The sequence below is a fragment of the Felis catus genome, chromosome D2 (genome assembly GCF_018350175.1).
Source record: "Felis catus isolate Fca126 chromosome D2, F.catus_Fca126_mat1.0, whole genome shotgun sequence".
In the NCBI taxonomy this organism is placed as follows: domain Eukaryota; kingdom Metazoa; phylum Chordata; class Mammalia; order Carnivora; family Felidae; genus Felis; species Felis catus.
The window spans coordinates 49,914,639-50,159,837 of record NC_058378.1 but is presented as its reverse complement, the minus strand read 5'-3'; the positions used below and the strand labels follow the sequence as shown (position 1 = coordinate 50,159,837).

The 245,199-nt window shown below is 41.9% G+C and overlaps 3 protein-coding genes, 1 long non-coding RNA gene and 2 pseudogenes across 20 annotated transcripts; 4 read left to right on the top strand and 2 right to left on the bottom strand.

The window, feature by feature from the left end:
• Positions 1-1,976: 1,976 nt before the first annotated feature.
• Positions 1,977-15,431, bottom strand: IFIT5 (interferon induced protein with tetratricopeptide repeats 5). Its single transcript, XM_006937998.5, has 2 exons — positions 15,199-15,431; positions 1,977-4,976 (listed from the first exon to the last, which is right to left on the bottom strand). Exons 1-2 carry the CDS (start codon positions 15,201-15,203, stop codon positions 3,533-3,535), a joined length of 1,449 nt encoding a protein of 482 aa, XP_006938060.1. The 5' UTR covers positions 15,204-15,431; the 3' UTR covers positions 1,977-3,532.
• A 26,118-nt stretch (positions 15,432-41,549) lies between these two features.
• Positions 41,550-43,988, top strand: LOC109492904 (annotated as a pseudogene).
• Positions 43,989-52,300: 8,312 nt separating this feature from the next.
• BMS1 (BMS1 ribosome biogenesis factor) lies at positions 52,301-146,971 on the top strand. Of its 16 annotated transcripts, none has more exons than XM_045040346.1 (30): positions 52,301-52,427; positions 53,029-53,124; positions 66,598-67,217; positions 68,097-68,154; positions 72,930-73,056; positions 79,713-79,813; positions 80,575-80,668; positions 87,769-87,890; positions 100,262-100,471; positions 101,389-101,579; positions 103,229-103,308; positions 107,157-107,345; positions 107,982-108,124; positions 108,863-108,984; positions 109,302-109,495; positions 111,290-111,429; positions 112,970-113,736; positions 114,160-114,261; positions 114,967-115,124; positions 120,856-120,937; positions 136,096-136,169; positions 137,275-137,448; positions 139,979-140,167; positions 140,262-140,442; positions 140,635-140,693; positions 141,469-141,591; positions 142,521-142,668; positions 143,011-143,186; positions 145,467-145,628; positions 146,150-146,971. In XM_045040346.1, the coding sequence occupies exons 9-30, from the start codon at positions 100,296-100,298 to the stop codon at positions 146,378-146,380; spliced, it is 3,861 nt and encodes a 1,286-aa protein (XP_044896281.1). In that variant the 5' UTR covers positions 52,301-52,427; positions 53,029-53,124; positions 66,598-67,217; positions 68,097-68,154; positions 72,930-73,056; positions 79,713-79,813; positions 80,575-80,668; positions 87,769-87,890; positions 100,262-100,295; the 3' UTR covers positions 146,381-146,971. The 16 variants fall into 16 exon arrangements, with proteins under 16 accessions (XP_044896281.1, XP_044896288.1, XP_044896284.1 ...); XM_045040349.1 differs by lacking the exons at positions 52,301-52,427; positions 53,029-53,124 and adding an exon at positions 66,250-66,444 and having other exon boundaries at positions 66,598-66,726; positions 66,932-67,217; XM_045040352.1 differs by lacking the exons at positions 52,301-52,427; positions 53,029-53,124 and adding an exon at positions 66,250-66,444 and having other exon boundaries at positions 66,932-67,217.
• On the top strand, positions 67,178-76,199 carry LOC101082439 (zinc finger protein 157). Its single transcript, XM_045039978.1, has 6 exons — positions 67,178-67,217; positions 67,476-67,537; positions 72,930-73,056; positions 73,308-73,442; positions 75,192-75,517; positions 75,672-76,199. The coding sequence occupies exons 1-6, from the start codon at positions 67,178-67,180 to the stop codon at positions 76,197-76,199; spliced, it is 1,218 nt and encodes a 405-aa protein (XP_044895913.1).
• On the bottom strand, positions 86,406-88,590 carry LOC123380838 (annotated as a pseudogene).
• Positions 146,972-164,946: 17,975 nt separating the features above from the next.
• On the top strand, positions 164,947-229,900 carry LOC109492915. 2 transcript variants are annotated; one of them, XR_006587136.1, is made up of 4 exons: positions 164,947-165,859; positions 218,825-219,021; positions 227,313-227,353; positions 229,661-229,900. It is a non-coding gene; the product is annotated as an uncharacterized LOC109492915 (long non-coding RNA). The 2 variants fall into 2 exon arrangements; XR_002736647.2 differs by lacking the exon at positions 218,825-219,021.
• The last annotated feature ends 15,299 nt before the right edge of the window (positions 229,901-245,199 follow it).

Sequence of the window (245,199 nt, the reverse complement as noted above, 5' to 3'; positions counted from 1 at the left end):
TGTGTCTCAGGCCTAACTAATGAGCATAACTTCCTCCCTGGCCATGATGACTGATTTGAGAATGGCACATCACTTAAGGCAGTCCTATCAGAGACCAAAGCTAGACTTCTTAAGCGGCTGGGAGAACAAATACACTCTTTTCCACTGCATTGGGATAAGAGTACATGCGGCAGCCATCTTAGTATCACAAAGATGGAGCTTTCTCAGAATGGAGCCAAATCTGATCAGAGCTGAGTAGAGTGATTATGTCTTGGTCACACCTCTTAAGATTAGGTCTTGCTTGGAAACAAGATTTATTTCTGCTACTATTTTAAAGACAACTTAAGTTAGGATTCCATTATCTGTTCTTATTTGCAATGAGTAGCATTTTATATATAAACTTTTCCTCAACTTTTTAAAGAGGTATGGGTTATCTGAATTGAAGTGCTGAATGCTACCAAGTGACATAAAGCACTTTTAAAAGCCAAATGCTCAGGTATAGGATATGAAAAACATACCTTTAAATGGCATGGGTTGAAAAACCTACACATGGGTAGATACCAAGGAGATATTTTGGTTGGGGCCACATTAATAGGAGTATAGTTCATAGAAAAAAGAAAGGATCATTCTACTATAGTCCTAAAACCTCAGTTTGGGTATTAAGCTAAACTTTGAGCACAAACCATTAGCAAAGGATAGAGACAATTTGGAGAGAACTAAAACTGACCATGATAGAGATGGGGGTGGGCTGAAAAAAAATAGCATGCTTAACTTAAAGAATTCTTAGGGGACAGAGAGCAATTGTCTTCAAATACTTTTAGGCATATATAGTAGACACTTGGTTTTTGGCTACTCAGCATCACTTGACTTACAATAATAGCCACTGATATGTATTTGGTGACTCGTCCCCTCAAATTTATCTGAACCTAGTACTGCCCCTAGACTATTAAATTACAATAGCCATTACATTCCCATTTTTGCTTAGGTCAGTTTGAGCTAGGTTTTATGCCACCTGCAATCAAGAGTTTTGATACAAAATGTCACCTCTAAAAAGGATTAGATCTTTGAGGCCCCCTAAAGACAGACCAAAATGTATATACTTCAGGCCAAAAGTATGCAGTTAAATGGAAGGAACAAATTTCTAAGATTAGGACTATCTGAAGATGAAATTATCATTTAGGAAGATAATTCAAGCTCCAAGTTTTGATGGTTAATTGATAAAGGTGAATGAACTCTGAGGTCTTTTTAAAACCTAAGACTCTCTGAAATTATCTCTAAATAGTTTTAAATTTTAGGAAGGCAAGCCCAAAATTAGTGACAAAACTTACAGTTATTATAAGCATACTAATTTTAGTTCAGTGTTTTATAGAGTTGTATTTTTCATATACCAATTTTATACTTTCTTGGTGTTTATGACTTCTTATATGTTGGTATGTTATAATATCTAGTGAATTTTATTTATTTTTTTAAGAGAGTGAGCATGAGAGAGAGGGGCAGGGGGAGAGACAGAGAGACAGAGAGAGAGAGAGAGAGAGAGAGAGAGAGGGAAAGAATCTTAAGCAGGCTCCACACTCAGTGTGGAGTCCCACGTGGGACTCTATCTCATGACCCTGGGATCCTGACCTGAGGCAAAATCAAGAGTCAGATGCTCAGCTGACTGAGCCACCCAAGCGCCCCTCTAGTGAATTTTAAAGTCACTTAATAGACTCTATTTAATATTTAAATAGAGGCTTATAGATGTGTCATTGTTTTGATATCATAACTGTATTACATTGTGTGCAAATTCCTTACTTAGGAATATAACCTTAATTACATTATTCCCAGTGGGGGAAAATGACTTGCTGCAAAATAAAATATTTGCTGCAGAGTGTAACACAAGCTTCTACTGATCAGGACTTCAGTCCCAAATTTCTGAAATACTTAAGTAAAGATCATTCCTTTCCCATTCTTCTTTCTTGAATAAGCAAATGAGCAAAATAAACAAAAACAGCAGGGGCTTAAGTAAAACAAACATTTTTAAAAATTTAATTTATGAAATACATTGTAGTATGGATGTATGTTTGAATATGCATTGAAAAAATATCTGGAAGGATACATATTAAATTGTTAACAGATTACCATGGGGGCATAGAATTAGGGAAGGGTGAGGGGAGTGCTCTTATTTTAAATCCATACGCTTCTGTTAAGTTTGAAATTTTACAATGAGAATTCATTACTTTTATAATAATCAAAACCATAACAGGAAAACAAATTTAAAAAGTAACAAAAAGTAAAAAACACACAAACATATATACAGTAGTTTTAAGAGCTACAGTAGAGGTATGGAGAATTAAATCACATGGCACACTTTCCCACTAATACTATGGTGGTAAATATAATTGTGTAGTCCATAATCAAAGAAGCAACATTAGAGATGCTACTTTTAGCAATATCCCAATTAACAATGTCCCCTGGGGTAAGCGCCCTTAAGCAGTGACCCTTCAAGATGGATATTAAAACTGAAAGGATCTATAGGAAAACATGTCAGTCTGAAAACTTTAGACAAAAGAAAAAGATTCACAGAAGTAACTTCAGAATACTAAAATAGTGAACCAAAGACCAGAAATTGGGGGTATGAGAATGATCTAGTCCAGACCGAAACCCAAATCACTGAAATCTTGTTAATCTAGGGATGTATGTTAGGGACATCTATTTTACCCATTTGTCTATCATTTCTCCCAATTTCCCAATTAGTCTGCTTTCAAGCTTAACGATTTTAGCCTAAAAATACTGCAATTTTAATGTGAAAGAATAAAATTAATTTCATCTAGATTAGTTTAAGTTCATTCTTCTAGTTAAAAGAACCAGAGAAACTTGAGATATGATTTTCCATTCATTTTTTTTTCTCACAACTATTTCTAGCTACTTAATGAACATTTTGGGAGATAATGCTTGTGATTTCTCATGGGTCCCTTAGTTCTGTATTTAAAGAAATTTTTTTTCCTGTTCTAGATTTTTCTCCTTTTATTAAAGTCACCATAGATAACAAGTTTTTTATTATTATGAACATTTTTCTTTCACCAAAGAGGATTCTTTAGGTGACTATCAGGTTCTCAAAGTGAGAACATCTATAACTGAAGGGTTCATCTTCTGCAAGCTACACAGTTAATTTTAACTAATATAATTCTGCTGAAAGAATATTCCTGACCTAGGTGTCAAGCGTTTATGCAGAATTATACTCACTGTGTGAATAATATGGGAAATTTGATAAAATTTAATAAAAACTTATTATAAATAACAAAGATAAAGTGTATAAAGTCATAATGACCAAACCATTTTTAAGAGTTATAAGAGCTGAAATGTTTCTGTTTCTCAAAGGATTATATGAATTTAAAAGAGAAGAAAACAGCAAAAAGATTCATCATTACGTATATAAAATAGTATTTAGCATAATGCTTAGTACATAATAATCATTCAAAAGAATTGGCTCTATAATGAACAATGGATTAAAATAATAAAAAATACAACCCAAAATGGAGACAAAAGCTTATAACTAATCTCCTAGAGTATGTGTTTAAATAGAAAGTCGAAGTTCACAGAGAGCGGTAATGAATTCTGCATTTTCTGGATCTACCTTTTGGGCCCTCTCATAGTACTCAGCAGCTTGCCTCTTTTCTCCTTCCAGCTTGTAAACAAACCCTAGGGCACTTAAACTCTGCACATCTGAAGCATTGTGACCAAGTCTCTTGATAGCTAATTTCTTCAGAGCACTTGTCAATTTGGTGCGTAAGGACGACCGGTCTTTGACCTTTAAGGCTTCTAAATAATGGTGGATAGCAGTACTTTCCGATTTGCGGTGAAATTCCTGAAAGCGGCCATAGTGATAGTGGATCTGATGTTTGTGATCATCAGTTATGTTCTCCAGACGAAGGGCTTTCTGGAAAATGTCTTCAGCATTGCTATACTGGCCTCCCTCAGCATACATATTGGCCAGATCCGTGTAGGCAAATGCAAACATAGAGTCTCTTTCCACAGCTGCTTTGAAATGAGATATAGCAGATGTAATTAGCTCATCAACTTTTAGTTTATCCTTTCCTTTAGGTCTGTTGCGCGTGGCCTTCTTGATTTGGATCATTTGTGCCCTATAGCAAAGTCCCATCTGGTGATGCAGGAAAGAAGAGGTTGGTGTCACCTCCAAGGCCTTTTTCAAAAGTTCAAGAGCTTTGTCCCAGGAATTTTTTCTCCTGTAGAATTTGGCTGCATAACGAAGGACATAAGGTTGGGATGATATTTGGTCCAGGATTTCTTCAATATACCTTTCCCCTTCAGCTTCTGCATGTACATCTTGAAGCTTTAGTGCCAGAAAAACTTTAATGTAGGAGTTATCTGGGTTCAGGGTAACAGCTTTCCTCAGAGGACCCAGAGAAAAGCTCTTTATAGACCCCTCTCTGTCAGAATCATCCAGCCGATACACCGTGATGGCATAGCCAATGTTAAATTCTGGATTGTCAGGTTCCACTTCCAAAGCCTTCTCAAAAGCTGCTTTAGCCTTTTGGTAATACTTTCCTCCAAATTTCAAGAGTGCCCACCCTTTTTCACAGTCAATCTCAGGACGCTCCAACTTGTAGTTAGAAGGACTAGACAATTTCTTACAAACGTTTGCTATCTTGTCTATATACTTCTGAGCTTCTTTGAGCTGGTCCATGTGATAATATACCCAGGCATAGTTTCCCCAAGTGACCAGACTTCGTATTTCCTCTTTGTCTGAATGTTCTCGCCGGATTATTTCTTCTGCTTGTTCCAAGCATTCTAGGGCATCTTGATTTTGGCCTTTTAGGTGTTTCACATATGCCAATAGGTTATAAAGAGTGAGTCTGGATTTTGTGGTAAGAAATTCAAGCTGTTGCCCAATTGTATCTTCCACATCAAACAGGTCAATGTCTTCCTTAAGTAAATTCCATGTAAAGTGACATTCTAACTCCAACAGAAGGGCCTTCAAGGAGTCCTTAGGAATTTCACTGCAAAGATAAAATCCTTTTTAACTTTGAAGAAATAAAGGAAATAATCAATCTTTAAACCTTAAATACTGTTTTTTGCTTAACAACACTTCTTTCTTTTATTTGATCTTACAGTTCAAGCACTACTCCCCTACAACTTTATACTAATTTCCTTGGTGTAGAGTTAAAGTCTAGAAATACTCTCATTATTTATTGCAAAAGCAGCTCTGGAGAGATGTCAGGGTTTTCTATGTCACAGAATATATATTTCCTTTGGCAGTCACTAACCCACCAGTACCTCCATTTTTACAAAAGGGAATTTAAAATGTTTTTATTTACTTGCCTTAAAAATTAAGAATAATAATTATATACACAGTCAATAATTAATATAAAAATTACACTTCTGTATTATGAGTAGGAAGGGGGAGAAGAGGAGGTGAGAAATAAGAAAAAGAAGCACGCTGGAGGAGACACAGAAGCCATACCAATGCATCATTTTTGTGAAAGAAGGAAGGACGAGGAGAGAGACGAAGGAAAGGAAGGAAACCCCACAGAGAGAAAAGTCACAGAAACACACAGTAACTGGTATACCACAAGATGAGGAGAAACATAAGTTTGAGACAGATAAAAGGAGAGTAACAGATATTTCCAAATAGATGGGGAAAAGGCAAAAGGAAATTTAGTAAGCTTAGTAAATTTGATATTAAGTGCTACATCCTTCTGAACTCTGGGGTTGTGGGCAACAATAGCTAATACTTATTATTACCCTATCATTGCCCCTAAAATTCACTTTACAATATTTGTTGAGCTCCCTTTGTGCAAGGCACAGTGGAATATCTGCAGGGCACACTGGAAACACTATCTCTGAAACTAGGAAGATGAAGGGGAAAGGAAGGACAAGGAAATATTTATTCATTACTGAGAACCTTTTATGTGTAAGATTTTCTAGATAACCCTTGGTATGTAACTGCGAACAAGACACAGCCCTGCTTATACAGACCTTATAAGTAGTCAATTACAACTCAGCATGAAGTTTCTTGCAAGTGACCCAGGAAACATACGTAATCCGATGCTGTGGACATCTGTGGTTTTTACTTGGTAAGGATGCCTCTTTTGGTTTCCATTTCTGGAACATCTCCCTCTACTCTCAGTCTATGTGATTTGAAATGGGCTGTCTACTGCTTAGTCTGGGAAGACACATGATATTCCGGCCATCACCTGGTCCCAGGGATTTATTCAGAGATAGTCCAATTAAAATACAATTGTGCTGAAATGAGACTTTGATAGAACTATCCACCTTCCTTCTAAAAATTTTAAGTTGGTAGGATATAAGCTTAGATTTGCCAGTGGACATCTTTCCAAACTCGGGGAGAGTCAGCCTGCTTGAGAAAGAATCTAACAGAGAGGAAAGCACAGCTTAGATGGGAAGAAAGAGAAATTGTTCATGACAGTAACTAGTTTTGCCTGGATCACCTTGTCTACTCTGGACTTCTATTTACTTAAGGAAATAACCTCTCTCTGTCTGCTTAAGCCACTCTGAATTAGGTTTCTACTGTCTGCAACTAATTAACATTTCTGGCTTTATTCATTTGTTTTGCTGATAGTGGTGGTGTGGCAGTCAGGAAAGACTTTCTAAATCTACTATTAACTATAATTAAGAAATGTACAGAAAATAAATTCCTTAAGTCTTCTCTCAAAGACGAAAATGCCCTAATTATGGGATGAACAGTATACAGGGCATGTGTGTGTGAATGTATGTTTATTTCCCTTTCTGATGCACACAGAATCCTCCACCCACTTGTATGTGAAATATATAGTTATATAAATGTCTTTGGGAATTATAGTAATAGTGCCCTCAAAACATTTATTGACCACCTCATGTCATATATGCCAGGCAATATTCTAGTTGTATGGATGTAGCAGTGAACAAGTTAGAAAACGGCCCTTTCTTCATGGCAATTCCATTCTGGGAGAGGAAGGAACAAAAGGAGTTGATGGAAAACAAATATGTAAACAAATCAATATGAAAACAAATGGACACTATAATTCCAGATAGTAGTAAGTGCTAATTAAGCTAAGAAAAAAAAAATCAGAGTAATGGGATTAAGGGTGATGGTGGTTGGGGGAGTACTTCCGTTATAATTGTGAATGAATAGCCTTTTTGAAAGGGGCAATTTGAAGTAAGAGTTTTTTAAAAAAAAAATCCCTCTGGCTGCTCTGAGGAGAATGGACAATCAAGCATCAAGAGAGGAAGTTGGGAAACTGATAGGGAAATTATTTATTCAACCAAGATGTACTAAGAGCCTACAATGTAGAGGGCACTGTTCTAAGTGTTGGGATACACCCGTTAACAAAAGAGAAAAAACAACCTGACTTCATGTAGCTTATAATAGATAGGGCAGTGGTGTGTACCAAGAAAAGACAAAAAAATAAATGGAAAAAAAAATGAAAGTATAGAGTATGTGAGATGGTAATAAAAAGAAAAATAAAGCAGAAAGGGTGGTGGTGGGGGAATGGAAAGTTGGCAGGGGTTCTGAGAAGTGGTTAAAATTTAAAGAACATGGCCAGAGCAAATCTCCCTGAAGGAGACATGAAAGAAGCTGTAGAGGAAATCCAAGGAGAGATGATGCAAGCTTACACTGGGGTTGCAGTATGGGGTTAGTGAGGACTGGACTCGTTATATTTGAGGCAGAGTTGACAGGTCTTTCTGATGGACTGGGTGTAGGGAGGGCCATAAGGAAAAGAGGAAATGCAGGATGATGCCTATGCTTTTGAATTCAGGAAGTAAGTTGATAAATCAAGAGGACTATTTGGAAATATTAATTTTGAGATGTCTATTACACACTCAAGTGAAGATACCAAGTATGAAGTTGGATATTAATGAAGAAAATACCAGGAACAAGGAGTGAAGTTAGAACTACAGATATAAAATTGGGAGTCATCAACATGCAGATGAACTTTAAAACCACAATATCTAGAATGAAATTACCTAAGGAGTGAGCATAGACAGAGAAGGTCAAAAACTAAGCCGCAGGACACTCTAAATGAAGCAGAGTAGAATGACCAGGAAAGGAGGCCAAGAAAGAATAATCAGTGAGGGAGGTGGAAAACTAAGAAACCTAGTATCAATGAAAGCCTAAGGAAGAAAATGTTTATTTTGAGAAAGAGAGATCAATATGCAAGTGTACAATGATTCTAAGAGATTGAGTAATCGAGGACAGACAGGAGACCACAGTTTTAGCAGGAGTAAAGCTGTGGAGGACCATGTTAAGTGTTTCACTAGAATGGTAGGGATGAAAATATTACTGGAGTGGGTTGAGGGGATAATGCAAGGTAAAGAAGTGGATATGGGGAATACAGGCCACTCTTATCAAGGAATTTTGCTATGAAGGAAGTAGAGAAATAGAGCTATATCTGGAAGGAAGGTAGGAGGCTGAGGGAATCGTCAAAATAATTTTTACTCACAATATTTTTTTTTTAATTTTATTTCAACGTTTTTATTTATTTTTGGGACAGAGAGAGACAGAGCATGAACGGGGGAGGGGCAGAGAGAGAGGGAGACGCAGAATTGGAAACAGGCTCCAGGCTCCGAGCCATCAACCCAGAGCCTGACGCGGGGCTCGAACTCACGGACCGTGAGATCGTGACCTGGCTGAAGTCGGAGGCTTAACCGACTGCGCCACCCAGGCGCCCCAACTCACAATATTTTTAATAACTTAATGATATGCCAATAGGAATGATCCAGTAGTAAGGGAAAAAATGATGCTTGGGAGAGAGAGGTGAAGATAACTGCAAGAAAGATAGAACATGACGCAGAAGCGAAGCTATACATCGTTAATATTCAAATCTTTATCTCCAGTCTCAAACTCCTAACCATGTCATCCAGCCCTTGACTACTTCTCTGGCCTCATTTTGTACAACTTTCCTCTCACTTACTGCACTCCAGTCATACAGTCCTTTAAAAAATTTTCTTTGTTATTTCTTCTGCGAAGTACGTATCTACCTAAGGGCATCTGCATGTACTTTTTATTCCCACATTCTGTGAACTTTTCCTAAGAGAGTTCTAGGGCTTACTTATTCTCACAATTCTTGTCTTGGCTCAAATGTCAGCGCTTTAAAGAGTGGTACCCCTAATCACCTTAGCTAAAGCTGCACCCCCAACCTTGCCAGTCATCCTAAAGTCTAGTCTATCATATTTCCCTTTCTGTAGAGCACTTACATCAATATTTGGTGGGGGGTGAGAAGGAGGAGAAGAATGCTTTAAATCACATATGGTGGGGCGCCTGGGTGGCTCAGTTGGTTAAGTGTATGACTCTTGATTTTGGCTCAGGTCATAATCTCATATGCCAGGCTAGTGCTGGGTGTAGAGTCTGCTTAAGATTCTCTCTCTTCCTCTGCCCCTCCTCTGCCTGTGGATGCATGTTCTCTCTCTCAAAAAAACCCAAAAAATATGAGATTGAGGTTTTAAATGGAATCAGACAGAGTCTTTAGGAACTTGAAAGGAGCTGTCCTAATAGCAAAAAGTAACAGAAGAGTTAGAGAACTGAATTAATTGCACATTAGTAGTGATTGGAAAAATAAAACCATTTCATATTTATAACTCAAATACTACTCCATGAATTGTTTTCCAATTTTTATAAATACTAAATGTAAACATAAATAATTGACTTAATATTATATTTAGGGGGCATTTAAGTTTATAATTAATTAATAAAATTAAATATACAGGTCTCACATTTTAGCATACGTAGTAGGTTCTACACCAGAGCTTTCCAAAAGAACTTCCTGCAATGATGGAAATGTTCTTATGTGTGCTGTATAATATGACACACTGGCCACATGTGGCCACTGATTACTTGAAATGTGACTAGTACAGGTAAGGAATCTAATTTTTTATTTACTTTTAATTAATTACAATAACCACATATATGACTAATGGCTACTATATGGGATGGGAGAGTTAGAGACACTGGGCCTATAGGGCTTAACAGATAAAAAGATTTCAAGCCCAACAGGTTAGAGCTTTCCTTTAACTTGAAATTTCTGCTATTTATTCAAGGTGAAGAGCTAAATTAAATGACAGACAAGGACATATTTTAAAAAAACAACTTAAAGGACCTGGGCTCACTGCAGATTCAGTTTGTTAGTATGAATGTTATATTATTTATAATACTATCTAGAATCAGATGAGTACTCAAAACAAAACAAAACAAAAAAACCCTGAAGCTGGGGCTCCTGGGTGGCTCAGTCAGTTGAGCATCCGACTCTTGATTTCGGTTCAGGTCATGGTCTCACAGTTCGTGAGTTTGAGCCCTGAATCTGGCTCTGCAATGACAGTGCAGAGATGCTTGAGATTCTCTCTCTCACTCTCTCTTCCCCTCTCCCTATGATCTCTTTCTTCCTCAAGGTGAATGGATAAACTTAAAAAAAAAAAAAAAAAAAAGCAAATACAGAAACATTAAAAAAAAAAAAAAAAAAGAAAATAACAACCCTGAAGCTACCATTCATTGATAGTTTACTATATTCCAGGCAGTGTGCCAAGCACTTTATACAAATTATATGTAATTTTTCTAAGAATCTTTTATTATTTTCCCAATTTTATGGATGAAGACAGGGAGATAAGAGTTTAAAATACGTTTCCAAGGTTACACAGCTATAAACTGGCTGAGCCCAGATTCAAACCTAGTTCTGCCTGACTGAAAAGCTAATGCCTTTCGACCATAATGGTATACTACTTCTTTAATATAAAAATTAGAGGTTGTTTACAGAAGAGCTTGCTTTAAAATATGTGATATATATAATGTATTTAAAATTCACTTTGCCTCAGGAGGACCTAAAAAAATAAAAATAAAAATAAAAATAAAAATAAAAATAAAAATAAAAATAAAAATAAAGGGATTTTAGAGAGCAGCTTAAAGAGCAGGTAAGAGGTCTGTGTGGCTGCCCATTAGAAAGGATATGCCAGATATTTACTTAAAGGTCTCAGGCTAAGAAAACAGTGGTTTCAAATATGAACCCTCATTCTTTTTTTTTTTTTTCAACATTTATTTATTTATTTTTGGGGAGAGAGAGAGACAGAGCATGAACGGGGGAGGGGCAGAGAGAGAGGGAGACAAAGAATCAGAAACAGGCTCCAGGCCCTGAGCCATCAGCCCAGAGCCTGACGCGGGGCTCGAACTCACGGACCGCGAGATCGTGACCTGGCTGAAGTCGGACGCTTAACCGACTGCGCCACCCAGGCGCCCCTGAACCCTCATTCTAAAGTCACAACATTGTACATTGCTGCAGTTGTTTTAGATGAACTACTTCTCGCCAGGACTTGCTGTGCACAGTGCTTTAGATAAGGAGTGGCAGAGAGATTTACTTAAGGATGATTAGTGATTCTCTCAAACAACAAAAAAGCTGGGTAAAAATATTTTAAAAATGAACCAGGGGTGCCTGGGTGGCTCAGTCAGTTGAGCGTTCTACTTTGGCTCAGGAGTTGGGCTCTGTGCTGACAGCTCAGAGCCTGGAGCCTGCTTTGGATTCTGTGTCTCCCTCTTGCTCTGTCTCTCTCTCTCAAAAATAAAGATTAAAACATTTTTTTGAAATGGTGCAAAGGAAGGGCAAAACTCTTAGTTATCAAGATCCAATTATCATTATTATTAAGAGAAGTGAATTAAAATATTTTTTCCCCACAATTCAAGACTTTCTAACGTAGACCTGATGATCTTCCAATATATTTCTTTGATCTCTGATCTTTGCCCTAAATTCCAAACTTAATGACTTTTTATTCACATCTTCAGTTAGAAGTTCAACTGGCATCTCAGGAGCACCTGGATGGCTCAGTCAAGCATCCAACTTTGGCTCAGGTCACGATCTCACAGATGTGAGTTCAAGCCCCGGGTTGGGGTCTGTGCTGACAGCTCAGAGCCTGTATCCTGCTTCTGATTCTGTGTCTCCCTCTCTCACTGCCCCTACCCCGCTCACACTGTCTTTCTCTCTCTCTCAAAAATAAACATTAAAAAAATAAATAAACATTAAAAATAAACATCAACTGGCATCTCAAACAAACATAGCCAATCCAGAAATCTGGATTCCTTGAGCCTGCTCCTTAGGACCTCATCTTTTTTGGCACCTCTTAGTTCCACAGGCCAAATAATCTAGGAGAAATCTGATTTCTCTTCTTCCCTCAACCTCTCATCCAATACAACAGGAAGTCCTGTTAATTCTATCACCCAGATACATCTCAAATCCATCCACTTTTCTCCATTTCTACTCCATTTCTTCCTAGTCTAAACCACAATCACCTTTCCTTTGAGGTGGAGCAAATATCTGGTCTCCCAGCATTGGCTCTTGATCCGCTCAGAGTACTAGTAAACTTTTGAAAATGTGAACCAGATAGGTCAGTCTCATGCTTAAAATCTCCCAATGGCTTCCCAACACCCTTAAATATTAATCCAGCCCTTGTCATGTCCTAGAAGTCCCTAAAGGACTTGGTATTATCTATCTGTCCAACCTTTTCTCCTCCTACTTTCCTCCTCATTCACTGTTTTAGACATATTGACCTTCTTCCTCTCTCAAGCATATCAAATTCAAGGACTTTTATCCCTGTTGTGTTTATTCTTGCAATGTTCTGCTCCTAAGTCTTTACATGACTAGTTCTTTCCTGTAACTCAGTTCCAACATTCCCTACCCAGGAGGCCACCTGTGGCAGAACTATCTAAAATAGCCCCCTCCATTCTAGATCACTTTCTTAGCCCATTACACTATTTTATTTTCCTTGTAGCTCTTAACACTTTCTGTATTGATCTATTGTTTATCTATTTCCCCCATTAAAGGCAATTTTTTTTAATGTTTATTTTTGAGAGACAGAGACATGGCACGAGTTGGGGAGGGGCAGAGAGAGGAAGACACAGAATCTGAAGCAGGCTCTAAGTTCTCAGCTGTCAGCACAGAGCCCGATGTGGGGCTCGAACCCACCGGCCTGTGAGATCATGACCTGAGCCGAAGCCAGATGCTCAGCTGATTGAGCCACCCAGGCGCCCCTATTTCCCCCATTTTAAATTAAGCCCCATAAGAATAGGGACCTTGTTCTGATTTTTGTATTTCACTACTGTGTCCCTGGAATCTATTATTCCAGGCAATTAACAGAAGCTCAATAAATATTTGTTGAATGAATGTAGTTACATGCTGGCAACTTCTGGCACGTCCAGCCCAGAGGAACAGGCGATCAGCATAACAAGTACCTGGATTCCAGAGGAGGGAATTCTTACTAGTTCTTCGCTTCCTGCTAATGGCTCCAAACTTTCCTCCCACTGCAGTTCTCCCTATCCCACTTGTCTTTATATCTTGGCATACTCTCTGTCTGGCTCCATGTTTTGATTCTGAAAATAAGTTTTGGACTATTTCCTATGGTCCTGACTGGGAAACCTAGTATGGCTGTCCCGTGGTAGTTTGTCCCTTACTCTGGTGTAACTGCACCAAACTCAGAGGCAAGACATCTCCTTAACAGCCTGCCCAGATGGGTGACAAATGGGCTAACCAGCCCCCTGTCCATCCACAGAGTAAAATGAACATCTGCTTTTGTCGTGAAGGTTTACACCAGCCCCGCTCAACAACGATAAGGAGGGCTGCCTCAGGTAATTCGAATGTGGTTGTGAGATCTCAATGGGCTATTCAGTCCCTGAAGTGCCTTGCCCAGGCTCTGGAATTTATGCACAACTTGATGCCTCGAGAAATGTTATTTTTTAAACTCTGCTTAATTTTTATTTTTATTTTTATTTTAAAGGGTTAAATATTTTTAATTTTTTTTTCAACGTTTTTTATTTATTTTTGGGACAGAGAGAGACAGAGCATGAACAAGGGAGGGGCAGAGAGAGAGGGAGACACAGAATCGGAAACAGGCTCCAGGCTCCAAGCCATCAGCCCAGAGCCTGACGCGGGGCTCGAACTGACGGACCGCGAGATCGTGACCTGGCTGAAGTCGGACGCTTAACCGACTGCGCCACCCAGGCGCCCCTAAACTCTGCTTAATTTTTAAATTCAGTCTCTGGGAAGCTGGCAGAGAGAGGCTATTGTGTCTGAAAAGGCAACATTTATCTTTAGGCAATTTGGGGCTTTTTCTCAGGAAGAAGCAGTCTTTCATCGTCCTGGGGAGAAAGTCCCCACTGGGGTCCACCCCTCTTCCAGCACATCCTGCATACACATACAGAGCACCCCCCTTTTCCTCCTCGTTTCTTCAGGCACCTTCCTGATACCTCCCTCCCTTGTTACAGATGTGAGAAGCGAGGCACTTATTAAATTTCTTTTTTACTTAAAATAATAGTAAACATTTGCAAATATTAGGTACTATGCCGTGCATTAAGCCCACAGGCCTAAGATTTGGATGCCAGTAATTTGCACAGATAAGGAACAGACTCAGAGCGTGGAAGCAACTTTGCTTTGGGTCACCCAACTAGTAGATGTTCAGAGTCAGGATTGAGAAGAAAGGGCTTTCAGCTTCAGGAGCCCCAAATCTCATCCGTCAACTTATTAACTGCTTCACTAATCACGCACCGGGCAGGGTGCCAGCCCCCGGGGATACGAAACGGGAGAGAAAAGGACCCCACCACCAAAAGGCAGTAAAGGAGACAGACGAAGACACCCCCGTAAAATAGCGGATTGGGGGGAACAATAAGAATCTGGACGCGGCACAAAGGCAGCTCCCAGGAAGGGAAGGACTCAGACCCAGAATCGGAAAGGCAAAATGGCAGTAGTAGACCTAGGTGACAACTGCAGGGCTGCGGCCAAACCGCGTCTGTCCACCTCGGGGGGGAATGGCAGCTGCGGTCCCGGGAAGGGGAGGAAGGCGACGGGCCTCAGGCGACGCGTGCCACGTAGAAGCCGCCCGGGAACGGCCCGGGGGCGGACGACAACCAAGCACGGCCGTCGCCGCCGCGGAGAAAAGCCGCAGGGAGGGCACAGGCTCCCGGGGCGCGTCGCCTGGCTCCCCGACCCGACAGTCCTGACCGCGGACGCCCTGGAGGGTCGGAGCTCCCGGGAAGCGCGCGCGGTCACCCTCCCCGCCAGGCCCGACTCCAGACGCCCGGGACCGGGACAGGGCTCTCGGGGAGCGCTCCGAACACGACGCCCGGCTGCAGGACGCAAGGGGCTCGGCCCCCGGCAGGGCCGTGCCGCTGCGCTGGCAACGGAATGAAAGAAAAACACCCGCTTGAAACAAAGGCCTACGCAGTCTGAGAGCAGAAGCGGGGAAAGCCCTCACCTCATGGTGGCTGGGCGCTGCGGGCCGTCCGGGAGGGGGGAGAGGGGCGGCTGTCCCCTCGGGCTTTCTCCTCAGGACTGGGATCCCCAGCTGCCGAGCGGCGGGACGCGCGCGGGCGGGCGTGTGCGCGTGCGCGGGGAGTGCGGGCGGGCGGCGCGCGCTTCCCGCGGGGCGTCGGCGGCGCGAGGTCGCTGCCCAGGCGTGGGCTTTGTTAAACGCAGGACCCGAGCGGGAAAAGGAAACTGAAAAGTGAATCTGATCCCGGACTAGGCGGAGTCCAGTTCCAGGAAACGGAAACTTATGCGAGAGCTGAGTGGGGCCCCAGCGGGGCTGAGGAACCCAGGGTGGGGGTGGGGGGTACGTTTACGGACCTCGCGGTGGTTCGGTGTGGAATTTGCAGCTGGCCCTCTGGACTTTGGGCTCTCCCCTGTCTCGCTGAGGCTGCGTGGCGCTCGAGCAACCTCATTTATTTTTAAACAAAACGCCAGGAGATCGTTCAGCATTATTTTTGTCTTAAGGGTGGCAGCGATGCTCTTTCCAGCTTCCCGCATCCTAAGCTGAAACTGAAGCCCCTGCTTCCAGTCTTGATTCAAACAAACAAACAAAACAGGTGCAGTGCTGTGCACCCGTGCCATTATTTCCGTTGGGCAAATTTAAAGAGATTTGGGGGGCAAAATGCATATACATTTAAAAAGTTGATAGGTATTGCAGAATACCTTTGCAAAGAGGTTTATACACCTCCACTCACAGTTGTGTGAGAGTGCCTGCTTTCTGTGCCTTTGCCAACCGTGCTCCGTATAATAAGATTCGTAAAGATGGGGGTGGTATTTGTAGTCTAAGCAGAAAATGCCAAATACCCATAAACCAAAATTTTTGCTCATCTTGGATTTATTCGTTCATTCATTCAACAAGTTATATTGAACAACTGCTAAGAACCATTGTTCAAGACACTGTCAATATAGCAATGATGAAGATAGAGGACCTAGCTTTATGGAAGGGAGATAGAAATAATAAAGAACAAATAAAATATTATATATCAGATGGTGCTATGGAGAAAAAGCATAGAGAGGTTTTGACTCCGGGGTGATTTTTGCTAGTATAAATATGTTCATAAGGGCCTGTTTCATTGAGAAAGTCACAATTGAGCAAAAATCTGAGGTGGGTGAAGAAGTGAACACTGTAGATATGGAGCTAGAGAAGAATATTCTAGACATGGGAAACACTAAGTGCAAATCGCTTGAGGTGGGAGCATACTTGGCATGCATGGATGGTGTGGTTGGAGTGGTGAGAACAAGGAAAAAATCATAAGAATATAGATCAGAGAGGTAATGTGGTGGGCCTGAAGGCTATTGTAATCTTTATCTTAAGTGGGAAGCCACATTTTAGAAAAAGTACTGAAAGGGTTTTTTTTTTTTCTTCCAATTTTTAATTTAAATTCTAGTTAGTTAACATGTAGTGGGATATTGGTTTCAGGAGTAGAATTCAGTGATTCATCACTTATATACAACACCCAGTGATCATTATAACAAGTGCCCTCCTTAATCCCCATCACCCATTTAGCCCTTCCCCCATCCACCTCCCTCCATCAACCCTCAGTTTGTTCTCTTATGATTTGCCTCCCTCTCTCTTTTTTCTGCTCCCATATGTTCATCTGTTGTGTTTCCTAAATTCCACATATGAGTGAAACCATATGGTATTTGTATTTCTCTGACTGACTTATTTTGCTTAGCATAGTATATACTCTAGCTCCATCCACATTGTTGCAAATGGGAAGCTTTCATCCTTTTATGATGGCTGAGTAATATTCCTCTGTGTGTGTGTGTGTGTGTGTGTGTGTGTGTGTGTGTGTGTACATACATACCACCTCTTCTCTATCCATTCATCAGTCGATGGACGTTTGGGCTCTCTCCATAGTATAGCTATTGTTGACAATGCTGCTATAAACATCGGGGTGCATGTGCCACTTCAAATCTGTATTTTTGTATCCTCTGGTAAATACTTAGTAATGCAATTCCTGGATCATAGGGTAGTTCTATTTCTAACTTTTTGAGGAATCTCCATACTGTGTTCCAGAGTTTGCATTCCCACCAATAGTGCAAGAGGGTTCCCTTTCCCTGCAACCTTGCCAACATCTGTTGTTTCTTGTGTTGTTAATTTTAGCCACTCTGGCAGGTGTAAGGTGGTATCTCATTGTGGTTTTGATCTCCTGATGAGGAGTGATGTTGAGCATCTTTTCATGTGTCTGTTAGTCACCTGGATGTCTTCTTTGTGAAAATGACTATTCATGTCTTCTGCTGCCCATTTCTTAACTGGACTGTTTGTTTTTTAGATGTTGAGTTGGATAAGTTCTTTATAGATTTTGGATACTAACCCTTTATCAGATATGTCATTTGCAAATGTCTTCTCCCATTCCCTAGGCTGTCTTTGAGTTTTGATGATTGTTTCCTTCGTGGTACAGAAGATTTTTATCTTGATGAGGTCCCAATAGTTCATTTTTGCTTTTGTTTCCCTTGCTTCTGGCAACATGTCTAGTAAGAAGTGGCTACATCCACTGGTGGATGGAAGGTAGAAGGTTGGAAGGTGGAAGAGGTTGCTGCCTGTGTTCTCTTCTAGGATTTTTGATGGTTTCCTGTCTCACATTTAGATCTTTCATCTATTTTGAATTTATGTGTATGGTGTAAGAAAGTTGCCTAGTTTCATTCTTCTGCATGTTGCTGTCCAGTTTCCCCAACATCATTTGTTGAAGAGACTGCTTTTTTCCATTGGATATTTTTTACTGTTTTGTTGAATATTAGTTGACCATATAGTTGTGGGCCCATTTCTGGGTTTTCTGTTCTGTTACATTCATCCATGTGTCTGTTTTTGTGCCAGTACCATAACTGTCTGATGATTACAGCTTTGTAATATAGCTTGAGGTTCAAAATCGTGATGCTCCAGCTTTGCTTCTCTTTTTCAGGATTGTTTTGGCTATTTGGTGTCATTTTGTGTTTCAAATAAACATTAGGACTGTTTGTTCTAGCTCTGTGAAAAATGCTGGTGGTATTTTGATAGGGATTCCATTAAATGTGTAGATTGCTTTGGATACTATAGACATTTAAAAGATGTTGGTTCTTCCAGTCCATGAGCATGGAATGCTTTTCCATTTCTTTGTGTCTTCTTCAATTTCTTTCATAAGTGTTCTGTAGTTTTCAGAGTATAGATCTTTCACCTCTTTAGTTAGGTTACTAAGCATCTTATTGTTTTAGGTGCAGTTATAAATGGGATCAATTCCTTGATTTCTTTTTCTGCTGCTTCATTATTGATGTATGGGAATATAATAGATTTCTGTACTTTGATTTTATATCCTGTGACTTTGCTGAATTCATCTGTTAGTTCTAGCAAATTTTTACTGGAGTCTTTTGGGTTTTCTACATAGAATATCGTGTCATTTGCAATTAGTGAAAGTTTGGACTATAAACATTGGGGTTCATGTGCTCCTTTGAAACAGCACACCTGTATCCCTTGGATAAATACCTAGTAGTGCAATTGCTGGGTCATAGGGTAATTCTATTTTTAATTTTTTGAGGAATCTCCATACTATTTTCCAGAGTGACTGCACCAGCTTGCATTCCCACCAGTAATGCAAAAGAGTTCCTCTTTCTTCACGTTCTCGCCAACATCTGTTGTTGCCTGCGTTGCTAATTTTAGTCATTCTGACAGGTGTGAGGTGGTATCCCATTGTGGTTTTGATCTTATTTTCCTGATGATGAATGATATTGAGCATTTTTTCATGTATCTGTTAGCCATCTGGATGTCTTCTTTGGAAAAGTGTCTATTCATGTCTTTTGCCCATTTCTTCACTGGATTATTTGTTTTTTGGGTGTTGAATTTGATAAGTTCTTTATAGATTTTGTGGATACTGACCCTTTATCTGGTATGTCATTTGCAAATATCTTCTCCCATTGCGTCGGTTGCCTTTTAGTTTTGCTGGTTGTTTCCTTCACTGTGCAGAAGCTTTTTATCTTGATGAGGTCCCAATTGTTCATTTTTGCTTTTGTTTCTCTTGCTTCTGGAGACATATCAAATAAGAAGTTGCTGCAGCCAAGGTCAAAGAGGTTGTTGCCTGTTTTCTCCTCTAGGATTTTGATGGCTTCCTGTCTTATGTTTAGGTCTTTCATCCATTTTGAGTTTATTTTTGTGTATAGTGTAAGGAAGTGGTCCAGGTTCATTCTTCTGGATGTTGCTGTCCAGTTTTCCTAACACCAGTTGCTGAAGAGATTGTCTTTTTTTCCATTGGATATTCTTTCCTGCTTTGTCAAAGATTAGTTGGCCATATATTTGTGGGTCCATTTCTGGGTTCTCTATTCTGTTCCATTGATCTATGTGTCTATTTTTGTGCCAGTACCATACTGTCTTGATGAGTACAGCTCTGTAATACAGCTTGAAGTCCAGAATTGTGATGCCTCCAGTTTTGGTTTTCTTTTTTGGGATTGCTTTGGCTATTCAGGGTCTTTTCTGGTTCCATACAAATTTTAGGATGTTTGTTCTAACTCTGTGAAGAATGCTGGTGTTATTTTGATAGCGATTGCACTGAATGTGTAGATTGCTTTGGGTAGTATTGATATTTTAACAATATTTGTTCTTACAATTCATGAGCATGGAATGTTTTTCCATTTTGTGTGTGTGTGTGTGTGTGTCTGTGTGTGTGTGTCTGTGTGTGTGTGTCTGTGTGTGTGTGTGTCTTCTTCAATTTCTTTCATACGCTTTCTATAGTTTTCAGTGTATAGATCTTCACCTCTTTGGTTAGGTTTATTTCTAGGTATTTTATGGTTTTTGGTGCTATTGTAAATAGGATAGATTCCTTGATTTCTCTTTCTGTTGCTTCATTATTGGTGTACAGAAATGCAACCAATTTGTGTACATTGATTTTATATCTTGCAACTTTGCTTAATTCATGGATCAGTTCTAGCAGTTTTTTGGGTTTTCCACATAGAGTATCATGTCATCTGAGAAGAGTGAAAGTTTGACTTCTTCCTTGCTAATTTGGATGCCTTTTATTTCTTTGTGTTGTCTGATTGCTGAGGCTAGAACTTCTAACACTATGTTGAATAACAGTGGTGAGAGTGGACATCCTTGTCATATTCCTGACCTTAGGGGGAAAGATCTCAGTTTTTCCCCATTGAGGATGATATTAGTGATAGGTCTTTCATATATAGCTTTTATGATCTTGAGTTATGATCTTTCCATCCCTACTTTCTTGAAGGTTTTTATCAAGAAAGGATGCTGTATTTTGTCAAATTCTTTTTCTGCATCTATTCAGAGGATCACTTGGTTTTTATCCTTTCTTTTATTAATGTGGTATATCACATTGATTGGTTTGCAAATACTGAATCACCCCTGAAGCTCAGGAATAAATCCCACTTGATCGTGGTGAATAATTCTTTTAATGTACTATTGGATTTGATTAGCATCTTGTTGAGAATTTTTGCATTCATGTTCATCAGGGATATTGGCCTGTAATTCTCCTTTTTAGTGGAATCTTTGTCTGGTTTTGGAAATAAGATAATGCTGGCCTTGTAGAAAGAGTTTGAAAGTTTTCCTTCCATTTCCATTTTTTGGAACAATTTGAAAAAAATAGGTATTAACTTTTCTTTAAATGTCTGGTAGGATTCTCCTGGGAAGCCATCTAGCCCTGGACTTTTGTTTTTTGGGGGAGATTTTTGATTACCGATTCAATTTCTCTGCTGATTATGGGTCTGCTCAAATATTCTATCCTTCCTGTTTCAGTTTTGGTAGTTTGTATGTTTCTAGGACTCTGTCTATTTCTTCCAGATTGCCCAATTTGTTGGCATATAATTTTTCATAATATTCTCTTATACTTTGTATTTCTATGGTGTTGGTTGTGATTTCTCTCTTTTACTCATGATTTTATTTATTCGGGTCCTTTCACTTTTTGGTAAGTTTGGCTAGGGGTGTATCAATTTTACTAATTATTTCAAAAAAGTAGCTCTTAGTTTCATTGATCTGTTCTTTTTTTGTTGTTGTTATTGTTTCTATAGTGTTTATTTCTGCGCTAATCTTTATTATTTCCTTTCTTCTGCTGGCTTTAGGCTTTATTTGCTGTTCCTTTTCTAGCTCCTTTAGGTGTAAAGTTAGGTTGTATGTTTGAGAACTTTCTTGCTTCTTGAGGTAGACCTGTACTACTTTTTTTTTAAAAAATGTTTTAATGTTTATTTTTGAGAGAAAGAGAGAGTGCAACTGGGGGAGGGGAAGAGAGAGAGGGAGCCACAGAATCTGAAGCAGGTTCCAGGCTCTGAGCTGTCAGCACAGAGCCCAACACAGGACTCAAACTCACAGACTGTGAGATCATGACCTGAGCCAAAGTCAGACGCTTAACCGACTGAGCCACCCAGGTGCCCTGCAGTATCCTTCAATCTTAGGACAGGACTGCCTTTGCTGTATCCCAAACGTTTTGTTTTCATTTTCCTTTGCTTCCATGTATTTTAAAATTTCTTATTTAATTTCCTGGTTAATCCGTTCATTCTTTAGTAAGATTTTCTTTAACCTCCATGTATTTGTGGTCTTTCCTAATTTTTTCTTGTGATTGACTTGAAGTTTCATAGTGTTGTGGTCTGAAAATATGCATGATATCAATCTTTTTTTCCTTGTTGATATGTGACCCACTATGTGATCTACTCTGAAGAATGTTCCATATGCACTTGAAAAGAATGTGTATTTTTTTGCTTTAGTATGAAATGTTCTGAATGTATCTGTTAAGTCCATTCAGTCCAGTGTGTCATTAAAAACCATTGTTTCCTTGGGGCGCCTGGGTGGCGCAGTCTGTTGAGCGTCCGACTTCAGCCAGGTCACGATCTCGCGGTCCGTGAGTTTGAGCCCCGCGTCAGGCTCTGGGCTGATGGCTTGGAGCCTGGAGCCTGTTTCCGATTCTGTGTCTCCCTCTCTCTCTGCCCCTCCCCCGTTCATGCTCTGTCTCTCTCTGTCCCAAAAATAAATAAACGTTGAAAAAAAAAAAACAAAAAAAAAACCATTGTTTCCTTGTTGATTTTCTGCTTATATGATCTGTCCATTATTGTAAATGGGGTGTTAAAGTCCCTTACTATTATTTATTATTATCAATGAGTTTGTTTATGTTTGTGATTAATTGACTTATATATTTAGATTTATTTGTAGATTTATTAATTTTTTAATAGATTTATTTATATTTAGATTTTATTTATATATTTTAGATTTATATATTTAGACATTGGGGGCATAAATATTTACAATTGTTAGATCTTCTTGATGGATAGACCCCTTAATTATAATGTAATGCCCTTCTTCATCTCTTGTTATAGTCTTTTGTTTAAAATCTAGTTTGTCTGATATACTTATGGCTACTCTGTCTTTCTTTTGACATCCATTAGCATGATAGATAGTTCTCCATTCCTTCACACTGAATCTGCAGGTGTCTTTATATCTAAAATGAGTCTCTTGTAGGCAGCACGTACATGGGTCTTATTTTTTTTTTATCCATTCTAATACCATATGTCTTTTGCTTCAAGCATGTAGCCCATTACATTCAGAGTGATTATTGAAAGATATTAGTTTAGTGCCATTATGTTACTTGTAAAGCTCGTGTTTCTGGTTATCTTCTCTGTTCTTTTCTAGTCTTTGTTGCTTTTGGTCTCCTTCACCCCCCACCCCAAGAGTCCCTTTTAATGTTTCTTGCAGGGCTGGCTTAGTGATCACAAAATCCTTTAGTTTTTGTTTGTCTGGGAAACTGTTTAATTTATCCCTCTATTCTGAATGAAAGCCATGCTGGGTAGAGTATTCTTGGCCACATATTTTTCCCATTCGGCACATTCAGTATATCCTGTCACTCCTGTCTGGCCTGCCAAGTTTCTGTGGGCAGATCTGCTGTGAACCTGATCTGTCTTTCCTTGTAGGTTAAGGACTGTTTTCCCCTTTTTGCTTTCAGGATTCTTTCCCTATCTGTGTGTTTTGTGAATTTGACTGTGATATGTCTTGGTGACTATGGTATGTCTCAGCTTTTGTTGAATTTAATGGGAGTTCTCTGTGCTTCTTAGATTTCAACATCTGTTTTCCTTCCCCAAAGTTTTCAGCTATAATTTGCTCAAATAAACCTTCTGCCTCCTTTTTTTCTCTCTTCATTTTCTGGGACTCCTATGATACAAGTGTTATTATGCTTTAAAGTCGCTGAGTTCCCTAAGTCCACATTTGTGATCCAATACTTTATTTCCCTCTTCTTTTCAGCTTCATTATTTTCCATAATTTCATCTTCTATATCACTGATTTGTTCTTCTGTTTCATCCATCCTCATTGTCATGGCATCCATTCACATTTACATCTCAGTTATAGTATTTTTTTAAATATTTATTTATTTTTGAGAGACAGACAAACAGAGTGCTAGTGGGGGAGGGGTAGAGAAAGGGAGACCCAGAATCTGAAATAGGTTCCAGGCTCTGAGTCGTCAGCACAGAGCCCAATGTGGGGCTCAAACTCATGATCTGTGAGATCATGACCTGTGCCAAAGCCAGATGCTTAACCGACTGAGCCACCCAGGTGTCCCTCGGTTATAGTATTTTTAATTTCAGCCTGATTAGATTTTAGTTCTTTTATATGTGCAGTAAGGGATTCTTTAGTGTCTGCTATGCTTTTTTCAAGCCTAGTTAATATCCTTATAATTGCTTTAAATTCTAGTTCAGACATCTTACTTATATCTGTATTGATTAAATCCCTGGCCATTACTTCTTCCTGTCCTTTCTTTTGGGGTGAATTCTTCAATCTTGTCATTTTGTCCAGAAAAAAGAAAAGAAAAAAAAAAGCTAGATCTTAGGTGTGTTTTGGTCTGCTTGTTAAAAGAAGCTAGATCCAAAAAATAAAATTTAAAAATTAAAAATTAAAAAATAAAAATCTAAAGGAAGCGAGATCCTATTTTCCCTACAGCTGGCAGCATTCTATGATCAGTAAACTTGGTGTATGTGAAGGGTTTGTGCTGGTCTTATGAGGAAGGGGCCTATTGCACTGATTCCCAGGTGGACTTGCCCTAGTGGAGATGCACCTTCAGGGTGCAGGGGGCAGGGTTTGGTGTAAGTGTCTTGGTGGTGCTGTTTTGTTCACTGAAGTTGGTCAGTTGCCTGGGTGTCTCATCCCTGGAGTGGAGAGTTCACGCCCACCCACCACTCTTCAGGAAGACTTCACAGAAAAGCAATCACCGCTCTTGTGTCCCCAGCTTCCATCAGATGCCTGCCTTCACCCTGTCTGTGAATGAGCTGTCTGCCTAGCAGGTGGCACAGTACTCCTGTGTTATATCTCAGGCGCAGGGCTGGATTTCAAAACTCCAAATTTTAGGGACTTGTGCAGCGTGACCCCTCACTGATCCGCCGGTGGAGGGTCTCACCACACTTTTGCCATTTGCCAGTTTCTCCCAGAAAAGCAGCTGCACGAGCGTGCAGCAGTTTGGAGTTTATGGTAAAGCGCAGCAGAAAGCTGGCATCAAGGCTCACTGACCTCAGCCAGTGTCCCCATTCCTATGCTGGGGAACAGTGTAGGACATTGGCACCACCAGTTCTTCTGTCCCCAGATAGGCCATGCTGCCACTCCCAAGGGCACTCCAAGCTGGGGAACTGTTTCTCCCTGTGTGACCCAGGGGATCCTCAGACCACACCACCTGCTCCTCTTGGCCCTCCTTCTCCATAGGAGCACCACTAAGCTGGCCAGACCCAACCCCAGTGATGGTGCAGACTTCTAAAACTTCAGATTTTACACTCCACTGCTTATAATAACTTGCAGTAGTCTTTTAAACAGGGCTCTCTCCCCTCCACAGGTCCCACAGTTCTTATCAACTCCCCCAAATCGACTCTGTACAGCTCCAGCTTCCATGAGGTAGTCATTTTTCTACTTGTAGATTTGCAGTTTTGTTCTCTCAGTCCTCAGATAGATTTCTTGGATGTTCAGAATGGTTTGATATTTATCTAGCTGTGTTTGAGGAATGAGGCAAACCTAGGGTCCCCCGTCTCCTCCGCCATCTTAACTCCTCTCCCCTGAATATTTTACTGTGGGCAGAAAAATAAAACCAGAATTTTCTCCTTCCCAAGGAATTAGAAAAATCTGATAGTGGTCCAGTGTTTGAAAAAATTTCCAGAGCAACTGGGTGACTCAGTTGTTTGAACATCCAACTGTCCAACTCTTGATTTCAGCATAGGTAATGACCCCAGGGTTGTGGGATCCAGCCCCGTGTTGGGCTCCACTCTGAGTGTGGAGCCTACTTAAAATTATCTGTCTCTCTCTCTGTCTCCCTCTGCCCCTCCCCCTGCTCTCTCTAAAATGAAAAAAAAATTTTTTTTTAATTTCCAGTGTGTTGATCATGTGTTTTCTTCTTTGTCCCTACTTCTTTTCCTTCCTTTCTCTCAGCTACATTTGGGCCAAGAGATGGTCTTTACTTATTAAAGTTTAAATGGATAGCAACTAAGCAATCAGAGGTAAACATCAAAGGAAAAAAATCCTGGATGTCTACTTATATTGTTGAGAATTCAAATTCAGAAAGGCAAAAACCATCTGTAAAAAATTTAAAGAATATGCATTTTCAGGTTTGAAGAGAAACAAAGACCTGACTGGCGGGTGGGTGTTGAACATATTAAAATTACTAGACGAAATTTGAATATCAATCTTTTTTTTTTCACAGAATGTTGGATTGGGTGCATTCTTGGGAAAATCAGTAATGCACTGTCTTTTGAATTTATTCTTATCAAGATGTGAAACACAGAAACTAGAGAAAAAGGGAAATAGAAAGTGAAACATGGCAACTATTCTGAAATCTGCTTGAGAAACTGAAAGTTAAGTAGCAGCTCCTCTAAGAAATAGATATAAGGCAGAGTTCTCAACCTTGGAAACTATTAATATTTGGGCTGGATAAGTCTTAGTTGTGGGAACCTATCCAGCATTGTGGGATGTTTAAGAAGCATCTTTTTTTTTTTTAAGACAGAGTTTTAACCCACTAGATGTCAGCAGCACTCTGAAGTTGTGACCAAAAAAAAAATTATCTCCATAAATTAGCAAAAGCAGCTTTTTTATTTGCTCTGAGGCACAAAATCTTCCTCTCCCCTGTTATGCCCCACTCCCATTGAGAATCACTGCTGTAAATAATACCCTCATTTATACACCTAATTTATTTGAATTGATCATCACAGCACAGTCTGAAAGGCCTAGGAAGTGGGCTTCAGGTAGGAGAGGAATGGTTGAATACAGATAAAAGCAGTTGGGGATGCTTCTGGAGGAGGCCTGGGTGAAAGGAGAGATATCAAGGGGAATGTTCCAGGAGGCCTAATCCCTTCACCATGTACTCCAGGACTGAGGTGGCTGTATCACATTTGGCATGGCTGGGGATAAGCTACAGAGCAGCGGACTCAGACTGAGGGTGGGTCATTCAAGTTGGGCAGGCTATAGGCAGGGGCCCTTAGTCCCAATGCAGTTCCAGCTCTAACAGCATCATAGAAATGAAGACACTGGTGGCTAGGGTGATCCCCAAGGAGCTAGAGCCAGTAGTAGTGTGTAGATAGCAATTAGCAAAGACCTGGGCTGGAGTACCTTAACAGTAGTGAATGGCAGGAACTGTGGTTTGGCCTCATTTAGGAGAACTTGAGAGATACTCCCTGCACACTTGGAGAAATTTTTGAGTGGGGGTAACTTTAAACAAGGACGCCAAACAAAGGAAACAATCAACAAAACTCAAAGACAGCCTAGGGAATGGGAGAAGACTTTTGCAAATTACATATCTGATAAAGGGTTAGTATCCAAAATCTATAAAGAACTTATCCAACTCAACATCCATAAATAAATAAATAAATAAATAAATAAATAAATAAATAAATAATCAAGTTAAGAAATGGGCAGCAGAAGACATGAATAGTCATTTTTCCAAAGAAGGCATCCAGATGGCTAACGGACACATGAAAAGATGCTCAACATCACTCCTCATTAGGGAAATACAGATCAAAACCACAATGAGATACCACCTCACACCATCAGAATGGCTAAAATTAACAACACAGGAAACAACAGATGTTGGCAAGGTTGCAGAGAAAGGGGAAACTTCCTGCACTGTTGGTGGGAATGCAAACTCATGTAGCCACTCTGGAACACAGTATGGAGGTTCCTCAAAAAGTTAAAAATAGAACTACCCTATGATTCAGCAATTACATCACTAAGTATTTACCAGAGGATACAAAAATATAGATTCGAAGCGGCACATGCACCCTGATGTTTATAGCAGCATTGTCAACAATAGCTAAACTATGGAGAGAGCCCAAACGTCCATCAACTGATGAATGGATAGAGAAGAGGTGGTATGTATGTACACACACACACACACACACACACACACACACACACAGGAATATTACTCAGCCATCACAAAGGATATAATCTTGCTATTTGCAACAATGTGGATGGAGTTAGAGTGTATTATGCTAAGCAAAATAAGTCAGAGAAATACAAATACCATATGGTTTCACTCGTGTGGAATTTAGGAAACAAAACAGATGAACATATGGGAGCAGAAAAAAAAGGGAGGGGGAAGCAAATCATAGAACAAACTGAGGGTTGATGGAGGGAGGTGGATGGGGGAAGGGCTAAATGGGTGATGGGGATTAAGGAGGGCACTTGTTATAATGATCACTGGGTGTTGTATATAAGTGATGAATCACTGAATTCTACTCCTGAAACCAATATCCCACTGCATGTTAACTAACTAGAATTTAAATTAAAAAATTGGAAGAAAATAAATAAATAAAAAAGGACACCAATGGGGTGCTGTCAGTCATGTGCATGGGAGTAACAAGCTCATGAACTTCAGCTGTTAATCTAAAGAGACCACTTGTTAGTTCCTGGAAATATTCATGGGTAAGCTTAGCAAAAGCATTGTCAATACCAAAGAGCATCTGTTTTCCTGGATTTGCTGCTTGTTGTCATTCTCTGCGGACATCCAGCCTGTCCCACACTTTAGAGTTATTGAGCCCTGGGAAGTGCAGAGATCTCTCCCAGAATAGGGAAGGACGGGACAGAGACATGGTATTAGGTTATAAAACACTCTAGTAGCCATGATCTGTGGAGATTGTCCAACACACCTCACATAAACACATCACATAATCCAGAGATTTATTTTACATCAATGAGCTCTGCTTTCTGGGTGCAAATGATATATAGCAATACCGGGAAGAGTTGCCTGATGAAGAATCAAGCAATCATCCAACAATTATTTACCTTTAATATTTCTCACTCTGGGAGAATTGGCAACACACAGGATTCTTCCCCAAACACAAGCACTTTAAGATATCATTCTTGTTAAAACTAACAAATCTCTTGTTTTAGTGATAAAGAAGTTGAGCAGATGGCTTCTATTTGACTCTGATGCCTACTCTCAATGATATAAAGTTTACTTCCCCTGTAATTCCTGTAGAATTTTAGTAGAAACCCAAAATCCTATCAGATATTTCTCTGAATTCCTTGGGGACTTGTAATCTTGTGGATTAGGGGTCCCCACCAAGAAATGTAAGGAGCTTCTAGAAGCTGGAAAAGGTACAAGAACAATTGTCCTCTAGAGCCTCTGGGAGCGGTGTGGCTGTGCCAACACCTTGATTTCAGTCCACTGAAACCCATTTCAGTCTTCTGACCTCAAGAACTATAAGACAATAAATTTGTATGGTTTTAAGCTACCAACTTTGTGGTAGTTAGTTACAGCCACAATGGGAAATTAATACATCCTCCCCCAAAGCAAATACAAAAATGAGAAAACAGTAACATTGTTTCTTTATTTTTTTCCTTTTAAAAATATTACTTGGTGTGCAATGCCTTTTAATAAAATGTCATAATCAAAGGTGATTGCTAGTGATGATCTCTCAAATAATGTAGCAACCTTTTCATGTTTTTTTGATGCAACTAAATCAATACCAGCAAATGACTGAATAAATAGTGCTTCAAACCAGATGGCATAAAACAAGAGAACTGCTTAGCACAGTTGAACAAATTACATTCCAAACTTCTTTATGGAGAAAGCTGACCTTTAATTGACTCTGTTCTTGTTTTGCTGTTTTTTCTCACTAGATTGTTAGCTTCATTAGGTTTGGGGAAAATGTCTGCTTTCTTCACTGAAGTTAATTAACTTCAGTTAACTTGAGGTAGACCACATCTGTCCATTCCTAGTTCCTAGAAGAATGTGCTGACCCTCCTGACATCTTATGACCACAAGATATGGTTTAGATCCATGTGTTCATTTCCAAACCCAACGAATCAAGATTACCTAAATAACAAGAATCTCAATCCCACTCCCTAAGTGTGCCTAATTATAGAAGTAGGCTGTAAAACTCTCCAAGCAAAATGAAAGCACAGAAAGGGAAAGTAGAACTACCCAACGGAACAAAAGAAGGGGGACCATGGCCAGGCTGACCCACTATGGAAGCCTAAATGCACTTAAAGGAAAGAGTGGCTATTAGACAAAACTTTTTCTTCCTGGAGGTGAGAACCTAAGGCATTAGAACCTCTTAGACCTGTCCCTTGACAGAACTACCTGATGGTTGGGGATTTCTCAGACATACGCCATCTCACTTATTTTAGGGCAATGTGCGCTGCGTACAAGAGGGTAAAGCTCCATCACAGGACAATCTTTATTGCCAGATAGAAGGCCAGTGAGACATTTTTTCCTGAGATTCCTTTAACTCCTTCCCAGCTGGGGCACAATGAGAAATATTAAGACATTTCACCTTCATTTGCTCTTGTGTTCACAAGACTCTGTGGCAAAAGCCACCTGGAATCACACTGGTTTCAATATTGAACTTTGCGGCTTGCTGTGTGATCATAAGCTGGTTGGTCCACCATTTTTTTAAGGTTGTTTGCTTGCCTGTTTGTTTATTGTAATCTCTACACCCAACATGGGGCTCAGATTCACAACCCTGATACCAAGAGTTGCATGCTCTTCTCTCTGAGCCAGCCAGGCGCCCTGGTTCACTTTTCTAAGCTACAGCTCCACGCCTATGAAATCAGGATACTAATAGATCTTTCCTCATGGGGTCGTGGTGAAGTGAAATGGAATAACACATGGAAAGCGTGTCTCGTTCTTCTCCTACTGAAGAGCATTCAGTAACTGTGGGTGCTATTTTCATGACGTATGATACGTCCCTCCATCTGTGCAGTGGGAAGTCTGCGCTAACCTCCAGCTGCAACCCTTCCCCATTATGATTTGGGGGATTATGTCATGTCTCTGACTGTGAAGACGCTAAGGCAGAGCACTCTGCTGTGATCCTCAGGCCAGGGCAGCCTAGATCTTCCCACCTTAGGGCCCAAGTCAGGAAGCCCTGGGCATGCCCATACATGGAGACTGGCAAAGCCTCTTGGATGGCAAGCATCCAGCCCCTCCCTTGGAGGGACTGACTTGTGTGGGGGAGAAGACATTTTGGAACAGGGATCACTTCTCAGCTCTCTCCTCGTTCTGTATCAGATGGGATGTTTCTAGCAGACCAATTGAAATTTCAGGTGAAAACATTTTCTGCAAGGCACCATCTCTGACCTAACTCTGAAATAAAGGCATGGAAATGTCAGCAAATACTGAAATAAAGGCTGGAAGGGCTTTTTGCACTAATAGCAGTATGGCTTTGGAATTTTTTGTGCAATAATATTGCACATAAAAATTATTTTTCAATTGAAGTAGTTGACATATTGTATTAGTTTCAGGAGTAAAACATAGTGATTCAACATTTATCTACGTTATGTAATGATCGCCACAGTCAGTCTATACCATCTGTCATCATACAAAGTTGTTACAATATTATTGATTATATTCCCTGTGCTGTACTTTATATCCGCATAATTTATTTGTTTTATAACCGAGGGATTTAACATCCTCATCCCCTTCACCTATTGGCACCTAGTGACAGTGTGCCAGAGAAACAGAGCAAGTGTTTACCTTGTGATCACTGTGAATTTGGCAGCAGTCCTGGTTCTGTGGGGCTCTGACTTAGCTGATTAGGTATGCAGAATATTACCCACTGTGTCTTTGGCATAAGCACACCCACAAACTACACAGGACAGCAGCATTAAGGAGAGAGAAAACAGCCATTATAAATGGGTCTGTGTGTATGTGTGTGTGTATTTACAAGTAGGAAAGAGCAATGAAAACTAAACAGGGAAATTGACTTTGGACGGATAGGGTTTCTACTTGAAGAAATGAAACTTACGCATAGAGCTATGAGTCCAATATCAGAATTCCAGGATCACTTCTGTGTTGGATTGACAAACTGGGTGAGTCAAACTCTAGGAGTTCCCTTATCAGTTAAATAAAGTGGTTAGCTTTGGATAGTGGTTTGCAGCCCTGACTGAAAACTAGAAAACTCCTTGAGAATCTTTAAAGAAGAGAGGAGAGGAGAGGAGAGGAGAGGAGAGGAGAGGAGAGGAGAGGAGAGGAGAGGAGAGAGAAGAGAGAAGAGAAGAAAAAGGAGAAGAAAAAACTGACATGTGAGCTAGTCTCTAGTCCAGGGAATCAGAATCGCTGGCAGTGAGGACCAGGGATCAGAATTATCAGTAATTTATTTTATTATTTTTAAAGTTTATTTATTTATTTTGAGAGAGCACGCAAGCAGGGGAGAGGCAGAGAGAGAGAGGGAGAGAGAGAGAATCTCAAGCAGGCTCCACACTGTCAGCGCGAGCCCGATGTGGGGCTCAAACTTACAAACCATGAGATAGTGACCTAAGCCAAAATCAAGAGTCAGACGCTTAACCGACTGAGCCACCCTGGCACCCCAAAGATATTTTCTAATTGCAATTGAAGTTTAGAATTCTACATTGGGCTGAAAAGCATTAGTTCCACTACTCATGTCATTGTCATAGCTCTGTGAAGCCCTCAGATGTTTAGGGAGCCTGCAGTTCAAACATGTTGCTGGCTTGTCGGAGGTAGCCTTCATTGCCATTAGCTCCTTATTTTTTAAAAAGTCAGCAAGCCACGGACGATCATTAGTTATATGCATGCTGCTCTTTTGGTACCTGTGTATGACATATTTCCTCTTCTCAAGTGACTTGCTATCTAGGCGGAGAGACAGATTCATAAGCATTTATTCAAGTACAGTATATGTTGGTTGCCCTAGGTACAGAAAAAAACCCTTCTTCAGTTAACTCTTGATCTTTTGGCTGAAGCATTTGGCAGAATCATAGTCCTGCTGGCTCTCTATTTACAGAATACTCCCAAAGGAATATTCTCTGCTAAGGGAGGTTGAAGGTTTGAAGCGACTCGTGCAATGTGCAGTGATGCTGGCAGCACATGCTAAAGCTTCCAGAAGGCCCTGGCCTGGGACCACCAAACCAGATCTGTATGTCAAGTCACAGTAATCCTGCAGAAGCAGGTAAGAGGGAATATGTGTCTGTGAAAGTGCCGGCTGACAACCAACTTGGTATTCTAGAAATAGGAATATATAATATATATAATAGGGCCTATTAGATAATAGGGCCCAGTATTTGGTATATGGAATTTATATATATATATATAATATATATTATATATATATAATATATATATATATATAATATATATATATAGGGCCTATATATATATATATAATATATAATATATAATATTATATATATATATAGGCCCTATTATATAATAGGGCCCAGTATTTGGTATATGTCCTTAGTGTCCACTCGAGCATGAGTTTGTTTCAGGTGTCTTGGTAGTCGTAGCTCCTGAAGGTCATCAACTGTTCAATGGCCTGTAGGTGAGATCTAGGTCCTTATATTTCCAGGCAAATACCATCTGGGAACAGAATAGACTCAGAGAAGCAAAGGTACAGAGCTAGATCATACCCATTCCCTCTCAGGGATCAGGTACCCTCTATGGTGCCAAAATTGGAAGAAAAATTGGATGTTTTTCAGCAGGTGAAGGGATGAATAAACTGTGGTACCTCCATACAATGGAGTATTATTCAGCAGTTAAATGGTCTATCAAGCTACAAAGACCCGAAGGAACATTAAGTGCATATTGCTACATGAAAGAAGCATCTGAAAGGGCTACACATGGTATAATTCAAACTATATGACATTCTGGAGAAGGCCAAACTATAGAAATAATTAAAAGGTCAGTCCTTGCCAGAGGTTTAGGGGGAGTGGTCGAGGTGGAGCACAGGGCATTTTTGGGCAGTGAAACTCTTATGATAGTGTAATGGTAGGTACTTGATGTTATGTACAATACAAAGGATGAACTGTACTGGAAACTATGGACTTTAGGAATAATGTATCGATATTGATTGGTTCATCAACTGGAACTAATATACCACACAAATGCAAGATGTTAGTGTAACAGCACTCCAGCCGGTCTTAAGGATTAACTTGCTTCAGGTTAACTCTCCTTACTTGCTGACCTAAATCCCTTGATCTTCAACAGAACTAATTTTCTTTGAGATTTGCAGACCACTGTCCTCGAGGAATGAAGAACCAGAACTTATCCCAGGCCCCAAAAAACCAGCAAGTCTGTCTGAGGCTGACTCAGCTTTAGGATTAGCCCGGCAATTTTTTTAGTAAAATGGTTGTCTTTTTTTGGTCACACAAATGATTTTACTGACTTCCCTTTGTGTATCCATAGACATTGCCTTCCTTTGCAGAAAGAACAGAGTACTCCTGCACATAATAAAGCAAGAACCAGACTCCCTCACACAACCCCCATGTACTAGGATAACTTTTGTAGCTGACATCATGGAATCTGCACATAATCAAGAAATGTTGCAGGCCGCTACACTCCCTTTGCTGATTAACTACCCGAAACCCCTTTAAAAACCCCTGAGCCAGGCAGAAACCTCAGAGTACCTTCTCCCTGTTATGCCCAGAATTCGTGATCCCCAAAGACCACTAGGGAGCCGAGTCTGATGCAAAAGCAAAGAGCCTTTATTCGAGCTAGCTCGAGCTCAATCCCCTACCTGCACCGACGCAGCGGTGAGATACCAGGGAAAGAGAGCGAGTTTCAAAAGGACAAAGGTTTTATTGGGGCCTGGGGGCAGTTGGTAAGGTAATGGCTATGGCCTCAGCCGATTGGCTGGGGAAGTGTCCTGGGGAAGGGTCTGAGTCCTGTTAGGCAGGTAAGGGAGGGTTTACTCAAGGGGAGGAGGTGTGGTCAAGGTGAAGGACACAGAACAAGATGGAGTCGGCTGGCGTAGGCCCGCCCTTTCACTCCCAAGGTTGCTGGCCTCCTGAATCTTTTATTCCCAAATTCCTTTCCAATCAAAAACTCATCTCTTTTTCTTTCTTTCTTTCTTTCTTTCTTTCTTTCTTTCTTTCTTTCTTTCTTTCTTTCTTTCTTTCTTTCTTTCTTTCTTTCTTTCTTTTTTTTCTTTTAGAGGGAGAGAGCACACAAGCAGGAGAGAGGGGCAGAGGGATTGAGGGAGAGAGAATCTTAAGCAGGCTCCAAGCTGGGTGTGGAGCCCAAATGTGGGGCTCGATCCCACGATCCTGGGATCATGACCTGAGCCAAAATCAAGAGTCGGGCTCAACTGACTGAGCCACCCTGGTGCCCCCAAAACTTGTCTCTTGAGTAATGGCCTTTCTAGGGACTGGCAGCCAAACTTGGGTTCCATAACATTAATAATAAGGAAACTGTAGGAGGGATGAGGGTGTGGAGGAAGCAGGTATATTAGAACTCTGTACTTTCTGTGCATTTTTTCTACAAGCCTAAAAGTGCTCTAAAAATAAAATGTATTAAGTGAAAAAGAAAAAAAAAACCTATTGCAGTAAGGGAGGGTGATTACTGCAATGGAAGAGGGTGATGATGGCAATAGGGAAACAGCTCTGAAGATCTGCAAATGTCTGAAAGAGTAGTCACAAATTTGTGTGTAAGTACACAAATCACACACACACACACATATATACGTGTGTGTGTGTGTGTGTGTGTGTGTGTGTGTATTTACAAATAGGAAAGAGTTCATAGAGTAGGCAGTTAGAGCTGGAGACAAAGGTAGGGATAAATAGATGACACATTAGAAGACTGAGGGCACAACATCCTGACTTGTGGCTTTTAACATCCTGGCTTTAGGGATTCCAACACCCCAGGACTGAAGAACCAAGAGCCACCCTCAACCTCTGCCCCAGGGTAACCTATGGTTTCATTATCATATATTTACATTGTGGTTTCAACCCCTACCCAAATGGGGGAAGATGGCCAGGATAGTTCTTGCAAGAACCTTGTAGGGCCCAAAACTCTGCCTCCCAACTGGCAGGAGTCCCTTAGACGAATAGAAACAAGTTCTGTCAGAGACTGCCCTAACTATGACCCATAACCTCTGCAAACACAAAAAGAAAAGATACCCTTAATCCCCCTGGGGTTGCCACTTCGGGGGCTGCCCAGTCTCCTCCCTTTTTGAGAGTGTACTGTCCTTAAACTGCTTTGGGTTTGCTACTTTCCTGTCTTCATTGGGGTGCTGATCCTCAGGTAAATCTTTCCTGGGTAATCCAAGAACCCACATCTCCATTCACACAATGCAGACTCCCACTGGTAGCAGAGAAATGAAAACTAAAGAGGGAAACTCATTCTTTTAATGGAGGTGTAAACAAGGCTAGAAAGAACTGGGTGTCAGGAGCAGGGAGTAGGTGGCAAGATCAGGAAACAACTTTCCTTATTGTCAGCCAAGTTTTGAGAGGGATTGTTTGGCATTCCTATACTTGTCAAACCTTAGTAGGAAGTCAAATTTCAGGATGGTGTGGGGGAGAATAGAAATTTAGTTAAGTTAAATTTACAGGTATTTTGTTCTGATTAGCCATGGAGACAAATTGTTCAGCTGATCATTTATGAGACATAGAATGGGAATTTTAGGTTGTGTGTCTGCTTTTGTAGCAGGTAAACGGGTCTATGGCGAGTTTTATTTAAGTAATATGGGAAAAGGTGGTTCTTTGCAGTTTAACAAAAGACTACAAAAGAAATTGAAATAGACACGTATGTTACTGAAGGCCCTGGACCCAAGTGGGAAGGTCAAGACAGGCTGCAGAGAGAGAGAGGGGGAGGCATCACCTGAGGCACAAGCTTTTATTGTGTTCTTTGAATAAAATGTCTTGGGACTCCCGGAGTAAAGCTGGATTCAAACCAAAAAGAGCAGGGGGCAAGGGGGGAGTTTGGTAAACACCCTCAAAAGTGCGGGAGCAAAGACTTATGGGAAATGTAGTTTTCACTCTGGTGTTGGCTTTCCGGGCTGACTCTGCGCGTGCTCACTGCCTCCGGGTCTGTAAATCTTTCCCCCATGGTACACCTTCTCCTGGGTGGCGCTTCTCGGATCACCGAGTCTTTGCGCTCCCTAGGGTCCAGTGCGACAGGACAGGGGAGTTTGGGGTTGGCCGAAGGCAGACGAGCGTCCGCAGTGCTCGGGAGCCGGCGGGTCTGGGGTTGTGTGGGGACCCCGCGGCGGGACCTCTGGCACTTGAGGCCCCCAAGGGCGGGTCGGGGCAGCCTCATCCTGGAGGAGGGACGACCGGGCCAGGGCTCCTCTCTCAGCGGAAAGGGTCGGCTTCGCGCGGGGACGCGGGGACGCGGGGACGCGGGGAGGCAGAGGCGCGGGGGCGTGCGTCCTGGGAGGTTGCGCGCGTCCGTGCGCAAAGGCGGCTGCTGCAGCAGGGGGCGCGGGCAGCCGCGGGCGGAGCTCGGTTCTAGTTACTGAGCAATCCTGGCAAAGACTTTCAGTTTTCTGCAGAATGAGAATGTTTTTATACCTGACCCATGCGATTGTTCTGCGCTGCTAATGTCTATGCTAGATATACATAGATTTTCGCCATCAAAGGCTCTCACGGCCATATTTGAGGTAAGCTTAACTGTCTCCATGTTAAGAGAATAGTAAACGAGGCTCAGAGGTGAAGTGCCAAGACCACACAGCAGTGGTGGGAATCTAGTTTTCAATCCATTTTTCTGCACGTCTCATGTTCCTTCTAATAAACTGCCTTGCCTAAAACCCAGCATTGTTATTCACAGCACTGATAATGTCTGATACTGTAGTATCAGGAAAATAATTATGAGGTATATGGGGACTGCATAATGTCTTGGCCTTGGGTTTCTGGGATATTTGATTATTCTTCTTATTCTTCTGAGCGCCTGCGTCAGGTAGCACAATTTCTGGGTCCGGTCTGCCCTGCCTAGCTTTTGTCTTTGGAGAACTTCATTTGAGTTTGTTGATGGCCAAAGCTCTTCATTCTTGGGGAAAGTATGTATTAGAGTCAGGTTGGGAGCCCTGTTTGAAAGTTCCAACTAAATTTAATTTGTCCCCACTGCCCAGGTCCCATCTCTTTTGGAGCAAAACAGCTCTTGTACTTTTTTAAATTTTTAAGAAATGTTTATTTATTTTTGAGAGAGAGAAAGCGAGCACGCCATGGGGTGGGCAGAGAGAGAGGGGGACAGAGAATCCAAAGCAGGCTCCACACTGACAACAGTGAGCCCCATGTGGGGCTCAAACCCACAAACGTGGAGGCTTAACCAACAGAGCCACCCAGGGGCTCCTGGAGCAAAACAGCTCTTGAGGTGAGATGTGGGAAACAAAGGCAGAAGGAAATGGCAGATAAAATTGAATTTCCTTATAACCTGCAGCCCACTGACAAATACTTGAGGCTGGCAGAGTAAAATGTTTCTCCAGGAACTTCCTACTGTCTTCTTTAGCATATGAAAATCTCATTGGAAACTTCCCCTTGATTTTACCTCCCCTAACTCCCAAGTATGTAACCAATGTCTCTTTATGGTCCCAGGGCAGCTCTTTCTGCCAATGGGTCCTATCTCCATGCTTTAATAAAATCACCTTTTTGCACCAAAGATGTCTTCAAGAATTCTTTCTTGGCTGTCAACTCTGGATCACCCCCAAAACCTTATCACCCAGGAACCCCACCTGGAAAATCACCCCTTGATCTGAGACCTCTCACCAGAGGCTCAAAACAGAAACAGAAGAGGCCCAGGAAAGACTATATCCTCAGACTGCCAGGACAGAAGTAATTCTTGGTCCTTCTACAGAATGAGCAATGCTTGGGTGATGTCACCATAACCAGAAATCATTGCAGGCTGTCCACTGATCAGCTTTAAGAATTGAAATAAAGCTGGCAACATGAGCAAAGGGTAGGCAGCACAGCAGAGGGTACCTCACAGGAAGTTTGTGAGGACACAGTTCAGGGAAAGGAATCACCAGCCACAGGAGAAATTGACCTTGTTCACCCTCATCAGCCATACTCCCTTCACTGCACTTGCTCTACAACCTAGAGGGTGCATCATTCTGTTCTGATAGTAAAAAATCAAATAACTAATGTATAAAGAGTTTGAAGATTTTAAAATTTTGTCTGTATTTAAGAGGTGAAAAAAAAAGGGCCTAGAAGATAAGGGAGTGACTTGTCTAGAGTAACATAATTTATTAGTGGCATGCCCAGGGAACTCCTTGCTGTCTATCCTTAACAATGATGTCACATCAATTTTTTTTTTTTAATGTTTATTTTTGAGAGAGAGAGAGAGAGACAAAGAGACAGAGCACAAGTGAGGGAAGGGCAGAGAGAGAGAGAGGGGCAGAATCCAAAGCAGGCTCCAGGCTCCGAACTTAGCACAGATCCCAACGCAGGGCTTGAACCCCCCAATGACAAAATCATGTACCTGAGCCCAAGTTGGATGCTTTACCCACTGAGCCACCCAGGCGCCCCTCAAATTTCTAATGAAAAGATCCTTTTGAGAAACCATAACCAAGTTAGAATAAACAAAGTACCCCTGCACTTTCCAGGGGGATGCTGATGAGGATTTTGTAACTCAAGGGCCAGACACTTTCCCTAGGAATGCAGAGAAATAAAGGCAATGTCTTCCTGTGTTGTTCTTTGTTTGATTAGTCCTTGGTTGTTACTATTTATTTATTTATTTTAGTCACTATAGAGGGGAAGGTAAATTCTTTTTAGCAGAAAGTTAGTAGGAAATGTTTATATTCACCTAATGAAAAATCGCATTCTGAGCTGTGACGGGTCAAAGTCTGCATAGACAATGGGTACTCCTCCATCAGCTCTGCCCTGCCCTTAGGGTTGAAAGCGCATGGCCCACGGGGACTTTGTATGTAGCTGCTGTGTGAAGCTTGCTAGGCAGATAATTCTGCTCGGCTCACCTGGTTGCATAGGACCTCATTTTCTTTCCTTCTTTCCCAGCTGTACCTTTACAGTTCTCTTCAGTTTTCCAAGAGCAGCAGGAAATGACTGAATCACAGGTAAGCTGTTTATTCCTGCTTTGTTTTACAGTGGATTTTGTGAGGTGTGTAGGGGAACAGAAATTAAAATAGAAAAACAGAAATAGATGAAAATCAACATCAGATTAACTGTAGACTATCAGGTCAAGAGTTGAGCAGTCAGCGTATAGATATATGCTGGTCCTGTAAAGTCCCAGAATTATCAAAGTTGAACAGCAAGTTTGCTGACAGCAAAGGAGAACCAGAAAAACGAGTCTCTTAGGGCACTAACGCACTGGCACTGCGGTAAGAAATTATCAGAGACTGGTGGTTCAGCAACAAGCACTTATTTCTCGTATTCTGGAGTCTGGGAAGTCCAAGATCAAGGTGCCAACACATTTGATTCTTTACTGAGGACCCTCATCCAGTTTGCCCATGGCCCTCTTCTCATTGTATCTTCACATGGTGGAGAGAGGATAGAGGGCCAGCTCTCTTGTGTAGTTTCTTCTAAGGGCACTAATGTCATCAGGGCTCCATACTAATGACCCACTTACCTCCAAAAGGTCCCATCACCAACTAAAATCACACTGGGGATTAGGGCTTCAACATGTGAAGTTTGGTGGGGGGACACAAGCGTTCAGTTCATAACAGAGTTTGAGGACACAATTTTCTTTTTTTTTTTTTAATTTAAAATTTTTTTTTAACGTTTATTTATTTTTGAGACAGAGAGAGACAGAGCATGAACGGGGGAGGGTCAGAGAGAGAGGGAGACACAGAATCCGAAACAGGCCCCAGGCTCTGAGCTGTCAGCACAGAGCCCGACGCGGGGCTCGAACTCACGGATCGTAAGATCATGACCTGAGCCGAAGTCGGACGCTTAACCGACCAAGCCACCCAGGCACCCCGAGGACACAATTTTCTAATGGTCTTGTTTGGTCCAGCGGTGTAGAATATCTGGAAGACAGCTGAATGGTTGACATGCCCTTTAAATGGCTCTGCATAAATATTTCCCCCACCTAGACTGTAGCACTGTAGTATTTGTGACTGTACTTAACCGCTACTTACTTGCCTGTTCCTGGCATTGTCAGACTTTAGATTTATTGTCAATCTAACTTCTGAGAAAAACTCACCATTTTATTTGCATTTCTGAGATTGCTGATGATCTTGTACATCATATATCTATTGGCTTTTCATTGCTTTTGTGAATGATTTCATTTTTAATAATCTCTTATGTATTAATTTTAAAGAATACTTTATGTATTTTGGACAATAATTCTTTGTCTGTTACATTTGTTGTGAATGTTTTCTCCAAGTCTGTCCCTTGACCTTTACCTCTAGAGTGCCTCTGGCCTTACTAGAGTTTTATATTTTTCCATAGGCCCGTCTTTTTAACTTTTCTGTTTTCTTTTTGAATTTTAAAATTCTTCCCTAACTTAAGATAAGGATTTTTTAAAATTTTTGCTTAATTACTATTAGTACTATTAAAAATATTTAAGCCTCGAGTCAATCTGGAAATTGTTATTGTAGATAATACGAGGAGGGAATCTAGTTTTATCTTTTAACACATAAAGCACCAATTCTTTATTAATGTTTTTCTCAATGAATTATAATGGCACATCTATCCAGTATATTACCGTGTCTGCACACATCTGTTGCTGGACATTCTAATTCATTGCATTAGTCCTTAATTCATTCTTCTTTAGGTTCATCATGTTCTTTCTTACACCTTTTTCAGTCTTGCTTCATGAAACCTGGCATCCTTACCTTGTGCCTGATTTTTCAAAGATAACTCAAGAAGTGTTAGCCAACGCTGGAATAGTCTTTGTGGGTTTTCGGTACACACCAATTATCCCATTAAAGAAGTTTCTTCCTACAGCGTAAGTTTTGAATGTCCATGATACTTAGTGGTTTTTCTATATGCCTTAAGGATAGATTTGATTACTATTTAGATTGAACTTCTTGGTTCCATTTTGGACACGTTTAAAAAATTTTTTATTTATTTTGAGAGCGAGAGAAAGCGTGAACAGGGGAGGGGCAGAAAGAGAAGGACAGAGAGAATCCTAAGCAGGCTCCACGCTGTCAGTGTGGAGTTGGGCGCGGGGCTCGATCTCACAAAGTGTGAGATCATGACCTGAGCCAAAATCAAGAGTTGGACACTTAACTGAATGAGCCACTTAGGCGCCCCTTAATTAGTTTAATTTTTATCATTCTGAGAGTTCTTTATATACTGGATATAGACTGTTGTCAGATATATAATTTACAAATATTTTCTCCCATTCTTTGGATTGTCTTTTCGCCTTCTTGGTAATGTTTTTTGAGGCATAAAATTTAATGATTTTGTTGATGTCCAATTTATCTTTTCTTTAGTTGCTCGTGCTTTGTCATATCTATGAAACCATTGCCTAATCCAAAATCTTAAAGATTTAACCATGTGTTTTCTTCAAAGTAACAATTTTTGTCTTAAACTCTTTTACCTGATATTAATATAGCCTTCCCAGCTGTCTTTTGGTGAGTGTGTTGAGCAGAATGCCTCTCGCAAGTTGCCAATGCCAACACTGACCATGATGGAGATAGCAAACATCATCATTATGCCAGTGTACAGGAATAAAAATTTAAATACTCCTGCCACTAAATCTTGGTTTCAGAGTTACCAAGGAAGATACAATGGAGTCAAGCATTGGATAGAACAGTGCTTTTATATACTTAAGAGGTAAAGCAAGATCAGTTCTGATAATATGCGATTGGACCCCCAAGGCTAGTGGGTGCCCCCAGCATCTGATGCAGGGCAGTTGGCCTATGCACACACCTCTTATGCCACAGCAGGAGTCCAACCCTACTACTGTTGAATCCAGAATACTGAAAGCTGAGGTTGTACCAGAGGGGCATTTAGTATATGCTTAATCAGAACAGAGGAGCAATTAAATAAAAGATATTCTGACAAGGTGAATGGCTTATATAGGCTGTGTGGTCTCTTTATCTCTTGGTAAGGAAGGTTCCAGACCCAAGGCTCATTCTTATGTAGCTGAGTGGGGGTTGAAAGACCGTACACGTGAGACTGTCTTTCTCATCATGGTGTATCTTTGTCCATCCTTTTTTCTATTTATGTCTTTGGATCTCAAGTGAGTCTCTTTCAGACACTATTTATTAGTGAGTCTCTTTCAGACACTATTTATCACGTTTTTGTTTGTTTTTTTATCCAGTATGATATCCACTATGCCCTTTAATTAGAGCGTTTAAGCAATTTACATTTAGTGTAATTCCTGATAGAGCAGGATTAGGTCTGTTGTTTTCTTATTTGTGGTCTACAGCTTTTTTGTTCCTCTATTCCTCCATTACTGCCTTCTTTTCTGTTCAATAGATATCTTTTAGTGTACCATTTTAATTCCCTTGTCATTTCTTTTGCTATGTTTAGTTATTTTCTTGACGGTTGCCCTGGGATTTACAATTAACATCTTAGTTTTTAACAATCAGGTTTGGATTGGCTTGCACAGAAGTGCCATGGCTGGGTGGGAGTCCCTGAATGGGTGTGTTGTGGTCAGTGTAGTCACCAGTATGCCATCGTTGCTGCTGTCTGTGGCAGTGGTGTGCTCGAGCAACCAGAACTGGAGCATGGAGGTGCACGACATTCTCAGCAAACGGAGATTCAGTTTCTGGTCCTTTGGAACAGGAACTCAAGCTCCCAGGACCGGCACTTGACAAGCCAAAAGTTTACAATTTCAAAACTACATAGGACCAGATGTACCACAATCTCCTTAGGAAAGACAAAGAACTCTATATGCAGAATGGCATTTTACATCTGTTGGATAGAAATAAGAGGATCAAGCCTTGGCCAGAAAGGTTTCAGAGCTGCAGAGACTGTTTGATCTGATTCTCACCTGTGAAGAGAGAGTGTACAATCAGGTGGTGGAAGATCTGAATTCCAAAGAGCAAGACACCTGCCAGCCAGTGCATGTAACCAATGTGGACATCCAGGACAACCATAAAGAGGCCACCCTGGACGCATTCCTTATCTGTGAGTTGTGCCATTGCATTCAGCACACGGAGGATATAGAGAATGGGACTGATGAGCTGCTGTAGGAGTTGGAGGAGAGGAGCAGCAGAGCCTTACTGCACACGGTCTGCTCCTACTGACTAGCCTGGCCACTCTCCTGAAGACATCTTTTTGAGCTTCCTTTTGTTAATACTTTTCCCTTTCTGATATTTGGTTTTACTTGTATCTATTCTGCTGGTGGTGGGTAGTAATACCCAGTTAACTGTACGTGTGAAATGAAAGGTACACATAAACGCCAGATTAAAAACAATCGAGTTTTTTTCTATTCCTCTTCTACTTGTGAGTGGAGAATTGACTATAAGGTTTTTTTTTTCTTTAACCAGGAAAGTAAACAATGATTTACAGTACATTTCACCTATTAAAAAAATCAAATTTGGATTAATATCAACTTAATTTCAATAGCATATAAACACTTAATATGCTATATAGCTCTATTCCTATATAGCTCTATTCATCCCTTTACCCCTCCTTTGTGCTTTTATTGTCCTGTAGATCTTCACGTATTGTGTGCCATCAACACAGATTTATATTTTTTTTCTTTGCAAAGTGTCTTTTAAATCAGGTAGGAGGGGCGCCTGGGCGGCGCAGTCGGTTAAGCGTCCGACTTCAGCCAGGTCACGATCTCGCGGTCCGTGAGTTCGAGCCCCGCGTCAGGCTCTGGGTTGATGGCTCAGAGCCTGGAGCCTGTTTCCGATTCTGTGTCTCCCTCTCTCTCTGCCCCTCCCCCGTTCATGCTCTGTCTCTCTCTGTCCCAAAAATAAACATTGAAAAAAAAAATTAAAAAAAAAATCAGGTAGGAGACACAAAGAATTACAGAATACATTCATTTATGCTATTTTTTACTCACATAGTATTACCTTTACCAGTGCTCTTTGTTTCTTCATGTGGATTTGTGATGCTGTCTAATGTCCTTTTATTTCAGCCGGAAGAACTCCTTTTAGTACTTTTTGTGAGGCAGAGATGGTGGCAATGAATTCTCTCAGTTTTTGTTTATCCGGGGATTTTTTAAATTTCTCCTCCATCTTTCTTTCTTTCTTTCTTTCTTTCTTTCTTTCTTTCTTTCTTTCTTTCTTTCTTTCTTTCTTTCTTTCTTTCTTTCTTTCTTCTTTCTTCCTTCCTTCCTTTCTTCCTTTCTTCCTTTCTTTCCTTTTTAATGTTCATTTATTTTTGAGAGAGAGAGAGACAGAGGGTGAGCAGTGGAGAGGCAGAGAGGGAGACACAGAATCTGAAGCAGGCTCCAGGCTCTGAGCTGTCAGCACAGAGCCCAACATGGGGCTTGAACTAACGAACCACAAGATCATGACCTGAGCCAAAGTCAGATGCTTAACCGACTGAGCCACCCAGGCTTCCCTCTCCTCCATTTTTCAAGGATAGTTTAGGTTGATAGTCTTTTTCTTCCTACTGCATTCTTGCCTCTGTGATTTCTGAAGCAAAACTAGCTGTTAATCTTATTGAAGATCCATTGTACACAATGAGTTGTTTTCGTCTTGCTGCTTTCAAGATTCTGTCTCTCACCTTTAACAGATTATGATGTGTGTGGTTAATTGATTTTTTTTAACTTTTATTTGTAGTTTGTTTAGCTTTGTGGGTGTATAGATTCATATCTTACATCAAATTTGGGAAGATGTTGGCCATTATTTCTTTAGCTATTGTTTCTGTCCCTTCCTCTTTTCTCTTTCTGGGTCTCCCATTATGCATATATATTTTCTTCATTTAACCATTTTTTAAATTGTTTATATTTTAGTTAGTTAATATACAGTGCAGTATTGGCTTCAGAAGTAGAATTCAGTGATTCATCACTTACATAACAACATCCAGTGCTCATCACAACAAGTGCCTTTCTTAATACCCATCCCCCATGTAGCCCATTTCCCACCCCCCTCTCTCCATCAACCCTGAGTTTGTTCTCTATTGTTAAGAGTCTCTTGTGGTTTGTTCCCCTTTCTTCTCTTTTTCTCTCTCTTCCCATACATTCATCTGTTTTGTTTCTTAAATTCCACATATGAGTGAAGTTATATGGTATTTGTTTTTCTCTGGTCGACTTATTTTGCTTAGCATAATGCATTCTGGCTCCATCTGTGTTGTTGCAAATGGCAAAATTTCTTTTTTTGAAGGCTAAGTAATATTCCATTATATATATATATATATATACATATATATATATATATATGTATATATATATATATATATATGTATATATATATATATATATACACACACACACACACCACCTCTTTTTTATTCATTCATCAGTCTATGGACAGTTGGGCTCTCTCCATAGTTTGGCTATTGTTGATTAATGCTGCTATAAACATCGGGGTGCATGTACCCCTTTGAATCTGTATTTTTGTATCCTTTGGGTAAATACCTAATAGTGCAATTGCTGGATCATAGGGTAGTTCTATTTTTAATTTTTTATGCATTATGCATATGCATATGCATTATGCATATGTTTGAATACTTGATGTCCCACAGGTCTCTGAGGCTCTGTTCAACATTTTTCATTGTTTTCTTTCTGTTCTTCAGACTGGATAAATTCAGTTGACCTGTTCTGTCTTCAGTGAAGTTTGTTCATTATTTCTTCTGCCACATCAAATCTGATCTTGTGCCCTTCTAATGAATTTCTAATTTCTGGTTATTGTACTTTTCAACTCCAGAATATCTTTTTTTTTTTTTTTTAATTTTTTTTTCAACATTTTTAATTTATTTTTGGGACAGAGAGAGACAGAGCATGAACGGGGGAGGGGCAGAGAGAGAGGGAGACACAGAATCAGAAACAGGCTCCAGGCTCCGAGCCATCAGCCCAGAGCCTGATGCGGGGCTCGAACTCCCGGACCGCGAGATCGTGACCTGGCTGAAGTCGGATGCTTAACCGACTGCGCCACCCAGGCGCCCCTCTTTTTGTTTTTTTAAAATAATTTTTATCTCTTTATTGATATTGTCTACATAGTAAGACATTGTCCTATTACTTTCCTTTAGTTCTTTAGACGTGGTTACCCTTTAGTTTGAACATATTTAAAATAGCTGATTTAAAGTCTTTTGTCTAGCAAGTCTAGTATCTGCACTTCCTTAGGGACAATTTGTATCAATTGTTTTTTTCCTCCATTGTGTCAGATATTATTCCTTGTTTCTTTGCTTGTCTCATAATTTTTGTTGAAAATTAGGCATTTTAAATAATATTACTTGGCAGCTTTCAGAGTCTCCCCTCCCCAGTGTTTGTTGTTATCGCTGTCATTGTTATGTTGTTTAGTGAGTTTTCTAAACTGATTGCGTAAAGTCTGTATTCTTTATCATGTGTGGCCACTGAAATCTCTACTCAGTAGGCTAGTCAGCTAATGATTTACCAGATTTCCTCAAATGCTTGGAGTTAATAAGTCTCCTGGTCTGTGCCCAGGTGCTCTCTGTGCATTGGTGGCACACACCTTCAACACTCAGATGTGCTGTTGACAACTCTGCCTTAGTCTTTACTTCTGCATGTACAGAGCTTCAAGGTCAGCTGAGAATAAGAGCTTAGGGTCTTCTTAGGTCTTTCCTGAGCATGTGCATGTCCCTGGGCATGTATGTGGCTTTCTAGATTCCTAGGAATACGTTGAAGCTTTCAAAGTTCCTATGGGCATTATGAGATTTTCCTTTTTTAGCTTTTAAATTAGCCTCTTGCTTGCTCCAACTGTTATTCACCACCTCAGGTGGCTGCGAAGTTAATAACTTTCCTCTAATTCTTTTCCAAGCACGTCCCCTGGGGAAAAGGCTGTTTGTACTGTGGAAGCTCCAAGCTAGCTTAAAGACGGCAGAGTCTTCCAAGGAACCATCAGACAGGTAAATAATGACAGTTCTCTGGGGATGAGGCTTTGAAAGAGCTCTATCCCTCTTCTGCCCTCTCTGGTGGCTGCCTTGTTGCTGCTTTTCACTGTGATTACAAACTGTTTGTTTTCAAGCCTCCCGTGGAGCTGGATGGTAAAGGATGCAAATGGAGCCAGTTGAAATGCCACAAACCTCACAAACCTCAAACCAGCAGTGTTTATTGAATGAATGCTCCCTGGATCTACACAAGACTGTGGTTAGTTTCAGACTTTAAAAAAAGCTGATTCTTAGAATTTTTGCTAGTTTTCTTATTTGTTTTATGGAGGAATTTTTGGAAGTCCTGACTCTGCTTCTTATTACTTCTGCTTCTCATCGTGTATAGCTGCATGGTTTCCACTGTATGCATTGGTCATCAATTTTTTTTAATTAAACAATTATTGATTTATTTTGATCGAATGAGAGAGAGAGACAAAGAGAGAGAGTGTGTGTACGAGCAAGGAGAGGCAGAGAGAGTGGGAGAGAGAGAATCCCGAGCACACTCTGCATTGCTAACACAGAGCCTGACATGGGACTTGATCCCACGAACTATGAGATCATGACTTGAGCCAAAATCAAGAGTTGGGCACTCAACTGACTGAGCCACCCAGGTGCCTCTATCATTGATTATTTAACCAGTTTGCTGTTGAAGGATATGTATGTATAGTTTTTTGCTGATACTAGCAATGTTTCATTGAATAACCTTATGTAAATGTAATTTCGTATGTGTGAAACTTAAGGAAAAATTTTCTAGAATTAGAATAACTGGGTCTTAGGTCAAAACTAGGCCGTCTCATAATTTTCATAGATACTACAAAATTGCCCTGAACAGTGGTTGTATTATTTTGTACTTCTGCTGGAAGTCAGTTTTATCCCTTAGTTCTTTAGCTGTCAACTGAGCATTGCTTTTAGCTAGGCAATATTTTATGTGTTCAGGATACTGTCAGTGGTGTGCTGGTAAATGTTTAACAACTAGTTCTCTTAGGAGAATCCCACCCCCTGGTTTGTAGTGTTTTCTGATGTCTGTAGTGTTAATGCACCACACCATAGCCATTTGTAGTGACATGGGGTTGGGGAGAGATATACACGTCAACCCTTTAAATACTTTTTTTAAGTTTATTTATTTTGAGAGAGAGAGAGAACGAGCGAGAGAGAGAGCACGCACAAGCAGGGGAAGGTTAATAACACACCGATATTAATTTCTTAATTTTAGTAAATATATATGTTAATTAAGATCTTAACATTGGGAAAACTGGGTGAAGGGTATGCAAGAACTCTACAATATATACAACTTTTCACGGAGTCTAAAATTATTTAAAAATAAAAAGTTAAGAACTGCAAAGAAATCTTTAACTTAGTAGATCTGCTATTGGTACTGGATTGGTACTATAATTTCTAAAACTACTTTGTATCAGTTCAATGGGTAAATATATTGCAGTGCTTAGAAACCAGGTTCTATCAGAAGGGAATTACAGATATTGAATGGGAAAATGTTGTTGGATATGAATTGGAGGAATCAATATCCACTCATGATATTTTAAAAAATGAATATTTTTTTTGCTCTGGCTTCTGAAAGGGCCCAGAAGCAGTAGCCCATCTATTGCGTACCTAATAGCCAAATCTTGGTTTCCAAATACTCTTTTTCCACTGAAAGAAATCTAACTCTGGGACATGTAAAGTATAAATTAATTCTGGAATATAGTTTTATGCTAGAAGCAAGATGTACTGAAAGGATTCATAAAAGGACACAGAACCCCATCATTGACCAAATTGGAGTAGCTTAGCACCAAAAAGAGTGACTGGTTATTATTACAGAGTGACCAAAAAAATGTCCATGAGTTTCTAGTGATACAGACGAGAGAAAAAGACATAGGAGGAAGGGGGAAGCTCTTCTTTACTTAAAAAAAAAAAAAAAAAAGCCAACTAACAAATATGGAAGAGAGAGGGTAAAAAAATCACCATTTTGTAAGCCTTAGGGCAATAATTAATTTGGCAGGAATCATCCATTGATACTAAAACCACTGATTGAAAGGTTGAAAGTGAACAGGATAATTATATGGCCTCAAAATATTGCTTTGCTGCCCATGGATTACTCACCAGTTACTGGGAAAATATGCCTTTACAAAGGAGAGAGCTGGTGACCACCACTTTAACCAAACGATCATACTAAATTTCACCAAGAGAAGGACAATGGGATGTTTAGTCCCCTATATGTTGCAGTAAGAGGCATGTGATATCATCTCTTGTCTTTTTGTCCAAAAGATAAGAAGTTGCTCTGCATTTAATCATAAACAATCAGACAAATCCAGAGAATGGGATATTCTATAAGGCAACTGGCCTGGATTATTTAAAAAAAATCAAAGTAAACAAAAATGGTAGAGAGGCTCGTTCTAGGTTAGAGAAGATGGAAGAATCATAGGAACCAAATGGGATGTGTGAGAATTGATTGAATTCTGGATTGAGGAACTATTTTGAAGCACTTGAGAAATTTAAATAAGGATTGTGTTTTAGACAATTTAATTGAATTAATTTTAGTTTCTTTAGGTGTGAATGTGGGGTATGAGAACATGGCCTTATTGTTAGGAAATATATGCTGAAATATGGAAGAGTGAACTGTCATGATAGCTACAGGTTTCAAATGATACAGCAAAAGATACAATTATATATAGGAAGAGGTAAAGCAAATACTGCAAAAAAAGGATTTAGGTGATGATAATTCAAGTGTTCATTTTATGTGTTTTTCAACTTTTTTTTTCAGGTTTGAAAATCCGAATTAGAAAGTGAGAAATAAAAACCATATCATGGCATACGTGTATGGTCTAGAGCTTAGTGTCTAATACCATTCCCCACTAAAAGGAACCAGGGCTCGCTCTTTAGAGAAATGGCTGATTCCAGGACTGGGCAGGGTATATATAAGATGAGTGTGGAACATCATTTTATGCCAGAAAGTAGAGAAGCACTTAAAGTAATCATGCTGGCATGTCAGCTTGAAGGGGCTTTTACTGGCCAAATCTGGGACAATGTGAAGACCAAAATAATTAAGTAGAGTAATCAATTGTAAACCATTGGAAGAAAACAGAAATTCATGAGTCTATACTTAAATAAATGGCGCTGAAGAGAGGCTTCTTGCTTATGGTCGAATGCTAAGAGCTAACTGGTAAATATGGAGGAAACGTAGGAGTTAGAAAAGCAGCATTTTATATCTGTCACAGTAGAGATCGCATCAGGCGAGAATCCTCAACTGATGCTAAACGTAGGAGACAGTCTAATGAGGATTAAGGGATTTACACGGTCTTAAAATCTCCCCACAGACTGCTTATTTGTTCTCAGGGAGATAAAAAGGCAGTAATTACACAGTGGAGAGATCAAACAACTCATTGCCTGGATGATGAGAATTAGCATTTCCATTGAGGGACAGATGACAGCATATGCCACGATGGGATACCTGTGAAGGAAACATGAAACATCACCTATGGACTTCCCAGTCTAGATCACATAACCTAAATCTAACCATGAGGAAATATCAGGCAAACCAAGAGTGAACGTGCTAATTTTTTCAAAAAAAAAGAGTGGAGAACCATATTTTTCAAAGATGCCTATGTCCAAAGATAGAAGATATGGAAATGTTCCAGATTAAAGGAAGCTAAAAAAGACATGACAACAAAATGCATGGACACTAGGCTAGATCTGTACTGGAAGGGGGAACATGCTGTAAAAGAGGTTATTGGGTCAACTAGCCAAACTGGAATAAGAAAGGTTACTTAGATAAAAGTACCATGCTAATGTTAAATGTACTGAATTTGATAATTGCTATGGTTATATATACACCCTGAATTATTTAGGAGTAAAAAGCCATGATGTGTATAATTTCACCTTCAAAATGGCACAGAAAAAAAATTGTGTGTGCGTATTTTCTTATTTTTGTGTTTGTATGTAGACAGGAAGAGAATACATGCAAACGATAAATGGAGTCACATGTTAACAATAAGTGAGTCTGGGCATATGGGTGTTCTCTGTGCATATTTTATTTGCATCTTTTCTGTAAGTTTGACATCTTCCCATTTAAAAAATAGCATTATTGAGCCTGATTTATATATTTTCTAAGAGAACCACCTTTTCTAGAATGTTAAATCTGAAATCCAGATTTATCTGGATCATCCAGGGCTTATTCACATCTCTTCACTGGTTTCATGTTTTCTGGAATGGGGGTCTCCAGAAAGGAAGGTAGACATCCCAGGAAGTGTGCAAAGCTATCCTATCAGGGTCTCTGAAAAATGTGTTACAATTTGCATTTTATTTTTATCTAAAATTAAGAAAGTAATTAAGAAATAATGCTTGGATTGTCATTATATGTACTTATATACATAAGTACAAAGAGTATCACTTGAAATGACGGAGTGGTAATCAAAGGGTATTTGGAAACCACTGATATATAGGAACTTGTCCAAAATTATTCCATATCTGGCCCCTGAATACCTGTTGAGTATCTTTTTCTTACCATATCTGCTCATCCTGTTCATCTAACACACTATGCTATTTGCTTTCCCCTATACTTAACTTTTAAAATACTTCGTGCATTTTACCATGTGGAGGCTAATGCATATTCTTGCAAAGATTTTCAGCCTCATAGCACCGACCTAGTAACATGAATGGAACTGACTTTTCCCTCTTTCTGTCTACGCTATATACCTTGTGAACATTTCTAACCTAGCTCCTGTAGTACCTTATTGTAAAGGTATTTGCATATCTACCAGAATGTTATTGAGAACAGGAACAAACACATCTTGATTTTTCACAGCAGCAAGAGTGTTTCCGTATACAGGTATAGAAAGCTCAATAGGCCTTCCCCGCCCCCTAGCAATTAGTATAGTGACAAGATATTTGTAATACAGTATTCATTTCTCCCCTAAAAATGAAAACAGGTGCATTATATGCATCAAATAGAATTTTTTTATAAGCTCTATCAATGCATGAAGCAAACATTTTGCACATTCCTCGGTGGTTAATTCAGATTAAACAGAATGTACTGTTTTTACAGGGATTAGTATCATTCAAGGATGTGTCAGTCAGTTTCACCCAGGTGGAGTGGCAGTGGCTGAACTCAGCTCAGAAGATCCTGTACAGGGATGTGATGCTGGAGAACTACAGCAAACTGGTTTCAGTGGGTAAGTAGAGTTTCCCAAGTAACTTCCTAGAGCATGAATTTCCATTCTGAGTTGATGAAACATGCCATACCTCTAAAGACTTGAATTGTTTTTATTTTTATTTTTACTTTTTTTTGAGAGAGAGAAAGAGAGAGAGTGTGTGTGTGCACGAGGGAGGGGGCAGAAGGAGAGAGACAGAGACAGAGACAGAGAGAGAAGGAGAGAGAATCCTAAGCAGGCTCCATGCTTAGCAGGTAACCTGATGCAGAGCTCGATCCCACGACCCTGGGATCATGACCTGAGCCTAAATCAAGAGTCGGATACTCAACTGACCGAGCCACCCAGGCAACCCCTTTAATTTTTATTGTTTTATTATATATATCTATATATATAATTTGAGTATAGTTGACATGAGTTGAATTGTTTTTATTGTTAAGGGTTTCGTTAAAAAAAATACTTAATTGCTTTGGGGCTTCAGAAAGGATGTCAGTGTCTTCACCTCTAGTGAGAAGTACTGCTCTGCTGAGGTTGAAATAAGCAATGTCATCATGCATGACAGTCCTTAGGCATCATGAAGCACAAGGTGTGTAGACGTGAGTCTTGTGTCATTTCTCATTGACAGGGTGTCTTACAATCAAACCAGATGTGATTTCCCAGTTGGAGCAAGGAGAAGAACCATGGATAATAGAGGTGATGTTCTCAAGCCAGAGTCTTCCAGGTGAGTTACTGTGTACCCAAGAGATGGAAGCTCCTGGAAATCAGATCTTAAAGTGGACGGTTGGTTACTTGGCACCTGTAATATTTTCCTATGGCCGTTGTAATGGAATACCACAAACTGGGTTACTTAAAACAACAGAAATGTATTCTCTCACTTCTGGAGGCTAGAAGTACAAAATCAGGATGTCAGCAGGGCCATACTTTCTCCAAAGCCTCTAGGGGAAAATCCTTCCTACCTCTTCCTAACTTCTGGTGGTTGCTGGTAATCCTTGGCATTCCTTGACTTATAGCTGACTCTAATCCCTGTTTCTGTTATCATCTAGACTTCCCTCTTTGTGTCCTCCCCTAATTTAGGGCCCACCCTAATCTAACATGACCTCATCCTAACTAATTATATCTACCAAGACCCTAGTTCCGTATATCACATTCTGAGGTTCTGGGTGGATATGAACTTTAGGGACATTATTCAGACTACTGTGAGATCTCTGAAACATTTTTGGAAATCTCATTTTAGAGACTTCATACCTTCACAAATATTGAAGGATGTCTGACCACCATTCCCAAGATGTTTAAATTAACATTTTGTAATATCACCTTCCTCTTAGAATGTGCTCATTCTCTACTTGATGTTTATAGAGATACTTTGCACTCTGACATTACCCAAATCTAATTTCTAGTTACTGTATCTTCAATATTTATTTCTTCATTATTCTTCAGTTGCCCAATTTCTTCCCATTTTTATATACTCCTTTTGATTTTCATCAATTTTGGATATAGTCTCTTTTTTTAAGTTTTTTTAAGTTTTTCAGATCATGACCTGAGCTGAAGTTGGATGCTCAACCGACTGAGCCACCCAGGCGCCCCAAGTTTTTTTAAATGTTTATTTATTTTTGAGAGAGACAGACAGAGTATGAGCGGGGGAGGGGCAGAGAGAGAAGGAGACACAGAATCCAAAGCAGGCTTCAGGCTCTGAGCTGTCAGCACAGAACCTGGCGCGGGGCTCGAACCCACAAACTGTGAGATCACGACTTGAGCTGAAGTTGGACGCTTAACCAACCGAGCCACCCAGGCACCCCAGTTTCTTCAGGAATAGCTAAACGTTTAGTGATTTACAAACATCTGTGCTCCATCACGTAACTCTACTCCTTCCTTCTATCCTTTCATGGTGAAGTGCCTCATGTTTTTCTGTGTTCTGACTCACTATCCATTTTCTCTTTTGTCCCTGCTGCTAAGATTTCATAACCATTGGGTTTTTGGCCCAGAATGATAATTGCCTGTGTACCTTTGTGCTTTATTTGGTAGTGCTCAATATTCTCTCAAGAATACACCTAAACTTGTTTTTGGTAAATAGAACTAATTTGGTCACACCCACCTTCTTTAACTACTTATCCTTCTGAAGTTTGTCTACTTTAACACCCAGCACCAGGGCTCATCACACTGCTGGCATACAGGAAATATTAATTAAATCAATAAATCTTGATTTATGCAATCATTCCACTCAATCTAGGATTTTTTATTTATTTATTTATTAAAAAAATTTTTTTTAATGTGTATTTATTTTTGAGACAGAGAGAAACAGAGCATGAGCAGGGAAGGGGCAGAGAGAGAGGGAGACACAGAATGTGAAGCAGGCTCCAGGCTCTGAGCTGTCAGCACAGAGCCCGATGCGGGGCTCGAATCCACGAACTGTGAGATCATGACCTGAGCCGAAGTCGGACGCTTAACCGACTGAGCCACCCAGGCACCCCAATCTAGGATTTTTTTAAAAGGCTTTGTTTCATACCTCCTACTCTTCCTAGATGTTTCAAATCTATTAATCAATTTTTAAGGCGTCACCTGTCTTTATGTTCATGGCTCCAAAACTGGTGGCAAAATTACAATCATCGTAGTCAACACTTGTGTTACAGCCTGTGATGTGCAAGGCACCGTTCTAAGCAGTTCACGTGTATTAATTCATCTACTTCTCACAACCGTCCCCTGGGACATATACTATTATTATTTCTGTGGATAAACGAGCTGAAGTCCCAGGAGATTAAATTCCATGCCCAACGTCCTCCAGTAAATAAGTGGTGCTCCTTGATTTCATACCCAAGTTACCTAGTACTAGAGACCATGCTCGTTAAAACTGTTCTATGCTGCCTGTTGTCTCTAGTATACTTTACTTCTGCCTCACAGAGCAGCATTTGGCCTGTTGGAAGGTCACTTCCAGCAAGAAGTCCTACTTGCTTCATCCTCAGAATGTCAGAAACTGAAGTCATTAACTTTCCATTTTACAATGTCTATTCACTTTCCAAATTCTCCTTTTAGTCACTGGGCTCTGTTGTTCTCCTGTTTGCATGGATTGAGTCATCCTGAAATTTTCAACTCTCCCATCCTCTCATACATTTTGTCTCAGTATCTTGTTATTATTACGCTTTCAGTTCCCCCAGTGTGCTCAGTTATCATGAACTTTGACCAGAACCATATTGTCACATAGGTGAATTCTTATTTGTGTTTGTCAGATTTGATTACCAAAATTGTGACCTTTATCTTGAGACTAACCTGAGAAGATAAATCTGGTACTTACTATATAGTTCTGAAATCTACAACTTTGTTTTATGTTTATTTATTTTTGAGAGAGAGAGACAGAGTGCAAGCAGGGGAGGAGTAGAGAGAAGGAGACACAGAATCTGAAACAGTTTCCAGGCTCTGAGCTGTCAGCACAGAGCCCAACGTGGGGCTTGAACTCATGAACTATGAGATCATGACCTCAGCTGAGGCGAATGCTTAACTGACTGAGCCACCCAGGTGCCCCTACAACTTTTTTTAAAATAAGGACTATCATGATAGCCTTATGTTGCCTGTCCAAATTTTATTTTTCTCTATTTTCCCAAAACTTATCCTAAATTCCATTTAATCTGTATTTTTTTTTAATTTTTTATTTTCAACGTTTTTTATTTATTTTTGGGACAGAGAGAGACAGAGCATGAACGGGGGAGGGGCAGAGAGAGAGGGAGACACAGAATCGGAAACAGGCTCCAGGCTCCGAGCCATCAGCCCAGAGCCTGATGCGGGGCTCGAACTCACGCACCGCAAGATCGTGACCTGGCTGAAGTCGGACACTCAACCGACTGCGCCACCCAGGCGCCCCTAATCTGTATTTTTAAATATCCTGAAACATATCTAGATCTTTTATTGAACTGCGTTTTGCCTCCCTAGAAACTTTAAACCTTTAATTTTATGCTCAAATCCTGTTTTCAAGAAACTGTTCCTTACCACTCTAGATGTATGACTTTAGACAAGCTACTTAATCTTTATATGCCTTAGTTTCCTCATCTGTAAAATGGGGACAGTAAGCGAACCTATCTGAAAGGGTTCTGAGGATTAAACAAATTAAGTGTGAATTAGTATTAAATATGGTTATTGTTTGTTAGCATCAGACGTTATTGTTTTCTCCCTCCTTGTTTTCCACTTGCACATAGGTGTTCTGCCAAGACTTATGTGTGTTGATTCATGAATTTCTTTCTCTCAACTTACTTATAATTTTGCTAGATAAGTGCCTTTTTTCCCCCTCTTCCTCATGTTTATGCGTACCAGAACTATACATTCAGTGATTATCTAATTAGTTGGTAGAGGAGCCAGTTGAGGAAAAAACCTTTTTTCTGCCCTCCTAAAATTAATAGGAATTACAGATGTGTGAACTAAGATTTTAGCTCGAGTTAAGAAGATTATTATAAAGCAAGACTTTGAAAAAACCCCAGTAAGTTAGAATATTGTAAAGGGAAGAAATAGGAATTCATGATTAGCGTAGATTCAGTATTAATCAGCACTGATGAACTAAAATAACGAAATCAGCATTCAAAATAAATCTATTAATTTGGCCTTGATGCAAGGATCACCACTTGGTCTACATATTTCTTACTCAATGTTAAAGGTCACATTTGGACAATACTGAAGGTACTTGTATTTTATTGTCTTCTCTCCTTTTTTGATGCTGCAAAAGTTTCTTTTCCATAGATTGATTGATCAATAGGTGGAACATCACCAGTTATGAGGAATTTGCCTTTTCTTCTGGGAGACTGGTCTTGAAGCCAAAACTTAACCACATTTAAGTACAATTAGAGAGCCAAGTCATAACCAATATAATTCATCAGATGTGATTAATTTTCCTTTATTCCAGAAAAAGTCTGGAGAGGCCAGAACATCCAAGACCATCGATCCAGGCAATTTATATTAATCAAAACAAACAAACAAACAAACACTGATTAATGAGAAAAATACTTCATGTGGGAAAGCAGTTAACATGGGTATGAATCCTATAGGTTCAAGAATAGTTCACTATAAATGTGACTCACAGGAGAAAAGTTTGAAACATATTTCAGAGTTAATGATTGGTAATAGAAACTGGGTAAGAAAGGTGATTGATGGATGTGATGTATGTGGAAAGTCACTTTTCAATATTAAGCTTGAAGAAATGTCTACTGAAATTAATGAATATAATCAAAATGGGAAGGATATCTGTCTCACTTCCATTAGTATGGTGGCTATTTCAAGTTCAACAGAAAAGACAGAGACTGATCTCCACCTCTTTAATTAGCATATGAAAAACAAAAATGCACCACGCAGAAAAGACAGGGATTGCATATCCCTGAAACTGATAATTGTGTTGAACCTCCTAGACATTTACTCACAATCTTTTATCAGTGCATTCTCATTTCACAGAATAAATGACTACTGACATACTACAGAAAGAAACAACAAAATACAAGAGGAATACATAGCCCAGCTTTCAGGCCCAAGATGAGAATCTGAATCTTTGTTAGAGTTACAATATATTTATACTGTACATTTTCAAGAGCTCTCTGAAGACAGAGCTCTCTCCCCACCCCCCCGCCGCCCCCCAGAATTAAAACATCCTTTTTTTTTGGTCATAAGAAGCTGTATGAACTAGTACCAGATAACAGTTAATAAAATGTAGAACTTAGGGGCACTGGGTGGCTCAGTCAGTTGAGTGACCAACTCATTCTTGACTTTGGTTCAGGTCATGATCTCACAGTTTGTTGGGCTCTGTACTGACAGTGTGGAACCGGCTTGGAATTCTCTCTCTCCCTCTCTCTCTGCCCCTTCCCTGCTTGCGCTCTCTCTCACTCTCAAAATAAATAAATAAACTTAAAAAAAAAAAAAAGGAAAAGTGGGACTTACGGTCTTGATGAGGAAGATTGTACAAGTGTGAATATTCCAGTTTTGGGTGGAAATGAGCAGGGTTTTATAGGATTGACAGGTGGGGAAGCCAGTGCTGTTGAATTAGCATTTATTCCTTTAGAATGTGTGTCTTGACAAGGTAGAATACCTTGATCATTTTTACCATTTATCTTTTTGGTACAATGAAAAAAATATAGTATCAATTCCTCATGGTAGTTGTAGTTGTGAGATCATTACCACCAAAATGATAATGATCACTTAAAATATTTTAAAGTGAATCTTGCAAAGTTGCAGTGGCAACCTTTGCTTAGTTTGAGCATTTTCATTTTCTGTCATTTCTATTAACTAATTGGTATTTCTAACGGTTCCTATCTAGAATATTTACAGGTAATTTAGCACAGGAGCAAATTTGGAGCCAGCTTGAAAGAAAAAAGGAAGTTCACTGGCCAGAAAGCTATATATAAAACACGAAAACCCCATGATAAGTGATAAGCAGCATCCTGCTACAAATTTCCAACCCAGTAAATACTGGGGGTATTGGTCAAGGTAGCTTTAAGCACAATAGAAAGAAAAGATGAGGCTTCTAGTTTATTCACCTACTTCCTGCTTCCATAGTTTAAGTGCTGAGAGTATCCTATAATTTAAGGGATTCTTAGTAAATTAATCTGAGGAATTTCTTTTTGTTCTAGTCTAGAGCAAATATTTGTTCACTGGGAAATATATAACTTTTTTTACCATCTGCATAAAATTTGTCAGCATCCACCTGTAAAGAGATGAATACAGGCTGATGATAGTCTGTTGCTATAGGCTCCTAACCCAATTCAGTGGGTGTTGTAGAGTCCTGGTTTGAGCTGTCCCATGCTGAGTGCCTAATAGGATTCCAAAAGGGATATGTAGATTTGCCATTACTCAAAAGATTATTTTCAGATTTTGTTGGAGGAACCTTCCTACAGTAAAGAAACACAGAGGTGCTAATTGCCAGCAGCTTTGTATAGTTTTATGATTTTCCACTTTTGATGCCCTAGTGTAAGAAATGAATAACTTAATAAGTTGTCTGGTGTTCTGCAATTATATTTGCATCTTACCTGAGAGAGAAAGAGATCTTTATTGTCCTCAGGTACTGAGAAGGTGATAGCCAAACACACTCTTCTTAAAGTGGCTTGTCTGTTTGGATTACCATAAAACACCATTTTAGCTGACACCAGTATTTGGTAGATACTTTACCTTTGAGTCCTCCCGGAAATGGTTGCTCTCTCCATCTAAAAGTAAGCTTACAGAATCTGAAAAATTAATCTGTAGAGAGGAATTTGTTCCTAGGAGGCATTTCCATTGGCTTTTAAAAAAACAGCTTCATTGAGGTATAATTTACATACCATAACATTCACCTACCATATGTACAATTTTGTGGTTTTGGTATATTTTTAGAGTTGTGCATGTCTCATTACAGTCCAACCTTAGGACATTTTTATCACCCAGAAATATTCCGTTGAATCAATACTCTGTCTGTCTTTACTCTGCCATCAGCCAACACTGATATGCTTTCTGTCTTTATACATAACTGTTTTCTGGAACAAGATGTTGCATATAAATGTGTGGTCCTTTAGGTCTAACTTCTTTTATTTAACTAACTTGGTTTTTGTACGTTCATTCATGTGGTGTTCCAGTTTCTCTTGTCCTCACCATCATTTGGTATTATCACCTGTCTTTCTAATAATCATTCTAGGGGGCGCCTGGGTGGCTTGGTCAGGTTAAGCGTCTGACTTCGCCTCAGATCATGATCTCACCGTCCGTGAGTTCGAGCCCCGCGTCGGCCTCTGTGCTGATAGCTCAGAGCCTGGAGCCTGTTTCAGATTCTGTGTCTCCCTCTCTCTCTGCCCCTCCCCTGTTCATGCTCTGTCTCTCTCTGTCTCAAAACTAAATAAACGTTAAAAAAAATTTAATAATCATTCTAGTAAGTCTGAACTAGTATCTTGTAGTTTTAATTTGCATTTCCCCAATGACTAATGGGATTTGGTACCTTTGCATTTGCTAGTTAGCCATTTCTGTATTTCTTTGGTGAAATGTCTTATTCAAGTCTTGCACATTGTTTTAATAGAGTTGTTTGCCTTATTGAGTTTTAAGTCTATATATTCTGGTTAGAAGACTTTTATCAGAGAGATGATTTGTAAATATTTTCTCTCAATTTGTAGATTATCTTTTGTCTTAATACTGTCTTTTGAAATACAGTAGTTTCTAACTTTAACGAAAATCCAGTTTATCAATTTTTTCTTGTATGGATTGTGCCTTTGGTGTCTTGTCTAAGAATTCTTTGGAAAGGTCGCAAAGTTTTTTCTCCTACATTTTCTTCTGTACATTTTATACTTCAAGCTCTTATATTTAGGTCTTTGGTCCATTTGCTTTAGTCTTTGTTTATCATGCTTTATTAGAGTCTAAGTTCATTTTTATGTATGTGAATATACAATTGTCCCAGCAGTAGTTATGGATATCTCATTTGCCTTAGCACAGAACTTAATTTTCCCTAGAATGGCCTCGGCACCTGTGTCAAAATTCAGTTGACCATTGACTCACAGCATCCTGTGCAATAAGAGTTTACTTGTGAACTCTCAATTAAATTCCATTGATCTGTATGCCTGTACTTATGCCAGTACCATACTTGGTTGATTATTGTAGCTTTATAGTACATTTGAAATCAGGTGGTGTAAGTCCTCCAAATTTTTCCTTTTTTCAGTATTGTTTTGGCTATTCTAGATCCTTTGAATTTGCATTTAAGTTTAGAGTCAGCTTGTCAATTTCTACAAGAAGCCTAGAGAAGTTTTAGTAGAGATTGGATTTAATCTTTCGTTAAATTTGGGGAGAATCATCATTATAACAATATTCTCTCTTTTAATCTCTTCATTTATTCAGTTCAGGTAAATCAAAATTTACATAAAATAAGCAATTCTGGGGGTACAATTGTTAATACTACAAAATGAATTTTATGAGAGAAAGTAGCTGTAAACTATATTTTACCTTGAAGTTTATAAAATAAAAAGTAGTACTATTTAAAACAGCTAAACTGATCTTTAATACTCCTTTTATTTTTCAATGGAATGGCTATTATGTATAATAAACACGTGTAGCATCAAAACTATACAACCCCAAAATTCTGTGTAGCTTTATTTTTTACAATATAGTTATATATTGCATATAGTACATTTTCCTCTTGTTTTCCTAATTAAAAAAAATTTTAATGCTTATTTATTTTGAGAGAGAGAGAGAGAGAGGAAGAGAGAGAGAAAAAGAGAGAGAGAGTATGAGTAGGGAAGGGGCAGAGAGAGGGAGACACAGAATCCAAAGCAGGCTCCAGGCTCTGAGCTGTCAGTACAGAGCCCAACACAGAGCTCGAACTCATAGACTTTGAGATCATGACCTGAGCCGAAGCCGGACTGAGCCACCCCAGTCCCCCTTCCTAATTTTTACTGGAATTCCTTGAAACGAATACTAGGACTAGGTTGCCTACTCTACAAGTTATTTCCCTGCTTTGTCAACCTGGATATCCACCCTTCCCCCACATGATTTGGGAATAACATTAGACACAGAGGCATCCAGGGCATGAAAAACAAACCCATAATCAGAATATATTCAAATCTCAAATGGGAAAAATTATTGCCCTTTTAGGATGGAAGGACTCCAGTGAAATCTGCCTGCCAAAGTATCTGCTAAAAGAATCTCTGCAAGAAATGGTACTGTACTGAGTGCTCTGCATTGGTTTCCACTTCTGAAAGGTCAGCTGTTTAGTAGTAAATGGTAAATATAAACACAAATACATAGATAAAACTCATAATTCCAGGCCCATGAATAGTCTCCATCCCAGCTACAATTACTCCATTTTTGGACAAAGGGGGCTGAGGGCGACATACCCTGGGTGAATGATTCCATCTACCCTAATGCTCATTGCTCTTCCGTGGTAGCTGCTCTCTGATTGACATTGACAAAGTCTCAAAGATCTGTACACTTTGTGCCCAACACCATATATCCGGCCATGTACTTTTTTCCCAGACCTCCTTGGCTCCAGTCTTCCAGTTTTGCTCCAACTGGTCAAACCATTTGCTAGTCTTCAAGAGTATGAATATATCCCTACCTCTGATCACTTTTCCTGCCACAAAGGTGATGAACAAGTGTACAGTTTAAAATGCTACTTACTAGGATGATACCCTTCTCACCACTGCCTTTCGGAAATACTTCTGAGTGGAATTGGAGTGGCCAGAAAAGACACCAACATGAAGGAAACAGGCCTGGGGTTTTTCCTCTGATAGTTGGTCACAGAGAACCGTCTCATATAGTGTTAGATGTGAACTGAAGTAGAGAGATTTGTACAACCCAGGAAACTGCCATGAGTCACCTGTTTATGTAACAAATTACTTGACTTGTCTGTGTCTACTCAGGCCCGATTCCCAATGCAACATTTCTTTTGCACAATAAATGCTGTTATGTCCCCACCTGTTTTGTGACTTGGTGGGTCTGACAATGTCTCCACATGATGAGAAGCTCTAATCACAGAATTATAGATTGCCATAGTTAGCTGCTCAGTTTTTACTAGGATCCAATAGCATGTAAGAGGTGCTTTTAGTTTATTTATTATTTATTTATTTATTGTTAACTTTTTAAACGTTTACTTATTTTTGAGGGACAGAGAGAGACAGAGTGTGAGCAGGGGAGGGGCAGAGAGAGAGGGAGACACAGAATCTGAAGCAGGCTCCAGGCTCTGAGCTGTCAGCACAGAGCCTGACATGGGGCTTGAACCCACCTACCGTGAGATCATGACCTGAACCGAAGTTGGATGCTTAGCCAACTGAGCCACCCAGGCACCCCAAGAGCTGCTTTTAAAACAATGAGAGGTTCTTTGCTGCAAGGGGCATGGCTTTGCTCCAGAATCCTAGAGGTCTGCACTGTGATTGCTTATCTTGGCTTGCCAGAAGCTCTACATAGTATCATGTTTTACCATTGAGAATACTCACACCATTGGATTAAGACCAACAGATGGAACCTGCTGAAACCTTTTGTTGCCCTGTGCCTGAGTCAGAATAGGCATCCTTCCAAGCCACCCAACAAATGGGACGGAGCAGAGTCTTGTAGGTGCTTTTCCAAGGTGTAAGTGGAACTTCCTAGTACTTTCTCTCTTGGTGGGAGTTGCAAGTTGTGTAAGAACTTGAATTGAGGGGAATATTCACCCTTGTCCCAGACACCCAAACCTCTGATGTATGATCTTTATCTTCTATACAGAATATCTGTCTTATCAGGTTAAGCAGAGTACTTACCACTTCCTACTCATCAGGTTTCATTAACTTATCATCAGTATAGTGGGCCAGGATGATGTTTTGTGCAACTGACTGAAGACTGTCTCTGGTGTAACAGAGAACAGGAGAGTAAACATGATTAGGGCAAGATTGAACAGGTATAGCCACCCATCCCAGAATAAGATGAATTGGCTTCAAGTCTCCTTCTTTAGGGGAATTGGAAAGAATGCTTTTGCAATGTAATAGCTGCATATTAAGCTCGTGACACTTAATTTTTTCAACTAAGATACCACATCTGCTATGATTATTAACATTCTGGGATCCATGTTGACTTTGATTTGCTGATTTAGCCAGGCAAAGGAAAATAGTTGTAACGGGTACCACTTGACATACCTTTCCTTCAGCAATGGCTCTTACTCCGTAAGTCAGCAAGGCAGTGTGAGAGTTCTATCAGCTGCTGAGTGTATTGCTTTCAGTTATTCACTCAAGCATTTCTGTATACTCTTTGGATTTTAAGATGGACTTGGATGAGGACTCTGTATGGTCACAACCTAACAAGCCCAATGATGGCATTTTGGGTCTCCTTGTATCAGCTCAGACGATGAATATAAACATTTCAAAGATCTAGATATTCCTCTTTTGCCAGTATACTGTTGCTCTGGTAAATGGATGGAGATTTCTTTGAGGAAAAGATTAAGGGAATAGCTATCATATATATATATATTGCTGTGGCATTGGGAACCCCCAAGACAATCCTTCCTTTCCTTCCACCAAAAATTGTCTCAGAACTGGCTTAGGGATAAAAATTGGGTGAGAGATTGTGATTATTTTTCCACAGCACCAGCTAATACCAGCTCATTCATCTGTTTTTGGTTATGTAAGCCAAGTGCTTGGGAACGTTAAATTGTGGGCTGTCTTTTCAATTTTATTCATAGTGTCATTGATGCAGAAAAGTTTTTGAGTTTGATGGCATCGATTAATGTTTTCCTTTGGCTGGTTGTACTTTTGGTGTCATATCTAAGAATGCATTGCCATATCCAAAGCCACAAGGATTCAACTCTGTTTTCTTCTAACAGTGTCATGGTTTTATATCATATTTAGGTCATTTATTCATTTTGAGTTAATTTTATTAAATATTGTGAGGGAGGGGCCAGCTTCATTCTTTTGCATGTGGAAATTGAGTTGTCTCAACACCATTCGTTGGAAACACTGAGCTTTCCTCATTCATTGAACAGCCTTGGCACCTGTGTAGAAAATCAGTGGTCTATAGAAGCATGAGTTTATTTCTATTTCATTGGTCTATGTGTCTGTTCTTATGCTAGTAGCACACTGCTTTGATTACTGTAACTTTGTAGTAAATTTTGAAATCAGGAAGTGTCTCCAACTTTGTTCTTTTGTTTCAAGACTGTATTGGAGCCCCTTGCAATTCCGTATGCATTTGAGGATAGACTTCTCCATTAAAAAAAAGAAAGAAAGAAAAAGAAAAGCCAGTGGGGTTTTTTGTTTTGTTTTGTTTTTTAGTTTATTTATTTTTAGAGAGACAGCAGAGCAGTGGAGGGGCAGGGAGAGAGAGAGAATCCCAAGCAGGCTCCGCACTGCCAGAGCAAGCACTGTGAGATCCTGACCTAAGCTGAAGTCCCCTACTTAACCCACTGAGCCCCAGGCTGGCTGGTCCAGCTGTGCCTGGGGACAATATGACCCCTAGTGTTCATTATTTCATCTGAACTAAAAAGGTGGATGCCAGCTTCAAAATTAAGGTGTCAGCAGGGTTGTTTCCTAATAGAGGTTCCAAGAGGGAATCTGTAGCATTCTTCTTTCCTAGCTTCTGATGTTTTCTGGCAATCTTTTGACACCCACTGGCTTACAGGCACCTCCCTCCAATCTGTCTCCCTGTGCACAAGGCCTCTATTTCCTCTATTTTCTTATAAGGACACCCGACATTGGATTAGGGTCCGCCCTAATCTGGCACGATCTCATTTTCATTTAATTAATGACATCTGCGATGATCATATTAAAAAATAAAGTCACATTCTGAGGCTCCTGATGGACATGAATTTGAAGGCAAGGAAATACTATTCTACTTGTTACAATGGACAAAATTAACCTGTTTATATTTTAACCACATAGCTCACGGTTCCCTAGTGGTCCCCAGCGTGTCCTTTACAGTGTATTCTCTTAAACAAGATTTCTTCAACAACGTCGCATCACCCCGCATGATTTTGCAGCGTCCCGCGTCCCAGAAAGAATCGGGCCCACCCAGCCCCTGAGGGCGACCTCTGCTCTTCAAGGAAAACTCTCCACACGGGGCGTGGGGCCAGGGTTTATGGGAAACGTAGTCCTAGGTTTCCTTGCCTCGCACAGCGCAGGTTGGGGTTAAGAGTCGTCTGAGGCTCATCGTGCGCATGGGTATTTCGGTCTTCAGGTGTCCTAGCGTCTCCACTCCCGGCTGAGGAAATCCTGCAGCGCTCGGGGCGCTGGCGCTGCGCGAGCGGCGGGTGCGCCCAGACTGGGTGGGCAAAGACCAGCAGGGCAGCGGCGGTTGGGGGGGGGGGGGGCCGGGGAGGAGCCCCGCGGTGAGACCCCCCGGCACGTGGGTCAGCCAAAGGCGGGCGGGGGCGGCCAATGGAACGGACTGCCAGGGTGGGCGCTTCTGTCTGCAGAGGGGGCGGTGTCCAGCGTGGGGCCGCCGTGTCTGTGCAGTTGCGGGAAGGGGGCGTGAGCTTTGGATCCTGGTGGAGCGGCTGTTAAGTCAGTTACTGCAGGCGAGATGACTGAGCTCCGTGGTTGCCTCCTCGGGGAAACAAGAGTTTTATGTGCCACGTGGGGTTGTCCTGAGGATTCTGTTTTTTAGCTACGTTTTGAAAGTACGTATAAAGTTTTTAACAGACGGAACAAGAGCTTAGTTAATATTAGCTGTTAAGTTATTTGGGAGATACTGTGTGTTTTTTTAATTGGCTAAACTTTATTTAATGCTACAAACAGCCTTTATGTAACTGTTTTCTGTTTTGGCAAACAAGGAAACTGAGGCTCAGAGGGCTCCAGTGAAATACTCAAGAACTCACAGCCCACGTCGACAACCCTCTCTGAAACCGGCATCGTACTTCTCACAGCACTTTTCTCAGCTCCCGAGGAAACAATCCTAAAGTGTATGAGCTGACTCACCTTATGATCATGTATTTTGGGATTTCTTGACATCTAGGAACCCTTGGGTCAGGTGGCATTAACTGTTGCTGGCCGTTTGCATTGTCCAACCTTCAGCATCCTCAGTGGCCTTAGAGTTTAGGCAGATAAGTTCTGTGAGATTTGGATCCCTGCATGAAACTTCTAAATAAAATGATTTTGTCCTTTAAGCCTAGGTTCCAGCTCCCTTGGAAAAAAGCAGCTTTTGTTAAGTAAGAAGGAAGAAGCCCCAGGAATAGGAATCCTACCTTGACGATCACTCCTCTGACTTCAGACTTCTTACCACAGTCTTTAGAGCAGAGGCAGGAAACTGCTAGAAAGGAGCAGGTCCTAAGTTTGCGTAGTCTGAAGTAGCCGTTCTTTATTTTGCTCAGAAGGAGCATTGTTTCACTATCACCAGATCCAGAGGGCCTCACCATGATGGTGAAAGGTTGGGACCAAGTTTCAGAAAAGATAGGTGAGTGGAGCACTGAGAGTGGCGGGTGAGGGGCAGCCTGCATGGGAAATATTAATTCATTAGAGGTTTCGTGTCCGCATGGTCTGCAGGGAGAGATCACCAGGCACAACTGAAGGAATTCTATCACCAGCCTTTAATAAACATGCCCTGCCTCCAACCTCCACTCACGTTTTCTAGATTTTGAGATGTTCTTGTGTGTCCCTCGTTTTATGTGCCCTCTCGAGGTATGCTACTGCTCCTTCTACCCTGCCTTTACAGAGTCACAGAGTAGGGTCCTCTGTGTGCGTAATTTCAAAGCTGGAAACCTTGACTCTGAGTGTGTAAGTAATCTGCCCAGAGTCACCCAATTTGTTAGTGTCAGTACCGGGACCAGAAAACTGTCCATGAGGTAAGTCACCCACCCAGTCTGTTACAACTTAGTTAGAAACAGTTTTTAAAGTAGACCTGTCTGTAAAGCAACGCCATCCTTTTCTGCAGAGTGATTTCTCTGACTCTAAGGGTAAGCAACTCAGGAATATAAGTAAACAAATATCTTGAGTATTTTTCCTAAAACATGGATGAAAAATAATGATTTGCCTTCTGATATAATAGTTGTTAAGTTAGTTCTGGATTGGTTCTAAATGAAAACTGAAATTAATAAATCATTTGGAAGTAAACCCAGTGAAAAATTGCTCAGCCAAGCTCTACAGTTCCTGTCAGAGTCACACATGTGAATTCTACCTGCACATGGTTCTTGCTGATTCTTCTCAGGGGCCAAAGAACTTTTTTCTACAGGGTGGTATTTAACCACCTGATGGGCATAGGGTTTTAGGAGCTGAATCTCAAAAGTCTATAGCAGCCAAATCTCACATGACCTTCTACTGTTTTCTTCTCCTATAGCTATACATTCAACCTTCTCTATACTTTCCCAAAAGGAACAGAAAAAGAACAAATCCGGGTGAGCTTTTTTTTTTCACATTGTTTTCCACTGCATTAAAACAATAAAAGATAAAAAATGATAAAAACTATCAAGGAATACATGGAATTAACAGATCCGAAGCAAGGAAAGGTCAGGATGTTAGTTTTGTAGAGATAATTATAATTGTTTTATGTTAACATATATACTACACATTGTATTATGTAATGGTACTTTTTATAATAACTATGTGCAAATATGATACTCTGTCCAAAAGGGAAATGCTTTGCTTTGACCACAAAAATAAACAAGAGTAATTCTTCATGGAACACAAAGATTTCCTGGCCTGAAATCTGAAAAAAATAAAATAAATAAATTCTTTGTCTTCATGAAACTAAGGTAGTTGACAACCTCAGTCAACAAGCCTGAAATGAATGCTGCCCATAATCTTCACTTCTGGTTGTTCTTTAATGGGCACAGAGAACAGCAGGTCAAAGCATAATTTAGCTGATTGAAATTGATGATTACTTTTGTCTGCTTCACAGAATTGCCCCTCTTCCTGTTGCCTTTTAGCAAAGCTTAGCCTCACATGATTATCTTTGTTCCATTATAATTCTTACCTTATTATTTTTGACTGAGAATCATACTCCATGGTTTTTTTTAACTATATCAAAGGATGAACAACCACTCAATTTGAAATTCAAAAGCTGAATTTTGTGCCTGTAATCTCTGGTGACCTATATTCTCACTGAGCAAAGCAAACTTGGTTTTCTATTGGGTTTTTGCAGAGAGTTGGAATATTGGTTTCCTGTGGGTGCTATAACAAGTTACCACAAATTTGGTAGCTTAAAACAACAGAAATTTGTCCTTTCACAGTTCTGGAGGCTAGAATTCTGACATCAAGGTGTTGTTAGGGGTGTGCTCCTGCTTAACCTTTTAGAAGAGATTCCATTCCCCATCTCTTTCAGCTTCTGGTGGCTTTGGGGAGAGAGGTAGGAGATAGAATGGAGAAAAAACTAAGATGAAGAAAAGTATTTTGTAAGCCTGTATCAATCAGTGTTCTCCAGAGAAACAGAACCAATAGGATGTGCCTGTACTTGTATCATATAATACATATGCACATATAAATACACATGTTACATTCATTTTATGGAATTGGCTCATGTGGTTGTGGGGGCTGGTGAGTCTAAAATTTGAAGGGAAAACCAGCAGGCTGGAAACTCAGGAGTTAATCCTGCAGTCTTGAGGCAGAATTCCTTCTTTTTGGGAAAACTTTAGTTTTTGTTCATAAAGGGCTTTAACTATTTGGATGAAGCCCACCCAATTGAGGGTAATCTTCTTAAAGTCAGTTGATTGAGATATTAACCACATCTACAAAATACCTTCATAGTAACACCTAGGTAAGTGTTATGTTTTTTTTTTTAATCTATTTATTTATTTTGAGAGAGACAGAGGCAGTGCAAGTAGGAGAGGGGCAGAGAGAGAAGGAGAGAGAGAGAGAGAGAGAGAGAGAGAGAGAGAGAGAGAGAATCCCAAGCAGGCTCTGTGCCATCAGCACAGAGCCCAACATGGGGCTCAAACTCATGAAACTGTGAGATCACGACTCGAGCCGAAATCAAGAGCCAGATGCTCAATTGCCTGAGGCACCATAGTAAGTGTTTTATTAAATAACTGGGTACTATAGCCTACCAAATTGACACGTCAGACTAACCGTCACAAGTCCTGTAAGAAAGGTATGAGTAACAGGATGCCTGGGTGGCTCAGTTGGATGAGCGCCGACTCTTGATTTTGGATCGGGTCATCATCTCATGGTTCGTGAGATCAAGCTCTGCATCAGGCTCTGTGCTGACAGTGCAGAGCCTGCTTGGGATTGTCTTCCTTTCTCTCTACCCCTCCCCCACTCACACACGTGTGCTCTCTCTCTCGAAATAAATAAACATTAAAAAAAAGGAAAGGTATGAGTGAGGTGCTGATCTATTTTCTATATTGTATGCATGTACTTTGTATAAATATATGTATCGATATGTGTGTGGTATGTGTATAAATAAATACATGTATAAATATAGACATACTTATTTTATGATCATGTGACTAGTCAGCAGTACTTGGCTGGATTATTTTTGTGCATGACCTGAGATTTCCTTTTATATTGGGAATTTTCCCTCATTCACATTTTTTATGGTCACTGATGATGTTTAGTTTTAGTCCTTCCTTTTTTATTTGTATTTTTATTTATCCCACCCTCTTTCCTTTCTTTAATTTTTCCCTGTCGATTATATATCTCCCTTCTAGTGGTTTGGAAATTCAGGGTTCTGTTTTTTTCCAATGGTTCTCTTGGAAACATTTAACATAGGTTTGTATTTGTATTTTTTCCATCAACATCAAGAATTTCCGTTTTCTAGACGTGACCTGACCTTTTACACATTTTGCTGTCCTTTCCTCTCACATCTCATGTGTTATAGAAATGACCTGAATTAGTTTTTAATATGATAGATTTTTAAAAATCGTTTGTTAGATATGACTAAACTACCTGGTTATTCTCTCTAATCTCAAAGGTAGTTGGATTAAAATGTCTAGAGACAAGAGGAGGTCAGTGAGCTAACATCCTGATGTTGGGCTTCCAGCCTCCAGCACAATGAGAAAATAAGTTTCTTTGCTCAAGCCATCCAGTATGTGGTAGGCACTTTTGTTATGGGAGAATTAGCACATTATATTGTTAAGTTTTTGAGGACACACCGTACTCTTTTCTGTATCAGCTATACCATTTTATATTCCCACCAACATGCACAAGCGTTCCAGTTTTTCCACAGCCTCATCAATACTTTTGTTTGCTAATGGGTGTAAGGTGAAGTGATGTTCTTTTAAATACTATTAATCTCCAGTGTCTTTAAAAACAGTCGTTTCCTATTCTTGGAATCATAATAATTACATAGTTTTGTTTTCTTCATAGTTTCTTTTTCACTTCATCTGGTGCATGTCTTTTGTGTTACTGGTTCTTAAATTTCTAGTGAAACCTTCATTGTCCATTTATGTTTATGTGTGAAGATTTGGTTTGATTCATGTAGGTAGCTATTGGTTATTGTGAGTTTATTCAGAAATGTAGAATGCTATTCCTTTATCTATTTTCTCTCATCAATGAAAGAACTGACTTCACGGATCTGTAAAGGAAATTGTTGGAAAGAAATAACCTGGTGAATTTCCTTTCAGTTTATCAGCAGGGAGTATATAGACAACCTTAAGGAACTATTGATTTCTGAAGTACATATTGTTCATACCATGGAGTTAGACCATCATGACCTATCTCATCAAAGACCTGCCTTAAAACAAAACCAGTACCCATTTTCTTTCTGGCTGATTTGGTCATTGCCAGGGTCCCTGAAGCATTTACCTAAAACATTTTTGTTTTTAATATTTTATCCTTCAGCCCTCAGCTGTGATTATACAGAGTGGCAAATGCCCAGAGTGTTCTGATAATCCTTCAGTTGATTCTTCAGCCAATCAGCACACAGCCCACTTTGAGCTTAGATGAATTTGGTGGCTATATGTACTATATTCTGAACGTATGCAGATATCTATGTGTAGCACATAGACAGTTCTCACTTTGCACTGTAGTGTGGGGCTACAAAGATGGGCGTATACACTGAAACCATGCAAAGCAGGTTTAATCAGTGGGGAAAATGGTAGCTGTTCTGCAGTCTTCAAAAATATTTGTGAAAACATTAAAAATCTTTCTGTTGGTTATAAATGTATATAAAAATGAAAGAAATACTGTAATATTTAGTACTGAGTACTCCTTCAGTAAGATCTTTGGTTGTAGGTCTAGAATGTCTCAAATGGAAACATTGTTAAAATTCCCACAGTCAGGTATTTCTTCTAAAACTCTATATTTAATTTGAATTTCACTTCTGTAATCACTTCTCATTTCTTTGCTGCTCTTTCATCACTGTTGGCCAATTCCCTTTTGCAAACCATTTAACCATTTTTGGAAAATGCCATATTGCTAGGAGACAAGGAGGCAACAGGTGTTTTTGTGTGTTTTGCTGTGTGTGAACTGAATAACAGATGTGCAGTGGTCGGTCACTGGCAGACTTTGAAATAAATGATGTGATTGATCATTGTTCATGATGTGTGTCTGTTACTTATGTAGTGATTTGTGAATTGAAGAGTCAGCAGCAAAGTTTATATTTGATGTGATTACTCACAGTTACCATAGTAACTGAAATCTGATGTTGTTGGGGACTGTTGTTACTTAACTAAATAAATTGTGGTAACTGAAATTCGTGCATGTCAGGACCATGCAAAGAATGGACTACCTGTAGAGTAGCCCATAAACATTCAGACATACCTATATATTGCCACAAATTTGTGGCAGTTTGATGCTTAAAAGTTTTCCTCCCTAAAAGAGTGAGTCACCAAATACTCTGGAGAACTCTTGTCTAAATGAACAATGCCAAATTACCACAGATCAGGGCATTTTATATCATTAAAGCCCGAAATTCAGTTCTCTCCTGATCTTATGGTATTATTTAATCCTGTCTGCATCCATACTAGATTATAAGCTTCCTGAGAGTAGAAGAAACAGTGTTTTATGTATTTTAGTGTCTCCAGAAATGAGGACACTTTCATGTATATGAGTATGTATTTCTTCTTCTTATATTTCTGTTTCTGTCACCACTTATAAAACAAAACAGGCAATATGGTAAATCTCCTATATAAACTTTTTTTAGTAAACTCAGTAGTGAACATGGTGAAGAATTAGTTCCTCCTCTGTCATACAGTTGTGAGCACTTCTGATTAATCAGATATGTGTGTTACAGGGATCAATTTCATTTGAGGATGTGACTGTGAACTTTACCCAGGAGGAGTGGGGTCAACTTGACCCTGATCAGAGGACCTTGTACAGGGATGTGATGTTGGAGAACTATGGCATCTTCATCTCACTGGGTAAGCAAAGCTTTTCTGAGCAACAGCATCACGCATGTCCTTCTGTTGTGACCAAAGCATATGGGTCTTTTGTAGAGTTTAATGATACTTAGGTTTGGACACCAGCAATATTGTTGTGTTTTCACCTCCCCATTGAAAGATTCCAATGGGTCCCTTCAGTGTGTAGAACCTACAGCTGGACTTTGGTTTTTCTTCTGCATTCCTAAAGCCAGGCAGCTTTTCCTGTGTCCCATATTGTTTTCCATTATCAGGACATTCCATTACCAAACCAGAGGAGATCTTCAAGTTAGAGCAAGAAGCATCATGGATATTAGAGGAGGAATTTGCAAGCCAGTGTTACCTACGTGAGCAATCCAGGGAAATAAGATTCCAGGTTGTTGTTTCAGGTATAGGCATGTTTGGAGTGTTTTTAAGACTCTCTTTCAAGAGACTCTGTTTAGAAGTGACTAAGGATGTTTAACCCGCATACCTCAGATATCTAAATTCGCCACAGATGTATTCTCACACATTGACGTTCTCTTTTTTGTTTGCCTTTTTAAGAGTTTACTCCCTTCTACTTGTACCTTAAAATTCATTCCTGTGTCTTTTTTTTTTAATTTTTTTTCAACATTTTTTATTTATTTTTGGGACAGAGAGAGACAGAGCATGAACGGGGGAGGGGCAGAGAGAGAGGGAGACACAGAATCCGAAACAGGCTCCAGGCTCCGAGCCATCAGCCCAGAGCCTGACGCGGGGCTCGAACTCACAGACCGCGAGATCGTGACCTGGCTGAAGTCGGACGCCCAACCGACTGCGCCACCCAGGCGCCCCCATTCCTGTGTCTTAAAAGATATTTTATGTTGGTGAGTCTCCTTACTCTAGCATTCTCAGCTTCCCATATTCCCTTCATTTTCAAGGACTTCTTTTGTTGTCAGGAATTAATAGATTGTTTAACCAATATTAACTGAACACTTGCTCCATGCCAGTCATGTTTTAAATGAAAGGGATAGAGGAGTGGTGAAATAAGTCCCTTGATATCACAGAATTTATATTAGCAGGAGAGAGATGTAGGAAGCTGATCGCCATGAGAGAAGAGAGTAGAAGCAAGGAGACCAGTTAGGAAAAACGACAGTGCCATAAACTAGGTTCAAGGTAATAGAGTGTGCAGAGTGATGGAATTCTGGCTCTCTTCTTGAAGGCAGGATTAACAAAGTTAGCACCTAGACTCTAAATTCATCTCCTCTGAACACTTTGTTTCCTCTGGTAACTTCTTCAAACAACACTCTTGTCTACCTATTTTCCATGTCACATTTGCTATATAATTTTTTTATTGAGCATATATTACTGTGAATTCGGCTCGTTGTAATCCATCCACTCTTACTGAATCCTTTCTTTTCTATTCTTTATGTTTATTTTACCCCTTCTATCCATTTTGAAATGTACTTTTGAGAAGGACCAAATAAATGTGTGTGCATTCATTGCCAGTCTTACTTTCCCTTCTTCCACCACAATAGGTTTGATTGATTGGTTTATTGTCACCTCTTTCCCTGCTCCTCAGCAAAGTACGGGGAATGGAAAATATTTATTTGGTATTGCTTTTATCGCAAAAGACTGGGTCTGAAAGCAAAGAGTTGGGTATATAAAAGATATTTGTGTGTTAGCCCAATTTTAAGAACTAGTTTCAGATGCATAAGGTATGTTTTTCTTATTTCTAGTTGATGGCATGGTAGAGCTCAAAGAAAACCAAGACAGACATTTATGGCAAGATGCATTTATCAATAACAAAAAAGTGATTACACAGAGAGAAAATGTATTAAGGAAAACATTTAATCTATTCCTTCCAGGAAAATGTCTAGTAAATATAATCTAGATGGAATTGGTTTAAAAAATATGTCAGAGTTACCCACCAGTAATAGAAACTATTCAGGAAAGAAATCCGATGATGCCAATGGGCATGAGAAATTGCTTCCGGATATTAATCATGAGGAAACTCATAACTAGAAAGAAGTTCAATGAATTTAATAAAAATGAGAGCATCTTCTATCATAATGAGGATTTTATTTGGCAACAAAAGATTCACACTGCAGAGCAACTGTTTGAATATAGTGACTGCATTAAAGCCTTCCACAATAATGATCTCTTCATTCCACATAAAGGAACTCACACAGGGGAGAAATTCCGTGATTATAATGAATGTGAGAAAACTTTCAGGGGTGAGTCAAACCGCATGTTAGGCCAGATAATTTACTCAAGGAAGAATCCCTATAAATTTAAGGCATGTGGAGAAACCTGTGATAAGTCAGTCCTTTGGAAGAAATGTCATAGAATTCACATGGGTGAGAAGTACCACGAGTGTGATGTCTGTGGGAAAACCTTCCTCCGTAAGTCAAACCTCATCGTACATCTGAGAACACACACGGGAGAAAAACCCTATGAATGTAATGAATGTGGGAAACCCTTTTACCATAAGCCAGCCGTCACTGTACATCAAAGAATTCATACAAGAGAGAGACCTATGAATGTGTTAAATGCGGGAAAACTTTCTACCAGAACTCAGCCCTCCATCAACATCAGAGAACACACACAGGGGAGAAGCCTTAAAATGTAGTCAATGTGGAAAATCTTTCTCCCAAAAGTCAGACCTGACTGTGCATCAGAGATCTCACACAGGAGAAAAACCTTGTAAATGTAATGAGTGTGACAAACCCTTCAGTATAAAGTCAAAACTCAATGTACAGGGGAGAATACACTCAGGGGAGAAGTCTTATGAATGTGGTGAACATGGGAAAATGTATTATATGAATTCAACCCTCAGTGAACATCAAAGACTTCATACAGGGGAGAGAATACATGAATGCAACAAATGTAGGAAGACCTTCTGTGGGAAGTCAGTTCTTCTTAAACATCAGAGAACTCACACAGGGGAGAAACCTTATGAGTGTGTAGAATGTAGGAAAACCTTTTCTGAGAAGTCAACCCTCAGTAAACATCAGAGGATTCATACTGGGGAGAAACCCTTTGAATGTAACAAATGTGGGAAGGCATTTTGCCAGAAGTCCCAACTTATTCAACATCAGACGATTCACACAGGGGAGAAACCCTATGAATGTAAAGAATGTGGGAGAACATTTTGCCAGAAGGCATCCCTCAATGTACATCAGTGAACACACATGGGAGAGAAGCCCTTTGAATGCAACAAATGTGGAAAATCTTTCTATGATAGTTCGACCCTCATTAAACATAAGAGAATTCACTCAGGGGAGAAACCCTATAAATGTATGAATGTGGGAAGACCTTCAGCCACAAACCAAATCTCGCCACACATAGAAGAGAAACACTCTAAAGATGGATGTGTGAAACCATCTTGCTGTAACTCAGAACTGTTGGCCTGACAGTATATCCATATGGATATATCCATATCCCTCCCTCCCTGTGGTTGTAATGAACGTGGGAAGTCCTACCAGAAGTCAGCCTTCATAGAACTCACACACAATAGATACCTGGCAATGCTTTTACCAAACTGGACACAGAGCAAGTCTTTATCTCTCAGCTGTTGTTGCATCCAGGTGGGACAGTATGCATGAGAGCTAGCCAATGGGATGTGAGCATAATGAGGTAATTCACTTGTAGGTCTGACACATAATGGCCCCCACGGCAATTCTTTGTGTTCTCTCCTCTCTATGGGGTAGGATATAGAAAGCCTTCCGTTGAGGGGTCAGCACACACTGTGTGTTAGTGAACTCACACAAGAGTAGAAACATCACCTTGATGTTTAGAAACCTAATCCATAAATGAAACTTACTGTCACTGGAGAATCCAAACTGAGAAACCTAGAGATCACAACAAATTTAGAAAAGCCTTTATGAAAAGGTTATTATCTCATTGAACCTCAGGTAAATAATAGTAGACTGAAACCTTATAAATACACGGTTTTCTGAAAGTTTTCAACAAAACATAATTTATTAGATTTCAGAGAATTATTACTGAGGGAAACTGAATTTAGAAAATGCAGAGAGGGGGCGCCTGGGTGACTCAGTTAAGCATCCAACATCGGCTCAGGTCATGATCTCATGGCTCCTGGGTTCAAGCCCCACATGGGGCTCTGTGCTGACAGCATGGAACCTGCTTTGGATCCTCTCTCTCCCTCTCTCTCTGCCCCTCCCCTGCTTGTACTATTTCTTTCTCAAAAATAAATAAACACAAATTAAAAAAAGAAAAGAAAATACAGATAAATTTTTTTTCTTTAGGAAAAAATGTTTGGGGCACCTGGGTAGCTCAGTCAGTTAAGCATCTGACTTTGGCTCAGGTCACGATCTTGTGGTTTGTGGGTTTGGGTCCTGTATCAGGCTCTGTGCTGACAGCTCAGAGCCTGGAATCTGCTTTGGATTCTGTCTCCCTCTCTCCCTCTCCTGTTCCCCGCTCTCTCTCTCTCTCTCTCTCTCTCTCTCTCTCTCAGAAATATTAAAAAATTTTAGAAAAAAAATGTTTAAGTTGTCACAGGAAGTACAAAGGCCAAGTACACATTTTTTACATTTAGCACAAGTCTGAATGTAAGGAAGCCACTGGGAACAGTAAGCTCATTGTACTTACCACCATAAAATGTGCTCATTGAGAAAAAACCCCATCTTTGGGGCATCTGGGTGGCTCAGTCGGTTGAGCATCCAACTTTGGCTCAGGTCATGATCTCACAGTTGGTGAGTTTGAGCCCCACTTCGGGCTCTGTGCTGACAGTTCAGAGCCTGGAGCCTGCTTCAGATTCTGTGTCTCCTCTCTCTCTTGTGCTCTGTCTCTCTCTTTCAAAAATGAGTAAACATAAAAATGTTTTTTAAAAATTTAAAACTACCTTTTTAACTTTATTTATTTTGAGAGAGAGTGTAGGGGCAGAGAGAAAGGGAGAGAGAGAATCCCAGGTAGGCTCCATGCTCATAGCACAAAGCCCCTTCCATGCTGATGCTCTCTCTCTCTCCCTCTCTAAAATAAATAAACATTAAAGAAAGAAAGAGAGAAAGGAAGAAAGAAAAGAACCCCATCTTTGAATATCCTGAAATGTTTAATTGGGGAACCTAAATAGGTTTGAATATGCCAAACCTAACTTAGATGTAGCCTGGGAACTATTTGTACAGTAGCATGCCATATATTGTTCTTTGCCTTTACTTCCTAGTGTTAGCAACCATGACATATGGTGCAAGAGTTGGCAAACGTTTTCTGTAAAAGCCCATATAGTAAATACTTTAGCCTTACAGGCTACATATGCTTTCTGTTACTTTTTTTTTTCTTTTACAACCTGTTAAAAATGTAAAAATCACTCTTAGCTCATGGGCCATTGAAAAACAGACTTGGCCAGATTTAGCCAAGTTTGCTGGCCCCTGATCTAGTGGACTCTGGAAACTAGACTTCCTAGGCTCAAGTTCCCCGTTCTACTGCATATTAGTTGTGTGGCCTGGGGCAAACCCCTGAACATTGTTCCTCAGTTTCCTTATTTGCAAAATGATTATAATGACATTACCCTACCACATGGAGTTCCAGTGAGGATTTGGTAAATTAATAAATATAATGTACTAGACCATTGTATAGAATGTTACAAATGGTAGCTATTATATGAGTAGCAATAGATTTGTTGGAACTTTTATAGGCTTTTGATTATCTACTCAACAGCTGTCCCTCACTCCATGCCAGCAGACCAGTTGTTTTTGTTTCATTGTCCACCTCCCTCTGTATGATTCAGGAAACAAATAATCATTGATCTAACCTAATTTTTGCCCAGCTTATTGAGGTATAATTGACAAATAAAATTGTAAGATATTTAAAATGTATAATGTGATGATTTAAGTAGACATTGTAAAAGGATTTCCCCCATCAAGTTAATTAACACAACTATCACCTCACATATTTACCACCCCCCCTTTTTTTGGTGAAAACATTTACATTCCACTCTCTGCAAATTTCATTTATACAGTATACAGTGTTATCAACTCTAGTCCTATGTTATACATTAGATCCTTATGGTCTAACCTAATTTTGAAAAATGTGTCCTGATTAATGATTCATTTGAAATAAGCATCTGAGGGCACCAGGGTGGCTCAGTCAGTGAAGCATCTGACTCTTGGTTTTGGCTCAGGTCGTGATCTTGCAGATTGTGAGTTCGAGCCCCATGTTGGGCTTTGTGCTATGAGCACGGAGCCTACTTGGGATTCTCTCTCTCCCTTTCTCTCTGCCCCTGCACTCTCTCTCAAAATAAATAAAGTTAAAAAGGTAGTTTTAAAATTAAAAAAAAATTTATGTTTATTCATTTTTGAAAGAGAGACAGAGCACAAGCAGGGGTGGGGCAGAGAGAGAGGGGGACACAGAATCTGAAACAGGCTCCAGGCTCTGAGCTGTCAGCACAGAGCCTGACGTGGGGCTCAAACTCACGAACTGCGAGATCATTACCTGGGCCGAAGTCAGATGCTCAACCGACTGAGCCACCCAGGAGCCCCTAAAAAGGTAGTTTTAAAGAGAAAAGGAAATAAGCATCTGACCCAGCTCTGGCAGGGGAAAAACTTTAAAATAATATTCAGTGAAATATGAGGGGACAGGATTCCCCAGTCGTTAACAGACATTTGATATAAAAGGCCTTTGATTTTGCTGGATATTTTTATGACTGGATGTGACATGCAATTATATCTTTTGATCCTAAGGTAGTATCTGAGGATGGCAGAATACAAAGCTGGGAAGGAGTTGGGTCAACAGTGTCTTTTGAGCAGGTGAATTAACCACTCCTGGAGCTTCTTTATATGAGGTATATTTTTTTCTAATTATACCTGAGTTGAGTTGAGATTTTCTGTTTCTTAGAGCTGAAGGTAGTTTAATCAACTTACAGGTATACCTTTTTGAAGAGGTATAACTGATTAACATTAATATTAATCAGCCTCGGGAGAATATGTTCTTACGAGAAACTGATTCAGGGGTGGCTGTTTTTCAGTCCTGTAAATCTCCATGTAGTGAGCCTAACCATTAGAAATAAAGCGATTTGGGATGCCTGGGTGGCTCAGTTGGTTAAGTGTCCTACTCTTGATTTCGGCTCAGGTCATGATCTCACAGTTGTGAGATCCAGCCCCCCTGCCTCTCCTCTGCTCACATTCTCTTTCTCTCTCTTTCAAAATAAAGATATAAACATTTAAAAAATACTTAAAAAAAAAAAAAAGAAAGAAAGCTATTTGTTATTCCATTATATGAAACAAGTGTTTAATTCATTGAGCTTTCATTGCATCTGCACAAGAGAAGTACTTGGAAAATCATTACATCGTGTGTCTTACATTAAAAATGTGTGAAATGAACATTAAGTTAAATTTGTGAAATGAAACATTAAGTTAAATTGATCTGTCTCTGTGTTATTGCTTGATTAGATATGGTGTGAGATAAGGATCTAATGTTTTCCCAAATGAATAATCAGTTCTCAACACTGTGTGATTGAAGTTTGAAGTACTATCTTTATCAGGTGCTAAATTATCATTTTTAGGGAGTATTTTTGCTCAGGACTCCATCCCTTTATTTTTTTAGTAACCAAGTTGCCCTCGTGACCCAGGAGCTAATAGATCTCCCAAACATTCTTGGCTTAACATTTATTTCTGGGAAGGACATTTGATCCAAATGGGTGAGTAAGAGCCCTACCTGAGACTTTTGTAATAGGAGAACATCATGTTCTGTGGGTTGATGACCTTGGGACTTCAGCAGCCATGAGAAAGTGTCTGCATGAAGGAAAATAGTTAACATGTGGAGAGGAACATTTAAGAGGCAGATGGAATCTTGATGTTGCACAAAACCAGTCTGTGCTTGACTCCCTTTTTCTGCATATTGCAAAGATGCACACTGTCTTGTTCTTGTTTCCTTATTAAGCCAACAAATGTTAACATCCCCTGTGTACCATGATCCATTTCTGCCTTCTGTTTCACTAAATTATTTGTTTATGCTTATGCCAAAGGTAATGTTCTCTTTAATATGGCTTTAATATGGCTTTATAATGCTTTTTATTATAGAGTAAGTCCTTTAACCCATAATTCTATGGATCTGTTCATCTTTAGCAAAGGAGAAAAGAACATGCAATGGGAAAATGACAGACCTTGTTGAAAAAAGGGTTAGTGAGGTATAATTTTACATAAAATTAAATTCACCATTTTAAACGTGTACTGTTTGATGAGTTGACAAATATATGTAATTGTGTATCTACCTCCATGCTTAAGACAGACTGGCAGTCATTCACCTGTTTTCTACCCCCACAGCTTCACCATTGCTCAAAGGTCATATAAATGGAATCATGGATTATTTAATCGTTTATGTCTACACAAATGCTTTTGAGATTCATCCATGTTATTGCATGCATCAGTAGTTTGTTATTTTTTTTTATTGCTGAGTAGTACTACATTGTATGGATGTACCACAACCTGTTTATCCATTCACCTGTGGAAGGTCATTTCATTTATTTTCAACTTCCATCTATTATGAATAAACCTCCTATGAACATTAACATAGAAAGCTTTTTGTGGACACAGATTTTCATTTAACTTGTGTAAATATTTATGAGTAGTGGCACTGGATCAAATGAAAAATGTATGTTCAGTATTTGCTTATTCATTACAGTTCTCTCAGAGATAAAAGTTATGGAGGCACTGTGTACTGGTTAGGATTAATTAAGAATATTACAATGAAGGGGTGCCTGGGTGGCTCAGTCGGTTGAACGTTGGACTTCAGCTCAGGTCACGATCTCGTGGTCCATGAGTTCGAGCCCCACATCCGGCTCTGTGCTGACAGCTCGGAGCCTGGAGCCTGCTTCGGATTCTGTGTCTCCCTCTGTCTCTGACCCTCCCCTGTTCATGCTCTGTCTCTCTCTGTCTCATAAATAAACATTAAAAAAATTAAAAAAAAAAGATTACAATGAATAGATCATAATAAAAATTTTTTAACTTCAAGACCAGAGTCTTCTAAGCTTCCAAACAAAGAAAATCAGTCACTTATAAGGAATCATGATGGGGTGCGATTTTTCAAAATCAGTAGGAGTAGTACAACATTTAAGGATACTTGACAGAAATATCAAATTCTGTATGTGAAAAACTCAGTATCTGTTCAAAAGTGCCTTTGGGAAGGCAAAAAAGAAGACTTGGAAAGTGTATTTTAAAAATGTAAGTTTCAGAGGGAATTTCTGAGTAAACTATCATAGAGAGCCCAATTAGGTTACAAATATGGGGAAAATTGAAAGAGAAAATGAATCTAATAAAAATTACAAATCTCAAAGGCTAATACTAATGATTATATTTTACTTGTAAGCGTTAAAAAGTGATTTATGAAATAGAATTTACTTTTGGGAATATGTATTAGGCAGGATTTCTGTTGCATGAGGCTCCTTTGAACAGAATAAGAGTTTTGTTTACAGATAAGGGAGATTGGAATAAACACTGTGGTGTTGCATTGCTATCAACATGAATTTATGGTTTCCAATATTAATAAATAAACAGAAGTGCATACGTGGGTGTATGCAATTACATACATTTCTTAGCTCTGGCCACTGAAATGGCACAGTAGCAGCAACAGTGTAATAGACCTAGCTAGTTCCTACATTCTGGTTTCTGAATACCATTCTTCACTAAAAGGAACCAGGGTTCTTGGAGAAATAGCTGATTCCAGGACTGGGTCAGGGAAATTACAAGATGAGCCTGGAACATTTTTTTTGTGTAAGAGGGAGCAAGTGCTAAAGAATAATGGAACTGTGTCAAAAGGACATGGCTTAAGAACACTTAAAGGGACTTCCACTGACAGAATGTGGGACAATATAAGAATTGAAATAATGTGATCATACAACACTGAGCAAAATAGGGGTCCATGAGTCTATACTAATAAATGAATTAATGGGGAGAAGAACATGTTTTTACTTACAGAATAATATCAATAAATGTAGAAGGAGATAATGGAACTGAGAAATTAACTTTTCGTTATCATCACAGGAATGATTACCTCAGGCAAATATCAGTAGATACTAAAACTAGTGGATGAAAATGGATGAGGAATCATGGTCTCAAAGTATCTCCCTACAAAACATTTATTAATTATAAAAGATGAAAAAGGTAACTCGGGAAAACATGGCAGACAACATCTTAATCAAGTGATCAAAGTTAACCCTATCAGAAATGGTTTAATCTACATCATGGGCCCCTTGTGATCAACATCATGTATACCTGAGTGGATACAGTGAGAAAACAATATTTCAGTGGCAGTTCAGCCAAGAGATAACCTGGGTCTACTCATGAGAAAATACTAGGCCAAGCAAAATTAAAGTACATTCTACTTCAAAACTGAAGTATATTCTACAAAGTGACTGGCTTATAATCCTCAAAAGCGCCAAGGTAATCAAAGTCCAGGAAATTGAGGAACTGTCTCAGATTGATGGAGACTAGAAAGATTGGACACCTGAGTAAACTACATGGCGCTTGAAGGATCCTTCTTAAAAGAGCATTATTAGAACAGTTGGTGAAACTTGAATTTGGTCTCTGAGTAAAATAGATGCATGAATTTTTGTACTGAACTTTCCTGAAGTTGCAAAATTTTTTCACAATTAAAAGAAAAAGTACAGGGGACTGAATGTTATCATGACAGCCTAAGACATCCCTTGTTTTCATCCCCCTTTCAACACCTAAGTTTCAGCATCTATCCATGACCAAAAGTACCTTTGTGGGAACTGTGAGATCCACTACAATCCTCCAAGGGACCCAGGAGGTACCTTACCCACCTGTGCTTTGCATAATAAGCAGACAGATCCCCATATGGGCTGTGGAACTGAGAGGAGCCTGTGAAATGGTATTAAATGCCTGTTGGCTGCAGTGTAGGAACACCTGGAATGCACTGAATTGGGCAGACACCCACTGATGAGACATCCTTTGTAGAAGTCCAGGTCTCAGGAGGAGAAATCCCAGTACTCCCTTGCACCAAAACCAAAACAAAACAACAAGTGACTTTGGACATATTAGTAAGAGGAGCTTTCCTACCTCATCTCTTTCCTCAAGGCAGCACTACTTAGAGAAAAAGGCTGGGGATCCCTTCCATGGGAGAAAAGAGAGAGGAGAGAGTGAATGCCCAACTTCCCCAGCTGTGCGGGATGCTGCTAAAGAAACCCATCCCTCCAACATCACCCAGAGTATTAAAACTGGAGTTCCAAGACGGGGGTGGGGGATGGGGGGGGGAGGAGATCTGTAAAGATGCAGCTAAGAATATTAAAAGGCATTAAAGGGATGCAATTCCTACTGACTGCATTCTAGACTTCAGCAGGAAACCCACTCATGAATTGCTGGGAAAGTGCCACCTGAGATCCCCTCTACTGGTGTGTGGGCACCACTAATGCCCCAGGTGCCAAACCCACACCTTTCCCCACTTGCAGCCAGCTCCTATGTGGACTTCCAAGGGCAGTAGCAAGAGCAAGATCAGGGGATGGAGTATATGCAGAAAACAAACCAATGTCTGCAGGTAAGGGAGAAACCACAAATTTAAGTTCTTTGGCCATCTTTGGGAAAACTAAAGAGGTTACCATCAGCTGACTTGGTGAGTTATAAGATGAAGAGGAAATCTACATGCTTCAGAATTCTACCACAAGAGGGAGAAAGATGTGTGGAACAGATACGTTCATACAAGATTAGGGAAAGTTCCAGAATATAAACAGGACCTACAAAAAGTATCTCTCATCTAAAGGCAGCTAGTAAAGATCAGAGGAGATGACTGCTACTTCAAATGCAAACACAGCAATACAAAAAAGCAAAAACAAAAACCCTCCAAGGAATATGAAGAATCAAGGAAACATGACATCACCAAACGATCATAATAATCCTCCAATACCAAACCCAAAGACATGGAGATCTGCAGTCTACCAGAGACAGAATTCAAAAGAGCTGTTTTGAAGAAACTCAATGAACTAGAAGAAAACACAGAAAGACAATTCAACAAAATTCAATTTCTCACATGAACAAATTGAGAAATTTAACAAAAAAATAAAAAGGACCAAACCAGTTCTGGAACTGCAGAATTCAATGAATGAAATAAAAAATACAATAGAGAACATCAACAGCAGAGCAGGTCAGGCAGAAGCCAGAGAACAGGCACTTTGAAATAACCCAGTCAGAGAACAAAGAAAAAGAATGAAAAAGAGCCGAGAAAGCCTATGCGATCCTTGGGAAACCATCAAAAGAACCAATAACAGAAGTGGGGTTTCAGAAGAAGAAAAGAGGGAAAGGGAGCATAAAGCTTATTTAAAGAGAATAATGACTGAGAACTTCCCAAATCTTCAGAGAGACTTGGATATCCAAGTTCATAAAGCTAATACATTAGCCCATTATTTCAATTCCAAACAATCTTCTCCAAGACACGTTATAATTAAACTGTCAGAATTCAAAGAGAGAGACCCTAAAAGCAGCTAGAGAAAAAAAGATTAGATTTTCAGCAGATATATTCCAAGTGCTGAAAGAACAAAATTACCAGTTAAAAACATTCTATTGGGCAAAGATAGCCTTCAAAAATGAAGCAGAAGCGAAGGATTTCCCATATAAACAAAAGCTGAGGGAATTCATCACCACTAGACCTGCCTTACAAGAAATGGGGAAAGAAGATCTTCAAACTAAAGTGAAAAGACACTAATTAACATGAAAATATGAAAATATATAACATACTGATAAAGGTAAATATATAGGGAGATTTAGAAAACTCTAATTCTGTAATATGATGTGTTAATCGCTTAACTATAGTATAAAGATTAAAGGAAAAGCATATTAAAATTAACTATAGCTACTGTAACTTGTTAACGAATATACAACATAAAAGGGAAATTTTGATATAAAAACAGAAGAGAATAAAAGGGTAGAATTTTTGTGTGGAATTGAAGATCGGCTGCTACCAGTGTAAATGGACTATTATATCTATAAGATGTTTTATGATAAGCACAAAGCAAAAACCTAGAGTAGATTCTACCTAGAGTAGAAAAGGTAAAGGAATCAGAGCATACCACCACAGAAGATCACCAAGGCACAAAGGTAAGGAGCAAGAGGGGGGAAAAAGAAACAATAGAAACCTATGAAAATGTACAGTTACCACCATGTTAAATGTGAGAGAGTGAATGCTCTTCTTCAAAGATCAGTACAACAAAAGGATATTTGTTCTCATCACTTCCATTGAACATTGTACCAGAGATTTTAGTTAGTACAATAATGCAGAGAAGAAACAGAACGCATCCACATTGTATAAGTAATACCATCTTCACAGAAACATGATCATCTATACAGAAAATCCAGTAGTTGACAACAACAAAAAAATCCTCTTTCTGTCTAAGCACATCTGTTGTTGTGATGCAAGTTTTTGTTGATTCATACAAATTCTTTGGCAAGGGTATCAGCCTCTGCACTGGCAATGCATGCTTTTGATGGATGGCAAGCAGTATAACATGTTGACTTACCAAGTATCTTCCTATGTGCTGTCTAAATTCCACAATCTAATGAAACAACCATGGCTCTAGACATTAAATAGATTCCATCAGGATCTACAGCTAGACTTGTAACAGCATCCAAAGGAACTACCATAGAATGGATCATTTTACCCATTTTATTGTGAAAGTTTTGATGGATGTATCTATCTTCATTAGCAGTTTTTGTAACAGGAAGTATGGGATGATTTACTACTCTGTTAATGTGTTTATTGAATTGTAAACCAGAATCTATCTGTGATGAAATCATCACCAATGACTGATATTTCTAAATCATAAATTAACTGCTCTGCCAGTGTTGAAAGAGGTCACCACATGAACTGGATCCCAGCTGGAGAGTGAACCCATATTAAGTATTACACCCGCCTTGTCTCTATTGTAAGTGCAAATACCTGGCAATTTTTCTTCCAGATTCCACAACTTAACAGTGCCACCTGCTGAACAAGAAAGACAGTAACTGACTTTTTTTTTTTATTCCAGTATAAGCAAGACCCCAAACAGCATCTGTATAAGCAATTAAAGTGCCAGCTAAAACATTTGGTTTATATGTATCATGGATCCAAATTCGGGCTAGGCATATTCTATCCCCAGATGGTTGCATCATTACTACCACTATACCACTGTTCTCCATTAGAACTAATAGCTAATGACAGAACATGGCCAGTGTGGACCCTAAATGTGTAGTTAGGCTCTACATCTAAAGAAGCACTCTTTGGGGCTGGAGCCGTTTTGTTTTGTGTGTGTGTGTGTGTGTGTGTGTGTGTGTGTGTGTGTGTTTAAGTTCCAAAGTTTCAAAGAGGTCCTCAGAGGCAGTGACCAGCACAAGTTCCACAGGATGAAAAGCAAATGCCTATACTCCATCAAAATGCTTCCATAGTGTATACTTGGGGTTCCATGTCTTTTGAAAGGCATCTTTATTGACAGCCAGACAAGCCATAACCATAGTCTGCATGATTTATTACTGGCAAGTCTGCAAGGTCTCCAAAGTCCAATACGCTTAGCATCAGAACCCATTAAAAAATGACTAGCCGCCTCCAGGTAGAAATGTGATTGGTTCAGCCGGTTCTGTGCCCTCCCCTGCACCTCAAGTTTCTTCAGCTCCATCACCGTCTTCAGCAGTCCCTAAAAAATCAGATTCTTTCAGTTCTTCCTCAGTATCAGGATCATTAGGTCAGTAGCAAAGCCTTCATTCCCTATTTTGTGTTTATTCATCTGACATTTGTCTTTTCTTTCTGGGATGCCTTCAGTCATGCCATTATCGTCTTCTTCATCACTCTCATCAGCATTTTCTAAGAAACAGTGTCTCAGGAACACCACCAAAAGACCGTTGGATTTGTCCCTTTTGCTTAGAAGACTCACCTCCATTCAGGTGAGTCCATTCCTCCATTTGGTTCTGAATATGTCCAAGTAATGACCTTACCTGCTGACACTGTACATAGAATGTATCTGTGTAACCTGCTTCCTGAAGATGTTATTGTAACAGCTGGCTGCCTTGCTTCCACTCTAACTGGATCTTCTGAGGTTCTATGGGGGCCTCTGTATCTTTGGTCTGTTCTGATTCAAAAGATAGCATTTTCAAACCATCATGGCTCAGTTTTGTGCCATATTTTAATTTGTGATATTTTACCCTTACTTGTTTTAGTGCACATGCTAACACCTTTATTCTAAGTACTTCATGTTTTCTTGATCTTTTCTTTCTCCTTGCAAAAACGCTATCTGTGTTTGCAGCATGGCCCATTGCCACCTCCGAGTGTTTCCATTCTATCTTCAGACAAACCCACTAGAGCTGGATATAGGGCACCATCCCCAGATGGAGTACTGTTGTGTCTGGGACACAGGGCCCTTTACCCACTCCCTCTGAGAAAGGCTCATGTTTCTCCTAGGTCCCAGGTCCCTCCTGCTACCAGGGCCCAGGGTGAGATGCCTAAAGCTAGGGGGAGGGTGGCCCTGTGCTGGCCAGGGTAGAGGCCAGTTAGGAGAGGAGTAGGGAGGGAGGTCATTGCTACACCTGCTGTGAATCAGAGCAAGGAGCTGCTGGCAGCTGCCATTATAGGCCCTTGTCCGTCTGCTTCAGCAGGCTTTTGTAAAAAAATAGAAATTGAGAAGCTGATTCTAAAATTAATATGGAAATGTAAAGGGCCTAGAATAATGAAAACAACTTTGAAAAACAAGAACAAAGAGGATTAAGATTTCCTTGTTTCGAGGGATGCCTGGCTAGCTCAGTTGGTTTATACATCCGACTTCTGCTCAGGTCATGATCTCAGGTTTGTGAGTTTGAACCCCGCATCAGGCTCTGTGTTAACAGCTCAGAGCCTGGAGCCTGCTTCAGATTCTGTGTCTCCCTCTCTCTGCCCCTCCCCTGGTCACTCTCTTTCTCTTTAAAAAAATAAATAAACATTAAAAAATAAATAAAAAGAAAAGATTTCCTGGTTTCGAGTTTTGTAAAGCTACATCAATCAAGACAGGGTGGTAGTGGCATAAATGTTGACAAATATATTACTTGGACAGAAAACAGAGTGCAGAAATAGACCAGAATATATATGGAGAACTGTATGAGCAAAATGCAAAGGCAATTCAATGGAGAAAGGGTAGTATTTTCCACAAATGGTGTTGGAACATTTAGATATTCTTATGCAAAAAACCCTTAGATCTTTACCTTTTACAATATAAAAGTTAGATAAAAATGGATACAGACCTAAGTGTTAAACCTAGAAGTATAAAACTTATAGAAGAAAACAAAGGAGGAAGTGTTTGTGATCTTGGGTTGCACAAAGCTATCAAAATAAATTTTGTGGTTGTTCCAAGTTTTGGGTTTGTTTGTTAAATGGCAATTGATGAGCAGAACAGTAAATCTAATAGTCTCAAGGCTGCTTCAGAAAAGACCAACACCAGTAGATTAGGCATCATTATTTAGACCCACATGACTACTGTGGGTCTGCAATATAATTGTCTCCATCAAGTGCAGATCTAAATATAATTTAGATCTCATCATTAAGGTATCCAAAAGATCTCATCATTAAGGTATCCAAAAGATTCTGGATTACTTATAAAATATTGACAACTTATTGAATGAAAACAGATGTACTCATTGATAGAACAAATGCACGGACTTTTTTTTCATATTATATCTGAAGCCCCTTTGATGTCCCCTAGACCAAGCCACGTGAGTATGGGGAGATAGCTATGTAGTGGAATTAAGGGAGGTAGCTATCTTCCAGAAGGGAGGCCTGACAGAAGCCCCAGGGTGATGGTACTTGTTTCCATGCCCTAGAGAAGCAGGTCCCTGTGATGATTAATTTTATTTGTCAATTTGGCTGGGCCACAGAATTGAGATATTTGGTCAAATATTATTGTGGATGTTTCTCTGAGAGTGTTCTGGGTGAGATTTGCATTTAAATTGGTGGAGATTGCTCTGGTTGGGCCTCATCCAATCAATTGAAGGCCTGGGTTTAAAAGGAATTCTCCAGAGGACTGCCTTCAGAGTTCATCTGCAATATTGGCTCCTCTTGGTTTTCAAGCAGATAGTCCTCAGACTCAAACTACAACTCTTTCCTTAGTCTTCAGTCTGCCAGCCTCCATCATCAGATTTTGGACTTGCCAAGCCTCCAAAATCACATGAGCAGATTCCTTAAAATAAATCCTATTACCTCTATCTCTGTATGTATGTACTCCTGGTTATGTTTCTCTGGAGAACCCTGACTAATACTGTCTCCTAGGATGGTCTTTTTTGAGGGAGGCATGATCTTAGGATGGTGCAAAAGTTTCCAGCCTAGGGGTTGGGTATTAACACATCACCATCATTTGACTCTCTCTCCTTGGATTTTTGAAAATCCTCTCATCATCTATTATATCCGCATATATTTCTCTCCAGCATATGCTCAGGCCTTATGAAACCCCCTTGACTAAACAGAGGAGCATTGAGGAGAAAAATCTAAATACTGGTGTCTGAAGCACCTGCGTGGTTCAGTCATTTAAGCTTCTGACTTCAGCTCAGGTCATGATTTCACAGCTTGTGAGTTCGAGCCCTGCACCAGGCTGTGTGCTGATGGCTCAGAGCCTGGAGCCTGCTTCAGATTCTGTGTGTGTGTCTCTCTCTGCCCCTCCCCTGCTCATGCTCGCTCTCTTAAGAATAAATAAGCATTAAAAAAATTAAAAAAAATAGTGGTGTCTGGTGAAAAAGAGAATGTGTATTGGGAAGCAAGTAACACAGGGTAGATGCAAGTTGGGGGCCTAACTTCCATTGCAGATGCCATGTAATTTCATGCCCATGGAAATCTCCTCTTTGATGTCTTTACTTAGATTCTATTTTCTAATTGGCAAGTATAAATTTTTTTAAGCACAATATTATGTGGTCATTTTAAGGGGGAAAATAAAGTTTTGTGCTGGGGTCCTGGGGTTCTAGCATTTCAGCTCTGGAGAGGATTGGCACTAGAAAGGTTATCACACCTTAGCTACATGAGCCTGTGATCAATAATTATGTGAAAAGATTTTTCTGAAGGTGGAGATTTTGTTCATAGATATTCATATATAATGAATGTTCTAAAAACAGTTAGGGATAGAGAGATGAAAATAACACTATCCCTACCCACCTTACCTTATGTTTTAGCTTTTAAACCATAGCAGGAGAATGTAGTTGTGAACTAAATGGATAAGAGAAAAAAATCACACTCACCTGAAGGAGCCAGACTGTCACTCCTGAGTCATTCAACACCTAACCCTAACTTCTCCCATTAACGCCCTAAGGTAAGAGAAGGGCAAGAGATGTTCTCCAAGTTTTCGAGGTGATTAGATTGTATTTGACTCATGTATTTAGGGCTAAGAAGAAGCTGGGTACCAGGTGTGCATTTATAATTCTCTATGGTCTAAATAGGAATCTACTAAATTGGTTTTGTGCATTTTTTCTTAGCTACAGAGAAAAAGTCTTGTTTCCCGTATTTTACTAAGGTTGTCACTGTATCCATATTTATACAGTTTTTGAAATTAATTGTAAATACTTGTCATTAGGAGAGGTAGAGATTCAGGTCTGGCCAACACTTGTGTTGCCAGACGGCCAGAAGATTCTTTGCAGTCTGTGGCTCTCCCCCCCCACCACCATTAATCTCAGGTGAGGACACCCCAGCATTAGGGCTGCAGCCTCAGCCCACAGTCTAGCCACACCAGCTGCAAGGACATCTGGGAATGCTGGCTCCGACTTCATCTCAGGAAAGCACAACATGTAGTGGGGGGAACTCCCAGACATGAAAAGTGGACAAAAGAAGTACACAGTCCCAAAGCTGGACAAATGTCCCTACATGAACTGCAGAGAATTTGGGAGCCAGTGTAACCATCTCATTAAGAACTGTAAAAGTGTGAGGGGCACCTGGGTGGCTCAGTTGGTTAAGCATCTGACACTTGATTTCAGCTCAGGTCATCATCTCACGGTCCATGAGATCGAGTCCCACATTGGGTTCTGTGCTGACAGCGTGGGGCCTGCTTGAGATTCTCTTTCTCTCTCTCTCTCAAAATAAAATAAGCTTTAAGAAAAACAAGATAATAATGGTGTGGGAAAATTTGACATAGAATTTCACACCTAAACAAATCATAGTTCCAGTTTTCCATTATTTTCACAATTTTTTCTTTAAATACATCACTTGTATTTGTTTGCAAAGCAAACATTTTAGTAGCAATACTTATGGTATAGCCCAAATGTTTTCCTGAAGAAGAACAAATAAACCAAACATCAATTTTTTTTAATTCAACAGATTGTCCTTTGTAGGAGAAACCAAGATTTTCTCAGACATCCAATGACTCAAAAGAAATGACCCATAAACAAACAGAATAATTGTTTAATGAGAAACATTATGTTTGAAAAGCCAATGACATAAACATGGGATGGGGCTAGCATTATGTCAGCAAACCAATGAAACCATTAATGGGAGAAAGTGTGTGCTAATAAGTCTAAGTAAAGTGTGCTAGTTTGGAAGGCTTCACAATGCCAAACTACAAAAGAAATATTTTAAAGGAAACGATAGAGGAACTAAAATATGGAATGTAACAGCCCAATGTAAATTAAGAGAGAACAGGAAATTGAAGGATAGTACTGTAAAATACAAGAGAACAAAGAATTAGCTTTTCATAAAAATTTGTCAAAGGTTACTATTCTTATTGCGTGGGTGAGAGAAATTGATGATAAGGATGTTTAGGAAATATTTAAAGATGCTCTATTACAGAATGTGATTGTTTTTCTTCTAAATTAGATGTGCATATCTCAATGACCTGGGGGATATATAATTTAAATAACCAAGCCTGAGCTGTACCCTAGACTATTTTAATGAGAATTTCAGATAAAAGAGACAAAGAGACACATGGATTGTCAAAAGAAAAGAAAAGAAAAAAAAAGCTCCTCAGATGATTCTGATGACTACCCCCTTACGTACAATGAGTCTAAAAACAGTCACTGTAATTTACGAGATAAAATATCAAGAGTCAAGGTCAGTCAGGCAAAAGGAAAGCATAAAAAAGTAGAACATACAAAATTGGTCTGGTAATATGTGAAATGTAATAGGAAGTAATAATAGAACATATATATTAATATATCATTGATTTTTTTTATATATCAGTTATATATACATATATAAAATATATTTGGGAATCCAATCTTCTGAGCTCATGTCTCCAAGGACTATGTATGATGCCTGAGCTCTCCTCAGGTGGTGAAATTTAGTATTGAAGAGCAAGCTGGCAGGCCTTCACCGCATAAAAATGTGCTCTGCTTCAGACCTACATGTGCCTGATCAGAGGCCGAGGGCCCTAGGCTGCTTCTCGGAGGAATGAAGCAGCTGGAAGGGCACACCTGGATGTCCCTCCTGGGTGCTCCCCAAATAAGTGGTGGTTTTCTCTCTTGATTTATTTCCACTTCATTTTTGTAGGTATCCATAATGTGTCTGCTCTTTTCAACAAGGCTGTGGGGTCCCTAAAGGCAGGGCTGTCCCTATGGCTTCTAGATCATCAGAGCCTGGTACCCAGTGGGCATTCATGGATATTATTAGGATGAAAAGGGGGAGCAGGGGCCTGGTGGGGCCATGGCCAAGATGCACAGCTCCACCTGACTGGTCATGGCCCACCTCTCTCTTTCCTTTAGATTCATCCAGGCTCCCAGAGGCAGCAGGCCTGATGCCACCTCGCACACACTCTGGCAGGTGACTTTGCCCTGAGTCCTCCCATCCTAGCACTTCTCACGGTGTGCCCTGGTGGGCAGCTCGCTGGAGAAAGCAAGGGCTCTGGGTTAAGCAAGAGAGCTCGGGGTTATAGTACTGAAGAACAAAGGGGTGTTCAGACTCTCTTAGTCTTGCTCTTCTCTCTACAAACTGGATATGCTGCTTAACTAAGGACCGCAGAGGAGAATTGGACCCCTAGAGCTGCTGGACCTGCCCCCTGTGGCCTGAGTCATGGTGCGTGTCCAGGTGTCTGACCCTGACTGTGTATGAGTGTGCACAGCTCTTGTGAGCACCTGCCTGCCCTCACCTACCTGACAAATTAGGACCTGAGGCCAGTGCAGCTGCGTGACCTGCCTCCCACAGTGAATGACAGGGCTTATTAGGGAGGCCAGATCCACACCTCATTCCCCAGCAGGTGCAACTGAGAGGAGAGAAGGCCGAGGCCACTGAAAGATGAATTGTGCAGCTAGGAGCATTTGGCTGGCTTCTACTGCATCCAGGCAATGGTTCTTACTGGCTCCTGGTCATCCTTTGTGCCATAGAGAAGGATTTGGTAAGCCACAATTATGGGCAGGACCTGAGTCTCCAAGATCAACAGGATAGGCAACACATCCACAAAGGCGGGGACTCCTGGAAACCCGAAATCCTGTAGACTGGTGGCTCTCAATGCTGGTCCCAGGACCAGCAGCATCAGCTTCACCTGGGAACTTCTTAAAATGCAAATCCTCAGGCCCTACCCAAGCACTTCTGAATCAGAACTCCAATGGGACTGTCAATCTATGTTTGTTTGTTTGTTTAAGTTTTTTAACGTTTATTTATTTTTGAGAGAGGCAGAGACAGAATGCGGGTGGGTTAGGGGCAGAGAAAGAGGGAGACACAGAATCTGAAGCAGGCTCCAGGCTCCGAGCTGTCAGCACAGAGCCTGAGGCGGGGCTCGAACCCACAAACCGTGAGATCATGACCTGAGCTGAAGTCAGATGCTCAACCGACTGAGCCACCCAGGCACCCCTGTCAATCTATGTTTTAATGAGCCCCACAGGAGATTCTGATGTGTGCTAGATTTGAAGACCATGGCCCTAGAGCATCCTCTTACTCACTGTGGCCATCAGCTCTTCCAATTCCACCTCCCCAAGTCCTCCAGCCTGTTTTTGAAATTGCTCTCATGAAGCTTGCCTTGAGTTTACAAGTAGGGAGCCCCAAGGAGTAGTGCTTGTCCTGTACTGACTTCTATCACTCTGAGCACTTCTCCTTACCAGGGATACAAGTCCTTTTCTTGCAAATGGAAGACCCACAAAGTAGAGATGGTTTTGTCCTTTGTGCACAGCATCTTTATGCTGCCATAGAGACTGAGCTGGTGGCCACACAACCTGATGCACTTTGTCTGGGTGTCCCTGCCTGACCATAGCATGTTCATGGTAAACTTTGAACACTGTCATCCCACTGACAAGAACTGGCCCATAAATCATCCAGTGAAGCCATGCTCAACCTTAGCTGTTTCCGTGAAGTTGAACAGCCTGACCTCAATAAGCTGACATGAATAAGGACCTCACTTACTGTTGTCCATTCTCCTAGGTCTTCCCCTGTGAGCTAGGGATGCCCTGCCTCATGCCTGGCCCACTGCCCAGAAGGCCTGCCCAGGGATGGATACCTGCTCCTCTTCCTGTAGGAGAACTGAGAATTTTAGAAGTAGACTTTGGAAAACCTTTATCTGGGCTATGGTAGGCTTTCATGGGTCCAGAAATGTGTGAAATTTTAACAACTGTATATGAGGGTGAACAAGTGAATTTTTCTGGACATGCATAAAATTCTTCAAGGGATCTATTGCCCCCAGTAGGCTAAGAACCACTTTCTGTAAGAGCCCCTCAGCAATCTCTGGAAGGTTCCTAAATATAAATGGGGAATCTTAATCCATAATTAAGTATTAAAGGGAGAGAAAAATGGGCAAAGAGCCTAAAATGGCAATTTATTGACTAAAAAAATACATGACTTGTAAACATGAATAGAATATACATTCCGAAGTACACAAAGCCCAAGTGTATGGCTCAATAATTACAAAGTCAACAACCCAGAAACTAGCACCAGATGAAGAAACAGAACACTACTAGGCACTCCAGAGCTGTCTGCAAGACCCCTCCCACTCATATATTCCCCTCCTCTACAAAAGGAACAATTATCCTGACTTCCATTGCCATATGTCAATTCTGCCTAGTTTCAGACTATATAAATAGGAACATATATGTTCTCCTTTGTGTCTGGCTTCTTTTGCTAAATATCATCTATATTGTTGCTCATGGTAGTTTATTTTCATTGTTACATATTATTCCATTGTATCAATATACTATAGTGTATTCATGCTTTTGCTGATGGACTTTTGGCTTTTTCCCAGTTTGGACAATGCTGTGAACACTCTTGTACATGTCTTTTTAAAAAAAAATTAAATTTATTTATTTATCTTAGAGAGACAGCAGAGAAGGGGCAGAGAGAGAGGGGGAGAGAGAATCCCAAGCAGGCTCCACACAGTCAGTGCAGAGCCCTACTTGGGGCTCAGTCTCATGAACCAAGAGATCCTGACCTGAGGCAAAATCAAAAGTCGGACGTTTAACTGACTGAGCCACTCAAGTGCCCTGCGGTTGCATTTTGAAGGTAGAGTTAATAGGAATTTCCTGATAGGTTGGATATGGAGGCTAGAAAAAGAGAGGAGACAAGGATGTGTCTGAAGTGTTGGGCCTAATCAACTTCATGGCTAGAACAGTCATCAACTGAGATAAAAAACTGGACGGCCAGTTTGAGAGAGATCATGGGTTTTCTTTGGGCATGTTACATTTGAAATGTCTATTATACATCCAAATAGATATGTGAGGGAGGCAGCTGGGGTTCAAGAAAGAGGTCTGAGTCATTGATATAAATATGGGAGTTGTTGGCAAATTATGGTGTATTTTAAAGGTCTAATTAGGAAAGAGAAACTACACTGTGATTTGAACAGGGAAGTTTACATTAAAACTTACTAGCTACAACAGGGGATTGGAGCAATGGGGTATGGGCTAGTAAGAAGAAAACTCTAAAGAATATTAAGAATAGCAGATTTGAGGAGTAGCTACTACCCTAGGACAGAGATAGAGGGCCCAGGAACAATCCCACTCCTCACCCCCAACCTCCATCTGTGGAGAGCTAGACCTCATTGAAGGGGTATGGCCATGGCCCCACTGGTATCAGGGTGGTCCCTATGATGCTGCACCACTGGAACTTGGAAATCTCTCTCCGGGTGCTACGGAAAAGGTAAGTGTCTCAGGGGAGTCACTCCATGACAAAGATGCCAAGAGGTGGAGGAACGTGGAGAAAGAGTGGGGCACTGCTGGCCACCACATACTGGAGGAGCTGGCCCTGGAGAAATGACCCATCTACAGAATCCTGACCAAGGAGCAGAGCAGGACCGGAAAGCTAGCTCCTACAAGGTCTCTCCACTGCCCTCTACTGACAAAATTTAGCATATATGCCAGCGTCAAAGGAAAAATGTTTGCGAAGTAGGCAATGAAGAATGAATTTGTAGCCGAGATACATTAACTGATACAGGTGACATATAAAATCACACCACAGAATGAGATCACCTAGGAAATAAGTATAGACACAAAAGAAGACCAAAGGCTGAGCCCTGTGGGTTGTCTTTAACTTAAGCATGTCAGGTAGGAGTGGAAGAATCTTCAGCAAAGGCTACTGAGAAGGAGCAGCCAAGATTGTTGGTGGTGTGCTGGGCGCAGAGAATCTAATAGAGAATAGGAGGAGAGAAACTGGAGAACATATTGACAATTCTTTTGTGAAATTTTGCTACAAAGGGGCACGGAGAAAAGGTGTGGTGTCTGTTACAGAAAATGGAACCGAGAGGAGTTTGTTTTGGAAGAGGAGAGAAATAGCTGCATATTTTATGATGATGGGAATGGTCCAGTAAAAACTGATGATGTTTGTCACTTTCCCGAGTCTGTTGGTGCTGGCAAAACCCGGGAATCACAGCACTAAAGAAGTCCGAGAGGGGCTCCTGGGTGGCTCAATCGGTTGGGCGTGGACTTCGGCTCAGGTTGTGATCTCACGGCTTATGAGGTCTAGTCTAGCATCGGCTCTGTGCTGACAGCTCAGAGCCTGGAGCCTGCTAGGATTGGGTGTTCCTCTCTCGCTCTGCCCCTCCCCCGCTTGTACTCTGTCTCTCTCAAGAATAAATAAAACATTAAAAAAAAAAAAAGTCCGAGAAATGGTCAGCCCTTATCTTTAAAAAAAAATTTTTTTTTAATGTTTTTATTTATTTTTGCGACACAGAGAGACAGAGCATGAGGAGGGGAGGGGCAGAGAGAGACGAGACACCAGAATCTGAAGCAGGATCCAGGATCTAAGCTGTCAGCACAGAGCCCAAAGCAGGGCTTGAACTTACGGACTGTGAGATCATAACCTGAGCTGAAGTCGGACGCTTAACCGACTGAGCCACCCAGGCGCCTCCAGCTCTTGTCATCTTTAAGGACGGGCAGGCAAATATGTCAGAGAGACTCCCAACCGTGGGATATTTCATTAGGCCACGGAGGGACGCGATGCCATTGGCATTTAGAGGGGACGGGTGCCGTGACTCCGGTTGACCAGGACTAAATATATTACTTCGTCTTTCATCCTGCACCAACGAACGAACTCCAGGCCGCACTGTCAGCACAGCCTCCGGGGATCCCGGGCGAGCGGGATGCACGGGACTCTAAATCCCAGTATTTGCAATGCGGTGGCTGTCCCAGCCAGACAGGAAGCGCGGCGGCGCGGGCGTGGCTTCAGGTTGGAACGCAGCGCGCAGTCGTCTCCTGCGCCCCTCCTCAGCCAATCAGGAGCCTTCCTTCAGGCTTTTCCCAGACTCGCCCTTGCGTCGGTCTCTTTCTTTTGCCTCTCTGTTTCCTGCCGGCGTGTTTAGTCCGCGCGTAGGGCGCATTTCCGTTTCCGGCGCTGTCCATGCGGACTTGAGAAGAAGCAGTTGTGAACCCGGTAACGGCCGCGGGTTAGGGGAGGCGGCGGTGGTGGGGTCCCGGGACCTGGGGTTCTAAGAGCTTTGCTAGTCGCACTTGGCGAGGTCCTTCAGGACAGTCTTTGCCCCCAAAGAGCGCCTCAGGCGCTCAGGTGGAGAGTCACACGTCGTACCTGCCAGAGACTTGCTGTGAGGTCGTTGGGAATGGCTGAATGAATTCGTGCGGAGAGTCGGCACAGGGTGGGGAGGTGACAGGGAGAAGTGAGAAGTTTTTTCTTGGCGGGGTAATCCTAGCAGGTGGCTCAGAGCTGAGCTACATCTGTTGATTCCCAGTTGTGCTTTTCCCATCCCTCTCCGCCTCCCCCCACCCCGTCCTGAAAGTGCGAAAAGTGTCAGTACAAGTTCCGGACCAAAACAAAGTAGAGAAGAAAAATAATGCCCCGAAATCACATAGCTGTTTAGTTTCAAAGCGTTCTCTGAGCTTGGCTCCCCTCACTCCTGGGTAGTGTTTCTTGACGTTATGCTGGTATATACGTGGACTTTCTGTTTGCGCTGGTGCGTGCCTGTGGGAAATCTCTGATCGCCTAAGTGCAGCCTTCTGACTTCGCCCTTACTGCGTGGCATGGAAGATAGTGGTTTGGATTTCCTTTGCTAGTCAGGTAACAGCTGTAGTCCCCTCCTGGCAAAATGCCTCGTACGTCATAGGCAGACACAAGTATTTATTGAGCTGAAATTAACTCAGTGCCTTAACTGAGTGAAGAGACTTCGTTTTGTTTTAAATAACCAAGCGCTCAGATTGTATACAGCCTGGTTTCCTTAAAAACCTCACTAAATCTGGTGGTTCTCAATTAATGGGCTATGAATTCCCGGGATGCTCAGAAATCTTTGTAAGGGTTTCTGCAAATCCGTGTGGTCTCCAGGCATCCTCCACAACCAGCCATAACTTACACATGTAGATGTTACTGTTTTTGTTTAAATGCATATACGTGATTATAATTTAAAAATTTTACAGTATCAACAGGTACTAGAAAGTAACACTGCTATCATGTTGGAGGTTCATTAAAATGCTTTAAGTTTTAAAAAGAAAATGTCTTCAAAATACTTTAAGTTTGGAAACCACTTCATTAGTCCAATTAAGTGCTGAGCTGTCCAGTATGGTAACTACTATTCACATATGGCTATTTAAATTTAGAATGGAATTAACTAAAATTATATACAATTTCAATGTTTTAGTTTCACTGGATACATTTTAAATTCTCAAAGCCACATATGGTTAGTGGCCACTGTGAAAGTATAGATATAATGGAGTATTTGCATCATTGAAGAAATGGGCAGTGCTGATATAGACACTTAAGATGAATAAAAAGTAATTTAAGCAGAAGTAACTAACAGATCTAATTCTAGCATAACAGAGAAATGAAATTAGGGATAGTATTAAGCAGTTTCTATCCTTGTGTGAACACATATCTCTTCCTAAAGAAATAAATGAAATTCACTCTTTTTCCTTGGGTGTTGTCTGGATTGTAAAATGCTTCCCCCATCCCTGTCTCATCAATGTAGGTTAGAGTTACTTGTGAATTGGTAAAAAGCCACTATGGAGACTAAGGACCAGAAGAAACACAGAAAGAAAAACAGTGGGCCCAAAGCTGAGAAGAAGAAGAAACGGCATCTGCAGGATCTCCAAATTGGAGATGAGGAAGATGCCCGGAAGAGAAACCCCAAAGCCTTTGCAGTACAGTCTGCTGTGCGGATGGCTCGATCCTTTCACAGGTATGTTTAGCTGGGGTCTAGCTGTTTTTCCATTTATCCTTTTTATTCTTATTTATTTTTAAGGTTTTATTTATTTATATTGAGAGAGACAGAGACAGCACAAGTGAGGGAGGGGCAGAGAGAGAGAGAGAATCCCAAGTTGGCCCCACACTGCCAGGGCAGAGCCTGATGTGGGGCTCGAACCCACAAAGCTGTGAGATCATGACTTGAGCCGAAACCGAGTCGGACACTTAACCGACTGAGCCACCAAGGCGCCTCCCCAGATGATGCTTGGATTCCTGAGTCTGTAACAACTTTGAAGGACATGAAGATACATGTGATATTCCTTTTACTAAAATGGGAACATGTAGTCTTCCCTGTGGAAGCCACTTTGCCTCCAGTATCAACCTGTTGATTGGCTTTTTTTTCGCCAAGAGAAAAGCTTCTGAGTTTTTCTTTATAGAATTTGTTTGTTCTGTAGTAATAGGTGTGCTTGTGTTTTTTTCTGAATTTGTTTCATATAACTCATAGTAATAAGTAGCTTTATTTAATGAGTCCTTATTATATGTGAGGCAGTGTACTTTAAACATTGCTGAATTAAATTCTCCTTATAGGAGAGCCAAATTTAACTTGAAAGCCTCTGCTGCTATTCATTGTGATCTTCTGCCTGCATGTTTACCTTTTTTTTTTTAAACTATTACAGTCATCTAATAAAACAATTAGATTTAAGTTGTGTGTAGTTTTCAGTACTTTGTATTGTCAAAGTCAGTTTGTTATGTATTTACTGAAGGGGTCATTTGGATTGGGCCTAGAAGTTAACCAATTAGTTGTATCCATGTTGTCTGTTCTGCTGTCTTTTTAAAAATCTTTATTTATAAGGATGATGTCCTTCATATTTTGAAAGTGGATTTACTTTTTTTTTTTCTTGTTACAAATAGGACTCAGGATTTGAAGACCAAAAAGCATCATATTCCGGTGGTTGATCGAACTCCATTAGAGCCCCCACCAATAGTGGTAGTGGTGATGGGGCCTCCAAAAGTTGGAAAGAGCACTTTGATCCAGTGCCTAATTCGGAACTTCACTAGGCAGAAACTGACAGAGATCAGAGGCCCTGTTACGATCGTGTCAGGTAGGAGCATGCTACCCCAGGCTGATATGGCATATGTTGTCTGAGGGACAGGCTTGGCTTTGTTGAACATTTCTAAATGTTAAAGTAATAATGTCACTTCATATTACCTCTCTTGTGCTGAGTTGGCTGTAGCTTCAGAAAAGGATAGATTCCCAAAAATAATAATGATGTAGATGTATACCCTATTCTCACTGCTACAAGGATTTGCTATCTATGAAAGGTTTGGCAGGCCTGGGCACCCTGGGTTGGTCCTGGTGACCACCTTCTTTTAACAGGGAGTGAGTATCTCTAGTATGTCAGGCATACCTGTTCGCCCTCATGAAGCCACATTGTTATGGAAGTGAGGGAGTTTTCCTCTCTTTTTCTGTGAGAATCTGCCTGCTCTGGGAGATGGTGACATTTCTGTTTGAGGGAAAGTGAAACAAATTCCCAAAATGTCAATGGAAGAATCTAAGATTTCTTTGTTGGTGGTGGTGTTAGTGTTTTAAAGATTTTATTTTTGAGTAATCTCTTTACCCAACATGGGGCTCAAACTCACAACCCTGAGATCAAGAGTCGCACACTCCACCTACTGAGCCAGCTAGGTGCTTCTGAAATTCTTACTGTAGCAGTAATGTAGTTGGATTGAGACTTTTCTTTATCTTAAAGGCATTTCTATCATTTTAACTGATTTTCTTTCTTTCTGTTTTTTTTGTTTGTTTTGTTTTGTTTTTGTTTTTGTTTTTTAAGTAAACTCTACCCCCATTGTGGGGCTTGAACTCATGACTCTGAGATCAAGAGTTGCGTGCTCTGGCTAAATCAGCCAGGTGCCCCATTTTTTTTTTTTTTTTTTAATTTTTTTTCTTTTTGAGAGAGAAAGAGGGCACAAGTGAGTGAGGTGCAGAGAGAGAGAGAGAGAGAGAGGCAGGGGAGAGAATCCCACAAGGGATAGTGAGAGAGAGGAGCAGGGCTCACCCAGAGTGGGGCTCATGTTCACTAGAAGTGGGGTTCGAGCTCACCTGAAGCAAGGCTCAAGCTCACCTGAAGCTGGGCTTGTGCTCATCCGATGTGGGGCTCGTGCTCACCTACAGCAGGGCTTGAACTCACAAACTGTGAGGTCATGACCTGAGCTGAAATCAGATGCTTCATAATTGAGCCACCCAGACACCCTAATTTTTTTTTTAAGTAATCTCTAACTCCAACTTGGGGCTCAAACTCCTGACTCCGAGATCAAGAGTAGCAGACTGATTTCTTTTAATTTAGAAATAATGATTGTTCCATGAAGATTCTGTTACATTAGGTTTGAAGATGTTTTTAGCTATAGTGAGAACATGGGAAACTTTGATAAAGAACGAAATGTTGGCCTGCTGCTGAACAGCAGGATCACGGTCAGCATGAAGCTTTCTTGTCTGTCCATTCCAGTCAGAATTTTCCCTATTTGAGCACTTTATTCTTGTACATAGACTTTTGGTATTATTTATAATTAAAGAATATAGATAGCAAGAAAATGAAGGTGGCATTTATTAGTTTTCTCTCATAAAATTGAACTTGTGGCATACTTTCTGTAAGTGTGTATGGTACTTTACTGGATACAATTTAAAATAGTAATTAGCGTTAATAGCTACATTTTTCCAAGATTTTTTTAGAAGGAAACTTTTTGTCTTTTATAGGTAAAAAGCGCAGACTTACCATCATTGAATGTGGGTGTGACATTAATATGATGATTGATCTGGCTAAAGTGGCAGATTTGGTAAGTCAGTAGGGACAGTCTGAATTTCTGAGGAGGACTTAACAACAGTGTGGTAGATTATTTTATATCTTATGTTGAAGGAAAGAAAGGCTTACGATTATTAAAGGAATGATGAGTCTAATCAGGGATACCATAGATGTGTTTGAATTGATGATGATGATATTGTTATAATAAAAATGGAATATGCACATTGAAATGTATTCTCAAATCTAAAAGCAAATTACAGAGAAAACATTTAATGATCATTGCTAATTAAGATATACAGATAGACATACTGACATACAAATATATAATAGTAAATACTATTTCTTGGACTCTTATGAGGCACTGTGCTAACACCTTTCTGGAAATTTAGTTCATCTAATCCCCCAGTATGCCCTGGAGGTAAGTAGGTATTTTCTCTAGTTTACATAGGATGAAATGGAGGTCCTAGAAGTTAAGTAGTTTGTCTGAGGATGGGGACTCTGCTCTTGATGGTGCCAGAACCTTTGTTCTTTTCTCTTTTTAGTTTTTTTTTTTTAATTTATGTATTTATTTTGAGAAAGAGAGAGAGAGAGCACGCACGCACAAGTGAGTTGGGAGTGGGGCAGAGAGAGAGGGAGAGAGAGAATCCTAAGCAGGCTCTGCACTGTCAGCACAGAGCCCGACACAGGGCTTGCAACCACAAACCATGAGATCATGACCTGAGCTGAAATGAAGAATCAGATGCTTAATTGACTGAGCCACCCAGGTGCCCCCATAACCTCCATTCTTAATGATTATGACAATATAAGTACATGAGTTGCCTTGGAGAAGTTGTCAGAATTTATGATAAAAAAATCTAGACAGAATGCAGCATATGGAAATTGTGTAGCTTTGATTGCATTTAATGGTAATCTTCATTAAGTTCTTTTTTCTTTGAAGTGTATTTGTTTATTTTGAGAGAGAGAGAGCAAGCATGATCAGGGGAGGGGCAAAGAGAGATGGAGAGAGAGAATCCTAAGCAGGCTCAGAGCTGTAAGCACAGAGCCTGGTGCAGGGCTTAAACCTATGAACCGTGAGATCATGACCTGAGCTGAAATCAAGAGTCAGACACTTAATTGACTCAGCTACCCAGGTGCCCCCAGAACTTACGTTCTTAATGATTGTGACAAAATAAGTACATGAGTTGCCTTTGAGAAGTTGTCAGAATTTATAATAAAAAATCTAGATAGTATGCAGCATATGGAAATTGTGTAGCTTTGATTACATTTAGTGGTAATGTTCATTAACTTTTTTTTTAAGATTACTTATTTATTTTGAGAGAGAGAGGGCAAGCATGAGCAGGGGAAGGGCAGAGAGAGAGAGAGAGAGAGAGAGAGAGAGAGAGAGAGAGAGAGAGAATGAATCCCAAGCAGGCTCCGAGCTGTCAGTGCAGAGCCCGATGCAGGGCTTGAACCCACAAACCGTGAAATCATGACTTGAGCTGAAATCCAGAGTTGGACGCTCAACCAAGTGTTCCTAGTTACATTTTAAATTAACAAAAATAAATCCAATTTAAAAAAACGTAAGGCCGTATTGATTAGGAAGATTGGAGTAATAGAGGCCTCTTTTTGTTTGTTTTTGGTTCAACAATTTCTGGAAAGCTGCTTGGTGACCAAGAGCTACAGATTTTATCCTGTGGCCTAGGAAGTCTTCTAAAATAGAAAATAAAAAGTAATTTAATGTGAATGTTATAGCTGTGCCATTATAATATCAGAAAACTAAATACCATTCAAATTTTGAATGCTACTATTAATATAATGCTACTATTAATAAAAATAAGTGTTATTGTCGGTAAAAAATAGTATAAACATATTAAATCTTGTGTTTTTGAAATGATTAAAGTAGATTCGCGTATAAGTCATTGTTTTTTGTTTGGTTTTTTTTTCCCATTGGTTTGTTTTTTGTGTAAAATATACCAAATCCCTAAGTACAAAAAGCATACACATATTAAGAAAGATATTTTTCATATACATCTTTTTTTAAGATTTAGGAACCCATGTATTTGGTAAATATTCAAACTATACTACAGGGTACAATGCGTGTTTTTCCTGCTCTGACCCCTGGTCTCTCAGTTTCCCTCAAAGCAGTATTCTTCTAGATATGTATGGAAATATACATGCAACCCTTTTAAAGCACACACTGTTTATTATATACACTGTTCTGTACTTTGCTTTTTTTCATTTAATGTGTCTTAAAGGTATGTAAGTACTATAGCTCAACTTCATTCTTTTTAAGTATTTCGCTGTATGTACCATAATTTATTTAACTTATGTTGATCGCTCTGCTCTGGGTTGTCTGTCATAAAGCCTCCTAAGTCCCAGCAAAGACACATACAGTACATGGATTTATGTATATGTGCACGTGTGTGCATTGAAGGAATAATACAGGCTTCATTTATATTTAGTTGACAAGATTGTCCGCTAAAGGACTGTTTACTACCTATTCTTGTGATTCGACAACAAACCACTTGCCCCTTGGCACGCTATGGTGTCAGATGGGGTGTGGTGATACTCTACTGCAAGCTCACTCACCTTCAGCCTGGTCCAGTGGCGAGGAAGAACTGCGCCAGCTTGGCCTGCGGTCTGCAGTGGCGGCTGCATTTTCTCGTAGTGCTTGGTGGCCCACCTTCATGTATTTTGTGCTTTAGGATTATGACTGTTCCTTAATTTAACCAAAGATAAGTTTTTCTGGTTTTGTGTGTGTGGTTTTTTGAATTAGCTACAAAAAGGTGAGAACAGAGATGTCTTTAATATGTTGTTAAAACTGGAAGTTTCTTACTTCTAGAAGAATCAGCTCTGAAGTTATTTTGCATGTTTGAAGAGTCAAAATTTTATTATTATTTTTTTAATGTATATTTGTTTTTAAGAGAGAGAGAGCCAGCAGGGGAGGGGCAGAGAGTAAGGGAGACAGAGAATCCCAAGCAGGCTCCACACTGCCAGTACAGAGCCCAACATGGGGCTCGAACTCACAAACTGTAAGATCGTGACCTGAGCCAAAATCAAGAGTCAGGTACTTAACTGACTGAGCCACCCAGGTGCCCCAGAAGAGTCAAAATTTTAAAGATTGTCTTATATGCTTCTATTTTCTTAGCATTCATAGTTTTACTATTTTTGGATTAATTCTAAACTGGAAGCTTTTTTTAGTGTCTGAGCAATTGCATGTTACAAATTAACATAGAAGAGTTTTCCTACTGTATATCTCCCAGCAACTTTTTTTTTCCTCTGTTAGAAGACTGAAACGAAAATGTTTGATTTTCTTATATTTTTGCTATTTTTCATTGATTACCACTTTGTCCCATTTTCTGGATGTCAGAGATCTGTTATTTGGTTTTCCTGTTAGAGACCTGTTATTTGGCTTAAAAATACCTTACACAAAACTTTGTTTCTTGAAGTGAGGACTTTTCCAGGTGAGGGGCAAGTTAGACCTAGCTTTTTCTGAGTTATTTCTAATATATCCAAATTCTTGAAGTGGAAATTTATATTGTGGTGGTTATTGCCTCATGGTTGCCTTTTGGGGAATGTCAGAGGGTAGTATTTTCTCTGTCATAATGATCCCTAAGTAATGCTTTGATTTAGTCTAGAATAGGAGTTGGCAAACTTTTTCTGTAAAGGGCCAGTTGGTAAATATCTTAAGCTTTGCGGGTCATACTTTCTCTTACAACTACTTACTTTGTAGTTGGAGTGCAGGCACAGGGGTAGACAATACATAAATACATTAATGTGGCTGTGTTCCAATAAAACTTTAGTTATAAAATAGGTCATGGCTCAGATTTTGTCCACGGACCATAGTTTGCTTATGGTCTATTTTGGGTAGTTTCCTTGAGTAATTGTGTTTTCTGTTTTTAGGTTCTGATGCTTATAGATGCCAGCTTTGGTTTTGAAATGGAAACATTTGAGTTTCTAAACATCTGTCAAGTACATGGCTTTCCTAAAATTATGGGCGTTCTCACTCACTTAGATTCCTTTAAGTATAATAAACAACTGAAGAAGACAAAGAAGCGATTAAAACACCGGTTCTGGACAGAAGTTTACCCGGTAGGAAGAGAATTAGTTTTTGAATACTAACACTATAATCTTAAAAAAAAAAAAATAGGAGGAGTAGGAGAGCTTAACAAACATCCCTTCAGGATTCACCTTTGGAATTTCCTTTATATATCTGTTCTTATATATCAATTTTCTCAAAATAGTCTGTATTTCAGATCTTGTGGTATATCTCCTTTACTCTGTAGCCCCCCAGCACCAGGCAGTATCTGGTTCTAAGTATTTTACATTTGTGATTGTTTAAAAGAGTTTGTCAGAAGTTTCTCCTAATTATAGGACCAGCAACTACAGTGCATACATATCGCCACTCCACCCTCCCCTGCATACTGCTGTGGCTCAGTGTCATAGAATTTTTCATGTGTCTAGGAGCCTCACTGCCCTCTCCATGCAATACTCCAGACACCACTACTTGGCTGGAGAGCAGTCTTGAAGCTAAATGTATTTGCAGTTCTGACTGTACTAAGCCTTAACAAGATGAGTCCTGAAAGAGGCAGAGAAGTTCAGGAAACATTGAGAAGTGGCATGCCAGAAGTCTCCCATAGGATTGCGTTTTATTTACACATCTTTATTTTGATGTAGTATTGACAATAATTTAATTGAAATTTAATTTTTTGCTTTTTTAATGTTTAGGGTGCTAAGCTGTTCTACCTTTCTGGAATGGTACATGGAGAATATCAAAACCAAGAAATTCACAATCTGGGCCGTTTTATTACAGTTATGAAGTTTAGGCCTCTTACGTGGCAGACCTCTCATCCCTATATCTTGGCAGACAGGTAAAAACTGCATGTGAAGTTTTTCTTCCTGGCCCATATATTTCAAAGCTACAAAGGTTAGAAAAAGAGCAGTAATAGAGCTTACTTTGTGCTTATTTTTTAATAGTAAGGGGGCATTGTAGTTGGTGGAAGAGATCTACTTCTTTGTATCATTACCTAAAAGGTGCTGTGGCTTCAGGAGTAAAGTATGAAACAGAAAAATGTGAGGATTTTGGAGCATTTAAGGCTATAAGATGTGGTCCTATCCTGCTTTTTGAACCTTAATTTTCAGGGATAACTGTCTTTGAATCATTGTGCTCCAGTCACCCAGATGTGTCCTGTGCTTTCTTTCCTTTATGCCTTTTTTCAAATTGTCTTCTCAGCCTGGAATCCCTTTTCTCTACTTGCCAGAATTCAAGGCACACCAAAAAACTCAGGTTAAAGCTTAATCTTCTTCCATGAAGGGGTTTTCTGGATATGTTCTAATCTCTTCTTGACCCCTGTTGCACATAATTTCCCATTTCTGGTGTCTTATTCACAGAACGTATATCTCATAAAGCCTAAGAGCGATACAATCATTTGTTTGCTTCTTTTCCTCTGGTAGATGGCGAACTATGCTTCATTTTTTCTGTATTTTCTATAATTTTCTAAACAATATGTTTAGTGAACTAGTGAATTTGATCCATCTTTGACATGTGAAGGGAGGTACAAGAACTTTGACATTTATTTCTGCTATATGATTGGTTTTTATTTTTCTAGGATGGAAGATTTGACAAACCCAGAAGATATTCGAAAAAATATCAAGTGTGACCGAAAAGTATCTCTTTATGGTTATTTAAGAGGAGCACACTTGAAAAGTAAAAGCCAAATTCACATGCCAGGTATCGTTTTGTTATAAAATATACCTTATTTGTAGAACCATTAGGATGGCTTGCTTCATTTCTCAGGAAAGCTGAAAAATGGCCAAGCAAGATAGAGCTACATTGCTAGAAGTTTCGAGACTAACCCGACTCTGCCTCAGCTCACAAAGGTGTTGAGTTGACCAAATCCCTCTGCTCTGATGGTGTCAGCTAGCTAGAGAGGCACAGGACCAGTGTCAGATGATACCCTTGTGGTTGAAGCCTTCCACCTGTGGGCCATTTTTGCCAACAGTTGATACGCCTGTAGCTGAAGCCGTCTTTCTGTGTCTGTCTTCCAGGTGTAGGAGATTTTGCTGTGAGTGACGTCAGTTTCCTCCCAGACCCCTGTGCGCTTCCTGAACAACAAAAGAAGCGCTGTTTAAATGAGAAAGAGAAGTTGGTTTATGCGCCGCTATCTGGAGTTGGTGGTGTGCTGTATGACAAAGATGCGGTCTATGTTGATCTTGGCGGCAGCCATGGCTTCCAGGAATCGGTGAGAGGAAAGTCACAGGAAGTGATGTAGTCAGCTTTTACATACTGAAGCTTTTTTATCTCTATTTGTAATTATGGTAAAAACCACAATGCGTATTGTAAATATACAGATGATGTAGTTTTACCAAGGAGAAACTAAAAGTCATGTCCTCCACTCTGTTGCCAGTACACACAGGGGATCCTAGGTCTTCTAGTGTGAACATTGCATGCGGTTTGTACTTGTACTTCCCATCTCTCTGTATACAAGCATACCTCATTTTATTGTGCTTTGCTTTATTGCATTTTGCCAAAAATTTGCCTTTTTTACAAATTGAAGGTTTGTGGCAACCCTGTTTCGAACAAGTCTGTTGGTGCCATTTTTTCCAACAGCATTTGCTCACTTTGTGTCTCTGTGTCACATTATGGCAATTCTAACGATTGTTTTCATTATTATGTTTGTTACAGTGATCTGTGATAAGTGATTATCGCTTACTGAAAGCTCAAATAATGATTAGCGGTTTTTAGCAATAAAGTATTTTTAATTAAAGTATGCACATTGCTTTTTTAGACAATACTATTGCACACTTAATAGACTACAGTATAGTATAAACATTAACTCTTATATGCACTGGAAAACCAAAAAATTCATTTGACTCATTTTATTGTGGTAGTTTAGAACTGTACCCACAGTATCTCTGGAGTATGCCTGCACAATATCAGTATGTTTTTTAGCTCTCTTTGGTTTTTCTCTTTTTTAATTTTTCTCTCTAAACATATATTTATTTATCTAGATTATATTATGTATATTTAGATTATTACATATTACATGTCAATACCATGTATTTGTGTACATATATGGTCTTTGTGTGTAGGGGTGTCTGTGAGACAGAGAGAAGTAATATTATATGGGCTTCAACTTTTAAAAAAATTTTTTTTTTTCAACGTTTATTTATTTTTGCGACAGAGAGAGACAGAGCATGAACGGGGGAGGGGCAGAGAGAGAGGGAGACACAGAATCGGAAACAGGCTCCAGGCTCTGAGCCATCAGCCCAGAGCCCGATGCGGGGCTCGAACTCACGGACCGCGAGATCGTGACCTGGCTGAAGTCGGACGCTTAACCGACTGTGCCACCCAGGCGCCCCTATGGGCTTCAACTTTAAATGCTTTTGCAACTTTAGGGGGGCACCAAAGAATATGTGATTCCGTTGTTCCCTGTTAGTATTTGTAGAGCTGCTTTGGTCTTTTTTTTAGAGCTGTGTGATATTTTGCTGTATGGATAAACCTTGTTCATTGAACCAACCCTTGGCAGTCTGTGGCGGGGGGTGGGGGGTCACCCCTAGATTCCCCTGGTTTGAACATTGCCTCACTTAGTACCCTCGATTATGCAGTTTTGCTTATTGGGAGGGATCTTTTTATGCAGTAAATTCCTTGAGATGAAAATTTTGGATCAAAAGACAGAATATTTTTTAATGGACTCCAGATTTTCATTTCTTTATTCTGCAGAGGGGTTTTATTGGGCCAGAATAAATATTTTCTGTAGCATTGGCACTTACGGTTTGTGTAGCTAAGTATTTAGGTTATCAAGTTGTATACTCCATGAACTGGGAAAGGTTTAATGAAGACAGAGGTCAATTTTAGACTTGGTTATAAGAATTTTCTTTATTTTTTATCTTTTTATTTATTTATTTTTGAGGCAGTAAGAAATGATTTTAGGAACTATGTTTAGGATAATTTTGAGAAACTGATTGAAACCAGTGTGTCTCTCTTCAGAATCCTTGTGTATTCCTCACTTTCCCTTTCTTGGTGGCCTTGGCAGGACGAGGTGAGGCCCACCCATGAACTGGTACAGAGCCTCATTTCCACCCATTCCACTATTGATGCCAAGATGGCTTCAAGTAGAGTGACACTTTTTTCTGATTCTAAACCACTGGGATCTGAGGATATAGATAATCAAGGGTAAGTTTACCATTTTCCTGTTTTTCATAAAAAATATGTTACCTATAATTATAAGATTATATCACCCATAATTCTGCCATCAATATACATTTTGGTGGGATGCATTCCAAGCTGGTTTTGTTTTGTTTGCTCTGCTTTATATGTACATATGTTTCTGAGGGCTTTTCAGTTATGTGATGTTACGTGGAGGTATTCTTGAAATATACAAGATTCAGTTTTTAGCAGACCCAGAATACTCCTCAGATGTCACAAAATGTTTTCTGTAGGTTGCTTTTGGTTTCTTAGGAGACTTGAGGCCACTTGGCTTTCTCTTAGTGGCCAAATACTAGTACAGGCAGAGTAAGGAAGCTCGTTCAGGTGGCTGTTGAGAAGCTACATATCTTGTCTCTAAAAGTTTTCTTTAAATTGTTTTATATTATCTTCTGGGTCAGTATCCACTAATATCTAGCTTATGTGAATTATTTTCAGTCTGGGTTGGGAATTTGTATACCTTATACATAGTGAATGTTCTGGTTTTATTGTAGTGATTTATGTATGACTCCCAATAAAAAATCAGTCTGAAAATGATTGAAATTATCTAGGTTAGAATTTATTATAAATGTGTGCAAACAAAGGAAAATTTTTTGGAAACATTCATCTGCTCTAACTAGCGGATGGTATAGCATGGTAGGTAAGTACAATATTCTTAATATGTTATTCTTTTTACATTCGTTAGCTGTCATTCTTTAACAGGAAGCTCTTACACCTTTTTATTTAATAACACTGTTGACTAATTGACTTTTTAAAAAATTCCATTTGTCATCATCCCATTGCTATCATTCTTTTTTCATGCCTATATGGTCCCTCCAGTCTGTCTCCTGTCCTTTTGGCACTTCCCTGTTAGCCTTTGAGCACTGCTTTTGACACAATAGGATGTGTTCCAGGCTTACTTTGTACTTTCCTTGCCTTGGATCTGGAGTCAGTCATTTAAGGACCATCTATTTGGAGCTTGAAAATGGTCAGTCTTGGGATGCCTGAATGGCTCAGTTGGGTCAGCGTCTGACTTCGGCTCAGGTCACGATCTCATGGTTCTGTGAGTTTGAACCCCGCATTGGGCTCTGTGCTGGTGGCTCAGAGCCTAGAGCCTGCTTCAGGTTCTGTGTGTCCTTCTCTCTCTTCCCTTCTACTACTCATGCTCTTTTCTCTCTCAAAAATAACTTTTTTTTTCCTTAAAAAAAAAAAAAAAGATCAGTCTTCTAAAAGATTGATTAAACAGTCACTTCCCTTTGGAGCACTTTTTCCCTAATGCCAGAATTTTTGTTTTTGAAGTTTACCTTTTGATTCTCTGTAAGTTCGTTTGAAGGGAGGTGTTAGGGAACTGTGCATGAGTTTGCATATCATATATTCTAGTTTTTATCAAATCATTCCTTTCTATGCTGTGTTATTTATAACCATTCCATGATATTATTTTCTGTTTCTGTGCATAATTATTGACTTGCCATTCCTAGAGTAGCCAGTTATTGTACAAATTGAGTTATTTTGTGTTTACTTGGTAATATAGACACTGGATGCCAAAAGAAGAAAGGCAGATAGATTTGGAAACCGGTCGAGTGCGTCGGAAAGCCATTTTTGGAGATGAGGAAGATGAGTCTGGAGATAGTGATGAAGAAGATGATGAAGAGATGTCTGAAGGCGACAGGTTGGAAAATGGCTCTAGTGCTGATGAATCGGAAGAGGAAGCAGATGCTGAAATGACTAATAAAATGTATATGGTGGGTAAAGGTGTCAAACGACAGAGACTTGAGGAGATGGAAGAAGACAATGAGGTGGATTTGCCAGCATTTGCTGATAGTGATGATGACCTTGAGAGGAGTTCAGAGGAAGAAGGAGACGCAGAGGAAGCTGATGAAAGCAGTGAAGAAGAGGATTCCACTTCAGGAGAGAGGGATAGTTTAGAATCTAGGGTTGTTGGAGACCGTGGTAAACCAGGACTTTTACAAACTAATGGTTTGAGTGACAGTTTGAATCTGGAGAATCCTTTGACAATCAGAAAAGCAACCCTCACCACTTCAGATTCAGGTCATTGCACAGCTGAAGAGGCATTTGCATCTGGGGATGAAACTGAAGAAAGCTCCTCTCTCAGTACAGAGGACGAGGACTCAGAAAATGAAGAGGCTATTAAGAAAAAGTTTCCAGAGTCTTCTAAAGTGGCCAGTGGTCAGAGACTGGGGTCAGAGAACTTAATTGATGAGACGAGTGATGTAGAAGACTTACTCAAAGAGGAAGAAGATTACAAGGAAGAAAATAACTATTCCACAGAAACTTCAGGTGTGCTTAAATTTAATGTAGCTGTTGGTATAAACTTGACACTGAAAATGTTCTACCAATAGAACGTCTACAGGGGCACCTGGGTGGCTCAGTCCGTTGGGTATCTGACTTTGGCTCAGATCATGATCTAGTGGTGTGTGGGTTTGAGCCCCGTATCAGGCTCTGTGCTGACAGCTCAGAGCCTGGAGCCTGCTTCAGATTCTGTGCCTCCCTCTCACTTTACCCTTCCCCTGTCATGATCTAGCTCTCTCTCTCAAAAATAAATAAACATTAAAAAAATTAAAAAAAGAATGTCTACATTTGGGAGTCTGCTCTTTTGGAGATTTTGTTAACTGTTCAAATATTGCACCTCATAGGATTTCAGGATGAATACAGAGAGGACAAATAAACAGACTTAACTGATGTTGGTGTTGGTCCTTTCAGGCGCTCTCAAGTGGAAGGAAGACCTTTCCAGAAAGGCAGCTGAGGCCTTTCTGAGGCAGCAACAGGCGACTCCAAACCTTCGAAAGCTTATTTATGGGACAGGTGAGAGCTCTAGTTCAGATCCAGAAACGTTTTAGTTTCTTAGACAATTTTCTGGAAAGGAGATGAAGTTGACTGAAGGATTTGGGTGGTCCTTTTGATATCCGTATGATATCCCTGACTGTCATAGTTTGTATGTGGCAGATGTTTTTAATCATCAGCTCACAGGTTTGCCATAAAACTGTTGATGAGAGTACTCTCTCTCATGTCATTTTATACCCTCTATACAAGGTCCTTCATGGGATTTTTTTTGGGTAGAATTGAGTGCCAGAAAAGAACAAAGTGGTGCATTTTGTATTGTGGTCACTAGTTACTGTGTGGTCAGAACAATGCCAAAGGAGTGTATAGGAGCAGAGCATTGAATCAAAGGGTTGGTGTGTACTGATTTCCCTTCAGGTTTTGCCTAAGTGCTGTTGGTGATTAGAGACTCAGCAGTCTTCAAGAGAATGGCTTTATGCTGGTTAAAAGCTTGCCTTTAAGTGTCCTTTCCTTTCCCAGCCCCCAATATTATATCTCCTTACTGGATTCTTTGTTGCTTTCTTGCAGGAGGGCCTAAGTCCTCCAGACATTGTGAGCAGTAGTTCCCTGGCCTTTTCTCTGCCTATAGCTGATGCACTCAGGGGCACCGCCATACCTACCACAAACAGGGACCCTCAGTCCTTTAGGGTGAAGATTTCTTCTCACTTTTTCGTCATGGTGTCTCTTCAGTGACAGAGGACAATGAAGAAGAAGATGGTGATTCCAGGGAGGAACTCGGAGGATTGTTCCGTGTCAGCCAGCCTTCAAGAGAATGTAAGCACAAGCTTGATTCTTTGGACTGCTCCAGATTTCATGTGGAGGCGCCCCATGATTGGGATTTAGAGGAGGTAAGGCTGAAATAATATGTTTGACTTAAGAGACATCTAAGGAATTGTTCTAAAAGAAGATTATGTGATTTCAGGATTGCCTATTTGTTATTGGCTCCTCATTTTTGTAAGATAATAGGACATTCCCCCAGATATTGGACTACTTATTTTATGCATCCTAAGCAATAATGTGTTTTGGGTTTAGGTAGACTATGTGCATGTGTTATGGAGAAAAGGAAAATGTGGATGGTAGTGTTAATCTTTATTTTGAAGCATTGCACATAAGTTTTCATATATTTGAAATATTTTGTGTTTTATAACTAGGATATACCTCATGACCCTGAGTTAACATTTATAATTTCTACTATTTGTAAGCAAACAAATCCGTGACACTGGTAAATTTTCTTTCCCTGTTCACTATTCTTTAGTCACACCGGAATTCATTAAGTTCTCAAACTTAACAGGCTTAATCCCATCTTAGAAAACCCTCAGTTTTCTCTTCTGGAATGTTCTGATGTTCTTAAGGCTGGCTTCTTTTGATCATTCAGTTTAGCTTAAATATCACTTCTCAAGAGAGGCCCAATCACTATCATATTCCTAATATAATTCACTGAGTAGCACTTAGGCACTTTAAGAGATTTTATGTAAATTTTTTTTTGAAGTAAAACTTCATACAGATTATAGAAAACCACATAAAAACAACCATCTAAGTTAATGGATTAGATGAGGTTACACCTGTAACCCGTGTGTCTGTCCCAGTCATAGTCCTCCCTGCAGAAGGAACCATGACTTTTATGATAATCATTTCCTTCTTTTCTTCATAATTTCTTCCTTCAAGTTTGCATTAATAAACACCATAAGTTAGTTTTATCAGATTTTTTTGGTTTATTTCTCACTATCCCTTTTCAATCTCTTAATCTGCAAATCCCCTGCACACATCTCTTTTTTTTTTTTCCTCTTATATTTTATTCATTTAAGAAACTGCGTGTTTGATGTGTAGAGTTTCTCATATTTTGGTTTCTGTGGATTGCATTACATCCTTAAGTGCAGTTTATGAGGCTCCTCTCCTCTGTATTTCCTATAAAATGGTACAGAACAATACCAATAGATCTGTCTGATGATGGAAATGATCTGTACATCATTGAGCTGTCCAGTGTGGCTGCTTGTGACTGTTAAGACCTTTAAATGTAGCCAATGAGACAGAAGAACTAAGTTTTTTTGTTTTTTGGTTTTTTTTTTAATTTTTTTTTTCAACGTTTATTTATTTTTGGGACAGAGAGAGACAGAGCATGAACGGGGGAGGGGCAGAGAGAGAGGGAGACACAGAATCAGAAACAGGCTCCAGGCTCTGAGCCATCAGCCCAGAGCCCGATGCGGGGCTCGAACTCACGGACCGCGAGATTGTGACCTGGCTGAAGTCGGACGCTTAACCGACTGCGCCACCCAGGCGCCCCAAGAACTAAGTTTTTAATTTTATTTTAGTTTTATTTAATCTTAATTAATTAGAATGTACATAACCATGTGGTTACAGCTACCCTATGGACAACACATCTAGAATTTGATTAGATTTAGGTTTGATTTTTGTTGTTTTGTCAAGACTGCTCCATAGATTGTGGTGTTTGTTTTTAGGAGGCACATAAAATCATCTTACGATTTTAAAATCTGTTGAGCCGGGGCGCCTGGGTGACTCAGTTGTTTAAGCGTCCGACTTCGGCTCAGGTCATGATCTCGCGGCCAGGGAATTCGAGCCCCGCGTCTGGCTCTGTGCTGACCGCTCAGAGCCTGGAGCCTGTTTCAGATTCTGTGTCTCCCTCTCTCTCTGACCCTCCCCCGTTCATGCTCTGTCTCTGTCTCAAAAATAAATAAACGTTAAAAAAAATTAAAAAAAAAATAAAAATAAAATAAAATAAAATCTGTTGAGCCTCAATGCCTAGCTAGATCCATTAATTTATTAAGGATGTAAAATGGTGATATTCTGTTCAAATTGCTCTTAATTTATTAGCTGGAATACCCCACTAAAGGGAAACTTCCCCTCATCTATTTGCTTACCCATTTCTATACAAGCAGGATGAATATTTGATTCTTTTTGTTAGTTTTCAGAATGATTCTCCAAAAGTGACTTTTTTTTTTAGTGTCATTTTCAGCTCATAGAATTTAATATCATTGAGTGTTTCCTTCCACTGAACTTGTTATCCTTTTTGATACTCTTTCATATTTATCCCATATATGGCCAGTGGGTTCCTGGATTCTTTTGACATGATCCTAGTAGTCTTTGATTGCTTTGTTTCTGCCTGATCTGATGAGGTGTTGCAGCATCGTCTCGTACACTTCTGATGCCAGACTTGGAAGCAGCCATAAGAAGTCCTGATTCCTTTTAGAGGAAAATGGCATCTCAGCATCACAGTCTAGGCATAGGAATACACACTGCTATGGATTGGTCATTGTTTCTAGGCCTTTCAGTGACCAGAGCTAGGAGAATCCAATTCAGATGCAGACCTGCAGAGTTCTTATTTAACCTCTTTTACCTTACATGTGTATCTTTGTTTTTCCACTAGAGAATTAATTCCATTTGACTTTGAAGATAATGAAATTAGAAAATTACTAATTTGCTTTACCCTACCTATGTACAAAACAGTGTCAGAATAACATTACATGTATTATTATTAATATGATTACTGAAAACAAAATTGTTTTCCTCATGTTTCCCCATTTCTCTTTTCAAAAGTGGCTACGTAGGTTTACATTCTCACCAGCAGTGTGTGTGGCTTCTGATTTCTCACATCCTCACCAACACTTGTTATTATCTGCATATGTATTTTTTAATTATTATTATAGTCATTCTATTGGTGTGAAGTAGTATCTCATTGCAGCTTTGATTTGCCTTTCCCTGATAGCTTATAGTGCTGGACATCTTTTTTTTTTTTTTTTTTAATGTTTATTTATTTATTTTGAGAGAGAGATAGAGCATGAGCAAGGGAGAGAGAGGGAGAGAGAATCCCAAGCAGGCTCTGCACTGTCAGCGCACAACCTGACACGGGACTCAAACCCACAAACCATGAGATCATGACCTGAGCCAAAACCGGTCATTGAATGCTTAACCAACTGAGTTACCTGAGCATCCCAGGCATCTTTTCATGTGCTTACTAGCCATTTAAAGAAATGTCTATTCTTACTGTTTGGCCATTTAAAAAATTGCATTGTCTTTTTGTCATTGAGTTGTAAGAGTTGTTTATATATTCAACTTGTCAGGTATGTGATTTACAAATATTTTCTCCCATTCTGTAGGTTGTCTTTTCTGTGCCCTTTGAAGTGCAGAGTTTTAAATTTTGATGAGGTTTAACTTGTTTATGTTTCTGTTGTTTCTATGTTTGGTATCCTATCTAAAAAAAAGTTGCCAAATGCAAGATCACGAAGGTTTACTCCTATGTTTTCATCTAAGAGTTTTATAGTTTGGTTCTTATATTTAAGTCATTGATCCATTTCAAGTTAATGTTAGTATTTGGTGTGAGAAAAGTTCAACTTCATTCTCTTGCATGTGGATATCCAATTGTCCTAGCACCATTTGTTGAAAAAACTATTCTTTCCCAATTGCCTTGTCTTGGCACCCTGAGTGTAAATCACTTCACCATGGATACATGGGCTTATTTATGGACTCTTAATTATATTTCACTGACTTCTATTTTTCTTTATGCCAGTACCTTACTGTTTGATTACTAATGCTTTGTGTAAGTTTTGAAATTGGAAAGCATGAGTTCTCCAGCTTTATTTTTCTTTTTTAAGATTGTTTTGCCTTTTCTGGATCCTTTGTGTTTTCTGTATTTTTGAATCAGCTTTTCCATTTCTCCAAAGAAGCCAAGTGGGATTCTAATAGGGATTGCATTGAATCTGTAGATCACTTTGGATAGTATTGATATCTTAACAATATTCAGTCTTCTGTTACATTAACATGGGCTGCCTTTCCGTTTATTTGGCTCTTTCATTTCATTTCTTTTTTTTAATTTTTTTAATGTTTATTTATTTTTGAGAGAGAGAGATTGTGAACGGGGAGGGGCAGAGAGCGAGAGAGAGAGAGGGAGACACAGAATCTGAAGCAAGCTCCAGGCTCCAAGCTGTCAGCACAGAGCCCGACACGTGGCTCAAACTCATGAACTGTGAGATCTTGACCTGAGCCAAAGTCGGACACTTAACTGACTGAACTACCCAGGCACCCCTGCTCTTTCATTTCTTTTAAGAACATTTTTTAGTTGTCAGGGTATAAGCTCTGACCTTCTTTTGTTGAATTTATTCCTAGTATTGTTTTCAATACCATTGCAAAAGGAGCTATTCTCTCAATTTCATTTTTGGATTGCTCATTGCTGGTGTATAGAAACAAAATTTATTGTTGTTATATTGATCTTGTATTTTGCAACCTTGCTGAACTCATTTATTCTGATAGTTTTTCAGTGGGTTCCTTAGGATTTGCTATATATGGGATCATATCATTTGTGAGTAGAGGTAGTTTTCCTTTCTAAACTAGATGCATTTATTTCAGTCTCTTGCCTAATTGTCCGGTCTAGAACGTCTAGTACAGTGTTGAATAGAAGTGGTCAGAGGAGACATGCTTGTCTTCTCATCTTAGGGGGAAAGCCCTCAGTTTTCACCATTTAGTGTGATGCTAGCTGTGGGGTTTTTTTATGGATGCTCTTGATCAGGTGGAGGAAGTTCCCTTCTACTCTTAGTTTGTTTAGTGTTTTTATCACCAAAGGTCTCTTTTATTATTTTTCGGTCTTTGGTTTCCCTAAGTCAGTTGTTAATCTTCATTAAGTAAGGATTTTCTTCTAACAGTTTTTCATCCTTCAGTGCCCTGCAAAGCTTCTGAGCACAGAGCAGATTTTCTTTAAATATTTGGTGAGTGATTATAGGCATGAAGGAATGAGTAAATGAACGAATTTGATTCTGGAAGGCAGCTGTGCTCACCACTATACCACCAACGCTAACAAATTTGATTCTGTATCCATTGTAATCATGCTAGCCTCAAGGCTACTCTTTGAGAGTGAGGTTGTGTATGAAAAACATGATTCATGACCAGAATGTGATTGAGGTGAAAGCCAGGACCTGTCTGAAGATTTCTATAAGTGTGCTTTTTGAAGCCTTGGTAGTAAATGACATGTGCTATCTTAGGTTCCCCAGCAAACAGACTGTGAAACAGAGAGTTATGTACAAGGCTTTACTATATTTAAGAGGGGTACCCAGAATCTACTACATGTATATACTAGATGATCCAGCAGGTCTGAGACTGGAATCCTCATCAGTACTTTTTGCCCTATTGTGCTCATATAAGACATTTTGCCATTGTCAGAATATTATCATTGGCCAAAGAGTTGAATTTTCAAATAACCATAATAAGTCTGGATTAACAAATAGTAAGACCAACTTCCTAAATGCTATCTAACTGCATTGCCTTAGGAACACTAATGAACTTTGAAAATCAGTTGCATTGGTAAATATCTGTTTACTTACGAGGTCAGTGGGCTAATAGCACTTCTCCAACCATTGTTTAATGTTAAGACACTTAAGTTTTTATCTCTGTGGTTATACTATCTACATCAAAGATAAGGTTATCTCGTTCACCCACTTGAAATGAGAATTTCCAAAAAAAATGTGTCTTGAAAAGTATTTAAAGGCAAGTTTTCACCTGCTACTGTTTCTTAATAGCACTTGTTTTGTTGAGTAATTGGAGCATGTCAGCTAAGTGTTGACTTTTTTGTGTAAGGTCATGAACAGTATCAGAGATTGCTTTGTGACTGGGAAGTGGGAAGATGATAAAGATGCAGCCAAGATCTTAGCAGAAGATGGTAAGTAAAGGACAGTGTTCTTCAGAGAAGACTGTTATCTATACTTTGTTTTATTCCATATCTTTAACGGTTGGAAATAATAGGCAAACGTGAAATGCTTTGGGGAATGCTGACAGAGGAGTTTATGGGTAGTATTCTGGTTCCTCTTTTTATCGTGATCTTACTTTCTTCCCTTGGTTAACTGACTTACTAGATATGGACCTTGAAGAAAAGTAAGAAGCTTTCCATAACTTTTATCATGTGTTTGTTAAAAATGGATTTGTGTGTGTGTGAAAAATGTACTCAAATAACATTTTCTGTTAATGATGAAGGTAGTGTACATTGTAGAACATTTAGAATACAAAGTTCATGTCATACCATAATCTCAATACAAAGTTCATGTCATACCATAATCTCCGCCTATGTTAAAAAAAACCTTTATTAATTTTTTGAGATTTTTTTCCTTCTAGTTTTTTATAAATTTAAAATTTTTCTAGTTATAATTCTACTTTATATACATTGTGTTGTTAAATTTTTTCAAAGGTTTCATGTTTGCAATTTTATTCTATCATATCCTGATTCAGTTCACAGTTTGTCATTTAAGCAATTTACTTTGCCTGTATTATAATTAACTCTACACTGGGCCACCTTGAAATAACTCTTGGATCACATTTTTTATTGTCATAAGTTAGATTCATAAAAGTTAGAATTATTGAGTGATTTCTATGGACCACAACTGCCAAAAGCTTTTTCAGAAAGTTGTTCTTACTTATGTGCCCATAAGCAGTGTATCTTAGTACTTAACATTTTACTGCTTTCATTCAATATTGAATACCACCCACAAAAAAATGTTATTTTTGGCAGTTTGATAAAGGAAAATTGTTTCTTAAATTTATAACTGGCATTCTTTTGATTACCAGTAAATGAGAATATTTCTTTCAGATGTGTTGGGTATGGCATTTCTTCGGTGAATTCTTTGTGTTCTTTGCTCACTTTTCTAATGGGATATATAGATATAGATATAGATATAGATATAGATATAGATATAGATATAGATATAGATATAGATATAGATATAGATATAGATATAGATATATTTTTTTTCTGATTTGCAAATTATTTTTTAAAGGATATTTATCCTTCTTCATTTTTGTGTGTTTGAGTGCTTTTAACCACTCACCTGCTTTCTGTCACTATACAGTAATTTGTACCCTCTAGAATTTTATATAAATGGAATCATACAGGATGTGCCCTTTTCTGGCTAACTTCTACTCAGCATAATTATTTTGAGATATGTTCATGCTCTTGCATCTTCATCCCTTTTTATTGCTGAATACTTAATTTCTTTTCATTAGTGAGTAATATTCCATTGTATGATGCACTGCAGTTTGTTCATCTGTTGGTGGACATTTAGGTTATTTCTGGGCTTTGGCTATTGCAAACAAAGCTACTGTGAACATTCTTATACAAGTCTTTGCATGAACAACTGCTTTGATTTCTCTTGAGTACATATCTCACAGTGGGTTAAATGGATATGGCAGATGTATGTTTAATTTTTTAAGAAAAAGCCAAATTGTTTTTCTAAGTGATTGTATCATTTTGTATTGCCATTAGCACTTTATGAGACGTCCAGTTATTCTACATCCTTGCCAATACTTGATACAGTCTTTTTAGTTTTAGATATAGAATGATACCTCATGGTTTTATTGTGTATTTTCCTAATGACTAATGATATTGAGCATTTTTGTGTGCTTATTTTCCATCTGTTTCTTCTTTGGTAAATGTCAAACCTCTTGTCTAGTATTTTAATCTATTTAATTTCTTTAAGTCATTTATCACTTGTGATTTTAATTATTTTTGCCCAGTGTGTAGTTTGTATTTTCATATTTAAAAAAATTTTTTTTTAATTTTTTTTAATGTTAATTTTTTTGAGAGAGAGAGAGAGAGACAGAGTGCGAGCAGAGGAGGGGCAGAGAGAGAGGGAGACACAGAATCCAAAGCAAAGCTTCAGGCTCTGAGCTGTCAGCACAGAGCCCAGTGTGGGGCCCAGACTCATGAACCGCAAGATCCTGACCTGAGCTGAAGTCAGACGCTTAACTAACTGAGCCACCCAGGCGCCCCTAAAATAAAATTTTTTTTTAATGTTTATTTTTGAGAGAAGGAGAGAGAGAGGGAGACACAGAATCCAAAGCAGCTGTCAGCACAGAGCCTGATGTGGGGCTTGAACTCACGAAGCATGAGATCATGACCTGAGCTGAAGTTGGATGCTTAACCAACTGAGCTACCCAGCCACCCCTGTCTTTTCATATTTTCAACGGTGTCTTTTGCAGAACAAAAGTTTTTGATTTTGATGAAGGCTGTATTTTTTTTAACGGACTGTGCTTTTGATAATGTATTTAAGAAATCTTTGCCCCACTCAAGGTTGTATATTTTCTTCTATGACTCTTACAGTTTTAGGTTTACATTTAGTTCTGTGATCCATTTTGAGTTAATTTTTTATGTAGTATTAGGTATGGATCAAGGTTTCCTTTTTTTGCTTATGGATATCCACTTTTTCCAGCACTATTTGTTGAAGACTGTCCTTTACCCACAATGAATTGCCTTTCATTGGTTGACCATATATGGGCAAGATTTCTGGGCTCTGTTCCATTCATTTATTTGTTTATTTTTATAGCAATACTGCACTGTTATATATAGCTTAACTTATTTTTATTTATTTATTTATTTATTTATTTATTTATTAAAAAAAAATTTTTTTTTTCCAACGCTTTTTATTTATTTTTGGGACAGAGAGAGACAGAGCATGAACGGGGGAGGGGCAGAGAGAGAGGGAGACACAGAATCGGAAACAGGCTCCAGGCTCCGAGCCATCAGCCCAGATCCTGACGCGGGGCTCGAACTCACGGACCGTGAGATCGTGACCTGGCTGAAGTCGGACGCTTAACCGACTGCGCCACCCAGGCGCCCCTATTTATTTATTTTTAAAGTTTATTATGTTGAGAGAGAGAATGAGAACACGAGCAGGGGAGGGGCAGAGAGAGGGAGAGAGAGAGAATCCCAAGCAGGCTCTGCACTGGCAGTGTAGAGCCTGACACAGGGCTCAAACCCACTAACCATGAGATCATAACCTGAGCTTGAAACCAAGAGTTGGATGCTTCACCGACTAAGCCACCCAGGTGTCCCTGCACTATTACAGCTTTATAATTAATCTTGAAATTAGGTAATTTAAGTCTTCAAATTTTATTCTTTTTCCAAAGTTGTTCTGGCGATTTTGGGTCCCTTGCACTTCCATTTAAGTTATAAGATGAGCTTACCCATTGCTACCAGAAAAAAAACCCTGCAGTTTTGATTGGGATTTTGTGGAATTTGTAAAACAATTTTGGGGAAATTGACATTTTAACAATATTGAATTTTCTGATCTATGAACATAAGTAAATCTCTCCATTTATTTTGTTTTTTAATTTTTTTTAGTGTTTATTTTTGAGAGAGGCACAGAGTGTGAGTGGGGGAGGGGCAGAGAGAGAGGGAGACACAGAATCCAAAGCAGTTTCCAGGTTCTGAGCTGTCAGCACAGAGCCCGACACGGGGCTCAACCTCACGAACCATGAGATCGTGACCTGAGCTGAAGTCAGCCGCTTAACCAATTGAGCCACCCAGGTGCCTCTGTTTTTTAATTTCTTTTAGCAGTGATTTTAGGATGCTGTTCTCACTTATTTCTTAACAAATGTATTCCTAAATATTTTGTATTGTTATTAATATTTAAATGATATTTTAATTTTAGTTGGCACTTATTTGTTATTACATGAAATGGCTGATTTTTGTATATTAATCTCCTATCCTGCAACCATGCCAAATCACTCATTTATAATGCATAGCTTTTTTAATATATATTTCATACAGATAGATTTCTTGTATCTTGTATTGGGTACTGTATAGTATAAGACCACAACCTGTATATTAATGTTGATAACATCTGCTGATCTTATATAGATTTCCCCAGTTTTACTTATGCTCATATGTGTTGTTTGTGTGTGTGTTTAGTTCTCTGTATTTAGTTCGTGTAGGTTTATGTGTCTACACACAGTTACCAGACAGAACATTTCCATCACCATAAGGATACCTTATATTACTCTTATAAATACATTTAGCTCCTTTCTGTCACCCATCCCCAAGTTCTGACCCATCAGCCACTTACCTGTTTTTCATTTATACAGTTTTATAATTTTTAAGAATGTTAAATAGAATCATAGAATATGTAACTTTTTAACATTGATTTTTTTTTCCTGTTCATCATAGTTCCTAGAGAGGTCCATCCAAGTTGTTCCATGTGACTGTAGTTCATTCCTTTTTATTGCAGAGTAATATTCCCTGATAAGGATGTAGCATTTTGTTTAACCATTCACCCACTGAAGTATATCTGGGTTGTTTCTAGTTTTTGACTTTTGAGAATTGAACTGCTATGAACATTTATGTACAGATTTTTATATAAATATAAACTTCCTATTTTTCTGGGATGAATGCCTAAGAATACAGTTGCTGGGCTGTATGGTAATTGCATACTTAGCTTTATAGGAAACTGCCAGAGTAGTTGGGCTGTTTTGTATTTCTACCAGCAATATATGAATGATCCAGTTTCTTCATGTCCTTGCCAGTATTCAGTGTTCTGTTATTTATTTTAGCTAATCTGATAGTGATATTTCACTGTGTTTTCATTTTATATTTCCCTGATGGCTAATGATGTTGAGCATTTTGCCATTTTTGCTGCATTTTATAATTTGCAATGTATTCTTTTACAAAATATTTGTGGATGTATTTTGCCCTTTTTCTTACTGTTTTTTTTTTGTTTTTGTTTTTGTTTTTTTTTTACTGTTGAATATTGAGAGTTCTTTATGTATTTTATTCCATTATTGGATATGTGGTTTGCAGATGTTTTCTCCTAGTGTGTAGCTTATCTTTTCATTTTCTTAATATAGTTCCTTTCACAGAGCAAAACTTTTTAATTTTGATGAGGTCCAGTTTATCATTTTTTCACTTTTAGGAATAATGTCAAGTCCAGGAATTATTTTCTATTCCTAGATCCTGAAGCTTTTCTCCTATTTTTTTTTTAAGCTTGTTTATTCATTTTGAGAGAGACAGAGAGAGAGCGTGAACAGGAAAGGGACAGAGAGAAAGGGAGGAGAGGGAGAGTCCCAAGCAGACTCTGCGTGTGGTCAGTGCACAGAGCCAATGCAGGGCTCAAACTCACAAAACCATAAGACCGTGGCCTGAGCTGAAATCAAGAGTCAGAAGCTTAACTGACTGAGCCACCCAGGTGCCTGTGTTTTCCAAAAGTTTTAAACTGTTCTTTTCTTTTTAAAAAAATTTTTTTTTCAACGTTTATTTATTTTTGGGACAGAGAGAGACAGAGCATGAACGGGGGAGGGGCAGAGAGAGAGGGAGACACAGATTCGGAAACAGGCTCCAGGCTCTGAGCCATCAGCCCAGAGCCTGACGCGGGGCTCGAACTCACGGACCGCGAGATCGTGACCTGGCTGAAGTCGGACGCTTAACCGACTGCGCCACCCAGGCGCCCCTAAACTGTTCTTTTCCATGTATGATAGTGATCTATCTTGATTTCTTTATAAAGTGTGAGGTTTAGGTTAAAGGTTATGTTTTTTGCCTGAGGTGTATATTCCTCCAGCATTTTTTCTTTCATTTATTTGCTTTTGCACCTTTGTAAAAAAAATTAGTTGAGCATCGTTGGGTTTATTTCTGGGTTCCATTGATTCATGTGCAGTCCTTCCACCCATATCTTGGTTACTGTGATTATGTAGTAAACATTAATAGTGGGTAGAATGATTCCTCTCACTTTATTCTTCTTTTTCAAGATTGGTTTATCCTTGGGCCTGTGACTTTGTGTATAAATTTTATAATCTTGTCTGTGTCTACAGAAAACCTGCTGGGATTTTGATAGGAATTGCATTAAACCTATAGATTAACTGGGGAGAATCTTTACTATTTTGAGTATTCTAATCCAGGAGCATGGTATGTCTCTCCATTTATTTGTCTTTAATTTCCTTCATAAGTATTTTGTAATTTTCAGCATCCTGATAATGAATATATTTTGATAAGTTTATACTTTAGTATTTCATTTTGATTGATTTTTGTGTGTTTATCTTATTTTGCTGAACTCACTTATTAGTTGTGAGAGGATTTTTGTTGTTGTAGATTGCTTGGGATTTTCTACATAGACAATTGTGTTATCTACAAATAGGGACAGTATCATTTGTTTCTTTTCAACCTGTGTGCCGTTTATTTTTATTTATTAATAATCATTTTGTTTGTTCATTTATTTATCATAGTAAGTGTACTCTTTAATCCCTCTCCCCCTAGTTACCTCACCTCTGGTAACTATCTGTTTGTTCTCTATCACTAAGAGTCTGTTTCTTGGTTTGTCTCTCTTTTCCTTTGCTTGTTTGTTTTGTTTCTTAAATTCCACATATGAGTGAAATCATATTTATCTTCCTCTGACTTAACTTCGTTTAGTATTGTACTCTCTAGATCCATCTATGTTGTTGCAGATGGCAAGATTTCATTCTTTTGACGGCTGAATAATATTCCATTGTGTGTATGTGTATATATATATATACACATACATATACATATATCTTCTTTATCCATTTATCTCTCAGTGGACAGACACTTGGGCTGCTTCTATAATTTGGCTATTGTAGATAACGCTGCAATAAACATGGGGTGCGTGTACCTTTTGAATTAGTGTTTCTATATTTTTTGGGTAAATACCAGCAGTGCAATTATAATTATATGTATATTAAATATATTTATATTTATTTTTAATTTTTTTATATGTAATGACTAGGATTAGTGCTAAGAGGAAATTCTGCCTTTTTCCCAATGGTTTTCACTGTTATGTATGATGTTAGTTTGTTTTTTCTCTAGGTGCTCTTTATGTGTTCCATTTCTCTCTATTCCTGGTATACTGGGAGGTGCTTTTTCTTTTTTTTTTTTAATTATGAATGGGTAGTAAATTTTTTCAAATGCCTTTCAGTGTCAGTTGATATGATCATATGAATTTTATTCATATATGAATTTTTTTCATGTATGAATTTTGATACAGTAAATTACATTGATTAATTTTTGAATTTTTTAAGATTATTTGCTTATTTTGAGAGGGAGAGAGAGAATCCCAAGCAGGCTGTACACTACCAGCACGGAGTCTGACTCAGGGCTCGAACTCACAAACCGGGATCATGACCAGAGCTAAAACCAAAAGTTGGACACTTAACTGACTGAGCCACCCAGTTGCCCCAGTTTTTGAATTTTGAACCAGCTTTGCATACTGGAATAAATCCCACTTGGTCATGATATATAATTCTTTTTTTTAAGGTTTATTTATATTTATTTTTGAGAGAGAGAGAGAAAGGCACAAGCAGGGGAAGGGCAGAGAAAGAGGGAGATGCAGAACTCGAATCAGGCTCCAGGCTCTGAGTCCACATCAAGCCCGCCATGGGGCTCGAACCCACAAACCATGAGATCATGACGTGAACTGAAGTCAGACGCCTAACTAAGTCACCCAGGCATCCCAATATATAATTCTTTGTATATGTTTTTGAACTTTATTTGATAGTTTTTTTTTTTTTTAACGTTTATTTATTTTTGGGACAGAGAGAGACAGAGCATGAATGGGGGAGGGGCAGAGAGAGAGAGGGAGACACAGATTGGGAAACAGGCTCCAGGCTCCGAGCCATCAGCCCAGAGCCCGACGCGGGGTTCGAACTCACGGACCGCGAGATCGTGACCTGGCTGAAGTCGGACGCTTAACCGACTGCGCCACCCAGGCGCCCCTATTTGATAGTATTTTGTGAAGGGATTTTGCATCTAAGTTTATGAAATACTGGTCTATAGTGTTGTTGGTTTTTTGTTTTGGGGTTTTTTTTTGGTTTTTTTTTTTTTTTGGTACCATGTTCATTTAGTTTGGGTATTGGAATAATACTGGCTTCATAAAATGAGTTGCAAAGTATTCCCAATTTTCTGTTTCTTGGGAGAGATTGTATAGAATTAGAATGTAATTTTTTAAATATTTGGTATAATCTGTAGTGAAAAGGTCAGGGCCTGGAGATTTCTTTCTTGGCAGTTGTAATGACAAATTTTATTTCATTAATAGTTATAGGATACTTTAAATAATTTAGTTTATTCCATCTTGTCCAAATTTTGCTATCTGGTTTTCAAGGAATTTCGAAGGCTTTGGGGAAGTGGAAGTTTCATTAAGTGCCTTCTCCAAGAAGCTAGCTTGGGTATTATGAGTGGGTAGTAATCCTAGTGTTCATCTAATAACCTTTCAATAGCTGCAGAATCTGTTGTGATAATCCCATTTTGTTCTGTTTTTTTTTGTTTGTTTGTTTGTTTGTTTTAAGTTTGTTTATTTATTTTGAGAGAGCAAGAGAGCACGACCAGGGGAGGGGCAGTGAGAGAGGGAGACAGAGAATCCCAAGCAGGTTCTGCATTGCCAGTGTGGAGCCCGACATGGGGCTTGAACTCACAAACTGTGAGATCATGACCTGAGCCGAAATTGCCAGTTGGATGTTTAGCTGACTGATTGAGCCACCCACATGCCCCCATTTCATTCTTGATACTGGTGATTTGTGTCCTCCTTTTTCTTTGTCCGTAAGGTTTATTAATTTTGTTGATTTTTTTTTCAAATAATCAGCTTTTGGTTTCATATCTGTGTTCCAGTTTTTAATTTTGTTGGTTTCTGTTCACATCTTTATGATTTCTGTTCTTTGCTTGTGTTAGGTTATTTTGTACTTTTCAGTCTGCTTAGATTATTGGTGTAAGACCTTTTCTCATTTCTGCTGTGAGCATTTAGTGCTGTAAATTACTCTCTCAGCATTGCTTAATTGTTTTGCCCAAATTTTCTTATGTTGTACTTTCGTTTTCATGAATTTCCTTTGAGACTTCTCTTTGACTCGTGCATTATTTACTGTGTTATTTAACTACAAAATGTTTAGAAATTTTCTTGTCTTTCTGTTACTGATTTTCAATTTAATTACATTATATTATAAGAACATCCCCTTACGATTTCAAATCTTTTACATTTGTTTAGATTCACTTTATTACCCAGACTGTGCCCTTTGTTGGTAGATGTTCTGTGGGTACTTTAAAAATTGTTGGGTATAGTGTTCTATATATGTCAGATTCTGTTAGGTTGGTTGTATTAAGTTTTCTATATCTTTGGTGATTGTTTAAAAAAGGTTTATTTTGGGGCGCCTGGGTGGCGCAGTTGGTTAAGCGTCCGACTTCAGCCAGGTCACGATCTCGCGGTCTGTGAGTTCGAGCCCCGCATCAGGCTCTGGGCTGATGGCTCAGACAGAGCCTGGAGCCTGTTTCCGATTCTGTGTCTCCCTCTCTCTCTGCCCCTCCCCCGTTCATGCTCTGTCTCTCTCTGTCCCAAAAATAAATAAACGTTGAAAAAGAAAAAAAAAAGGTTTATTTTTGAGAGAGAGAGGGAGAGAGAGTGAGTGTGGGAAGACCAGAGAGAGAGGAAGACAGAGGATCTGAAGTGGGCTCTGCACTGACAGCAGAGAGCCCGATGTGGGGCTCGAAGTCTCAAATCACAAGATCATGACCTGAGCCAAAGTCAGACACTCAATTGACTGAGCCACCCAGGTGCTCCATCTTTGGTGATTTTCTGACTAGTTTTATCAGTTGCTGAGAGGAGGATGTTGAAGTTTCCAAGGATAATTCTGGACTTACCTATCTCTTGCAGCTCTATCAATTTTTGCTTTTTATATTTGAGGTTCTGTTTGATGCACACACATTTAGGATTATTATGTCTTTCTGGTAGATTGATCCTTTTATTGCTATGTATTATGGTCACCTCCTATTTACCCCATTGGTGAGGGAGAGATTCCCGCTCTAGGGTTATGGAGAAGGCCAAACACACAGCACCTGACAGTGGACAGATGTGATTGACAACAGTTTATCAGTCACATATGCTCACAGCCTGAGGGAAGAGAACACTGCATGCCACACAGGGATTGAACAACCAGGGGGCTTTGGGAGGCAGGCTTTGCACCTAAATAGCATAGGATGACGATTGGTTCCCTTGAGGTGATGTAATTAATGTGTCTGAATAAATTCGTGGGCTGGCAGAGAGGTGAAGTGAAATGTATTAGGTTGAGGAGTAGGTAGGGTGCAGGTGGTCCAACTGAAAAAGAACTAACAGGGTGGGGAGCCTTTCTTGTAGGGCAGGAACATGGCTGGCAGGCCTGCTCACAACTAAGTCTTTGAGACCCTGTGAGGCTCAAAGATGTCAAGGCAGCACATGAAATTTTAGGTCTTACAGTTCAGTTAAGTCCTTCTTTGGCCCTGATCCTCTTCTTTGCTCTGAAGTTTATTTTATGACATATTAATATAACCATTCTTGCTTTTTTTTAAAGATGAGTTGCATGGTATATATTTCTCCATTATTTGCAGCTTACTTGGGTCGTTAAATCTGAAAGGAATTTCTTGTAAATAGCATATATAATAGTTTTATGTGTTTCTGTCCTCTCTGTATTTGTCTGTATTTTGATTGGTATGTTATGCCATTTACATTTAAGGTGCTTACTGATATGTAATTGCTTAAGTCTGATATTTTATTTTTTTTCTTGAGAGAGAGAGAGCATGCGAGTCTGGGAGAGGGGCAGAGGGAGAGAGAGAATTTCAAGCAGGCTCCACAGTGAGTGTGGAGCCTCTATATAGGGCTGGATCCCACAACCCTGGGATCACGGCCTGAGCCAAAATCAAGAGTCGGACGTTCAACTGACTATATACCACCCAGGTGCCCTGATTTTGTTGTTTGTTTACTGTGGCTTTAGTTTTTCTATTTTTTTCTGTTTTTCTTCTGTTTTCATTTTCTTCCCTCTATCTTGATATGTTTTCAGTGTTTTTGAGAGTATCTTTTTGTATAGTTTTTGAGTGGTTGCTCATTGTAATATAGTAGCCTACTAGTGCCAACATTTTACCATTTTGGGTAATATATGGAAACCTTTTTTCCATTTAGGTCCCTTTATCTTTCCTACATTTAAATATTATTGGCTTGAATATTAATGTTATAATTTTTTTCAATCATTGAATATGATTTTAAAAACTCATAAGAAGGCTAGTTTGTTGTATGTATCTTTATTTCTGTGGTTGGTTTTTTCTTTTTTTCCTGATGGTCCCAGATTTCTCCTTTTATAATTTCCTTACTGTTTAAGAACTTTCTTCAGCCATTTTTCAAGGGAGGTCTGCTAGTGACAAATTCCTGTAGTTCTCCATCTGAGAATGTCTTTTCCCCCTCTATTTCAGAAGGGTAGTTTCACTGGATGTAGAATTCATAGCAAAGCGTTCTTTTCTTCAGCACATAAAAAATATTGTACCACTTCCTCTGGCCTTCATGATTTCAGAGGAGAAAAGCACTGTCACTTTGATGGTGTGCCTCTACAGGTAATCTGTCATTTCTTTCTGGCTGCTCTCGAGGTTTTATCTTTGCTTTCCGTTTTCAGAAGTTTGGTATAGATGTCATTGGATTTACTCTGTTTGAAATTTTCTCAGCTTCTTGAATCTGTAAGTTTATGTCTTTTACCAAATTTGAGAAGCTTCAATCATTATTTCTTTCAACCCCAGTATCCTTATGAGATCTCATAAGTGGTGGATCTTTTGTTTCTGTCCGACAAGTCTGTGAGGCTCTATTCATTTGTTTTTTGGTTATTTCCCTCTATGTTGTTCAGACTAGGTGAATTCTGTTGATCTAGCCTCAGGTTCTCTGGTTCTGTCCTCTGTCATCTCCACTCTTACTATTGATCCCATCTAGCAAGCTTTTAAATTTCTTTCATTGCATTTTTCAGTTCTATAATTTGTTTGGTTCTTCAGTTTCTTTGCTGAGATTTTCAGTTTTTGGGTTGTTGCCATAAGATTTGTAGTTGCTTGATGAAGCATTTTTGTAATGGCTTCTGTAAGATTTTAGATAGTTTCAACATCTGATTCATTTTAGTGTTGGTGTCAGTCAGTTAGTTGTCTTTTCACATTATACTTATAATTTTCCCAGTTTTGGGTATGACAAAGTGATTTTCTATTGTGTCCTGCACATTTAGGTTATTACGTTAGGAGACACTTGGTCCTGTGTAATTTTTTTATTTTGGCAGGCAGTCATCCTGTTTGGGTTTAGTGTGCAGGTCCTGGTGTACTTTGTGGACTGTGGTTCTAATGACAATTTAATTTTAGAGCCTTTGTGGTGCTATTTTGATCGGCTTAGTTTATCTTATGCCATTGGTCTCTCTGCAGGTGCTGTTTGAGAGGACAGAGGAGCTTCCTCAGTCTGGGCCCCCTGGTTTGGCTAGGTAGGGGAAGGTTGTCTTGCCTTGTGGGGCAAGTTTGCTTGCTATAGGAGGATCTTTGCTGGTCCTGCCTGGGCACACGTTGTTTTTAGATGAGGGAGGAGAGTCTCAGGCCTGGCAGAATGTCCCTTTGCCAATAGCCCTTGGCCACCTAGTGTATCTTGGTGTGGAGGAAAGGAGATTCAAGCTCTTCAGGGAAGGTGAACACTTCTCATCACTTATTGTTAGTGGGGCTCTCAAAGCACTTCTTTGCCAGTGCTGCCTCGTTTGTCCAGTGTTGCTGAGATCCAAATTTGTCTGGGGTAGGAAATGAGACTATCTGGTCTACCTTCGGTTGCTAGCTTGGAGGTTGGGAAACAGTGGCTCTAAGTTGCCTTTCTGTGGGTGTAGTGAGCTACTGGTCATTATGTCATTCCTCTGGTCCTGGGGACCCTCGCCAGCTCTCTCTACCTTTCAGAGTACTTTGGTTTTCCTTAGGCTCTTGTGTTATTTCTGGAGTTGGTTATACTTAGTTGGGAGGAACAGAAGAAAATGTCTATACTATCTTTTCCAGACAAGAAATCCTTGGTGGTATTTTGTTTTGTTTGCATTTTAATTCCAGTATGGTTAACATACAGTGTTATATTAGTTTCGGGTGTACAATGTAGTGATTCAACAATTCTGTATATTATTCAGTGCTCACCATGGTAAGTATGCACTTAATCTCCTTCACCCTTTTCACTTACCTCCCACTCACCTCCCCTCTGGTAACCATCTATTTGTTCTCTCTAGTTAAGAGTCTGGCTTTTGGTTTGTCTCTTTTTCCCCCTTTATTCATTTGTTTTGTTTCCTAAATTTCACATATGAGTGAAATCATATGGTATTTGCCTTTCTCTGACTTGTTTCACTTAGCATTGTGCTCTTTAGATTCATTCATGTTGTTACATATGGCAATATTTCATTCTTTTTTATGGCTGAATAATATTCCGTTGTATATTTATACCACATCTTCTTTATATACATCTATTGATAGGCACTTGGGCTGCTTCCATAACTTGGCTGTTGTAAATAATGCTACAATAAACAAAGGGATGCATATTCCTTTTGAATTAGTATTTTCATATTCTTTGGGTAAATACCCAGTAGTATGGTTACTGGATCATATGGCAGTTCTATTTTAAATTTTTTGAGGAATCTCCATGTTGTCTTTCTAGCTTGCATTCCCACCAACAGTGCAAGAGGTTCCTTTTTTTATACATCCTCACCAACACTTGTTTCTTGTGTTGTTGATTTTAGCCATTCTGACAGGTGTAGGGTGATATTGTGGTTTTTGATTTGCATTTCCCTGATGATAAGTGATATTGAGCATCATTTCATGTGTCTTTTGGCCATCTGTTTGTCTTCGTTGTAGAAATGTCTGTTCATATCTTCTGCCCACGTTTAATTGGATTATTTGTTTTCTTGGGTGTTGAGTTGTATAAGTTCTTTATATATTTTGGATACTAACCCTTTATTGGATATGTCATTTGCAAATATCTTCTCCCATTCCATAAGTGGTCTTTTTCTTGGTGGTGGTTTTTATTATAACTGGTGAAGGGAAAATTGACAGCTTCCTGATACTGAGTCATCTTTTTCAAATATATGGTAATCTATATTTGTTTAGTAGATAACACTAATAACACCTACTTAATTAGGTCATGTTGAAGAATGTAGTTATGACATGTAAAACACTTAGAGTAGTGCCTGGTATATACAGCACTTGAAAGTGTTAGCTAATGTTATTCCATGTGTTCCTTGGTAGCATATTAACGCTTTTTTAAATTTTTAAAATAAGGTTCCAGCACATTTCTCTTTAGGCTCATTACTAAGTATTTTATCCTTTTTTTGTTTTTATTACAAATGGAATCTTCTCATCTATTGTATCTTCCTTGGCTCTTTGGTTCTTTGGCTCTTTTTTATATGAAAATGTTTTATCTAAATACTGCTTCCTGAAGGAGGTTCAGTATCTTTTTCTTTTAAGGATAGGACCCAGAGCTAAACTTAGAGTTCCGAAAACAAAAGGATGAATGAATTAATGAGCTCTTCATGTGGTTTGTCACTGTTTTAGCTACCAGTCTTACTCTAAAGGCTGTATTTTATGTAATCTGAGATTTTTCCTAGATACGTCACTCATTGTGCTGTGTTGATCTTACTTTCAGACTCTTTTTCCCATGTGGGATTTATTAATCAAGCCATGTTTTTTTCATGTCACTTTTGGGTTACTGTTGGTCTTGGGGACTCACCTGCAGGGTAATCCACACATCTCTGTGTGCGTCTCTGCTACAGAGTGTTTATCACGTGTGTTAGAAAGATCGCTCTTGGTTATGTGAGCTATTGAAGTAAAGTAAGGAAATGCGGGTGTCCATTTGCTTCATCTAAACAGGTGATGAAAGTGGTGCCTGGGTAGCTCAGTCGGTTAAGTGTCCGACTTCAGCTCAGTTCATGATCTCACAGTTCACGAGTTTGAGCCCCATGTCAGGCTCTGTGCTGACAGCTTGGAGCCTGGAGCCTGCTTCAGATTCTGTGTCTCAGTCTCTCTCTGGCCCTTCCCTACTCAAGCTCTGTCTCTCTGTCTCTTTTTCAAAAATAAACATTAAAAAAAAAATTTAAACAGGTAATGAAATACTGATAATTTAACAAGAAAAAGAAGGCTATGTATGTATAGGATTCTCCTGGGGTGTGTAGCAATAAGAAGGGTAAAAATGAGGTTTGGGCTTCAGAGTGCACAGTGCATGTGGTAATGCTAGAGTGTCACATGCTGGCCCTATTCACAGAGGATTTGTTTGGATGTTCTTTTCCCAGAAGAGCTCTATGGTGACTTTGAAGACCTGGAAACAGGGGATGTACACAAGGGAAAACCAGGCCCAGATACTCAGGTATGACTTTGCCGTGGCTGGCTGTGAATTATGGTCCTTGATCTGTGGTCATTATGTTCTGAGAGAGGCCCATATTAAGAAATGCACATCTTGGGGCGCCTGGGTGGCTCAGTGGGTTAAGTGTCCGACTTCAGCTCAGGTCACAATCTCGCAGTCCGTGAGTTCGAGCCCCGCATCGGGCTCTGGGCTGATGGCTCAGAGCCTGGAGCCTGCTTCCGGTTCTGGGTCTCCCTCTCTCTCTGCCCCTCCCCCATTCATGCTCTGTCTCTCTCTGTCTCAAAAATAAATAAACGTTAAAAAAAATTTATCATTAAAAAGAAATGCACATCTTACTTACTATCTGTGTAGATTACAGAGTGGATGGATTCCTTCCTAAAAATATGGAGGTTGTGAATAGATCAAAGTTGTTAGTTATTCTTGATCTTTTGGGTGACACCTACTACCTCTTGTTATCATTATAATTCTTCAGTCATAGAAGTTTATCTCCCGAGTCACTGTCTCTCTCTCTACCATTCCTTTTGCCATCATTCTCTTCTTCTTAAATTTAAGTACCATTTAAAATAATTAAATCCCTATTCTCCCCAGTATTTCTTTAGAACAATTTCTGGGGAGCATCTGGGTGGGAATACTTGTTATTTTTATTTATATTTGGCATTCCAGCCAGATTAAGGAGTGACAGTTTATTGTGCTGCAGATGCCTAAATGCCTCTTGTAGCAGTACATGTTTTTTAGAGCCAAAGTCTGTGTTTTGTTTTGTTTTGTTTTTTTGTTTTGTTTTCATGATGATCACAAGCAAGATTTTTGCAGCTCGGATAAAACTTTAAAAATCTGGGGCGCCTGAAGGGCTCAGTTGGTTAAGCATCTGACTCTTGATTTCAGCCAAGGTCATGATCTCATGGTTCGTGCTGGCTATGTGCTGACTGTGGAGCCTGCTTGGGACCCACTCTCTCCCTCTGTCTCTGCCTCTCCTGCTTGTTCTCTCTCTCTCTCTCTCTCAAAAGAAATAAAATAAACATAAAAAAAAAGAACTTTAAAAATCTGCTTTAATGTTTAAAGAAAAGATCTCCACAAACTTTTACAACTGTTTCTCTTATGGAAATTTAAGATTGAAGATGTAGAAGAAGTTAAGGAAGAAATTGACCCCAATGCAGAGGAAAGTGCCAAGAAAAAGCATTTGGATAAAAAGAGAAAATTGAAGGAGATGTTTGATGCAGAATATGATGAAGGAGAAAGCACATATTTTGATGATCTTAAAGGAGAAATGCATAAACAAGCACAGGTAAGAAAACTTGGTTCTTGTCAGCTTCATTTCAAGGCTATAGTACAGTATTGTGAATATGTAATTTTGTTTAGGTCTCTACTCCCTGACCTGCTTCTGTGCCTCCTGTTTGGACTCTTGGGTCAAGCTGCAGATGAGTGTTTATTCATATGATCATCTGATAGTTTCTTCAGTCAGAAATGGACCAGAAAGATACCAGTGTCTATTTTGTACCAAGCATTGAGGTAGCAAAAATGGCTAAGATAGGCTGCAACTGTTGAGGATCTCATAGTGTAGTGATTTATTTATTTAAATACAAGCATTGCTGTAGCATTGTGATTACTGCTCCCTGGAACCATAATTAAATAATTTGAATGGGCAGGTGATTTTTGTACATACCAGTCTTATGCATGTACCAATGCTCTCCAGGGAAGCTAAATACTCACCTTGGGCAGAGTTCACAGGATATTTCAAGTGTCAGGTCAGATGTGGAGATAAAGGGAGCATGTGGAATGCTGAAAAGGAGATAATCTGGCCCTCCTACCTGCTATGCTAAACAGACTGAGCTGATGAACTCACTCTGAAGGACACACAAAGATGTGTGTGCAGGTGATGGCAAGTGTTTGAATTGCGCTTTGACAAGGGTGGGGGGTACCAAGAATGCCTTTAAGCTAGAATATACCCTAATACGTCTTATACAGGTTAAATAATGTGATTTGTAAAAATGTGGTCAGCAGGCTTTTCCCAACCTAGGCCTTCATCTATTCAAGTACCTCCTGGTTAGCCATTAATGTGTAGGTTCCAAGTCTGTACTAACCTTTGATAGAAGTAACTAAGTCATGTAAAGCTAGTTCTGAAGTCTTTGCTTCAATTCATTTATTACTTAAAATCACCTAGAATCTTGTAGGCCATTGTAAAGGACTTTGAATTTTTTATGCTGAGTGAAATGGGGATCAATGGGGGTTTTGAACAGAGGAGAGATATGTGTGACCTGCTTACCTTTGAAAGCATTGCTGTGGCAAGAGTTCAGTAAGATTAAGGTGACTCACACTGTGGGGTGGGGCGGTGTGTGGCATGGAGGAAAAAGAGTCAAATTCTGGGTATACTTTTGAAAGGTGGATTAAAGGTAGATTGAGTGTGGGGTGTGTGAGAGGAAACAAGGATGACTTACTGGAAGTCGAGTTGTCAGTAAGATAGGAAAGCCTCTAGTTGGTGAAGGTTTGTCCAGGAAGGTGAAGTTTAGAGCTGTTTGGCTTGAGATCTGTCGCAGACAAGTGGAGCATCAAGTAGTCAGTGAGGAGCTCTGGAAAGAGGTTGGGGCCAGGGACTCAGATGTACAGCCCTTAGCATCTAGATGCTACTTAAAGCCATAAAATGGATGGGATGACCTGAGGAGTGAGCATGGAGACAGGAGAGAGGACGGGCACTGACAGTGGCTGCTCCATTGTAAGAGGCCAGCTGGAGAGGAGGAAGCAGCAGTGGGATTGAGCAGCGCTCAGGAGATAGAAGACATCTAAGAGAACATGAGGTATGCTGGAAACTGCTGTGGAAAGAGGGATACATTATCTTAAATCCTGCTGATGTGTTAACTGTGATGAAGACAGGATTGACAACTGGGTTGGGAATGTGGAGGCCTTACATGATTTTGGTAAGCATTGTTATGGAGAGTGTGGGTTAAAGACCAGTTTGGGGAGGATTCAAAAGAATGGGAGCAGAGGCTGGAGGCCATGACTATAGAAAAATTTTGGGCCATTTTACTTCAGAGAGAAGCAGAGAAATGGGGCAATAGTTGGAGAAAGAGTCAAAAGAAGGTGTTAAGACGGGAGAAATAACAGGCAAGACCTGTTGGAATAAAAGTGAATGATAGCTAGTATTGCAAGTGAAGTTTGGCACTGAATAGAGGCACAGATAAATAAGCTATAACGGCTGCTCAGTAGAACTTTCTGTGATAATGGAAATGTATATCTGTGCTGTCTTGCATTGTAGCCACGAGCCACGTGTCGATACTGATCACTTGCAATGTGACTATTGTGACCGGGGGACTGAATTTAAAGTTTTTAATTTTAATTAATTTCAGTAATATAATAAGTTATAGATATAATAATAACAAGCTATAATAAAAGGCTGAATGGGGGTGCAAACCCTGGTAGAGGAGTTGACTGTGGAAGTTCTTTTAGACTACTTGGTTCCTGAGTGAATTAAGAAACAGCAGCTGAGAGTGAGAATGAGGGAGGAGATACTGGATATTCAAAGAAAGGAAAAGTGTGAAACAATTGTTTGCAGAGTAAGAAAAGAAAGAAGTTAAGAGTGTTCGCTGACCAGCATGAAGGGCTGCTTTCAGAGTTGTTTGCGTTTGCTGTGCTTGGAGTAGCAAAGAAGAAAACAAACCGTAAAGATAAGAGTGCATGTTATTTTTAATAAGGATAAAGCGTAAATGATTCTGTCCATGTTCCTCTATTGAGAAATTGCTTGTCTTAAAAATGTTAGCCTTACATTTATTAAGATAACAGCTATGTGTTTTTTTCATTGTCCCCCCCCCCCCCATATATAGCTTAATCGAGCAGAATTTGAAGATCAAGATGATGAAGCCAGAGTTCAGTATGAGGGTTTTCGACCTGGGATGTATGTTCGAATTGAGATAGAAAATGTCCCCTGTGAATTTGTGCTTAACTTCGACCCCCATTACCCAATGATTTTGGGTGGTTTGGGCAATAGTGAAGGCAATGTCGGATATGTACAGGTAGGTACCCTTTGCTGCATGCTTGACAATTGGGGTTCTTTGGATGTACTTCCACCAATAATCTTATTGAAATTGAAATCTCTTCTCCCCTCAGATGCGTCTGAAGAAACACCGTTGGTATAAGAAAATCCTCAAGTCCCGAGATCCAATCATTTTCTCTGTGGGGTGGAGGAGGTTTCAGACCATTCCACTCTATTACATCGAAGACCACAATGGGAGACAGAGGCTTCTAAAGTACACTCCACAACACATGCATTGTGGAGCAACTTTTTGGGGTAATACGCTACTAGAATAACCTGCTTGTCGATTGATTTAAACCGTTTACTCGTTATAATTTTGCTTTTCTCCATTAAATCTCAATTCATAAGATTTTTCTTTCTCTTTTTTTTGGATTGGAGTACACATTTAAAATAGAATCCAAAATTTGTGATTCACTGTATTTCTTTTTTTTTTCTATTTTCTTTAAGGTCCTATTACTCCACAGGGAACTGGGTTCTTGGCAGTACAGTCTGTTAGTGGCATAATGGTAAATATCTTGAATGTTTTATTTTCCAGATTATGTTTGAGGAATATATCTTAAATATGGAATATGTACATGAAACTTTAAGTTGCAGGTGACATGTTTTTAGTATTTATAGTAAGCTTCTCTTTGCTTTTAGTTTTCCTGTGTCTTTTTAAGTAAGGTGTGGGAATGGAGAAGGGAGAGGTAGAAGAATTATTATGGTACTGATAACATTTTATATTTGTATGCGTTTTTTGGACTTATTTTTCTAAAAATATTTAAGTGGTGCTCACCATGTACTAAGCATTGTACTCAGCTCTAGGGATATACCGGATGCCAGGTAGACATAAGACTACCCCTTGGTACTGCTTGTTTAGCAGAGTATGTTCACACAGTCTTCGTTTGATCAGTCAGAGTAGGTTTTATCGGCCCAGTTTGACATAAAAATTGAACAATGAGCAGATGGAATCTGCCCTGGTGGTCTAAAATTTAATTTCTTAAACATTGTAACCAGATTTTCATATTGCTTTCCATTCTGAATCAGTCATTGTTGTGAAATTACGTGATTATGAAATCACCCTCTGGAGGATATTCAAGACATCATCATTAGTTTGGCTTATTACATGTATTATAGTTTCACATTGTTTTTGCTAAAATAATTGCTTTGCATGTTCACATATTCTTTCTTGTTCTTAGTTGATTGTAAGTGAAATGCACTATGGTAATTTATTGCATCATAGAATTGTAGTTTTTCTCCTTGATGTTACTCCTGTATTCAAATTTTGGGGGTTCTTCCCAGCCTGATTTCCGGATAGCTGCCACAGGAGTTGTCCTTGATCTGGATAAATCCATAAAAATTGTGAAGAAATTAAAGCTAACTGGTTTTCCATATAAAATTTTCAAGAATACATCATTCATTAAGGTCTGTATATCTGTATATTCACGTTTATGAATGTATATTTTGTGAAAGAAGGAATGAAATACTTCTAAAATACAGTCTGATGCATTCAAAAGAGTATTGAAATCTTTTATAAACTTGGTCTTTGATATTGGTTTACTTCTTTATATTGGTTTCTGTTACTTAAGTATGCTCAGAAAAGTTTAAGATCAAGTTAACAGAGATATTTACTAATTGAGGCTATTCCTTATTCCATGTGAGACCGTGACAGAGCTAATAGTGAAAATATATAATCTCATTCACTGGGTTTTGTTTCCTGTCCTTTTGTTTTGTGTTAAGAAAAGGGGAAAATCATAGGTTTGTTAAATAGCTCAGTAGAAAAATAGACCAAGTATTTTGTAAAATACTTGTTGGCCAGGGGTACAGAGAAATGGACGCTCTGTTCTGCAGTGTAACGTGGGAGGGTGGTTTGAGTGGCATTTATTGAAAATTTTATTAGTAGGGTGTTTCCATTAAAAATACAGTGTTAAGATCATAAAATATTCTTTATATAAAGTAATAATATCACCAGCATTTATCCAACACTCTATTTCCTGAGCACGTGCACCTAAGTCCTAGGATATGAGCTGCAGTCCAGCCCTGTGAGATGACAGCAGAGGCTATCTAGGGCTGTTCAGTCTAGTACATATCTTTTTGATCTTTTCTTCTACAGAGATATCAGTGATGAGCATGCTAATGAACCTACAGTAGAATCTTAATATTGTTTTGGGGAAAATGAAATAGAGTTGTATTCCTTTTGACGTAGTAGTTCACTTGTAGTGGGGAAAATACATTTTGATTATTTTATCACCATTAAATGAGTTGTTTTTTTAACCAAGGATTTACTTATAAACTAGGAAGTAACATATCTGATTTTGTGTTATGTGGGTTTTTTTTTTTCCTTATACCTGTAGGGAATGTTTAATTCTGCTTTGGAAGTGGCCAAATTTGAAGGTGCTGTGATTCGAACTGTCAGTGGCATAAGGGGACAGATCAAGAAAGCACTTCGGGCTCCAGAAGGAGCTTTCCGGGCCAGCTTTGAGGACAAGTTGTTGATGAGTGGTAAATATAATCGTGGTGTAATCATAACAGCATGTTACCGTTCACTGTTGATTTCTAGCCAGTGTGGATTCAAGGCTGTAGTTTAGGTTTTAGAAAATGGGAATCAGCTCCAGCTCTCCCCAGTTGGAGCATCTTAGGCGGTGTACTAAGTCATGCTGTGTGTGGAGCCATGTGATTCAGACCCAGTAAGAGTTTTGTGATATTTAAAATTTTACTTGGTGAAGTCTCTCTTCAAATACCATGCAACTAACTAGAGAAGTTTGGGGTGAATGTTCATTTGTTTGACAGGATCGTTACGAATTTTCTTTTGAAAATGTTCAAGTAAATTACCTCTCTTTCCAGATATTGTCTTCATGAGGACTTGGTATCCCGTCTCCATTCCAGCCTTCTATAACCCAGTGACTTCTTTGTTGAAACCAGTTGGTGAGAAAGACACCTGGTCAGGAATGCGGACCACCGGTCAACTCCGGCTTGCCCATGGTGTCCGACTAAAGCCCAACAAGGATTCTTTGTATAAGGTATGGTCACACATGTGCTCTGTAGATGGGGGTCATCCAGATGCTTTGTACATAATGTTTTTGAATGTTTTGAATTTTCAAGTAGGAAATCTAATGTTAAATTTGAATGAACATGTTGTATATTCATAGAGTATTTTGGCAAGAATGCAGGAAAGTGGTAATAGTTTTCGTGGGTTGGAAAGGAGACAGACTTTTCACTGTATACTCTTTTGAACTGTTTTTTTCCTGCCATATACATGTATTACTTTTAAAAACACTAATGTGCTAATTGTTATTGAAGCAATGTGGGTGGGTTTTTTTTGAAAGTTTTAATAAACTTTGTAGTGAAGTGTTAACATGCATACAGAAAACTACACGGATCATAAGCATACAGCTCATGAATTTTAACACACCCAAAATTGCTGTCACCTAGATCAAGCAATAGAATTACCAGCACAACAAAAGCCTCCCTTATGACTGCTAGTCAATACCCCATCTCTACCTCAGAGATAGCCACTGTCTTGACTCCTGACAGGTAAATTATTTCTGCCTGTTTTTTGAGTTTTATAAAATACCGCATAAACTATTTTGCCTGTTTTCTTTCATTCGGCTTTATGAGACTCATTCGTGTTCTTTGTATAGCAGGCATTCATTTGTTACTGTCAAGTAGAATTGTATTATGTGACAATGTCCGTTTTATCCATTGATGGACATTATTTCCAGTTTTGGGCCATTATAAATGCTACCCTGAATACTTACGTGTGACTTGTTTGATATACATATGCACACATTTCTTTTACATAGACCCCCCACGTTAGGATTGCCAGGTATAGGGTATGCATGTGTTCAGCTTCACTGGATGATGCTTGTAGTATTCTGGAGCCATACCAGGTTAGATTCCCACCACCAATAGTTGGCGTCATCACTATTTTTTTTTATTTTAAGTTCTCAGTGCCTGTCAAAATCCCATTTCATTTGGATTTTGGTCTTGGAGAACTTTTATTATTTTCTTCACATGTTAATGCATTTGAAAATATTTATTTTAATGCTGGGTATTTAATTGTTTTGTAATAAGAGGGTAGTTCAGGATATCAGTCTGCCATTCTGCCAGAAACAGAAGTTTCCCAGTCATTGCTTTTTTAATGAAATAGTTAATAATACAGTTTTGAATTATGTTATGTGAATTTCTGTTAAAATGTATTACGGGATGTGGTACCTGTTGTCTAGCTTATGATGCTTAGTCTTTTTTTCAGAATGTGACTTTTCCAAGTTCCTTCATTCTAAGCATTTTAGGTTCCTAAATAGAGGAATATTGAGTATTATCATGGATGATGTCTTTCATAGTAAATTTAAAGACGTGGCAGAAATATTCTCTATATAGTTGATGTTGGCCTTGGTAAAGACCTAGGGCACGACTTTCAACTTATTAGTATTTTTGAGGCAGCTAAGAATTTTGATCATCTCAATTTAAGCAGAGAAATTAGACTCCTGTAAAAATTGAATGCAGAGGGTGTTTGGCCTTTGTGTCATTTTAATCTCCTTTTTCTCAGCTGGCTTTCCATTAGAAACAGAATAAAGTTAAACTTTTTTTTTTTTTTTTTTTTTTTCAATGTTTATTTATTTTTGGGACAGAGAGAGACAGAGCATGGACGGGGGAGGGGCAGAGAGAGAGGGAGACACAGAATCGGAAACAGGCTCCAGGCTCTGAGCCATCAGCCCAGAGCCCGACACGGGGCTCAAACCCATGGACCGCGAGATCGTGACCTGGCTGAAGTCGGACGCTTAACCGACTGCGCCACCCAGGCACCCCTAAAGTTAAACTTTTTAATGGCAGTCAAGGATGGGGACACTTCAGCTGCTGCTGATTGGAGGAAGAACTATGACCTTGAATTCACAGAGGTTGACTGTGAAGATGAACAGCTAGATTATTCTTCTTCAGATACAAGAAACTACCTCAGTGTCCCCAAAATAAGGTGTGGGTTTTCCATTAAAAGAAACTTTGGATCTGTTCATCTGCTCTGTTGAGATTCCCATAGTTCATACCATAGACATGGACACAGTTGTTTTTTTGGAAGAACTATAAATATATTCTATGTATTTCTCTGTTTTGCAACAGAGAAGTATACATTCATTGAGGCAATCCATATTTGATAGACAATTGAATCCTCATTTCTGATGATCAGCAGACTCTGGTGTTACTGATCATATGGAAAAATCAATTCACTGAGAAGATTTTAGGCAAGTTTTAAATGCATATAGAGCATCATTCAAATACATCACTGTCTTTATTTTTCTTTTCAGCCAATCATGAGGCAAAAGAAACATTTTAATTCACTGCACATTCCAAAAGCCTTGCAGAAGGCCCTGCCATTTAAGAACAAGCCCAAGACCCAAGCAAAGGCAGGCAAGATACCGAAGGACAGGCGGAGACCAGCCGTCATACGGGAACCTCATGAAAGGAAGGTACTGTCGATAATGGCTTCCTGCATCTTGCATTTAGATGTGAAAATAGCACTTTCAAGTAGCACATGTGGTGCTTCTACTGCATTCTCATTTTTCGTTGGGAAAGGGTAAGGGCCAGACTTATTCAAGGCACTAGCACCAAAATTTAGAGGAGAGGCCAGAGTCCATTTCCCTTTTGTTTAGTCATGCTGTGTCTTACACATTTTAATGGGGAAGTAATGGAAGCATCCAGCTGGCAAATCACTGTATTGTAGTTGTCCATAGTATCCAGAGTGATTAACAGGGGTGGTTTTGTGGTGAAAGCCGTTATTTAAGTATTTTGCTCTAGATACGCTCCTATTTCTGCTTCCATGCAAATTATGATGTCCTAGTTCAGGGTAAATTTTTCCTAGGTTAATGTTCATTTGGATCATGGATTGCTTCTCGTTTTGATACATCAGCTGAGGTGTTTAGGCCCCTGGAAACTTAGAAGGAAAGCATGCTGTAAGAGTATTCTGATGCTCATGTTTTGTCCTTGTCAGATCCTTGCACTGCTGGATGCTCTAAGTACGGTGCACAGTCAGAAGATGAAGAAGGCCAAGGAACAACGGCATTTGCACAATAAAGAACACTTCAAGGTGAAGCAGAAGGAGGAAGAAGAGAAACTGAAGCGACAGAAGGACCTCAGGAAGAAGCTCTTCCGAATTCAGGGTCAAAAAGAAAGGAGAAATCAGAAGTCCAGCCTGAAGGGGTCTGGGGAGCCATCAAAATGAGCTTTAAACAGATAGTCTTTGCATTTGCAGAGGTGGATGGTTTCAAATACTACAGTACCTGTAAATGACAGCAGGGCTCAAGACCCCTTTGTTGGATATGTTGCCCAGACTGTGCCTTTGAGAAGAGAAATGGAGACTCAGCTGATAGGACGCCCATTCATTCTCAGAGCCTAGGTTGTGTCAAGATTTAAAGCAATATTATTTATGGTTTTGTAGATTCCTTCACATTCCTCTTACCTTAGTTTTCATTTTTTGTGCTACAAAAATATTACTAAAATACTTAATTTTGGCTTAATAGTTTTCATCAGGGATGAATGCTTGATGATTGTGGATAAATTGCTGATTCTGCCATCCTCATGATGCGTCCTCCAAAGGGGAAAAAATATTAACTTGAAAACTCAGCTTTCAAATGTTAGAAAGGAGTGTATGGTTCAGTGCACAGCTGTTTCCCAGAGGCCATGTGATGGGTAATAGCGCAACAGGCTGACCTGACTGCACATAGAAGAATCCAGCTGCTTCTATTTATGTCACCATATATGGGGCTAGTTTTGATCTGTTAAAACAAATTAATAAAAAAATATTTTAAAATTTTCTCAGCTTTCATTTCTTACATGGTAAAAATTGATAGATACAACCCACTTGAAGAAAAACTCTTTGAAGTCCTTCAGTCATTTTTAAGAGTGTAATAAGGATCTGGAGATCCAAGCCCTAAACTACTCCCTTCTGAGGTGACCACCTGTGCTGCTCACTATGGTGTATCCAGAACCGAATGCTATTGGTGCCAGGCATCTTACAGGAGTACAATAAGTGCAGGGATGAATTAATTAAATTCCTGCTCTATCACTAAATGTGCTTCGATTTTTCCATAACTGCCAATACGCTGTGGCCTGGCAGCAAAGTATATAGGGGGACAGAAGGGGGGCTGCCGCCGAGCTTTCTGCCTCCTCCCTTTGCCTTGTGGAGCACACTTTACCTGCCCGAGACCCAAGGTGGCTTGCCAGTCTCAGGTGGGAGCACTTGAATGTGATAATGTGCCTTACAAACTAATTTCTGGCAAAGGTAACCATGTAATGATATCCTGGTAGGGAACTTGTTACCTAGGTGGAGCTATTTTACCATCATCTTAAATTTCTTTTCCTTTCGGTGGGCTTCTGACGGAAGAGAGAACTGAAGACTGGCCTGGTGCACAAGGCTGGCTCAAATCAAGGATACCCATCCCAGCCCACGAGACCTTCTGCCCTCCACTGAGGGTAGGCAGTGAGAACCCCACCCTGGAGGGCCATCCATGCCTGCTCTGGATGATGCCCTCTGCATCTGATAGAAATATGATGCTACCACGTTGACTAATGCAAGGGAAAAGGAAACAGGTGAAACGAACTTTAGTATTCTTATTTTTAATCCATTATATCTAACACGTTATCATAACATACAGCCTGTGTTTTTATATAATGAGATATTTGACATTTCTATTTTTTGTGGAGTCTTTGAAATTTCGTATGCACTTTACTTTTACAGTGCCTCTCAATTCAGATGCTAAATTTTGTGGAAATACTTGATCTGTATTTAGATTTCATTAAGTTTATAGTTTAAAGAACAAGATTCATACCCCCTCGTTGTTTTAAATATGACTACTGAACTTGGTACTGGTTTTTAAGTTGAAATTAATTAAAATTAAACAAAACAAAATGTCCAGTTCTCAGCAGCAGTCATGCATTTCAGTTGCTTGATGGACTGCATGGCCAGTGGCTACGTTGAGGACAGTGTGGCTCTACAGCGTAGAAGGTCAGGAAAGGCTTCCTTAAAGGAAGCAGGTTAACTTGGCAAAAGGTAGGACTGGGAAGGGGAAGAGTGTGTCAGCCAATAGAAATGTACGTCCAAAGGCCTTGGGCACAACGCAGCTCGATACCTGCAAGCCGCTGTGTTTGAAGCCAGGATGGACACAGGGTTGCAGGAAGCTGCAGGGGAAGGTAGAGAAGGAAATGGAGAGACAGGCAATGAAGCTGCATTAAGTTACTATCTTTATCCCAAGATACTGGAAAGCCCTTGGAGGATACTTAGTTGGGACAATATGGTCAGATTTGTATTTTTGAAAAATTCCCATTACTGCTGGGTAGAGACTAATTTGGAGGGAATCCAGGGGTAAGTCTTGGAAGTAGGCTGAGGCAGGAAGGTGGTACAGAGATGGAGAAGTGGTAGATGCTAGAGCTTTAGGATGTAACACGGGAGGTATGTTGGATCTGAGAGTTGTGGGGAGCAAGGGGTTTTCAGGAGACCCCCCTGATTCCTAGGTGTCTGGCTTACACTGAGGATTTTGCTGTCTGGGCTGCTGGGTAGTGAGGAACTTGGTTTTAGGAAATGGTACCTGTGGGACAGCCATATAGAGACGTCTGAAGAGGTAGTTAGGAATACTGTCTGAAGCTCAGGTTGACATCCTATCTGGGCTTAAAATGCATTGCTAAGAGACAGCAACACCTTCCTGGAAGTGGATGCAGTTACCTAGGGAGGAGTCAAAATTGAACACGGGTGGGTCTTAGTCCAGCATTCTTCCCATTAGGTCAATATTATCACATACCTCAAAATCACCAAGTCCAACCCGCATATGCAGAGCAGCCCAAGAAGCCCAAGGGATCCTGCTGCAGTTCACGTGACTAGAGCTGAGCACATCCAGCCAAGCACAGCTGTGCATAGAAGCCAGACATGTAAGTGACATCAACAAATAGGACAGCCTGTCTTTTCTGTGGGCAGACTTGACCATCCCAGGAGCTGAGGTGGAGGAAGGGTCTGGGTAGTGGACTCCAGTGTCCACACCACTCACTGTGATGTGACTCTGCACAAGTTCATGAGTATCTCTGAGTATCTTCAGGTTCCTTGTCCGCAAGATAGAGATAATAAACCAATCGTGCAGTCTGTGAGGATTTAATGAGATTACATTCGAAGTGACTGCTACAGAACAGATTTTCAAAGTTAGATTTCCTGTCTGGTCCTGTTTTAAAGAGGTGTGTAAGTCTCTGTATTTTAGTATGTATATAGATTCATGTCACCAGTACCACAACTAAGATCCCAATCAGTCCTCTCTCTCCCAAGCACTAACTCATGCAGTGTAGCCCTCCCAGCTCTCCTCCACCCCACCCTGCTACCTACTGACATATTTTTCCACACCATAACTTTGTTTTGAGAATGTCGTGTAAGTAGAAGCATGAGGTACGTAATCTCTTGTAATCGGTTACTTTTGCTGAGCATCGTACCTTTGAAATTCATCCCAATTCTTCTGTGTATTGTTGATGCTGTCCTTTTGATTATTGAATAGTATCCAACTGTACAGATGGGCCACAGCTGGTCATCCATTCACCAGTGGAAGGACAGTGTGGTTTTTCCCATTTTTTTTTTTTTACAATTATGAATATAGCTGCTATAAACATTTGTGTGGAGGTTTTTGTGTGAACATAAGATTTCATTACTGCAGCGTAAATACCTTGGAGTACGTCATATGGTCTAATGTAGCTGTCAGACTCTTCCAGAGTGGCTGTTCCATTTTTGCATTCACACCAGCAATTAAAGAGAGTTTTAGCACTCTGCCTGTTCATCATCACTTGGTATTGCCAGTGCTTTTTACATTAGCCATGCTACTGGGTACTTTCATATACAGTGACCTCTTTAGTGAACTTTAGGTTCAAGCCTTTGCCTGCTTTTTATTTGGATGTGTTTTTTTCTTAATGTTTTAATTTATTTTTAGAGCATGTGAGCCAGGGAAGGGCAGAAAGAAGGGGACAGAGGATCCAAAGCGGGCTCTGCACTGGCAGCAGTGAGCCTGATGCGGGGCTTGAACTCATGAACTGTGAGATCATGACCTGAGCCAAAGTCGGATGCTCAACCGACTGAGCCACGCAGGCACCCCTGGATTTTTTTTTAAATCTAATTATTTATTTTTTATAATTTACATCCAAGTTAGCACATGGTGCAACAATGATTTCAGGAGTAGATTCCTTAATGCCCCTTAACCATTTAGTCCATCCCCCCTCCCACAACCCCTCCAGCAACCCGTTGTTTGTTCCCTATATTTATGAGACTCTTCTGTTTTGTCCCCCTCCCTGTTTTTATATTATTTTTCTTCTCTTCCCTTATGTTCATCTGTTTTGTATCTTAAAGTCCTCATATGAGTGAAATCATGTGATAATTGTCTTTCTTCAATTGACAGATTTCACTTAGTATACCCTCCAGTTCCATCCATGTAGTTGCAAATGGGAAGATTTCATTCTTTTTGATTGCCAAGTAATATTCCATTGTATATATATACCACATCTTCGTTATCCATTCATCCATCAATGGACATTTGGGCTCTTTCCATACTTTGGCTATTGTCAATAGTGCTGCTATAAACATGGGGGTGCATGTGTCCCTTCAAAACAGCACACCTGTATCCCTTGGATAAATACCTAGCAGTACAATTGCTGGGTCATAGGGTAGTTCTATTTTAATTTTTTGAGGAACTTCCATACTGTTTTCCAGAGTGGCTGCACCAGTTTGCATTCCCACCAGCAGTGCAAAAGAGATCCTCTTTCTCTGCATCCTCACCAACACCTGTTGTTGCCTCAGTTGTTACTGTTAGCCATTCTGATTGGTGTGAGGTAGTAGCTCATTGTGGTTTTGATTCATATTTTGAGTGATGTTGAGCATTTTTTCATGTGTCGGTTGGCCATCTGGATGTCTTTGGAGAAGTGTCAATTCATGGCTTTTGCCCATTTCTTCACTGGATTATTTGTTTTTTGGGTATCAAGTTTGATAAGCTCTCTACAGATTTTGGATACTAACCCTTTATCTGATATGTCATTTGCAAATATCTTTTCCCATTCCATCAGTTGCCTTTTAGTTTTGCTGATTGTTTCCTTCACTGTGCAGAAGCTTTTTATTTTGATGAGGTCCTAATAGTTCATTTTTACTTTTGTTTCCCTTATCTCCAGAGACATGTTGAGTAAGAAGTTGCTGCAGGCAAGATCAAAGAGGTTTTTGCCTGCTTTCTCCTCAAGGATTTTGATGGCTTCCTGTCTTACATTGAGGTCTTTCATCCATTTTGAGTTTATTTTTGTGTATGGTGTAAGAACGTGGTCCAGGTTCATTTTTCTGCATGTTGCTGTCCAGTTTTCCCCAGCATCATTTGCTGAAGAGACTGTCTTTATTCCATTGGATATTCTTTCCTGCTTTATCAAATATTAGTTGGCCATACGTTTGTGGGTCCATTTCTGGGTTTTCTATTCTGTTCCATTGATCTGAGTGTCTGTTTTTGTGCCACTACCATACTGTCTTGATGATTACAGCTTTGTAATACGTCTTGAAGTCCAGGATTGTGATGCCTCCAGCTTTAGTTTTCTTTTTCAAGATTGCTTTGGCGATTTGGGGTCTTTTCTGGTTCCATACAAATTTTAGGATTGTTTGGTCTAGCTATGTGATGAATGCTGATGTTATTTTGTTAGGGATTGTGTTGAATATGTAGATTGCTTTGGGAAGTTTTGACATTTAACAATATTTGTTCTTCCTATCCAGGAGCATGGAGTATTTTTCCTTTTTTGTGTGTGTGTCTTCTTCAATTTCTTTCATAAGCTTTCTGTAGTTTTCAGTGTATAGATTTTTACCTCTTTGGTTAGACTTATTCCTAGGTATTTTATGGTTTTTGGTGCAATTGTAAATGGGATTGATTCCTTTATTTCTCTTTCTGTTGCTTCATTATTGGTGTGTAGGAATGCAACTGATTTCTGTGCATTGATTTTATATCCTGCAACTTTGTTGAATTCATGGATCAGTTCTAGCATTTTTTTTGGTGGAATATTTTGTGTTTTCCATATAGAGTATCATGTCATCTGCAAAGAGTGGAAGTTTGACCTCTCTTGGCCGATTTGTATGCCTTTTATTTCTTTGTGTTGCCTAATTGCTGAGGCTAAGACTTACAATACTATGTTGAATAACAGTGGTGAGAGTGAACATCCCTGTCTTGTTCCTGACCTTAGGGGGAAGGCTCTCAGTTTTTCCCCATTGAGGATGATATTAGCATTGGGTCTTACATATATGGCTTTTATGATCTTGAGGTATGATCCTTCTATCCTTACTTTATTGAGGGTTTTTATCAAGAAAGGATACTATATTTTGTCAAATGCTTTCTCTGCATCTATTGAGAGGATCATGTGGTTCTTGTTCTTTCTTTTATTGATGTGATGAATCACGTTGATTGCTTTGTGGATATTGAACCAGCCCTGTATCTGAGATATAAATCCCACTTGGTCGTGGTGAATAATTTTTTTAATGTATTGTTGGATTCGGTTGGCTAGTATCTTGTTGAGGATTTTTGCATCCATGTTCATCAAGGAAATTGGTCTATAGTTATCTTTGGTTTTGGGATCGAAAGTGGGAGTTTTCCTTCTGTTTCTATTTTCTGGAACAGCTTCAAGAGAATAGGTGTTAACTCTTCTTTAAATGTTTGGTAGAATTCTCCTGGAAAGTTATCTGGCCCTGGATCCTTGTTTTTGGGGAGATTTTTGATTATGAATTCAATTTCTTTACTGCTTATGGGTCTGTTCAAATTTTCTCTTTCTTTCTGTTTCAGTTTTGGTAGTTCATGTTTCTAGGAATTTGTCCATTTCTTCCAGATTGTCCATTTTATGGGCATATAATTGCTTGTAATATTCTCTTATTATTGTTTGTATTTCTGCTGTGTTGATTGTGATCTCTCCTCTTTCATTCTTGATTTTATTTATTTGGATCCTTTCCTTTTTCTTTTTGATTAAATTGGCTAGGGGTTTATCAATTTTGTTAATTCTTTCAATGAACCAGCTTCTGGTTTCGTAGATATGTTCGGTTTTGGTTTTGGTATTGATAGCATTGATTTCTGCTCTAATCTTTATTATTTCCTGTCTTCTGCTGGTTTTGGGTTTTATTTGCTGTTCTTTTTCCAGCTCTTAAAGGTATAAGATTAGGTTGTGTATCTGATACCTTTATTCCTTCTTCAGGAATACCTGGATTGGTATATACTTCCCTCTTATGACCACCTTTGCTGTCTCTCAGAGGTATTGGGCTGTGGTGTTATCATTTTCATTGGCTTCTGTGTACTTTTTAATTTCCTCTTTAACTTCTTGGTTGACCCATTCATTCTTTAGTAGGATGGTTTTTAATCTCCAAGTATTTGTTATCTTTCCACATTTTTTCTTGTGATCAATTTTGAGTTTCATAGCGTTGTGATATGAAAATATGTGTGGTGTGATCTCGATCTTTTTGTATTTGTTGAAGGCTGATTTGTGTCCCAGTATGTGATCTATTTTGGAGAACATTCCATGTGCACTGGAGAAGAATGTGTATTCTGCTGCTTTAGGATGAAATGTTCTGAATATATCTGTTAAGTCCATCCAGTCCAGTGTGTCATTCAAAGCTATTGTTTCCTTGTTGGTTTTCTGTTTAGATGATCTGTCCATTGCTGCAAGTGGGGTGTTGAAGTTCCCTACTATTATGGTATTATCAGTGAGTCTCTTTATGTTGTAATTAACTGATTTATATATTTGGGTGCTATCACATTTGGAGCATAAATGTTTACAACTGTTAGGTCTTCTTGGTGGATAGACCCCTTAATTATGATATAATGCCCTTCTTCATCTCTTGTTACAGTCTTTATTTTAAAGTCTAGTTTGTCTGATATAAGTATGGCTACTCTGGCTTTCTTTGGGTGACCATTAGCATGATAAATTGTTCTCCATCCCCTTACTTTCAATCTGAAGGTGTCTTTAGGTCTAAAGTGGGTCTCTTGTAAACAGCATATAGATGGATCTTGTTTTCTTATCCATTCTATTATCCTGTGTCTTTTGATTAGAGCGTTTAGTCCATTGATGTTTAAAGTGAATACTGAAATATATGAATTTATTGCCATTGTGTTGCCTGTAGAGTTGTAGTTTCTGGTGGTATTCTCTGGTTCTTTCTAGTCTTTGTTGTTTTTGGTCTTTTTTGTACTTTCCATCTTTTCTTCCCTTAGAGAGTCCCCCTTAAAATTTCTTGCAGCACTGGTTTAGTGGTCAGGAACTCCTTTAATTTTTGTTTGTCTGGGAAACGTTTTATCTCTCCTTCTATTTTGAATGACAGACTTCCTAGGTAAAGAATTAATTCTTGGCTCATATTTTTCCAATTCAGCACATTGAATATATCCTGCCACTCCTTTCTGGCCTGCCAAGTTTCTGTGAATAGGTCTGCTACAAACCTGATCTGTTTTCCCTTGTAGGTTAAGGACTTTTTTTACCCTTGCTGCTTTCATGATTCTTTCCTTGCCTGAGTATTTTGTGAATTTGATCTATGATATTCCTTGATCAGTTTTTGTTGAATCTAATGGGAGTCCTCTGTGCTTCCTGAATTTGATGTCTGTGTCTTTCCCCAGGTTAGGAAGTTTTCTGCTATGATTTGCTCATATAATCCTTCTACTCCTTTTTCTCTCTCTTCATCTTCTGAGACCCCTATGATTCTGTTGTTGTTCCTTTTTAATGAGTCACTGATTTCTCTAATTCTTAAATCGTGCTCTTTTGCCTTAGTCTCCCCCTTTTTTTTTCTAATTCATTGTTCTCCATAAGTTTGTCCTCTACATTGCTGATTTGCTGCTCTGCTTCATCCATCCTTGCTGCTGTGGCACCATTCGAGATAGCAGCTCAGTTATAGCATTTTTAATTTCATCCTGACTAGCTTTTATCTCCACAGAAAGGGATTCTAATCTGTTTTCAACCCCAGCTAGTATTCTTATTATCATGACTCTAAATTCTGATTCAGACACCTTGCCTGTATCTGTAATGATTAAGTCCCTGGCTGTCATTTCTTCCTGTTCTTTCTTTTGGGGTGAATTCCTGTTTCATCATTTTGAAGGAAGAAAAGGAATTAATAAGACAAAAAATTAAAATTAAAAAATTGAAAACAACACAAAAAAATCAAATAAAGGATGCTAGATCCTAGGTGTATTTTGGTCTGGTTGCTGAAAGGAGATTGATAGATTAGAGAATAAAGGGAAAGATAAGAAAAGCAAAAAAAAGAAGAATGTTTGAAAATTTGAAAAAAATGAATATAATGAAATAGGATAAAATGAAATGATGGAAGTAAAATAGAATTTGAAAAATTTACAACAAAGTAAAAATGTAGAAAAAAATTAAAAATATTTTCAATAAAAATGGAAAATAAAGATAAATTTTTTCTCTTTCTGTATTCAAGAATAAGAAAAGTGAAAAAAGAAATTGAATAGATGGACCAGCAAACAGACTTAAGCATGATTGAAATTACATTGGTTTCCCCTACAGGTCAAACTATGAAGCACTTTATAGTTCATAAACCAAGCAGGCGAAGAGACTTGTGGTGTTCCTGAAGAGCAAGGTTGGCCCAGTTGGACGGGGCTTAGTGTAACGGCTCCATTCGCCACTAGATGGCACTGCTTAGCTTACTGGGGTGTATTGTTGTGGCACATGTAGGTATGTATGCTGATGTGTAGGAGGGGTGAAAATGGCGTCACCCAGCTACCAGTCTCTAGTTTTGGAACTCTGTTCTCCCCAACCAGCAATCACACACCCTGCCCTTTTCTCTGGCTTCCTTCCACTCCTGGCTTTTACACCATCCGTGACCAAGCCATTAGGTTGCCCGGCAGCACCCGCTTCCTGAGTTTTATCTCAGATGTGGCTATATTTCCCAACCCCTCACTTCTGAGGGACTGCTGCTTTGACCCGTTCTGACCCTCTGGGGGAGGGTCTCACTGAGCAATGGCTGGGTGCTGGTCTTCCCCCAGGAATGTTCGTGAGACTGTGCTGCTGCCAGTGCCCAGAGACTGCGCCTGGGTGCCAGCCCACCCCAGAAAAAGTTCACGCGATTGTGTAACAGCAGTGTTTCAGGGATTATGGTAAATCACAACACACATCTGGCACCAGGCTTCTCCCTTAACGTCCTTGTCCTAGCACCAGTGAATGTGGTTGTTCTCCAGGGTACGCTGGGACCTTTGCTGTGGCAGCACAGCCTTTACCCAATGTCCTCCCCACAGGGGAACTACCTCTCCCCGTGTGGCCTGAGGACCGCTCGGACCTCACTGTCTGCTCCTGGGCATTCTCCCTTCCCACCAGAGCTCTGCCAGGTATCAAGCTGGAGAGTTTCAGACTCTGCACTCCCCCTGTTTATAGAATCTTAATGGAATTTAAACCCTCTCCTTTCTCCTGTCTCCCTTTTTTGTTTGGTCCCTGTGGCTGTTTCCACTTTTCTACTTTCTTTCCAGCTGCTTTTGGTGGGGGGGGGGGGGGGGGAGAAGGGTGCTTTTCCCGTACTCTCCCCGTCTCTGTCCTCTCTCCACAAGCAAAACAGCTCCTTGCCCTCTGTGGCTTTCTCCTCCAGTTCACCTTTCCTTGCCGCATACCTGCTGAGTTCTGTGGTTCAGGTTGTGCAGATTGTTGTGTTAATCCTCAAATCAGTTTTCTAGGTGTGCAGGGAGGTTTAGTGTTGATCTGGCTGTATTTCAGGGATGAGAGATGCAAAAAAAACTTTCATGCTGTTCTGCTATCTTGGCTTCTCTCCTGGATTGTTTGTTTTCTTAATGTTGATTTAGAGAGTTCTTTATACATTTTTGAATAAGTCCTTTGTCAGCTATGTGATTTGCAAACATTTTCTCTTGATCTACAGCTGTCTTTTCATTTTCTTAGCAGTGTCTTACAAAGTTTTTAACATTTATTAATTTTTTTTCTTTTATGGATTGTATATTTGTTATCATGACTAAAAACTCTTTTCCTAACCCTAGCTCATGAAGATTTTCTCCTGGTCTAAAAGTTTTATAGCTTTATGATTTTCATTTTGAGTAAACTTTTGGATAAGGTGTAAGATTTGGATTGGGGTGGCTTTTTTGTTTTCGTTTTTTAACTTAGAGACAACCAGTTTTTCTGGTACTACTTGTTGAATGACTATCCACTCTTCATTGAAATACCTTTGCATCCTTGTCAAAATCCAGGGTATATTGAGGGTATATTCCTGGGTTCTCTATTCTGTTCCACTGATCGATATGTCTAACCCTTTGCCACACAACTGATTATTTTAGCTTTATATTAAGTCTCAAAATGGTGTAGTGGGATTCCTCTATGTTCCTCTTTTTCAAAATTGTTGCAGCTATTCTAGGACCCTTCCCTTTTGGTGTAAATTTTAATAAGTTTGCCTCTATTTATAAAAAAAAAAAAAACCCTGCCATGACTTCAATTGCATTAAAATCTACAGATCAGTTTGGAGAGAATTGACAATTTTGCTCTGTTGAGTCCTCCAGTCTGTGATCGTGGCATCTCTCTCCATTTACTTAGGGATTCTTTGATTTCTTCTATTACCATTTTATAGTTTTCAGTCTACATATCCCATCCATGTTTTATTGGTTTTATGTCTAGTTTTATAATAATTTGGAGCCATTGCAGGTAATATTAATTCTTTAAATACTAGTTTTCATTTGGTCACTGCTAGTTTTTAGAAAAATGATTGATTTTTGTGTGTTGAACTTATATCCTTCAGCTTTACTAGCCCAATTTATTATTCTAGGTCTTTGGTAGTTATTTTTGGTTGATTCCTTGGGGTTTTATACTAGGGACAATTGTTATTGCTTTCCAACTGTATGCTTTTTTTTCTTGATATATTGTACTGACTAGGACTTCTCATATAGTGTGGAATTGGGAGTGGTAACTGTGGACATCCTTGCCTTGTTCCCAATTTTTTGTAGATCCCCTTTCTCAGTTTGAGGAAATTCCTTTCTGTGTCTAGTTAGCTGGGAATTTTTATCATGAATAGGTGTTGAATTTTTCCAAGTGATTTTTCTGTACCAACTTATATAATCATGTGGTTTTCATCTTTAGATTGTCATATGGTGGATTACATGGATTTATTTTTCAAATAGTGAACCAACATTGCATTCTTGAGATAAACTTCACTTGGCTATGGCATATTTTTCTTTTACTATGTTGTTATATTTGATATACTGATGTTTTGTTGAGTATTTTTGCACCTGTGTTTGTAAGGGATATGGATTTGTAGAGTTTTTGTGTCTTTATCTGATGATGAGTATCTATGAGTATCTATGAGAGTATCTATGAGAGTAATGCTGGCCTTATAAAATGAGTTGGGAAATGTTCTCTTCCTTTTTATTTTCTGGAAGTGATTAAGTGGAATTGGTGTTATTTCTTTAAATGTTTGATAGACTTTGGCAGTGAAACCACCTAGACCCAGAGATTTTTTAAAAATGTTTTTTAACAACAAATTTGGTATCTTTAATAGTTATAGGGCTATTCAGATTATTTCATCTTGAGTGAGTTTTGGTAGATTATGAAATGGAATTAATTTATTTAACCTAAGTTGCCCAATTTGTGGTCATAAAGTTATTTGTAGGATTCCCTTACCATCATTTTATTATCTTTGAGTTCTATAGTGATACCACCTCCTTTATTCTTGATATTGGTAATTTGAGTTTTCTCTACTTTTGTTGTTTGTCATTCTTTCTAGGGGGTTATTAATTTTATTGATTTTTTTTAAAGAATGAGCTTTTGGTTTTATTGATTTTCTCCATTCTTTTGCTATTTTCAATTTCACTGGTTTTTGCTCTTTATTATTTCTTTTCTTGTGTTTGCCTTGATTTTATTCTGCTCTTCTTCTGTAATGTCTTAAGTTTGAAGTTCAGATTAATGATCTGAGACCTTTCTTTGCTTCTAATATAAGCATTTTAATGCTGAACATGTCCCTGTAAGCACTGTTTAGCTACAAGTCCCAACCAGCCTTCTGTGAGTTCTGACAATTGTCAGTTCCATGTGCAAAGCTGTGGTGGTGTTATTTGGGTCAGTTTCCCATGTGCATTATGTAGTAGCCTGTACATTGTACAACGTAGCCTGGACATTGATCTCTTAGGTCCATTCTCAAAGTCAGTGATATGCTGTTTAGGGTCAGGTCTATGCATCCACAACTCAAGAGGGAGCACAGGAGCTCATAAACAGCTTCCTGCACTCATTGTCCTGAACTCCTTCCACTCCATGATTTCCCTAGTACTTTCCTATTTCCCAGGGCTCTCCTTTTTAGCTCTCCACTTCTAATGGCTAATGATGTTGACCATCCTTTCATGTCCATATTTGCTATCTATATATCCTCTTTGGTCAAATATCTGTTCATTTCTTTTGAACAGTTTCAATTTCATTTGTTTCATGTTGAGCTCTGAGGGTTCCTTATATTCTAGGCACAGGTTCTTAGGTACATGATTTACAAATATTTTATCTTAGTCTGTAATTTGTCTTTTTATCATCTTAACAGGATCTTTTGCAGAGCAACAAAAAATTAATTCTGATGTAGTCCAATTTATCAAATTTTCCTTTTATGGATTATACTTTTGGTGTCAAGTCTAAGAACGTTTACCTAGTCCCTTCCCTTCCTTTGCCTTTCCTCCCTTCCCTCCCTTTCCTCCCTTCCCCCACCTTCTTCCAGTGCCTTCATCTTAAATTCCCCAGCCTCCAGAACTGTGAGAAACTTCTGTTGTTCAAGCCACCCAGTTTATGGTGTTTTTGTCATGGCAGCCCAAATGGGCTAAGACAATGGGAAGTAAAAAGAAAACCCAGGAACTTATCCCTCAAGTCATTCCTCAAGTTTTGTGCTTCCAGCCAGTCTGCCTTCCTCTTCCATAGTCCTTTTATGATTGTCTGTTAGATTATTTCTAGCACAGTTAGTGATATTTACAGGGAAGGAGCAGAGACAGGCAAATCTACACCATCTTGTCATGGTACATCCAATCAAGTTTTTAGGCATTTGGGATATACTGCCACAAAATCTGCCCCTCAAAGGACGCAACGCTTCATATCCTACCAGCGCTGCCTTCGTGCGTCCATTTTCTTTAGCCATGAAAACATCTGATGTTAAGATTTTTGTTTATAAATTTGCTTCTGGCTCCCAATAAGGTGATTAAGATGGGTTGCTAGCTGTATCCTGTGAACCCAAACCTTGGAGATGTCACAAACAGGATACTTAATTGATAGAGCCTAGATCCTAAGCTAAAAACCCATGAGAAGTCTCAGGGGAGGCAGAGCATGAGAAGAGTAAACCCAGAGAGGAAAAGACCACAAACTGAACACCAGAGGGAGCAGATAAATAGGCAAGACAGGAAGAGCATTTACATGAGCATAATGAATATCCCCAGGAGGATATTGGAAACAGGAGGCTTGATGAGGCAGTTATGAAGAAGTACCAGCTGGGGATATTGGGTATGAACAATTTAAGGGCTGAAATGATGAACTTGATGGGAAGGTTAAAGAGTAGAAGAAAAAAAATGAATGAATCAAGTTGGCGCTCTTCTGGAAAAGATGAGGAAGGGGCCAAGGAGGTAGAGAGTTACAGAGAGAGGTGAGAAGTGTTCACTTTCATCTAATATGAGTGCCAGAAGGAGAGGAAGAGATCAATAGATAAAGAGGAATCACCTAAAAAATAACAGAATTTTCCCAATTCCTGCCAGTGGTAAATGTGTTCAATACTTTTAATTTTTGCCAGTCTGATAAGCACAAGAAATATTTCATTATTGTTTAAATTTGCATTTTTATTAGATAACCAGAAGGCTGCAGCATGTTTTCTAGTGTTTATTGGTCATTCTCATAATCTTCTGTGATTTGTGCATATCATTTGCTCATTTTTTGTTGTTGGGTTATTTTGCCGTATTAATTTTGTAAAAGCTCCTTATATATTTTGGATATAAATCCTATGATTGTTTATAAATCTTACAAATATTTTTTCCCTAATATGATACTTGTCTTTCGACAAGCCCCTGATGCTTTTCTTTATATAAAGGTTTCAAATGTCCATACAATCATATCTAATATATTCCTCTATGGCTTTGAGGTTTTGTGTTCTGTTTGGGTGAGCCATTCCTACCTCTTTAATTTAAAAAATGACCTTGCGGTCACCTGGGTGGCTCGGTTAAGCATCCAACTTTAGCTCAGGTCATGACCTCGCGGTTGGTTCAGGCCCCATCAGGCTCTCTGCTCTCAGCACAGAGCCCGTTTTGGGTCCTCTTCCCCCACCCCCTCCCTGCCCCTCTCCCACTCATGGGTGCTGCTCTCTCTCTCTCTCAAAAATAAATAAATAAACATTTAAAAAATATATTAAAAACATGACCTTCTATTTTAAATATTCTCCTATTGTGAAAGGTCTTTTCATGTTTCCTTTTAATTTTTATTCTTTAGCCTAAAAATAATTAGTAATTGTTAAAACTGTTACTTTTCTTTTCAAGTTAATATTACAAGTTATTAATTATTGGTTTCATTTACTTTTATGGATTGGTTTACATTTAATTTCATTAATTTTTTTGAAGTAATATATAAATATATGTAGTTTGTAAACATTCCCACAATATAGCAATAACGTAAACAGAACTAATCTCCTCTGTAATTCCCTCCCAAATCTCTCATCTCATTATCCTCCCCACAGCTGACCTTGCTGTTCTCATGTATATCTTCTAGATCTCCTTTAGACACATTTATATACTATTTTCCTTCATGCGGTCTCCAATTTTTTTAAAAAACATACACATAGAATTGTTTTGTTTGGAAACTTTCTATTTTTAGCCATTGTAAGCGTCTTGGGGGACATTTCTATATCATTGCATTGTGTACCTGTGTTTGCACATATGCGTGCATACATGTGTATGTGTGTGCTCAGGTGTGCAGGCGTGTGTGTGTGTGTGTGTGTGTGTGTGTGTGTGTATGTTCCTGTAGAAAGTTTGTTAATCTCATAGAAAGAACTGGGGAGCTTCCCATTTTTTCCTGTGCTTTGGTAATCTCCATAACGACAATCCCGTCTCTGGAGGCTGAAGGAGCCACTGTAATACCTTCATTACCTGCTTAGTTTGTTCTATGTTTCTTGTTATTTTCAGGTTTTCTGCCTCCTATTAAGCCAATTTTGGTGATTTATGCATTCCAAGAAAATCTTCCACTGCTTCCAGATAAAATCAACCAGAATGAGGCTGTGTCTACTATCTTCTTGTGGTTTAAAATATCTCCTTAATATATGGAGTCAATGTCACTTTTTAACCTAATGTTTTCAGATTTCTACCTTTTCCTTTTTTCTTTTGCTTGACTTACCAGAGAATTGCTTATTTTAATGATCTTTTCAAGGAACCAGTTTTGGATTTTATTTATCAAGTCTAGTTTTATTTTTTTTTTAATGTTTATTTTTGAGAGAGAGACAGAGCACGAGTGGAGGAGGGGCAGAGAGAGAGACACACACACAGAATAGGAAGCAGGCTCCAGGCTCTGAGCTGTCAGCAGAGCCCAATATGGGGCTCAAACTCATGAACCGGGAGATCATGAGCTGAAGTCTGATGCCCAACCAACTCAGCCACCCAGGCGCCCCTATATGGTTGTGTTTAAGGTAAATTACTTTATTTCTTGTTTCCTCCTTTTTTAGAAATCTTGTGTTATTTGCTTAGCTATATCTTTCTTTTAGTATTAGGGTGATGCATATGTACTTAAGGCTCTTCATTTTTCCCTGAATACTTCTTTGGAAATATCCCACAGGTTTTGATAAGTCATGCTCTTATAGTAGTCTGTGTCTAAAGTGGTTTTCATCTTAGTTTTCATTTTCTTTTTAATCCATCAGCCTTTTGCCTTCAGCTTTCTCCTCTGTCCCTTTCATCCTGTTTATTACAAATTCATTCGATGGTATAAATTTCTCAATAAATTCCAATTTCATTGAATGCCATAATTTGTATATGAACATTTTATTGTCATTGAGTTCCAAATGTTTTATAATTTCCATTGTGGAAATTAATTTTGTTTCCAAAATGTATTTTTGAGATTGTCTTCATATTGTTTCTAATTTTATTGAGCCTGGTGAGAGACTGTGGTTTGTGGAATGAGCTGAGGTTTCTTTGCTCATTCAGCACAGTGTCAATGTTTCCAAATACTCTACAGGAGCTTGATGAGAACACATATTCTCTGTTGGATAGAAGTTCATTTATTTCTGAAATACAAGTTAGAGATAGTCTCTTGTTTTCTAACAGCCTTATTTGTTTTAGATGCCCCAGATCTTTGGAGCTAGTGAATCTTTTAACTTTTTTTTTGTGTTTTGTTTTGTTTTGTTTTGTTAAATAGGCTCCATGCCTAATGGGGGGCTTGAACTCACAACCCTGGGATCAAGAGTCACATGCTCTGCTGGCTGAGCCAGCCAGGCGCCCTGGAGTTAATGAATCTTTTAACGTATCCATGGTGTTTCTGTTTGCGTAGGCTGAAGGGAGTGGAGAGACGCTAGAGATCTGTTTGTCCAGACCTGGAACACTTTCATTTGCTCTCGTTGTGCCTTGCCAGGTAAGCGCTCCCCTGTTTTGGAGAGCATAGTGAGTGCAGTTAGCCATTAGTTGCATAGCGAGGTACATTTGCCCTGGGTTGGAGGGGGTCCTGTCTCTGTTTGTTGTTACAGCAGAGATACCACCCCCTCCTCTGCTTCATGATAGATTTTGCTGGTCAGCTGCCTTCCACCTGGCCTGGGCTACTGGCCAGCCCACTGTGTGAAGATGGGCAGAGCAGGAGTGAAGAGGACAGCCTTCCACAAGCTGCCAAGACCCGCCCCCACCTTTGGGGCTGCTGCCGTTCTGACTGGAGGGTGCTCTGGGAGGTAGGCCCCACACCTGTTCCCTGGCAGTCTTCCCTCCTTCCGTGGTGGCTCTCCGGGCCACCTGTCTCTCTCGCACCAGATCTTGTCTGGCTCTCTCACCTCTCACTCTCTGCCCTTCCACACTGACACCCATCTTCCCTGTGGTTTACGGGCGCCGATTCTGCTTGGTGCTAAGAGCGTGGAGTCTTTGAAAGCGAGGATATTTGCACACCCATGTTCGCTAGCCAAAGGGTGGACACCGCCTAAGTGTCCAACAGTGGATCAATGGATGAATATAATGTGGTGTATCTAAATAATAGAATATTATCCAGCCTTTAAAAAAGGAAGGAAACTCTGACATACTACAACATGGATGAACCCTGAGGATATTGTGTTTAGTAAACTAAGCCAGACACAAGAGGACAAATAGTACATGAGTCCATTCACAGGAGATACCTAGAATAGGCAAATTCATAGAGATAAAAAGTAGAATGGTGTTTGCCAGGGCCTGTGGGGAGGGAGAACGGGGATCTGTAGTTTAATGGGCTTGGAGTTTCAGTTTGGGAAGATGAAGAAGTCCTGGAGATGGATGGTTGGGATGAATGCAGAACAGTGTGGATTTACTTAATAATACTACTGAATTGTACATTTGAAAATGCCTAGGGGCGCCTCGGTGGCTCAGTCGGTTAAGCATCTGACTTTGGCTCAGGTCATGATCTCATGGGTTTTGGGTTCGAGCCCTGCGTTGGGCTCCGTGCTGACAGCTCAGAGCCTGGAGCCTGTTTCAGATTCTGTGTCTCCCTCTCTCTCTGTCCCTCCCCCACTCTCACTCTGTCTCTCTCTGTCTCTTTCAAAAATAAACATTAAAATTTTTTTAAAAAAGAAAATGCCCAAAATGGAAAGTTTCATGTATATTTGACCACAATTTTTTTTTAAAGGGTATTGGAGCCAGTCTGCCTGTTTTAAATCCTGCCTTCGCCATTAAGTTCTATGGCCTTAAGCAGGTTACTAAATCTCCTTGTGCCTCATCTGTACAATGGGAGTACTAGATATATTAAAGCACGGCTCTGGGGGTTAACACTGGCAGAGCTGTGGGAGTGCGCCTGGCCCAGTGTTAGGTGATGGCTGCTCCTGCCTTTACTGGATGCATGTGTGGTGACTGGGGGAAAGGGAGATCGGTCTACCATCCTGTTAATTCCCAGCCTTCTTCCAGGAGGACTTTGCCATGCTTCTCCTCCCACCCAAGCCTCAGAACCCTTCTCCCTGCCCATTGTGCCCTACTTGTTTCGTGATCTCCAATAACATCTTGTTTTTCACACTCAGCCCTGGAGTCCCCTCTACCAGCCCTTGACTGCTGGGTCCTGGTTCCCATGGGCTCTGATAAGGTGTCCATCCTATCCTCATAACACTTTATTGGATCTGTTTGTTGAGACACCTGCTTTTCCCAGTGGATGCTAAGGTCCTGGAGGAGGTCCTTACTAGTCCCAGGGTACTGTTTTCTGGACCAGAAACTGACCACCAACGGCATGTTCCTTGCTGCCCTAACACCTGGCCATTGTGGACGGTCAGCAAATGTATTTTGGGGTCTTAGTTTCCCCATCTATACAGTCAACAAATGAGGTCACCATAGCTCTGTTACCGTGTGCTTTTATGATGGTAATAGGTGTCAAGTCAGGTGTAAGTCTAGGGGACCCTCCCAGGTGGGAGGGAGAGTGCAAGAGAGTGTGTGGTTTGTGTTCAGACAGGAGACAGCCTCAGCTCCTAGCAGTGCGGAAGACTCGTTTCTCTCATGATCCTAGGGGATAAAGGTGGAGGACCATCCCACCTGTCTGAGCGACCGTGGGGGTCTGGTGTCCTGGGGTAAGTGCACTGCTATGCTTGGGCTCACCTACCGTCGCTCATCACCGGGAGTTACATGCAGAGGCCAGGAGGGGGCGCCAACGACAAACAAATGCAGAGGGACAGCAGGTGGGCTCCAGGCTCCTCCTCCGCCTGACAGGGCAGGAGTGGTTAGCCCTGGTCTGTGTTCCAGGCCAATGGCTGACAATGACAATAATAATTATTACTCACTACAGTAATTGCTTATTTAGCATTTATACTCTCAGCCTGACTGCATAATGGGGATTCTTTCACTTTATTTCCCTAACATGGAATCCTGTATTTTGTAAATCTGTTATTTAAAAACACCCAGAGTAGAGCTAAAAGCAGTAGAGACCCGAGTCTCGCAACTTGGTAGTTAGTTGTGTGACTTTGGGCACATCTTTGAGCCTGAGGTTCTTCTACATAAAATAGATTTTTTTTTAGCATAACTGTGTGTGTTCACGCATGCGTGTGGGAATGTGTGCATGAATGCGTGCATGTGTTTGCACGTATGTGCCTGTGTGAGTGTGTGCACTTGCACATGTGTATTAAAGCCCCCGAGGATGGAGTTGAGGAGTGAAGGAGAGAGTCCCAGCAGGCAGCTGATACCAGGACTTTGGTGCCCAAGAGAGAAGCTGAGAGCCAGATGCATCCTGGGGGTCGTGTTTTAAGAGAGAGGCCCAGGGAGCTCCTTTACAGTACAGAGAAGGGAGTACTATGGGAAGGCCTAGGGCAGTCCTCTGCCTCAGGAGAGGCAGAGGGAGCATAAGGGCGAAGAAGGAGAGGGCGCTTGCACGAGTGGGACTCAGAGGCGTCAGAAACTCACAGACATCTTGGCACCTCGGTGGAGGCTGTTCCCTGGGAAGGAGGCTGTCACAGAGTTGTGCTCAGGGGATGGAACAGGGCTCCACACGGGGGCCCACAGCGGGGATGGACCAGCGATCGTATGACAATGGTGGTGCTGCTTCCAGGCCCCACTGAAACGGGAGAGAGATGAGCTATTCAACAAGTGTGCTTGGGACAACTAGTTAGTGCGTTGAAAAAACATAAAATCACTCCTCACACTACAAAATAAATTCTAGCTCTTTATATGTAAAAGAGAAAGAGAGGAAAACATAAAAGTCTTATGATCAAGTGTTTAACTTGAGAGAGATCCCAGGAAGCAGAGGTGAGGGAGTGGAGACAGGGAGGGGTGGATAAGTTGCTGACCGCAGGGCCTCTGGATGGGGGCCACACGGAACACACTGATGGGTGAGGTGGGGGGCTACTTTTGCCCCTGCCCCCCAGAAATTCCTGTGAGGTATGGGCGCCTTGCACATCTAGGCTCCCTGAGTCAGAGAGAGGAACACTGGTGACACAGAACATTTGAAATCACAGGGGCCCCGAGACTGTCCTGGGCACAAGCAGCACAAACAGGTTTGGGGAAGAGAGAAGCATCCCAACCCCTAAGCCCAAAGTCGAAGGACCGACATGAACTTGCTTAGACCCTTCCATGCTTTTTTCAGGCCTGCTCGTGTTTCCATAGCTGCAATCGTGGATAGGTGTGCTTCTAAGTAATCTTGGCTTACCTGCTTAATTTGAATGCTCGGATCTTTCTTCAGTGGTGGCACTTAGTCCTGATACTGCCATTGCTGGAGTCCCCCGGGACCGGCCATTCCGTTATCGTCAGCATTCTGTACTCACTACAGGCAGCCACTCTTGCTCTATGCTGTACTGCCGTTGCCATCCCAACCCTCTTCACCATCCTCCCCATTGCCCCCAGTGTGGGTGGGGAGCTATCCACATGCTGAGCCCAGTTTCAGGAGCTTTATAGGCGCTTCCTCTCAGCCCTCTTACTAGAAGTGGAAGCACGGCTCTCACCCCAGCTCACAGAGGCTGAGTAGCAGACCAACGGCTCACCATTTCCATCCTCCCCTCTCCCGTCTCCTCCGCCCCCTCCCCAGCCCTCTTCCTGTCCAATCCTAACAGGCACACACCAGAAGCCTGCTTGGGTCCACCCAGGGCTCGGGGGGCTCCGTTGGCCCCTCGGCCCCTGGGCTTCCCTGAGGTACAGGAGCTGACCGGCTCTCCTGGCTCTGGGGAGGCAGACTGCCACCATGTCTTATCTTCAGGGTTTCCACGGGGCCTGGCACATGGCCTGATTGCCAGTAAAGAGCCATGAATGCCCGTCCACTGGCTTTAGGCTCAGGGTGAAGTTCTAGAGAGATCTTGTTCTGTGAGCTTCACAGGGCACTCAGCCCCAGCACATGTGCACACCCACGCAGGCACACACACATGCACGCACACGTACACCACAACCTCTTGTCTCTGCTCCTTGAACTACAATCCCCCTGCCTGCTTGCCCATCCTTCAAGGCCACACTCAAAACCTATCCCAGCATCTCTGGTCCTCTTTCCTTTCCTCCTCTTGGAAGAAGCAATGCTCTCCTCAGTCACCAAGTATTCCTTGGGCACTCAGTGTATGTATGGGCTTCTTAGAGACTTGGCTCTGGGCCTGGATCTGCCCCTGGGCTGAGGGTCCCCAGACAGATCTCATGGCTTCAGTGTATGCCAAGTATTCACTGGGCACTCAGTGTATGCTCCTCAGTCACCAAGTATTCATTGGGCACTCAGCCCTTCTGTGCTGTGCCAGCCGCGGCTACTGAGTGCATTCTGTATGCCAAGCCTAGACTCCTCTGTGAGTCTGGGGTGAGGTCAACCTCATCAAACAGATGAGGAGACGGGCACAGAGAGGCCCTCTGGCAGAGCCGGCTTCACATTCAGGCTCCATAGCTGAGCCCTGTCTGAGAACTCAGGTGGGCATTCCGGGAGGTGTGAGGCTCGGAGGTGTGGGAGCAGACCGCAGGAAGCTGTGGGCATCAGCAGAGGAGTCCTGGAGTCCTGGGGCAGGAGCTGGCAAGAGGGAAGAGAAGAGGCATGAAGGGGGCTGGGGGCAGGACAAGGCTGGCCTAGGTGACAGAGGCTGTGCTGGACAGGACAGGGAAGCTAGGAGTCCTGCTGGGTGTGGAGGCCCACAGTGAGCTGCCCCTGTGTGCATCAGCAAGTCAACCGGGCTGCTCTGTGCCATGGTCTCTAGGTGTGTTCCTTCATCCCTGCATTGGAACTTTTGCTCAACAAACCTATGTTGAGAAACTCTCATATACACTTACTTTCCATGGTCCAGGACATAGGAATATATTTAGCTGCCCTGGAAGTTATTATAAACATATTCTTAGAAAAGAAACCAGGGGGCATCGTTGTAGGATGTTGGCCTTGAGTGTATCCCTTAGTCTTCTGTGGTTGGGTTAGTAGGAGTCGTGCCCTGAGAGTGCTGAAACTGCAAAGGGAGGGAACAGGCTTTGAGATCACCACCCATGCCCCAGCACTCACTCCGGTGGGAGTGATCTTGTCCTTTTCTAAACCTAGCAATGGCCACTACCATCTTCTGGGTGCTTTTTCTAGGCAGTCTCTGGGTCTAGTGCCTTACATATATTCTTGAACCTTAGAACAACCCTATGATTATTTCTTGGGCAAGGAAACTGAGCCCCAGGGAGGTCAAATAGACTCCCCAGGGTCTCTTAGCCAGTAGGTGAGCCAGCCCAAGGAGCTCTGACACTTATAACCACAGTCCCAAATCATATCATCTCTGTGCCCGAGTTTTCCGTGTTCCTCAACAGCAATTTTGACAAGCAGATACGATTGTCATATCTGCTCCCACCGAGGTGCAGACAGGCCGGAGGTGGGGAGGGGGAGTTGGAATGACAGCTGGCTTTCTCCTTCCTCTGATCCAGAGCTCATTTCCCTGAGCAAGGTGCCCATGCTCTGCTGTGAGAGGGCACCTCTCCCCACCCGCAGCATGCAGCTTTTCTAGGCAGCCCCGCTTACCTGTAAGACTAGGAGGGCGATGGCGTGGGGCCACTGGGTGGGGAACTGGGCCTTCAAGTGCCAGGCGCCTGCACATGAGAGGGCTGGGAAAGGCTGCCTCCCAGGGCTGGGTGACCGGCACTGCTCAGTGGCCCTGTGCCACCCGCCAGCCCCAGTGAGGTGGCCCATCCAACCTCCTTCCCTGGGTCCTGAGCATGGGACTTCCCTCATCTGCTGTGTCTGGCCCTTGTTGCCCCGATTCTGCCACGGGTGAGCAGCAGCCCTTCTGGAAGCCACGTTCTCCAGGGAGATTTGATTATGTCCTGGTGGTGCCACCTCGGTAATGCAATCAGGAAGTTTCCTCAAGACTTCAGCTGCTTTGCTGGCAGGCAGGCCTGGCTCCTGGGACGTCCACACTGCTCTTCTGCTCACAGCTTCTCTCCAGGCTAGAAGGGACTCAGAAACCCTCCACTGACCACAGCAGTGCCCACAGTGGAGGGGAGGGGTGTGTGGCAGGCTCACTGGAATGTCTTGCTGTCACATTCCTCCCTTCTTTGAGTGAGGTTCTTGGCTCTGATTTTATTCAGAATCATTGAGAACCTTCATCTGTTTAGAAAAAGTATTCATCAATGAGGAATCAGCACTTTGGAGAACGTTCCAGAAAACAGCCATTTTCTATTAAGGTTAGGCTCTTAATTGAAAATTTTTCGGGCAGAGGAAATTTGGGGAGAGGCCAGAAATTCTCTCCATTATGGTAATAAGCTGTAATCAGAACCAAGGAGTTGTATTAATTCTCGTGGGTTCTCTCCCCAGGATTGCCTAGAGTGTGTTATCAACAGACCCTGGGAGTCGGGGTGAGGGAACTAATGAGGTCAAATATTCCAGGAAATAGATACAGGCAGGGTAAGGGGTGCATCTTGTTCCTTGGTTGTCCTGCACCCCCTCCAGCCCACTCCAGGCCGCACCCAGGACTGATCTCAGAGGCAACTCAGTGTCAGTTTGAAAACATGGGGACAGGGCCTTCCAGGCAGAGTTTTGGCTGGGTGAGTGGGGGTGTTGGGGACGGTGCATGGTGGCCAGTGGTCAGGGTCTGGAACTGACTTGAGGGCCTGAGTTTCCCAAGTGAGGCAGGGACTATAGTTGAAGGTGAGGATGCTGCAGGAGACTGGTCCCTGTGGGGAGGGCAGGTTTCTCAGGTGGTGGTCAGAAGAACCACTCCCTCCTCTAAGTGCATCCGAGTAGCTAGGTGTGGCTCTTGAGGACACAGGAGGCCTCACCTGCTCCACGCGCCCCCTCCATGTGGGGTCAAGTGTAGTTCCTTCTGAATTAACCTGGCCTCTTCACTCCTATACCCTCTGGCCAGCACCCTGTGGTTTTTGTGAGTGGAGCTGTCAGCAAGGAGATGCCCAGCGATGTCAGTTGTCCCTGAGGGGCTTCTTAGAGACTGGGCTCTGGGCCTGGATCTGCCCCCTGGGCTGCGGGTCCCCAGACAGACCTCATGGCTTCAGCAGAATTCTCCATAAACCGACTATGCATAGTACCAGGGCCTTGGATGTGGGGGAGATAATGGCAAGGAGGGTAATGATGACACAGCCACACGGTCATTAATTTCCTCCCCATTCAAGGCCCACCTGCGACTTTCCTCCCTTTCCTATTTAATACTCCTGAGAGCTCCCCACCTGCAATTTGCAGTGGGATGCTTGCTCTTTCTGTGGGTCAGAGTAATCCAGGAAATTAGAAAAAAAATACCGTTAACATGTGTTGAGAGCTACTGTGTGCCAGGAGCTTCACATGCCCTCAAATCCCTAAAATAATCTTGCCGGTTATGCTCCATTGCCCCCTGGCAACACAGGAGGAAATGGGGTTCCAGGAGGCTCGGTGACTGGCACAGGTGCCTTGTCCCAGATGACACAGCCTACTAGAAGTGAGGCTGGGGTTGGAAACAGGTCTTCCTGGGCCCCTGCCCTCCCTCTGCAGGGCTGAGCCAGGTCCTGTCAGCCCCTCTCCCTCCTGCTTGCATACCTGAGTCCTCTGGGCATCTTCAGGCCACATGGCAGCAAGGACTTCTGTGCCTCAGAAGGGACCAGGATCCCTGAGAGGCAGACGTCCACCCACCTTCTGGCCCAGGAGCCTGAGTGCCGTTTGCTGCTCTTGTCATTTCATTCCTCCCTTATATTCATGCTTCTCATGGAACAAAAAATAAAGCTGTGTCAGGAAACCAGGGGTGGTAGCCAAGATTGCCATCCATTTCTGACAGCATTCACTTTTAGATTCATTCAGAAAGTGACCTGTCTTGATTACCTTACAGAGTTCCCACAGAAATGTGTCAGCCAACCCGAACTTGACATAGCATTTTGATGAGGCTGGGGTGAGATCAAGTCACACAAAGAATGTTTCTGTATTAGCTGGGAAACCATTGGAAACCCTGAAATGTCTTCAGGACCTTTAAAAGAGCAAACACACAGTAATAGATCTCCTGGAATAGGGCTAGGAAAACACTGGTCTTTCCCTGCAAATGATTATGGCTTTTTGTCCTGGAAAATGAGAGTTTATATTAGATCCTATTTTCCTTTTCACCTTGGCTTACAGGAAGCTCAGTTTTATGCTCAACTCCAGCCCTACTTTCCTTGGTCTGGTTCTTTGGCACAGGCCCTGGTCCCTTTCCCCTCTTCATCCCGGGACCCTGTTGTTTAACTTTTGTGCATATTTCCCATTATTGCTGATTGTGTGACATCCTCTCTAGAGAGAGGTGGAGCATAAAGAGTGAGAAAGCAGTGTCCTGGAAAGGCTCTCTGCTGAGGATGGGTTTCACATGTGGGCTGGCAAGGGGGACATGGGACTGAGGCCTCAGGTGGCAGCTAGGAAGCAAGTGTCAAGGAACATGCACCTACGGTGACATCTCAGCATGTCATATTACACGGATGCTTGAGATAAACAGAAGTGTTGCAAGTTAGCATCAATGCACCTCACAAGTGCAGGAGGGAGAACCCATCTACAGCCCCGTGCCCCTTATTCAGTCTTCGCTGCTTTCGTATTTCTGGGATGTCTCGGCGTGCACCTGAGGCAGTGTTGAATGTGCCTGTGTTGTGCTTTGCTCGCTGACCTTGCACCGGAAAGGGAAGACTCAAGCTCTTTGTGCGCTCATGTCTCACCCTACCGCTTGTTGGGACTCACTTGGATTATCTCTATTGCTTCTCACTGATGAAGATGGTGCCATAGTGAGCCTGTGAATGCATGCAGCTTTTTCCTTCTCTTAAATCATTTCCATGGGGTCATCTCCCAAATGTGAAGTCACCGCACCAGAATGTGAGCATTTGAATGCAGGTAGTGTGGGGTGCCGGCCTGAAGGACCTGGCCAGTTCCCAGGCCACCGGCCCCACATCGCCTGTTCCCGTACCGCTAACTTGTCACTGTTGGGTTTGCCATGAAGACATTAATTTGCTACAGGACTGCACCTATCACTCCGTCTGACATTCTTTGGTTTCTCTGTGGTTGAACACTTTGCTCTACTTTTTGTTGTCTCTTTTGTTTGTTTTTGCTTTTTGTGTTTCCTCCTCATGAACTATCTGTTATACTCATGGCACCTTTATCAGTCAAGGACTTGGTGAGGGAATTGACCCTTGAGGGAATTTTTAAATGCAATGGTAGCTCTAAGATTGTCGTGTTTAATATAAATATCTTTCTAGCTTGTTTTCCTTCTTTTAGTTTGTTTGTTTGTTTGTTTGTTTGTTTTTTCTCAGAAGTTCAGATTGTTTCCTAGTCAAGTCATGGTCCTGATTTTGCTGGTGGAAGAGAACCGACTGGTTGTATTTCCTCACCCTGAGTTTGGACACCATCCCAAGAGGCTGCCAGGCCTGGCTGGGAGTGGGCTTTGGGGGCATAGCTTGTGCATTTGAGGCCTGTACCTGGACACTGCGTTGTGTTTTATTCTCACTTGGGCTCCAGAGGCCTGGGAGCTGGGACAAGTCCAACACCTGGACAAGGGTTACTGGCAGGATGCCAGCCTTGGATCTGATGGACCAAGATAGGCGAGCGCCCAACTTAGGCCTTGGAGGTGTCCACAACCTCTCTTTCCCTGGGCTGTGGGGGTCTCCAAGACCCACCCATACCTGAGAAGGGGGGTCCCCAAGGATGTGTTCCTCAGTGACCACATGCTACCCTCTACGCTGGTAAGCGCTTTGTGAGCCCCTAGGACCTGGTTCTAGGCTGCCCTGGGGTGTGATGGGAGCACTCACTCCGCCCCCTGCAGAGGGTTTTGTGCAGTCAGAGGTAGGGAAGGGGCTGTACCACAGGTGTTCAGCAAGACCCCTCCCAGCTCTTCCCATTCGGCAGACCCTCACATCCAGCATCTCCTCAGCTTCCTGCCCACCATGCTGTCCCCTTGGGGTGCCTTGGTCACTTGTCAGTCCCGCTGATAATGCACTCCAGAAGCTTTCCCTTGCTTCCTGCTGCAATCAGTTTCCAGACCTCTGCACAGCACTTCCTGGAGGGGCATCCCGAGGACTTCCCAGTAGAGGTGTCCCCACAGGCACAGGCTGGCTATTGCCTGGCCTCCAGAAAGGCACAGTAGGTGGTTGTCAGACTGAATGTGTTTGTTGGCTGGTCAGACCCCAGGCTCTGGCAGACAAGTGAGGATTCCCTCTGGGAACCCCGGGCCTCCTTCAGATGTGAATATGGAGTGTCAGGGTGCTTTAGTGGGGTGGGGTGGGGTGGGAGGGAAGCTGGGAGGTGCTCCTTTCCTGCCTCGTGGCAGAGCCTGGGCAAATCTCGGGAAGGCAGCCAGCCGTCCCCTTGTCTCCGGCCTCCTTTGTGTGTGAGTCACCATCTGGAAGTCGCCTTCATTTGTTTTAATTTAGCAGGACTCAGCTCAGCTTGGGAGCACTGCCACCGGCCTGTCCTTCCTTCCACTGTGTCTTCAGGCTCTGCGAGGAAAGGGGGTGGGGTGCAGAGTGCTTTGCAATAAAGCACTTTCTCCTCATCATCTTTAAAAAAATTTTTCTTAGCAAAAGCAACGGGAGAAATTTACTGGCCTGTCAGAAAAGCCATTGCTCATCAGACTGGAGAAAGGAAAAGCAGAGGTCATCAATTCATGGGCAGTGTCTCAGAAAGGGATTAAATCATTTAGCAACATGTCCTTAAGAAATCATTGAAGCCTCATACTGCCATTTGCTTTCCCTGGACCTTCCCATCAAATACATTTTCCAAATGCAAAGCAAGTCGGATGCTGATGGTCATGTTCCCAGTGGTTCGGGAGGCTGTGCCCGCACCTTTTCTGGTAGAAGACCTGGCCGGCCTGTGTGCGCGGGGCTGTTGGATGACACGCACATGTGTGCCTACGTGTGGCAACAAATAGGTATTTGTGTGATATAGTTATGTAAACACACAGCCATTGTCTAGCTGTGGTGGTTTTCAGCTTTCTTATGTTTGTGTCCTGTTGTGAATTGCCATAAGTTCATTCAGATAAATAGAGGTGGAAAGTGTATTTAAGCCCCCAGCCGCAGGCTGCAAGAAGGCTCACTGGAGTTCCCTGGTGTGTGTCACCTCCCCCACGCACAGGGCTCTGCGGTGCCTGGCACAGTCTCATCAGGTGACCGGGCTGGTGTGTCCCTTGAGAGTCAGTGGACCGGCGATTGGGAGCCTTGGCTTTGAAGCTGGCTGGACCTGGGTTCACACTGCAGTTTCCCACTAGCGAGTTGCGTGGCTTCTTCTCTCAAAGCTGTCCTATCTCAGGGCCACCTGAGCCTAGGACGTGCGGTGCATTTGAATTGATAGACGAAGGGTCCTTCTGGTTGTCAATGTGCCTGAGATTCCAGCAGCCTGTCTCACCAAGACACTCGACCAGGCGTGATGCATGAGTGTGGTTAACCAAGATATCATGATGGTTAATTTTATACGTCGACTTGAGTGGGCCACGGGGAACCCAGATTAAACATTATTTCTGGGTGTGTCTGTGAGGGTGCTTCCAGGAGAGATTAGCATTTGAATTGGTAGACTGAGTAAGGCAGATTGCCTTTCCTAGTGTGAGGGGGCCTTATACAGTCAAAGGCCTGACTAGAGCAAAACGTGGAGGGACATGTCTTCTCCTGCCCTTAGACTGGGGCTTACTCCATTGGCTCCCTGATTCTCAGGACTTTGGACTCCAAATAGAACCAGACCACTGACTCTCCTGATGACAGATTGTGGGACTCAGTCTCCGTAATTGCATGAACCAGTTCCTCATAATAAACCTCTTTTTCATTATTACACCGACTAATATAGATATGAAGGTGGTCAATATAGCCCAGCCAGTCATGGAAACAATCAAAACAAATAGATGAAATATCCCTGTTGGAATTAAATAGAAAGGCTTTCTAAGTACTAATCATTCACTTTTCATCTAACAAATACTCATTGAACAGGTGCCCTGTTGGGCCCTGGTCCAGGGTCGGAGGGGTGGACCAGCCACCTCTCTGTCCTCATAGGGCTTGGTACCTGTGGGATATGCCTGTCAATTGGTGGGTGAGTAGAGACACGCAGAGGGTGGGCCCTATGTGGACAATGGCAGGGCCCAATGGCAGGGCCCAATGTGGACAATAGCAGTGGGGGCTGTGGATGGACACTCCCCTGCACAGGGCACCGAGGCCAGAGCACTGTGGGCATGGCTCACCTCTCGGAGAGGGGGTCCCAGTGGGAAGGTGAGGGTAGCTCAGCAGTTCCATGGAACCATAGGGGATTAGAGAGCTGCCAGCTCCCAGCAACACCCACCTCTCACTGGGCCAGGCAGCCAGAGCTCAGCTTCAGAGTCTTACATCTTTCCATCTTACAGAAGACACTGAGGGCAGAAACCACCCAGGGAAGGGCAGGTGTGCACCGAGGCCCTGACAGGGCCTGGGACTCTGGCCTGGGGACTCTGAGGGCCTGGAGCAACCTGCTCAGCCTGCCATCCCTGCAGTGTCTTCCATGTTCCTCTCCACGTGATAATATCACACTCCACCCCCACCAACCTCAGAGGGCCCAGCCTGTGCTAGGTTCTGCTCCTTTACCTGGCTCCCCCACAGTGTTACCTGCGGTCTGCCTTGCCCCAGTGGGTGTTGGGAGTGTGAGCCACACTGAGGGCCAGGTGAGGGATCTTTGGTCTTGGCCAATGGGAAACAGAGACCCCTAGGGCAGCTGTAGTGCTTGGAGATGAGCCCAATGGCCACCTTGATTGGCATCACCTAGGGACTGGCCCACCCTTGGCCCATGATCAACCCCGGGAGGTTCATGGGACAGCTCTTGTTCCTCCTACAAAGCCCCCATGCCTCTTTCACTAGTTAAGTGGTGACCACTGGAGGTGGTCCTTGGGCTGTTGGAAATAGCGGTGGGTGGGCCTGTGGCAGGAACTGAAGGTCAGTGTCCTCTGGGATGGCTGGCGGCATTCTCATGTCAGAGGACAGTGGTGTCTGGAGTTGTGGGACCATGCTTCCTCTCTGCAGGGGACAAGGGGCCCTTTGTACTGACCACAGGCTCCATTCAGGACTGTCCTTGGCTGTGGCCAGGGCAAGAGGGAGAGGATGAGGCCCCTTAGATGCAAACCCTATGTCTAGTCCCCCTGTTCTACTTCCCACCAGACTACTTCCTGGAGCTCTGAGTCACTGCGCCCACTGACAAGGCAGGTGGCCCTGTCCTCTGTGTGTCCACCCATGCCCAGGGACTCAGGGCAGACCCTAAGACATTGGGGCTCCTCCCTCAGTCTTCACACCTCCTCAGGCCCTCAGGGGCAGCAGTCGTACTCCATAGCCCAGTCTAAGAGCCTCCTCCAGAGGCATCACCATTGTCCCTTTTCCCACATCGCCCTCTTCCTCTGTGTGTGTATGAATTGTGTGAACCCAGCACTGATCTTTACCCTGTTCTCTATGGTTCCTCTTCCCTCAAGAGAGACTGAGGGCTGAGGTCAGAGACATACCAGATCCATCTAAGTGCTGCTGCTGTTGCTGCTGCTGCTGCTTCTGCTGCTGCTGCTGCTGCTGCTTCTTCTTCTTCTTCTTCTTCTTCTTCTTCTTCTTCTTCTTCTTCTTCCTTCTGCTTCCTTCTTCCTTCTTCTTCCATTAGAGGGGGAGGAGCAGAGGGAGAGGAAGAGAGAGAGAACTTAAGCAAGCTCCACACTCAGCACACAGCCCAACATGGAGCTCGATCCCATGACCAGATCATAACCTGAGCTGAAATCAAGTGTTGGATGTTCAACTGACTAGGCCACTCAGGCGCCCCATCTAAGTGCCTCTTAAATAAGCTGTAAGTGAATACCTCCCTGTGCCCACAGGCCAGCTAGATGGGGATGCAGTTAACAATTGTGGTCCCTTCCCCAGGAGCCCAAACTTATGGAGATGAGTGCTGAGTTCTCAGGGATGCAGGAGCACACAGGAGCCTTGCCCCCATGGTGGGGTGGGCACCAACCTTCCCTGAGTGGGTCCTGGAGCAGGGAGAGCAGGCCTGGAAGGAAAGGGGGCAACAGCTAGCATGAGACCAGGGGACAGGGACATAGTGACCAGCTCACCTTTCTGGCCAGAACTTCCCCACCTTTATCACCAAAGCTTCCTACGGGCCACTAAAGTGTTCCATCCTGGCCCAACTGGGACTGCTGGTCTTCCAAGGAGGAAGTTGTGGGTGTAAGAGGAGAGTTGTGGGTGTAAGTTGTGGGTGTAAGAGGTGTAAGAAGTTGTGGGTGTGAGTCACCCTTGTCTCAAAGGGTGACAAACACACCCAGGAGCCTAGACTTGGCCCTTGTAGGTGGTGTGGAGCCACTGAGAGATTTGATCCAGGGGCCCACAGGGTCAGATTGCACTTCTGAAAGCTCTCGTGGCTGCACTCAAAGATAATGGGCAAGGGAAGTCAGGGGTAAGTCAGGAGGGTTCTGGTGATAGAAGATAGGGTTTTAAGCTGGGCTGCATTGGGGGAGGGGAGGCATGGGGGAGGCAAGACCAGGGACTCAGGACCCAATGGGTGTTGGGTGAGTCAAGGGCCCTGCCTAGAGTCATGGCCTGGGCTTAGGTGTCCAGGGCTGGGTAGATGGGATCCATTCTCCCAAGGGAGCTGAGCAGCTCTGTGTTGGATCCACAGATCAGGAAAGCCATGGAGGGACAACAAATGGAAGGGTGTCCTTCAGCTTTGCCAATTCGCTGCTTCATGAGGAGATCAGTATGAACCAGTGGAGACAGTGGATGTAGACATTGGTTTCCCCAGTGGATTCCTCAGGACACAAGGGTGATATGTGGGACATGGCACTGATCTCAGTTAAGTTTGGAAATGCTGAATTTACCTTGCTAGATAAGCCTCCTCTCTGCCTGACCACCCTGAGCTGGACCTCGGCACCACTCTGGGCTCACAAGAGTCAGGGAGTTAGTGGTAGTCAAGGGATGGGCAGAAAGAGCTGGCATGGGCTCTGCTAAGACGTTGGCCACAATAGGATGAGGAGGCCAAGGTTAGAGAAAAATGGGGGGTTGAGGGAGGGCCAGAGAGGGAGTAGCAGGCCAAAGGGGCACCGAGACCCATATTCCCATGAGGCCCAGCACCGTCCAAGAGGTAGGGAGACAGGCCAGATGATGGGAGCCAGCACGGTGCCCAGCCCCACACCTGCTCCTGGGCCTCACTGGGCTCTCCCTTCTCCTGATCCACCCACCCTCTTCTGTCTCCAATTTCTTCCCTGGCTTATTCTGTGCATTTTTCCCTAACATCTGGTGTGGAACAGAGAGCTCATTAATTTTCATTCTATCTTTTCCTTAACGTAGCACCTGAGGTTATAAATCTCCCTCCAGTGCCATTTTACCTGTATCCCATGAGAGTCAATATCTGTTGCTTCTATTATTGCTTGGCTTATGTCTTTTGTATTTTCCATTATCATTTTTCCTTTGGCCCATGAATTATTTTGGCTTCCAGATGTATCTGGATCTGGGTCCTGTCCTGTGATTGACTTCTAATATTATTGTGTCTTGATGAGAAAGCATGTTCTGTATATTATCTTTGGTATTTGTTGAAGCTTTCTTTGTGGCCAACTACACAGTCAATATTATTATAAACATTCCATCTGTGCTAAGAAAATGTGAATGTGTAACACATTGGTTGCAGAGTTCTGTATCTGCCCAGTATGTCAAACTTAAAAATTGTGCATTTCAGAGGCGCCTGGGTGGCTCAGTCATTTAAGTACCCAACTCTTGATTTCCATTCAGGTTACAATCTCACGATTCATGGGTTTGAACCCTTGTCTGGCTCTGTGCTGACCCCTGGGAGCCTGCTTGGGATTTTCTCTCTCCCTCTCTCTCTCTGTCCCTACTCTTCTCTCAAAATTAATAAATAAACTTTAAAATTTTTTTAAAAATCTAGCCAGGGAATCTGTTTTTTAGTGATATGTTCCAAATTACTTTTACTGTCTTATTTTCTATTTACCATATTTTTTTTAGCATTTTTTTTCCTTTGTCCCTAGTGGATTTTCTTATTCTCTTTCCCTTCCCTGCTGGTCTATTTCTATTGTGATTGCACTTCATTTTTTTGTGATTAGTGGCTTTCAGGCATACAAACTCAAGCACTCCTCAGTTCGTGGAGTGCTCCCCACCCCCTCCTCTGTCCTTCCTGGCCCCCTCCTCACCATCACCAGCGCACACCAGGCCCCCTTCAGTACTGGATGGTGTTGGCATTCATTCCCCTTTCACTCTTGTCTCTAACCCAGCTCCTCAGGTGCCCCAGCCCCTCTCACAGACATGTTTATTTACAACTACTGGGAGATTAAAAAAAATACAAAGTATCATATCAAGTGTATGAACTTTTGTGGTACACATTCTTGGTATTTGGCTGTGGGTCTCATCCTGATTCTTCCCTTTCTCATGGGCACCCGTGTGTCCACATCGCACCTCCTGTCTGCTCTACTGCCCTGCCCGCGTGTCCCTCGCCCCTGACCTGATGTTGGACTGGACTGAACCTCTCATGTGGCCTTGAGTGGTCTGAGGGCACTCTTGCCTCTCTGTAACCACTTTTTACCCCTGAATTCTAACTCTTCTGGGGTTGGTCTGTTTGACACTTGACAAATGCTTCCATGTAAAGTCTTACGTCTTTCATTCTTGGATCTTCTCTGTCAGCATTCCTTCAAATATTTTCTCCCCATTCACTCCTCTTTCTCTTTCCAGGACCTCTGCCTGGTATGGGATGGGGACACTTCTTTTTCTATTTTCCACACCTCTTAACTTTCCCCCTCTGTTTTACCCCCTTATCCCTCCTGATGCTTTCTGGAAGAGTCCCTCAGTGAGATCTTTCAATCCATTTGAACAAGTATATTTTTCTCATCCAACATCTCCAGTTGGTTCACCTTCATAGCTGCCTTTGAGCTTGTGTTCCCAATATGCTCCCTTAATGACTCTGAGCACTTCAGTTGCTTAAGTTCCTGCTCTGTCCGTCCCATTGGTCTCTCTCCTTTGGCATAGGTAGCTCCCTTTGGGGTCTGTCATAGGGTTCTGGTCTCTCATGCAGGCATGTATGTTTTAGGTCAGGCAGTGGGAGGCGGGGGTTAAAGAAAGTGGAACAAGATAGACTGCAGTTCTACCTACCAGCTGGGTGGGACCTCTGGACCTTTGCACAGGATCTTCTTTCTATCTGAGAGATGCCCCACTTCTCCTGACTTGGCTAATTCCTATCTAGGATTCACATCTCAGTTTGCAGTTTGGAAGCCTTCTCTCACACCTGCTCCCACCTCTGGTAGGACAGGTACCCCTTCTCTGCTGCCATGTATCCCGGTCTTCCTCCAGTTGTCACACTGGTCATGCTATACTGTGATTACACACACACACACACACACACACACACACACACACACACCCCTTTTGCTATAACAACATGGGAAGTAAACATGTGGAAGAATCCGTGCAATGCCAATGTACTGTTTACATAATAATGGTACAGTGAATACCTCTGTACTTGCATCCAGTTTAAGAATAGAATATTTCTGGTAGCTTGGAAAAGGCCCTCCCCTCCCAGAGGAAACCACTGTCTCTAGTTTGGTGATAAACATCTTTGCTCTTTTATTAGCATATATAATAAACTTTATATTATTGCAATTTAATTATATGTATTCTTTTGTGATGCTCACTCTCCATGAGTTTTTTTGGAATTTATCTCTGTTAATGCACTTAGCTATCTAGAATTCCTTCATTTTCACTGTTGTGAAATCATATCCCATCATGTCTACATACTACAGTTTATTTATTTAATGTATTGCTGAAGAGCATACAGATTGTTATCCCTTTTTTTCCCTATTGTTAACAGTGCTCCCATGAACCCTATGGGACACATGGGCAAGAATTTCTCCAGTGGCTGTGTGTATATATGTATTTGAAGGAAATATACATATATCTGTACAGTATATTTAGAGGAGAGAAAGTGCTGGGCCTCAGAGTATGCACAGTTCGCCTCTTCTAGGTAATGCCACACTGTGACTCAGTGCTGGGTACCAGCTCAGGCTCCACCATCAGTGGGTGAGAGTTCCTATTGCTCAACATTACCAACACTGTATTGCCAAACTCACAAACTTCTCTCCATCTGGAGGGTGTGAAATGGTATCTTAATGTGGTTTTAATTTGCATCTCTCTTACCAGTAACACGGTTAAGCATCTTTTCATATTTATTGTTCATTCAGGTTTTCTCTTATATGGCTTTGTAATGGCCTTCTCAAGTCTTTTGCGCATTTTCCTGTAGGGCGATTTTTCTTTTCTTACTGACTTTTGTGATGAAGATACTTATACCGGCTCATGGGAACCAAGGGTGCCCATCTCTTCCCATCTCTGCGCTTCGCTTCGTGACCTCATGTTGGTGGCTTGAAATTGGTCACACGGGAGTATTTACATCATGAAGTTCAGCAAATGCTACAAATCAGGACTTTCTTGGGTCTGGAGAAGCTGTTAAACACTTTTCAGCACACCACTGCTTATAGGAATTCTTTTTGTATCTAGGCTTTAGTCATTTGTTAATTATATCTGCTACAAATATCTTACCCCACATTGTGGCTTTTAAAAACATTTCCTTTGGGTAAATTTTGATTAACAGAAGTTCTTAATTTTAATGTGGTTTCATCTTTAATTTTTTCCTATATATGTACTATGTTTTGTGTCTTGTTTAAGAAATCTTTCCTATCTTGGGGCACCTGGGTGGCTCAGTCAATTAAGCATCCGACTTTGGATCTCATGGACCATGATCTCATGGTTTATGGTTTTGAGCCCCCACATCAGGTTCTGTGCTGACAGCTCAGAGCCTGGAGCCTGCTTCAGATTCTGTGTCTCTCTCTCACTCTGCTCCTCCCCAATTCGTGCTCTGTCTCTGTCTCTCTCTCTCAAAAATAAACATTAAAAAAAAAAAAGAAATCTTTCCTATCCTGAGGATATTAAGAGATCCTCTCATATTTTCTTCTGAAAATATGAAAGTTTTGGAATTTTGTCTTTTACATGTGAGTCTTCAATATACCTGAATTTGTGTGGGTTGTGGGATAGTGAGTCCAATTTTTTTTTGAAAGCTGAGATTGCATATTTCTTCACAGACATAGGAGAAGGCAGTGTAATGATAACTGTGCCGAATTGGGTGAGATAAGGCAAATAATCCAATAACTAGATTAGAATCGACCATAGTGAGAAGGTAACCATACATTTTATGATTTTATGTGTGTCATTTGGATGAATTGTCCCAATACACATACCTACATGATGCCCAGTTGTGGTAGATTAACTGCAGAAACATGCCCTATTGTTCATGCATACCTATAGCCATTCACTTTGGAAGAGCCTCCCAATTGATGCTGGGCTTGGTGCCATGACTTGCTTTGGCCAACAGGGCAGTAGCAGAGGCTTAGAAAAGCACATGTTCATTTTTGTTCTTTTCTTGTATTTCTGCCACCACCTTGAGAACAAACCTGGCTTCGCCTGCGTGAAGGACATAATTGACATGTGGTGGAGAGCCAAGTCATTCCAGCGGAAGCCATCCTAGACCAAACAGTTCCCAGCCAACCCATTGGCAGATCAGCCACAGTCATCCAAGTCCAGCCCAGAGTGCAGAACTGCCCTACCAACCTGTGGACTCATGAGAAATAATCAGTGGTTACTCTTTTAAGCCACTAAGATTGGGGGTAGCTTGTTACACAGCAGTATATAACTGATATGTTAGTTATTGGAGAGTAGTCCAGATCCTTAAGGTTTTCAATGGCATAGCCTTATTTATTTAGGCTGTAATATTTTTTGAATACCTTCTATGCATGATTCCTTAGGGATGCTCCTATAAAGTTTTGGTCAAATTTTACCCTGTGTTATAGTTATGTTTTTGTCATCTCCTCCAGGATTAATATTTCGTCTCCTCCAAGGTGCCAAAGTACTCTGTGATTTAAACATGCTAAGAGCTTAGCAGCACTTTGGAAGAACCAAAATGTAATAGTAATGGTTAATGAAAATATCTTCTAAAATTTGGAAGCCATTTTAAGCTATTAATGTACTACTGAGCAAAGCTTTGGCATTCTTTCTTTGGCTCTGAAATATTTTGTTTTATCATCTGTTCTTTTATTCCAAATTTATTCTTTGACATAAAAATTATTAATAAGGGAGTCTCATTCAGTCTGGCTATCTAATAGTAGTTGAAGAAAGATGGTGCCAGTTTCTGCATTCCATATGGGTCCTCTTGTCCTGTTTTCTATTCTGGTAAAATCAATTACCTGCTCTCTTCCTTTTTCTCTGTACTGCCCACCTACTTGGCGTAGTTCCTCTCTAGAAAGGGCCATGTAGAAGATCCTGGTGGGACTAGAACCCAGTGTTTAAAAATCTTTCCAAAATGAAGGAGGACTCACTCTCTGGATGTGAACTTACCTAAATTCTTTTAAATAGTATAGAATGGAAGTTTTAGATTACTAAGAGACAGAAATGATTAAAAGATTCTTGTTTCCCCTCTAATTAATAATAAGTATAATAATTACCATTTATATCTGCTGACCGTATGCCAGGCACTCTTGTAAGCATTGTGGATATGCTGACTCATGTTAATTTTCAAAACAATCCTAGAAGACAGCTACTACTATTATGCCCATTCTACAGATGAGGGGACTGGGCCAGCTTAAACAGCTAACAAACTTCACTAAGATCACAAAGCTTGTGAGTGTAATAGGGATTCAGTAACCCAGTCCCAGAGTCTGCAGTCTTAACCAAGACAGTAGTAAGCTATGTTTAGATATCACCTTCACTGTTTAGTCCTGTGTTAAGTGTGAGAGCTAGCTTCAAACATCCAAGCAGCCTGCAATCCCTGAGCTGGCTTGACTCACTGGTTTTAGGATTAACACAGAGAAATTTATTCTCCACTCACATTCCATCTCTGTATACCCCTCACCTAGAGTCACCAGCTAACATTTTGTCCTACTCCTTTCCTTTTTTTTTAATTTTTAAAATTTATTTAGAGAGAGAGAGAGTGCACATGAGTGAGGGAGGGGCAGAGAGAGAGAGAGAGAGAGAGAGAGAGAGAGAGAGAGAAAGAGAATCCCAAGCAGGCTCTGCACTGTCAGTGAAGGCCTATGTGAGACTCGAACTCACGAACCATGAGATCATGACTTGAGCTGAAACCAAGAGTTGGATGCTTAATCAACTGAGCCACCCAGGCACCCCTGTCCTATTTATTTCCTCCCCCCCTCTCTTTTTGCTGTACCATTTGAGAATAAGTTGCAGATATCACAATCATTCCTATTTCAACGTCTCTCCTAAAACAAGAATATTCTTAAATATTCTTAAAACAAGAATATTCTTTTATTGTTTCATAAAACCATAATATAATTATCTAATTTAACATGGATTTTTTTATTTTTGAAGAGTACCGGCCAGTTGTTTTGTAGACTGTGTTTTATTTGAGTTTAATGTTCCTTTGTGATTAGATACAGGTTATGCATTTCCTGCAGGAATATTCCAGGAATGATGTTATATCTTTCTTAAGGCATTCATCATGATGCTGGTTTATCCTGTTACTAGTGATATATTAATATCACTTAAGTCAATATCAAGGTAGTGTCTGCCAGATTTTTCTATTGTAGTAAAGGAATTTTTCCCCTTTAAAATTAATAAGTAATCTGCATAAATAATCTATTCATCATTAACTTACGTCTATTGGTTTTAACATCCATTGATATTTCTTGCCTGAATCAATAATTACAATGATGGTTACAAAATGGTGGTTTTTAACTCTGCATCATTCCCTGTAAAGAGCTATATTCATTCATTCATTCATTTTATTACTTACACTAACACTATGATACCATGTATTCCTTTTTTATTTGCTGTTTTATAATTCATTGCTGTCATTATTTGTTTTCATGCTGAGATCATCTCAGATTTGGCCAGACCTCAGATTTGGGGACCTCTTCAATCTGGATATTGTGTCCTTTGTCATGCCCTTATCAGTTTTCCAGCACTTCCTTCTAACATAGCACAATGTTTCTTTTTTTTTTAATTATTTTTAATGTTTATTTATTTTTGAGACAGAGACAGAGTGCGAGTGGGGGAGGGGCAGAGAGAGAGGGAGACACAGAATCTGAAACAGGCTCCAGGCTCTGAGCTGTCAGCACAGAGCCCAACGCGGGGCTCGAACCCAAGAACTGCGAGATCATGACCTGAGCCCAAGTCAGACGCTTAACCGACTGAGCCACCCAGGCGCCCCCATAACACAATGTTTCTAGCACAGCACGACATTCTATACTCATAAGGTACTTTTTCTATTCCAGTTTTGGATTTAGCCATTTTGTCAAGAAATCTTGATTCAATTGAGTGGGGGAATAGCATTTAGAAACCGAGATCCAGGCTCTAGTTATACTCATTGGTCTTGGAATATCATGCTTCAAGATCCTTTATACAAACAGGGGTAGGAAATACATGGGTTTCTTTCTTTCTTTCTTTCTTTCTTTCTTTCTTTCTTTCTTTCTTTCTTTCTTTCTTTCTTTCTTTCTTTCAGATAGGAGTCTATCTGAATACCTTTATTCAAATCCAATGTCACAGGATTCTTCTTGCCTCATCCCATATTTTTATTTCATTCTCTCCCAAAAAGTAATATACTTACTCATTTGCTCAATCCTATAATACATATAAAAACAGTTTCAGAGTTTCTTCTCTAAAGAAACTTTAAAATTTATTTGCAAATAATCTCCTATTTAAAATTTCTTCTACTTTAGTGATTTTTCTTACCTTGTTATTTCTTTATTTATATCATCCTTCCTCCTGTTTTTTAAAAAGATTTTAGCAACATAATTAGAATTTCAATTTATTAATTAGTCCTACTATTTTTCTGTTTTCAGTCTCAATACTCAATAATTTTTGCTTTTTATTTTATTATTTTAATCTTTATGTTTGGTGACTTCGTTGTTCATTTTTAGCTTGATGAGTTACAGTTTATTCACTCCTTTTAATTCTTTCAGGTTATGAATTTTTCTTCCACAATGCTTTAAGGAAAAGCTTTCTATTATCTTTATTTTTTAGGCATTCTATTTTATTTGATTTTATTTTTCCTTTCATCTAAGAGTAGCTTAATGGAAAGTTTTTAAATTGTCAGAGTGAAAGGCTTTTTAAAAATATACTATTAATTTCTAACTTTTATAGCAAATTGATAAGAAATATTGGTTTTCACCTTATAGTGATGCTTTCCTTATGAAAAAGCATGTGATCAATTGTTGTGAATGTTCGATATGCACTTCAGACGGTCTATTCTCCATTACCAAAGTGTAATAGTCATATATCCATATTTGCCTTATCAATTATGTTGCTTAGATATTCTTCATTCCTAGTCATTTTTTGTCCACTTGATCTCTTTTGTATGTTAAAGTCTCCTACTGTTGGTATTTTTCTATTTCTCCTTAAAAAAATTATCATTTTGATGAACATAAATTAATCAACCTTTGCCTATGGTTTGTGATTTGAGATTTTGTTTAAGAAGTCCTTTCCCAAACAAATCAAAACCACAATGAGATACCACCTCACACCTGTCAGAATGGCTAACATTAACAACTCAGGCAACGACAGATGTTGGTGAGGATGCAGAGAAAGAGGATCTCTTTTGCACAGCTGGTGGGAATGCAAACTGGTGTAGCCACTCTGGAAAACAGTATGGACGTTCCTCAAAAAATTAAAAATAGAACTACCCTACGACCCAGCATTTGCACTACTAGGTATTTATCCAAGGGATACAGGTGCGCTGTTACAAAGGGACACGTGCACCCCCATGTTTATAGCAGCACTATTGACAATAGCCAAAGCATGGAAAGAGCCCAAATGTCCATCAACTGAAGAATGGATTAAGAAGATGTGGTATAGGGGCACCTGGTGGCTCAGTTGGTTGTGTCCAACTTTGGCGCAGGTCATGATCTTGCACTTCATGGGTTCAAGCCCTGCATCAGGCTCTGTGATGACAGCTCAGAGCCTGGAGCCTGTTTCAGATTTTGTGTCTCCCTCTCTCTCTGCTCCTCCCCCACTAGCACTCTGTCTCTCAAAAATGAATAAACATTAAAAAAAATAATTAAAAAAAGATGTGGTATAGATATACATTTACATATATATGCATATATATACATATATATACAAATATATATACATATATATATACATATATATATATACACACACACACACACACAATGGAGTATTACTTGGCAATCAAAAAGAATGAAATCTTTTCATTTGCAACAACATGGATGGAACTAGAGGTATTATGCTAAGCAAAATTAGTCAGAGAAAGACAAATATCATATGACTTCACTCATATGTGGAATTTAAAATACAAAACAGATGAACATAAGGGAAGGGAAGCAAAAATAATATACACACAAAGAGGGGGACAAAACATAAGAGACTCTTAAATATAGAGAACAAACTGAAGTTTACTGGAGGGGTTGCAGGTGGGGGAATGGGCTAAATGGGCAAGAGGCATTAAGGAGGACACTTGTGATGAACACTGGGTGTTACATGTAGGGGATGAATCACTGGATTCTACTGCTGAACTCATTATTGCACTATATGCTAACTAACTTGGATGTAAATTAAAAAAAAAAGAAGAAGAAGAAGAAGTTCTTTCCCATTGAGGCGCCTGGGTGGCTCAGTCAGTTAAATGTCCAATTTCAGCTCAGGTCATGGTCTCATGGTTCGTGAGTTTGAGCCCTGCATCAGGCTCTGTACTGACAAGTGTGGAGCCTGGAGCCAGCTTCGGATTCTGTGTCTCCCTCTCTCTCTGCCTCTCCTCCACTTGCACTCTGTCTCTCTCTCTCTCTCTCAAAAATAAACATTAAAAATTTTTTTAAAAAAAGAAGTCCTTTCCCATCATTAGGTCATAAACATAACCCTTTATGTTTTATTTTGTTGACTTCAGAGTTTAACATTTTACAATTTGTCTATTATCCATCTGGATTTCATCTTTGTAGATTGTGTTAAGCAGTAATTCAATTTTATCATTTCAATTTGATCATTTCCATAACAGTTTTCCCAACACCCTCTGCTAAACTGAAATTGTTTATTTAAATTTCTATATATATATAGGCATACCTCTGAGATTTCTATTCTGTTCCCTTGGCCTATTTGTCTGCTCCTGCATCAGTATTACAGTATATATCTTTGTAGTGTTGCTTACTATCTACTTAGTAAAACAAGTTACATTTTATTGCTCTTTTAAAAACTTATCTTGGGGCGCCTGGGTGGCTCAGTTGGTTAAGAGTCTGACTTTGGCCCAGGTCATGATCTCACAGTTCATGAGTTTGAGCCCCGCATCGGGCTCTGTGCTGACAGCTCAGAGCCTGGAACCTGCTTCGGATTCTGTGTCTCCCTCTCCCTCTCTGCCCCTCCCCAGCTCATGCTCGCACTCTGTCTCTGTCAAAAATAAATAAACTTTAAAAAATTAAAAATAAAATTAAATAAAAACTTATCTTATTCATATCCCTTTACTCTTTCATATAAATTTTACATTGTTTATCCAAGTTTCTAAAAAAAAAAATGTAACTACATTTATTGGGACTGTATTGAATTTGTACCTTGGCAGAGAAGTGACATTTTGAAAATTAATATTGTCTCAGCCAAGAGCTTGAAGTATCCTTCCATTTTTCGGATCATCTTGTCTTTTGATAGAGTTGTTAAGAAATTCTCCTCTCTCTTTCTCTCTATATATATGACAGAATATATATATATATATATATATATATATATATATATATATATATCTTAATTTCTAGTCATATACTTCTTACTTCTTTTTATTTCCTTATAGTCTAAAACAGGAACTTTATCCTTTTCTTATTACTGATATTAAAGAGATGGGGTGCCTGGGTGGCTCAGTCAGTTGAGTGACCAACTCTTGATTTTGGCTCAGGTCATGATCTCAGGGTCATGGGACTGAGCCCCGCATCCGGTTCTGCACTGAGCTTGGAGCCTGCTTAAGATTCTTTCTCGCTCTCTCTCCCTCTGCCCCTCTCCCCCACTCACATTCTCTCTCTCTCTAAAATATAAATAAATAAATAAATAAATAAATAAATAAATAAATAAATAAATGATATTAAAGAGAATGCATGAAGTTTGATGTTTGCTGCAGGATTTTATTTTATTTTATTTTATTATTATTATTTTTTTTAAATTTTTATTTTCAACATTTATTTATTTTTGGGACAGAGAGAGACAGAGCATGAACGGGGGAGGGGCAGAGAGAGAGGGAGACACAGAATCGGAAACAGGTTCCAGGCTCTGAGCCATCAGCCCAGAGCCTGACGCGGGGCTCGAACTCACGGACCGCGAGATTGTGACCTGGCTGAAGTCGGACGCTTAACCGACTGCGCCACCCAGGTGCCCCAACTGCAGGATTTTAATATGTAATCTTTATCAAGTTAATGAAATTCCATTATACTTGTAGGTTAAACAGTGGTGTTTTTTTTTTTTTTAATTTATAAGTGTTGAACTTTATCAAATGCTTTTCTGCATCAATCTAAAAAATCCCATCATATTTCTCTTTCAGTTTATTAAATATTAAGTTATGTTGGAAGATTTTACTATGTTAAACCATCCTTGCATTCTTGCAAAGGACTTTATAGGTTATGCTGCTTATTTTTTTATAATATATTACCAGATTTGACTATTTAATTTAGGTTCATAATAAAATATCTTTTTTCAAAAATGTCTTTATAATTAACTTTTTTAGGGTTGTTCTTAACTAGTTTTGGCATCAAAATCATGTTTACCTCACGGAATTAACCAGGGAACTTTATGTCTTTGGATATGTTTTAGAACAACTTGTATAACTTGAACATGTGTATATGATTTGAAAATTTTATAGTTTTTACCTTTGAAACCATTTTGGCCCAGATTTATTTGTTTTTTGAGGTGGGGATGGGGGTAGAAGGGAGAGTTTTGACTACCAATTCAATTTTGTTAATGTTTTCTGGTTTATTATTCATATTCTCGTGAAACTTTGGTTTTCTATTTTTTATGGAATTTTATTAATTTCACTTACAGTTTCAGATTTTTTCCACATATAATCAAGTACTCCTTTATTGTTTTAAAAATATCAGGGTGTCTGGTTGGCATAGTTGGTTGAAATCTGACTCTTGATCTCAGCTCAGGTCATGATCTCAGGGTCACAGGATCGAACCCCACATCAGGCTCTGCACAGAGCATGGAGCCTGTTTGGGATCCTCTCTCTCTCCCTCTCCCCCTCTCCTCAGTTTGCATGCTCTCTCTCTCTCTCTCTCTCTCTCTCTCTCTCTTTCTCAAATAAAAATATATATATTCACAGTTCTCAAGTGAAAGTAAGAGTTAAGTGGAAGAAGTAAGAAGTTATCACCTCTTTTTGTTCTCTATTTTCTCTCATGTTTTGCTTTAATACTTATCTTTTTTTCTTGATGAGTATTATTTTTTATAATAATTCCATTTTTGCTTTTGTTAATTGTCATTGTTTTATTTGATCGATCTCTGTCCTAAGAGTTACAATTTTATTCTGTCCTGTTCAGTTTTGTTTTTTGGTTTTTTTATGTTGTTGTTGTTTTTTTTTTTTTTTTTTGGCTTTACTTTGTTGCTCTTTTTCCAGTTTCTTAAATTGAGCACTTAGCTTATATGTTCTTAATCTTATGTTTAAAAAAATGCATTTTAAATCATAGTTTTCCCTCTGAAAAATGCTGTTTTTAATAAATTGTGTTTTCATTATCATTTAGTTTTAAGTATTTCCCTAATTTCCTTCTTAAACCAGGGTCTCTTTGGTAATATATTATTTACTTCCCAAATATGTGGGATTAAGGAAAATTCTCTTTTATGTTGCTTACAGTTGCACTGTATCATGTTTAGGAAACACGTTCTGTGTGAAATTCATCCTTCAGACTTTATGGAGGCTTTATGTCTTTGTGCCTGGTCAGTTTTTGTACATGTCCCACGTGTGCTCCACGTCAATGTGTATCATCTGTTTCTTGGGTTTAGGTAGAGTTCTCCATATGTCTATTTAGTACGGTGTTCAGATCTTGATATCTGCTTATTTTATTTTGTCTGCTTGATTTATCAGTGTCCAAAATGGTATGTTAACATATCCTAGCATAATTATTGATTCGTGCATTTATCTGTAATTTTGTCCATTGTTGCTTTATATATTTTGATGCTATAATGGTGGGGACACATCTTCATGATTGTAATATGTACATTTAATTTTTTCCTTTAAGTAGTTTATAACATCTGTATTTTTTCCCTAGTATTTTATCCTAAATTCTGTCTTGTGAGATACTATATTTCATTGTTTCTAAGTCAGGTATCTTTCCACATTTTAACATCTCTAAATTGAGTTGCTTCTTACACTTGCTGTCAGAGAGGCAGCAGATGTGACCTAGTTGTCATTGTCAGTGCTTATATGAACATAATGATAGCTGTTCTTTTCGTCATTACTTCAAATGAATTACGTGCTTTGTCGGCACTATATGTGTTTAGTTTAATTGCTGTTTAAAATGTTTTCAAAAGCTTATGTTATGATTTGGCACTGAAATGAAAAGTATTAATATGAAAGTTTAATAATATAATACAGAAAGACATGGAAATAGAGCAAAGAGCATACATTTGCTATTAAGAAAACAATGATTTGCTGTTGGAGAAATGACTGCAATTCTAGATTTTCATGCAAAGCAATAATCAATGCTTTATGAAACCAAGAACTGAAGTTACCCCCAAATCGATGGAGGTATATCACTTTTGTTTCTAAGATTCATGCAGAAGGAATGCCTGTCACACCAAGTGCTCCAACCAGAGGGAAGACAGTTTTTCCACATCCCCCTGGAATGGATGAAAGAAAATTAAAAACAGCAGGAAGCTGTTATGCCTATTGGTATGTCATGAGAACTATAGTCAAGGTGTCCAATGGAACCGTATAATATAATTATATGTGATTATTATATATAATCATATAACATTGTCTTTTGTGGCTAGCTTCTTTTGCCTATCGTAATGTTTTCAAGGTCAGTCATGTTATACCGTGTATCCATACTTCATTTTTTATTGGCAAATGATATTCCATTGAACAGCCATACCACATTTTGTGTATCCATTTACTAGTTGATAGACATTTAGGTCATTTCCCCTTTTTGGCTACTATGAATAATGCTACTATGAACCTTCACGTACAAGTTTTTGTGTAGACATATGTTTTTAATTCTCTCAGGTACTTAGAGGTTCTGGAACCAATTCTAATGTGTATATGTGTGTGTTTGGGAGGGGTGGTTTCCCATATCACCAAGCAATTTTTGGACTCCAGATAAGTATCTTAAAATTCAATTCAATTCTCACGCTATCTACCCAGAGATAGCATCACATTCTGTAAGTTAAGCACTCAGTCCTGCCTGCAACACTGCCCCCTCCTCCACCCCACTTCAGCTGCCAATCACCAGTCCAGGTTGTCACCTGGGCTTTGGACCGATTGGCTATAGATTGAAGGTTCCAGTGACCCCTCCTTGTGTTCAATTAATTTTCTGGAGTGGCTCACAGAGCTCAGAGAAACATTTTATTTACTGAATCACCAGTTTCTTAAAAAAGGCTATAACTTGGGAAATATATTTAAAATATATTTAAATTAAATTCACCAGGTAAATCTTTATGATTCTTTAAATTTTCTGTCTCTGGTTATTTCTCCCTTATTATTTATTCTTATGGTATTTTTTAAAATTTTCTTTAAGTGACTAAACACATTTACTTAAAAAAGAATTATGCAATAAAACTAACTTTTTTATCCTTTTGGCATATAAGTCTATGAACTGTAACAGATAGATAGATTGATCAATCTGTGTAAACACTACCATAATCAGGATACAGAATATTCTATGATCTTAAAGAACAAAACTCTCATGCTATTTGTACTCTCCCCCTATTCCCAGCCCCTGTCAATCACTGATCTGTTCTCTATCACTACGATTTTATCTTTTAAAAAATTACAGTTAAAATAATCATACAGTATATAACCTTTTGAGACCATCTACTTTTACTAATCACAATGCCATTGAGATTCATCCAATTTGTTCCAAGTACAATATTCTTTTCCATGTTATCGCTCAGTAATATCCTATTTTATGGATGTACCACATTCACCCATTGGGGAACATTTGTGATATTTTTGGTACCTGCTAAGGTACCTGTATACAGGTGTTGGGGTGAACTTAAGTTTTATTTTTTCTAGGATAAATTCCCAAAAGTAGGGTTGCTGAGTCATATAGTAAGTATACATGTAGCTTTTTTTAAAAATTGAAGTACAGTTGACATGCAATGTTACATTCATCTCAGGTGTACATCCTAGCGATTTCTCAAGTCTGTAAGTTATGCTATGCTCACCACAAGTGTAGCTACCATCTATCACCATACAACACTATTACAATACCATGGACTGTATTCCCTATGCTGCGCCCTTTAATACAGTGACTTATCCATTCCATAACCGGAAGCCTGTGACTACCACTCCCCTTCACTCCTCTTTGCCCATCCTTCCCTGTTGGGCAATGATCAGTTTGTCCTTTATTTATGGGTCTGTTTCTGCTTTTTGTTTGTTTATCCGCTTGTTTTTGTTTCTTAGATTCCACATATAAGTGAAATCATGTGGTATTTGTCTTTGTCTGACTTATTTATTTAGTATAATACTCTAGGTATAACTTTTTAAGAAAATGCTAAACCATGTTCTAGGTTGCTATACCATTTTGCATTCACATCTGAACTACAACCAAACACTTCTAAGCACTGTTTTCCAAGGTGATACCATGAGACATGTCTAAACACTGCATGAGAAGATGAGCATAGAGTCTCCTCTGTGAAGCCCTGTGTTTAGAAGTGTGTGGTTCTTATAGTTCATTCTCCTGTGAGACATGTTTTAAAAATATCCTTAAGAGAACTAAGTATATGAGTGCATGGTTTTCTTTATTTACATTTGCCCGGTACATTTGTCCATCTTTTGGTGCTTCTCTTGTATTCTGTGTTGATTTGGGTTTCATTTTGTGATTTATTCTGAAAACCTTTTCTAAAAACAGATGGGAGGACTCATTTGCAATTATCTGTAGGCCAGATATATTAAGTTGGAGCTCCATCTCAAATCCTTTTTCTCTTTCAAATTCTTTTTAGCTCTTTAAGTGTGTGTCATTTTGGTTGCCTGTCTCGTTTCTAACTTCCATGTCCCTTTATAGTATGTTTTATTCATGTCTATACTTTCTTTTATTCACTTTAGTATTCTCACATCTTGTATTTCTGCTTTGTGATCTTCCTTCATGTATGTTGTTGCTTTATAAAGTTTTGTTTTGTTTTTTTTAATTCATAGAAAGATGTTTTGTTATTGACAATTTTATGGCAACATTTTTTAGATGAGTATTCTTTCCTGTTAAGTTTTGCTGATCTTACTCACTTTTCCCCATTTTTGTCTTTGTATTGACGGCATGCCAGCAGTTTTTTACCTCATGTCTTGAATTGGATTTTTCATTGACAATTTCTGGGAACTGCCAGTCTCACTCTTTGGATGTTTTTATACTGTTTCCTCCTTTGTTCTTGTACATTGCCTCCTGCTCATACTCCCTCCCTTCTACACCTTGTGTGGGTCTGGTTATAAGTCTATCACTCCTGGTATGTCCCTTACCCGTAGGAAAGGAGATTTTGTTATTGTCTCCTGAGATCTGCTGGAAATGACTCTTCTCCAGTTTCAGCTTCCCCTGCATCATCCCATGTGGTTTCTGAGTAAAAGTCAGTTTATTTTAATTGTCCTTACACAGATTTTGAGTCTATAGATTACCGTGCCCTCCTTTTGCTGAAGGTGGAGTCTACACCTTTTTTTCCATTATCCTGCAAATTTTGTAGTCTGTCTGGGAGGGGACAGGAGAAATTACTATCGCACACCACTCCCATGTTTGTTCCCCAACTCTCAACACCCTACTCTGTAATGATTTGGTTAAGGCACTTGTGGTCTGTGAGACCACAACCATCATTTCTAAACTAGGTTCACAGTCACCCACAATGGCTTGTCTCCAGTCACCCATCTTTTTTTTTAGATTAAAAAAAAATGTTTATTTATTTTTGAGAGGGACGAAGTACAAGCAGGGGAGGGCAGAGAGAGAGGGAGACACAGAATCTGAAGTAGCCTCCAGGCTCTGAGCTGTCAGCCCAGAACCTGACACAGGGCTCAAAGCCATGAACCACGAGATCATGACCTGAACTGAAGTTGGACGGTTAACCGACTGAGCCACCCAGGCGCCCCATCCAACCACCCATCTTATATGTCCAGGCATCATTTTGTGTAGTCTCAACTATGTTGTCATTCCTAACAACAGATAGAAGAGTTGGCTCTGCATATTCAGATTATATTCATATTCATACATATTTTTTTTGTTGTGTTAATTCATCCACCATTAACATTTCCTTTCCTTTACCTTGACATTATACAGGCCTGCCTGGTATAGAAACATTCCACAGAGGGTTTCCAAGTAGCTAATGCAAGGGTGTGGCTGCCCTTTCTAGGATCATCTATTTTCTGGAGAGTGGCCCTTCTTCCCAGTCATTTTTACAAGCTCATCCACTTCAACAGAGCACATTCTTTAGCACTCTCCATACCTTCAGATCTTACCAGAGCCATTTGCTTAAGTGCCATCATCAGCATATGACATGTTGTTCTAAATTTGTCAAGCACCTTCACAAGGTTGTCTCCCCTGAAGGTTTATTGTTTTAGAATATCACCACTGTTATGGACTGCATAACATTCGTGTCCTCCAAAATTCATATAGTGAAACCCTAACCCCAATAGGATGGTATTAGGATGTGGGGGTCTTTAGGAGGTAATCAGGTGATGAGGCTGGAGCCTGCATTATAAGAAGAGGAAATGAGTTAGCCCTCTTTTTCCCTGTCATGTGAGGATACAAATGAGAAGTCAGCTGTCTATAAACCAGGAAGAAGTCCCTCACCAGAATCTGACCATGATAGCATCCTGATCTTGGACATCCAGCCTCCAAAACCATAAGAAGTAAATGTCTGTAGTTTAAGCCACCCAGTCTGTGGTAATTTGTTATAGCAGCCCAAACTGACTGATAGATGCCAGTGGGTGATCGCCCCTGCTTGGAGCCAGTGGACCCTGGTGAGGTTTTCAGGGTCCCACCCCCTTCTACACTGTCCATGTCCCCCCCTTGGTGGTCAGGCTCTCAATCTGCTCCTATCCCCTGATGAGGACCAGGATGTTGCTAGCTGGAGGCCCAGAGCATGTTTGACTGTGGTGGGGGAATAGGTGCAAGGGCTCTGACACCCACAGAGCCAGTCTCTGGGGCTGCCTGATCACCACCCCCTCCCCAGCCACCTACCTCTGAGTGGGCCAAGTGCTCTGGCTCTCTAATTTCTAATAGAAACCTCAAGAGCAAATACGCATAATTCCTGACAAGTTCCTGTTCTCCTCCCTCATGACAATTTATGTACAATTTATCTTCTGGGAAGGAACACCCAGCCCCTGGCACAGCTTCCTTAAGATTCCTAATTTGTCATCCATTCCAAGAGAAAGGAAAAATAATTCATTACAGAGTGAGTACTGAGAGTGAGGTGAGATGAGGAATCTCAACCCTGGAAAGGGTGATTTGGCTGAGGGGCCCCATATTGCCCTGGATGTGTGGCTCCTGGCTGCCGACTCTGTTCTCTACACCCTGTTCTCTACCTGACACTAGCCCTGTTTTATGGCCCTCTGGACTTCCCATGTCCTGACCCCCCTACTGCCTGTAGTCAGAGGGCTCTTACAATGCATCCCATGGGGGGGTTTTGCTCCATTTTTATATGGCTTGGCCTGCTGCAGCTTTTAACTCTGTTTTTTTATTACAAATGTAATACATGCTGGTTACAGGAAAATGCAACTAATACATAAGTATGTTAAGTGAAATACACAATTTTCTTTTCTCATTGCCTTCCTCCAACCCTGATTTCCATTTTCAGGGGTGACCACTATTGACACCCTGGTGGATATTCATCCAGATTATTTTCTGTGCACCTGCAAAAATACACACACACCTATATATCTGTGTTAGATACTGTTGGTGCTGCCTAGATTTTCTTCCTCTGGCCAGTGTACCATCCAGGCTGCTATTGGTTCAGAGTTACACCCTCTTTTGGAGAGCCACCCTCAGCAGAAATGATCTGCCTCATCGAGCAATGTCTGGAAATTCTTGCCCATCCCATGGGGTAACTCCCAACCAATGACTGAATAATACAGGTACAAAAGCCTGACCTCCTTGCTACGAGGTGGGCAGCTCTGTGGTGCCATTCATGTGCCAGAGCTCCTGGTGGGATCAAGTGAGGCTGGACCCACAATCTTGCCTGGCTTCTTACCTGGCCCTTCCCTGTTTCCCTCACCCCTTATGGGTTCCACCTGAGAGCACTCAACAACCCGCTTGCACATGAATGTACATGTACAATGAATAGTACATAGGTATAGATGCATATATACACATAGGCATTTTCAGAAAGGAGCCCGTGCTTATCTGAAGCATTTGGTGATTTACTTTTTTCACTTTGCAGTGTACCATAGATACCTCTGAATATAAGTCTATTTTATTTTTTATGGCAGCAGAGATCTCACTGGAATGGATTTCCCATAATTTAAGTAATCAATAGTCCTGCTAATGAAATTGAGTTTGTTCTTCATTCAATGAGTGGTACAAAGTGCTACTGCATGCCAGGTGCTGCCTTAAGCACTGGGGTTGCCTCCAATTTTTCTCTCTTACAAAAAATATTAATTTTTTATGCATATTCAAGCATGTGCGTAAAAGTGGCTTTGAAGGACAAGTTCTTGGAGGTGGATTTGTGGATCAAGGGGAAACTGCATTTACAGGGTTAATGGTGAGCTCTGATGATACCTCTTCGCTAGGTATCTATTTTCCTCTTTCTAACCTCCTCTGCAACCCATCCACCTGCTCACTGAATGCCTAGAAACCCTCAGGCAGCCAGGACTTTCTGTTCAGCCCTCCTTGCTTTCGGGCTCTTCTTTCCCTGGGCTGCATCCACCCGCCCTTCCTGCAACACCAGGCATTTGGATACCAAGGGCTCCTAGATCAGCTTTCTCCCAGGTCCCATTTTACATAGGAGGTAATTGGGACTCAGAGAGGGTAAGTGGCTATACTGGTCAGAATTCTCCAGAAAAACAGAACCAGTGAGAGATATATAGATATATATAAGAAGAGATTTATTATAGGAATTGATTTATGCAGCTTTGGAGGCAGAGGAGTCCCACGATCTGTCGCCTACAAGCTGGGGAACCAGGAAGGCTGGTGGTATAATTCAGTCTGAACCTGAGCTCCTGAGAAGGAGGGGGCTGGTAGTGCAAGTTCCAATGTGAGTCTGAAAGCCTGAGAACCAGGAGCACTGATGTCCAAGGGCAGGAGAAGATGGATGTCTCAGTTCAAGCAGAGAGTGAATTCACCCTTCCTCCACCTTTTGGTGGATTGGATGATGGGACGGGCAATCTGCTTTATTCAGTTCACCAATGCAAATGCTAGTCTCTTCTGGAAACACCCTCACAGGAATACCCAAAGTAATGTTTTACCAGCTATCTGGCATCCCTTAGCCCAGTCAAGTGGACACAAAAAATTAACCATCATAGTGACCCACTTTTCTGGACGCCCTTGTCTAGGTTTCTACCAAGCATCTCCACTGGGCTCTCCCAGAGACACTTCAAATTCACCAGGTCCCAAATCATTTTGGGACATGTCCCATCGTCTTAGAAGTAAGTTTCTCAAGATCAAAGAGAATTTGGAGAAAACTGGGGAGAACAGACCATTTTTACTGGGTCTTAGTTCTTCTCTGAACGGTGACTACATTGAGTTGTGCCCCTCCAGTGCCTGCTGCAATACCTCATTGCACAGGAGGTAGTAGATAAATGTGAAATAAATGAGGGACTGAGAATCCATGCTCTTTCACTAGGAAAATGTATGGCTTTCCTGATGTAGCAAAAATTGAGACAGAAACCCGAGGCTGTCCTTTGATTTTCTTTCTCTGAATAATTGTTTTAAGTGAGAGTGACTGGTACACTGCTGGGGTCTGTGTTTGTTGGTAAACCTTTTCGGAGGGCAGTTTGGTAATCTCTGTGGAAAGTCCCCAAATTATGCATGCCTTTAATTTTACCTATCGAAATTCTAAAGAAAGAGTTTAGGATGTATGATAAGGTTTAGTCACAAGACTTATCTTTGTGAGGGCTATTTAATATGGAAGACAAGTTGAAAAGAACCCATGTGTCCCACAATAGGAGAGTGGCTAAATTCTGGAACTTGCATACATTGGAATTCTGTGTAGCCATCACAATTTATTACTGAAGTATATTTTTTATATTGAAAGAGAGTCATAATAAGTTATTAAACTGAGTCCCGTTGCAAAATAGTATGTACCCTATGGGAAAGTTTTAAAACAAAAATGTATATACGGGCATATTTGAAAATATCTGGCAGGGCCTTGCTACTCAAAGTGTAGTCCCTGGACCATTAGCCTCCATACCAGCGAGGTCCTGGTGCCCTGCAGCACAGCATCCACTCAAATGCAATGTCTGTGTATGGGACCATGAGGCATTTCTGTCTGTCCTGTTTGCTTATTTATTGGTGACAAGTGTATATCATCGGCATAATGAAGAAAGAAGAGGGATGGATGTTCTCTCAAAGCGCACTGGTGGGCTTCACTGTCATCGAAACTTTCTGGGCTCTTTCCCATCTGAAAGGGTGGCAGGCCGGCCAGGTCACTGCAGTCTGGGTTCCTGTTGAGCACCCTCATTTTAAGCCTCAGCCCTTCTTGGGTGCATTTCACTCTCCCAGGCTGGCTCTTGGCTTAAGAAGTGGCATTTTCAGAGCCACTGCTTTTTTCTAAGGGGCTCTGCTGCTTCCAGGGCAGGGCATGAGGTGGAAGGCACTCAGCACCCACAGTTCGGGCACAGCCAAGGCCTTCTGGCCAGCCTTCCTACCCCACTGCATGGTCTTCCCATTAAGATTCAGGCTAGCTTGGTGGATTAGGTCATCTCTTTTCCAGTAAGCGAGTTGGCTACTTATGCATTCTCCTGTGGCACCACCGCCAGACACATTTCTCAATCCTCTTCCGCTGGTCGGACAAGGCCAGGAACAGGCCGAGTCCACCTTCCTTATGTCAATCTGTCAGGCTGTGGCAGGTGGCTCCTTTGGAAGGCCACCGCCCTTGTCCCTGGCTGTCCAGGAGACCGTCTGCCTCCAACTCCAGTGACGTCAGGCAAATGCTCCACCTGCAGAGGAGAACAGCTGCTTCTCTGGAGTGTGACTCTTCCGGTCGGAATCCCAAGACACATAATGAGAGCATGACAATAGTTGGCGCCTCTCGGCGTGCATTTACATGGGGCGGCAATGTTCTCCAAAGCCTCTGAAACAAGGAAGAATTTCATCCCCCTGGCATAGGGATAGACCGAGCCCTCCTGTTTCTTCTACTTGAGCAAGGAGGGACCTGGGTTCCTGTCCAGCTGGAGTTCTAACAGCTGGTGACCAGAGAGTGGAGTTGCCAGCGCAAATATTTGATTACAGCCTACAGTTTCCCATAATCAGAGTGACCATTGTTTTTCAGACCCTAAAAAAATGCTGAGACCTGTTACCTGGTCTCACTTACTTTATTTCTTCCTTACTGAGCACTGATCTCCCTTCAGGTTTTGGACCAACTTATGTGGGTGGGTTTTGGGGAGGCAGAGAGACTCAAGATACCTAAGATGGGTTTGTACTTCAATGCGTCTATCACATGGACGGGAGGGTCACCTTGGCTGGATGGCACCTGAGATCAGCCCTTCTCACATCTTTGCCCACAAATCTCCTAAGGATCCTGAGGGAAATGCAGATCCTGACCCAGGAGCTGGGCTGGGCTGGGCCAAGCTCATGGTGCGAATGATGTGGCTTCTCCAAGGACACATGCTGGGGACCAAGGCCTGAGAGGACATTTGGGCTCATAAGCTCATTTTCAGAAAAGTCCACCCAGGAAAGGGGAAGCTCCATGCACACAGTTGTGATTGGAGGAGGCTGGGTGGGGTTAAAGCTTCTCCCTGCCCTCTCTTCCTCCATCTTTGTCATCCTGTCACCTCTCATGTCCAGCACCCTGCAGTTGGCAAATGCTCCTATGTGGCCCATGCCAGCCTAAGGGATTGTAGGGGATTTGCCCCCCTTGGCACTAGCACGTCTGGTCCTTTCTGCTGACTCTAGGGACCTGGTCCTGCACCAGGGTCCTCAGGGCAGGACCATCATCCCGCTGACTTCACCAGAGTGGAGTACGTGTGGAGCCAGCATCATCAGAAAGACATGGGGAGGGGTGTACTATACTGTTCTAGCACTTTCCTGTACGTTCCCCCCAAAATGTCTAACAAAACCAGAGGACATCAGGATTCCTTGCTGACTCCTCCTCTCTCCTCTCTGGGCTCTTTTATTATCTTTTGTTTCCTTCTCATCCCCATTTCTCACCACCCCTGAGGACTCTGTGCTGGCCTTCAGGGTCCCAGGTCTCTGCTGACCCTTGTACAGACTCATTAGTTCCTTAGATGATGGCTCAACTCAGGGCTGAACTTTGTACTTGATTAAGTACATGGATCTAATGAGCCCCCAGACGTAACACGGCAACATTCATTACCCTGATAAATATGACCCCTTACAGTGTGCACATGACAACGCCATAATCCCAGAGCTCCTGTGAAAGGAACTCCCAGACATGTGTTCTTCCTGGCCTCTTGGGGCTCTTCCCAGAGGCAAGACAGAAGAGGGGGGAGCAGTGATTTCAACATTTATTGATCGATTGATAGAAATATCATTAGACCAGCCTTGTGCGGGGTCAGGATGAGGTGGGGTTGGAAGGGATAAAGAGTCATATCAGACTTGGAACTCTTCCTGAAGGATTACTCTTTCGGGGAGAGGGAGAGTGCCTGGCTGAAGGCAAGAAGGGGTAATAAAGAAGCAGTGCCCATCTGGAGTGAGTCACCCTGACTGTGAGATCAAGAAGGGTTTCAGGGAGAAGACAGCTTCTGAGATTTCAGTGATGAGTTAGAATTGGGGGGATGCAAGAAGAGATGGGAGAGAGCACCAGAGAAGGGCTGGAACAAAGGTTTGGAGACCTCCCACTCACACTGTGTTTAGAGAGTGCATGGACGTCAGGCGGTGGGCCTGTGTGCCCGGTGTGGTGGAAGATGAACCCAGGCTGAGAGTTCAGGGCCAGGCAAGGCAAGGGACCTGTGTCTTGAAGGCAAGGCAGGAACCATGGAGGTCATAGGGCAAAAAGCACTGGTGCAAGGAGGCACTCAAGTGTTGAAGGAAGAAATGATCAGATGTGTACTTTAGTTAGCTTTTTTCAAAATGCATTGGATGAAAAAGGACCCCATGATCAAACAGATATAGGAAACACCGCATGACTCCAAACTAAATGTGTTTATTTGCTGTGGGAGGCTCTCACTGTCTTCTCACCAACACAGTGAATCTATGTTAGACGTTGAGAAGAAAAGTTGGCAGTGAGCAGAGGGGTAGGGGGGAGCGCAGCCTTTTCCATTTACATGGGACTTTGTGGGTCACTGATCCATAGAATACACTCCTGGGAACTGCCTCTCCCAGGGAGTACCCCTTCCAGGCTGTTGGAGGGTGGCCTGAGAGGGCCTGGACCAAAGGTGGGAAGACTGAGAAGGGAGTGTGTGGTCATCGGAGGAGGAGACCAGAGCCTGCTCAGGACAGTGGTGCTGGGGATGCTGGGGAGATGAATGGTCACTGGGCACGGCAGAATCCTCCCTGGGGTGACTCCTAGTCACTGTGTGCTTCCTGCCCCTTGGTGGGATGGGGCACCTTGGAATAAGATCACAGGACCAAGGAGACCTGGAGGCTGTGAGCTGGGGTGGGAGTCCTGGAGCACCAGCCCTGAAAACCCTGGCGGGGACCCCATATCCATCCCTGCTGTTTCCTTTCTTTCTGGTCATGGTCTCTCCTCTCCCAGAAGAAGGCAGAAGGCTGTGCTCAAAGAAGAAAGGCTCCACACCCACTTCATACTAATCTTGACTGCGTCTCTCCAAAGGGATAAAAGGCCTCCTGTCTAGGCCCTGCTTTCGTCCTCTGATGCCCTGTCCTCCTCTCTGACCCCAGGCTTACTGGGTCCCAAGCTGCTCATCTTCCCCTGTCACTGCTTCTCAGAGGCAGGCAGGATTTCAGTGGTTCTAACCCCCTCCGGTCTGCCAATCTCCACCACCACACGCTGAAGAACAGGGTTAGCGAGGTGGGGGGTGGGGGGTGGGGCGGAGGCGGGGCCCGCGAGGAGCTGGGGGAGGGGTTAGAGGAGGGGCAGGGGAGTGTCCCCAGGGCGTCTGCGAGGAAAGCCAGCGCTCCAGGCCTTCTGGGTCGTCTGGTAACCGCTCAACCTAGCCTCCTGGTTGAACGCTCCGCCCTGGTCCCTGCGCTGGCCCGGCAGACGTTCCTGCCCACAACGTGTCCCGCACAGTTGCCATCCGTGTCCCCTTGCAGCCTTAGTCACAGTCCGCGTTAACCGCTGCCCCGTGGACCGGTCTCCACCCAGCCGAGCAGCCCCACGCCCGTTCGGCCCGCGTGTCTCGTGTGCACACGGGGGTTTGCGCTCACAACCACGCACCGGGGCCCGGCCGCCCCTGCGTCCGTCCCTGCGGGCCCTGTGCGGTGGCCTGGTCTCTCTCTGCAAGGGGCACGGAGGTGACCAATCAGGCTCCTGAGGCAAAAGGGAGGCCAAGGTGTTGTCTCTGGGGGGGGGGGGGGGGGGGGGTTGGAAACTCGGGAAGACCGTGGCTGCGAGGGGAGCTGGGGAAGTGGGTCCGAGGGTGCGCGCTGCCGTCGGGGGTGGGGTGGGGAGCGCGGGTGTGGAGGCAGGCCACCAGCCCCATCCCTCGCCTGGGCCCCCGCGGGTTCCAGGGGACACGGAAGGACACGCTGCATCCTCAGAGCAACAGGATGGCCAGCGGCCCCCTCCCCGTGCCTGCCCCTACTCTGTGCTTTATTCTGAGGCAGACGGAGCTGACAGAGCAAGTGAGCCGGGTGTGGACTTTTGCTTTGGAGCCTCTTCCCCCACCCCCATGCACAGGGTGGTGTAGAGGGGAGAGGCTGGAGGCAGGAGAGGCGGGGAATGGCCTGAGGGTAGAAAGGAGGCACCTGAGCGACAGAAGGCAGGTGTGGGCTGACCTCGAGCCCAAATATGACAGGGGGTGGGGTGGGGTCTTCCCTCTGTAAGAAACGAAAGTGCCCCCAAGCCTTTCTGCTGAAAGGGAACACCTGTGGAGAGTTGATGCCCTTGACCTGCAGCGTCCTTGTGGACCCACATGCGAGGGCCCAGGCACACCGCCCCCCAACACACACACTCAGAGACGGCCCAGCTGTGCACAGACCCTTCCTGAGCACAGAGCTGGGGTCACAACCTCAGACAGCTGCACAAGGTTTTGTCCTCCCGCCCAGGCCCCTCAGTAATCAGCAGGAGTGTTCCTGGCACAGCCCCTACTGTTGACGCCATCCCTAACCCCCATCCCCAATGAGTTATTTGAACTTGTGACGCCCTCCATCTGCAGGGCCAGCCCAGTGATGTCACCAGCTGATGTCACCACTGTAGAGGAACAGAGGCACACTACAGTTTCCCCACCTTCCTGCACCTGGCCAAATGCCCAGGTATGTGCTCCACCCCACCCCCCACTGCTGCTGGAGGGCGGTGGCTGTTTGGCAGCCCTGAGGTGGCTGACGTTGCCCAGGTCGGGGCTGCAGGTGGAAGGTCTGAGCCAGATGTCAGAAAGGGCACACACTTGCTGCTGGGGGCCACTGGGAGGCCAGGGATGGAGCCCGCCCCCTCCTCTTCCTCCTCCTCCTCCCACCCTGTGGATGGCTCCAAGGAGCCGGGCAGGCCGCATGCCATCCACACACATCTGTCCCAATGCAGTCTCCCTGGCCTCTGGCTCCTGCTTAACTCAGACATCGGGAGGCACCAGCAGGAAGCAGAGAGTGACCGGGGAGCATTTCTTCTCCCTATTTTTCCACCTCCAGTTTCCCATGGTTGGTGGGACTGTCTACTAAACCCCTGGCTTCTGTCAAGCCCCATCTCCGGGTGACAGCTACCCCGCCTTTGTCCCTTCACACCTCAAGAGGTCACTGGTCATTCCTCTTTTGGTCTCCTTAGCCCCTTCCCCACCTTTATAAATAGACAATCAGACGCTCCCCCATTGGACTGTGCTGTCCTGACTGGTGCCACTGGCTGGATGCTGCTTGTTCGTACGTGGCTCTTACTGGATTCATTCCATTTCCCGAAGTGTTGACTGAGTGCCTACTGGGTACACTAGGCCTGTGTAGGTGCTTACCATCGGCTGAACCAAAATTAGGGGAGAGATATGTAGAGAATTGGGAGCCTGAGGCCCCAGTACCCTCAGCGGGCTCCCCAACATCTCAATGCGTGTCCCAGAAGAGGAAAAATGGTAACTGTTGACGATCTTGTGACATGGCCTCTAAACGAGCTGTATCAACTGAGAACATACGTAAGTCACAGTCCACATTACATTTCATAACAGTCCAGTGCTATCATTTTTCATTAGAAGTTCTTTTTTTTATTCTTTAACATTTATTTATATTTCAGAGACAGAGAAAGACAGAGGACAAGTCGGGGAGGGGCAGGGAGAGAGGAAGACACAGAATCCAAAGCAGGCTCCAGGCTCTGAGCTGTCATGACAGAGCCCAATGTGGGGCTTCAACTCACAGACTGCAAAATCATGACCTGAGCCGAAGTCAGATGCTTAACTGACTGAGCCACCCAGGCACCCCTCATTTTTTATTTTTTATCAAGACAGTCAAATAAAACTATCCCTGAAGAGGTTCGATTGTCCTCCCACCATTTTTGTCATGCTCTCCTTCTGCACACAGGACAGGAGATGCATGTCCCATGTGCAACACATACACACACATACTCAGGCACACAAAACGTTCTATATTTCTGCGGGTACAAATGTATGTACAAAAACACACCAAAAGGTCTAGAAGCATCCACATCAAACCTATACCTGTGCCCCCTCTGAGGTTGTGGATGGTGGCAAAAGGGGCATTTAACTTTATCTAGAAGGTCTGAAGTTTTCACAAAAAACTGCATTAATGTATTCCTTGAGTAATTACAATGCAGTAACTTGAAAGAAAATCTAATGAGGACAAGATGCTCTTCAGAGATAAGATCCTATAACATTGAAAATATAGAGAATGCTCGGGAATTGTTGTAAAGCCAAATAAATCATTAGATAAGTAACTAGGTAGGTAGAGAGAGAGAGAGATGATAGATAGATGATACATAGATAGATGATTGATAGATAGATATCTTGATCCCCTCTTATCCAATCAGGTCTGCTCACTGTTCATTGAGCTTATGGTCTAAAGAGAGGAAGATGGACATCAGCCTTCTATTGATGGTGTGTCCCAGGAGGGGGGCCTCTGCAAGCCCAGTCAGGATAATGCAGGGGAGGCTTCCAGGAGTTACTCTAAGCAGAAACCAAAAGGCGAGTAAAGTGTAGGTAGTGGCAGGGATGGGAAGGGGAGAGGCGGCCTCGGTAGAGGGAGAAGCACAAGAAATCCCGGTGGATGGAGAGACCCAGTGCTTTCCCCACCTTCCCGTCCTGGAGGAAGGGGCCCAGTCCCTGACCGCCGTGAGCCACCACGGTTGAAAGGGTGCAGGCTGCATCTGGGCCCTGGGCCTCACGTCACCACCTGCTAGCTCACTCCACCTCTCTGTGTCTGAAAGAAGGATCTAGACCAGATGATTTACGGGAACCTCTTGTTCCTCTCTGGAAGGGGCTTGAGGCTTCTCAGGTTGTTTACCAGGCCCAGAATGTGTCCCTCTTGGGGCCATCCTGTCCCATCTGCACAGGCCTGTGTCTTCTTCTCAACACCCTGTGGCGGTTCAGCCCAGTTTCAGCCCCCTCAGCCTGCTCGTGAAAGACATCAGGAGCTCAAGGAGCATCTGTCAGGTGGATGGAAATGTCCAGTCTTGGATGATGGACTTGGCTCTTGATTGAGGCCTCCACTGAAGGAAAGCTGGGCCTCTCGGGGGATCTTCCTTCTTCCTTCTCCAGGGATCCTGTAATCACAGCTGGTGAGAAACCTATTTTTCCTAATTAGCGCTTTAATACCTCATGCAAGCCATTAACAGGCTGGTGCAGTGGATACACATCTTTAGATGTAATTAGTAATGTCGTTAGCCTAATCCATAATCAATACGCAGGTAATTACTTCCTTGGGTTTTTATTTAGTCCTTGGGGTCTTGGTGCCATGAGGAATATCCATCTGCAGACGTGCTAATGGGTGTGTGTGTTGGCCACTGACAGCCCAGCTCACCCAAAGACCCCTCAGGGGCACGGCTCAGCTGAAAGGACGCTGATGGCCAGATAGTAAGCTCTGGTCCTTGTGCCCAGTGAGGACTCTTTGGAGGCTGTGGCTGCAATGCCTCCTGGGTCCCTAAAGGACTCGGGCCCTTGCTCTGGGACTACACAGTCTACTTCAGAAACAAGGTCAAAGGATGGTCCCGGGGCCTGGGAGATCTCAGACCATGGGCAGTGCCCCCTGCATTGCCACCCTTCCAGAAGCATCTGCGGAGAAGCAAGATGCCGAGACATCTTTAGTCTTCCCCATTCCTCCTCCATGTGCTTCCACAGCTCTCCCTGTCAAAGTCCAGCACACCCATGGCCTGCCTCCTCAGCTTGCTAGGAACCGGGGCTGAGCCCAGAGAGTTTTCCTCCCTCTCTGAGGCTGGTGGCAGCAATGGTGGCTCAAGGTCAGACCAGAGCGACAGGAGAGGAGCCTGTCGAAGGCAATCCTTATGAATGGGCTCTCATCTGACTGTAATTGGAACTAATAGTGAGGCTCCGCTTCCAGGAACTTCCCCAGCAGACGAATCCAGGCCGCAGAGGTCTGGGCTGGAATGCTCCGAATGCCGGCCATAAATCTCTCCCCAAAATGACGATGCACAAGCTAATTGCTCTGGAGGCACACAATATGTCACTCTGCATCCTCCCAGCCTCTCTCCACTTGCTGGGAACGGGGCCAGGGAGAGGTGGACGGGAGTTGGCAAAGTCACCATGAAGGAAAACATTTTAATTCATTTAATTATGAGCCTCTCAGAAAACGGAGCTCTGTTTCTTCTTGAGCTGGTCAAAGGAAATGAGAAGTGACACTTTCCCACCCCCACTCTCCCTTGGCTGAGGAAGCTCTGAGTTGGAAGTGTTGGGTGTGGACAGCACCAGGCTGCGTACATCCAGGAGCAGAGCCCTGGGGGGGCCGGTAGTCCTGCTGGAGCAGGTCTGTGTCCCCTGCCGCTGACCAGCGCTGCCCCCCCGCCCCCACACACAGAGTCAGCATCATTCCTTCTCTTTCCCTCCATAATGCACACGGCTCCATGTTGGATGTACCCTTTGGTAGTGTGCTAACCTTCTGTACACTTTCTTCCTTTTCTAAGGGTATGTATCCTCCCCCAGGATGAGTCTCCCCAACCAGCCTGCTCCATTTTAACGAGCAATTGTTGGCCCAGGAGGCTCCTTCAGGACGCTGCTGACCATGGCTCTGCCCAGGCCATGGACTCTGGGCATACTTAGCCAGGTCAGGGGGTGAGGCATGTACCAGAAGGGCTGTGGGAACTTTATACCTCACTTTACAGGGCAGTCAGTGTAGGCCAGCAAGGGCAAGACATGTGGCCCGCCTGTGCAGGAGCCAGTAGAGGAGCCAGGTCTTGGTCCCACCCTGCACTTCCAGGGCTGGGACCACCTGTTCCAGGCAGGGAGTTGGGGGTTAGGGGCAGGACTAATGTGTGTGTGAAGGACCACAGCTGGTTTTCCCTAGGAGGGGTGAGAGAGAGCCCTGCCCTCTGGTCAAGGCTGCAACAAGGAGGGAAAATGGACTCTTAGCGGCTTCCTTAGTTCCTCTGCCTCAGTGGGTCTCCTGCTGACAGGCCTGGCCTCTGCCCATGTGCTGCTGCTCCCCCAGCACAGAGACCCTGGCCGGTCTGGCCTGCACCACGCGGGCCTGCAGACAGCACCCAACAGTGTCCGAGAGGCTGGAGCCAGCCAGCCCTGAGCACACATACATCTATTTGTTGCTTACTGAGCCTGAGCTGAAACAAGACAAGCCTGTCCCATGGGACCCCAAAGAGGAGACTGAAAATAAACATATAAACAAATACACATCAGAAAAATTTAGAGTGAGATGCGCGCTACGAAGAAAATGAAACAGCACCCATGAAGCAGCAGGGCAAAAGCTAGCTTGCTCTTGGTTTTCGGTATGAATACAGATCTTGAAAGCAGGGCACTGTGAAAAACAAAAATGTTAAAAAGAGAAGAAAAAAAGGGAAAAAATGAAATAGTATAATGGGAACAAGAGTGACAGGGGCTGGCAAGGTGGGGGCATCATAAAAAATGTAGGCCTCTCTGTTGAGGCAGTGACAAGGAGAAGCCAACTGTGCAAACAGCTGTCTAGGGTGAGGGAAGAGCAGAGCAAAGGCCCTGTGGCAGAAATGGGTATGGAGTGTTCAGGCAAGAAGAAGACGGGAGCACACAGAGTCAAGTGAGCCAGGTAAACAGGAAGACCAGAGAAGTAGGTGGCTGGCCCCAAGAGCATATGGCCTAGGTTCCATTCTAAGTGCAGGACACTAGGGTTCAGAGCAAGAGTTGACCTGGTTGGTCCTTTTAGAAGACCAATAAAGTCTTAGGGGCCCTGGATACCAGCCTGAGGAGGTAAGATTTTATCCTGGAGGAGACATGAGGCCAAAATGGCTTTTGAGCAGGGAACTAGCAGATCGTTCCTGCTCATCTTTGGCCCCTTGCGCTGCCCAAGCACAGACCCCCTGCCGGCAGCTGTGGGAACCAGCCCCTCCTCGGGGAGCTCACCGAGCTGTGCAGGTGCTGGGTGTTGCTGTCAACACAGCTCCACTCCTCCCAGCTGGGAGGTCTGGGACAGGGTTTCCCATCTCCAATTCTCCGTTTCCTTCTCTGCAAAAGAGAGAGAAAATTTTAGATGATAATCAGTGACTCCAACCAAACACCACAAAAGATTGTGGTCCCACTGCCCCCCTTGTCATCAAAGGCTGAATAGCGTAGACTTCCACTGTCACCAGGCTGTAATGAGGTGCCCCAGCTCCCTGTAGGGGTAATGTGAGAGAGGACCAAGTAGAGAGCCATGACACTCATTTCCACGGGGCAGGAATGAGCCCCCTCCATCCCATGGTGTCAATAGGGGCCACACAGGAAGATTCAGATTCAAACTCTCATAGGTCAAAGACAAAATGTCAAAAGAAGTAAAACTGAATGAAATAAAAATGTAATGTATTAAGATTAGTAAGAAACAGCTAAAGTATGACCAAGAGGAAAATGTATAACACTGAATGTACACATTAGAAAAGAGGAACCAGGGGTGCCTGGCTGGCTTGGTTGGTAGAATCTATAACTCTTGACCTCAGGGTCATGAGTTCAAGCCCCACACTGGGCATGGTGCCTACGTAAAAAAATAGAATAAAATAAAATTGGAGTTTAAAAAGAAAGAAAAGAGGAACCATGTTAAATCAGTAATCTACACTTCTTCCTCAAGAACTTAGAAAAAGAAGAACAAAATAAACCCAAAGCAAGTAGAAAGAAGGGAATAATGAAAATAAGAGCAGAAATCACTGACATTGAAAACAGAAAGACTATAGAGAAAATCAGTGAAACAAAAAGTTGATTCTTCGAAAAGGTCAATAAAAATCACCAATATCACGAATAAAACAGGGTATCACTACAGACCCCGAGAACACCAAAGGATATTAGGGAACACTGTGGGAAACTCTACACACAGAAATCTGACAACTTATAGAAAATGGTTAAGTTCTTCAAAAACCACAAACTACTACAACTCACTGAATATGAAATAGATCATTTGAATAGCCCTATAACTGTTAAGGAAATTGAAGTGATAATTTAAAACCTCCCAAAAGGGAAATTTACAGGCCCAGATGGTATCACTGGAGAGTGGTATCAATGTTTAAAGAAGAATTACCTCCAATTTTGTACAATATCTTCCAGGAAATACAACAGGAGCAAACTCCTTTCAATATAATTGCTAGTATTACCCTGATACAAAACCAGACTAAGATAGTACAAAAAAGAGGGAACACTGTAGGCCAAAATTCCTCATGAGTACAGATGCAAAAATCAGGAACAAAATATTGGCAAACACAATTTAGTAATATATAAAAACAATTATACACGATGACCAAGTAGAGTTTATTCCAGAAATACAAAAGCTGTTTCACTATGTGAAAGTCATTTTAATCCACCCTATTAACAGGCTGAAAAAAGAAAAATCACATGATTCTATCAATTGAGGCAGAAAAAGCATTTGACAAAATGTAATACCCTTGGGAGAAAGAGGATATGAGGAATGACTGCCTAATGGGTATAGAGTTCCTTTCAGTGTGAAAAAAATGTTCTGGAAATAGATAGTAGTGATGATTGGGCAAGGTAGTGAATGTCCCATATGTCACTGTAGAATGCTTAAAATGATAAATTTTAAGCTGTGTATGTTTTATGACATTAATTTTTTAAAAAAATTCAATACCCATTCATGACAAAGTTTTTAGAAAAATAACAGAGGGGAACTTCCTCAGCTTGCTAAGAGTATCTACAAAAAACAGACAGTTATCATAATACCTAATAGTGAAAAACTGGACGCTTTCCTCCTAAGATCAAGAAAAAAGCAAGGATACCCACTCTTGCCACTTCTACTCAACATTGTGCTGAAAGTTCTAGACAGTGCAATAAGGCAAGAAAAAGAAATAAAAGGCATTCAGCCTAGAAAGGAAGAAATAAAATTGTCTCTGTTCACAGATGACATGATTGTAAGAAATAATAAAAATTATAGAAATTATAAGAAATAATAAAAAAAAACCCTCTTAGAACTAATAAGTGAACTTTAGCAAGGTCATATGATACAAGATAAACATACAAAATCCAATGTATTTCTATATACCAGCACAAACACGGAGACACTGAAATTAAATTAAAACTAGACCTACCACATGATCCAATAAACCCACTTTTGTGTTTATATCCAAAAGAAATGAAGTCAATATCTTCACAGTGATATCTACACTTCCATGTTCATTGCAGCATTACTCACAATAGCTCTGTATGGAAACAACCTAAGTATTGTAAATAAAGAAAATGTGGTATACATATATACAGTTATTTAGCCATAAAACAGAAGAAAAGCCTGTCATTTGTGACAACATGGATGAGCCTGGAGGACATTATGCTAAGTGAAATAAGCCAGACAGAGAATGACAAATACTGTATGATCTCACTCATATATGAATTTTTTTAAAAGTCAAATCCAGCGAAGCAGATAGTAGAACACTAGGTGCCAGAGGTTGGGGCTGGGGTTGGAGGAAGAAGTGCAGAGATGTTGGTTAAAGGCCCCAAACTTTCAGTTATATCAGGAATAAGTGCCGGGGATCTAACGTAAAGCATAGTGCCTATAGTTAATGATACTGTGCTATATACTCTAAATTTGCTTACTGAGAGTACATTTTAAGCTTCCCCACCAAACACATGCAAAAAGGCAATTAGGTGAGGTGATAGATGTGCTGATTAATTGTGGAATCATTTCACAGTGATCTTCATGTCGTATGCTTTAAGTACATACACTTTTATTTGTTAATTAGATCTCAATAAAGCTGGAAAAGTTACCTTGCTATTTAAAATCGCTCAAATAAATGAACTGCCGAGGTGTAAGTCAAACAAAAACACATACAGGACCTGTGTGCTGAACACTACCAAACACTGATGAAAGAAATAACAGAAGATCTACGTGATGGAGGTACATACTGTACTCATGGATTGGAAGACTGAGCATGGTGAAGACTCTTCTGAAATTGATTTTCAGGTTTAACACAATTCCTATCAAAATCCCGGCAATTTTTTTTTTGTAGATATAGACAAAATCATTCTAAAATCAATATGGAAATGCAAAAGAACTAGAATAGTTAACACACTTTTGAAAAGGAGACTAGAGTGAGAAGAATCAGTGTACGTGAGTTTAAGACATTATGCAACTACGGTCATCAAGACTTGTGTAGTATTGGCAGAGGGTCAGTTACAGAGATGACTGGGGCAGAATATAGAAGCCAGAAATAAACCCACACAAATTGGCCCAACTGATTTTTGGAAAAGGTGCAAAAGTAATTCAGTGGGAGAAAGATCACTTTTTCAACAAATCACTTTTTCTACTGGATCAATGTCAATTGATTGTGCTGGAGAAATCATATGCAACCCTCCCTCCCCCCCGCCAAAACAAAAAACAAAAAACAAAAAACCCCACAACCAAAACTTAACCTCACACCTAATAAAAAATTAATGTAAAAAGGATAATTGACTTAAATGTAAAACTTAACACTATAAAGCTTTGGGGAAAAAAGATAAAAATTTCAGGATCGAGGACTAGGCAAAATATTCTCAGATTTAACACCAAAAGCATAATTGATTTTAAAAAAACGGTTAAAGTGGACTTCATCAAAATGAACAAGTTTAGCTCTGCAAAATGTCTTATTCAGAGGAGGAAAAGACAAGCTACGGTCTGGGGAAATATATTTGCAAGCCACATACCTGCCAAAAGAATAGCCTAAAACATACGAAGAATTTTCAAAATGCAACAGTGAAAGAAATAACCCAATTAGAAAACGGGCAAAGGGCATGAAGAGACATCTCACCAAAGAGACGACAGATAACTACATGAAAAAGATGTTCGACATCATTGGCCACCAGGGAAATGTAAGTTAAAACCACTAAACACCAATCAGAAAGGCTAAAATAAGAAAGTAGTGACAACACCAAATGCTGGCAAGGGTCCAGAGAAACTGGATCACTCATACATTGCAGGTGAGAATGTCAAATGGTAAAGCCACTCTAGGAAATGTTTTGGCAGTTTTTTTTTCTTTTTTTTTTTAAATTTATTTTTGAGACAGAGAGAGACAGAGCATGAACGGGGGAGGGGCAGACAGAGAGGGAGACACAGAATCGGAAGCAAGCTCCAGGCTCTGAGCCATCAGCCCAGAGCCCGACGCGGGGCTCGAACTCACGGACCGCGAGATCATGACCTGAGCTGAAGTCGGACTGAGCCACCCAGGCGCCCCGGCAGTTTTTTTTTTTAAAAACTAAACATGCAACTACCATATGATCCAGTGACTACATTTCTGGGCATTTATATCTGAGAAATGAAAGTTGATGTTTACACAAAAATCTGTTCAAGAAAGTACATAGCAATCTTGTTTGGGGTTTTTTGGTAGTAGCTGAAAACTGGGGACACCCCAATATCCTTCAATAAGTGAATGGTTAAACAAACAACGCCACTACCGTGGAATATTACTCAGCAATAAAAAGTAACAAACTGTTGATATAACCATCAACCTGGATGAATCTCTGAAGAATTATGCTGCGTGAAAAAAGCCCAAGCTAGAGGTTACATACGTTATGATTTCATTGTATAACATTCTTGAAATGACAAAATGGTAGAAATGGAAAAGAGTTTCATGTTTTCCAGGGGTTAAGGATGGGGTAAGATGAGGGGTCAGGAAACTCCTCTCCTTGGGGAGCTAGGAGGGAAGTGTGTGTCAACAAGTTTCAACATGAGGGATCCTAGTGGTGATGGAAATGTTCTGTTTCTACTGGATCAATGTCAATTGATTGTGACATTGTAGTATAGTTTTCACAAGATGTTGTCATTGGAGGACACGAGGTAAAAATACACAAAATCTATCAGTAGTATTTATTAGCACTGCATGTGAATCTGTATTTCAAAATAAAAAGTGTAATTTAATTTTCAAAAGTACTAAAACAGTTGCCTAGATTTAACAAAATTAAACAAACCTGTGGATTTAATGACATCTTATAAAACATCAAATCAAGGCTATCTTTCATTAGTTATTTTAAAAATTTAATCCAAGTGATATGTAAGCATTGTCTAAAACATTTAAACATATTACAAAGTTTATAAAGAAACATGGCGGCCCCATGCCCTAATCCCCCCTGCTCCCAGAAGCATCCTGTTTAAGCCTTTTGGGTCTTCCTTCTGCAATTTACCTTTATGATTCCAAGTAAAGTGCCTACACTACTGTTTCTTGATTTTTGCATTTTAGATGTTGCCTAAGTGATGGACTTCTTTCCAAGGAGACTGAGAGTTTCGTCTCTACTTCCTTTTAATGGAGTTAGCTCATGATACCCACTTAAATTCATGCTTTCTTTTTAACACATGGCTAAGTAAATGTCTTTCACAGCTGAACCCGATCTTTTTCAAGTTCATTCATCCAGTCATATGGTGAGTGTTTATTGGCACCTACTGTGTTCCAGACACTGCTCTAGGCGCTGGGGACACAGCGCTGAACAAAATAAATGGAACCCCTTACATTCTTGAGGGTCAGGGAGCCGAATAAGAAACAAATGCATTCATATTTTTCTGGTGTTAAATGCCACTGAAGAGCAGCAGATGGGGTGCAAAATGCTCTTCAGCAATAACCTAACCGCCAGATATTATATAACAGACGAGTTACCAAGAATTCACTACATCGGTTATAAAAAGAACGTGTCAATACAACAGATACTTAATTGCGCGTTTACTATTATTCTAAGTGCTGTATTAGAATCTGAGTTTAGTCCTTGTCCCAAGGAAGTCCACAGTATAAAAGTAATTCTCTGTGTCGGGTATTTCTTTGAGCGCTAAGTATTTTCAAGCATGTTGTGACTTTCACGTGTGAGTCAAGAGGCAGTGCTGACCTACCAGCACCACCTTTTGGGGATAATTTGGCCTTTGTGATGCTTCTTTTTATTCATTTTCACTGTCATTTTTCCAAAATCATGCAATGTCTCTTGTTAGGGTTTTTAGTGGAGCTTGGATTAAAATGTTTCTTTGATATCATAGCAGACATATATATATTCTTTTCCAACTCACATTGTAGTTTCCCTTAAATACCAAGAATCATGAATAAAATAAACTTGGAGTTTATTTAAAACAGGTGTGACAAGGTTTAGGAAGAAGGGAGAGAAATCAATTCTAACATAAAGGCACATAGGAAGCATCTCGAATTTAAAAAAAAAAAAAGGCAATGAGAGGCAGCTGGGTGGCTCAGTCAGTTAAGCGTCTGACTCTTGATTTCAGCTCAGGCCACGATTTCATGGTTTGTGGATTGACCCCTGTGTGTGGACCCTGCTTGGGATTCTCTTCTCTCTGCCCATCCCCCACTCTCTCAAAATAAAGTGAGTGAGTGCTCTCTCTCAAAATAAATAAGTAAACAATAAAAAAATTCTTACTGTGCCTCATTTATAAATTAAACTTTATCGTAGGCGTGTATGCTTCGGGAAGAACTTAGTGTGTACATAAAGTTCAGTACTATTGGCCATTTCAGGCATCTGCTAGGGGTCTCGGGTAAGGGGGGGTGGAGACTACTACACAAACTCGACCTTGACTGGTACATCAGGGATATTTCTTTTAGCCAGGTGGCCTATTTATGTATTTCATGTAACTGTGTCTCCACTTCCCCCGGAAGAGTTTATCCAGTGAGCTTGTTCCAGAGAAACTGAGGCAGTGGAAGTCAGAACCACAGGACCAGCAGCATCGTAGCGAGTCCAACAGTCGGTTGCAGATCCGATTACCTTCCTGTACAGTGACCTGAGACGTGTGAACCATGACATTCTTTCCAGGCCAGGGCAAGGCAAAAGGTGGACAAAAGAATCATAAAAAAGTTTCATGGTGGAAGAATTAGGAAAAGGATGGTCAGAGAAGAAAGGAGGAAGGGAAAGAAATGTTCTTGACCTGACGTCTTGGGAGGAGGCAGCCTACTTGGATTTCTGCTACTCCTTTTCCTGGTCAGTTCGATTTTGAGGTCTTTAGTGTTTGTACGTTTTGTTTAATGTCATGTGCCTGTATGTTAAAGATGTGACAGTGCCTATGTATTGGGATATAGCATAGTTTGATCTCAAAGTTAAGCTGCTTTCTACCATTAAAAAGAGGAACAGACCTAATGCTCAAGTACTGGACTTTTAAAAAATAGTTACCTTGATCAAGTGTTGAAGACCCAAAGTTTCCCTGGTAGCAGCCCTTCTCAAAGGGTCCAGGAAACAGGACTATTAAGGGTTGCCAACCCTCAGATCCATGCAGTGTGTGTGTGTGTGTGTGTGTGTGTGTGTGTAACAGATGGTGAAAATATCCTATAGGCGCTAAAAAGGGAACAGTGTTTTGCACCTTGTCAGCCTTTAACCAAACATAAGGACACAGAATTTAAAACTGGAAGTAGAATTTAATATCTGTGTAGTTATTTCCTTTAAGAAATATTAAAAGCTGAGATACAGAAACAAATCGGTGCCAGGAATGAAGTAATGGTTCGGATAAAGGGCTGCTGACTCTAGACTTAACCATCCCAGCGACTTTTGAACCCTGCACGAGTCTCTCTGCAGAGCCTTACTGGCCACTAACAGGACGGGCTACGGGAGAGCTTCTCTCCCCGCAGAGCTGTGTGAGGAGGGCGCACTTAGAGGCCTGGCAGGTGCAGGCGAGCCCTGTGGGTTTCTAGAAGAGGAGCTCATCGGGGCAGGAGAAACACCTGTGCAAAGGCCCCGTGTGCGAGTAAGCTTGGTGTGTCCTCAGGCCAACGTGTTGGAGCCGTGGGAGCGAGAGGGACACTGGAGCTGACAGCAGACAGCCAGTGGGCAGCCAGCTTGCACCCCCTCGTGTCCCCGGGGTCCCTTCTTCCTGGGAAGCTGGCCACGCTTCCCGCTTATCGACGCCCCATCCCGCCCCTTGTCGGCAGCTAAGGTCCAGCGTCTTCTACTCTGTGGAGTCAGGTACCCCGCATTTTCTTGGCTTCCGTCTTCCAAAACTCTGTGCCCCCTCTCCCCTGCTCCCAGTTGCTCTCCCCTGCTGCATACTTCCCAGGGGGACACGCTCCAGCCCGAGGAGCCGTGGGGGCGGCAAAGACCCGGGAGCCCACGTGGAGGGCTGAGGCAGAGGCACAGACTTCTCGGGGGAGATGGGCTCGAGCTGAATTTGAACAAGTAGGGAGGAGGTGAGGATGCTGCCTTCTTTAACAGCTGGGCTGTGTCGTCCTTGTCACGCTCCGGTTTCCCGGCCCAGGCTATTTTGGGTCAAGCTGTAGGGACCCGCTGCGGCAGCGTCGTGGGTGGTGAGTGGCAGGCTCGCCCACCTCTTCCAGCTGGCCGGGAACGAGGCCAGGCTGGTCCCTGCTCGCGCTGGGCGAGGGGTCACCACCCTCTGGAGGAGAGCAGGGAGAAGCCCTTGTAGCCGGGGTAGCGGCCGTGGCAGGGAATCAGTTCCCGGTTAACACAGGCTTCTGAGGTGCTCGGTCTGGGGAGGGGACAGGTATCCAAGCAGACGCCTGCCGGGCCCGATGCACTGTGCACAGACTCACGCGGGCCACCCCTGTGGCCCTGGGGTGGGCTGGGGCCTGGGGAAAGGCTTCACTACAAGCAACAGCTGACCAGGTCCTAAAGGCTAAAGAGTTTGTCAGGCTGGGTGGTTTTGCGTAAAGGGCAAAAGGCAAGGAATGAGGCTCTGGGACCACTGGGGAGGTGGGAGCCTTACTGGCCAGCGCTGCGGGCATGTGGCGGAGCCAGGAACCAGGGCGCCTCCCATGATGGGCACACGTGCTTTTCTTATTTGCATGCAACCTTAAGGCGACCTGGGAGGTGGCCTTCTGCCCCACCGAATGTGTCTCCGGCCAGTTCCACCCTCTCCGTCTCAGCAGTCACTACCCCTGATGACCGAATGAAGCACTCTTCACATGGATCTTCTGAAAAGTCAAAATGCAGCCCCCGACACTTGGGTGCAGGGAGCAAAAGAGAAAGACAGAAATGATACTAATACCAACTCCAGTCTCCCGCCCCTGCCCCATGGCAGAAACTCCACAGAGTCCCAGGGCAAAAGCCAGATGGCATTAACAGCCGAGGGACAGGAGCCGGCACCTTCGTCCTGCCCCTGCCCCGGCCTGGGCTGCTCTCAGAGACCCGTGGGGGGTGACAGCTGCACTGGTTGGAAGACTGACCCTTGCCGTGGTCACTGGGACAGAACCTGCTGCTGTCCCTCAGAGCAGGGATGTGTCTGCCAGCGGCTGGGCTCCTCCTGGAATTCAGCAGAGGACGGGCTCTGTCACCGAGCAACTGCACTTGAACAAGTGGGCTGGGCCTGTTGATCGTGGTGAGGCATGTTTCGATTCGTGGGTCATTTTGTTCCAAAGCGTGTCTCCTCAAAACTCAGAATCGCCACATGGTCCTGTTTACTTAAGAAAACAAAACAGGGGGAAAGAATATCTGTAGGGAGAAGGTCCCTTCCTCAGGCTGAAACCTGCTTTACCATTTTACCATCCCCAGCTTTGCCCTGCACCTGCCATGCCGGCTGAGCCAGTGCATGTGGGTGAACACACGGGTTCCCTCCCCTAATGCCCAGACGGCCCTGCCAGGGAGCCTCCCTTGCCCTTCTGTCACAGGGAAGGGAAGAGGAGGCACAGGGGAGATTCAGGTCTCTAAACCCAGTGGAAAGAAAAGGAAGTGTTGAGAAGGGCCCCCGCTGCTACAGCCCTGGGTCTGGTTCACCTTCTACAGCAGCCCACTTCTGTTGGTGTTATGAAGGTCTGGTGGGCGTCTGAATATAAGGATTTCTCTGCTCTGAGTGAAGCATCCCAAAGCTCTCTCTCCTCACTGCCTCTCCCCGGAGGGCCCCATGGGGGTCAGTACTGGAGGGCAGCCCGGTTGATTTTATTTTATTTCATTTTATTTTATTTTATTTTGTTTTGTTTTGTTTTGTTTTGTTTTATTTTATTTTATTTTATTTTGTTTTATTTTTTGTTTTATTTTTTGTTTTATTTTATTTTATTATTTTTAGTGAAGATTTTTTCCTTTTTTTATTTTTTATTTTTTATTTTTTTCAATATATGAAATTTATTGTCACATTGGTTTCCATACAACACCCAGTGCTCACCCAAAAGGTGCCTTCCTCAATACCCATCACCCACCCTCCCCTCCCTCCCACTCCCCATCAACCCTCAGTTTGTTCTCAGTTTTTAAGAGTCTCTTATGCTTTGGCTCTCTCCCACTCTAACCTCTTTTTTTTTTTCCTTCCCCTCCCCCATGGATTTCTGTTAAGTTTCTCAGGATCCACATAAGACTGAAAACATATGGTATCTGCCTTTCTCTGTATGGCTTATTTCACTTAGCATCACACTCTCCAGTTCCATCCACATTGCTACAAAGGGCCATATTTCGTTCTTTCTCATTGCCATGTAGTACTCCATTGTGTATATAAACCACAATTTCTTTATCCATTCATCAGTTGATGGACATTTAGGCTCTTTCCATAATTTGGCTATTGTTAAGAGTGCTGCTATAAACATTGGGGTACAAGTGCCCTATGCATCAGCACTCCTGTATCCCTTGGGCAAATTCCTAGCAGTGCTATTGCTGGGTCATAGAGTAGATCTATTTTTAATTTTTTGAGAAACCTCCACACTGTTTTCCAGAGTGGCTGCACCAATTTGCATTCCCACCAACAGTGCAAGAGGGTTCCCGTTTCTCCACATCCTCTCCAGCATCTATAGTCTCCTGATTTGTTCATTTTGGCCACTCTGACTGGCATGAGGTGATATCTGAGTGTGGTTTTGATTTGTATTTCCCTGATGAGGAGCGACGTTGAGCATCTTTTCATGTGCCTGTTGGCCATCCGGATGTCTTCTTTAGAGAAGTGTCTATTCATGTTTTCTGCCCATTTATTCACTGGGTTATTTGTTTTTCGGGTGTGGAGTTTGGTGAGCTCTTTATAGATTTTTGGATACTAGCCCTTTGTCCGATATGTTATTTGCAAATATCTTTTCCCATTCCGTTGGTTGCCTTTTAGTTTTGTTGGCTGTTTCCTTTGCTGTGCAGAAGCTTTTTTATCTTCATAAGGTCCCAGTAGTTCATTTTTGCTTTTAATTCCCTTGCCTTTGCAGCCCGGTTGATTTTAGACGTGCAAAAGGATCCTGGGGAGAATCCTGGGGTGAAGAGCCTGCTCCCTGCATTCTAGGGTGCAGACGTGAGCTTCCTCCCAGCCACACGTTCACTCAGCAGGGCCGAATGGCAATGGCTGGGAGCTGCCCTGACCCCTAGGGCCTTGGCGTGAATTAGGAAGAGGAGGCAGCCCTAACCTGAGTTGGGGTACACAGGGCCCAGTGGGAGCACAGCCCTGTTCTCCCAGCAGGTGCCCCCACTCGGGGTATGGCCCAGACAGCTGTGCGCAGCACCCCTGCACCAGGGGATCCGCGGGCTCACCGAGCAAGCTGGCTCCTAGGTCTGTGACTTCTGCAGAGCCCAGGCTTGGCTGAGTGTCTCACGTCCCAGAAGAAGGGCAGTCTGTCCACCCTGACTATATAGCTTCCTCTTGTGGGAGCTGCAGCTCTGGGCCATGGTGAGGGTGCTTGCTTTCCCTGCAGGAGTCAGGGCCCGGCAGGTCTGAAAGAGGGTGATGTAAGGGCTTCAGGCTCAGTGTGGTCTCTGCCCTTGGTGGCTGTGGCCTTCCTGCAGGTGTCCCAGTCCGTGGAGTAGCGTTGTGTGCCCTTCACGGGCTCGCCCACGCACTCTCAGCCCTGCTGATTAATTGCATAATTAGCCAGAAGCTACATGTTGCCACTCAGGGGGAATTTGGTCTAAAAATATTTTCTTATGAGAAACACAACAGAACCTAAAAATATCCCCGCTGCAGTTGCCCAGGGAGGCCTCCTACTTGGGCCACCCCAAGCTGTGACTCAGTTTCTTGGAGAGTCTGGGCTCCAGAGGCTGCAGCTGGCCAGGCCCTACTTCCTTCAGGGGTGGGTGAGCTGGGATCGTCCATCCTGTCCCGGCATTGCCAGGTCTCGCAGATGCCTGCTTCCCACCTCGGCCTAGAGGCTGTCCAAGCGGCTCCTGTTTGCAGACAGAACTTGCAGAAGCCAAACTTCAAGGAGACCCAGGCTCCGTGATGTGGGATCCGGGAAAGGGCTTCCTCGCCCTGTCCAAGCCATCAGGGAAGGCCCACAAAGGGCTAAAGCTGGACTGGTGTAACTTTGCAGGCCAGGTGGAGGGGACAGTTGCAGTAAAGTTCACAGGTAGAAGTCCCTGCTGACCTGTGCAGGGACCTGGGAAGGAGGGAGGAGTGAGCATAGGGGGAGCACTTCTGCAGCTGAAGCCCCTGCTTGCCTGGCTCTATGCCCACATGGGACTTGGCCAACTGGCTGCATGTCTGGTGGCCAGTGGGACAGGCAGGAGTAGGGACACTTTGAACACGTGTGTTTTCCGGGCTTCGGTGCATAAACGCCCACAACCCCACTCTGGCATATGCATCTCCCAGGGAGGGTGTATCAAGGGAGGTTGGGATTCACTCTCTTGCCCTTCTCTTCTTCACTTACGGTCTCCTTAAATTTGGGCCACCACTTTCCGCTGCGGGGCCATGTGCAGGGCCCCACTCGCCAGTCCTGTCCAGGGCCCGTGTGCCCTCCAGCTAATCCCAGGTGGATGGCTAACCCTCTGTGCCCCCAATCCTTCCTCTGGCTGAGTGGAGCATATGAATACACATCTGGGCCCTCCTCTCTGGTACCATGCCCTTTCTGACCACACAGAGAGGTGGGGGCCAGCCAAAGTGGGCACTGCCCTCTCCCTGGTGAGCTTACGAGTGCTCTGGGGACCCCTGGAAGCAGAGCAGGTAGGGGGTCTCTGTAGCCCACCCAATGCTGAGTCTCTCTCAAGCCCAAGTTGGGGACAGAGATGGGTGTGGAGTGTAGCCCGCCAAGGAACATGTAGCTCAGAGCTCACACCCAGCTGAGCTTGACTATGGGCACTGGTCTTGGTCAATATGTGAACTTTGACACATTATTGACAGTCATTGAGCCTCATCTTCTCCATCTGTGAAAAGAGTGATATTGCCCACTGCTTAGGGTGTGTGAAGATAAAACTGACAGTTGGTAAGATGTGTAAAATGCCTGGTGATTGATAGGTCTTGAAACATGGTGCTATATAGTCATTACCTGAGTAAATCGTCTCTCCAGAGATGCCCATGGAGCTTCAGCTGCAAACGTTTACAAAGATGTAAGTATAAGAGCTCAAACTGTTAAAATCTCAGCAAACATGGGTGTGATTTTTCACATTCTCGAATCCAGCAATGGTTTATTAGATATGACATGAGGCAAGAACCAGAGGGAGAGGTCACACATGGAAGTTTTGGATGGGGGATGGTTGAGTTCATTATCTTGATTGTGGTGATGGTTTCATGGGTGCATACATCTGTCAAAACATCAAACTGTACACTTTAAATATACACAGTTTATTGGATGTCAATTTTATCTCAAGAAAGCCTTTCTTTTTAAAAGGTATCTGAGCATCCAGATGTTTGTATCAAGTCGGACAGGTGACTCTATTTGGAGGAGAGTTCTTCAATGAGCCAGTTTACTCTTACAGTCTCATATTCTTGACTCCAGCCCCATTAGAGGAACTTACTGAGAAAGAGACTCACTGCTGATAGCAGTGACCATAGATGCAAGGAAAAGGAACAGAAAACCTTTAAAAGCTGTCTTGACACATAACTCAATGGAGCAGAATAGAAAACCCAGAAATAAACCCACAACACTATGGTCACTTAATTTTTGACAAAGCAGGAAAGACTATCCAATGGGAAAAGGACCATCTCTTCAACAAATGATGCTGGGAAAACTGGACAGTAATATGCAAAAGAATGAAACTGGGCCCCTTTCTTACACCGTACACAAAAATAAATTCAGAATGGATTAAAGACTAAATGTAACACCTGGGACCTTGGCCATAACAGCTTTTTCTAGATATGTCTCCCAAGGCAAGAGAAACAAAAGCGAAAATAAATATTGAGACTACATCAAAATAAAAAGCTTACGTGCAGCAAAGGAAACAATAAAACTAGAAGGCAACTATGGAAAGGGAGAAAATATTTGCAAATGACATATCCGATAAAAGGTTAGTATCCAAGGTCTATAAAGAACTGAAACAACATCCACGGGCACCTGGGTGGCTCAGTCGGTTATGCATCTGACTTCGGCTCAGGTCATGATCTCACAGTTCGTGAGTTTGAGCCCCATGATGGGCTCTGTGCTGACAGCTCAGAGCCTGGAGCCTGCTTCGGATTCTGTGTCTCCATCTCTCTCTGCCCCTTTCCTGCTCATTCTCTCTCTCTCTCTCTCTCTCTCTCTCTCTCTCTCTCTCTCTCTCTCTCAAAAACCAACCAACCAACAAACAAACAAACAAACAAAACCCTCAACATCCAAAAGACCAAATAATCCAGGGAAGAGATGGGCAGAAGACATGAACAGACATTTCTCCAAAGAAGACATCCAGATGACCAATAGACACATGAAAAGATGCTCATCATCACTTACCGTCAGGAAAATACAAATCAAAACTATGATGAGACATCACCTCACACTTGTCAGAATTCAACAACACAAGAAACAACAGGTGTTAGGATGTGGGGAAAAAGGTACACTCAGGCACTGTTGGTGGGAATGCATACTGGGGCAGCCACTGTGGAAAACAGTATGGAGGTTTCTCAAAAAGTTAAAAATAGAACTACCCTACAATCCAGCAGTCGCACTACTGGGTATTTATCCAAAGAATTAAAAAAAAAAAACTAACTCCAAGGAATATATGCCCCTCTATGTTTATAGCAGCATTATTTACAATAGCCAAGATATGGAAGCAGCCCAAGTATCCCTCAGTTGATGAATGGATAAAGAAGATGTGAGATATATATATATATATATATATATATATATATATATATATATATATATATACATACATATATATATATATAGTGTGTATATTATATATATATATATATATATATATGGTGTGTGTGTGTATGATGGAATATCATACAGCCATGAAAATAATGAAATCTTGCCATTTGCAATGACATGGATGGAGCTAGAGAACATAATGTTAAGTGAAATTAGAGAAAGACAAATACTGTATGATTTCCCTCTTATGTTGGAATCTAAGAAAGAAAACAAAGAGAAAGAGAGAGAGAGACAAATCAAGAAACAGACACTTGACTATGATGAACAAACTGATGGATGCCAGAGGGGCGGTGAGGGGTGGGGCATGGATGAAGTAGGTGATGGGATTAAGAAATGCACTTTTGTCATGATGAGCACCTGTAATCTGTGATGTATAGAACTGTTGAATCCCTATATTGTACATGTGAAACTAATATAATACTGTAAAGTAACTTAAATTTAAATAAAAATCAAAAAAAAAGAAAAATAAATAAAAGCTGTATTGAGAAGAAAGTCATGGGGTGCCATATGGTACAGGGGGACCAGTTTGATAGGCCTGGCAGTTATCCTTATTATTCTATGCGATGAGAGACCAGCACTGTGGCTTCCAGTACCTAAAACAGATGTGCATTCTAGGAAGGAGACTCTTTAAGAAATTGAAATAAATGTCTTAAAAAATCTATTAAATAGAGAACTATATCTGCAACATCAAGAATGATCATTTTTAAAATCACTGAATGTATTATAAATGTACATTATCTTCTTTTAGTTGGTAGTTTATAGTTTTACTCTCCTAATGATACCTTTGAATGAACAAAGGTTCTCAATCTTCCTGTGATCGAATTTCTCAATATTTGCCTCTCTGGTTTATGATTTTTATTTCCTGTTTAAGAAATCCTTCCCAGCTTGAATTCATGAAGACAATCGTACATATTCTCTTCTAACAGTCTTCTATTTCTTTCATATGTAGGATAACTTTTTGTAATGGTGTGAAATAGGGATATAATTTTACTTTTTTCCATATGTATTTGCAATTTTCTAAGGACCATTGGGCCATTCTAAGGACCATTTCTAGCCCATTTTGCACTGATCAGCCATACTAGCTCAAGTATATGCAGGTGTCCATATTATATGGTTTATTTCTGGGTTCTCAATTCTATTCCTTGATTCGTGTTTGTGTTTAGTTATTTTTGACCACGAACATTTAATTTTCTTAGTGTGTTAGTTTGTTTGGGCTTCTGTAACAAAAATACCATAGACCGGGTGGCTTATTTATTTATTTCTCAAAATTTATTTCTCAAAATTCTGCAGGTGGGAAATCCAAGATGAAGCACTGGAACATTCAGTGTCTGGTGAGTGCCTACTTCCTAGTTCATAGATGGCAATCTTTTCACTGTAACCTCACATGATGGTAGGAGAAAGGGAGCTTGCTGGGGTCTCTTTTATAAGGGCACTAATCTCATTTATGAGGTCTCCACCCTTATGACCTAATTACCTCCCAAAGCCCCACTTCCAAATACTATCACTTTAGGGATTCAGTTTTAATGTATGAATTTGGGGGGAGGGGGATGCAAACATTCAGTCTATGGCACTTGGAATATATGATTTGTGGGTTCTTCAGGGAGAATTTGCTTTGTACCTATGGACACCACCACTATGCATACTGAAAATTGAGTTACCGGCTCAAAGTTTCAGACCCCTAAGATCTTGTGGATTAAGACTGAAAACCTACAAGAAAGCCACTGGCTTATGTTTATAGATTCTCCGCAGGGTTGGTTGGTTGGTTGGTTGGTTGGTTGGTTGGTTGGTTTTTGGTTTTGGTTTTGGTGTTTTTTTTTTTGCCTGTCTCCTCTCAGCACTGATGATCAAGGTACCTGATATTGTTATTCCCTTGAGAGAAGGAAGGTTTATTTCTAGTTTACCCTTCCTCTGAGAATGTAGCTGATTAGGGTCCAACTTTGTGGGGATATTCTATAGGAAGCTGAGCCAGTCATGGGTTTTGACTTCTGTCCACTACTCACCAAGAAGTCGTGAAACTCAAAGTTCAAGTTTACTTTGTTTGGCAAATTCCCTCAGGCCAAATGCTGGCTTGCCTGTCTGACTTTTTGTATTGTCTGAATGTTATGACTTGAGAAGTTCTTGCTTTTTGGCTAATTCTTTAACATATTCTAGATTATTTTTATATTTCGTCCACATTTTTAGTGGAAGAGCGGATCTAGGTACTTAGCCAATAATATTATCAAAAAAGTGTGCAGAATGATCCGATTTTTAAGTTTCTAAATTATAATTTGAAAATTATGCAGTGCGTTTTGTCTTCTAAGATTCTGAAATAAGTGTAAGATCTGTTTTATCCACAAAGGGGCCTGACATCCCTTCCTTTCTTCCTACTCCCACCCACCCTATCCAACTCCACCCATAACATGTGCTTGTAGCTTGTGCAGGGCCAGGGAGTCCTGGAGCCCTCTGTGTCCTAGATCGCACTTCTGACCTTCTTTGGGTCATGGGCCCCTTTAAGAATCCATGAAAGCCAGGCAAGGACATAGAGACCACAACACAGCAGCAGACAGTTTTTGTTGGCTACAACTTCAGGAGGCTTGTGGATCCTGTGCAGTGGAATCCCCTGATTCTGGGATAAAGACTGCCTCCACCCCCCTGTCCTGCATCCGTGGGATGGCTATTGGCAGGGCAAGGGGGCAGCAGGGGCTCAGCTGTGGGTGAACCAGCTGTGTCTGTCTTTGTCACATGCCAAGGCCATGATTAAGGGCTGCTAATGCAGAGTCAGAGGTGGCCCGGCCCTGGCCCCCAGCTCCTCCGGGGCTCCTCTCAGAGGAGGAGCCAGAGCCTCAACAGAGATTCTGGCCAAGGAGTGAGGTCTCCGGCGGACATCTGGACCTATGAGCCATGCAGAGCATTGTCCTTGGCAGCAGCAAGATGGTCGGGTCAGAGCCTGGGCCCTTCCCAGCTCACATAAGCTTTGGTTGGGAGGGAGCTTCTCAGGCCAGGACCTTTCTTGTCCATGTCGCAGCCGTGCCTGGCACCAAGCACCTTGCTAGAGGCCTCTGTCCAGCTGTCAGAACGGGAAACTCCTTCCTGTCCCGGGCAGCCTTTTTGGACTTGATGAGATCAGATGGTGGGAGGGAGGCTTTCATTTCTGGGGCTCCAGGACAGACAACTGGGAGCAAAAGAAAACACTTTGGGTGGACTGAGTGCCCACAGGGCCCAGAGGAGCAGATGGGCTCAGGTGAAGGGAAAGGCCTTGCAGAGCCAGTCCAGGAACGGCCAGGACAGCCTCCACCCCGCCCAGTCCGTGCCGTGCCTCACTCACTGGGAAAACAGCCACCCCTGACCACCTGCCCACCGGCCCCTCCTGCAGAAGATACTCCAAAAAGCAATTGTTAGAATTTTCTCAGGGCTAATAGCGGTTGCTGGCTGTCTCCAAAGCACACTCAGCTGTCCTTGGGGCTCAGCCAGCCCCCCACACAGGAGGGACGAGGCCCCCGGAGGCAAAGGCTCAAGCCACACAGTGCAGGCCTTCTGTCCCGGGGCCTCCTAAGCTTCTTTTTAGAAGATCTTTCTGTTGATGCAGTATTAGCTTTGCGATGTTTATAAAGATCATCCTGATGGTATATTAAAACCCACATATTGTTTTTCCAACGTAGCCTCACTCAGAGGTGGTCCGGGCTCCAAGGGTGATGCTGCCTGGTGTCTCGGAGCCGACCCTGTCTCAGCCTCCTGACCATCATTCCCCTCTCCGAGGAAGATGAAACAGTCTCAGAGGGCCCTACACAAGTCCTGCCCTGTTCTAGTTGCCACACGTGTGACCTTGGGCAAGACACTGGCCCTCTCTGGGCCTCTGTTTACTCCTCTGTAATGAGAGGAAACAATTCCTGCCTCTCTCAGCGTGTGTGATGGTTTAGCAGAGTGCCTGATGTTTATGCCATATCATCGTTGTTTCTAGGATGTCCCCAGACAGTGAGGTCTGAGGCCTCCCACAGACTGCCCCCTCCCCGACTCCCAGCAGGCCCATCCCATGTCCACACTCTTGGGCTCCCGGTCTCCACAGGCTTCTCCGCTGGGGGTTCCTGCTTCAGGGACCAGTGCTCCCATCCTGGGGCACGAAGAACTGGGAAGAGAGTTCTCCAGGGCCCCCATCTGCCACACGCTACCGGAGCCCCTGCCCAGGCCTTACTGTGGCCACACATCCTACCTCAGCCAACGGGAGCTGGGGGAGAGCAGGCCAGTTCTCTGTGCCTCGAGCCCAGTATGTTGACGTCATTTACTGATCAACACTGGATCAGCCTGGGCTCCTAGAAGCAGAGCCTGCTCTGTGCTAGTGTGGGGAGCCCAGCTGCTCCCCGCCAGCTCCAGTGAGTATCCTCTGGACCCCAGCCGTGTCTCCCGTAGCCCTGGACTTCTGTCCGGTGTGGTGCTTGTTCACAGACATGGACCCCGCTTGGGCTCTGTGTCGCCCTGATAGCGCCAGTCTAATGCACACAATCCCTCCTCCAGCTGGGCCCCTTCCCCTCCCTTGTCTCTGCCAAGACCCCTTCGCCCTCCCCTCCCTCCTCCTCAAGCTGGGCTTCCCATGCCTCAGGGCTTCTGCATCTTTCCCCCTGGGGCAGGCTGGGCCTGAGGCAGGGGTGGGGAGAAGTGGGGTGAGGGGCTGCAGCTACAGCTGTTATGTCAGGATGGGGACCAGGAGTCCCCGTGAAGGAGGTCTGCCAGGCAGGAGGCAGTTCCTACCGTGCTCTGGGCAGATGCGTCATCCTCAAGCCGAGGTTTCCCGGGGACAGCAGCCGCGGCCAGGTGGCCAGCTGTGCTGGCTCTCAGGCTCGGAGACGGAGGGAGCGCTGACGTAATGGGGCTCTGGCCTCCGCCCAGAGGCCCCCCATGGTGAGGTGCCTGCTGTGGCACGTGCTGTCACATGGTGGGGGGAGGTGGAGGGGAGGGGGGATGCTCACCCCAGAATCACAGGGAGGAAAGAGCTCTTCTCTCTCTGGGCACCCTTCCTGGCCATCCCTGGCCTGAGGTCCCAGGACCTGCCTTGGTCTTCTCTGCACGAAACAGCAGTGATCCCCACAGAGAACTTTTCTGAGTGCTCACGGTTGCCAGGGCTCATCCCACGTGCCATCAATACCCAGACTCTACTCCTCCCATTGCACCCAGTCAGAGGGGCCAGTGGAATGAAGGCTGGTTCACAGCCCTCCTCTTCCCCACTGGGGCTCCCCCTTCAGGGTAAAAGTCAGACTTCCGTGTGGCCTGGGAGGCCTGGCAAGGCTACCTGCTGCCACCCAACCCCACACCAAGGTGTGGCTCCCCAGGGATACCAGGCCCAGAGGACAGCACCACCTGCAGAGGCCCATGAGCATCAGGGGCTGGGAGGCCCAGCACCCGCTGTGCCCACCTCCCAGGAGCCCCTTTTAGCAAGCGGCTGGGGCAGCCCAGGGAAAGGAGCGAAGGACAAGGGAGAGGCACAGGGGCATCTGTGCGGATGGGGCTGTGCGGATGGGGCGGTGGAGGCCTCTCCACCCATACCAGCCTTTGGCACATGGCAGACACCAGCCTGTCTGTCCACCCGATCTCCAGCACACAAAGGAGCAAGACAGGTTGAGGGTCGGCGAGGAGAGCTGACCAAAGCTGGGGAAACTGTTGGGAGCCATGGGGCCTAGAGGGCTCAGCTGGCCCAGTCGGGAGCAGGGCCTCACAAGCTGGGGCGGTCGTTCAACCAGAAGGACAGAGGGCCTCAGGACACCTTTGGGTGGGATGGTCAGGTTTCAGTAACACGTTAGCCACAGTGGTGATTGAGGCTCTCAGAGTTTGCTCATCAGAAAATGGGGATGATATATTCGTCATAACGGATTTCTGGGAAGACAAAATCTTCTGGTCTCAGAGCGTGGTTCCTGCACAGAGCAGATCTTCAGCAAACCTTCCTGCCCCAGCAACTGATTTTTTTTTTTTTTTTGGTTAACTCACAAATAGCTTTATTTTATGTGAGTATAAAATAATTACATTTTAATTGGAGCGAATTTGGAAAGTACAAAAAACTGTAGTGAAAACAATGTATTTAAAAACGTTGGCTCAGGGCACCTGGGTGGTTCGGTTGGTTGAGCGTCCGACTCTTGGGTCATGGTCCCAGGGTTGTGGGATCGGGCCCCGCGTCTGGCTCTGCATTGACTGTGGGGACTGCTCAAGATTCTCTCTCTCCCCCCTGCCCCTCCCCCCTGATTGTGCTCTTTCTCTGCCTCTAGAATTAAAAAGAAAAGATTAAAAGAACCAAAACAAACAAAAACAACCTCGCCCCTTCCACCACTCCTGACTGCCACGTTAGGTCCCTCCAGACTTTTCTGATATGAACTTCTTTTTTTATAAAGTGTTTATGTGTTTCGAACACATTCTCTTTCACTTATGGTAGTAACTCAAGCATATCTTTGTGTTACTAAAGATTTTTTAAAATATGATTTTAACATATGTGGATATACTATAATTCCCCATTAGTATACATTTAAATTTGTTTCTAATTTTTGCCATTATAAGTTGAACTACTTGTGAACAAATCCATACATAAATCTTTGGGTGAGTTTCTGATTATGTCCTCAAGATAAATTTCTAGAAGAGGAACTTTTGTGTCAAAGGATATGACCAGTTTTAAGATTACCCTCTAGAATATTTATGCCCAAATCCACTCTCACCCAGAAGTATGCCCTACATTCTCCGACATGGAATGTTCAATTATTTTTTTTAAATACTGCATTTGCCTTTCTTAGACGTGGGATCTTATACTTTATTGTTTTAATTTGCATTCCTTGCGAGTAAAGCAAATATTGACTCTCAATGCGTAATTCACAAGTATGAAGCAAAAGCTCATCTTTTTCTCTTTTAAAATCCACTTGATTTCATTTCAAGCTTGGAACTTCCGTGTGGGGCTGCTCTGGGGTCCCGGGGTCTCTCATGGAGACTTTCCAGACTCAGTGACTAGTTGGCACTGGTTATCACTGGGACACCCGAGGTCCTAGTATACGCACAGACCCTTCAGGTTTGCAGTCTTTTTTTTTTTTTTTTTAATTTAAATTTAAGTTAGTTAACATATAGTGGTGTCATGGCTTCAGGAGTAGAACCCAGGAATTCATTTCTTAAATAGGACACCCAGCGCTCATCCCAAAAAGTGCCCTCCTTAATGCCTGCCACCCATTTACCCCATCCCCCACTCCCCTTGCCTCCAGCAACCCTCAGTTTGTTTTCTGCATTAAAAATTTTTTAATGTTTATTTGTTTTTGACAGAGAGAGAGAGAGAGAGACAGGGCATGAGCAGGGGAGGGGCAGAGACAGAGGGAGACACAGAATCCGAAGCAGGCTCCAGGCTCTGAGCTGTCAGCCCAGAGTCCGACGCGGGGCTCGAACCCATGAGCTGTGAGATCATGACCTGAGCCGAAGTCAGACGCTCAACCGACTGAGCCACCCAAGCACCCCTGTTCTCTATATTTAAGAATCTCTTATGGTTTGCTTCCGTCTCTGTTTTTTTTTATCTTATTTTTCCTTCCCTTCCCCTATGTTCATCCGTTGTGTTTCCTAAATTCCACATATGAGTGAAATCATATGGTATTTTTCTTTCTCTGCCTGACTTACTTCGCTTAGCAAGGAAGAAGTCAAACTTTCACTCTTCGCAGATGACCTGATACTCTACATGGAAAACCCAAAAGACTCCACCAAAAAACTGCTAGCGCTGATACATGAATTCAGCAAAGTCGCAGGATATAAAATCAATGTTCAGAAATCCATTGCATTTCTATACACCAATAACGAAGCAGCAGAGAGAGAAATCAAGGAACTGATCTCATTTACAATTGCACCAAAAACCATTAGATACCTAGGGATAAACCTAACCAAAGAGGTGCAAGATCCGTACTCCGGAAACTGCAGGTTTGCAGACTCTGCTTCTCCTCTCCTTGGCTCTAAAGTCCTCCTCCGCAGCCACAGGGCCCCCTCCTCCGAGCAGGAGCAGGGGTCTGGATTGCTCTGCTGGTGAGGCGACCGGACCCCAGCCGGCACCCCTCCCAGGTTCTGCGGAACCCTTGCTTCCTTTCTGCAAGGAGACAAGCTCTCTGCGTCTGCTCCTCTCAGGACACCCAGTGTTATCCAGTCAGGGTTTTGGTTTTTTGTTTTTTTTTTTTTTTTAATTTTTTTTTCAACGTTTTATTTATTTTTGGGACAGAGAGAGACAGAGCATGAACGGGGGAGGGGCAGAGAGAGAGGGAGACACAGAATCGGAAACAGGCTCCAGGCTCTGAGCCATCAGCCCAGAGCCCGACGCGGGGCTCGAACTCACGGACCGCGAGATCGTGACCTGGCTGAAGTCGGACGCTTAACCGACTGCGCCACCCAGGCGCCCCCCAGTCGGGGTTTTAAGCTCTTTGGGCACTGGCTGTCCTCTGGGCGCTATGCAATTCCAGAGAAGCCATACACCAAGTAGCAACTCCAAAATCACCCTGCGACTCTGGCCAGGATCTCCTGGTTCTCCACGTTTCCCGGGGCTGCCTTGCCTGTCTCCTCTACAACATGACTGCTTCTGTTCCCCACTCACGTTCATCGTCTCCTTATTGAATTAAAAGAGCTCTTTATACAGTAAGGACAGCAAGGACAGCAATCCTCTGGTTATCATACATGTGACAACATTTCCCCTGAGGGCGGCATCATTTGCCTTTGAACTTGGCTCAGGAGCCTTGTGTGTTCATTTTGTTTTGCTCTCCAATTCTGATGTGAGTTGAATCCCTCATGTTTTAAATGGTTTTCACTGGGCTTTTATGGTTGGAAAGGCCTTCCCCACCCTCACCATTTAGCTGTCTATGGTTTCTGTGTTAATCTTATAATTTAAATTGGTCCGCAGTGCCTTGTGGGGTATTAGGGGGTCATCCTCCTCTGACACCAGGAGCCACATAGCTGATTCCTTCCCCCTGCATAAAGTCTTCTGAAATAGTTTCCTTCTTCCTCCCGGGCCTGGCAAGCATTCCCGCTGCACAACAGAATTTGTCCTAAACAAAGGGATCGTGTCACCTAGGGCATAACAGAAACGTTAGGTGACGGCTCCCATAGCAACCAGGGCTCAGGCCCTCGTCTCCTGGCTCTCAGCGGCCAGGGTCCCCTAGGACAGGGAGCCTGTCTCCGCTCCTGTTCTGCTTCTCACTAGCGTCCTCACCAGAGCCGCGTGTGAAGCGGGGCGGGGTGAGGGGGGATGAGCAAGGAGCCGATGCAGGACAGAGGCCGAGGGCAGAAGCTGGGGGTCTTTGAATGGTTGTGGAGGCCCGCGCTTGTGATGGGGAGCGGATGCCATCCTTCTTAAGATGTCATCTGAGGGCCCTAAAGTAAATTAGGAGGCACTTTTAGTCACGGTAATTAAAGGGGAGACAATTACCCAGACAAGGAGCCCTTAACCCCGCGGAGTCCGTCAAAGACACGCGGCTGTGCCCCAGGGTCCCGCCAGTGCGGTCATCTCCCCCACCGCTGGCCTGCCCTCCAGCCCTTGGTAACTGCTTCCCAGAGTGCTCCCCATGGGGGCCCAGCCTCTCAGCTGAAGCGGGGGAGGGGGTGGGGCTGGGCCCCCAAACCCTCTGTGTGGAGCAGCTATTTGCTGACCCCAAAGCACCAGCTTGGGGCTCAGATGCAAAGAGGGGGCGGCTATCTTGTGTCTGGCATCTGAACAGAACGAAGAGATCCATCAAGTGCAATTAGGTGAACAGCTCCTTCCTGCTCTGTTCAGCTGACTAATTCAATAGGAGCCAAACCAGAGGCCTGGGCCCGGAGAGGCCCTCCCAAATCGAATGAAGGCCATGCTTCTGCGGCCCCAGCACGCCAGCATTAACATGTCAGCTTCCGCTCAGCCCCAGACTCGCCCCGGAGTCAGGCCGGGGCCACCCCCACCGCCAGGGGTACTAGGGCCAAGCCGCCACCAGCCGGACCTCCACCCCACAGGCACCCTTCTGCCAGGCATGGGGCTCAGGGCTGCGTGTCTGGGAGGGGAGGGGCTTGTAATGCCACAGACAGGGCACCGGCTGTGCCACAGCCCCCCCACACGCCTGTCCACAGCTGAGGTCCTCGTTAGAATGGCCTGGTCTGAGCAGTGTTGCCCCAGGTCAGGTGGAGGGGCAGGAGGAACTCGATCATGGGCGATTTCAACCGCACCCCTGCCCAGCAAAAGCCCCCCACAGATGATTTCTGTGCCCCCCTGGGTGTAGGTTCCAGCCAGTTCTGATGGAGGGAAGGCATGGGAGAGAGGACCAGTGGCTTTCCTCCTGGGGCTCAAGCCCAGAGCTGTGTCCCAGAACCCCCGTGTCCCTCAAACCCCAGCCTGGATGTAGTGGGCTCACATGTTAGACCCAGTGAGGCCTGGCATCTCAGGACTTGTGGGGATTTCAGAGAACACCAATCCAGTCCCACCCATGCCACCGCGGGATGCCGTTAAGAGCAAGGCCCCACCACAGGGCACCAAAAGCGCTGAGTCCAGCTCGGGGGTAGGAGACCTGGAGACAAGAGACATTTATGACTTTTAAGGATACGGCACTGCAATGCATTTTAACCTCTTAATGTGGGCTTTAGAAACCATTTGAATCAGTGTTTTCTCTATATCTCATTCAATCCCACTGAATTTCAGGGGCACCTTCTGGAGAGAAAGGTGTAGCATGCCCCTCACCAGAGGGCAGGCTGGTGCAAGGCAGAGCCATTCTTCCCTCACACAGCCCAGTCGAGGTCCAGCGTGCCCCCGACACCTGTCCCAGCATGCCCCCAACCCCGCGGGAACTAGGGCTCTCTGCTCCGAGCACACCTATTCCATCTCTGGACCAGCATGACTGGCCAGAAGCTCCTGAAATGATTTACTATTCATAGACTTTTAGGATAAATAGGTCCATACCTTCAGCACCCTCTGTTGAAGTAATTGGAGTTTTTATTGTTTTGTTTTGCTTTGTTTGTGTGTTTTCATTATTGTTGCTATATTGGTTTGGTTTTTAATAAAAGTAAGACCTGCACATGATGAATTTCAAATAAAAGTGAATTGGTGAAATAGGTGAAATTAAGAGTAAAAGCCAACCCTCCCCACAGTCCCTCCCAGAGTCACTGCTGTTAACCACTTACTGTATTTACTTTCAGGGAAAAGGTTTATGCATCAGATTATAGGCGTTTTTTGAGAGAGAGAGAAAGAGAGAGAGCCCGAGTGGGGGAGGGGCAGAGAGAGAGAAAGAATCTTAAGCAGGCTCTATGCCCAGCATGGAACCCAACGTTGGCTCCACACTGGGCTCGATCTCACAACCATTAGATCGTGACCTGAACCAAAATCAAGAGTGAGACACTTAACAGACTGCCCCCGCTCCAGGTGCCCCAGATTATATGCTCTCCTGAACCGGGTTACAAATGGAACTTCCTTTTGAAGGTTCCATAGTGGATTGACCACCCCTCCCCCCTTCTGGATCCACGTCCTATGACTTGCCAGCTTCCCAGTGATGGACATTGAGGCTGTTCCCAGCCGTTGGCCCCTGCCGACAGCACAACAGGATATTTTACTCATACAAATTTTACCTGGCAAATTCTGCAAGTGTATTCTTAGGATAAATTCATGGTAGTACAACCCAAAATAATCCGCCTGCTCCCAAGAGTACATGCAAATAAATTTGTAAAGAAAACTTGCCAAATTGCATTTGATATGGGCTGTACCAATATGCCTATGTTTCAACGGTGCAGACTATCAATGCTCTCAAATGAAAAGAGCATCTCATCTATTTTGCATTTATCTGAGTGAAGTTGAGTGCTTTTTAATATTTTGGCCCCTTTTTCTATTAGATTGTCTTTTTTCTTTTTGGTGTATGAGAGCTCCTGGTAAGCTTAGGAAATTGGACCCCTCGGTTGTCATATGTGTTGCAAATATTTTCCCTCGTCTGTTGACTTTACCAAACCAATGTTTTAAAATTTTTCTCTGAAAAAATGTATCAATAATTTTATTTTATTTTATTTTATTTAACGTTTATTTATTTTTGAGACAGAGAGAGACAGAACATCAATGGGGGAGGGTCAGAGAGAGGGAGACACAGAATCCGAAACAGACTCCAGGCTCCAAGCTGTCAGCACAGAGCCCGATGCAGGGCTCGAACTCACGGACTGCGAGATCGTGACCTGAACCGAAGTCGGCCGCTCAACCGACTGAACCACCCAGGCGCCCCTGTATCAATAATTTTAAAATCAATTTTTAATGCTTTGTTTTTGAACGAGAGAGAATGAGTAGGGGAGGGACAGAGAGAGAAGGAGACAGAGGATCCAAAGTGGGTTCTGTGCTGTCAGCAGAAAGCCCAATGTGGGGTTTGAAGTCACAAACTGTGAGATCATGACCTGAGCAGAAGTCGAATCCTTAAGTGACTGTACCACCCAGGTGCCCCAAAATCAATTTTGTTCGGTGATGCTTAGAGAGGCCTTAATTACTTTTTAAAAAAAAATCTACCTTTACTTCCAGTAATCTTATGGTTTTAGGTTTTATGCTTTTATGGCTTTAGGTTTTATGGTAATCTTATGTTTTTAGGTTTTATGCTTTTATGGCTTTAGGTTTTATGGTTTTAGGTTTTATGTTGGAAATTGAGTTAGAGTAAAATAACTTTATTCTATCTAAAATATGGCTTAATTTCTTCCAAATGGCGAATATGTGGTCACATCATTATTTATTGAGGGGTCCCTCGTTGCCCTTGTTGCCTAATGTGACCCTATCTCCTACTGAATTTCCATACATTTTGGCATAAGTTTGGACTCTGCCCTGTAAACCCGTAACGCAGGATCCATCTCTCCTAATGACTAATTGCAGAGTGGATGTTACCCTACTTGTACAATCCTTTTCCTGTCTTTCCACGGCAGTTCGGTTTTCTTCATGCAGGTCCTATGTATTTGTGGTTACGACCCTTTCTGGATGGCTTTTGCTTTTATGAACTACTTTGCATATGGGATGTTTTATTCCATTATATCTTTGTTTAGTTGCCGTTTAGGTGTTGGAAAGCCCCCGCTATGTGTGTATTATTTTTGTTAGTAGCAACTCTACAGAATTCTCGTACTTTCAGCTGTTTGGTTTTGGCTTGTTCAGCAGTCAGTCCTCGATCAGCATTAAGGATCACTGTAGCCCCCTCCCTTTTCCTGTGTCCCTCTTGATTGGCTACTTCCGGAACAGTATCACACGCCAGTGGGTGTCCTGGCCTCACTCTTCGGCATTGGTTGCCATAGAGCTCTGATTCTGTTGCTTTGTGGGTTGGTGCGTGTCTGCGTGGATTCCCCATCTATTCCCTGTCTTATGAAGAGTGATGGCGGTTGAATTGTGTCAAATGCCTTTGTAGTATTTACTAAAGCTTATGTTTTCTCAGGGGCTAACATTGGGCATCGATATATACCTCGACAATCATTCTTTTTGTGTAGGCATTCAACTTTGCATAGCAATTTTGTGAAGCGGGTCCTCTTAAATTTCTTTTGCCTTTGCAGTTGTTCTCTTGTTCATTTCTACTTTCCTTTCTCATCCCACTGCCAACCACGTTTCCTCCTTGTCTTCTGTGTTGGGAAGCCACGGTCTCTGGCCCGGCTGGCCTCTGACCCCAGGAGGAGGGCTGCTCGGTGTGTGCTCTGCTCCTGCCTGGGCTGGTCAGACCCCACCCCTGCACGGTCCAGGCCAGTGAGCTGTTTTCTGGTTGGTCCCTGGGAGCAGGGCTGTGAGAACCGAGCCAGGGCTGGAGATGCTGCTGCCAGGGGCTGCTGAGGAACATCCCACTGTCCGTTTGGGGTCTGTCTGGTTTCATTTTATTTTATTAACTCTCTATTATGGATGATCCCAAACATACATAAAAGTAGACAGCATTGTATTGTGACCCCCACCGCACCATCATCCTGCCCCCCAGCCATCAACCCACGGCCCTTCCTGCTCAACCCCACATCCCGGCTACTCCCCCTTTTATTATTTTGAAGCAAAACCGGATATCGCATCATTTCAGCCATAAACCCTTCACCATGTATCTTGAAAAAATAGACACGTGTAAAACGTCACCACAATACTGGTATCACATCTGCAAAATTAACCATAACTCCTTATTTTCATTAACTAGCCGATCAGCGTTCAACTTGCACTTGTCCCTTTTTACGGTGTATTTGAACTGGATCCAAGTAAGGCCCACTTGTCCAATCTATCATTGTTGCCCCTGCTCCATATTTTTTTCTTTCATAATAGTCATTGAAGAAACGTCTGCCTGTGGGGTCCCTCCATCTGCATTTGGCTGGTTGCGGCCCTACGGTGGTATATGACGTGTGCCTCTGTCCTGTGTATTTCCTGCAAATGGACAGTTTGATCCAGAGGCCGCAGGAATTTTGAGCCTGTGATAGTGTGTGCTTCTAATATAGGGGCTGACAAGCTTTCCCTTGAGGGGTGGACAGTAAGTGTGTTCAGCTTTGCAGGCTGTACGGGTCTTTGCTGCAGTTGCTCAAGCAAAAACAACAGACAACATGCAAACAAATAGACATGGCCATGTCCCAGTGAAACTTAAGTTATAAAAACTGCCAGTCCGTGGAAGAAGCCCACGGGCTGTAATTTCCCTGTCCTTGAGCATCAGTCACAACAGTAGAAAAGTCTCCTTGACTCTGCCTGATGCAGCCCTATGCCTACTGGAATGGCATCCAGTAGGAGGGCACGGGGGCCAGCCTGTCTTCCCCTGCACAGAGGGGGCATGGGGTCCCCACGGTGCTTCTGATTTCTCACCTCTGATTTCTCACCTTCTTCACCAGAAGGACTCCAGGAAAAGAAAAATCTTCTCTCTCTGGACACATTCCAAGAGCAAAGCTAAAGCCTGGGAAAAGGGCTGTCTTGAGCAAGTTGACAGTGGTGACGGGGACAAGAGACTGATTCCCTGGCCTTGTCCCCTGTGCTCTGAGGTGGACTGGGGGTGGGCTGGTTGGGGACTCTCTTGGCCCCACCTCCAGCTCCAACATAGTCACTATGCAGGTCTAGCCTTCCCACGGCCATCACAGGTGTGGCCGGGGCAGCCCTTCTGGGTGTCCCAGTACGCAATGAGCCCACCTCTCCCTCCTCTGCAACCTGGATCCTTATTGTCATCGTGGACCGTGGGAAGGTTGGGCTGCTCGGGGAAGGCCATGGAGAGTCCTAGAGAAGTCACTTTGGGTGAGTTGTCCCCGACAGGCCCCAGGGTGTTCCAGGGTGGGTCTGCCTGGGTGCTGAGGTTGCTGGGAACAATCAGGGTCCAGGGGGACCTGCAGTAGGTAGGAACCTGGCAGTGGTCTTTCCCTGAGGTGGAAGCCTATTCCAGAGGTGATGCGAAAAAGGCCAGTTCACACACTGGTCCACTCCCTGCACCGCTGTGCCCTCTAGGACCCCAAGATGAGCGAGGCAGAGCTGGTTCCTTGGGAGCCCTGATTCTTTTTGCTGGCAGACAAGGCTGTGGCCTAGATCCAAGTGAGCAGCTCAGAGACCAGTGGGGCCCCCAAGGGTCTCACTCAGTTGGTGCCAGAAAATGGCACCCAGGCAACCTATCTCGGGCAGCTCAGTGCACAGGTAGAGGCTTTGAACTTTGTAGAGCCCCGTGCTCCCTCACAAGAACACGCCAGGCCAAGCAGAAGGAACACGGGGCTTAGGGTCTCACATGAACCCCCGGGGTGATGCCGCACATCTTAGACCTGACTCTGCAAGCCCCAGTTTCTTCACCCGCGAACTGGAAAGGGTCTGTCTTGGCCCCAAAGTCATCATGAGTGTGAGTAAGGTGGGCGTGTGTGTGGCTGACATTTCCTCGGGTGCTCACCTGCTCGCCTTTCCAGGATGCCCCAGGGAATGACAGGCACTCGTCAGCTGAGCCTCATGCCACCCAGCCTTCAGCACGGGAGGAACGTGCTTCTCCAGAGAGAAAGAACCCACCCCAAGGTGAGGGCTGGCGCCAGGGTGGGCCTCTTCCCTTCTGTCGGGGGCCTGGACTGACACGGCATCAGTCTTTCTTTGACTCCGCTGTCGCTGCTTGGGCCTAACTCCAGCCACAGGGAGTGTGTGAGGAGAGAACAGAGCCGGCCATGTCGCAATTTCACAGCGTATCTGCAGGCCCAAGGTCGGGGCTGGACCCCTAGTGTGCCCAAAGTGAGGAGGTAGCCCTGTGCGGCTTGGGCCTGGCGGGTCCTCCAGGGGCAGCTGAGTGGGCAGCCGCGGGGCCTGGGCCACAAGCTGCCACATCAGGGCCTGTTTGACTGAAATCTAGATGGTGAGGCTAAAGCCTCCAGTGCTCCAGAAGCTCAGCCCACACCCTCTTTCTGGCAGTACCTGCAGGTCTGGGTGGGCCTTTGGCCTTTGCCTTTTAGGTGAGAACTTGCCATGGTCCAGCGATAGCCCTGGGGTGCTCACTTACCTGGGGTGTGCTGGGCCAGGTGCTGTGCAGGGATCACCTCAGCCAACCCTCCCCCAAACCTAAAAGAGTCATTGTTCTGGTTATCCTCACTTGTAAACGGGAGACAGAGGCTCAGGGAGGTCTCCCGGGGTAAGCATAAGCTGGGGCTCCCTTACAGAGAACCCCAGGGCCAAGTCTCTGACCTACACCCGAGTGCCTGCCCCTGCTCGGAATCCTGACCACTTCAAACATGGTTCTTCTGTTGAGCAGACTCAATCCAACCTGAATCAGAATGATTTTGAATGAGAGGAACCTCTTATGAGTTAACTCACCACTTCACAATAAACCCTTAAAGTGGACCCCTTCGGCCCGCTCTCCCCCCAACCCCGAGGAAGGAGGGCCCAGGGGCACCTTTCTGACTCACCAGGAGAATCAGGAAGCCTGTGCTTCCTTTATCAGAAAGCTGCCACGTTTCCCAGTAGCAAGGACTGGACATCATCAAATTCAGTTCTGTTGAGTTCTTTTCAGAACATATTTAATTTGTGCCCAATGAAAAATATCCTTGAATAGGGTGCTGTGCCACGTGGAACTGCTCTTGGACACTACCAGGTGTTTTATGGGGTCAGGGCAGCAGCCCCAGAGAGCCCACCTCTCACCTCTGGAGCACCCACCGCCTCACTAAGGGAGGAGTCAGCACACCTGGGCACGTCCAGAGCCCAGAGGAGCAGGGCTTTGCTGGCTCCAGGACTCACCTAGGAAGCTTCAGCCTGGCCGTTGGTCTCACAAGCAGCATCTGGAAGAATATGACCAGGGTGGGAAATGGGTGATGCTGAGGACAGTGGGATCGCATTAGCCTGGGGAAAGGACAGAAGCCATTGAGAGGGAACGGCCCCATAACAGCTGTTGGCCGTCCCTCCCAGCATCCCCAGTCTCTCCCGTGGGCCTAGAAGCTGCCATTAGTGGTCCGGGGTCATCAGATCCTGGTCTGGTAGACAGCAGGCACCAGCGACCCCCTTAGCGGGCACAGCTGGACACATAGCCCCTGCCAGTCTGGTGGAGAATAAAGGGGTCATCGAGTGAGAAAAAACAAGACCCCCCTAATGAAGTCGTGCCAGCTCCACCCAGCAGTTGGGAAAGCCTCCTTGGTGAAGTGATGTCTACAAGGGTGAAGGGTGGGGTGGGGGCGATGGGGCAGGGCACTTTACCCCTGAATATTTCAGCCTGTATCACACAAAAGTGAGGACATTTCTTTATATAACCATAATTCCATTGTGCTACCTAAGAAAACTAAGAATCATTCCAAAATATCACAGAATCTCCACTCCATATTCAGATTTCCCAAATCAACCCAAGAATCTATTCTATGGCCTTTTAAACAGTCCAAATTGGGGTGCCTGGGTGGCTCAGTCAGTTGAGTGTCTGACTTTGACTCAGGTCATGATCTCACAACATGGGTTCAACCCCTGTGTGGGGCTCTGTACTGACAGTTCAGAGCCTGGAGCCTGCTTGAGATTCTGTGTCTCCCTCTCTGCTCCTCCCCTGTTCATGCTGTGTATCTGTCTCTGTCTCTCTCTCTCTCTCTCTCTGTCTCTCAAAAATAAATAAAACATTAAAAAAATTTTTTTTTCAGTTCAAATCAATCTGGGACCATGCTGTCATTTGGTTATGCCTCTATGGTCTTTTTTTAAAAAAATGTTTTTAATGTTTATTTATTTTAGAGAGAGAGAGAGAGAGAGAGAGAGAGACAGATATGAGTGGGGGAGAGACAGGAAGAGAGGGAGACACAGAATCTGAAGTAGGCTCCAGGCTCTGAGCTGTCAGCACAGAGCCCGATGCAGGGCTCAAACTCACAGAGTGCGAGATCATCACCTGAGCCGAAGTCAAAAGCTTAACCGACTGAGCCACCCAGGCGCCCCTCCATGGTCTTTTGAGTTGAGAATAGCCCTTTCCATGAAGAATCCAGCCTGATCATTTCATGGAAGACCTGTGTCCAGGATCTACCTCATCATGTCATCAGACTTGTTCCTCTGTCCCCTATATTTCCTGTAACTAGGAGTTAGCCCTGGTTAGGGCTACTTCCTAGCCCATTTAGGGGGGACTGTCTCATGGCCAGGCGCTTCCTTGGTGGTGGCCAGAAGGCTCTCAGTGAGGTTGTCCACCATCAGTTTGACTTCATGGTGAGATGCCAACTTCCAGGTCTCCCCAGTGTGAGGGTTCAGTTGCCTTGAAGGGAAGTTTTTTGTCTTCCTCTCTTGGACTGACAGAGCTGGGGCCCACCAGGAACTTCCAACTTGGGATCCTGGCATTCCTGACAGGGCCAAGAATCAGGGCCTCCACTGATGACCACCCAAGGACACCCTGCCAAGGGACAGGTGGAGGCTGAAATCCAGCCATATGCTGCTCTCCAAGTTGGCAACTGGCTCAAGGCTGGCTTGGTCCAAGTAGACCCAGATCAGGATGGAACGTCCTGTCCACTGTGGACCATGCCATTGTCTCTGACACCCCTGCTTTTCCCTTGGGGTTAGGAGAGTCATGTCCCAAATCCCCTGCTCCCCCAATTCACAGTGGAGGGAGGTAGCCTCACAGTGGCTCTGTCTTCACATTCCATCATCTCTGACTTCCAAAACCCATGGCCTTCCCATTGGCCTCCCTCAGGACTTTCCAGAAACCCTGTCCAGGTTTCTGGAAAGGCCAGGACGCTGGGGCTAAGCACCCCTCCCTGACCGAGCAAAAGAGAGGAACGGGTAAACACAGAGGAGTCGGTCCCCTCATCCTTGCTGGACTCTGAGTGCCTGGGGGTGAGGGAGGCAGCCTGGGTGGAA

What these genes read in the sequence shown, in the direction of transcription:
- BMS1 (XM_045040353.1), top strand. Translation starts at nt 100,296, where the DNA reads ATGGAGACTAAGGACCAGAAGAAACACAGAAAGAAAAACAGTGGGCCC. An exon ending in ATGGCTCGATCCTTTCACAG is followed by an intron (nt 100,472 to 101,388) that starts GTATGTTTAGCT and finishes TGTTACAAATAG; the next exon opens with GACTCAGGATTTGAAGACCA. An exon ending in GGGAACCTCATGAAAGGAAG is followed by an intron (nt 145,629 to 146,149) that starts GTACTGTCGATA and finishes TGTCCTTGTCAG; the next exon opens with ATCCTTGCACTGCTGGATGC.
- LOC101082439 (XM_045039978.1), top strand. Translation starts at nt 67,178, where the DNA reads ATGATGGTGAAAGGTTGGGACCAAGTTTCAGAAAAGATAG. An exon ending in CCAAGTTTCAGAAAAGATAG is followed by an intron (nt 67,218 to 67,475) that starts GTGAGTGGAGCA and finishes CTGCCTTTACAG; the next exon opens with AGTCACAGAGTAGGGTCCTC. An exon ending in TGGCATCTTCATCTCACTGG is followed by an intron (nt 73,057 to 73,307) that starts GTAAGCAAAGCT and finishes TTCCATTATCAG; the next exon opens with GACATTCCATTACCAAACCA.